This window comes from Lissotriton vulgaris, chromosome 4_1 (assembly GCF_964263255.1).
Source record: "Lissotriton vulgaris chromosome 4_1, aLisVul1.2, whole genome shotgun sequence".
In the NCBI taxonomy this organism is placed as follows: Eukaryota; Metazoa; Chordata; class Amphibia; order Caudata; family Salamandridae; genus Lissotriton; species Lissotriton vulgaris.
Window position 1 is genome coordinate 1,387,014,518 of NC_141691.1, and position 283,204 is coordinate 1,387,297,721.

General features: G+C 47.4%; 1 protein-coding gene across 2 annotated transcripts; it reads left to right on the forward strand.

The window, feature by feature from the left end:
• Window positions 1-5,955: 5,955 nt before the first annotated feature.
• Window positions 5,956-241,826, forward strand: LOC147724022 (E3 ubiquitin-protein ligase TRIM39-like). Of its 2 annotated transcripts, XM_086965627.1 has the most exons (7): window positions 5,956-6,512; window positions 17,611-17,706; window positions 44,194-44,424; window positions 45,468-45,490; window positions 98,665-98,780; window positions 163,750-163,776; window positions 234,878-241,826. In XM_086965627.1, the coding sequence occupies exons 1-7, from the start codon at window positions 6,066-6,068 to the stop codon at window positions 235,417-235,419; spliced, it is 1,482 nt and encodes a 493-aa protein (XP_086821753.1). In that variant the 5' UTR covers window positions 5,956-6,065; the 3' UTR covers window positions 235,420-241,826. The 2 variants fall into 2 exon arrangements, with proteins under 2 accessions (XP_086821753.1, XP_086821754.1); XM_086965628.1 differs by lacking the exon at window positions 17,611-17,706.
• Window positions 241,827-283,204: the final 41,378 nt, after the last annotated feature.

The window sequence follows — 283,204 nt, forward strand, 5'->3', positions numbered from 1 at the left end:
TCTGCGATAATCTGTGCTGGGCTGGGAAGGGGCTGAGACACCCTCTCGAGTTCAGAGCGGCTGAGCAGGCTCGAACTTAGATGAGGAAAAAACTGGCTCACATCAAGCCTCAGGGACTGGGGCCCAGGCACCGGCAAAATGCCCACCTTCCCAATCCGACCCTGGACACCCTTCCTAGGCCACTGGCGACTTGGATACCCCAACAGCTTAGTTTTGTCACCTAGAAGTTGTGCAACCTTCTGAGAAAGTGCTGCTGGATGTTCACTTGTATATCTCTATAAACAGCGTTGAATTGGTAACGCGGGCATTCGGCCAATGCCCGAGGGGCCGGTGTCAGAATTCAGCTGTGGGCTGGTTTTTTGAGGAGTCTGGAGGGCCATTTGGGCGCTGTCTCTATTGTTCGAATACAGCCAGCGGCCCAGTGGGTGTCTGAGTGGCCCTTTTATAGGCAGATGGGTGCTCATTACCTCTGTTTAGCAACAGGCAGAGGTATTACTCCCTTTGTCTCGCATGACGGCCCATGAAGGGGGCACCATGTTGTTCCTATTTCTAGCCACACCCCTGACTCCGCCCACTGATCCAATCTTCGGTTATTCCCGCCCCTGATTCTCCACCCACAGTTCCCCTACTTTTTTTTCTGCTCAGAAGCACAACTAACACTATAAAATACGTGGTCACTCTTCCGGCAGCACCACCTCATAGGCCTACTCTAGCTGAAGTAAGCACCGACGACACGAAGAAATGCTATTACACAAGATGAAAATCACAACACAATAATTACACAGCCGTGAACTTAGTTTATCTTGTGTCGTTTTTAGGTCAAGGGACCGTAGGCTTGGCGGTAGGCCAAGCCGGAAGTCCGGAGAATTATTGTTTCTTAGAGTGGCTGCTTTATCCCGCCTCTCTTTTCGTCTCTCCTCCATTGGCTGGCTTCCTAAACGGAGGCCAGCCATTTGAGGAGAGAGCCGTCACTCCACTTTAGCCCTGTCTCTTTCGGATTCGGGGGCGTACATTTTGCTGTTCTTTCGCCAGTGACGTCATCCGTCACTCAAAACAACAAATACACTCCCCGAATCCGAAAATCTTCAGTGCTTTGCGGCCGCCATTTTGCTGTTCGTCAAAGATGAGGTAGGTCGCCTGCTCCCGCTGTCCTCGTTCCTGCCCCCTCCCGCTGTTCGCTGCTCCCGCTGTCCTCGTTCCCGCCCCCTCCCACTGTTCGCTGCTCCCGCTGTCCTCGTTCCCGCCCCCTCCCGCTGTTCTCTGCTCCCGCTGTCCTCGTTCCCGCCCCCTCCCGCTTTCGTGTCTGTCCGTGTCCTCTGTAGCTCTGGCTGCCTAGTGAGTTGCACTGTGGGGGGGGGGCGGCGGCGGCAGCAGCTGAAGGGGGCGGCTGAGACCCACACGAAGCACTCCAGGCCGGGGCACAGGGACGGAAGCAAGCATGGACCACTACGACACCCAGACCATCGACTACATGCACCCGGAGGACGACCGGGACCTCCTGCTGGACCCCGCCTGGGAGAAGCAGCAGCGGAAGGTGAGCTCAGGTGGGGGCTGCGGTGTGTGCGGCCGGGGAGTGCACTCACAGCTGGTTTTTCAATTCAATGATGAACAGTACTTGAAGAGGAAGCCTCCTTCTCATAAGATGGCCTGAGTGTCTGCTTGCGGTTTACTGTTCACTATAACAGCTACAAAGCCTTTTTTTAAAATAAAAAAGTACTAGAAATATATTTCGTGTCTTATTTGTGTGGTGACTGCAGTCGTCCAAATTCCATAGGCCATCGCTTTTGCCACCTCGGATAAATTGCATTAGATTCGCATTTCCTGTCATGCGCTAGCCTACAAGGTATTAGGAACTATTGCCCTTCTTCAATGTTGATGACATTCCAATTCCCAAATGTGCATTCAAAGTTTTGAACTCCACTCTCTTAATGGCGCACAAGGCCTGCACTCCATGCGTGATTCTTTATAAGTGGTACCCTCTGCATAGTACTTATGTACGGTACTTGCTACATGATTCACTGAGGTATTGCCACGGGAATTATGCGGTAGAGGTGGGCCAAATTATACAGTAGGATGGACAACATTATGGAGCTAGAAATGGCAAATGATGCGACCTAATGTGGCTCATTTTGTGATTGCATTATTTTATAATTGCCATTTTTTTCCACATATTAACACCACCTGGACCGAGGATACGAAAACGCAATAGCGATTACCCGAAGATAAGCCGGCGCCCGGCAGCAGCCCCCAGCAGCACGGCTATCGGCAGCAACACCTGCACGCCGGCCATGGGGAGGGCGGACAGCGCTGCCACCGAGCAAAGCTGGCCGAGGTCCGGTCGCAGAGTCTCAGCATGGGGCTCGGCCCTTCACAGGTCTGCAGGAACACATCGGCACAGAAGCGGGCACGGCAGGGAAGACCACCGTTTCTACTCCCAGACACCTTTCACCTTTCTTTTCTCATGAGTTTGCCCTCTCCCTGTCCTCAGAAGCCGGCGAGTCAACCACTCTGCATAACTGCAAGCGACCTCACTTCTTCAAATGAGGGGAAAACGGTGCATCTCACTGCACGGATCTTTGCAGCCTTGAAATGCAAGTGACGAAGGAGAAGCCATCTCTAAGTTAGGAGGGAGGACTTGCGGTGCAGAAACAGATCGGGCGGCAGAAGTCCACAAGTTCTTTGCAAACGGGCCTGTTACCTGTGATTTATGATGGAGAGGGTGAGCATGCTTCATCTGTGCAGCAGTTCATTGGATACGGCTGCAGCGCTGTGGGTTGGTGGTCCGGAGTGGCTTTTAGCAGTAGCCGGTTTGTGATCAGGACGCAGGGTCGGCCAGCTGCGCAAATCCAAAATCATTTCCTGGTACTTTAGTTAATGGCATGAATGGTAACGTATAAAGCTTATCTAGTTTGGCTGTTGTGTTGCTTCACTGCTGAAAAGTGGTAGTTTATGATGGTCCCACATTATGGAGTATAAATTAAGCAGGATTACCCTAGGACTCCATGTCACAGGGATGCAAATTATTGTTATGAGGAGGGATGATCTACTGGGTTAACTTGGGACATTTGCTACGAGTTCCAGACTGGAGTGATTGTGATAAACAAGTGCTTGTTCCTGTGACAGTTATATTGTGACCTGAAAACTGGGGAACGTAAACTGTGCTAATGTTGGGCTGGGTAAAGTGACTTCAAGCTCGCAAAGCGTAAGTGCTCCCTTCCGTCCGATAATTGGACCTCACTTCTTCACGCCAACCCTGAATCTGGGAAGATTGTGCTGCTGCAGGTAGGCGTGATACTGCCGTAGGACTTGTCAGAGGCAGCCGGGTGGGTCCTGTTTCAGATTTTCCAATCATCTGAATATGAACTCGTCCTTCATCTATGTCGGGCTCCTGCGGAAATCTCCACCCGCTGCACAGATTGCTCTGCAGCGGTCCCCCTTCCTGGACCAGCCTCCTTGTGGGTTAATCTACCAGTCCGCCGGGAGGTGATCTGCCTGAGAAACCGTGTTCGGTTCTGCGCGGCAGCGGAATCTAGACCGGTACCATGAGGGGCTCCTGGCTGACGCACAAATCGCAGGTTTAAAATAATTGGTGTCGACGATTTGTACTGTCTACATGGCCTCCAGGGTAGACTGTTTAAATTCGACATCTCTTTGCCATCATTTTATAGGGTGGTGTTTGAGGTTGTCATGTTGTGCAGGTTAATTAAAGCACTACGGCTATTACTCGTCCCTCCTTTGAATTGCCCTGGTATTTGCTTCCTATGAGCGGGTCAGTGCAAGTGGTGCCTATCGTCTTCTTACCACAATTTTTTTTCTCATTATTTTATGTTGAACCGAACATGCATGTACTCCTGCAACTCATTTTTAAAAAAACTAGCTTGCAGAACAAGGTGTGGTGCCCTTCTTTTATCGTGCAGTGCATGCCAGTGCTTGCCTCTGGTGCAGATCACGACTGACACTGGGGGAGGGGGGATTTTTTCTAGTGCAGTGTCCCGTGCACGCCTGTAAGCTGGGTGCTGCTTATATTGCAGTGCTCTCCTGTCACTGATGTGCTGGTGCTGTGAACTGGTAACGGATGTTGTCTCTTATGCAGTGCACTCCTGTCACTAGAGTTTTCTTACTGCTTCTGGCGCTCTGCACGCACATCACTGACATGCTGCTGTTGGTGCCTGCTCGATGGGTATGTGTGTATGTGGGGGGGAAGGGGAGACAGGGCTCACCTGACACGAGAAAGCTTGTGCGGAATAGTGCACACTTGTGACTATGGGGTCGTCTCTAGTGCAGTGCACGTTATTCATTGGTGACAGTGTTCCTGAATTCTACAGCAGGGGGCACTGGTGGTGCATACAGTAGCCAGATGATGGCTGGAATGGTATGTTTTAGTACTCAACATGCACGATACGTTAGTACTGTACAGTACAATGCTTTGCTGCACTTGAAATTCCCCAGTTGTATTCTGCGTGCCTGCATGTTGAATGGAAAGGTGCTCCAGATGCGGCATGTATCATTGATCTACTGCAGGATGAGACAGTTTGTGGCTGTGCACTGTCTGTGCAAATGTATGCTAAGTGGAAAGGCTTTGTGTTAGCTATAGGTGTGTAAGTGTGTGTGTGAGACTGTGTGTGGGGGTGGCTCTGTGTGTGTGTGGGTGGGTGGCTCTGTGTGTGTGTGGGTGGCTCTGTGTGTGTGTGTGGGTGGGTGGCTCTGTGTGTGGCTCTGTGTGTGGGTGGGTGGGTGGCTCTGGGTGTGTGTGGGTGTGTGGCTCTGTGTGTGGGTGGGTGGCTCTGTATGTGTGTGGGTGGGTGGGTGGCTCTGGGTTGGTGGGTGGCTGTGTGTGGGTGGCTCTCTGTGTGTGTGGGTGGCTCTCTGTGTGTGTGGGTGGCTCTCTATGTGTGTGGGTGGGTGGCTCTCTGTGTGTGGGTGCGGCATGTACCATTGATCTACTGCAGGATGAGACAGTTTGTGGCTGTGCTCTGTCCGTGCAAATGTATGCTAAGTGGAAAGGCTTTGTGTTAGCTAGAGGTGTGTAAGTGTGTGTGTGAGACTGTGTGTGGGGGTGGCTCTGTGTGTGTGTGGGTGAGTGGCTCTGTGTGTGTGGGGGTGGCTCTGTGTGTGTGGGGGTGGGTGGCTCTGTGTGTGGGTGGGTGGGTGGCTGTGTGTGTGTGGGTGGGTGGCTCTGTGTGTGGGTGGCTCTGTGTGTGGGTGGGTGGCTCTGGGTGGGTGGGTGGCTGTGTGTGGGTGGCTCTCTGTGTGTGTGGGTGGCTCTCTATGTGTGTGGGTGGGTGGCTCTCTGTGTGTGGGTGGGTGGCTCTGTGTGTGTGTGTGTGTGGGTGGGTGGCTCTGTGTGTGCGTGTGTGGGTGGCTCTCTGTATGTGTGTGGGTGGCTCTCTGTATGTGTGTGTGTGGAGCTCTGTGTGTGTGACTCTGTGAATACTCTCTACTACTCTCTAATGCGCACCTATTGCCATTGTAAATTACAATACCATTTATTTATGTTTTAAACAAAAAAATAAAAAAAATGTCATGAGCAATGCCAATAGCTCTACCTTTAATAATGCCAAGACCATTGCATTGTAAATGCTTGTTGTTTTTCTTGACAAACGACGTGTTCAGCCACAGCTTCTCCATGCTCTGCTCACACACACAAAGAATGTGCGGATGCATACACAAAGAAATGCAGAGACAGGTGCACGCGAGGTTTCCGGGAAATATAACATTTAAATATAAGTAGGATATTATAGTGCGCTTAGTCACTGTGGAAAAAAACAATACGTATAAGCCTGGGATCTGCGTCCATCGTTCCGTCTAATTATCCTCCCAGAAGGGGCATGTTTCCACATCAGCTTGTGTCCCCGACTTTTGTACCACATTATGCTAGTACAAACCCGTTCCACTGGTCGGATCACCGTCTAACCCGACGGACTTGGGTACGGCTTGTTTTGTTGCTGCCTCCGAGGGCCCGCGCTTACAAGTGTTCTCACCCAGAGACACTCCTCTCCACAAATAGCCAGAGAAAGCCCGAGCGCGGAATTCACAGTCCACACGCCGGACTGGGAGAGGCCGCCATGGCCGCGAGAGCACCAGCGGCCCCCGGCGCCCAGCAGCCCTCGGCATCCCTCTGCACGGTCCCCGACTCGGCAGCCGCGCTCGGTGACGACGCTTCCTGCGTCATCTGCCTGGAGTACTTCACGGACCCGGTGACCATAGAGTGCGGGCACACCTTCTGCCTCTCCTGCCTCAGCAGTTACATGAAGCAGCAGGATTTAACCATCTCGTGCCCGAGGTGCCGGCACCGGTTCTGCCAGAGCGGCCTGAAGCCCAACACGGAGCTCTCAGCCGTTGCGCAGGCCTTTCGGCAGATCAGGATGGAGGCCTCAGCAAGGCCGCAGAGGAGTTTCTGTGAAGGCCGCAGTCAAGTAAAGAGGTCCAGTGTGTGCCCGGTGTGCTGGGAACCCCAAAATGATAAATGTCACAACGGGGGATCTGAAGAGGAAGGCGGCGAAGAATACAAGGTACAGTTAAAAGTATTGTCATCACTTAGTCAATAAATGTGTTGAAGAAGTCGTCAATGCAAGCGAGATAATAGTACAAGAACACAGTCTTGGGTTGTGGAATTTTTCATATGCGACTAGGTTATTAACTTGAGCCCTACGATGTGGGAAGGGGTTAATCTCTTATCCCAAACTGACCTACTACCCCATATATGGTTGTATGTCAGGATATCGTGGCAAAAATATCAAGGATCAGAATATCTAGAAGGTAATTGCATATAGGTAAGTACAGATTTATTATTCTGAACTCTACATGTACGTACCTAGAAGCCGCGTCGGATTGGTAACGTGGGCACTTGGGCAATGCCAGAGGGGCCGGTATCCTTGTTCCAGCTGTGGGCTGTTTATTGAGCAGCTTGGGGGCTGATTTAGGCAGTTTCTGCATTGTTCGATGGCGCCCGCGGACCAGTTGGTGCCTGAGTGGCCTTTCTGGAGGTAGATGGGTGTCCATTACCTCCCTTTTATCAACAGCAGAGGTGGCACTTCCTTTCTCTCGCTGGGCGGCCCATTAATACATATATATGCATATTGAGAAGGGGCAGGGGGCCTGAGCAAAAGTGGCCTCCCTTGTTTTCAGTTGTGTTTCACCAGTATAAACTAATCCGTGCATTTTTTTTAAACCGTCCCCCCCCCCCTCCCTTTTAGTAAATTTCGCTGAAGCAGTTTTTGTGGAAAGACAGTATGCAAATGTGGGCCACTTTTTTTTGGGCGTGCCTAGGCCCCTTTTTAATCCTAATCTAACCCTGCACAGAAGATATGTATTACCAAGGCCCACATATGTGGAGTTAAGTGTAGTAAACCTGTGCCTACCTATACAAACTTAACTGCACAATATTTTGGTCATCAATATTTTTGACCCACAGTAGGCTGTAGTCGATATTGTGGTGGAATACCCCCTTATATTGGGGCGTAACATAGGCCCCTGCAATTTGGAGCAGTCATCAACCCTTCAGGGTGCCAACATTCAGCCCAAGGCCAATGAATATCTGTGAGACATTGTAGACTGAAGGCCTCATATCACATTTTGCAAGGGGGGTCCCATCATTTTGTATCATAGCCCATCCAAGGAATGTTGACAAACGCAATCACTTTGTTATTCACATTATCATACCTAGCTGACAGTTGGTTCCATGTCATGTGCGACACCGTCAGCCATTTCGGGAATTTTAGCCAGGAGCACTATTCATGGTGGGAATATTGATCCTGTAGCTGCAGTGTTAAAAATTAAACTGTCAGTCTCGAAATTCAACACACCATAGGGTAAAATACCAGGACTACCTAAAAGGTTTTGCCCAAGAAATGTGACTACGTGAAATCTCCAAACATAGTTAATATTACATATCTTTCTGGAAGGTTCAGTTATCCCTTTGAAAAGCACATTCAAATACATGATTGCCAAAATGCTATTGGCTGACCAGTCAGCCTTATTCATCTACAGTTTGATGTTATAGGAAATGAGGAGATGAGATTTATCTGAGGAAAGACACCATCTTCAAGCCAAGAAATGACAATATACATTTCTGATGGCCCATTACAGTCGCAATAAGCCACTCAATTTTCTTCTCTAAATGACAGCACTGCTTTTCGGTGTATATGTTGTTATGTTTCCCAGGGATAAACTAAGTGCTCCTCTTGGGCAGATTTCTTCATGGCTCCTAGGGGGCCTGGCACACAATTTGAAGACTACTGCTGTAACCCAGTGCCAGAGTAAAGATACATGTGTTTGCTCTGTTTAAGTTATATATTGGGCTAACAACCCCAGTATAGTGTTCCATCTAATCTGGAAGAGAGTTCACAGTTTATTGATGTCAGTGCCATTGCTGAGCCTGCACTAACCATCTTTACTCCATATTGGCTTTTATGTAATGATGTGGTGGTGTATTGGGGTTCCTTTTTTCTTCACACTAGTGACGGCTCTCCTTTATGGGCTTCCGGGCTATGCCCTCCTTGTTTTCTGGTCTGTTTTTATCATTGCAAAAGTGAATGATAACCGATTATTCAATCATGGTGTAATAAAAGAAAAATGCCGACCAACTTCAGGTCCAGCAACAGCCTGTATTCTCTCTTGACGGTTCGCGCAGGTACCTAAAAGCACATGCACCAGCCAGCAGAGGGATTATCCAGGGCTGGTGAAATCCCAGCCCTGGCCTCAGGGCCGTAGCATGCTTCAGTGTATCACCCAATCTGTGGCGTGCTAAAGCATCGCAGCTAAAGGTAACCATGAGCGCTGCTGGGTTGAGCCCTTTAGTGCCCGTGGCTACAGGCGAACCAGCTCATCACAGAGTTTGTAAAGGGTGCTGTGAAAAGCAGAGACTGAAAACTGGTGCCTGAGACTATACAGGTTCAAGATTTTAGTTTCATATTCTAGTGTTGGAAGCATCAATGCACAGGGTTCAAACTTGACCTGCATAGGCAGCAAGTTAAATAAAAAAGTTTTTAAATGTTGTGTACCTATGGGTGAAGGTTGGTGGCAGGGAAAGAGAGTGTGTGCATGTGTGAAAGTGAGCGAGTTAGTATGGGAGTGAGTCAGAGTGAGTGAGAATGAGTGACATGAAGTGTGAGAATGAATGACAGTGAGTGAAGGAAGACGAGAATGAGTGTAAGTGTTACCGAGTGTGAGACTGAGTGCGTGAGAGTGAGTCACAGTCTGAGTGATGTTAAGTGAGTCAGAGAATGAGTGAGACACTGAGTCAGAGTGAGAATCAGTGAGACTGATTGAATCAGACTAGGTCATAAATGAGTGAGACAGAGTGTGACTGAGACTAGTTGAGTCAGAGGAAGATTGAGTGAGTGAGAATGAGTAGGACTGAATGAGTGAGACAAGGTGAGTCAGAGTGAGAATGAGTGGGACTTGGAGAGACTTAGAATGAGTGAGACTGAGTTAGAATGAGTGAAAATAAGTGAACCAAAGTGGGGACTAGGTGAATCATAATGAGTGGGACTAAGTGAATTACAGAGAAGCCAAGTGAGTAGGAGTGCACATGAGACTAAGTGAGTCAAACTGAGATTAAGTGAGAATGAGTTGGTCAGAGTGAGATTGACTGAAACAGAATGAGTGAGACTGAACGAGAATAAGTGAGACTGCAGAAGTCAGCGAGGCCAAGTGAGTCAGAGTAAGTAAAAGTTTGAATTAAAGTAAGATATTGAGTATGAGTGAGAGAGTAAGACTGATCACAGCTGTATGTGAGCGAACTCTCCAAACCAGTTCATGGAAAGTCAGGCTTGCTCACTGAAATTTCAACTAAGGATTACGCCTCACCACTTTTAAAGGTCACCATTCTGCACTGGCCTTATATATGTTGGTGGACATACTCTTGCATCTGAATCAGAAAGGATCAAATATCACTATATGAATTCAGAACAAGAGGGGTATTTTTCAGTGTCATCACAGTTTGGTTTTATGAATGAACTTTCTTTGTTAGAAGTTGCAGTATCTGGGAGCATCGTGGGTGCTTTTAGGAGGCATGTCAGGTTTACTCTTTATTGAATTGCACATGTGTATTGTCATTTTTTTCTGAATTCACAGCTTCCTTCCAGTAGTGGAGACTCTCTTACCCATCCAGCCCTTTTCCTAAGGATATTAATCTTCTGCTTCTTCATGAACAAGTCTGATGGAGGTGGAGAGATTCAATACATTGTCATAATAATATGTTAGGTAAATGTCTTCCAGACAGGCATCCCTTCCAACTGTCACAAGAACATACATGGACTGATGGGTGAGGTGCCTTCAAAGCACATTGTCTGCCCGCAGTTGACATTATAGACTTTCGAAATGCTTGAATGCACGACATGCATTGGTACACAGAAGATTCGTTTTTTAGGTCTCGGCCTGCGTAGGCTGCGCTTGCGCAGTCTCGCTGGCGAGATTTTATATTTTCCAGAGTGGGGCTTGAACCCGCCCCTCTTCTCAATTGGTTGGCTTCCTAAACGGAGACCAGCCATTGGAGAAGAGGGGAGTCTGTCCATTTAAGCCCCGTCTTTTTCGGATTCGGGGGTGTGTTTTTAGGTTCTTTCCCTCCTCTTCCTATTGGCTGGAATTTTACATTCCAGCCAATGGGAAGAGGAGAGAAAGAAAAACACGCCCCCCCCAGTCTGAAAATCACGGGGCGTTTTGGAGATCCATTTTTGCAGGACCTCGGAGAAAGATGGTGTGCTTCTCTCTGGTTCCTCCCCTGCCCCAGTCCTCCATAACGCAGACCCCCTGTTCGGAAAAAGACACTGCCTGCCGGTCAACTTACCGAGGTCTTCGCACGTGTGGGTTGGCCGAGATTGAAAGTGGCCCGAGGGGCGGCTGAAGGTGGAGCAGGAAGCCGAGTAGAGGCGCCAAGGCAGGCGGGGCATGCGGGGGCGCTTGGTTCCTTGAACACGGACTCTTCCCCCCTCCAGCCTGGAAGCGGCGGTAGAGGGTAGGGAAGCCCGGGAGGCACCGGCAGCCGCGACTACAACAAAGCTCGGCACCCGCCATGCATGCGGACTGCAGGCTGCTGCCGCTGGGGTGCGCATAGCGGGGATGGCTGTCCGAACCTGCCCGCTGCTGCTGGCCGCCTTGCTGTTGGGCACCGGCCGGAGAGACCCCTAAATTAAAACATTTTGCGGTGTGGGGTGGGAGGGTCTTTCGTATAAACCTCGCTAGATGCCTGTTGAGGCAGTAGCTGGTACAGGTCTGAAAGCAGTGCAAAAGTTGTCTAAGGGCAGACTGGCGATTGTTTGCAATGCAGCGAGATTTTAATGCAGTGTGACTGTGTCTGGTGGCAGTGCAGTGGGGTTTACCAAGACACTCTGTGGGACTGTTTAGTGCTATAAGCTTCGCAGAGTATACTGGCGTGGGTGCGTTTGCAGTGGTGGTGTTGTACAGCGCAGTGTGAGGGGCCTGGCTGCAGTGCAGTGCGAGGCCCAACTGCTCCACAGTAAGACGTCTTTCAATAGCGTTTAGAGTCCCTCCCGCAGTGAAATGAGATTGCGAGGCTGCGGAAGGACAGTTTGAGACAGCGCACTGTGCTAGGTACCGTCTCCCTGCACCTCACTCGTACTGCGCCCCTCAAAGGTGCGGTGGACCCGGCAGGTGAGCCCTGGGCCGCGCTCTCGGACTGCCCCCTCCCTCCGCCTTCCCTTTCTCCGCTCCCCGCCCGGGTTAGCTCAGTTCACTGGCAGAGGCTGAGGAAGAGGCCGACGAGCAGAGCGCCCTGCACAACGTCCCCCGGCCTGGAGGGGCGGCGTGCAGGGAAGCAGCCGATCCGGTGAGGACATCTTGAGGGGGAGGAGGGGGGTACGGTGTGCACGATGAGGCCACCACCACCAAGGAGGGGCCGTCTGCAATGCTGCGCGTCCCCGGCCTTGCACGGAGTCCCCATGTCTGGAGGTGCAGTGTGACGGGGAGACGTTACGGGGTAGGGGAGAAGTGGAGTGTGATAAGGGCATCCCGAGGGAGGGACCCACCACGACCTTCCAGGGGTGTCTGCAGCGAGCCACGCCAGGCCGTGCAGCGGTTGTGCGCTGCCGGCTGCAGACCTCACTTTGGTGGACAACACTCTGGCAGATTGCATCCCTTTGGACGTGCCTACGGCGTCCTCTGTTCCATTGTCTCCGAGCAGAGACAACCCCCAGGATCACAAAGACCCTGACCCTTTGATGTCCTCCCTCGAGAACCAGGTCGTCATCGGCAGCCCCATGTCTACCACAGTAGTGCAATTTGTAAGCGATTTTTGTTACACAATTAACATTGGTGGCTGGGAGTTAGCTTGAATGGGAGTTTGTGAATGTTTCATGTGAAAGAGCTCAGCGCAGCCACTCATAGTGCGTGTAGGCCAGAGTGGGCGGGCATTTGTACTTCAGTTGCTTCTGGTGGGATCCGCAGGATTCTCGAAACCAACCCAGTCTCTCTAGGTTACCTCTCCTTAAGGTCCCTCTAAGAAATGCTTCTGTTTTGGAGTGAGCACTCCACCCAGTGCCCCTCCCTCCACAGTGACGTGACATCCTTGCACAAAAAAAGGGTTTGCAGGTAGCGAATTTCTCTCTGCAATTGTCTGTGTTGGTTTTTGCCTTTTAGGAGCCCTATAGGTTTGTTGTTTGTTTTAATTTTTGTACGCAGCCATAACTGGTAATGGACCAGCATAGTATGTATTTTTTTGCAGAGAAATGGCCCGTCTTATTTAGAGTAAGTTAGTTGATGGAAATCTAAAGATTTGTGAACAAAGTGCAAAATACTGCTGGGGAGATCCCACCAACATAAATTACCTTGTATCTTCCCAGAGGCTGTGTAAACCGTTGCTCTCAAGCGAGGTTCGCTTCACACGCATACACTTCACTTACATTGGTTGTACTATGCCATTAGTGGGCTTGATTTCAACAGGGCATTACCTGACTTTTCCTTGTTAGGCGAGCTCTGCGAACACCTAATTCCAAATCAAAAGCCCCTAGTCTTGGGGGTGGGATGGAGGGGGGAGGGGAGCTCACATCCCCACTGAGTATTGTAATTGCCTTCATATAGAGTAGTAATTTTAGAGTGTTTTTCATAAAAGGAAAGCCACTTGCTTAGGATCTTGGGGCTCACTTGCCTGCCACAAGCATGGAGTATTGTGACCGGCAGTATGCAAACTTGTCTGTGGGCCTGTCAATTATGCCTTGGCTTGTTCACGGAGCTGCGGTGTGTGATGTTGGTGTTGGGAAGGTGTGGCCCTGGACTTTGCTGGTTGTATAGACACACCCCACACCGGTGTGATGTCCGTCCCTGGCAGGTGGTAGTACAATGGGTGCACTGCCGGTGTCTGCGTGCGGTGGAGGAGGGGTGTTACACATGTGTGTGTGTGTGTGTGTGGTTCTGTGTCTTTGAGATGGATGTGTGTGGTGTTGTGCCTAATGAGTTGTTCGTTTTTGTGAGTCACTTGCCTCCACAGTGGTTGCTGAGGTGGGCATGCCTTAATATCGTGCTGAATTTATATTGAATAAGATTCAGAATGTTCTGTCAAGAATTGTTCTCTGGCTTTAAGTTATAGAGAGAAAGAGTGTGTCACGTTGTGTTTCTGTGTTGCTTAATTTAGTGAAGGACTTCACAACTGTTCTTATAGAGTTGTGCTTGGTATGCGGCGTGCTGGCTAGTGTGTGGCTCAGTCTGTGTGTGTGTGGCTCTGTCTGTGTGTGTGGCTCTGTCTGTGTGTGTGGCTCTGTCTGTGTGTGTGGCTCAGTCTGTGTGGCTCTGTCTGTGTGTGTGGCTCTGTCTGTGTGTGTGTGTGTGTTTGGCTCTGTCTGTGTGTATGTGTGTGTGTGGGGCTCTGTGTGTGTGTGTGTTTGTGTGGCTCTGTGTGTGTGTGTGTCTGTGTGTGTGTGTGTGTGGCTCTGTCTGTGTGTGTGGCTCTGTCTGTGTGTGTGTGTGGCTCTGTGTGTGTGTGTGTGGCTCTGTCTGTGTGTGTGTGGCTCTGTCTGTGTGTGTGTGGCTCTGTGTGTGTGTGGCTCTGTGTGTGTGGGTGTAAATGCAATAGGTCTCGCATTTGCGAGAGATTAAGCTATTGGCATTGTAAATGACAATTCCATTTATTTATATGTTTTAAAAACAAAAATAATGTCATGAGCAATGCCAATAGCTCTAAATTTAACAAAGACGAGACCATTGCATTGTAAATGCTTGTCTCATGAGGTGCAATATCAAGAAAGGGGTAACAGCAATACAAGGCTAACTAATATGATTGGGTAGAAGTTCAGAACTGGTGAAGTCGCCGGCAATACGAGCAGCACGGTATAATGCTTCCATTTCCCAAAACAAAGCTTTGCTGACAAATTGTAGGCCATTGACTGCAGATGATTACTATAGTGAGTAGGTTTTTGCCAAGCATACCTCAGTCAGACAGCAACACTATATGTGAGTTCTGGTTATTTTTTTTAATAAGAACAATTTTATTGATTTTTAAGATGACAAACTGTTCTCTCCAAATGCACACATTAATTACAATACCTTCCCACTAAGCCCGCAGCCACATCCAGGCCGCTCGCCACCCCCTTTAATGTGTATATTAGCACTTTACTCAACATGTCCCTCTAGTCCTTGGTGGGCTCACTGTTTGGCCCAAACTCTGTCGTATTTGCTGGGGCAGCCACGTGCAGTGTGAATTGTTTCCTCGAGTTTTGCGCCAGAGGAGGTGCAGTGGAGGACCTCCAAAATTTGGCTAAATCTCTTTTATCCAACAATGTACCCATCCTCAGCAGAATCCTGTTCCCCCCCCCCCCCCACCCGGGACCTCCCAAGTCCCTCAGGATGCCCGTCTAAAATTGCTGCCCCACGATCCTGAACAGACCAAAAGTGCAGTATAACGGTTCAGGCTCATACCATATTATAAAAATCTCTGGACTCCGGGCAGTGAAAACATGCAGACAAAGGCACACCGGGCCCTTCAAAGGCGATAGGATGTGATATTTTCCAGATGCAGGTACTTAAACTGGACGAGGCAGAGCCATGCCGAGATTGTAAGGCAGTGCGGGGGGCATACAGGTGTCCTGCCAGTCGGCCTATTCCAGTGGGCCCACTGACTCCTCCTACCGTTTCCTCAGGGCGTCCAGCAGTACAGGTGAGTGCATGACCAGTCATGTATATCTGAGAGATATGTCCTTTTCTTAAGTTGCCCATCAGCACCCGATCCTCAAGAGGGTTGTACCCATGGACCTTCCCCAGGGCATCCTGATACACGGACAGGGTGTGCCGTAGCTAAAAGAGAAACTGGGATTTGTGCAAATTAAACTCAGTCTGCAACTCCTGAGAGGTGCGGATATGGTCCTAGTCCCACACAACTCCCAGGCACGAAATACCAATCCGCCCCCGACTCCCCACTCGTACCAGCCATCTACCTGCCCACAGGGGACTCCCTGTGTAAGTTTGTGGTCCCAGCCCTTCCAGGCACTGTCACCCTCCAAACCTGGAAGACACACTATCCTGGTCAGTCTTGGGAGGTGTCCGAGGAGTGACACTCAGTATAAAATATATGTTACATTATCCAGCCCAATCAGTACTAAGCCCCCAGTATGCCGGTTCCTCCCAGCCCACGTGCATCCAGTCGTTCACCGTCAGGAGATATGCTACCCAGTAGTATAGTATAGACAAATGTAAGTGGCCCGAACACATTAAATGCAACTATGTTGGGCTTATTGGCCCAAAAGATCTCTCAGTGCTGCCTAGTTGTTAAATCATGACTGGGAAATCTGGAAGCGGAAGTTTTTGAGTTCTAGTAAATTATACAGTGTTTCCAAATAGGGTAAGAGGGGACATGTATTTAATTAAGAACAAGCTGTTCTTTAAGAGCACCTAGCTCAGCCACAATTAAAAAAAACACAAGGTTTATTTACACATAACTTGTCCTAATTATTTTCCTCTAACGGCATATATCTGGAACAAGCCCAAGCACGACCAGTGGCTCGCTTATGAGTAAATACAACTCATCATCTCTTCTCCATGGGTGTGCCTAAGTTCATGTTTTTATTGTGTCTCTCTGGAGAGTGTTGCTGCAGACTCCTTACCTCTTCGCATCAGCTTTTTGCTTGTTAGATGTTTTGCTTCTCTCATGGCCGTCACATTCCCAGTAATCACTGGTGCCTGGTCAGGGATTGATGGGGGTCATACGTTTTGCATGTCATGTAGGGTATCGGAAGAGTCAATGTCCCATATTGTCATTGAACCTTCATCTCGAAAATATAAGGAGAAACAAATATTTCCACTACTAGAGAACTGTGTTCAGACATCCAGGGCAAAATTGACTTTTTTTTAGGATGTATTATCTAATCTCATATCACGATCATTGCCCTGAGATCATGCAATAATAGTGGCAAACGTCAATCACTCTGTTTGAACTTGTACCATGGCTTTGTAATTAAAATTGTATTAATTGTAACTGTTGTTGACAATATGTTGTTGCTAAAATATCAGTGCGAATGATGCTGAGGAGTAATGGTATTGTAATTTAAAGTGAAAAGGAATTCTATTATGCATTGCACATATTGATAATTTTATTATAGAATGCAACTTATATCTGTAGCTACATAGTTTTTATGTGTTTTTTCTAAACTTGCTGACAAATGATAAATACATTAATTTTAAATTGCATATTTAGATGTTTAAGACTTCAGTTTTCTGCAGTAATATGGTTTGATGAGGGTTTTCAAAATGATTGCTTGGCCTTGTCCTCCTTCCTGTAGCCAACACACCCTTCATTGTAAGACTAACAGCAAAAGGTTCATGTCCTCCACCTTTCTTACAAGAGACCATCAACTTCAGGCTAGCCGGAGCAGCCAACAGTTTCTATATTTTTTTATTGGCTTCCGTATAGCACAGTTGTGATCCTCACTGGGGTGGGTGGTGCGAGAACACTGCAGAGAAATAGGAAAAACACACTTTAACATCACAAGGAAAAGCAGAGTAGAGGAAATACAATTTAACAAGTGCTTAATGTGCATACTCAAGTACTCAGTTGCAGAAAATTATGGCCATATATACTTAACGAAATACTGTGCATTTGGTCATGCAGGTACATGATTTTCGGAACTTACTGGTACTTAGAAGGTATTATTTTAGATTAATCTTGAACTCTTTAAAGGTGGTGGCCAAGCGTGTAAATGTCGGAGGGCAGATCCAGATTTTAGGGTGGGTTACTTGAGAAGAAGTGTTTCAAGGCTGATCTTTTCGAGATTATGAGCCATAGAGATGATTTACCTTTTTCAACTCTGTTTTGCCTAGGGATGGTGAGCTGGTCAGCTTGGGTTTCGGGATTGCCCTCAAGATGCAATTTATATGTGATGCAAGCTATCTTGTAGGCACTGTATGCCTCTATAGGTAGACCGTTTAAAGAGGCCTAGCTCCCTAAGGCCTCAGCGAATGATCTGGCCATACATAGTACATCTGACTTTGGAAAACCTTCTAGAAGGTTACATTTATATTGAATCCTAACTAGTTCCCTAATTGGGCCGTAAATGACAGCAATAATTGGGTTAGTATAAGTAGGTCCCTCACACACCCGAGCATCAATATCACTGCACGTGCTGCTCTACTGATCTCTGTACTGACGTGTGTTCTGTCCCTCTGCAGCCACATTTACTGAAATGCCTTGCTGCCCTGCAAGCGGCCTTAGAAGAAGTTCTTAAGGAGAAAGTGCAACAGGAGGAGAGGGATGGTTGCTGTCGGGTAAGGAGTGTCCTGTATTCTCTGGAGAGTTTCTGGTACAACATGTTTGTGTGTGGTATGGCTTGAAAGTCCCGCCCGTGAAAGAAAACCTTCATCAGAGCAGCAGCTGTTTACTCGGGGCCTCCTCCAGCTATGGGAAGGCTATCTCTCGCCCATGCATCAAATCTTTCAAAAAGCTTGTTGCCAGGCCTGTGCACGCTCTCAGGTGCCTTATCGTTTTCTACAGCCTCTACCTCTTGATTTTCTGTTATTTTTGTGATATAGTCTGCTATACTTGCTTATAATGTTTTTTCTTCTCGCACGTGTTCTTCCTTTCGTTGTGCAGCCATTTAGAAAGCATTCAGTTTGATTGGAAGGAAACTGTTTTTACAGATCCGGATACATCGTATGTACTTTGTCCAGTTTCCAGTTTCCTTCACAGCTGGTACATATTGATGAACTAAATTGTGTGAGAATACATCGACCGCTTATTATAGCCAATTTTGAGAAATTAAAATGCATACTTCTGCTCGGGTCAGCTCAGGTCCATTTTGCCTGTGATATCAAACTGAAATCATTGTCTACAATTTTACCTGCCCTACTTTCCACAGCGACTCATATCAGGGTCTTTTTAGGGCCATACTGGCCATTCTGAAACACTAGTATTTCCTTGGTGAACAGCAGGCAAGGGGGCTGATTTCAGAGCAGAAAGGGCTGACATGTCCCCAGTAGTGCTGGAACAATTTTCAGAGTTGGGGGTGGCCAATATTCTCTCTGAAGTCTCTGGGGTTGTGAAAAAATCCAACTGGGACTTAAAGAGTAAGGGCACTACTGCACATATCAGCGGGATGTGGGAGCATATTGGAGGGTCTAGTGGTACATTTTGCATTTTTACATATTCTGGAAAAATATGATCGGGCTATGTAAGGTCATATTTAGATGCCACATGCTCCATCAAAGAGCAAAAGAAAATCACCAGAAACAAGCACTGGACAGGCAACTCGATTTTTACTTAGGAAAAGTATTGCGTTAACCGCTCTCACAACGTAGGATTGTCTGATTTAATATCGAACCTGGGGAAACACAGCAATCCTGCCAAGTGTCACGCTTCAGGCGTGACGCTAACGCATTTCAGTGTGGTGTTCCGCAACACCGTACTGAAATGTATTGCCACGCATTTTGATCACTCTCTGCTGACGTGCTGAAACCGGCTTAACACCAGGGTGCTAGCGCGTGGCAGGACTCCAGGAGACAGAGTATTTGACATCGGAGCCTGTGCGTGCCCAAATTGAAATAAGCTGCCTGCCCTTCACTCATGCTTGCTAGCAGCACTACAATGCTGCAAAACTGTGCAGGCTGCAGAGTGCTGGCTCCCGCCGTGGTGCTGACCACAAGACAGAGTGAGTCAGTTCATGTGAGACACTCACCCTGCCCAATTAAATTACCGGGACCCCGGGGTATGCCCTCTCAGAGAGACAAGTCTGCGTTCCCCTGCTGTGCCAGTGCCTGGCCCCCATTACCTCACGTCCTGTAGTTGGAAGCAGGAAGTGTGAGGCTCGTCTGTGAGAACAACCGGCAGCGGCAGGACTCTGAGTCGCAGAGTCTCACACTATCATGGCAGTGTGGCATGAGAGAAGCCTGTGGCTGCATCGGGCGCGCTGCGTGTGCTGGGAGAGGCGCTACAGTGTGCACACTGCTGCAGGCATATGCATCGCCGGCCACCGGCCGACGAGAGGCAGGCGCACAGCATGTCACCCCGGCCATGCGGCTCAGCACCTGGGACACCGCCGTCACCCATGGCTAGCAGAGAGAAGTTGAAGACAACAGTAAGCACTAGAAGTACTAACGCTCGTCGTCATTCTGTCTGAGGCAGCCTGCAGTGCTCAGTGCTGCCTGTCTGAGACTCACTGTGTGATGTTTAGAAGTTTCCCGTGTCTTCATTGCATGATTTTTGCTCGCAAGAAAGTGTCACTCATAAGTGCTGAAATGTCACTCATAATTTCATTGAAATTATGAAAGTGTCACACATGGCAATCTGAAACCTTGCCAGCTATGACACAGGTGTCCGTATGAATTGGTGCTGTGCTATGAGCCTTCCACCTCCAACTGAACATGTTCTTTCCAGGATCTTCCAATTACTGTTTCATGTAATTATGTGAAATGAGTCAGGTGATCTCCACTAGACGTCCATGGACAAGTAATCAAATAGAGGCACACGTTGGTTTTGGTTGTAGTAAGAAGCAGGAGTGTTCAGAGTTTGGTAAACTCTATACTTCTGACACCCTATTAACATCAATGTTTACAGTCCATCTATACATAGAATTCAAGAACAAGGAGCTGACAGTTAACCATCGATTAAGGGCCAATTAACAGCAAAACAGTGGTTTAATAGGATAAAGCCCTTCTGTGCAGACCTCACAATATTTCAAATAACAATCTACGATACACTAAAAAACGGAGCATCCTGGATAAGGTTAAAAAAACATACACAATGATATTCATAGTAAAGTGCTCAGCCAAGATGTGAACCTTGATAGCAGAAATAATATTTCTTATTTCTGCTCAGCCTTACCTCCCCTTTCAGCTTTACTTGGGTAAAAATGGCGCACAGGCACAATACAATCACATTTTTTGGCACATTTTTAGGTATTGGCTCTAGACAGCACATGCTGTATATATACTTTGTGAACATCGCCCGCCCATAGGCTTCCCATTTACTGGCTCCATCGTCGCTGTCCTAATCTTTCTCCCTATTTGTCCATGGCATGAATCCTCTTCTTGTGTTTAGCCCTCCCGAGAGCATGGACCAATTACTATTATCCATCCACTCCTTACAATTAACACCATCGATGCTCATGGTATTCTCCTGCTGTGCTGCAGATTTGGAAATCCCATTGTTCATGACGAGCTGGGCTCGTCATCAGTGTTTGAGGAGGCTACACCATGACGAGCCCAGCTCGTCATCAGCCTCGAAGGGGTTAATAACCATTTTAGAAACTTCTTTAGGTCTCGTAGAACCAACGCGCATGCGTTGTTCTTCAAGAGTATAGTAAGCGAAACCAACTCTTGAAACCAGCGAGGATTGTCCCCAATGCATGTGAGGTAATCAACCGTGACGCTTCGCCAGCGCGCGCCTCACTTCTCAATTACACCCCATGTTCCCTCCCACTCGCTCGCACATCAAAGGCTGCTGCTTTCCCGCCCCCCACAGCAATGCCAAGAGCTTGTTTGTTTGCTCTTCATACATGCACAATTGTCACTATTGCCTCCTGTAACGTAACTTTTGGTTTTGTCACATGCTCACAAGTAATTTTCTCCTCATGTATCATTACTGTTCCTATTGTGAAGCGCTGTAACAACCTCGTGATAAAGTCCGCGTTATATGAAAATGCATAAAAATTTTAATGAATTACATAATTATGGCGTGCACGCGTGCAGCATTGGCGGCTGACTCGGATTTCAAACGTTAAGGTTTCCGGTTCATTATTGCTTTACTTGTGGCGTATTTTTCTCTTTTGCGATCGCATAATTATTCTTTTTTAAGATGCTGTCAATAAAATAAATCTGTGGAAAGCTGCTAGCTACACGTTCTGTATTGTCACAATTTTGGTATTAAAAAGGCATACATGGCAACTCCAAGTTTGCTTGGACGTAGCACAGAGGCTTTAAGGTAGCTTGGAATCATTCCACGCGCCCAGACAAACACATGCACAGTGAATCCTAACGTGCGCAATCTAGTTATACAAGCAACTGCCTTGTAAAATAGTTGCTTTACGTATCTTACTTTTGAAGATATTGAGGCTGTTTGCAGGATGCAGCCAGCAGTGACACACTGTATGAATACTTGCAGTCACTTATACTAATAACAAGATTTTGCAGATTTCCGTCTGCAATACAACAGAGAATGCAGCCAGTAGTGACGCACTGTACGAGAACCTGCACTCCCTTCTATTAATAACTACATGTTGCGGGTTTGCGTCTGCAATCAGGTGCGGCTCTAGGTTCATGGTGGTCCTGGGCAGGGAGCGTAGATAGGGGACCCCGGAAGAGGGGGTCCGGGTGGGGCGGAGCGCGGAGGCCAGTGAAGAGGGGGTGTCATGGTGTTTGGAAGTTGTATAAAGCCAAAGGCCACCAAATCCCTGCCAGGGGCCCCCACACAAATATGTATTCATCCTCAGAGGATTATTATATTAAGGATATATATTGATGTGGTGGCCCCTGGGATTTGGTGGCCCTGTGCAGGTGCACAGCTTGCACATGCCTAAGGCCGGCCCTGCTGCAATACAACCAAGGCGCTTTTAAGTAGAGATTTTTCAGCATGTTACAATGTAAAATACATAAAAGCGCGAGGGTACATGAATGCACTGTCACAAGTAACAGCAGCCATTGTAATGTAAAATGTGCTGCACGAGTAAACAAGTGACACTAAATTGAGGGTGTTGCAAGCAAAACATTTGTATGAATGGGTGGCTGTACTCGTGCTCATTTCGCGGCAGTATAGGTTGTTGACTAATTAGTAGAAATGCGCACTACACAGACAGTCACTTCGCTGCAGTATTGTTTCTTTACTAATTATTATGAATGCGCGGCTAATCTTTATGCGGTAACGATGTATAAATTGCCATTACAAAACAAGTGAAACCATCTTAAGGCACAGTAAAGAGGTTCAATTAGAGGCATACATATACAGATGCAAAGCTAGACACTAAGCACAGATACACATTGCAAAGTTGGTATGCGTTATAATGCTAACGTTTTTTGCGACTAATGTAGATCATCTTTATATCATTGGTGTTTATTTACAAATTGCAGATTAAAACATTAATTTTATATTTTTTATTAAACATTAACTTGTAATGTACGTTCTTACGTTTTAGGGAGTTGCATTTGTGGAGAAAACGTTGCTTATTTCTTTATTTTCCTCATAGTTGTTGTATGTGCGAAAACAAAGCTCTCCCCCGCCCGCCTTCTTTGAAACATGTAGCAAACAGGTTAAATGGGAGGGTAGAGTGAAAGGGTAGGAATGTGACACGACTGCCGCCTGATCAGATAAGAAGTGATAAACACAAAACAGATGGCTCATGCTGTTTTACGAGGTACATGTTGGGGTCTCTTGTATATGTGAATCGTGATTAGTTTCTTTTTATTTCAATTTGCAGTTTAAAAGTGTATTAACTAGATATTTCGAGTGTTATAGTGTGTATCATTGTGTTCTCAATAGAGCCATAGATAAAGATCACTAACTCTAATGAGGAAAACATCAAACATACAGATACACGTGGAGATATAGTAACGAGTATTAGGTATTAAACATCCACAATCATTGGGTATCAGACACCCACATACATTAGACATCCATTAGACATCCACAAGCATTATACATTCACAAGTATCAAACCTCAGACAGCAGGCATTAGACATCACAAGTAACAGACATCAAACAACAGGCATTGTGCATCAAACATCTACAAGTATCAGGCATCAGACATCAAACAGGCATTAAAATCAACCAACTACAAGTATCAGGCATCAGACATCAAACAACAGCCATTATGCATCAAACATCTTCAAGTATCAGGCATCATACATCAACAGACATTAGGCATTAGACACATATGCAAACATAAGGCCTGCAGTTACTTACATATACAGTGACAAGTGTTAGTGCTGCAATTTTAGTCAGTGAACATTGTAGTGAAAACGTTATTGTTATGGATAGTGCTTGTATGCTGCCTCTTCTGTTTCATTTGATGTTTGAATACCTACCCACATACAGAAAGGAACACTAACAAGCGAATGACTACACAAGTTAGAGCAACATAGTTAACAGGTTAACAAAAGAAGATCCATGTAGGGGAAAATGATACACATAGAGGAGCATATACGTAGACAGAGAGTTGCATATTTGAAAACAGAGGTACATATACAAAATTTAAAGGTGAGACAGATGCACAAAGATAAACAGATGCAAACATACCCATAAGCATCATACATTAAGCATCAAACATTGACAATCATCAAATATCAAGCATCAGATAACCACAAACACCAGACAACCACAGATACCAGGCACCAAAAATCCACAAGCATCAGTTATCAAACATTAGTGTCCACAAGTATAAGGCCTCATACATCAGGCATCAGACTACAAATACCAGACATCAGACTCCCATAAGCATCAGACATTAAGCATCAAACATCGACAATCATCAAATATTAAGCATCAGACAACCACAAACACCAGACAACTAAATAAATACCAGGCATCAAACATCCACAAGCATCAGGTATCAAACATCAGTATCCACAAGTATGAGGCGTCACACATTAAGAAGGTACACTTTGTGTTCGTAAAATACCCCTCACACATCAAACGCTTATTTGATGTCATGCTTCATCATAACTAGCACTAACAACATTGCCCTCTGTTTTCGTCAGTTTAATTTGCCTGTACTTCTCACTAGACACTTCATCCAACATGTCCATCCCCGCCTTTTAAGCTTTTTTGGGCGGGCAAACATTCCAGACTGGAATGGTAAGTGCTCACACTGCCACTTCTTTGCACCAACCCACGCCTTTTCTACTCTACATGGAAAGTCGACAATCTGGAGTAGGTGCATCACTCATTGTTTCTTTGCCAGTCGCCTGACATGGGCATCAACATGGACAGATGCGTTGTATTGAGGTGTGCCGGGGGAGGTAGAGCCTGTGCGTTTGGAATACGGAGTTGTAAAACTACTGCGCTCAAGCACGCTTTGTGCACTTCTGGCACCATCTTATGCCTTTTTCACACATTTTGACAGTGTGGCGTTGTGCTTAGTGAACACTGCACTTTGTTCTCCTGCCAGTTGGCCAAGAGCGGGCATCAACCTGGCCAGGTGCACTGTTTGGTCCTTCAAACATTTTAGACAGTAAGCAAAGTTAGACTACCTATTTGTGTCAGGACTTCCTATGCTACAGAACACGACAATACTGCGGACTACAGATGGAGGTGTAGGCACTCAGACAAGCTGCCTGAAATTGACCTCCCTCAGCGACCTATCCTCAAATTGCCAATCCGCCCTTCTCGTCAGCTTTTTTTTTTTACATTGCTATGACTCATGCTGCTCCGCTCGCACTCCCCCTCCCTTCCCCCCCTCTTTTTTTCGTCAGTTTCATTTGCCTGTACTTCTCACTAGACACTTCTTCCAACATGTCTATCCCCGCCTTGTAAGCTTTTTCGGACGGGCAAACATTCCAGACTGGAATGGTAAGTGCTCACACTGCCACTTCTTTGCACCAACCTACCCCTCATCTATCCCTCTTCTACCCCTCAACCCCTATAACCCTTAAACACTCTTCTACCCTTATAACCCTCTTCTACCCCTCTAACCCTTGTCTACCCCACTTCTACCCCTCTACCACTCTTCTACTCTTCTACACCTCAACCCCCTTCAACCCCTCTTCTACCCCTCTACCCCTCTTCTACCCCCTTCTACACCTCTACCCCTCTTCTACCCCTCTTCTACCCCACGTCTACCCCTATTGTATACCTCTTCTACACCTCTACTAACCCTCTGCCCTTCTACCCCTCTTCTATCCCTCTTCTACTCTCTTCTACACCACTACACCTCTTCTAACCTTCTACCCCTCTAACCATCTTTTACCCCTCCTCTACCCCTCCACTACCCCTCTACCACTCTTATATCCCTCTTCTACCCCTCTAACCCTCTGCTATCCCTCTTCTACCCACTCTAACTAGCAAAAACACTGTCACTGCAGCATCATTCAGCACCACCACAGCATCACTGTGCACCACCACAGCATCGCTCCGCGCCACCACAGCATCGCTCAGCGCCACTACAGCATCTCTCAGCGCCACCACAGCATTGCTCAGTGCCACCACAGCATCGCTCAGCACCACCACAGCAACGCTCAGTGTCACCACAGCATCACTCAGCGCCACCACAGCATCACTCAACGCAACCACAGCATCACTCAACGTTACCACAGCATCACTTTACAATACCACAGCATCACTCAGCGCCACCACGGCATCACTCAGCGCCACCACAGCATCGCTTAGCGCTACCACAGCATCGCTCAGCGCCACCACAGCATCGCTCAGCGCCACCACAGCATCGCTCAGCGCCACCACAGCATCACTCAGCGTTACCACAGCATCACTCTGCACCACCACAGCATCACTCAGCTCAACCACAGCAACACTCAGCAACACCACAGCATCACTCAGCGCCATCACAGCATCACTCAGCGACATCACAGGATCACTCAGGGCCAACACAGCATCACTCTACACCACAACAGCATCACTCAGCACAACCACAGCATCACTCAGGGCCACAACAATATCACTCAGCACCACCATAGCATCACTCGGCATCACCACAGCATCACTCGAGGCCAACCCAGCATCAGTCAGCCTCACCACAGCATCACTCAGCACCACCACAGCATCACTCAGGGGCACAACATCACTATGCGCTTCCACAGCATCACTGAACGCCACAGCATCACTCGTCGCTACCACAACATCACTCAGCGCCACCACAGCATCAATCTGTGCAACCATTCAACAACAACTGGTTCAAATATGTTCTCTCAATGTTTCAAGCTTTATTACAAATGTCACAAAAAGATGTTAATATTTCACTTCTGTTCTTGGATTTTCATCACAATAAAATACACTGAAAATAATCTTAACAAAAGTTATTTACAAAAGTTTAAGCTATTGCCATTATAAATTACAATACCTTTTATTTAAGTATTAATTATTTAAACAAATTAAAGGCCATTGTTATTTGTAATATCAATACATCTAAGTCACGTAAATACAACGCATATTGCATTACAAATGGTTTAGGTGTCACATTTGCAAAAGTTAAAACTATTGGAATTGTAAATGACAAAGCTATTAATTTAGCTATTTTCAAAACCAACACATAAATACAAATTTTGTCATTTACAATACCAATAGCTCAAACTTTCCTAATGCGAGACCTATTGCATTGCAAATGCTTGTTTCTTTAAGAGCCCACCTCAGGAGCAGTCGTGTTTTCACTCGCTCTGAGCACTGCACAGTTTCTATAAACAGGCCTGTTAATCATGTTCTTATCTTGTCTCTCAATCACCCTCCTCCTGCTGTTGCTTTCTTCATCCTCCACCCCCCTCCTTGCCTGCCATGTGCTTCTCTGACCATCATGAAATTGGTCCCTACTCCTCATTTTTGGGTCGAGGCTACGGTCCCACTGCGAAGCAGTGGGGGGGCGGAGCCGAAGGTTTCATGACTTCAACAGTGTGGGGCTTTAACCCGCCTCTCTCTTCCATTGGCTAGCTTCGTAAATGGAGGCTAGCCATTGGAAGAGATGTGTGTCAATTACTCTTTTCCCCGGCTTGATGCGATCCGTGGGCGTTTCTGTCTCTTTTTATTAAGTCCCGCCCCCCACACCCTCCCTCTCGCCGAGGTCCCAGTCTATTCCTCCTGTAATGTACTTTTTGCTACCTCTTCGCCCTTCCGGCCTCCGCCTTAGCATGCATTTTTAAGGCGCTGTTCGGTGCGCTTCGTGTTACTGGGGCACCGGCAGATTACTCGGCCCTGCAAGGGGTTAACATCCAGCAACAGGTTTCACGAGGGGCGTACCTCACGAGTCCGCGATGTGCGCCCTCGAGCACACACTGTACAGTACCTTGGTAGGGGTTGCCGTGGACAAATGCGGGGCACAGCGGCAGACCGGGACAGGGCTCAGCAGGGTGCCCGATGTGGGTCCGGCTTGTGGCGGCGTCAAGACGGGCGGCGCTGGAGCGGGGCCTCCGAGGGGCTCTGCGGGCTGTCAGGGGCGCTGTCTGTGTCTGGCCGTAGGTGTCCCTTCGACGCGAAGCTTTAGGGAGATCTGGGGCAGAAATGCCACACGGAGCAGCCTGTACGCGTCGTACAGGGCAGCTCCTCTTGTTAGTAAATGTTGGTCCGTTTGAGCCTTTTTGTTAAAATCTATGCAGTGGGTGATGTATTATGTGGTAAATGCGAAAATCCATAATTATACGGAAAATACCGAGCCCTAAAATGATTCCCGCCTTGTAATCTTCAGTTCTCAGAGCCCAGGTCTCCCTCCTCACAACTCTTGCTCCACAGCCTTCACTCGAGCTGGAGTGCAGTGCAGCAGCCGGCTCATACCTGACGGTCTGCAGTGTGACGCAGCAGCTGGCACGACCCGAGGGTCTGTAGTATGATGCAGGAGCTGCCACACAGGGGTAGCACAGAGGGCAGGTCTGTAGTATGACGCAGGCACACATGGGTAAGCACAGAGAGCAGGTCTGTATGTTTGTGGTGTGGCGCAGCAGCATGCACAGGCGGCAGGCCCGAGGGTCTGGTGTTGTTCCCCAGCAGGTACACACGGGTAGACGCAGAGGGCGGGCAGGCCTGTGGGTCTGTAGTATGACGCAGGGTCTGTAGTGATTCAGGAGCAGGCTCACACTGGTAGGCGCAGACGGCCATGCCCGCTGGTCTGGATGTGGCGCAGCAGCAGGCACACACGGGAGGCCCATGGCCTCCTCGTATCTGGGCAGCGTCATGGCGGGGTGAGGTCATGTCTCGGAAACGGGTACCCGCCCCCCCTCCGCATCGGATGAACGACCATCAAACACAGTGTACACACGTGCCGGTAGTTCCCCTTGCCCACATAGCGCCTCTCTGATGAATTCACCTCCCCTGGCCCCAAACTGCCCCGCCTCCTTTCGAGTGTGCTTTTTTTCTTTTAATCCTTTCCTCGTGGGAGGCAGAAATGACCCAAAATGTAGCACTGAAAGGAACGCAAATAAAGTGACTAAAAAACACACTGCATTTGTCATTAATGGTTGCAAATGTTCTTTTTAATAAAAAGTTGCCAGTCGACTCCCTGGGTCCATGCACGTGCTGCAGAGAGCTGTCTCGGTGTTGTACGTCACAGGCAGTGGTGCAGGAGCAAGGTGATGGGGTTTCGGTGTATAGGGGCACACATCAGTAAGATCAGCTAATGAGCGCTGTGGAAGGGGTCGTGAGTAACTTGTCCATGCACGTGCTGGAGGGAGATGCCTGTCTTCTGTACGTGACACAGGCAGGGGAGCAGGAGTAAAGTGTTGGGGTCTCGGTGTATAGAAGTGACACAGCAGTATTGTCAGGTTATGAGGCAGGAGGTGGCCGGGAGGCTCGGGAGTGTGAACCCGGACTCTAATCCAAAATGCCATGGTTTGTGTGGGGCTCTATATGTGTGTGTGGGGCTCTGTGTGTGTGTGTGGCTCTCTGTGTGCGGGTGGCACTGCGTCCGCGAATACTCTCTTCTACTCTCTAATGCTCACCTATTGCCATTGTAAATGACAATACCATTTATTTATGTTTTTTTTTTTTAAAGAAAAAAAATGTCATGAGCAATGCCAATAGCTCTACCTTTAATAATGCCGAGACCATTGCATTGTAAATGCTTGTTTTCTTATCTTGCCCCCAACTACCCTCCTCCCGCTGTTGCTTGCTCCCTCCCGCGCCTTTGGCCGCTTGTCGTATGGTTCTCCTATCAGAATGGAACAGGCCTGTAAATCATGTTCCTAACTTCTTTTTTAAGCTACAGCATGTTTTTCAATTACCAGGAGTACATTTGCAGGGAGAGAACGAGAAAGTTAGCAATCTCCTCTGCTTTCCATTGCCTTGCAAGGTCATTGTCTTGCTTTGTTTCTGTCGTTAAGCAAAAAATTCCCTTTGGAACACCTTACTGTTAGACCGTACGTTTTCAAACACACATGAATAGAAACAACAACATTAACGTGATACTATACTAACGAGGCAGAATGTACAAACAAACAAAAGTATGAGAAAATACTAGACAGTTTATTCATATTACAATACATCATAAAATAATTTAAAACAGGGACAGACAGTTAAAATAAGGAAACAAATAGATTCCTATTGGTAAAAAGGAGGTCACAAACAGAAACTTAATTCAGCAGAGCGTCAGAATTATCTTCAGTTAATATAGAGCATAATCCTCCTTTCTTTTTTGCTTTGTTTCTGCCCTTCACTCACTCATTCTCACTCCCCTTCCCATCCCTGAAATAGTTACAAAAAACAGGAACATGTCATAACAGACTCTCTGGTTACTAATGAAACAGGCTGCTGGAAGGGCTTGTTTCAATTCACTGGATGGTCATTGTAAAGCGCCACTTGCTACCAACTGCACTCCTTGGTGCAGGAGTGCATCTGTAAAGTAAGTGTTTTGCCGTTTAGAGCACAGGGCACAGTATATCATCAATCCCCTCCATGGTCTCAATTGCCTTGGTAGGTCATGTGACAGCCTTGTTTTGGCTGTCCTTCATTCACTCATTCCCACCCCCCATCTCACTCCTGAGATTGTTACATAAAACAAGAATACGTCGTAACTGGCTCGCTGGTTACTAATAAAACAGGCTGCAGGAATAGATTAAATAAAGGATTCCTGAATTTGAATCTATGCATGCAATGAGCTCTACATTTGATGACTGTTGGCTGTGATACCTCTAGCCAGTCAGATAGCTCAGTGGGTTGAGTGCCTGCAGCAGGCATTTATGTGTAACATGCAAGGTACACATATGACTTGCTCTAAGGCTCTAAGGCAGACAGTAGCTTCTTTTCTTGAGAGCCAAACACAATAAATATGATTTTACTAGACAATGTTTGCAGCTCTCGTTAAAAGGAATTGACACATTTCATATTGTGTTTTTCTCTCTATCAAATGGTAAATGTAATTTGGGATGCCTTGTTCATGTATGCCCGTAGTTACACAAAGGAGTAACGGCGCATCAGCTATGGGTGCTTGGGTGCTACATCAGCTTTGGAACACTTACCATTTGGCCATGTAAACCTGAAACACATTTACATTGACAAAGCCAGTAGCTCTCACATTGTTGAGACCGATTGGCTTTGCCAATGCTTGTTATTTCTACATTCTGATCGAGACTTCTAGCTGTAGATTCCTCACCTTTTGAATATTTCCCCGGGTATCAGACTGGACCCGGAAACGTTTCAGCAGTACCTCTGCACATTGGTAGGTAGCACAGTGCTTTTCCGCACTGATACTGTTCCACTCCGTACATGATGTGCAGAACCTCTGGGGCGCCACCCCTGCATGCTGACTTTAGTTGCTTTGGAGAGCATTTGCATCCACAAATGCAGAATCCTAAAAGCAAATTGGAGTGAGCATTGTGCAGATTGCTAGACTTGGGATCTTATTAATGACTATAGTCCAACAGCAGAACAGGGCCAGTCAGTGAGGAATCTGTTGGTAGATAGTCTTTATCTGAAAGAACATTACCGAAGGTAAGTAACTTGGGGGTAAATAGCACTGCAAGAGTAAATATGATTGGCGTGCCTCTTGCATCAAAAATGCACTGAATGTCTAGTTTACAATGCTTAGAATTGAATTGAATTTAAAATGGAGGAATGATCTGACCTCACTATCTTGTATGCATCACATAAAGAAAACGTATTGGTTCATAGCTTGAATTGACCTCACTAAAACCTTTCTTCTGCTCACACTTAAGTATAGGGGATCCATTTCTTAAAACATTCATGAAGCTGCTCCTGTAGGTTCACTCACTGAAATCGTTGCAGATTTCCAAATTTAAAAGGGTTTCAGTAGTTGGGGAAACCTCTGATAGTCATGCGTTTACAGGATTATGCATGAAGAGTTTTGTGGATTTTCAGTTAAGTATATGCAGAAGCAGCTCCACATGACTAATTGGACACCATGTACATTTGTGCATGTGAAAATGCCGTTGCATTAGTGCCATTGCACTCCTACGTCTCTTTATTATTTTCCACCAGTAGGCACATATTTTTCATAGTGGAGAAGGCCCTTTACCAACACCCCCACCAAATGTGAGAATGTTTCATTACCAACCCACCGTAAAACATATCTTCACCTACGATTGACAGGACTAAGGACCTAGTGTATTTAATAGTTTTATCCATTTTTGTTTCTTTGAGAAACTGCGTTGATACATGGGGGTCTGAGGCTCTAGTTCAATAGTGGGAATGAGTCACGGAGAAGTTAATGAATACCCCAAATTTGGGAGTTTGTCTTTGATTTCACACTTTCAGGGCCTCGCCACCCTGAAGTGATCATACCCGAGAAAATAATTACTGATGCTAAATATTTCACCATACTAGGATACCATTAAGCATGACTAATTCCTGTTACAAGTACAAATTAACTTTTTCTGAATTTCAAAATTGAATTCATACTTTTTTATGAATCCTGCCCAAGGAGTGAAAACTGCCTCAAATATACTTTACAGGTTTCCTGGATATTTGGAACTATTCTGAAAGTTCAGTTTGCAAACATAAAACAAGCATTTGCAATGCATTAGGTCTCGCATTATTAAAGTTTGAGCTATTGGCATTGCTAAATAATGCAACACCAATAGCTAAAACTTTAATAATGCGAGACCTTTTGCATTGCAAATGCTTTTTGTTTTGGTAACTATCATTTTGAATTGGGATCTGCTGAGTTAGGGTAGTTGTCTTTCTTTAGAAAGGTTTGTATTTTCTAGAATATTTGAATTCTTTCTGTACAAATGAGTTTTAAAATGCCAACATCATGAGATGATGATGCCAAACAATGTGCTGCATAATTTGCATTTTCTTATAAACCCTGCAGCATAAGCTTGGCATTTACTGCTGGATAATTCCAGCGGGTGTTGATATTTGTAGAAGCAGGGCTCCCTTGTGTGTTTGTAAAGCACACATTGGCCCCAAGCTGTCTCTCAGCGCTTGTTTTTGTATAGTGTAAATATCAGTTGTTGGTATTGCCCAATATATCCTCCTTAGAAGACTAGAAAGCTATGTTTGTCATGCTATAATTCGAATTAAAGTACTGAACCATCGTTCCATTTAAACTGATGTTTCTTTTTTTATAACTCGGTAGCACTTGTGTTCGACCTCGGGAGGATGAAAGACTAGCTGGACCCTCAGGGGTTCCAAATGGCGACAAAGCGTCCAGGGACATTTCCATAGTGGAATGCATTAGCTCACTGAGCCATCGGACCCTCTCAGCAGCCATTTGGCGCTCAGAAAGGGAATCTGTGCTCGCGGCGGCTGTGGCATTGGATTACGGTTTGATCACAGCCTCCGCGCGCAGGGGCTCTAGAGCGATGCTCGCTTTCTCTCTCTCTCTCTCTCACACAGATATTTACTTGAGATGTGGAAATTGCTGGACAGACAGAGCTGCTTCGAAAGCCTGCTGCACACCCAAGTGCCAGATCAACAAACCACACTCGGAAAAGCCATTGTTTTTGTCATCATCTGCGACGTCACCTTTCTAATGGCGATTGCATGAAGGGAGGCAGGCGATTACACGAATTAAGAGACTCCGAGAGCTGCTAACCCGCTCCGCGTGGGTGGATCAACGCACAGGCAGCGGCGGACGTCAGGACTTCAGAGGAAGCAGCGAGAGCATGAGGGGAGTCCAGGGGCCCACTGTAGGGATTTCACGACCTAAGATAGGGGAAAGTGCTGAGTTGCTGCAGGCAGAAGTGCTGGAAAGCAATGATCTATAAAGGGGGAAGGCTTAAAGTAGGGGAGATCATATGCATGAATCTTGAGCTGAAGGCAGAGGTGAGGGAAAGGCATACAGCGCATGAAGCCAGCAGTATATAAAAATAATGCTTCATGCAGTGAAGGCATAAGGTATGGGAAGGGATGCGTCTTGTGCGAAGGAGACAGAAGACGTGAGAAAGTCGTGCATTCATTGTCGGGGAGGGTAAAAGTACTGGAAACCCAACATTTTCATGCAGTGAAAGCAGAGAGAAGTAAAAGTACCCTCTATACTGACTGACGGCCAGCACACACCGCAGTCAGCACCCTGGTAATGACTAGGGGCTCTGGTGAATATCTAGGTGCCGGACAAATGTGTTTTTCTGCATGAATTCTTTCACAAATATGCAAGTTGGCATGTGCTGAAAGTGGCATGGAAGTGAATCTAGAAGGGTGCTTGCCTCCCTTTCAGGGTGTGCTGCAGTTTTTGACCCAAGGGAGTGCCTCTGCCAATCTGCTGTAGACCTGCTGGGTCGCACCTCTTCTATCGCACATAGCAAACCCCACATCTAAGGGGTGCAGTTCGTTCTGTGATGAGTTGTCTTCCGGATTCTTTATATTGGTTTCTGTGCTGCTCTGTAAGATACTTCTGTTCAGGGTCACACTGGTGAGATTATAATAGCACGAATATATAGACAGACACACACAAATTACAGTGACTATATATTATTTGCTTGCAGTTTACTTGGGATGTAAATAACAATTATTAAGATTACCTTACTTTATAGTCTCAGTTTATCGACCTACTAAGGATGTCTGCCTAAGTTGCACTGCCTGGATTCAAGCCTGTGTAATACACAATAGCCTTAATTCTATAACACATGCAACGCTTTCTAGTCTCCTTTGGTGTATAGGTAGTTAAGTAAAGAACCATATCGAATATCCTCTCTAATCAATTTATCATCCTTGGAATGTTAACAAACGGCACTGAAACCGATCGCTTTTGCGATCGCTATTGTAAAAAAAACAAAAAACGCCCGCGAATGGTGCGCACACGCGTGCCAATGCGAGTCATATGTCTTCAATTATCGCGCCCGTGTTTGGGCACGATAATTGAAGACATATGGGCTTTGGTGTGCGTAACAGACACCAATAGGCCAGGGGCGTAGCAATGCGCCCGCCTTTGGCCTATTGCGTGGTCTGTTAAAAAAAAAAACACGCGCGCAAAGCCCAATCGCAGAACCCAAAAATAAAAGCACACGCACAAGCGTGTGCGATTTCAGGGTCCGTTTTTAAAGCCCCTACAAAACGGGTCACCTGTGCAAGCACTGCTGCGCAGTGCATCACGAGGTGCGAGCCCTAAAAAGGTTTTAATTGCTATGTGTTAGAAAACCTTTGAATTTATAGCCTTTTCCTTTCACAGAACCTCTATATTGTCTGTAGGTTGAAGTCACAAAATGCACTCACTCTGCAGTCAATACAAGTAAAGTAAAGAAAACATTTCAGTGACTAACCAATCAGGAATAGTTTGCCTGGGACATTGACAGACCTTTTATTATTAGTTACAGTTTCCAGCAATAAATATTAAATGCAGTGTCACAGTAGTCCCCATATAGAAGTCCAGGTCGAAATTACATACCGGAAAAAGTGTATATTTCCTCCGTCAGCAAACATGTGTGAACCAATCCCATCTTTTTTGCTTCTGTGATGTCCTACGTGATGCCATTTGTGAAGTCATGTGTGATACCATCAGTAATAGTAATGATGTCATCATTAGTATCGTGGATAATATCACATGGGAGGTTTCGGAGCGGTTATGGTTGTGTAGCTAGTCTTACATGTTGTTGGAATGGTAATGTCTCTGCGTGATGTACAGTCATGTCTCCTGCTCTACATGAATGTACTGCATACCTATGAAACTGTTTTTTATTTGCATTTTTTCATCATGCGACACACTAATCCAGTATGTTTGCAGTGTCCTAGGCCCAGTTTTATGACAATGATAGGCTCTAGACATAGTCCTGAACTGGCAGGGGTGCACCTAGTGCACCCCCATATTAATAGAAGACTGCTCTCCCTGTTGCCGGGGCACTAGGACCCTGCACCCGCATGCTGGGAGGGACAGTAACCAGACACCACTTCCGATCAGGGAGTGAGGAGGGTATTCCATGACAAGAAGGCAAGGGCACGGATGTGCATGCAGGGAGCAGAAACAAAAGGACGAATAAAGCAACCTATGTAACTGACCTGTCTCTGCGTGAGTTTGTGTAGCAGGAACACAACAACTGGCGACAGGAACACAACACAGAGTACAAAACTTACTGGATGTTGCTTTCTCCGGCCAAAATAAATGTATTGATGAATCACCTTGATGGGAGGTCGGAGCGCCAGACGATATGGCGAGGAAAGAGGAGACATGCTTCCCTTAGACGTGCCAGAACCATTTCTGCTGCATTGGACTGTCCATGACTGCTCTGACTGCAGCTACCTTCAGATTGATGGCAGGGAGCCCAGGATGAAGCTTGCAGTATCTGTTGTTAGGGAAAGGAGCCCTTTGAAGGGGCACATGCTCTTGTTCTTCATACTCTCTGTGAGGTGGGGTTGTAAATAACTGGGTGCAAACTGCTCTCACCTTTTTGTACCTCTGAGGTTGGCCCTCCAACAAAAGAGTATTCTTGCAGACAGATGTCAGGCCTAGAAGGTGGACTGGACAGGGCACGATAGGGGGACCAAACCAAAACAGTTCCAAGGAAGCAGACTTGGAATGTACATTCTGGGCCCAATTCACAAAGGTAAACTTAGACTTCAGGTGAATTGGGCCCTTATACTTCAGGTCTAAACTTAGAATTCAGGTCTAAGTTTACCTTTGTGAATTGGGCCCTCTCTGTTTACAAGCCCAATATAAATGTGACAGCTCAAATCCCATCGTACGTGCCAAGGGTTGGTTTCGCACTGACCGCCAACTCCCCATAGTCATGGGCATTGCCTGGAGTCCAGTCTGAAGGAGGAATCACTTGACTGTGCTGGATGCTTAGATACCCTGCCTGTGAGCAAATGAAGCAACAGCTCTTCATGAGGAGAGGATCAAGCAAGACACTGCTGTAAATGACGCTGGCGTGGGGTCCCTCCGACAGAGAATTGATGTTGTTGCCTGAAGGCACTGGGTGTGGAATATAAGACTGGCATTGAGTGCACCCAAAAGTAATCATCTGCAGGGATGTAGCTATTGCTTTCAACAAGAAGCGCCAAATAATCACAGGAGTTTCGAAGTGACCCACGTCATGAGTCAAGTACCGACTGGAATGTAGGAGTGAGCTGCAGATCTGCAGTTCGGCACGCTGAAGAGGACCTCCGACATAAGCCTCCACCCCTGTAGCAACCCATCGAGGTTGGCATGCACCCCTGAGAAGACCACTGTATGTCACCTTCTTTCTTCCAATGAGATCCTGCTGCAGCAGGGGTCCAAACACGGCCCAGCACTGCTGCTACAAACTGGGTGAGTGACTGACTGGGCTCTGACCTGGGAGACTGGGTGCAAAGAGTAGATGGAGGTTTGGGGGTATAAAGGACTGCCTCCAATCTACCAAGAACTTTGACCTGAGGTAGGGAGCCCACAGACAAGTAGACCCACAAGTGGCAAGTGGAAAACTAGTCGACAGAAGCCCCTAGAGCACAAAGACTCACACCCATGAACGGGTTTTTATGCGTTATTGATTGTGCAGCGGAATTCTATGTTTTCTGTGTAATAAAACACTTTTCTTTTTCCACATAGAGGAGCACTAGTCTGGACATCTTTCTTATTGCATTGCTGGGGGCATGGTATTGATTCTTGAACCTAAATTACCCCACACAAACCTCCCTAATAAGCCTGTGACAGCTTGCCCTCACTACCGCTAGGACTCAAGTGCAGAGAGGGTTGTCCTTGGCCCTGTTTCAGACCCGGCATACCTAGCTGCCTATAAGCAAAGGCTATGGCTTTCATCCTTTCTTTGTGTCCCAGAGCATGCCTCTGAGCTTATTTGGTAAGGCCTTTGGATGTCATCAACACTAGATTCTCGGCCCTTAAAGTTTTCGAGTTTCTTTCTCATACACAATGACCTTGAAGTATTTTTTTGCACCACGAGGGAAAAAAAGTTTTCAGTTTTTAATGTGCTTATTTTAATTTAATGGTTACAGTGAACAGGAGAGTCCTAACAACACGACTTCCCCTGCACCTCTCCCCCTGCCTGTTCCACCTCTCCCATCTCCCCTCCTCTGCAAGTGGATCCTGCACAAGCTATTCATAACAGAGCATAGCTGCCATGGTTTCAGATTGCTGTGTGTGACATTTTCATAATTTCATTGCAATTATGGTTTAAATCTTTTATTGAACTTTCAAAACAAGAAAAACATACAGACCAGATTTCCCCATCAAATGAAACAATGCCAAGCTCGTCCTGTGCGACCTAAATGAAGGTGTGCGGCAGTGAGAGTAATGACAACGCCAGACTTGTAGGGTCTCTGCAAAGGGGAAATATTGTCCGTCCCCCCCCCCTCCCTCCTTGTCCACAAAGCAAAAGAAAAGGGAAAAGAGAATCCCCACGCCGCTAAGGGAAGGCAGTAAGCCGAACATCAGCCCTCCGCCTTGCGCCTGCGCGTTGGGGCCTTCCGCTCCTCGATCGGAGTGTCTGCTAGGCGCAGTAAGCGCAGGTAGCGAGGGCAGCTCAATTCCCTAAACTCCCCCGTGAGCAGAGTCAAAAATGGTCGCCAAAGTTCTGCAAACTCCTCTCCCTTACCCGCCTTCGCCAAGGACAACTTCTCCATCCCCAGAACCATCCAAAGTCTATGGAGCCAACCAGTATGCGGGGGAGGTTGTGTGGTCCTCCAATGTTCCAGGATGTCCTGTACGGCTGCCCCTAGTGCAATCGCTATAAGCCTCACCCTCCTAGACTTCAGGAGGTACATCAGAGCATTAGGGAGCCCTAACAGAATGTAGGCGGGGAATCTAGGGAGCTGAGTATCCAGATGGGAGTCTATATCATCTAAAATCAAAACCCAGTAGGGTTGCAAACGGTCACAGCTCCAAAGTAAGTGCTCCAAGGTGCCAAGCCCCCCACACCCCCTCCAGCAGCGGTCACTAATGCGGGGATCCCATTGATGTAGGCGTTCAGGTGTATGGTACCAATAGGTGGCCACTTTGGTCAGGGTTTCGGTAAGGCCTGTGTGGTAAGCCGAGTGTCTGGCCCTATGGTAGATGCCGCCCCATTCTTTGTGCGTGAGTGATCTTCCCAAGTCCCGCTCCCACCTGGTCCTTCCCGTATTATGTGTGTAGATGTTTGTGAGGAAGAGCTGTTGGTACAGGTCGGAGATCAGCTTCTTATCAGAGGTGCGAGTAACCAGCCACTTTTCATACGGGTGAGGGAACGTTCATACGGGGTGAGGGAACGTTTTTCATTGTAATTATGAGTGATATTTCAACAACTATGAGTGACAATTTCTCGTGAGCAAAATCACCCAGTGAACATGAGGGAAACTACATATAAATATCAGTAATTACACTCATTTGAGTAACGAGAACCTCTAAAAAGATCTTAAAACTACTTCAAAGTACCAGAAATGGAAGGGCACTAACAGACTGTGTGCCTGCAGTTTCAGTAGCAAAAGGCAGACAGGCACTGATGCTGCTCCGAAGATGTCATTGATTTGATCATTCATGAGCGGACAATAGCCTAAAAAGCAAAGCTCCTAGCATAGCAAGTGCAACTAAGATTATACCCTAAATCGGGATTCTCTGAGACTATTCCAACTGAAAGAGAAACTAACTTTGTTTTTCATTTCTGTTCGAGAACTCACTGACTAGAGACAATGCTGAACATTTAACACAGCAGACACGATCGTAAATGCATATATCTGCTAAGGCGACACTTTTCATACTGGGAGCCAGGGGGCCAGTCACACTCCGAAGGTAGAGGGGGTGAAGTTATGCCCCTGCCAAACCCCAAATAGTCTCTGGATATTAGTGCACATTGTTATTACAGCCTTTCTTTCACCTGTTGTGTTATACTAGTTAAAAATAATGACATGCATATTTATAGTGCTGCAAGAGGCCGGGACTTTGTAGCAGCTCAAATACATGTCACAGACCTCCAATGCATCAACCAGGGTTCAATTCTGTGTCAATGATGTTACAAACACAGCTGCAGTGATTACATTAACCAGAAGTCTCAGCACTGCACCTTGGTCCACACATGAGCGCCACCTGCTGTCCCAATCTGCGGCCCACCCATACCCCTCACTGTCCGTTATCTCCCTCTTATAATGCTCTGGTGGTGCTAACACACATAGGACACTGTCACATATAGCACTGGTAGCTTGCGTTTGCCCAGCACCTGTGCACCAACCATTTAACGTACCTGTAAACCCTTCGATTTGTTGTTTACAGCAGTCAGACTCCCTTGTCCTGCCACACTGCCTTGAATGTGACTGGCCCCATGACCTCCTGAATACCAGGCTGCACATGTGGGTCGGGGGTGCTGTGGACTAAAACGTGCCACTCTGGCAGGCGGCGACTGTATTGGCATGGAAAATCAAAGCTGCCTGTTAGTTTCCCGTCTCCGTCTGTCTCTGACCAATAAGGGCACCGAGTCCTTTCCGGAAAAACAACAGACAGGCCTCCACGAGGGGCTGCGGACACGCACTGTCTTCTGGATCGCATGAATTTGTCTGACAACAGAACACTGTGACACCTCACGTGGAAGGTTCCTTATCTGTGGGGGATCTGAATTTACAAACCGAGCACCGGAGCAGAGAGTTAATTTATTCATCTCTGCTCTGCAGCGCTGGCTGCTGCAGGCCGTGAGCCAACACGAACCTTGGAAATTCAGGGATTTGCCGCCCGGCCCCCCTGCTGATAGTTGTCCACAGGAGAGGGCTGTCTTGACTCCTGTGAATCCCAGGGGAGAGGGAGGGCGGGATAGGGTTTGCAGTGACAGAGAGTAACTGCTGGCTGCAGGAACAGCGAGTACGCCACAGACAGCAGCCTGCCTCAACTCTGCTGGGAGACCCACACTGGCTGCAGGAAGAGCGAGTAGGCCATGGAAAGCGCGCTGCCACACTTAACAGTTTACCTGCATATGCGTGACAATGCATTTCAGTGCGGTAATGCGGAGTACCACACTGAAATGCGCTAGTGTCACGCCTGATGCGTGACACTTGACAGGACTGTGACAGAGGACCATAGTATCTTGTAAGTTCGAGGCATGACGGTGATATTTATTCTTTTAATCGGGGAGAAGACAAAGAACCCTCATTTAAACTTCTTGAGCATGGGAGATGTTGAGCCAGCTCGGATATATTGAAGTAAAGCAGCTCAAAGTTGGAAAATCACTTTGGACTGTTGTAAATCCTAAGAGATTTTTCCTCTTTGCTAGTGAGTCCCATATGTTTCCATGGTCGTCGTTATGGGTATTCTAGGCTTATTTAAATAGGCAATGGTGATTTGTTTACACACCAGAAGGAAATGAGAAACAGTCATTATGTAACAATGCAAAGAAAATGACTAGATATAGTGCTCACAGTAGCACATGCTCTTAATTAAAAAAACTGTTCAATGCAGTATGATTGGCGACATTTTCAACACATGTGCATTGTCATCCTGTATAGTACCAGAATGATCGTGGGCGAAATATCATCCTACAAAAATACTGTAACCTGAATACTGAACCTTAATGATCTATCTGTCTATGTGTTTATCTGTGTGTCTATTTGTGTCTATCTGTCTGTCTGTCTGTCTGTCTATCTATCTATCTATCTATCTATCTATCTATCTATCTATCTATCTATCTATCTATCTATCTATCTATCTATCTATCTATCTATCTATCTATCTATTTGTCTATCTATAATTTCTAATTTCTAATTTAAAATACTTGTAAAGCGCAGCATACACCTTGCGGTTTCTTGGCGCTGGGGGGATCGGCAACTGAGGTGAAAACAAGAAGACCAGGGAGAGAAGAAAGGGATATTTGAAGGGGATTAAGTGGGGAAGGCTTGGCTGAAAAGGAACGTTTTCAGATCTCTGCGAAAGGGGAGATACTGAGTGGCAGAACGGAGGTGGTCAGGAAGTGAGTTCCAGAAGGTTGGAGCTAGGGTGGAGAAATTAGCCCCGCCCCACTTTTTGCGAGTGAAGCGAGGGATCTGGAGGAGAGACCTGGAGGAAGATCGAAGTTCTCTTGTGGGTACATAGGACTTGATTAGTGAGGAGATGAAGGCAGGGGCGGAGCCCTGGCGGACCTGGAAGACCATGCACCCGATCTTGAATAGGGCCCGTTCCTTTATGGGGAGCCAGTGAAGCTCTGTAAGAAGGGGGGTGGCGTGGTGATAACGAGGGAGGCCGTACACAAGCCGGGCTGCTTGATTCTGGACGGTCTGGAGTCTACGCAAACTGTAAGCGGGGATACCGTGGTAAAGAGCGTTTGCGTAGTCCAATTTTGATATCACGAGTGCGGCCATAATGATCTTAAGTGCCTGGGGGAAAAGAAGCGGGAGACAGTGCGGATAGTGCGGAGAGAAAGGAAACAGGAGGACACCACAGAGCTGATTTGTGAGTGGAGAGTGAGTTGGCTGTTTATTTTGACACCAAGTGTTTTGACCGTGGTGGAGGGGGTCGGTGCAGAGCCAAGAGAAGGGGGCCAGAAGAGAGAGTTCCAGGGACTGGATGAACCACCGGTGAGAACCAGCTCGGTTTTATCCGGGTTCAGCTTAAGGTGGTTGTGGTTCATCCAGTCACTGATGAATGTCATGGTTGACTGGAAATTGGAGACCGAGAGAGGAGAAGGGGACAGATCAAAGATGAGCTGGAGGTCATCCGCGTAGTTATAGACGGTGACCTCCAGCTGCTGTAGTGCAAAGATGAGAGGAAAGATATAAAGGTTGAAAAGTAAGGGGGAGAGCGAGGATCCTGGGGAACACCGCAAGTGACAGGGAGGGGAGTGGCCGTGAAGTCGCCTAACCGGACCGCCTGAGTGCGTTCCCTCAGAAAGGAGGAGAGCCAGATCAGAGCTGATCCCCCGATACCGGCCGCCTTGACACGGGTGAGTAGGATGGTGTGGTCCACCGTGTCAAAGGCGGCGGAAAGATCAAGGAGGACCAGTGCCTGGTGTTTATTTTCGTCCATACCCTTTCTGAGTTTGTCCAAGACTGAGACCACGACTGACTCGGTCGAATGCCTGGGACGAAACCCGGCTTGGCGGGAAGCCAGTCCCCCGTTTGCCTCAACATGGGCGCTGAGCACCGCGGTAACATGGCGTTCCATCACCTTGCCCAGGAAGGGTAGCAGGGAGATGGGGCGATAGTTAGCCGAGATAGAAGAGTCAGCGCCAGCTTTCTTCAGGATGGGCACTATGGTAGCTGCTTTAAGCGAATAGGGCACTACGCCCTGTGCCAGGGAACTGTTGAGGAAGGCAATGGGGGGGTCAGGGCAGCTGGAGTATATTTGCTGCAGGACTCGTGCTGGGCAGACGTCCGCGGGAGATCCCGACTTCACTTTAGGGAGTATCTCCAGAAAAGAGTCCTGCGTGAGGGGGGGGATAGAGGTAAGAAGGTGGGGGAGGGGAGGGGGGGCGGGATCGACGAAGGCAGAGGAGGGTGGAGGGATATTAAGCTTGATGGTTGCTATTTTATCTAAGAAATAGGTATTGAGCTGGTCGCAGAGAAGTTGGGAGGGAGGAATAATGGGCGAGGTTCGGTCTGAGAATGCCAGGTCATTCACTATCCCGAAGATTACCCTGGGTTTGTTTTCGGCTGAAGTAATTTCTATCTATCTGTCTATCTGTCTGTATGTCTGTCAGTCTGTCTGTCTGTCTACCTTACTACCTAACTACCTACCTACCTTTCTATCCACCTTGAAGGTACATGGTTGTGGAGTTAAAAGTATTACATCTATATTGCATCCGCCAGTTCCTTCCCTGGTATCTAATTGCAAAAGTTGCTTCACCTAATATAAAAGCTAGATTAGTCTGGCTTAAACATCTGCACCCAAAACTGCCCTCATTTTCTTTCTGAACTGAATAATCTCACTTTACATGTCCCTCAGTGTCTCTAGTCCGACCTCATTTTAGATCTGCCACATATGGCCACATCCTGCACAAATCTAAATCTAGAGGGACTACATGTGCCATAAATATTGACAAATGTATAAAACATGTTTCAATAATTTTGTATTAAGAGAGCACCGTTGTATTAAATTTCAAAAGCAAGTTTATTAAACTAAAATTACTAAAGATATTTTTATTTGAAATATTAATGTAAATTAAGGGTATATATTTATTTTAAATGTAGAACGAAATAAAAAATTCTTCGGCACTATTAACCTAATTTTAATTTAAACATTTTGAATATAATGAAGTAAATTAAAATGATAGATCTGAAGCTTAAATTAAAAAAAATCCCACCAAAAGAAAAACATATATTTTTATTTATGTATTGTCAAAATGTATGTACAGAATTAACTAAGGGTATTTTAATTATATTTTAATATATATTATCAGCACATTAATTTTTAAACTGAAAAACGTTTTTTAAAATATTTTAAAATCTAGAAACAGAGGATTTCACAACCAAAGTGCGCACAAGGTTGAGGACTAATCGAGTAACGATTTTTTCAACTGCTTTATTTTTAGTAGTACAGATATGCTCTTTTTTCAGACACTAAAGAATTCTGCAGTTAGAGGTATTATGGTTCTGCTGGGGAGAGGAGCCAATGTAGAGAAAAAGAATTGGCTTGATGTGGGGTGACTATTTAGTCTGTACCTCTGTTGCAACCTGAAACTGACAGACATTGTACCTTGCTGTGTTGTATTGGGAGCTCATAGCTTTTTGTGCTGCTCATACGATCACCAGTTTGCAAGCGGCCACCATGTTCCTTCTGAACTCGGCTCTTATTTTTAATATATGTGTGCATTACCTCTTCATTCCCTTCTGTTTATCTCCCTTAGACTCAATTCAGGCACCAGAGACTGAGAATTGAGTTGGAGTTTGAGGGTCTGCAGCGGTTTCTGAAGGAGGAAGAGCAATTCCATCTGTCCAGATTGCAAATGGAACAAGAGAAGACTCTGAAGGCAATTCAGTGTAATGTCGCCAAGCTGGAAGAACGTAGCTCCCGCCTCAGAAAACTCATCCAAGAGATTGAGGAGAACTATCAACAGCTTGGTGGGGACCTTCTTCAGGTGAGGTAACTGGAGAAGCAACCGCCTTCCTTCCTAAAACTGATTAGGTACTGGTATGGGCATAAATTAGTGGTAGTCAGGGGTAATAACTGCTATCCCTGGCATCCCCATTGCTATATTTGCTGTCTCAGGGTTCTAGAAGATAGCAGCAGAAATATATAGAAATTATTGCTGTAATAGGTTTGTTTACTTTCTTTTTTTTAAACTTTTTGCCATTTCCCTAATCCAGAGCAGTAAAAAACATAAGGTGTCGGGGAGGCTGGGGGTGGAGGGGTGGGGCAGGGAATTTTCTGGGTGGCTGCAAGCTATGATGCTATAGGTCTTTTGCTACCCTTGAGGTTTTGGTGAATCAATTCCCAGTGATACTGCAGATGTATCAGAACTTCCTGGTTCGGAAGCCCTACTTAGGGCTATACCCATAGTGGTGCAACTGATTAAAGTCTACAGGGTCCCTCCAAGGCTCAGATCCCCTCTATACCCTGACGTATCCCGACTGAGATAGAAGAGAAGCAAACAGAAAGTGTTTGATACTGACTGAGCATATATCACTTCAAGCATATTTGTGAGCTAAGCTCCTTTCACTTTTCCATGTTTAGTATTGAAGATTACCAGTAAGTTAGGTCATTCTTTTAGTCAGGTTTAGAACTCTATCTCTGATTAGAAAACTGTTTTCTAACAGGCAGATTTTATTTAAACTAGGGATAGTGAAGTGTGGGTTGTGTCTCATCTTATGGCTGTATTTAATTCCCCTTAAAAGACATTACGTGGTTTGGGTTCACTCAAAATGCTGCATTTTCATATTGTACCTCTGTCTGATTAACAATGTGGTTTCAATGACTATCCGCTGTTCTACCGAAACTCTTTATGTATCTTGGTATTTTAGCCTTCATCTCCTCCCTCTCCAGAAATAACCAGATTTTGCTTGCATGTATTTAGAATCCCCCCTTTCATTATCAAGCACTACAAATGTTGCTCTTGCGTTACAGTCAATAATGATCGCTATTCCAGTAAAACACGTAACTCCCTTTTGTCCTTTTTTCTAGGCATCTAGAATGCTCCTGAACAGGTAAAACCCTTTTTTTTTCTTTCGTACAATGAGCAGATTGTCTAAGATCTGAACTTGTAGCCCTTAAAATGATCAAGTATCAATATTTCAGAGTTATTCTCAGGTCTATGTCACTATGTTTATTTAGGTACAGAAAGTCTATATGAAATACACTAAACTGGTAATTGCTCCACTGTTAACGTTTGGCCAACTAGTCATGAATCCCACATCTTAAAATCGTGAATTTTGTGCCTGAGACGTACACATCATAAAATCTGAAATTTTGTGCCTGAGACGTGCACATCTGAAAATCTGAAATTTTGTGCCTGAGATGAGCACATCTGAAAATCGTGAATTTTGCACCTGAGAAGTGTGCATCTTAAAATCATGAATTTTGTGCCTGAGAAGTGCGCATCTTAAAATCATGAATTTTATGCCTGAAACGTTGGAGCAAAGTTGGTGTAGGGTTCAATCTTCCAGCAGGGCTGCAACTCCATACAGGGTCCAATTTACAAATTCACGCACACATAGAAATGGAGCTGCGCAAGTTATGTCGCTGTGATAAAGAGAAGGAAAACACACATGTTTTTAATACTGCCCTCACCCACAGAAATCTGTGGAATGCTTCATCATAGGGCTGCTAACACACCTCTGCCGCAAGCTAACGCTGGAGGTGGAACAATAGGGAGGGGGAGACATAACAAACAAAGAAAGAAACAGTGTGGGATCAAGTGAAAAGTGCAGAAAACCAATTAATATTGACCTAGGGATTTACAAGCAAAACCTTTAATGACGGACTCCCTGGTCAGATTAAGAGGTCATTTAAGGACCAGTGGATGGTGGTATGCTGGGCTTTAATGAACCACCTACCCCTCCAATCTGCAAACTGTTGACATGTTTCAGCTGTCTTATGCGATATCCCCGGCTTTCATCAGGACTAAGAAAAATAGATCCCTTCGACACTCTCCCTACCTCCTTACTTGTGGAGTAGAGCGTGGTCACAATCTGAGTAAATGCTCAGGCCTAGTGGTAGAGTAACTTACTCCCAGTCAGTATCCTGCAAGTAATGAGAAAGCTACATACATCAACATACTAAGTTAAGTGCCCTCAGTGATAGATATAATTAAAAAACGTACAATCTGAGACGTCTCCATAGCGTACTGGGATGCAAGCACACCATACAAGAGGACGCAATTGTGTTATCTCTGGACGCCCGTATGGCCTTCGACACAGTCGAGTGGCCTTTTCTACTTACCGTCCTCATGAAGATGGGGTTTGGGCCCAAATTCTGCGCTTGGTTTAGTTTGCTCCACACAGCTCCCCTCACACACGTTGTAGCTAACAGACATATATCCAGAGAGTTCCCACTCCATCGAGGCACCAGGCAGGGCTGCCCATTGTCTCCGCTTTTCTTTGTCCTCATATTGGAGCCCCTGGCGGCCTGGGTGCAACAAGACCCTGTCATTCGCGGGCTCTGCTGGAAGGAGAGCTGCGAGGACCGAATATCCTCATATGCTGATGATGTTCTCCTCTATTTGGCCTGTTCCAAACGTTCTCTCACGTGTATATTGGACATTAGTGACTCATACGTAGGCTGTGGGGTTTTAGGTTTAAACCTATAATAACTGATAAAACCCCACTGAAAGATAAATAGCCCTCACCGGTGGCAACATATAAACACTGAAAAAACACCTGCACGACCAAAAACTAAATGCCATTCAAAGAAAGGAAAAAGATAGTGAAAGAGACATTTCTTTCTTCCTGATGTCAATACAATGTAACTTTCTTATGGAAGCTAGCAGTAAGGAAGACTGGCTAACATTATTCTGCTTGAGTTTTGTTCTTTAGGGATGCCACTAAAATGTTGTTTCTTTTTCCTTTTACTTTTTTCAGTTTTGTGGCCTTTGGTCTAAAGATGCAAGGTTTAGTTTCATGTTGTAGGTCTAGTTTAATTATTGTATAAACTGTATAGAATCAGAAAATATCAAACTCATATTTGATATTTTGGCTGCATTTTATTCTTTCACTGATAGGTAAAATGGCTGGTTTCATAAAAATCTTTCCTAATATGTGTCATCACATTTACCCACAGAGAATGGGTAAAAACCCCTTAATACATCAGACCATAGTTTCTAGTGAGTCAGTATTGATAGTAGGTGAATTGCCAACACCTCAGGCTTTAAACATTCAATGCAAGGTATAGTGACAAGTATATATATCACCAAGCATCTGGGGTGGTGGTGAAAATATGACACCAGACTTTTGGAAAGCATTGAACTCAGTGTCACTTGTAATGCTCTGCAAAAAAGGTTCCTTCCAAGTTCAACAAAGATTGGAGTGATATTGTTTGTATTTGCAGTGATTCAGCTACGTATATAAAAAAAGTTGTGTGATGACCTGTCAAAATTGATACCCGAGCTGAAGTGATTTCCTGTAGGAGATCCTTGCCACTTGTTAGATGGTATGCTGAAAGCATATTTACCATCTTCAGAGTTAATTTTTTTTGAAAATGTGTTTATTAGCATAGTGATCAGAGCAAAAACATAAAAGGTACAAACGTAGCAGTAAAGCAGGGTGTAACATGTTTCCGCTTGCCCAGCAATTGCAGGTACATAGTATATTTTGATTTTGATTTTCTTTTTCTGACTCAACATAACAACCCATCTCGTTAGAAAAAACCCCCACCCACCACCCTCAGGAATCCCTCCTGACACTCCTTTTGCATGCGCATGAACAAAGGATGTATATCTGGCACACCCATGGTACGGCGTAGTACATTAAAGTCTATCCACACAGTCAGGCCGGGGTGGAGTCTATGATAGTACGGGATTTCTCGTACCATCTCCTAGTGCACCACAGTTCGTGACGGTACATGGAATCTCAAGTATGACTGAACGTATGTATTACATGTGCAGTGAATCATTAGAGTCCCCATCGTCCCCTGTTTCAAACATTCCCACAATGGCAAACCAATCCAGCAAAATCGGTGTCTTCCTGAGGCCTCTGCGTTCCTCCCGTTGTAGAGCTTCACCTTCCGCCCTACCCCATCGTATTACCTCCGCTTTCCATAAATCAGGGTCAGGCGGCCTGGATGACTTCCACCTCATCGTGATTGCTCGTTTCGCTAGTAATAGGGCCATGTCAGCAAAACGTGTTGCCACGCTTCTCGTGCGTGCCGAGGGTCCCAGCTCCAGGAGTGCATATTCTAGGGTGAGCGGTTGGGGCAGGGAGCCTGTTCCCTCAAGCATGTCATTAATAGTGGTCCAGTAGTAATCCAGTTTGGGGCATTGCCACAGCATGTGAATTAGCGAAGCGTCATCCGCGTCGCATCGGGGGCACACGCCAACTGTATCAGGGAACATCATGTGTATGCGGTGTGGGGTCAGGTAGGCTCTGTGTAACAACATCAGTTGGATAAACTTGAACTTGGGGTTCCTAGCTATCTTCTTGGGAAACTGGAGGACACAATCCCATTCCCTGTCCCTCAGTGGCCTCCCTATATCTCCTTCCCATTTCGCCCTAAGAGGCGACAGAGGGATCGCCCTCCCTGCTCTGATGCTAGTGGTGAGCCACCTAGTCAGGTGGCCGCCTGTCCCCATGAGGTATTACATCGTTATCAAGGGGTTTGTAAGTGGCTCTCGACCTTCAGGTGCCCACCTGCTCGTTACATAATGGCGGAGGCTAGCATGCAGGAGGAACGAGCCTCCAGGAACACCATGCGTGGCCCTGAAGTCTTTGAAGGACAGCAGGCGTCCCTCAGTAAACAGGTCACCTACATGTGTCACTCCAGCGTCGTGCCATGACATGAGTTTGTTCGCTGTGAGCGGTCCCGACTCCAGTGGGAGTCCCAAAAGCGGGATTGTGGGGGCATAAGATGTCGTGGGGGATGTGTATTTTAGTGCCTTCCGCCAGTACGATATAGCTAGTCGGATGAGTGGTGGGGCATCTCTCGGCAGGTTCGAGCGGGGTAGGAGCAGGGTATGGATTTCTCCTTTAGCATGACCGTCTTCCGTCATGTTAATCTCATGGAGGTTGCGACCCGCTATCCAGTAGGCCAACCATTGTAGCTGGCACGCGTAGTTGTAAGCCCTGAAATCCGGTAGTCCCATGCCTCCGGATCCAGAGGGGAGCTGTAGTTTAGTTAGGCCTATGCGCCTGCGCCCCGGCCCCCACACAAGTTCCGTGAGCAGTGTGTCCAGAGTTTTGAAGGTCGCTGCAGGGATCAGGAAGGGTAGATTAGTGAAGTAATAAAGGAGGTGGGGAAGCATTACCATTTTGGAGATGGCCACTCTGCCTGCTATCGAAAGAGGCAGCGACAGCCAGAATTGTATTTGCGATTTCAGTGCTCTTATTGCCCTCCCAAGATTGCCATCTATCATCATTGCAGCTTCCCTGTAAATGTGTATCCCGAGGTATCTGAATGTGGTGTCTGCCATCTGGAATGCGTGTGGGGTGAAGAGCAGAGGAGCAGACGAGCCCGCATCCGAAAAGGTGAAGCCGTAGGACTTAGATTCGCTGATGGTGAGGCCTGATAATGACCTAAAGCCCTCAAACAATTGAGGTATAGGGTCCAAGTTGCCCCGCAGGTCACGGAGATATAAGATGATATCGTCGGCGTAGGCGGACACAACGTGTACCGTCCTGTGCCTTTGTATGCCGCAGTGGGGGGCCACCGTCCTAAGTTTACAGAGCAGTGGTTCGAGGGCCAGGATAAATAGGAGTGGGGAGAGTGGGCAGCCCTGCCGGGTGCCCCTCGCTATAGCTATGGGACCTGAAATGTACTTGGAGGTACGCACCCTAGCCATGGGGCGGGTGTATAGCAGTTTGACCCAGGCAATAAATTCGGGTGGGATCCCAAATTTTACGAGCGTTGCGAACATGTAATCCCATCTGAGGGAGTCGAAGGCTTGCTTCAGATCCAGCGATATGCAGCCCTCTGAGTCCATGCCCGTTTGGTCTCTGAGCATCAGCTGAGCCAATCGCCGAAGATTCATGGCCGTGCTGCGGCCCGGCACAAATCCACATTGGTCGGGGTGGAGCAGCTGTGGAATGAATTGTGCTAGGCGTGTCGCCAACACCTTGCTCAGGATCTTGTAATCGGTGTTGAGGAGGGATAAAGGTCGGTAGTCAACCAGCTGCATCCCCCCTTTACCCGGTTTTAAGAGGGAGGTGATTAATGCTTGCATGGATGATTGTGGCAGGGTGGCAGTCCGTAATGCTTCTAAGTAGATAGTGTGTAAGCGTGGGGCTAATAGATCAATGAACGTTGCATAGAATTCGTCCGGTAGGCCATCTGTCCCAGGGGCCTTGTTCTTCGGGAGGGCGTGTATGGCCTGCCTAATCTCTGCTATTGTAATGTTACGCTTTAGATCTTTACATTGCCTGTCAGTGAGTCGGGGCAGGGCCAAATTCCTCACAAATTCCTCAAAGGCGACCTCCGAGAGGGGTTGGTGGGGGCTGTACAGTGTGGTGTAGTAGTCTTTAAACGCAGTATTGATCCCTATTTGGGTTGAGGTCAGCACCCCTGTCTGATCAAATATTTCCAAAATCGGGTGACACAGTGGGGAGTCTCTTATAATACGGGCCAGTAGGTGGCCAGCCCTATCCGCCTGCGTATGCTGCCTATTTGTGTATTCCCTGTAGTCTAATAACCTCAGGTCCTCTAGCAGTTCCGCGCGTTTTATGTGAGCGTCCTGTAGTGGTGTGAAGTGTGCATTCCTGCCTGCAGCTTCACTCTCTAGCGGCGCTAGTGTACTCTCCACTTCCTTCAAATTACCTATCACCTCCCGTCGTCTGCCCACCCGAGTGGCCATCGCCTCCCCCCTGAGGAAGACTTTGAAGGCGTCCCATTCTATCTGGCGAGTGCTGGCTGTGTGTGCATTTGTCCTGAAGTAGGATTCAATGATGTCAGATAGGGACGACCTGAAGACCGTGTCCTCTAGCAGGTCCGTGGGCAATCTCCAAGTCGGGATGGGGGACAGTAGTCTGCCCCATTGCCAAGTGAGTTCAACGGGGTTATGGTCAGAGAGGGTTTTTCCCATGTGTTGGGCCTGAACAATCGATCCCGTCAGGGAGCGGGAGCAGAATATATGGTCAATTCTGGTGTGTAGCTGGTGAGGGGGGGAGAAGAAGGTATATTCCCTGTCTTGTAAATGCATGCTGCGCCATGCGTCTATCAAATCCCACCCCCCTGCCCATTGTGCTAGAGCGTCTGCCTGTTTCCTGCTTTCGGTGGCATGAAGTGGGGGGTGTGACATATCCAGGGCAACATCAAGAACAGCATTGAAATCCCCCCCAATTATCCAGTGGTGATCGGCCCAATCTGCAAGGATCCCTTTGACAGTGATTAAAAACTCTGACTGACCCGTATTTGGTGAGTACACACAACCTAGTACTATGGCATCCCCGTCCAACAGACCCCTTAGAAACACATAGCGGCCCTTCTTGTCAATTCTCTGCTCTAACAGCTTGAAGGGAACAGAGTTGCGAAGCCAAATAGCCGCCCTCCTAGAGAACGCTGAATAGGAGGTAGCGAAGAGCTGCCCTCTCCACTTCTTGCGCAATTTCACATTTTCGGCACTGTTCAGGTGGGTTTCTTGCAGGCAAGCTATCTGTACCCCCCTACGGTTGAGTTGGGCTAGAATCCTGTGACGTTTGTGTACTGAGCCCATGCCCCGTACATTCCAGGTGCACAATTGGTAATCATTAAGAGGCCCCATGACCGACCGTGTAATGCAGTAGAATAGAGTTCATGGGTGTCCATGCCAGATACGTCTTGCTACAAGGGAGGAGTGTCTTACAAACAGGTAACCCCTTAACATTAAGGTCCCCAGGCCAACGGGCTCGGGAGCCGAACCAAGATGCCCAATGTGGGCATAAGTCAATTCGTTCCATGTTCATACGGGGGGGAGCAGACCACCCGTGTCTGTCTCTCAATGGCCTGAGATGGCATGGTAGCCCTCTACAAAGTAGGCCCTCGTGCAACCCACCGTGTGTAAGAAGAAGATCAGGTATACGTTACCACTCGGAGAGTGTCAAGTGTGAAGCCGGTCAGAACTCTGCTGTCATCTGGGCCGTGATCTTTGGGAATAGTTGCAGGCTGTCCACCGATCCTGATACCTCAGTGTGGGTGTCTGTGGCAACTGTGATCCTATCTCCGGTCGCTCCCGCGTCGTGTGCGGCCAGTGCCTCCTCCGTCAGCCGCATTAGTGATGAAGACTGCCCCGTCGATCGGTCCCCCGCAGGTTGAGCCCTCGCCGGCACTCCCGCCGAGGGGGAATGTCCGGTGTTGGAAGTGGTGTCCCTCCTTTCCGATTGGCTCTGGCGTCCGTCGCTTCTGTTGTCGGCAAATGGGCCCTGCGAGGCCGGCGGAGTTAGCGTGACCTCCATCCATTCCTCCGCTTCCTCTGGTGAGTCGAAGAAGTGAGACTTGTTGCCATGTAGAATTTTGAGTCGAGCGGGGAACAGAAGTGCATATTTCATGTCTCTTTCTCTCAATTTGCGTTTCACCCCCATGAAAGTGGATCTGGCTCGTTGTACCGTGGGTGTGAAGTCGGGATACACAGAGATATTTTTGTCTTCAAAGCGTATTGGCGCTTTCTCTCTGGCCGCTCTTAGCACAGTGTCACGATCCCTGTAGTGGAGAAGGCGCGCAATCAAAGGATGAGGGGGTGCTCCCGGCTGCGGGGGCCTCGATGGCATTCTGTGTGCCTGTTCCACACTGTACAGGGCAGTTAGATCCTCCGGGCCCACCAGTTTCCGCAGCCAATCTTCCACGAACTGGGTGGGGTTCCTCCCCTCGCTCCGTACCGGAATGCCTAGGATGCGGACGTTATTGTGGCGGGCACGTCCTTCCGCATCGTCCACCCTGTCCCACAGCTGTTTAAGTTGTTTCTCCACGCCCTCCAACTTCGTAGAGTGTTCCGTCTGCTGGGGTATGAGGTTGTTCAGCGCTATCTTCTGTTCTGAGACCCGCTCTGCCAGCTTGTTATGGTCGGCTCGTAGCAGGGACAGGCCTGTCGCCATATTGTCTATGCGCGATTCCAATGTCTCACGCGTGGCGCGTATTTCGTTGAGGATAAGATCCAGTTTGGCGTCCTGAGACCCCTTCCCGGTCGGTGGGATGATGTCCGCGTTTGAGGAGGCTAGCGGGTCCTCCGAGCCCGTCGACTGCATATCTGCCGGTGCGCCTTGGTCTTGAGTCTTGCCCCTGTGCCTGCCCATTGATCTGGTATGCAGGGTGGCGCTGTAGTAAATGTGCTCGCCGGTTCTATTCCCTTCAATTGTCCAGGCACAGGGCCGGAGAGCGGCCGCGCAGTGCCTTGAGTCAGAGGGAGTGGGGCAAGTGTGAGGTGAGTCCCCAATGCAGGTAGAGCAGACAAGAGCGTGGCGATAATAGCGCCTCTGATGGGTGAAGTGGCGGTCCGCAGGGGGCTTTGCGCACAGCTACAGGTCCGGTCCAGTTAGGTGTAGGGGGGGGGGGCCACAGTCCGCAGGCAGTGATGGGGGGGGCCCCTGCTAGGGGCCGGGAGGGCGGGGGGCGCCTCTCACCTGGTCCAGTAGTGGTGGTCTAGTGGATTGCAGTCTGCTCATAGGCCGCCGATGGGACGATCTCAGTCCGGGTGCTCGGGGGCCCTGATATGGTGTGGAGTGCAGGGGCCGTGTGCGAGCGTTGCCACGTGTCTTATTCTGCTCCCAGGCTGCCGCTGTGTGGGTCGGGGGGGAGCAGGGCACCGCTGCAGTCACTCGGGGGTCCGGGGTCCGAGGGTGAGGGAAAATGGCGCACGCGGGACTGTTGTACAGTCGGGCCGCACTGTGTCCCCGGAGCGTGGTGCAGTCTGAGGGCTCGGGTCTTCCAGGTGCAGGGAAGGTCCACACGCCCCCGTATATTCATACTCCTCGCCCGCTCCCGCTCCCACTCCGCGTGTGTGCCTCTGGTGCGTGTGGGCGGGCGGCGGGCCGGATCCTGCAACCCCCGCGGCCGCTGGCGGGCCGCACAGCAGGAAGGGTCGAGTGTGGGCCTCAGCGTCCGAGGGGCGGCAGCAAGGGTGGGCACTCCCCAGCACCTATGGGCACAGCAGCAGGTCTCGTGCTCTATCCCGGGCCCGGGTCTCGCCAACAGTGATCCGGTATCCAGGGGCAGCCCGAATGGACTGCCAATCGAGGCCGCGGCTTTCTTCAGCGCCACAGGCCGTAGTAGGCACCACAGCTCCGCAGTGTCTCCGGCGGCGTCCGAGGGGGGCGGCTCGCTTCCGCTGCACTCCGCTCACCCCCTGGGACTCCGTGCACAAAATTCAGGCGGGCTGCACTTCGGGTAGGCAGGATGAGTTGCTTGTGTCAAGGGCTAAGGACGGAGCTCAGGGACTACACGTCCACCACGTTCGGCTCTTGGCCACGCCCCCCTACCATCTTCACAGTTAATGAGGGATGCTATTGACTTTTTAGTCCATTCTAGTGCACTGTTTTCTTATATACAGGAACTAAAACGCAAATATTTATCATTTCGTGCTTTATGTGGCATCAAAGAAAGAGTCATCCCAACTGTATCCCTTAGCTGATGGTTCTCAGCCCAAGGGGCTATGAATGCTGAGAGGGGCTTTTCACAGAAGATTACATGGGTAGGAAAGAGCGAGCGCACATGTCCCAAAGACTTACTGAAAAAGTATTGTAGGGTGTACTACAATAAGATTAATTTGCAAAAATCTATTTGGAACTCATATACACTATAAGTACACTGTCTATATACGATGTTCTTTCAGTGCAGAAAGCAAGCAATAATAAAAGCAAAACGTTCCATAAACACCGGAAAAAACTTTTTTTGTTGTTTTTAGTGGCGCGAAAATGTGTAACCACTCATAACAACTGTTTTTTAAGATATTGAAAACACTGAAAAAACCCCACTAGAATTTACCAAAAATAGAAACTGAAAACTGGACAGCCTACTCATACGGCAGACACTCGGGGTACACATCAACTGGACCAAATCGGTAATGTGCGTCCTGAAGGGATCTCCGCCGGACCTACCGGCTAGATGTCCTATAATACTGGCCGGAGATACTTTGAAATATTCGGGAATCCACATCACCCATCACCTGGGGATCTTTATGACTCTGTACCTCCAAGCTCCTTTGCGACGGCTAAAAAGAGACGCAATCACTCCTGCTAACACTCTTAGGAAAGGCGGCACTTTTTAAGGTTTCTATACGCCCTGCAAATCACCCCTATCTTTGTCCCCCAGTCCTACTTCCAAGCAGTAGAATCAGAAGTCAAAAAACTCCTCTGGAATAACAAACCATCACGCATAGCTATGACAAAGTTGTTCCGAACGTGGTATGATGGTTGTATCGCACTCCCAAGTATACAAGTATACTATTGGGCGTCTCAATTAACTGTCATCAATCACTGGCTCCATGTCCCGCACACGGATCCTGCCTGTGGCCTCGATGGATTAGAACTGGGCGAGGAGGGACTATATTGAGCACTCTATAACAAGACACGAGCCCTGACAGCCCCAATAAACCACATACTCCAAGTATGGAACATAGTGCGCTGAAAGTTGGGGTAACAAGATCACACAAGCAAAACCCCTCTGGGTCACGGATACACTAGGTAGGCTGGGCAAGAGCAAAGACTTTAAACACTGGGACAACATAGGAATATCTAAGTTTGGGGATCTCTGAGTGCGGGGAAAGGTTGTCCCCTTTGAGCAACTCCAGAAGAAATATGAGATGGCACCGACAGAACAATTCCGTTATCGCCAGATCAAGCACGCACTAAAGGCAGTGATTCCCCCTGGCACTACTCCACCTGAGGCCTCTCCGCTAGAGGATAGACTACTAACGGATCATATGACTACAAGAGCAATTTTCATAACTTACCGTAAGATTATCAATATGCCTGACCCCATGCAAAGGCTCCGAGACAAATGGGAGGCGGAGGTGGGAGAATTAGATGACACTGATTGGCAGGAAGCGCCTGCGTCACCCAGAGAGGTAGTGATCACATCCAAGCTGCGTTTAGTACAGCTCAAAATACTCCACAGAATTTACTATACTAGAACCATGCTCTATAAAATAGGAAGAGCTCCTACCCTGCTCTGCCTTCGACAAAGTGGGGCAAGTGGTACCTTTTTCCACACACTCTGGGAGTGCCCCGCAATACAGTCCTATTGGAAATCTGTTATGAACACCATTACAAGAGTTATTGGGAAAAAAGTTCCTCCTGAACCCAAACGCTGCATTCTAAATATTTGGGAAGCAACAGATCTTAACTGCATCGCGCAAACATGGGTGACACTGGGAATGATTCTGGCTAAGAGAAACATTGCCCAGCATTGGGTGGGGGGGCAACTGCACCCAAACACACGGAAGTGTGTAAAGATATGGACAGGGCCATGATGGCAAATAAGACTGTATATGTGTGGAGAGGTTGTCCAAAAAAGTGGAATAAACTGTGGGGTGGATGGAACACCTACAGAGGGGGACTATGTGAACTATCGACAATTCCTCCTGAACCGGAACTGTCTTAATGTACAGGACACTGAAGTATGTGCTGAAATGCAAACACGCGTAACAAGTGTGTGATGGTATGATGATCCTGCCAAACGATCTGTACTGTAGATTGTGATATGTACTTAACCATGCTGATGAACCTGAATTACATAATTGTGACTTGTATGTTCAATAAAAAGATTTTTAAAAAAAAGTACAATCCGGAGTGAAGAGAAGTGGTTTTGTCCCTCTAGATCAATGGTGCTACCCGATGGATGCTAAAGTTAAGAATACCCCCCAGCAGTGTGAAGGGCCAGTCATCCCATTGGAGCATTTTAATGATGCTCTTTAAGTGCATTCAAATACAGGGTCATTGTTACTTAGTGCAGCGACACAATCATGCACTCTGCATATCTTACCGAGTTTCATTAAAAACAATGCTTGAACTGGTGGGGTGAGCGAGGACAGCTCCCTATAGTCACATGCTGTAATGGTAGAGATAAAAAAGAGAAATGGTTGTTTTCAGTAATTAATAATAAATAATGTTTTCAACTTCTCAGACCGCATGAGCATGTCTGGTATGCCTCTAGGTTTCAGCCATGTGCCATGGTGTAGTGATCAGATGTGTCTCCAATCGGCAGCTTGAGAGGATTCTAAAGGAAGAGGAATGTAATGTGGAATAACCTCCACCTTGTTAGAAGGGGACCCGGCCTGTTCATTTCATGTTTTGCCGCAGTCTTGCCTCCACACTCCCCGACCTTACTTCGTCAAGGTGAGCTGTCACCGACCAGTCGTCTCCCCCAGCACCGTGTAGCTGCTCTGGGCTGAGTGGCGAGGGACGATAAAACGACATGTCTCCGTCCGTATTCGCCATCACTTCTGCGACATGCGCGGCCTGCGGCGTGCTGCAGGCTGAATATTCTTCTTTTCAATGCCAAGGGTGACCCAATTAAAGTCAGCTAGGGACCTTGGGAATCAATTATTTAACACAGAAGTGGTCCCTAAAAGAGAATGAGTAGAGGGCAATGAATACAGACCCAATCAGTGCTGTGTTTAGTAGAATTTGTCCAGCCGGACAGAGTTTCAGTATTTAATAAGTCAGTAGTTCTTTAGGCAATAGCGGACAAATACTGAAGGTGGGACACAAACCTGCGTCCTACTACAGAAACAAAGAGACATACAGTTGGGAGAACATAAAGAGGGGGGGCTCAGGCAATACTCACGGTTTGTTTCCAAGACAAATCATCAGTAGACAAAACAAATCGCAAGAGACATTTCTACATAGGGAATAATAACATCATAGTGTATGTATGAGAGGTTTGAGGTGTCGACGACGTTTCGATCCAAGAGAACAATGCAAGGATCATCTTTGGGACATAAAATAAGCATGCCTGTTAATATGTGCCTATGGTTAGTATATTTGTTCAATTACAATCAAAGGGAAGGTTTTTTCAAAGATGGACTGAGGGGTAAAAAAACACATGAAAAGGGAGAGTTAGACATAACCTTATAATACTTGGAGCGTTTGTAGACATGAAGTTAGCGTCATGAAACATGTACAGTGCTATAGAGACACATAATGTCATACCGGTGGTCTGAGAAGAATAAAAAACGGCGCAGTGACAGAGTGAATATGCGATATAAAGGTGTACATCACTAAGTGAAAGGTGACCTGGTGTCATTCATTTACAGTACTGTAAAGAGACCTAGTGTCATACCATTGCATGGAGGGAATAAAAACGTTGCAGTGACAAAGCGGATATGCGATTAAGTGTAAGGTGACATGGTGTCAATTATTTAATACATAGGTGAAAGGTGGTGGCAGAGGGATTTGGGCAGTAAGAATCAGGCGCAGTGACAGGCTAGTTTGCGCAATATTAAAGCAGAGGCCGCAATGACCGGGTGCATTTGGCAGTACCCAGGGAGGGTGGCATGCATGCTGGCATCCTGGTTTGTGAGCACAATGGGAAGCTGAAAGTATTGGGAGTTACCAAGGTGGTCTACAGGCACATACAACGAGTGGGGGCCATGCATGAGGTGTATGTAAACGTTTCTTACTCGGTGGAGATCCAGCTTGTAGTAAGGGATCCGGGATGTATTGATGGCCAACGTATGGAGGGCGATCTAAAGGGAGAGGCAGCCCAATATGAGACTCAGCGAGTTTGGACGTGAGAGGGCAAGAGGCATGAAAGGCAACTCGCTTATCCGCGGAGGTAGTAGACCGTTCGTGGTTCAATGAGATAATTCCGAATGGTCTTCAGCGTGGTGGCTAGTTGGGTTTAAAAGGTACGGTTTTTCTGAAAAAAAGGACGTGTTGATGGTTAGTGCACGGAAATAACGGGTGAATGCAGATAAGGTGGGCATGAATAAGAAGGAAATAAACTGACCTTGTGGGGTGAGGCAGCGAGGGCGTTTAGATTAGCGTCTCAAAGTGGAGCCTCAGTTGTGTGCTTAATAGCAGCATGTTGGCCTGAAAGGAGACGTTAGTGGGGATCAAGGGAGGTAGGGGTGGGTGAAGCTCATGGGCAGCCGACATGACAATGTATTGTGGCTTACCTCAGGCCGGGCGATGCGGCGTGTTGATCCAAGGGGCAGCGTCCGGTAATGCAGATGTGATTGAGAGTCTGCACGGGTTGTATAAAGGAGTGACGTGCACGAATGGGCTCAGAAGGACCATGTGATTGGGTGGTTACAGCGGAAAGTGAGGAAGGCCTAGTTAGTGTGAGGGAGGCAGCCATCTTTTAGTGGAGTGAGGTTAGCCCTGGAGGTGAAGAAACCAAGTTGGCTTCGTAATGATGGGGCAGTGAGATGAAAGTGTGGCAGGAAATTAAAATATTTGTGCATAAGATTTAAAATCATGTGTCAAGCATACAAACATTGCATGAATTAATCATTGGAGGCCATATTTACAGATATGGTACAGTAGCTAAGTTACTCAAGAGTGGTACAAAACTACACACTTACGGTCTGGTGTCTCTATATGAGAGCAGTCCAATCCTCAAGGCGATTTAGTCCAGTATGCAGGCTATTGGTCCTTAAAATAAATTTTAGCTCTTCTTTGTTGAGCAGTTTTGACATATCGCCGCCCCTAGGTGGAAGTTTGACCACACATATGACGGTCCAACGTAAGTCGTCTTCAGAATGTCCAGTCTCTGTGTAGTGATCCACCAGCGGTGCATTTGGAGTCTTGCATCTTATTCTACTCCGGTGTTGGCATATGCACAATCTTATTTTCTGAGTGGTATGACCGATATAGATTCTGTTACAGGGGCAAAAGATGGCATATACAACATTGCATGTGTTACAATTGGTAAATGTTTTGAGTTCAAATCGTATATTTTCCAAACAAAATTATTTGCATTCAATCGTTAGGTCACAAATGCTGCAATTGCCACATTTGGCGTGGCCCTAAAGAGGTGGGAGCTCCCACTGGTCTTTCAGGGTGACCAATTGTTTTTTGGCAGGTAAGGCTGCACAGACATGGTGGTCTTTGATGTTTTTGCTTTTTTTGAAAGCAAACATGGGGCGATCAAGGTTGAGGGTACCAGCATTGAGAACATTCCAGTTTTTAAGGATGGATTTGCATACTGTGTTGGAAACTGGGGAGAAGGTGGTCACACAGACCAGGCTGAATATTAGCTAGACCGCTATCCCCTTCCTCCAAGCTGGAGTGTTAATTCAGGGTTGCAAGTAGAATATTTGCACGTTCAGATATATGTAATGAATCCCAGGATAAAGACAAGCTGTGCATATGAATTATACATAAAACCCCATATACGCTGGAATGTTCGTATTTTAGGCCAGCAGTGTAGTAACAGTACTATCACTATAGTGTGCTGGTGCAGGGAGACAGTTTAAACAAGGATTTGTAAATGGATGCTTCTCCATGATTCCGGCCCTACGCTACTTTCTGGAGGAGGACAAATCACCACCAAATATGTGAGTAATTATGTCAGAACAGGTCACATGTGTCACTAGCCCTTGGATACCAGTGTCCTATTGTTGCTGAGCCCCTCGTGACATATCCACGGAGGATATGGTCTGGCCAGGCACAGACATATGGTGTGGCTCTTGTTCGCTAATGCTATCAGGACCCTATCTGTGAGTTGGCTGTCCAATGGGTCATGATGTGTAGCTCAAAAAGGACGACAACCAGTGTCCTATGATGGCCCCCAAGTTATCATAAAGGTTATTCAATGTGTACATGGTTACTCAATGTGTTCCAGGGATTATCATCGTTCAGACCACAGATATGGCTACAAACTCTGTAGATCCATTTCTGTTCCCTTAAGAAAAGGCTGTTCTCAGTATTATGTGCTGTTGTGGAAATGTTTGACACTGTCCAAAATAAATCGTTGACTGTGTCAATCGCACCACTCTGTCACGTCGGGGGGAAACTACAACCCCCAGGATCCCAAGCACCGGGAGGCGCCACGCCAGAGCACCGCGCCCGAGCAAGGCCGTTTCTAGGTGTTTTTACCGCCCTAGGCGAGAATTGAAAAATGCCGCCCCCTCCCTTTTACTACCATCACTCTCTCCCCCTGTTATCCATGCTAGAGAGGCACACCCTCTACTGCCGAACCCTTCTATGTTACTCTCATTTACTATCAGGAAACACAATCACAACAGTCAGTCCTGCAAACAACCTCAACGAAAGGCCCAGGACAGACCGTTACGGTAGCCATACACTCACAGAACTATGTACACGGATGCCCAATAGAGCCTTGTGTTTAAATACCACAGAGGCGTCAAGTGCACCTCGTTTTCAAAACCAGAAACAACAAAAATAGTAACTTGCACCATCTTCCAAGGCCAGACCTACTGGCTTTGCCAATGCTTGTTTTTTTTCACTGCAGCACCTGAAATAGCTATCATCTACCATTGTATCCATTCAATAGAGCCTGATCACAACAAATAAAAGATTTCGACGTCAGGGAGATTATAGCTCATGATGCTCAAATCCGCGCTATTCAGAGACTATGGTAAGACATTATAAAGTTTTGCGTACACCACAGAATGAACTGCTTCTTGGCGCTGTGAATAGAAATAATTTACAAGCTTGTGCATGTTACTGCTATGAGAGTAATCCTGACCAGAATTTGAGCCGGTGCAAGGCAGAATGCACACTTCATCATAGTTGACAAGTGGTTCCATGTTGTGGAACACCTTCAACCAATCCTGGGTTTACGGCCACCTGTGCATTGCATTCTGGGATTTGTAGTCTTACTTTTAACAGGATAAGCACTGGCTCAAAAATCCCAGTGTGGACACTGACGTTGGCCTAAACAGTCACTACTGGATGACAGTATTGGGCATGACACTAGGCTAGTGGTCAATTATTTTTTTTTTACGGAGTTTTATATAGCGTGATCATGACCCGAAAGTATCGGGTATCAGAGCGTTTTACATGAGCACAAGTTGTGTTACATCATGAGGACACATTCATTTTTGTTAGTCACGAAAAGCCTATTATTATGACAATGGGTGCAAAGTTCTCTGAGAACAATAACCATGTTTAATAGTCCAACTATGGGCGGTCTAGGCCTGAACAGAGGGAGGTGTGGGGCGGAAAGACAAAGCAGGTTTTCATTAAATTCCGCAGTGAATTGTTGCAGTACGAGCAACCGTTCATACCTAGTGATATGCCTGTCGACGAGGGAGAGCTCAGTGCTATCCCAGACGTCTGACTCCATTGTACACATTCAGGTACGAGGGCAGGAAGAACAGGCATAGGATTCTGCGTGGAAGATGGTAAACTGAGTTTACTTTTACTACAGTCCTCTGATGTGCCCCGGCCCTGCAAACCTTATTCTCTCCCCAAACCCAGGAAACTTGTTTCCCGCCTCTTAGTCTGAAATTCAGCAGAAATATTCTGGGGCTCGTACAGTTGCCTGAGTAGTGTATATGTGTGGTCGCCATCTTGAAATGAGTGATTTGTTGCTGTATTTTAAAACAGGTGTTACACCAATTACCTTGTTTTTTCCAAGTATGGTAGGGCTAACATGGGGTATAATGTTCGAGAAATGCAATAGTAAGTATTACATGTCCGTAAGAAAAACGTAATAGAATTAGATTTCAAAATAAAGTGCAGGAAAAGGTGCACTGAGCTACTATTTAATTTGCAGAAGCAGTTATAATAGCACTTAGGCAGCTAGTGAAGGCTAATAAGGCCCAACAGTGGAACCTACGCATACCAAATTTGAAACTCTCACATCAGACTATGCAATGCTAGTCCAAGATGGCCTCGGAGTACATATACCACCTTGCGTGTTTGTCACCATAGAGCCATGTCCCTTTACTCTGATGTAGGGCAACTCAATTTGCTGTTGCTAAGCTACGGAAGCAGCTGGTTAACATGTGTGGCTTACATTTTCTTTTGCACAAATACCCACCTTGTCGTTCCCCTATCAGGGTTTCTACCATTAGGCAAGACTAGGCGGCCGCCTAGCTTTACTTTCGTAGGTTCAAATAAAAAAAATCCCCTTTTGTCGCCCTAGCCCTTTTGACCCCCAAGGCGGCTGCCTAGTCTTGCCTAATGGTAGAAACGGCCCTACGCCCAGAGACCATAAGAGCGCCTGGGGCTTCCCGCAGAGCGGGAGCCCGTTGTCAATCGCACCACTCTACCACGCTGTCACGTCGGGTGCAGACTACAATCCCCAGGAGCCCCAGTTCCAGGAAGCACCATGCCAGAGTACTGTGCCCGTGCCCGGAGGCGCATAAGAGCCTTATCTTTGTCACTTGCGGGAACGTCTCTGTCGAGGCAATTAGGCCCAAATCAGGTATGGGAAAAATGGCGACCTAACAGCTCCATTGCCGGCAGAAAGAGGTGTACGCCAAGGTTTCGTCCTGGCCGGACACTGGTCTGTCTTTTTATTAATGTCCTAGTTGAGTTACTAACCACAGAGATTGACATTGATGCCCCTAAACTTGCGAATTGCAAAATTCCAGCGATGATGTTCGTGGTTGATACCCTCCTTCCGTCTAAATCGCCCATGGTAATTCAAAAGGCCCTTAACAATTTTAGTTCTTTTTTTCAGGAACCAGAGCTTGGAGATCAACCTTCAAAAAACTAAATATATGGTCTTTAATGCAAGTACAAGTACCCGCCCCAACCCCTGCTTAGATGGAAATCCGCTAGCGAGTATCTCCATCTTTGAGTACCTTGCTGGATTGGGGCATGCAAATCCAGAAAGCAAGCCTTACGTTAGCACAATCGACGGGGGCCTAACAAAGGTATATAGGAGTTGTCCCCTTAAAACCATAAGCCCGGCAGTTGAAATCTACAAAGTACAAGCCAGGGGTGCTGCGCTGTATGGTGCCGAAATCTGGGGCCACCGCCCCCCTGGGCTCCTTGGTAAATATTGAGAACTCTTTTGCTAGGCAACTACTCGGTCTTCCCCCTAGCTCCCCTCTTACACCTCTCAGAATGGAGCTGGGGATTAGACCAATTGATAAAGCGTGGGCTCACCTGCTCGTTTTACCATGCTCACCTGGGCCCATAAACATACACACTTTAAACAGGTAAACCTTTGCTAATCAGGATTTAACCTTTTAGGACCTATACCATTGATTTACCAATCCTAGTCACCGGTACCTAGAGTCCTAAGGGATCAAGGGAGTTAGCATAATAGGTATAAAATAAACATTTACATTCATAAAATAACCATAGACTCTGGCAAGGTTTAACACTTTATCTATGTAAATTCTAAAATGTCGTAGTCCATACCAATTCAATTAAGGCTCGCTCATTTAGGAAGAAAATAATCAAAGCAAGATAATGTGAAAATATTACGAGACTTTCCTTAAACATTGAAACATAGGAAGGGTAAGAAAAGGGAAACAGTACAATGACATATCCACAGAAATTTATATTTACCTAGAATAGTGTGAAAACCAACCTTGGCCACGGGCTGGGATAAAGGACAGGACTCCCGATAGTTCAGGTGCCAACAGGACAGAACAGGTGCAGACCAGAATCAGGACACGTACGGACCAAATTGGAACAGGACAGGACCACTGCAGGTCAGGACCGGTACCCACAGCTACAGTGTAACGCCAGCGTCACACCCCTCTCTGCAGCTAACAGTCGGACCCCATTGGGTTATCAAACTCCTTCCCAGAAAGCCGATTGGGTTATTGAATCTTCTGACAGAGTGCTCCGCCAGCACCTTTGCTCTCGATCGCCTATTGAGTACGTTGGGTCAGTGGCAGGTCAGCTATTCGGACCAGTCTGACAATCTAACTGGTAGGGTGTTAAAATATCGATTACAAAAATATAGCTGACATAAATATCGTTGTAAAAATATCGTTTACAAAAATATCGACACCCTATACTTAAACAGGTAAGTACATAAATATCGACTCCAAAATATCGTTGTAATTAATATAGATGTAAAAAATATCGACTTTTTAAAATAATTAAAATTACATTAAATAATAAATAAATATAAGTACTATTAACAAAATACATTACATTACTTTTATTTTTTAACTATTTAAAACAAATTTACTACACTTTTTAATTATAAACTTAATAAATGTGGACATATAAATTGATTTACACATTACTTTATATAACAACAATAATACATACATATAATTAAAATGTACAATATATTACTAATTAAAACATTTGATAGCGTAGGAGTAAAAATTACTATTCCCACTCCAGAGGGTGCAACAGTAGGGAAAGCGTTGGATAGCGTAGGGGTAAAAATTACTATTCCCACTCCAGGGGGTGCAACAGTAGGGAAAGCGTTGGATAGCGTAGGGGTAAAAATTACTATTCCCTCTCCAGAGGGTGCAACAGTAGGGAAAGCGTTGGATAGCGTAGGGGTAAAAATTACTATTCCCACTCCAGGGGGTGCAACAGTAGGGAAAGCGTTGGATAGCGTAGGGGTAAAAATTACTATTCCCACTCCAGAGGGTGCAACAGTAGGGAAAGCGTTGGATAGCGTAGGGGTAAAAATTACTATTCCCACTCCAGGGGGTGCAACAGTAGGGAAAGCGTTGGATAGCGTAGGAGTAAAAATTACTATTCCCACTCCAGGGGGTGCAACAGTAGGGAAAGCGTTGGATAGCGTAGTGGTAAAAATTACTATTCCCACTCCAGGGGGTGCAACAGTAGGTAAAGCGTTGGATAGCGTAGGGGTAAAAATTAATAAATGTATTTAATAATTTATAAAATAACAATAATTTTTTTTTTTTTGTAATCATTATTTAAATAATTAATCAATTAAATTGTAATTAATTTACTACATTTTCACTAAAAAAATCCTGTACACACACCTAAAATTAATTAAAAAATTAACATAATTAATTACATAATTATTATTCAATTAACTAATTGAAATTAATTAACTATTATTTATTACACTATTTATATTCATTTAAAACATTAATTAATCTATTATTTCATTATATTTAAATTACTTCCCACCCTACTCCCCTATAAACCCACAACCCGCTACGGAACTATTAATACTAAATTCAACTTAAAATACATTATTAACTAATAATATACTACTAAAAATACTACTTTGACTACAATTATTCATTAAAAACACTACATTACTTATAATTATTTAAAAAACGATATTATTGTAAACTATGTTTTTGTGAACAATATTTATTACAACTATGTTAATGTTAACGATATTACTTACCTGTCTGTCGATATTCTGGTCAGACGATATTTTTGTCATCGATATTTCTTCCTGTAGATATTTTTGCAGCGATATTTAGGTTAGTCGATATTTTTACGACGATATTCCTGCTCTGTACCAATCTAACTAGCTAAGCCTACCTTAGTTATACCTAGGCTTTCCGGTTTTCAGTATCTATTTTTGATAAATTCTGGTGGTGTTTTTTCAGTGTTTTCAATTGATTTCAATACCTCAAAAAAACAGTGCTTTTCAGTGGTTACTCGTTTTTGCGCCATAAAAAATACCTGAAACAGTGTTTCTTTGGTGTTTATGGAACACTATGCTTTTGTTATTGCTTGTTTCTGGAAGACATTCCGTGCAACCATCTATGCTACACCAAGTCAAAGAATCCCTCAACAGAGGCCCTACAGAAGATGCTTAGCTACCAATTCTAAGGGTAAAAGCATTGGTCTGATGCCTATTGTGCTGCAGCACGTTCCTCCCACAGACACGTATAAATAAATGACTGCCACAAAGGTGCTCGTGAAGAGGTGGATGTGGTGTGAGTTTCGAAACTTGACTGTGGCCGCGTACAACCGGGGCTGTAGATGGCATCTCAGTTCAGCCACATTCTGAGATACCTCTCAGTCTATGTGGTGTCAGTGACTGGCATCTCTTGTTGTGAGATCAGTGTCCATAAGTTGCACCTCTTGTGCTCTGGGCGGTGTCTGTAATTAGCACCTATCCTTGCAATGCTATCAGATAGAGGCACCTCGCATTGACAGCACCTGAGAGACACTGTCCTAGCTGTATTTGTGTGATTGTGGGATGGTGGTGGTATGCATCTGTATAAGGATGGTGTGCAAGCTGGATGTGGAATTGAAAAGGGGAGTAAGGTTAGGGAGGTGGTGTAGGAGTAGGTGTGGGCATGGATGAAAATGTGAGAACGCTGTAGGTCAGTGTGTGCGTGGAGTTGGATGTGGGAGTGTGGGGAGCTTGTGTGTGTGTGTGTGTGTGTGTGGGGCTGTCCTTGTGGAATGTGGGAACGCTGTAGGTGTTAGTGGGCATGTAGTGCTGGAGGTAGGAGTGTGGGTAGATGGTGTGGGTGCGATTGTGGTGGTCTGCGTTGAAGTGCGGGAATGTTGCGGGTATGAGAGTAGGTGGGGTGGTAGTTTGGTGCAAGTGCTGGTTGGTATGAATGCCAATGTAATTTCTATTGTCAACAGTTTCCCCGCATACCCGGGCCAACAAGCTATTGGTCTGCAATCTGAGGATGCGCGAGTTAATTTCGTGCAGGTTCTTTGTCCATTTTCTTATTTTTATTTTTAAAAAGACATCCTCAGCCTGCTGTCCCCTCCCTCGGCCTCCGTTTCCTGAGCACAGAAGCAGTTGAGGCCTGAGATAAGGATCGTGCAGACGGGTCAAGGTGTGAGTGGCTTGTGTTGGCGTTTCCGCTTTGCTTCACCACCCCAGACCCTGGCGCCACCTGCAAATAAAATATCAAGGTGGCGTTGTTTGTATTGAGGGCACCTTGCAGCCGGCCTTTGTCTTGTGATGGGACAGGGTGCAAGGTAGGGGTGTTTGCATGCCTTATCAAATGTCTCCAACTATTGAGTGGCAAGGCCCTCCGCCTTAAAGGGCCAGAGGCTCCCAGCTATCTCAGGGACTTGCTAGAAATCACCCGGCCACCCAATCTCCCAGATAAACTCCAAGTCCTCTTTGTAAACACAGCAGCCATTAATGTTATGCTTCAAGAGTGTACGAGCGTGCAGCCGTGTTTCCATAGTACGTCAGAGTTAGGAACTGACTGCATTCCTTCTTGCATTTATCATTATTGGGGCATGTATGCTGAAACTCTAAAAAAGCCCCCAGTCCCTCTTTTTGAGTTATCATATTGTTTAGGACCAGCCATCATCCCACATAATTCCCAGGTGGTCAACGGGTTTCATCTGATTCATCACTTCAGTGTAGTGCATGTTAGCGCCTGGGATTGGAGCTCCTGGCTCCTGAGCAACAGGTGCACAGGGGCATCATATGGAGGGGCCATGGACATTTCTGAGCCTGTGTGCAGATCCAGTAGCTGGCTCTTTGCCAGCAGGACTGTACTAGCACGAGGACTTTGAGGGAGGTGAGGTCGGATCAGTACCTACATTAATGTGAAAATGAAGCTTTAAGTGGAAAGAAAGGCCAGGGACTTGCTTGTATGGCCTACATCACAGGTGTTTTATCGGCCGGGCTATGACGCGTCTGTGTGGACACAAAGGGACCCACGGTGTCAAGTTGGCAGGGCGGGCAATTGGCCATTTTCAGAGGGTCCTGTGACGAAGGCCAGCAGGTGGGCCGTTTTTTCCAGCTGTAAATAACCTCACATTTGCCTGGACCAACTTGGCCACTGGCGCTCAACTCCAAAGAATGCTGCAGCCTTAGAGCAGAGGTCAGTAAGACCAAGTACAAAGCCTAGCTGACTCATTGTCATGTGCAGTAGGACAATGGACCAAACTGAAGAGGCACGGCATGTGGTGGGTCTCCTCCCATCCTGAGTGAGCGCGACAGTAAGGCCTCAGGGCCAGCACTAACGTTACAGGGGCAGGGGGCAGGGGCTGTGCAGTGAGCTGGATTACCATTGGTGGCCTTTTTAGAGTCTCTGTCTTTTTCTCCAGCAACTGTCAGACGAGTGTGGGTGCGCGCTAGCACCTTGTCAACTTAAAAATTGCAAGGGGGCTCCCGTTCTCCATTGAACGAAAATAAAAAATGACGCATAAGAACAAATAGAAGCAAAAAGAAAACGTTTTTTGACAACCCAATTCATTTTTTTAACGTTACTGTGAAAAATTTTCATCCAGGGACACAATGACTAAGGAAAGGTAGAATACAAATGGACTGGCGAGTAACAAAAGTGCAGAAACAATAGTGTGTGTTACCTGTGTGGGGTAAGGGACTTACGTGTGGGGAAAGGTATTACATGTGTGTGGGGAGAGATGTCTTGTGTGGTTAGAGAGACCGGCTACATGTGCGTGTGTCGCCTGTGCATGTGCTGTGCGCTGAGGCGCGGCAGAGGTATTCGAAGCATGTACCATGATGGCAGCAGCAGGCAGGACCGGTGCAGGCCATTCCGCACACTAAGTGACACATGTACAGAAGCTGGTGACTACACACACACCAGGCAGATATACTCATGAACAAACACTGTCCTTCAAGCACATACAAGCGCGTACTATGCACAGAAGAAAAGCACACACCAGGCACACACACAAATAAAAAACATAGCCTTCACACACAAGAGGCATGTACGCACCATGCACGGAATATAGACACACACCAGGCAGAGATACACTTGAAGATGCACCATCCCATCATACACATTACATGCATATCATATACGGAGGACCAGCAGACAATATACAAACATACACCCCCACACTTAAACAAGCAGACACACCACCCTCCTCGCCTATAGCACATAGCATGCAACCATACGCCTACGCAAAACCTTGTCTCCGACACACCTACTCACACTTACATCACACACGGAAGATAAGTACACACACAAACTGGAAATGTAAACAAACACCGGGAACCCCTGCATAAACCACGGGCACGGAATATAAGCACGCACTATGCACGGGCAACAACTCCATAATTTTCCACACACCCAAACAAGAAAAATAATCAACAAGCATGTAACACACACACATGCACCCACCACAGATAAGCGTACAGAATGCAGACATATGCACACACACCATGACCACCCTGGAGCACTCATAAAAACACTACACAGCAGACAGACACATAAACCCACGAAACGGGCAGTAGGAATATTCACCATGAACACCCTCTCACATACAGGGGTGCCGCACAAACACCCACCCACACTCTCAGAAGGCATACAAATTGACATACAAACACCTTTACTCAGTGTTATCTTGACTTTAGATAAGCCGTCTCTGAAGCCACGCTGATATAAAAGTGATAAGATAATCGGTTCAAATATTTATAAAGATATCTTACCCTTGCCCGGAAGAGAGTATTTTAAAATCCAATATGTAGGGCATTAGGACGTAAATACAGCATGCAAGTGAAAGGTGCATATCTTCTTGCTACTGTAATTTTACTACTTATGTCTGTTAATCTTATATTTCTTGGTTATTTGGTGTTGTGTATTGGAGATATTGTGCCCCAAAGTCACTACAAAGCAAACCCAACACCAACTTCCGAAGTGAGGTTTGTCATTATTTTCTACCATTTGAACATTTTTGTTTTCGACAAAGGACCTGAAAAGTATCTTAAAACGTGTGCAGGAGGCACCCTTTTCCATTAAAATATATTTCTATTATTTGATTTTCATGGTACAAAGCGCATCATACTCTTAATGTACACACAATGACGTTCCAGAAGAGAGATGGGAAACTAAAATAAGTATAGATTCTACAGGGTTAGGCCCAACGTGTTTTGCTGTTGTCTTGTACCCAGACATGTGCCAAAACCGCAAGCAACGAAGACTGTTTCTGCGCTCAGCTTCGCCCCCAGGGGCTCTGAGAAGGGGCGAAAGAACAACAAAGCATCGTTAAGCAAATGGTCTTTTTTAAGATCTGTGAAGTACTCGGGTGCGGCCACAGTAAGACAGACGGCAGACCGCAGACCTCAACAGCTCCTCTTCCCCCACGCCAACTATGAAAAAAAACGAGTGACACTCGGTTTAAATTGGGTCAGCTGTTTTTCATCTGGTAGTGTACTTTCGGCTACAGTTGGTTTTAACCGAATTCCGGACAGCCTAATTATACCATTTTTCAGGGCAGTGTACCACCCCCCAATGTTGAAAGTTCATGTATACCCTCAATTTGATTGGTCAAAAGCGAGGAGATGTCATCACACCATACCAGTTATGAGATCATTTCATTCAAATATTCAAATAAATGTTCCCTCCCATAATTTTATTTTCCCATGCACTTTATTCCACCCAACAATGGATGTTTAAATAACAAATACAATGTATAAGAAGATTTGTAAGTTGTCATCCTTTCTGAGGTTTAAGAGTTCATTTTCTCAGGCGCATTGCAGGCAAGACTGTCGCTGGCACGGATTCAATGCCATGGCTTGTGGACTCAGAAGAATTCAGCACATGCGCGATGAGAGTTTCAATATGGAGTTCAGCAATGACACATCAGGCCCAAATATGAGCTAGTAGCAAAGTCAAAGAGAAACAGTTTTAGAACAAAGAATAAATGAATGCACTGTATACCACTTATCTCTACTCTATTCCCTTTACTTTATTTTAACTATAGCGGTACTGATTAGGCAGAACGAACAGGGTTTAGTACAAGCAGCAGTGCAAGCATCAGCATGTGAAACACAGAGTAGCCATCTTTAGTTCAAGTGCGCAGAAGCAAAGTTTTCCTACCAAAGCAGAGAGTACGTCATGTCACGTGAGTGTCACAGACGCATGCGCAGAAGAATTCCCACATTGCGGCGGCCATGTTAGGTGACTCGAGTTACTGTTAGTAAAAGCACATAGATAAGCTTCCTCTAGATACTAGAAATGTTGTGTTGTGCAATTATTAGTAATACAAAACATGTTTATTAATACATTATATGTTATCTCGAGAGGATTGAATCTGAGCAAGTATCTTTACGTGCAAAACCTTGCTCCATCACAAGCTCTGATGAAGCCGCCCTCAGACCCCTTTTATTCTGGCTTCATTTGTGGAGCACCCCTGAACTGTCAACTTATGGGGAAGAGCTGAGTAAAGTGTTAAGGCTTCAGGGTGCGGGCAAACTTGCCTGGCTGGTACACATTAGGAACACCTGTACTGCAATAGGGAGAGGTAACCTGTGGACCAATGCAGAAGAAACCTGCCTTGCTATGCCTAGGAATACCGTAGTGGAGAGTTATAGGGAACACAAACAAATACAGGCCACAGGGAATCCCTCAGCTGGTTGCCTAGAGCTCGAGTTTTTGCAAGTTAAAGACCAATACTGTCTTGCTCAGCTTGCAGCAATATAGAGGAGACAGATATTCATGTACTTTTCATCTGCCAAGGTTATAAAAGGGCAAGGACGCGCTGGCTCCGCCAGTTATGTAGAAACCTGGGAGTCAGACACTGCAGAGAGGCATAAAGGTTCTCTTCCAGGGGATACTCATTAATAGTCATAAGCACTGAATTATCTCCGCCCATGAGCGGGAACCCGGAACACATAAACAATATACATATATATGTGTAAATATAACCAAAAGTACATAGTACTAACTAATTATATACATATACATGTATAATACCATAATATGCAGCCTAACATTAATACATAGGCTAATCAAACCAAACCTTACACACGTTCTGAAGCATGAAAATATGTTGTATATAAATGCAATAAACAGGCATGAGCCTAAAATGCATTTCATAACCATGAAAAACCTTTTATTTTCATCAAAGAACCTGTTGTAAACAGTTATTAGCCTAAAAGGCTGCATATGAAAAAATGTCTGTGTACAGAAAATCAGACTGGCACCTTGCCTTTAAGGCCCCAGAGAATCTGCACACTTTGCCTTTAAGGCCTCCAGGAGAACTCTGTTCCCATCATGCACCACAGGTGACAGTTAGGTCAGTTCTTTTTTCCGGCTTGTTCTGTGAGGAACCTGGAACTTGAGCTCTGCTCATTTGTAGTATTTTCTGTCAGAAGTTGGTTTTTCTTGTCATTTTGTGGCAAAATATAGCTTTGGTGGTGGTTTGTTATCTTTTTCTGACTAAACTGTTGGTGTTTTTTAGTCAGAATGCCACCTTTATTTTACAAATGCCCTTCCTGTGGGAAGAAGATGTCGAAAACTGACCCACACTCTGTTTGTGTGGTGTGTCTTCCAGCTTCTCATAAGGTGGAAGATTGTTATCACTGCCTCAACCTTTCAAATAGGACTTTAAGAGAAAGGGAGAAAATGAGGTTGCTGGGCCTTCTGGAGAGAGAAAACCGTGGTGAGAAGAGTTCCAAAGGCTTGTTATCATCTGCTAAGCCATCTTCTCAGCCTAAACGTCGAAGATCAGCGTCTCCAGAAGGTAGAACTAAAAAACATCGACTCCAGGGAGCGTCGTCGTCAAAAGAGGTGCCTCGACGTCGAGATCCAGATCGCCGTCAGCAGTGTCAGCGTCGAAGAGGGCTCCGTCGACGTCGAGGACTTCGCCGGTGAGGCAAGGTTCAGCGTCTCGACAGTCGCTGTCGAAATCCTTTTTGACGTCAAGACAATTGGTGTCGATTGCAGTAAGCGCGACGTCGGGAGTGCAACGTTCGATGTCGAAGGATCGTGAGAGGTCGACGTCGAGGGAAGAGAGACGCCCGACGTCGAAGGATCGTGTGTCGACGTCGAAGGGTAAAGTGTCGACGTCGAAAGGGAGTCATCGATCGACGTCGAAGGATAGACCGAGGTAGAGAGAGAGACGTACGTCGTCGTCGAGGAAAAGGTCGACGTCGAGAGGAAGAATGGCGTCGAAGGATTCGACGTCGAGACCTAAAAAGAGAAGGTCAAGGTCTCCATTGCGACGTAGGTCGACGTCGAAGCTTGCTTCGGGCTCGAAGCATGGAGTGTCTAGGTCTCCCCCACCTGAACACAGGTCGGCGTCGAGACTATCAAGACCAGCCTCTCGGACCACAATTAGGCCTTTGTCGAGGTCAGAAATAAGTCCCGAACCTATAGTGGAGACTTCCCCGCATGATCAGCAAGACGACAGATCTGCGGTGGGGCAAGAGACAGTGCACCAGGACTCTTCTGTGGTGGCTCATTCGGGCTCAACCTCAGGGCAGGTGTCAGATGACAGACAATTGGTGCCCAGACAACGGACTCCTTCTGGTTCATTGGTCTCTGAGCACAGTGCAGCTTCCAGAGGTTCAAAGTCTTCAGCAGGGCTGAATATTGTGCAGGTGTCACCTGAGGCTTCACCTGAGCATACAGAACGGCCTGTTAACTTGTCACCGAGGTGGCTGGAAAGTCTAAGACATTGGAAGATGCGTCCGGTGATGGGGGAGAGAGCTCCGGTCCCTCGGACGGAACTGCATAGAAGATCACGCTCAAGATCCTTAGTGAGAGAGAAATCACGTTCAAGGGAGCGTAGGAGGCAGCGATCGGCAACTCCTCAGAGAAGACGTAGAACCCCTACTCCATCTTCTACATCATCTTCGTCTTCTTCAAGATCTTCATATGGAGACTTTTCTCCAACTATATCATCTACTCCTCCTTCCAGAGTGTCTCCCGTGGATGATTTGAGCACATTTAATGATGTGTTATGTCGTGGAGCGAGTAAATTCAACATCAAGATGGCAGTTCCCCAAGTAGCAACGTCAGTCGTCTTTGAAACCCTGCATCACAAGACGACTGGCAGGCCTCTTCTGCTGTTAGTGCCCTGGTTGATAGAACCAGCGATGAGAACATTCCTAACTCCGGCCACAGTAGGTTCAGGTCCTTCTAGGATTGCAAAGAAGTACAAGGCTCCAGAAGAAGATCCAATGTTTTTGCGTTCTGACCCACCACCCAACTCACTGATTGTAGCGGCAGTCAGAAAAGCGCATTCTGCAGCATCTACCTCTTCTGCTCCACCTGAAAAAGATAGTAAGAGTATGGATTCCTTGGGGCGAAGAATGTGCAATACCTCAGGGTCGGTCATGCGAGTGGCCAGTGCGGCAGCCTTATTGGGCCGCTATGACCGTCTGCTCTGGGACTCAGTGGCTCGTTTTGCAGATAAACTCCCTAAGGAGGATCAGAAAGACTTCCTGGAAATAGTGGAAGAAGGAGGATTGGTGGCTAACCAGAGCATTAGCGCGGCTGCTGATGCAGCGGACCTGTCAGCTCATGGTTATGCACACGGTGTTTGCGCAAGACGTACAGCTTGGCTTTGCCTTACGGGGCTAAAGCCGGAGGCTCAGAGGAAAATGGTAAATTTACCGTTTAATGGTTCGACTCTGTTTGGATCTCACGCAGACGACGAGATGTCTAAAATGAAAGTGGAGTTGGACACTCTTAAGGCCGTAGGCCTTGAAAAGAAGAAAGAATTTAAACGTCGGGGTAATTTTCGTCCCTATGACAAGAGATCTTTTCAGCAGAGGAGCCAACAGACGAATTGGACTTCGCAAAATCAAGGCCAGAATCAACAGAGGTCGCAATTCCAACAGCGACAGCCTGGACGAGGCAGAGGCAATGGAAATAGGCAGCAATCATCTGCTACCAAGCAGCCTCAAAAACAATGAACGGAGGCTTCCTCTACAACCGTGTCCAACTCGGTTGGAGGAAGTATTGTGTGTTATCTGGACGAGTGGAAACAGATCACAAAGGACAGATGGGTGCTGGGTATCATTCAGAGCGGGTACCTTTTGAGATTCAAGAAGCCACCCCCTGTCATGCGTCCTCTAAAGATGGTACAGTGGAATATAAAGCGCTTACAACAGGAAGCGAACGTCCTTCTGAAGAAGAAGGCCATAGAACCAGTTCCATTTCAGCAGAGAGGTCAAGGCCTGTACTCTCGATTCTTTCTCGTGAAGAAAAAAGGTCCAGTTACAGAGTTCAGACCCATTCTGGATTTGAGACGGTTGAACAAATTCATTCGGAAGGAAAGGTTTCGAATGCTGGCTCTTCCCCAGACCTTCCCTCAATTACACCAGGGGGATTGGATGTGCTCCATCGATCTGAAGGACGCTTATTTTCATATTCCGGTATCCAGAAAACATCGCAAGTTTCTCGGGTTTTATGTAGCGGCTCATCATTATCAGTACGCAGTGCTTCCTTTTGGCCTGAGATCAGCTCCCAGAACTTTTTTAAAATGTATGGCGGTAGTGGCGGCTTGTCTTCGAAAGAGACGAATTTTCATATATCCGTACTTAGACGACTGGCTTCTGAAGAGTTCATCCCCATCGCTTCTAGAAGAACATCTGTCGATATGCCTTCAACTCATGTGCAAGTTGGGTCTGCAAGTCAACTACAAGAAGTCCATAGTGAACCCCACCCAGAAGATCCACTACCTGGGTGCTCTGTTGGACACGGAAGAAGAAAACGTGTGTCCTTCGGAGGAGAGGTGGTCATCCATCAAGGCGAAGTGTTTGCTTCTCCTTCAGTCTGCTCGTCCGACAGTTCGGCAAGTGTCCTCTCTCCTCGGGTCCATGGCATCGTGCATTTTCATTGTGCCAAACGCACGTTTGCAGATGCGTCCTCTACAACAGTGTCTGGAAGATCAGTGGAAACAGAGGACGGGATGCTGGGAGGTTCTAATTCATCTCCAACAGTCTGCAAGAGATTCCATCCGGTGGTGGATGAAGAAGGTGCACGTGTTGAAGGGAGTTCCTTTTCATCAGGACCCACCAACGCAGACTCTGATAACAGATGCTTCTCTCCAAGGCTGGGGGGCACATATGGGCCCTCTTCAGGTACAAGGGCTATGGTCAGACTTCGAGAAAGGATATCACATCAATCTACTCTAACTCTGAGCGGTCCATCTTGCTCTCCAGTCCCTGGCGCCATCGCTACAGACTCGGTCCCTCCTGGTGCAAACAGACAATACAACTACAATGTATTACTTAAACAAGCAGGGGGGTACCAGATCCAGGACTCTGTCCATAGAAGCCCAGACCATCTTGCATTGGTTACTTGCATGAGACCTGTCCATAACAGCAATTCACCTACCGGGGAGTCTCAACTCACAGGCGGACGACCTCAGCAGAGACTTCGTCGAAGCGCACGACTGGGTTCTCAACGAAGACGTCGCGCAGAGCATTTTCCAGGATTGGGGAACACCAGACATGGATCTGTTCGCAGACGAGGTAAATGCAAAATGCCCCGTCTTCACGTCCAGGTTCTACCAGAAAGGGTCTCAAGGGAATGCCCTTTTGATAGACTGGTGTCAAAACTTGCTGTACGCCTTTCCACCGACACCGTTGATACCAGCAGTGATCAATCGGCTGTACAAGACCCACTCCAGAATGATACTGATTTGCCCAGAATGGCCACGCCAGTGGTGGTTCCCAGATCTCCTCCAGTTGTCAATAATACCACACAGGAGATTGCCGTGTCGCCCGGATCTTCTGTCCAAACAGGAGGGGCGAGTGTTCCATCCCAATCTGCCCTCCCTGCGCTTGGCTGCATGGCTCCTGAAGTCATCCAGTACGGGCATTTACAGCTGAATCCGGAGTGTATGAACATCCTTAAGGAGGCAAAGCGGCCTTCTACCAGACAATCCTACGGATTTAAGTGGAAGCGCTTTTACCTTTGGTGTCAGAGTAAGGGTCTTGATCCTATTCCTGGTCAAGAACAGGTGATCTTGCCTTATCTTCTTTACCTTGCTGAATCTGGTTTGCAGTTTAGTTCCATCAAAGTTCATCTTGCTGCAATAACGGCTTATAGAAAGTCTCCAAAACAGGTATCTTTCTTTCGGATGCCTGTGGTGAAGGATTTTCTGGAGGGGTTGAGGAAGGTGTTTCCTCCAGTCAGGTCTCCTTCTCCACCTTGGGAGCTTAATGTGGTGTTGACTAAGTTAATGGGCCTCCCCCTTTGAGCCCATACATAAAGCGTCTTTACAACACTTATCTTGGAAAGTAGCGTTCCTGGTGGCCATCACTTCTGCTCGTAGGGTGAGCGAAATCCAGGCTTTGTGTTGTAATGAGCCGTACACAGTTTTTCATAGAAACAGAGTGGAATTGTTTTTCATAGAAACAGAGTGGAATTGTTTTAGGAAAACTTTTTAACTATAATGCTCAAATAAGATATTGCCCATTTTTTCTTTGCACGCTTGTCTATTGTTGTTAGATTGGGTTATGGTCACGCTCCGCCTACATACGGGGTTTTTTATGAAATCAATTTTCTTGATAATGTAATAATCCCTAAGATTGCCGGTAGGATGCACAAGCACTTTATTATTTCGTAGATTGTTAATGTGATGCACAAGCTCTTTATGACCGCTTAATTTAAAGAACAATGTGGGGTCGCGGCCTGAGGCAAAGGTACAATAGAATCATGATCTCCTATATTGGCCGTTTGATGCACAAACACTTAATCATTGTCTCACTGAAACAATAATGTGGGGCTGTTGGGTGAGCAACAAGGTCAAATGAGATGATAATGGATTTTGATCACAAAACATGTCTCTATTGTGCTAGTTTGTGTTTCTTCCGGGGCAATGGTTATGTCAATGCTATGAATGCAATGTTGCTTTTTTAGTTCTGTTTTTAACCAAATGTAACTTAGTTTTTAGGTCTCGCACTGCGAACCGATCGCGAAGCGTTCGTCGCTGCGAGACTCTATTGTAATCATTTCTGCTTACAAGGAGTCAAGGGAGACAGGAGACAAGTGATGAGCACGCGCAACCTTGCGGAATCTGATCAGGTCGCGCGCGCGTTCACAATCTCTCGTCTCCCTTGGCTCCTTGTAAGCAGACACGCACACACACACACACTCACACATAGAGAACCTCCCCCCGCCGCGCACGCATGCACACACACACACACGCATGCACACACACAAACATACATAGAGAACCCCCTCCTCGTGGGCCTCGATATCTTCAGAATGCCCCCCGGAGCCCTCACAGCTCAGCAAAGGAAGAAGGCCCCCACTCACCAGCACTCGTCTCCGGCTCTTCAGGCTGGGCTCTTTGCAGGCAGCAGTCTCTTCCTTCAGTGCGGGGCTCTCTCACCTCACGGGAGCCCCGCTAGCGCCGGCCGCCCTTCTCCTCCTGCCCACACGTCCCAGTGCTGGGTAGGCTCCCGCCTGGGCTTCCGGTTTGTCTTGTCGTCCCACCCTGGGCCTGCCTGACTTCCGGCCGGGCGGCGGCGGCGATTCTTTCTTTTTCATATTAATTAGCCATTGCACCTGCTTGCCAAGGCCAGACCTACTGGTTTGGCAATGTTTGTTTCTATTGGGGCAGCAATAAACTTGCTCTTGGCTGGTCTACTGCATCCCTGCTAATTGCAGCTGAATTTTAGTCAGGATGTCATTTCGAATCCCAACCGTTTTACAACCTTCGCCTGACTCCTGATTACTGATTAGTATGTGCCTAAAACTCCGGTTGCGGTGGCATATTTTTATCAGCAGGTTTCATATTCGTAGGTTATTAACTTACAGCAAGGCCTTTAATGCCACAAACGGCTTGTAAAATATGTTCACACAGGAATTCTGGCATCCCCACTGTATGGATTTTTGATGATAGCTGCCAAGAACAAGAGACGTAATTAGTTATTATGTGTTTATGATGTGTGTTGATGTACTTACGGGAGCATGAGGAGAAAATGGATAAAATAACAAACTCCCATGGGCTGCCGTAAAGCTTAGAAAGTATTGCTTTGTGTGGTGGCCTATTAAGCCCAGCACATGACTACTGACTGCTGCTTATTGGTCACACAAGCTTCTTTTTTTTTATTTCACACGTTCTATGCCTTTTTCTGCACCATATGGGAAGGGGCGACATAATTACCACAATTATCCAATATTGGGGTATCTTTCATAGATTCACATGCCTGAATCATTCCCCGTCGTCGAGGCGGGAGTCCCACGGTAAATAAAAAAGCAGTGCCAAAAGCACTCTGTAGTAGTAGGCCCTAGAAAAGGCCTGAGGCCTATATTATAGTAGCCTATCTACATCATTATGCTAAAAGGACCAAAGTCCTTGCTCCAACCAATCAGCTTACAGCACCCTCTAGAACCTTCCCTGCAGAGCCAGCTCTCCTCAGATTTTCACCGCACGTCGCGTGGAAGGGAGTCTCCCTGAGTCTTGACTCAGTTTTTTCTTCAGAGCTTCAAGATGTCTGACAAGAAGGCCTTGTTTAGACCTTGCAGAACCTGTGAGAAGAAGAGGGTCCATGTGGATGACCAGCATAAGGACTGCATTTATTGCCTTTATCCCAAGCATGAGGCAAAAAGCTGTAAGATCTGCCTTACCTTCCCTTCTAAGACCTTAAGGGATAGGGAGGCCAGAGTCCTTTTGTGGCTTAAATCCTCTTCCACGGATGATGACGACAGAGCTTCTACCTCTAGCAAGAGGGCGAGGTCTCAAGAGGATAAGACAAGTGAGGGGAGAAAGCATGTTAAGACCTCCCACTCTACTTCAGGCTCTTCACAGAGATCCAAACATTCTGTCTCTGGAGCCTCAGCCACCAACGATCCGGAAAAGAAAACTGTGAGTAAGACTTCTACTGTCTCCTCTCCAGTGACTACTGTCTCTACTTCAACCTCTTCTTCTATGGATATGATATCCACTACATCTGTTACTACTCCGATTGTGTCTACAAAGATTTGTATTGTGACAAAAAGAACTCTCGTGGACGACTCGTCGACGAAGACGCCATCATCATCGAAAAATTCGTCATCCAAGAAGAGCCCGTCGACGACTGGCTCGTCGACGAAGAAAGCATCAACGTCTATCCTGTCGACGACGAGCCCGTCTTCAGTTACCCCGTCGACGACCATCCCGTCGACGGTGGCTCCATCGACGTCGAGTCCATCGACGACTGTCCCGTCGACGTCGAGCCCATCGACGACTGTTCCGTCGACGGCAAGTCTATCGTCGACGATGCCCTCGTCATCGATCTCGTCGACGATAAACCCTCGACGACGGCATCTTTTCAACAGGTGGATGCACCTTGGTCACCGGGGCCATCAAGATCGATGGGAATAGCTTTACTAAGGCCTATCACTGGGAATCAGGCCTTTTGTACGGCAATAGCGACAAAAAACTTTCAACTCGTGTCTTACAAGAGACAACAAGGTTCATATATATCACCACTTATGCCCTCTCATCTTCTAGAATCTTATGCTGATGATGAAGAGGATGACTTTGAAGACGATGATGATGAGGGTGCTTTTGGTGTGGCACGTCACCCATCCGAGCTTGTTATCAAGTGCCAAGATGATGATGAAGACGAACCCTACGCTGAACACTACTACCAGGAGGATATCATAGTGCCTCATACATTGGAACATCAGAGACGGCCTAGGGTCCCGGAAGTCACTCAGTTGCCGCCTAATTTGATACAAGACTTGCAGGCTATGCTGGCGGATTACAAGCAGCGTTTTCCACCACAAGTGCCTCAACCTGATACTGCAGTTCCTCCTCAGCAACATCCACCGGTTTCTCCAGTCGTGGAAACTCCGCAACCGGTCTTGCCTCCGCAAACTCCGGATACGTCATCGGAAGAGGAGGTAGAAGATGGAGAGTTGCCTAACGTACCTTCATCAGACCCATGGGATGAATACGTTATACCCATGCCATCCCCTCCAACTCAACAACCTTCAGATTCACCGCCTGAAGATGTAGGTGGTTTTCACAACCTGATGCAGAGAACGTCAACCAGGTTTAAGCTCCCGGTTACAGTGGAGCAAACGGAGTGTTTTCTCCACGACTTTAAAGAGGAAACAAGAAAGATATCTAGAGCCATTCCCATTATTGAGTATATTTGGAAGGAAGGCATAAAAATAATGAAAAACCCTTCATCTGTGCCTGCTGTGTTACCAAGAATAGAAAAGAAATATCGTGCTCCATTCTCTAGTCTGGCGTGCCTGATTGGTCATCCACGCCCGGATTCGGTAATCTCTCAGGCGGCGCAACAAAGGTCAAAGAACCCAGCTACCCCTATTTCTACTCCACCAGATAAAGAGGGGCGACGCTTAGACCTTATTGGGAAGAAGTTTTCCACTATGGCTGCAGCATCCATCAGGATAGCAAATTCAATGGCGATTATTGGGCGCTACGATCGTCAAATGTGGTCAGAAAGGGCTAGCTTCATAGAGCTGTTGCCAGAGGACAAAAGGCAAGAAGCCAGGAAAATTCTAATGGAAGGAGAGCGGGCAGCGGAGGAATCCATTGACTGCGCTCTAGATATGGCAAATACGAATTTCAGACAGTTGGCTGGGGCAGCTGTCCTGAGACGTCAAGGGTGGTTAAAAGCCACTACATTTCGTCCAGAAGTTCAATTGAAAATACTGGACATGGCATATGATGGAGAGTCCCTCTTTGGGAAGCATGTCGATGAGGCTCTCCAAACGATTAAAACTGACACAGATACTGCAAAGTCACTAGGATCATTGCAATATAAAAGAGGATCGTTCAGAGGAGCTAGAGGACGAGGTTATTCGTCCAGAGGAAGTTATTACCAGCAAGGCAGGCAATATCAACAACAATACCGCCAGAACTATCAGTCCTCTTATAGACAATCTGGATCGGCTGGTTTCTCTCACCAAGGAGGAAGAAGGCGCGCAAACAACCAAGGACGAGACAGTCACAAGAAACAGTGAGAGCAATTGGGCGCCACCTCCAATCCCTTACCTTCCCGTGGGCGCAAAGATATCTGCATTCCAACAGCAATGGCAGAATATAACAACGGATCGGTGGGTGTTAGACTTGATCCAGCAGGGTCACACCCTAGAGTTCATCACCAAACCTCCAACAACTCCGCCCAGGGGTCCCCCTCCCCCTCGTCTTCACTTATTGTTCAAGGAAGTGCAAGCTATGCTTCTCAAAAATGCAATAGAGAAAGTTCCAAATCATCAGAGAGGGGCAGGTTTCTATTCCCGTTTTTTCCTCATAAAAAAGAAAACAGGGGAATGGCAGCCGATCCTAGACCTACGCAATCTGAACAAATATCTCAAGAAGTAGGGATTTCGAATGGTCACCCTCTCGGACATTCTCAGTTGCCTCAACGAGGGAGATTACATGGCTTCCTTGGACATGGAAGATGCATACTTCCACATCCCAATCCACCCAAAACATCGGAAGTACCTCCGTTTCACGGTGGCCGGCGCACATTATCAATTCAAAGTTCTCCCATTTGGCCTCAAGTCGGCCCCAAAGATTTTCACAAAGTGCCTGGCTTCTGTGGCAGCAGCCCTTCGGGCAGCAAAAGTGCAGGTCTTCCCGTATTTGGACGACTGGCTAGTCAAAGGTCCATCAGAGGCCAAAGTAAGATCCGACATTACAGTATGCCGCAATCTCTTCACATCGCGAGGCCTCACAATCAACAAAACCAAATCTCAAATGGATCCAAAAGGAAACCTGTTGTTCCTAGAAGCTTGCTTGGACACAGTGGAATGCAAGGCATTCTTATCTCGAGAGAGGCAGCTCCGACTGCAGGCGTTGGCCAAAAAACTGTCAAGAAGAAGGTCACTTTCAGTTCGCCTATTTGCATCACTTCTGGGGATGTGTTCTTCAGCCATCAACCTCATTCCATTGGCGCTTCTAAAGATGCGGCCACTGCAAGAGGAGCTACACTGTCAATGGCATCAAGCGACAGGTTCATTCGAGGACACCATCACAATCACCAACAGGATGGTGCATGCACTCCAATGGTGGTCTCAGATCAGCAATCTGGAACAGGGGCTCTCATTCTTGCAGAATCCTCCGGATTTTAGTCTGACGACGGATGCGTCCATGGAGGGCTGAGGTGGTCATCTCCAGGACCTGCAAGTGCAAGGAAAATGGTCTCAGCAACACAAGAAATGCCACATCAACAGTCTAGAGTTGAAAGCCATTTGCCCGTCTCTTCAAACGTTCCTCCCCAGGATAGTAGGATCCTCGGTCCTGGTCAGAACGGACAACACCACAAGCATGTTTTATATCAACAAGCAGGGAGGAACGAGATCAGCAACGTTATCCAAACAAGCCCAAGAGTTATGGAAATGGTTAACAGTTCACAACATAACTCTCAAGGTGGAGCACGTCAGAGGCCTCTACAACACCTTGGCAGACAAACTGAGCAGAACCTTGTCAGATTGCCACGAGTGGGAACTGGACAACGACCAGTTAATCTATGTGTTTCAGAGATGGGGCAAGCCGAAGTTGGACTTATTTGCAACCCAACAGAACAAGAAATGCCGGTACTACGCCAGCAGATACCCTCAACAGGGGTCAAGGGGGAATGCCCTTTCTATGCGATGGTCAGGGACCTATGCATACGCTTTTCCTCCGATCCCTCTGATTCCACGAGTGGTGCGCAAAATGAAAATGGAGAGTTGTCGCCTTCTCCTCATTGCTCCCAAGTGGCCTCACCAGTATTGGTTTCAGGAACTCATGCTACTTTCTCAGGAGCCACCGATCAAACTGCGGGTAACTCCGAAGCTACTGTCACGCAACGAGGGTCAGGTACTCCACCCAGATCCTCAATCGCTGAAATTGCACGCATGGCTCCTAACTTCCTAGAATTCGAACATCTCCAAATTCCTCAGGACTGCCGAGACATTTTAGAGAAGGCAAGAGCCCAGAGTACATTAAAAACTTATCGTCTCAAGTGGAAGCGTTTTTGCGCATGGTGCATCTCTAGTGCTTTACACCCTATAGAGACGCCGGCAGAAAAGATATTACCCTATTTATTGCATTTAGCGCAATCTGGGCTTTCTTTTTTGTCAATAAAGGTCCACTTAGCGGCCTTATCCAGGTACAGAAAGATGGCTAACACTCAATCACTCTGCTCTTCATCGCTAATCAAGCAATTTATGAGGGGTCTGTTCCGAGCTTATCCCCCAGTGAAGCCCTCACCACCGGAATGGGAGCTCAACACGGTTCTATCACAGCTGATGAAGCATCCGTTCGAGCCTATCCATAGAGCCGACCTAAAGTTCTTGACGTGGAAGATTGCTTTATTACTCGCGCTAACTTCCGCAAGAAGAGTGGGAGAAATTCAAGCTTTCACCATAAAGGAGCCCTTTTTACATTTCTCCCAGGACTATGTCACTTTGCGAACGAATCCAACGTTCATACCGAAAGTGCCTTCCCAGTTTCATCTAAATGAGCCTGTCAAGCTGAAAGTTTTCTTTCCAAACCCGTCAACCCCGGCTGAAAGAACATTGCATTCTTTGGACATCAAACGATGCTTAAAATTCTATCTTCAGAGAACCAAGGCTTTGAGAAAGTCAGATCAACTGTTTGTAGCTTATGGCCAGACTACATTGGGGAAAGCGGTTACTAAAGCTACAATTTCAAGAGGGATAGCATCCGCTATTCAATTCTGCCACGTCAAGGCTAATCGACCATTGACAAGATCTGTTCGATCTCATTCCACAAGAGCTGTGGCAGCGTCTGCGGCTCTGTTTGCAGGAGTGACGCTTGAGAACATTTGCCGTGCTGCGACATGGAAGAATGTCCACACGTTTACAAGACACTACTGCCTGCAATCAGCAAATCAGGATGATGCGGCAGTGGGCCAAGCTGTTTTACGTCACCTGTTTCCATAAGGAGTATGTTCAGGTACTAATGTTGACTTATTTCATATAAAGTACATGCAATTCAATAGATTGTTTTAAATATGCAGACATATGCTAACATGTTGTGTATTTTTGTAGGATGCTTAAGATTTCTTTCCAGAAGGAAAATGCACAATTTCAATGTTGAAATTGAACATGATTTATTAATAGATCAATCTCTAGGCGTTTGTTGGTTGTTGACGATACATTCATGGGGGTGCACTGCAATAAGTCTCCCACCATCCGCAACCGACTTTGCCTGGCTTACTGCTTGCTATTCTGATTCAGGCATGTGAATCTATGAAAGATACCCCAATACTGGATAAGAAAACAAGTTACTTACCTGTAACTTCAGTTATCCAGTATTGGTATCTTTCATAGATTCACATGCACCCACCCTCCTCCCCGGAGAGTCAGTTCTCTAAGTTGGGGATACTTGTTCCCACTTGTGCTACGAAAATCTGAGGAGAGCTGGCTCTGCAGGGAAGGTTCTAGAGGGTGCTGTAAGCTGATTGGTTGGAGCAAGGACTTTGGTCCTTGTAGCATAATGATGTAGATAGGCTACTATAATATAGGCCTCAGGCCTTTTCTAGGGCCTACTACTACAGAGTGCTTTTGGCACTGCTTTTTTATTTACCGTGGGACTCCCGCCTCGACGACAGGGAATGATTCAGGCATGTGAATCTATGAAAGATACCAATACTGGATAACTGAAGTTACAGGTAAGTAACTTGTTTTCTTATATTGCTGATTGTGCCATGGCAAACAAATGACTCTTTCTCGATTCACTGTTGCTTCCTATTTCACCTTTGGAGCACCAGCGAGTGGGCACAGTGCTATTATTTTGGCATTTACTTCCCGCAGTTGCGTCTAAATTGTAGTGTATTTCTGGATGACAGTCAAACCTGTAGAACTTGAGGAGTGCTTGCATTTTTTTAGTTAGGTGATGTGACTGACTTTAGTGTTTTTTTGTTCTCGGCCTCCGCATCTACTAAAACAAGCATTTACAATGCAATGGTTTTGCCTTTGTTAAAGTTAGAGCTATTGCCATTGCTCTTGACATTATTTTTATTTATGTTTTTTTAACATAAATAAATGGCATTGTCATTTACAATGCCACTAGCTTTATCTATCGCAAATGACACACACAAACACACACAGAGCCGCCCCACACACACCCCCACACAGAGCCCCGCACACACAGCCCCCCACACACACAGCCACACAGAGCCCCCCACACACACAGCCACACAGAGCCCTCCACACACACAGCCACACAAAGCTTCCTACACACACAGCCACACAGAGCCCTCCACACACACCAACACAGCACAAGCAGGCAACAGGGGCAGACGGAGGCACAAGCAGGCAACAGGGGCAGCCGGAGGCACAAGCAGGCAACAGGGGCACACAGAGGCACAAGCAGGCAACAGGGGCCCACAGAGGCACAAGCAGGCAACAGGGGCCCACAGAGGCACAAGCAGGCAACAGGGGCCCACAGAGGCACAAGCAGGCAACAGGGGCCCACAGAGGCACAAGCGGGCAACAGGGGCACACAGAGGCACAAGCGGGCAACAGGGGCACAAGGAGGCACAAGCGGGCAACAGGGGCACAAGCAGGCAACAGGGGCACGAAAACGGAGGCACAAGCAGGCAACAGGGGCAGGTGGAGAAAACACAATTTTCAACAGCCCACTTGGCTCTGCAACAGTTGCCTTTGAAAAGCAATACGGCGTAATGGGCATGATCAAATCCCGTCCCCTGCATTAAAAACAAGCATTAGAAATGCAATAGGTCTCGCAGCATTAGAGTTAGTGCTTTTAGAATTGTTTATGGGTTTTTTTGTAAATCTTTAGCATGAGGTTGAGGGTGAGTGAGGGTGAGGGGTTGAGGGTGAGTGAGGGTGAGGCTGAGGGGTTGAGGGGGTGAGGGGTTGAGGGTGAGTGAGGGTGAGGGGTTGAGGGTGGGTGAGGGGTTGAGGGTGAGGGGTTGAGGGTGAGTGAGGGTGAGGGGTTGAGGGTGGGTGAGGGGTTGAGGGTGAGGGGTTGAGGGTGAGGGGTTGAGGGTGAGTGAGGGTGGGTGAGGGTGAGTGAGGGTGGGTGAGGGTGAGTGAGGGTGGGTGAGTGTGAGTGAGGGTGAGTGGGGGTGAGTGTGGGTGAGTGGGGGTGAGTGTGGGTGAGTGGGGGTGAGGGTGAGGGATTGAGGGTGAGGGGTTGAGGGTGAGGGGTTGAGGGTGAGTGAGGGTGAGGGGTTGAGGGTGAGTGAGGGTGAGGGAGGGGTTGAGGTTGAGGGGTTGAGGGTGAGTGGGGGTGGGTGAGGGGTTGAGGGTGAGTGAGGGTGAAGGTGAGTGAGGGTGAGTGAGGGTGGGTGAGTGTGAGTGAGGGTGAGGGTGGGTGAGTGTGAGTGAGTGTGAGTGAGTGTGAGTGTGGGATTGAGGGTGAGGCGTTGAGGGTGAGGGGGTGAGGGGTTGAGGGTGAGGGGTTGAGGGTGAGGGGTTGAGGGTGAGGTGTTGAGGGTGAGGTGTTGAGGGTGAGGTGTTGAGGGTGAGGGGTTGTACCTGCGCCCACTTGCCCGGGTGTACCCGTACCGTGTTAGCTACTTTCACCCTGGCACTGGGGCATCCTTGTCTGTAGCACCCCCTTTTCTAGGATCTTTCACTTCCTGAAGCGAGTACCGTCAGGGTTTTTCCGCCAAACAGGAACTAGCTGACTTAGCTTTCACTAATATGCATTGCCCTCTGCCTGGTCCAAGCCCTTTGCAGCAAGAATATTAACCATCTGTCACTTGTGACTGTAGCGTTGCGGGTGTCGGGAAAATATATGAACTCTGCACGAATCCCACCCTTCACTGCTTTTGATGTAACTTCGGAGACTAGTGGTTTTATATAGATCTTTGGAGCGCTTTGCATGAGCCCAGTTACATTATTCATTTTTTGAATCACAGGATGTTGAGCCGAGGCCGGGCTCGAACCTGCTTCCCTGAGCTCCAAAGTCGGCAACTCTAGCTGTTATGTCACAGTCTCCCCCACACTCCTCTGGGCCTCGTCAGACGCATCACCATGGTCGCGCTGAAAAGTGGCTCTCCATGCTCATAAATGGTTTTACACGTGTGGAGTTGAGGAAGCCAGGCATTTTTCTTTATACCTCCATTTTTCGTATTTTTTATGCGGTCGGGCCTGACCCCCCGACATCCCTTAGCGAGCTATCTCACTTATCCTTTTATGAGAACGCAGCTTGGCCTATTCACCTAGTTGCCCGGGTGGTGGCTACCATAGGCATACCTTCCTATCTTGATGAAAGAACGTTGCGCTAGTCCTACCAGGATTTGCTGGTTAATGTAGTAATTAACACGCTCGTGATTTCCCAACCTTACTTCTGTCCTGAAGGTACTTCCGAAATGACAGGGAACCAAGAACCCCTGTACATGGGTAGCTGTCTTAACTGGCGTTATAAAAACGCTCCCTGCAACCCCAACTGTCTCTGTTATATAGCGCGACTCGCCCCGGGGGTATTGGAGCGCTTTACCTGGGCACCGTAATGACCTTACGCCTTCAGGCGCGGGGAGATTAAGTGCTTAGCCCAGAATCACCTAATGACTTTCATTCTGAAAGCATCTAGGTTCTTGCCTGTCGCCTCATGGGCTTTTATAACATGTTTCATTTTCACTGTCTTATTGCCGTAAAATGCATGCCCAGGCATACTGGGGACACTCTCCCGCTCTGGACCTGCTTAGGGCAAGCCCCCACCCCGCGTCTCCCAGTGTAATGGCCGTCTGGGCGGCAGGCACAAGTGCTCCTCTGCTCAAGTTCCCGAAAAACTTTCACTTCCAGCCCTGCATTTTATCGCACACAAAGAGGTCGGGGGAAGGCCAGCAGACAAATATATCCTGAGCTGGAAAACTATCCGCCACTAATCTGGTTGTCCTACAGCAAACTAAGACTCTATACAGCTGACCCTCGACCACCGAATCAGATTGCCCTGCTGCCGGTATGCTGTCGCTAATCTTGTAATTGCGCAGTTCTCAGCTTGCATTCTGAAGGTTTTGGCTTCTTCTCTGAGCCAAACTGGATTCTTGTGCGCAGCTGGGCCAGCACGCAAGGGCTCGGTATCTGTGTCTATTCAGCCGATGCAGCATGGGGGTGTGGTGCGAGGAGTGTTTCTCAAAACACAAGCACGTTTGAGGCGATGGTAGCGCCAGTTTCTAATCCTCATTTCCTGCATGGAAGCGCCCGGGGCATGTATCGTGTAGCATAGTCCTCCGTCTATTGTTAACTACTTTATTTACGCTATTTCCCTGGTGTCTCTTTGCTGAGATCCCATGTTGGCACGAGTGTCTGATGTAAAAGCAGCGCGGAACTGCTCTAAGGCTCTACCCTGACCTCCCCGCCAGGGTCGGCAGCCGCAGCGTGAGATAACCCGACCGGCCTGTGCCAACGGCTACTCTTGCCATTTTTTTTTTTTTTTTTTTTTTTTACTCGCGCCCTTAGGTGGCCCGCCGCCATACTGCGATGTGAGAAACCCTGCCTGAGGTAACATTGCAAACATGTCCTTCTGCGGGTGCGCCGCCATAAGTGCTGCAACATCGATCTCTAGCCTATCGAGGCTGCTAGGTATCGGGCGCATTTTACCTCCCTATTTCCCTGTACCTTGCCTTGCCTTGTCTCTTACCTCCTTTGATGGCTGTGGGGGCACTGTCGCCCGCCCCGGCCTATGTCCTCTCGGGGGCACCACCGCCCGCGCCGACCGCCGCCTGGTACCGACCTGGCTGCTGTGCCTTAGTTGTCCCAGCTGCTTGTGCCACAATCTGCCAGCTGCCCTGGATCGCTTCTTTGTGAGCACCGCCGTTCTGGCCTAAGGTGCATTCGGGTCGCCGTTCTGGCACCCTGCTCCGCCTCGGTCGCCTTCCGACAGCTGGTGGTTGATCACGAACTCCTGCACCCCGGTTTCCGCGAGGTGCCGCCTAGCTCTGTTGTCGTCCTGCTGCTTGCTCTGTCCTGCGAGTCGGAGGGGGTACCTTCGCTTCTGGCTCTTGCTCGGTCGGTTCCTGCGAGTCCCTTCCTCCTTGGAGGCTGCCTGGCGAGGCTGCTGGGCCGTGGGGGACTCGAAATCCGTCGGGTCGTTGCTCCTGGATGAACCCACCCCCGGGGTGCATGGTGCTGCAGAGGAGGCTCCCGCTCGCAGCTGGGCAGCCCAGACAGAGCGGCAGGTTGGAGAGGCACTTCTCCGCTCTCCCCGCGGGCGCCGCCATAGTGCTTTCCGTCTTCCTCTCCTTCTTCCCCGGGCTGCGGGGGCGGGCACTTCCGGCCGGCCGCGCTAGGATTGGCCGGCCGGCCAGTCACGGGGCGGGAAACGGGAAGAAGAGACGCAGTAGTGCCGGCAATGCCGGACCAGACACGGGGGCGTTCCCGGCGTCCCGTGACGTCGGCAAAAGCCAAAGAATGTCGGGAACGCCCCCGTGTCTGGTCCGGCATTGACGGACAGGCCCCTCGTCCAATGGCAAGGCTCCGTTTACGGAGCCAGCCAATCAAGGACGAGGGCCGAACCAAGCCACACTATGTAACTCATCAGGTTTTCGCCTGCGCCGAAAAGATGCGCAGAGCGCATCTTCGCCGAGGCAAAACCTAAAAATGATATTAGTCCGGTCGAGCCTATTATTGTTGGCGTCTGACAAGCTGGGGGTGGAAATGCGTTACAGGGTAGAGCGTTGCTTGTTTTATTTCCCGAAGGAATGGCTAGTCGTTTCTGAGATCACTGAGCCTAAGTAAACAATATTTTTTGTATCAGCATGTCAGCTGGTAACAAAAACAAACATTATCGCATAATAAAGTTGTTCAAAGTGCCTTTAAAACTCGCAGATCTTTGTCTATTCTCTTGCATCGACTGCCTTTATGGATTTCCATCATACAACTTGTCACGTGTTCTTTGGGCATCGTGCACGACTAAATCCATTTTGCTACAAGCATTTACATACATGTTTACATATTTCCAGTCTAAAAGTCATAGAGGTTAAAATCTTCAGATGCTAGTACTAGAGTAAACACAGAATTTAGGGTGTTTTTAAATTTGAGGCTGCAAACGCATTACGTGCTAAAAAAACAGAATGTCATGTTGTTAGACAAGAATCAATCCTAAAATTATTCCAATTTCTGCACGCCTGCCGGTGACAGCTCAGCGTGAAAGGAATCCACTGTGCCAGCGATTTTATGTAATTCGCTGGCCACAAGTTTGACTCCCAACTGGCCAATCTGGAGTTTATTTTAACACTCCCAGTAATGTTCAAGAGGGGGGTCGGGAGAGGGTGGGGGTAATGGCAAAACATTTACAGGCGAAGTTTAACCTTCCTGCGCATTACAAATCTTTCTAAAAATTAACAGGAGCTGTGACTGTAATACTGCACGAATTAATCGCTCTGAATTCAAAGAAATGACAATCACGTCTCCAGCTGGACTCTTTTTTCAATAGTGGGTAAATATTTCTGCCGATTATTGCACAAATTCATTGTACAGGTTTAAAATACTGGGCGAATCACTCGGGTGATAATACTGGACAGAGAATTCTTGAGAAATGTTAAAGCAGATTCCTGGCCTTCCACCTTCTGAAATCTTTAAACCTCATATGGTGGACTTGGGAAACAATAACATCAGGAAGTGCCAAGACACACTTGAGCAACGGTGTACAGGTCACAACAGGTCAATGTTACTGCTGTTCTACACAAACTCACAATTTGGTTTCATGATGATAACTCACCCAACTCTGGAGCGTTGCCAGCAGCATCTTTTTAACGGCACTCAAACGTATAGGCCCCAGAACTGCCAACATAACAAATAAAACAAGGATTTGCAATGCAATAGGTCTCGCAATTAGGCGAGTTTGAGCTATTGGCATTCTAAAAAACAATGCCTTTTTATTTTGTTTTGCTTTTTAAAAACCTAAATAAAAGGCATTGTTATTTACAATGCCAATAGCTTAAACTCTCATAAATGCGCGACCTATTGCATTGCAACTGGTCTCGCATTTACCCGAGTTTGAGCTATTGGCATTGTAATTAACAATGCCTTTTATTTATGTTTTTGTTTTTGAAATAAAACGCATTGTCATTTACAATGCTAATAGGTTAAACTTGTCTCATATAGAAATCATTGTTTTCACGTTAGAGCAAGAGAAGTGAACTAGAGCTACGCTGAGGATACCCAAATCGTCATTTCTATAGGCAAAGACAGTAAAGTAACAGCCAAGAATTTTCAACTATGCATGCTAAAAGTTAGCCAATGGATGCAACAAAATTGCCTCAAACTCAACGGAGAAAAGAGTGAGGTAATATTTCTAGGAGGTAACGCCGATATCTGGTCCCCAGACTGGTGGTCCCCTGAACTGGGAACAAGACCAGAACCCTCAGAGAAAGCTAAAAACTTGGGAGTCATGATAGACACCAAACTAACATACGAAGCCCAAGTAAACAAACTGGCATCGTCTTTCTGGCTGATACTAAAAATGATCAGAAAAATACTCCCATACCTGCCTCAAGACACACGCAGAACTGTAGTGACAGCCCTAGCACTGTCTCGACTGGACTACGGTAACGCACTGTATGCCGGAGCCAGAATAAAAATCATGGAAAAAATGCAGCGACTCCAGAATGCAGCGGCACGACTGATACTGGAAATCCCAAAGTTTCAGCCTATCAGTCATAAACTAGAGACACTCCACTGGCTACCTGTAGCCAAAAGAGTCAAGTTTAAATCACTGTGCATGACCTACAAGGCACTGCAGGGCAAAGGCCCTCTTTTCCTGAAAACCCACCTAAAGCACTACGAACCATCAAGGCCTCTCAGATCAGGTGGAAAAAAACTGATAGCGATACCCAAGTTCAAACGATCAAATTGGGGAGGAAGAAGCTTCCTCGTGCATGCAGCACGGACATGGAACGCACTACCACTTGACATAAAAAACAGCCCAACCCTGGAGATTTTCAGAAGGAGAATCAAGACCTGGCTATTCACCGCATAAATTTCACTAACTCCAGACTTGCCCCGGAATCTGGACAATCCATAGCGCCAAGACACCTTCGGGCATTCGTGCGCTTTAGAAATGCACAAATCAAATCAATCAAATCAAATCAAGCTAGAGCCCCCAGAATGCACAGTAAAATCCAGGACTAAAGCACTGCATTCTTGGTGACATGTAGTTTCATGGTGATCTTCCCAGGCTGCCCCTACAGCATGCCACTTCGCACTCTAAGCTCATGTTCACATTAGCTGTTCACAACTCAGGAACGCACCATTTTCCTGCTTTCAAGTAAGGGCAGATTTGTGTGATAGACTGTGTGAAAACTAAGCAAAGACCCTCGAAAAGCATCTGCGCTCGCTACTGACAAATGAGGCGACACACTACTTTAGTACACTGCGCCCACACACTACTTTATGCCACACACACTGCGCCCACACACTACTTTAGTCCACACACACTGTAAAGTTGTTAGTACTTTCTTAAAATGTATTTTCAAGCACAGGCTAAACCTGTGTAAAGTTATTAGTACCTTCTTAAAATGTATTTTCAAGCACAGGCTAAACCTTCAAAATAACAATCTCTAAAACTCTTTGATAAAACAATGATGATTTTTTTACTAAACTGAATCTTAATCTGTAATGTCAAATTTTATGAAATGTCTGTACACTTTTATGGTTTTCTTTGTAAAAATGAAACCGAATAAAGATTTTACTACTAAAAAAAAAAAAAAAATTGGACACAATCTATACTGGTACCCATTTTTAAAAAGGGCAATAGAGAGGAGGTGACTTGTTATCGACCTATTTCCCTCCTCGACTCACTGGGAAGGTACTGGGAAGAGTGGTACTCCAGCGTCTGCAGGATTGGGCAGAGGATACCGGGGCCCTCTCGGATATCCAGTATGGCTTCCGAGAGGGACTTGGAACAACGGAACAAGCCCTGAACCTGGCCCTTTGTTGGGAAAATACGTGTCGGCAAAACGCGGGAAGGTCTACATGGTTTATGTCGACCTTTCCGCGGCTTTCGACTGCGTATCCCACGCAAAATTATGGGCGTTGCTGTCCGATATGGGAATTGACGAGGCCCTGGTGACTTTCCTCAGAGAACTCTACTCGAACGCCTCTTCCAGGGTGCGTTTCGCGTGGGGTCAGGCAGGGGTGCGTCCTTGCCCCCTTCCTTTTCTCCCTCTATACAAATGGTCTGGAGTTGGAAATGCTGAGTGGGGGTCTGGACCTGCCCCGAGTGAACAAGAGACTGGTACCCGCACTCTTGTACGCGGATGACGCAGTGCTTTTAGCACGCACCCCACGTGAGCTCCAAAAATCCCTGAATAGTTACGCTAAATTCATGAGCGACCTAGACCTCCACATAAATATAAAAAAAACTTATGTTATGGTGGCGGGACAAGCTAGGAAACAGGGAAAAGCTATCTTCCTAAATAATGAAAAGCTGGAAACCACCTCCCAGTACCCTTACTTAGGGATTATGATAGATGAGAGGCTCACCCGGAGAGCAGCCATAGAAGCGCGCAAGCACCAACTGCTCCGCTCTATCGCTGCCCTAATGAAATTTGCACAAAAATTGGGGAAAAAGCCTCCGGTAGAATTACTCAAGATCTATAGAGCCAAGTGCCATTCCATTGCACTATACGGGGCGGGCCTATGGGGACACAAAAATACAAATGCCCTGCAGGTAGCCGAAAATATCTTCTTGAGATTCTTGCTTGCGGTCCCAAAAAGAGTCTCCACCTACGCCTGTCATGTAGAACTGGGACTTCCACATATTGAAGATCTGGCTAAAGTTGAACCAGTACTTCTTTGGCGCAGAATATGGGTCTCAACAAAAAACACAATCACCAAAGCTATTATCATGGACTGTATGACCCTAGACAGGGCCGAAAAAATAGAGTGGCTAATATATGTAAAGAAACTTTTTGTAGATCTGGGAATGCCGGAGTACTATCACAATCCTGAAACCATCGCCGAAATACCAAAAAAAGAACTAAAGGCAAAGGCGTTGAGCCATTTTGAAGAGCTCCGCATCACTGGGGAGATCAGGAAACAATCAGTACAGCACTCCATAGCAGTTATGACCACCCTGGAAATGGAACCTTACCTAACCTATGTAAACTCGCAGTTTGAACGTTTCTTATTAACGAGATTTAGGTTGAACATTTTCCACAGGGTGGTAGCATTCCCTAAAAGAAACAGCTGGGAAGAATGTTTAACTCCTTGCCCATGCGACGAACTATCAGAGCAGTCAATAATGCATACTGTTTTGTTTTGTAAATTCTATTCTGCTCACCGCAAATTATGGCTAATCCCTCTTCTTCGATCTCTACATTTTAGAAGATGCCGCCCTGCTATGTTACGGTTACAATTTTTAAACTCGGCTTATGTGTGTAAAGTTGTTAGTACCTTCTTAAAATGTATTTTCAAGCACAGGCTAAACCTTCAAAATAACAATCTCTAAAACTCTTTGATAAAACAATGATGATTTTTTACTAAACTGAATCTTAATCTGTAATGTCACTCACACTGCGCCCACACTACTTTAGGCCACACACACTGCGCCAACACACTACTTTAGGCCACACAGACTCTGCGCCCACACACTACTTAAGGCCACACACACTGTGCCCACACACTACTTTAGGCCACACACACTGCACCCACACACTACTTTAGGCCACACACACTGCACCCACACACTACTTTAGGCCACGCACACTGCGCCCACACACTACTTTAGCCCACACACTCTGCACCCTCACACACAATGCACCCTCACACACTCTGCACCCTCAATGCAACATACACTCCAAATACCACTCAGTGCCACATAATTATCCGCCACATAATTACACTGCACTCAATGCAACATACACTCCAAATACCACTCAGTGCCACATAATTACACGCCACATAATTACACTCTACTGAATACAACAAACACTCCAGACAATACCACTCAGTGCCACATAATAATATGCTACATAATTACACTGCGCTCAACGCAACATACACTCCAAATACCGCTCAGTGCCACATAATTACATGCCAGATAATTACACTGCACTCAATGCAACATACACTCCAAATACCACTCAGTGCCACATAATTACACGCCACATAATTACACTGCACTCAATGCAACATACACTCCAAATACCACTCAGTGCCACATAATTACACGCCACATAATTACACTGCACTCAATGCAACATTCACTCCAAATACCACTCAGTGCCACATAATTACAGGCCACATAATTACATTGCACTCAATGCAACATACACTCCAAATACCACCCAGTGCCACATAATCAAACACCACATAACTACACTGCACTCAATGCAACATTCACTCCAAATATCACTAAGTGCAACACAATTACACGCCACATAATTACACTGCACTCAATGCAACATACACTCCAAATACCACTCAGTGCCACATAATTATATGCTACATATTTACACTGCACTCAATGCAACATACACTCCAAATACCACTCAGTGCCACATAATTACACACCAAATAATTACTCTATCCATCTATCTAGCGCCCTCACTCTATCGCCCTCACTCTATCTATACCCTCACTCTATCAATCTATCTATCGCCCCTCGCTATCAATCTATCTTATCTATCGCCCTCACTCTATCTATCGCCCTCACCTATCGCCCTCTATCTATCAATCTATTACCCTCACTCTATCGTCCTCACTCTGTCTATCTATCGCACTCACTCTATCTATCGCCATCACTCTATCTATCTATCGCTCTCACTCTATCTGTCTATCTATCGCCCTCACTCTATCTATCGCCCTCACTCTATCTATTGCCCTCCCTCTATTTATCGCCCTCCCTCTATCTATCGCCCTCGCTCTATCTATCGCCCTCTACCTATCGCCCTCCCTCTATCTATTGCCCTCACTCTAAATATCGCCCTCTATCTATCGCCCGCCCTCTATTTATCGCCCTCATTCTATCTATCGCACTCACTCTATCTATCGCATCGCCTCAGCATCACTCAGGGGCACCACAGCATCACTCAGGGACATCCAAGCATCACTTAGGGGCACCACAGCATCACTATGCGCTACCACAGCATCAATCTGTGCAACCATTCAACAACAACTGGTTCAAATATGTTCTATCAATGTTTCAAGCTTTATTACAAATGTCACAAAAAGATGTTAATATTTCACTTCTGTTCTTGGATTTTCGTCACAATAAAATACACTGAACATAAACTTCACAAAAGTTATTTAAAAAAGTTTACGTTAGTGCCATAAATTACAATAACTTTTATTTAAGTATTAATTATTTAAAAAAATTAAAAGCCATTGTTATTTGTAATATCAATACATCTAAGTCACGTAAATACAACACATATTGCATTACAAATGCTATATGTGTCACATTTGCCAAAGTTATAACTATTGGCATTGTAAATGACAAAGCTATTAATTTAGCTATTTTCTAAACCAACCCATAAATAAAAAATGTGTCATTTACAATACTAATAGCTCAAACTTTCCTAATGCGAGACCTATTGCATTGCAAATGCTTGTTTTTATCTGTGTTTACATGGCCATTTTTGGCCGAAATAAAGTTTTCTGATGATGATGACATTTTGAATAAAAAAGTAAATGAATATTACATGATCTCCATAATCACACATTGATTAAATGTACTCCTATATTGAACACCAGACTGTTCGAACACATGGGCAACAGTCAAAGGTTTTGCAAGACATAGAATCTAAATTTCAACTTGATGACTTGACTTGGTGCCACCTTCTTTGACTCTGTGTAAACTTCAGGGAATGGTGGGTTGCATTTCACGCTGCCACTCTTTTTCAGGTGCAATGTTGTGGATGTTCAGAAAACAGAGGTAGAGTGCCTAGAGCCAGAGAAGGAGATCCAGCATTTCCACCAACAGCAAATGGACTTACAGAAAGATGTGGCAGATTTTAAAGGTACGCAACTAAAAGAGAGAAAGGACGAGAGGAAGACCCCAAGTGTACACCCTCCAGCGTTCAGTACATAAACATAAAGCGCTCTAGGGAGGGGAAGTAGGAGCTAATTGTGGTATTATTTGATGAATTTCATGTCCCTTATAACCAATTGCGAAGCAGGATATAATGTCACTGTAGTAAATGAATTGAAGCAATCCTCTGCTCAATGGCTAAATGTAGCTTTATTTAAGCGAGACAGAACAGTTCACCAATCATCATTAACATGGATGTCATAATCTCACAAGCACGGCAGCATGAGGAGAGCTGTACAGTGTTAACCATAATTCCACACATCTCCTTACCTTACATACAAAATAGAAATTGGCACAATGTAAACATAGTAGTAAATAATGGACATAAGGTATAAAGGATGAAAAGTCATAAGTAAATAAATGGAAATTGTAACTCAAAGGGTGAGGACAATAGAAACATGAAATGAAAACTAGAAAGTGAACCAATTCACAATACCATGAGAACAATCCCTATGCCCACTCCTTTGCAAGGCTGAAAATAGACAAAATGAGAAACATAATGTTTCAAATACTGCAGCATCCTACTTTCCTGAAAACCCTTGTCCTCCGAATGCCAACTCTAGGTTCAGAGACAGAAGTCTCAGAAGAAGTGGGATGATCATGCTCTCTGCAACTCTTAAGGCTTTCCTGTCCAATGGGTGTAGATTTTAAGGACTCTTTATGAACCTTCTGTTTCGCCTTTACCTGTTTTTGGTACAATGCGACTCTTCTTAGATTCCATGTTTGACCAGTTTGTAGTTTTGGCCAACTTCCCCCTCCAAACTTCACATGAAAGGGCCCCCTAAATTTGCTAAATCCACTCGTAGTACCACCTGGTTTAACTTTTACCCAGTCACCCTGCTGTATGTTTCTGTTGCCATCGATCCCCACTTCGTGGTGTTTAGGAGGTGAAAAATTGTTAACCTCACAGCGCATCCAAGTGGGAAACATTTTGTACCGGCTTTCCTTCCCCGCATTAACCATACCCTGATGTACAGAGGTACGGTAGGCCCATAACATGTCTATGATGGCACGCTGCACTGATATATTTGAAGCAACTGCTAATTGCATTGTGCCTTTCACCAATTTATTGATTCTCTCATGCAGAGCATTTCCCTGTGGATTGTAAAGAGATGTACATACATGTATCAAACCAGTCTTATAAAAAAAACTTTCCATTTCTCTAGAAGTGAGTTGTGTGTCATTGTCTGTAATCAGAATGTCTGGTATACCCTCACTCCTGATAACTTCACTTAACACATTTACGGTGTATTCTGTGTTAATGTTTTTCATGAAGGACACTTCCTCCCACCTCAAACTGGCGTCCACCAATACAGCCGCAAATCTTTTATTATCCTGTAAATCGCAAAACAGACAAATAAAATCCATGCAGAGTTTTTGCCAGACTCCTTCCTGTCCAATGACATGCTCAATATGACCAGGTCTATCCAAACCAACCCGCAATTTTTTTTCAGACTTCTTACAACAAGTACACTTCTCCACCCAATCCTTCACTTATATAATACATGGCCACCAAAATCTTTCTTAAAGTCTCTTACCAGTCAACCTTTGTCCTAAATGCCCCTCATGGCTCAACCCTATCACCATATTCCTAATGGATTCAGGTGGTACAAACTTCTCACCCCTCATCAAAACACAATCGCCCTGTATAGATAGTACATGCTGTAATTGGGCAAAAGGGCTAAGACCTTGAAACTCCTTCTCTTACCATTTTCATGACACCTGAAAGGGTGTTATCCTTGCTCATGCCTTCTAGCCAATCCTCTCTGGAGATAAACTTGCCTAAACCCTTTGTGATATCATTAATATTGGCTACAACCTCTTCTGTAATTTAGTCACAACAAGCCACCTTAGTGTCAGGTAATGTTGACAGACAGTCAGCTACTCCATTACGCCAGCAAGGTATATGTTCTACCTTACACATGAACTCCTATACTTTGACAGCTAGACGTGAAGTCTTCCGGAACAATTTTTACTACCATCAGGGCCCAAAACTTTAATAAGGGGCTTATGATCGGTCCATAACATAAAAAATACACCCCACAAGAACTCTCTGAAATGTCTAGTGGCCCAAGCAGCTGCAGTGCTTCACGCTCAATAACCGAGTAGTTTAACTCATCATCAGTTAAAGATCGTGATGCAAACGCAACCGGTTTCACCTGCCCTGCTTGGACCTGCGCCAACACTGCACCAACCCCTACAGCACTGGCATCAACTGTAAGATGGTATGTAAGCCAGGGGTAAAAGGTACCAATATGTCAGCCTGTGCGAAGTGCGATGTTCTGCTTTATGAGATGGAAAGCCTTATGTTGTTCTTCACCCCATGTAATTGTCCTGCCCTACAACAATAACTCCCTTAAAGGTTCCACTTGCAGAGCAAAATCCTTAACAAATTTTCCATAGTATTCCACCATGCCCATGAAAGACCTAGTTGGTCCCAATCAGCAGGAACCTTAACATTGACTATGGCACTAACCAAATCGTGCTTGGGTTCAATGCCGTAGTGATGTGGTATCCTAAATAATCCACTTCATCACAGCAAAAACACATTTGTCTTTCTGCAGTGGTAAACTAGCACCTCCCAAGCGAGATATAACACTCTCATTTTACCATATTTCAGAATGTCATCCTGAAAAAATAGCACCCAATTAATACCCTTCAAAATCTCAGTGAAGATCCTCTAAAAAACACTGGCTGCTGAGCATAGACCAAGCAGAAGTCTGTTAAACTGTAATATACCTTCCGTAGTGATAAAAGAGGTGTATTTTCTTGAGTCAGGATGAAGTTTGATTTGATGGTACGCACTATCTTGATCCAATTTGGTAAATACCTTTCCACCAGCCAACATCAACATAATCTCGTTAATATTAGGTTGTGGAAAATTGTCCATGACCACACTCTGGTTTAAACTTCTCTAGTCCACACAGAAACGAGTGAGTCATCCTGTTTCACAGTGATAACAATGGAAGATAACCATTCTGCTGCCTCTATAGTTTCGAATACTTTATCATCCAGTAACTGTTTGATTATGTCTTTCACTTGTGCTCTGGCTGCCATTGGAATCCTTCTAGCACTGTGTTTGACCGGTACTGAGTCTTTTCTTAAATTAATTTTATGCATAAACCCAGTGGCTTCCCCCAATCTGATATCAACATTTTTTTCATGAAGCTGTAAGATTTTATGTACCACTGAGCCATCTACAATAAATACCTGTTTTCTGCCCTAGGATTCACCCTGATATTTGGGGGATACTGGTGAACCAAACCCAAGATAGCAAGACCTTCTTGAGCAATGTAAATTTTCCTTTGGTTTGTCTGTCCAAAATGTAATGTATGCCTCTATATATCCTAAAACACAGATGGTCATTCCCTGATAACCCTCCAAGATTACATCAGAGGGGATTAAAATTGCATCCGGCCACACAGAGTCACACACGTATTTGGGAACAATAGTATAAAGTGAGCCCGTGTCCACCATTAAGGAGACAACTTTTCTATTAATGGTGAAATTCGCTTTTGGGTGAACCCTGTTTTTATTTAAGTCTGAAGGGCATTCATCCTCTTTAACCACCAAAATCTTTACGTCAGTGTCCTCTTCTTCCACCACTGTTACCTTCTTCCCAGTAGCCTTGCACATACGAGCATAGTGGCCCTTCTTGCCCTTCTTGCCACACTTTTGACACTCTTTGCAGAGTGCAAAACAACTCTTTGAATCAGCCCCATGAAAGTGCTTCCGCACCTGACAAAAACGAGTATAGCCTTTTTGAGATGGAACACCCATGCTTTGCTAGTCTTTACTTTGTCAGTGTTATTGTTTCCCTTATTGCTCTTAGTGCTCACAAATCCACTCCCTCAGAATCACTTAGAGATGCAACTTCCATGGCTTTTTCTTGTTGTATATACTTCATTTCTCTCATACATTTCTCTGACTCCCCTACAACATTTGCAATACCAATGGCCTCCTTAAGATTGGGATTACTGGCAGCCCTCAGCCTCTCTTTTGCCTTTTTACTATAGCATTGAACTATTAATTGATCCCAGTTCATCTCTTCTTCCATGGCCCAAATTGACACTTCATTGACAACTCTCTTACCCTGGACACAAATTTGTCAATTGATTTGTTTGCCCTTTGTGGTTGAGTAGAACTTATGCCTGCGCATAACAATGTTCTCTTGCTTGGCAAACCTAGTGCGTAATCTGACTAGCGCATCCTTGTACATATTGTCTATTTGCCCCAGTATTGGAACTTTCATAGATTCCCATGCTTTGTATCATTCTCAGGCTGACGGGAGCCTCGGTAAATAGAAAATACCATAGCAGTATGTACAAAAGAGAAAGTAAGGCTTAGGCCTCATCTCATTTTGTAGCCTATCTACCTCTTTTTGTAAAAGTTACCAAAAACTTGCAACAACCAATCAGATCAGCCTCAACCCCATAGAACCCTCCTGAGAGAGCCTCAGAGCCTCAGATTTTCTACCGCACGTTGTGCTAAGGGAGTCTCCACTGAGCTCTGCTCAGTTTTCTCTTCAACTTTGGTTTTCTTCATCTAATCTCTCATCAGGATGTCAGAAAAGAAAGCTTTGTTCAGAGCCTGTGCTACCTGCTCAAAGAAAATACTTTATATTGAAGATAAGCATAAAGACTGAATTTATTGCTTATACCTGGATCACAAGGCCACTGATTGCAAGATCTGCAGTACCTTCTTCACCAAGACTCTGAGAGACCGGGAAGGAAGACTTCTGACTTGGTTACAGAAGATGAAGTCACGGAAAGAAGTACTTTCTAGTGATAGTGAAGATTCCTCCTCAACAACATCTTCGAGGAAGTCTGCAAAAAGGGGTAGGTCTTCCCCATCTATATCTGCTGAACCCCTTGCTAAGGCCTCTCAAAAGACCTCTGAAAGGTCTAAAAGGCTTAGGCCCCAAAAATATCCTCACAAAGGTGCAAAGGAGAAAGAGGGACTTGTTCCTGAGGTGTTATCTGGTAAGAGTGAAAGCCAAGGCCCTTCTACTACCTCTTCACCATCTGAAAAACAGAAAATCTTCAAGAAACCTTCAAGTACACCTCAGGAGTCAAAAGGAGAGAAGAAAATCCGTCCGTTGACGACAATTTCCTCAGGTACGTCGACGTAAAAAATCCAGCCGGTTTCAATTTCAGCTCCGTCGACGGTCCCGTCGTCGAGAGCTTCGCCAACGACATCGTCAACGATACATCCTACCTCTGTTCCGTCGACGAGACTGACAACCTCGACGTCGACGGTGATGACGCCTGCGATGGTGTCGAAGACGACGATGTCGATGACGACGGCGACAATGATTCTGACCTCGACCTCGTCAACGGTACCGTCAACGATCAGCCCACCGTCTACGACCATTCCACAGTCGACAAAACTTCTATCTCCAGCGACGACGATTCCCTTGTCGACGACACCATAGACGACACCGTCGACGATCCAAAAGTTGAAATTTCTATAAAGAAAAGACAAATTACTCCGGAAATGACATCTTCCTCTAGGGTGACACCGTTATCTCCAGCTCTTCTCCTGGAGGAGGAATATTCTGACGAGGATGAAAGTCCATATGGAGATGCTTATAGTCCATCTCAGCTCCAGGTGAAGTACCAGGACTCGGATTCGGATGAATATTACTTGGGTCAACATCATCCAGAAACACAATTCACTCCTCGTGATACACCTCAGGAACCATCTCAACAGGGTATGGTGGCCATGCCGTCTTCACTAATAAATGACCTACAGCTGATGTTGTTGAATTACAAAAGGAGGTTCCGATCTCAAACTTCTGAAACAATGCAACCTCCCCCGCCACCACCTCCGCAGCCTCCTTCTACTTCTGTGGCATCAACATCTCAAAGGCATGAAGGACAACCTTTGACAGAAGGGCATGATGTAGTTACAGTACATGATGATGATGACTCTTCAGATGAGGACCAGAATGTGGAACATATCCAAAATCCTGATACAGAATGGAATGATTATGTTATCCCAGATCCGGCTTCACCATCTCCGGACCCTGTGGATTCGACTCCAGCGGACATAGGTGGTTTCCATAATCTTATGGAAAGAGCATCTAAAAGATTTGGCCTTCCTGTTCCTGTGGTACAATCAGACTGTTGCCTCTATGATTTTAAGGAGCCTTACAAGAAATCTATCCGTTCCATACCCATAGTTTAGCATGTTTGGAGTGAGGGTAAGAAGGTGATTCAGTCTCCAGCTACTGTGATTCCAGTTGTACGTCATCTGGAAAAAAAGTATACGGCTCCGAAGGACAGTCCTGCCTGTCTTATTGGTCAACCTAGACCAGACTCGGTTATCTCTCAGGCAGCCCATAGAAAATCAAGAAACCCGACGGCACCCCTGACTGCACCGCTGGACTAAGAGGGCAGGCGCCTGGACAATGTGGGCAAGAGGTATTCCTCTATGTCTAGCCTCCTCGTTAGAGCCTCTAACGCACTCGCAATTTTGGGACGATATGATCGCCAAATGTGGCACGATCTCTCTCCTTTTATTGATCAACTTCCAGAGAGTGCCAAAGCTGGAGCGAGAAAAATCCTGGAGGAAGGTGAACGATCTTCATCTGAAATTATAGATTGTGCAATGGATATTGCTACAAAGGGCTTTTCGCGCCTTGGCAGGTTCAGCGGTCCTAAGGCGTCAAGGTTGGCTGAGATGTACCGGGTTTTGCCCTGAAGTGCAGAATAAAATTCTGGATATGTCCTTCGATGGAGATATGCTGTTTGGCAAGCATATAGATGACGCTTTACAGGACATTAAGGAAGATACAGAGACGGCAAGGTCTTTGGGCACACTTCAACATCGAAAAGTACCTTTCCGGGGTGCAAGAGGAAAAGGTTTCTCTATGTATAGGGGGGGTTATCAACAACGCTGCTCCTTCTATTCACAATCCTCTCATTCATTCAAGCCTCAGTACTCTCAATGACAGAGCCAATCGGCTTCTTTCTCTCACCAGTCTTCAAGAAATAAACAGGGACGTCAGGGGAGAGATACCTCTAAACGTCAATAGCGGCTTCCTGGCCCGCCTTTTGGTCCTTCGCCCCTTGTAACATCAGTGGGGGGCAGGATAACACATTTTCTTGATTGCTGGAAGATCATAGCAACAGATCGGTGGGTCCTAAATATCGTTCAATTTGGCCATACACTACAATTTCAAGACCTCCCACCTCCCCGAGCTCCTCGCGCCACAGAATCAAAACATCGGCATCTTCTCCGTCTCGAAGTTCGTCAACTGCTCACCAAGGGAGCGACAGAGCCAGTGCCATTCTCTCAGAGAGGAAAAGGGTTCTATTCCAGATTTTTCCTAATTCACAAGACAGAGGAAAAGTGGCGTCCAATCTTAGATCTGAGGGAGCTCAGCACCTATCTCATACAACTCTCCTTTCGAATGGTCTCTCTTCAAGACATCTTGCGTCTTCTAAATCCAGGGGATTACATGCAACTCTGGATCTCCAGGACGCATATTTCCACGTTCCGATCCACTTAGCTCACAGAAAATATTTATGCTTCACAGTAGCCAAGAGCCACTTTCAATTCAAAGTACTGCCGTTCTGGCTCAGATCTGCTCTGCGGATATTCACAAAGGTATTGGCCCCGGTAGCAGCATTCCTCAGGAAACAATCTCTAGAAGTTTTCCCATACCTAGACGATTGGTTGATAAAAGCTCCATCTTCTCAAGCAACGACAAAGGCAGTCGAAAGTTGCATCCAACTTTTCAATCATCTGGGTCTGCATCTCAACAAAGACAAATCAGTCTTTCTTCCATCCAGAAGGTTCAAATTCCTGGGTTCCATTCTGGATACAAAAAGCTGCAAAGCTTTTCCTTCGGAGGAAAGACAGAAAAAGCTAATCTTCTCTGCCAGTCAATTACAAAAGAGACGGTCCCTGTCAGTTCGTCTATACAAATCTTTCCTAGGATCGATCTCATCTTGCATACCATTAGTTCCGCATTGCAGACTGCGAATGTGTCCCTTGCAAGAACAACTAGACATGCAATGGCGCCAGGTGGAAGGCTCTTTCGAGGACAAGATAAAGGTCACTCCTCTCACGAGAAAAGCAGCAGTTTGGTGGGCTGTCAAGGAAAATATCTCAAGAGGTATCTCTTTCAGGATGGCTCCATCCCCTCTGATTCTAACCACAGATGCCTCAATGGAAGGCTGGGGCACTGTCTTACAGGAGATCCAGGTGAGCAGTCACTGGAATCCCAGAAGAGCGCTTTCTACATATCAATCTCTTGGAACTCCGAGTGATTCGTTTAGCCTTACATGCTTTCCTGCCGAGGGTTCAAGGAGCGACCGTCTGGTCAGGACGGACAACACAACGGCCATGCATTACATAAACAAGCAAGGAGGTACGAGGTCTCATCTTCTCTCGAAAGAGGCCCAAGAAATATGGGAATGGGCGATTCTCTACAACGTCGTCCTTTCAGCAGAGCATCTACCAGGCACTCTCAACACAACAGCAGACACCTTGAGTCGTCTGAAATCAGCCTGTCACGAGTGGAAATTGGATCAAGATATTCTGGATGAAGTTTTTCAACGTTGGGGCACTCCAACCATAGACCTGTTTGCGACTCCAGAAAACAGAAAATGACGACTCTATGCAAGCAGGGATCACCATCGAGGGTCACTAGGGAATGCTCCTTCGATGACTTGGTCAGGCGCATTTGTTTACGCCTTTCCTCCAATTCTTCTGATCCCGCGGCTTCTCAGGAAACTAAAGATGGAACCTTGCAGGATGATCTTAATAGCACCAGCGTGGCCTCGCCAATTCTAGTTCACAGAGCTTCTCCTGCTGTCTCAGGACCATCCATTTCACCTATATCCCATTCCATCTCTATTAACAATGTTCCTGGGACAAGTGGTACATCCAGATCCGAGCTCTCTGTATGTATGTATGTATTGGCATTTATATAGTGCACTACTTACCCGTAGGGTCCCAAGGCGCTTCGACCGCTGCGAAACCCTTCCTGGCTTCCCTGAGAGATGGTCCCTTAATGGGTATCTCCAGGGTGAGACCAGGCATCCCCGGCGGTCTGGTGGGGCCGTTAGTGAAGATGAGGCAAGCTAATGCCCAGAGTTGCCGAGTGTGATCGCTGATCAGAGTGGGCACCGAGGCGAGAGAATTATCGAGTCCGCTGACCCTGGTCCAGAAACCTGCCGCGCCGGGAATCGAACCCTGGTCCCGGGCCGTCCTCTGCTCTCGGGTCTGCCGCCTCTAACCAGTGAGCCACACTACTTCACCATGGAGCAGTGCCCATACATTCACAAAGCCTTACTGCCTGGACTGTTTCATAAGGAGCGAAGCGGCAGTAGGTCAAGCAGTCCTGAGGAATCTTTTCCAATGAGAGGTGAGCTTTCGCTTCTATCCCTCCTTCCTATGATTGTCATATGAAGATGGTTATACGGAGAAATTTTAATACTCATGTAACAAAATGTGCACTTGTGGCTTACTGCTAGCTACTCTGATACAAAGCATGGGAATCTATGAAAGTTCCACAACTGGGGCAAGAAAACAAGTTACTTACCTGTAACTTTGGTTCTCCAGTATTAGGGGTGTCTTTCATAGATTCACATGCTTGAATATTCCCCGTCGTCGAAGTGGGAGTCCCACGGTACATAAAATAGCAGTAATATATGCATATATAGATGAAAGAATTACATAATCATACATATATACATATAGAGCAATTAGATATAAAGATATCATAAAAGTAAGAAAGTACCATAGAACCGAATAGGCCCATAGCAGCCTATGGGAGAATTCACTTTAGTGACATATCAGAGTCATTTTAATGGTCCACATTCCAGTCAATCAGGCTGCAGCACCCTCTAGAACCTTCTCCTCAGAAGCTCAAGTCCTCAGATTTTCTACCGCATGTCGTGTGAAGGGAGTCTCCCTGAGCTCTGCTCAGTTTTTTTCTACTTTCATAGCTCATTTCTACTTGACAAATGTCTTCCTCAAGGAAATCTTTATTTAGACAATGTTCATCCTGTGGCAAACTTAGACTGTTTCATGAAGATCAACACAGTAAATGCATTTACTGTCTTTACCCGGACCATGAAGTCAAGAACTGTAAGTACTGCCGTACTTTTTCTGCTTAAACTTTAAGAGACAGAGAGGCCCGTCTCCTTCTGTGGCTACAGAAGTTGAAGACATCTGAGTCAGTGGTCTCGGAGGTTGAGAGTGTCTCTTCATTTCATTCCAAGGCCTCTCAGAAGCGTGGGTCAGAGACGGAAATGCCCTCTCCATTCCTCAAGAAAATAAGACTTGCTGAAGTCTCTTAGAATGTCTCCCCACAGGACTTGCCACCAACGCCTACGGGACCTGGTTCTCTGGCGTCACAGTCCAAAGCCGTGCCATCATCTTCAAAAACGGGCACTGGCTCGTCGACGGGCTCGTCGACGCGTCCGTCTACGACATCGACGACGACTAAATGATGCTGTCTCTACGTCGACTACGACATGTTCAATGTCTTCAAGGACTACGTCGACGACGTCCACCTCGTCGACGACGACCCAAGAGGTGAGACCCATTACTTCTATCATTAAGATCTCATCGACGACTGCCAAGACCTCATCGTCGACGAAAAAGCTTCCGTTGACGCGTCCATCTTCGTCGACGCGTCCATCTTCATCGACGAAAGCAACACCATCGTCGACGGGACCCAGCCCGTCGACGGGAACCTCTTCGTCGACGGTGACAACTTTGTCGACGAGTAAAATTCCGACGACATCCTCGTCGACGGTGACATCTGCGTCAACGCTACTCTCTTCGTCGACGGCGCCGTCGATGGCGAAAAAACCTTCGTCGGCGAAGAATAAAGGGAAGTTACATCCGTCAATGGCTACGGATTCTTCATCAGCAGACCCAGCGCTGACAATTCAGCCTCCTTCTGAATCTTCTGCCGCTTCGTTGACGAGCTCGTCAACTTCACACCATCCACTGGCCACAGCGACCACCTTCACAGTGGTCACTGCTTCAATGGTTAAAAGACTGGTACCAGGACTATGACGAGGAGGAGGAAGAGGAAACCGAAGATGGGGCAGATCTTTTCCCCATAGGGCACTCTGAAACACCCATAACGGAACAGATGACACATATGCCACTGTCTTTAGTGTCTAATTTGCAGCACATGCTGGGTGATTATAATCGCAGGTTTCCGCCATCCAGGCCTACTTCTCCAGCTCCGCAACCTCCTCCACAAACACAAGTTTCTATACCTACAGTAACACCCAGATCACCAGTACGCCTTCAGCAGGATACTGATAATAAGGAACAGGATCCTCAAAACACACATCAAGATGACGACGACAACGTCCTCACTGATTGGGATGACTATAGGGCTCAAACATTTTCTACTCCACCAACATCGCCAAGAGCTTTGCCTCCAGTGGATATTGGTAGCTTTCACAACTTGATGGTCCATGCTGCCAAAAGGTTTCACCTGACTTTAGAGGTCCAGCAGACAGACTGTATTTTATATGATTTCAAGGATCTTCCTCAGAGACAAGCCCACACCATCCCGATCATCGATCACATTTGGGAGGAAGGTCTCAAATTAATGGAGCGGCCTATTTCGATCCCGGCCGTTTTACCTAGACTTGATAAAAAGTATAAAGCGCCTGCAAATTCTCCAGCATGCCTCGTTTCTCAGCCGAAGGCGGCTGCACAGGTTTCTCACACCTCGGAGTTTCCATGACGGATTCGTGATCTTTGACACGCCGTCTTTTGATGCTCGGCGGTACGATTACCACATTCGAGCATAAGGTAACTATAGCGATTTGCAGCCACCGGTGATGGGGTGGTGTGTTGTGTGCTGGAGCCTCTTTTATTGACTCACCAAATGACCACCGCTGTGCTCTGTTTTTTAATGTGTGTATGTGTACAGGTCCTCATATGAAAAAATGGAGGATTGAGAATAGAGACCCAACTATTTGCCCTGACGAAGTTGCCAATGACAAGGCAATGAAACATGTCGGTCCAGTCACAAAAATGAATGGTATTAATTCAACCATTTTTTTAATGGTGAAGTTTGGCAGCACCAGAATAAAATCGACTCAGCCAGCCAAACCTCACATTTTTATATTTGTTGGTTGTTGGGTGTAGGTACTTGTTATTCTTTTCTAAGCACTTTTTTCTGTCCTACTAGGTAGTATATTTGTACACTCCTTGTCTGTCTCTTTCTCTATTCTTTCTTGTGCATATTCTTTCTGCACTTGTTTCATCCTCCCAGCAAGGAAAGTAACCGATGATGAGAAGTGGGTATACCGGTGATTAACAAACCGGAACCCCCTCGGGTGTTACGTCCGTGAGGTACTTTCCTTGCTTTCTCACATATTTTCTTTATGTGGGTGAATTTGTGCACATCAATTTTTATATCTTAAGGCATGTCCGGACCTGTAACACAGCATTGGTTAAATTTAATTTTTTCTTGGTGAGCCAATATGAAGTGTGGCCCCATTAGTTACAGAGTTTGAGATCCAAATCATGCAGGCTGAATAGGGCTTTTTGTTTCATATTCGTTGAGTGGGGGGCTGCCCTATATAGCCTTTTTCCCCCTTACATCCCTCTTTGATTGATCAATTCAAAACCATACCAGAGAAAAACCACGTACAGAGGTGGTTCCAATGCTAAGAAACAGTATCAACCCCAGCGTAAAGTACACACTGTCTGTGAAAATTGGAGGTTGGATCTCCAAGTCCATCTTAAATTGGTCAAACATCACCTCCGATCATTGGGTCCTGGATGTCATCTCAAAAAGACATACTCTAGAATTTATAAAATTTCCTCCCAACCGCCTACCTACTGGTCCGCCCCCACCTCCCTCATTACAGAGAACTATTGCCTCAAGTCAAATTGATGATCAAAAAAGGGGCTGTCGAAGTGGTACCACAGGGGCAGCAGGGCAAGGGTTTTTACTCCCGCTTCTTTTTAATCAAGAAAAAGTCGGGAGAGTGGCGCCCTATTTTGGACTTGCGGGCCCTGAACAAATTCATCACAGCAAAAACATTTCAAATGTTAACACTACTTCAAATTTTAAATTACCTCAATCCCGGAGAATTCTTCTCCACTATCGACCTCCAGGACGCATATTTTCATTTGCCGATTCACCACAAACACAGAAGATATCTTCGTTTCACAGTCGGACACCTGCACTTCCAGTTCAAAGTCCTGTCATTCGGCCTTCGCTCAGCACCGAGGGTCTTTACAAAGATCATGTCTCCGGTAGCTGCTTTTCTGCGCCTGCAAGGCATCCAATTTTACCCTTACCTAGACGACTGTCTTATAAAGGCTCCGTCATACCAGGTGGCGAATCAGCACACTCAGGTCTGCTTTTCGCTTTTTCGCACCTTGGGCCTTTCAGTCAATCGCCAAAAGTCACACTTTCGCCCATCACAGCAGCAAGATTTTCTAGGAGCCTTGCTAGATTCTCAACTGGCAAAGGTGTTTGTCTCCCAGGAACGACAGGACCGCATACTCAAGATGGTACTTTCCCTGCAGTCAAAACAGTACGTTTCTGTCCGGATGTTAAAATCATTCCTGGGCATGGCTTCCTCGTGCATACATCTGATTCCACATTGCAGACTACATATGAGAGTCGTACAAGAGGAACTAGACAAGCAGTGGAAACAGATCTCGGGGTCGTTCAACGACAAGATTCACCTCACGCCCGCATTCAATCTTTACTGGAGTGGTGGGCTCACCCTCCAAACATCTCCATGGGACGACCTTTTCAAGAGACGACTCCGACACTGACGCTCACGACAGACGGAGTGTTGGGGAGCACACCTCGTAGGAATGTCCGTCAAAGGAAAGTGGACTGCGCTCCAACGCACGTGGCACATAAATCGCCTAGAACTTCGGCCAATTTTCCTTGCCCTAAAATCTTTCCAGAGGGTAGTGCAGGGCCAATCGCTGCTGGTGCGGACAGACAACACCACCAGCATGCACTACCTCAACAAACAGGGCGGCACAAGGTCACTTCTGCTCTCCAGACAAGCACAAGAAATATGGGACTGGGCGATTCACCATCAAGTCCATCTCTCAGTGATCCATGTGCCGGGTGTCTCCAATGTCTTAGCGGACTCACTCAGCAGGTCTCTCACAGACAATCACGAGTGGGAACTCAATCAACCAACTCTAGAGTTCATCTTCCGTCAGTGGGGCCAGCCACAGATGGATCTTTTTGCGACTGCCACCAACAGGAAATGCCAACGCTTTGCAAGTCGTCATCCCCACAGAGAGTCGAGCGGGAATGCATTTTTGATCAATTGGTCGAACAAATTCATCTACGCTTTCCCTCCGCTCCCTCTAGTTCCGCGCCTGTTACACAGGATGAGGCTTCAACCCTGTCATGTCATCCTAATAGCACCCAGGTGGCCACGGCGCCCATGGTTCACGGATCTCCTCCTGTTTTCTCAGAGCGATCCAATTCCGCTTCATCCTCTGCCTCACCTCCTGACAATGAAGCAGGGGCAAATCTGCCATCCAAATCCGGCGTATCTCCAGCTACATGCCTGGAACCTGAACACAATGAGTTTGCACGTCTGAACATCGACGCAGATTGCAGAGAAGTGCTGGCTCACGCTCGCGCTCCATCCACCATTAAAACCTATCAACTGAAGTGGAAGCGTTTCTGTGTCTGGTGTCACACTAAAGCCTTGGCTCCAATGACCGCCAAGTCTGAACAGATTCTGCCTTTTTTCCTGTCCCTTGCAAAATCAGGACTTTCTCATTCCACTCTTAAAGTCTTCTTGGCAGCACTCTCCCGCTTCCGTCATGATGGTTCCACGTCATTATATTCCTCTCGAATTATACAACAGTTTTTCAAGGGCCTCTTTCGGATGTTTCTGCCCATTCGTCGCCCTCCACCTGCTTGCCGCTTAAATTTGGTCCTGTCTCAGCTCCTCCTACCTCCTTTCGAGCCCACCCATTTAGCGGGCTTAAAATTCCTCACGTGGAAAGTTGCTCTTCTACTTGCACTAACCTCCAGGCGAGTAAGTGACATTCAAGCAATTATTATTATTATTAGGGGCATTTGTAGAGCGCCTGGTGTACGCCTACAGGCGTGTCCCCGCGCTATAAAAGTGGGGTAAGCAGTTAGACAGCTAGCTAGCTAGCTAGACATTTATGATCCAACCTCCTTTTCTTCAGTTTTCTAAAGAAGCGGTTACACTACGCACCAATCCAAAATGTATTCCTAAGGTTCCAACCGATTTCCACCTTAATGAACCTGTCATCCTTAAGACATTTTTCCTAATCCTCAGTCTCCTGCAGAACGTTCCCTGCATTCTTTGGACTTAAACCGTTGTTTGAAATTCTACATTCAACGCACTGCGCCTTTTCGAAAATCAGATCAGCTCTTCGTGGCCTATGGCCCAATCTGCAAAGGACAGCCAGTTACCAAACAATCCATCACCAGGTGGATTTCCTCTGCCATTGCTTTTTGCCACCAACGGGCTGGAAAGCCCCTCTCTACTCCTGTACGAGCTCACTCCACAAGGGCGGTGTCAACTTCCACAACCCTCTTTGCGGGAGTGCCTCTACGCCACATCTGCAGAGCTGCCACGTGGTCGAGCAGACACACGTTTACGAAGCACTACTGTCTCGGATCAGCAGACGCCGCAGACGCGGCTGTGGGACAAGCGGTGCTACGGAATTTATTCCAATAAGGTGAGCCTCTGTTGCTTCCCGCCTCCCGTCATAAAGGCATTTTCTCTTGAATCATAGTATGCACCGTTTTACGTTGAAATGTGTTATGTACTTTGTTTTATGCTACCTTTATGACTCATGTTGTGCTTTACTGCTTTCTATTTTTATTCAAGCATGTGAATCTATGAAAGACACCCCTAATACTGGAGAAGAACATAAGTTACTTACCTGTAAACTGTGGTTCTCCAGTATTGGTGTCTTTCATAGATTCACATGCGACCCACCCTTCCTCCCCTCAGAGGTTCTCTTCTCCTCATGCACTCTTGGTCACTTTGTGCTACGAAAATCTGAGGACTTGAGCTTCTGAGGAGAAGGTTCTAGAGGGTGCTGCAGCCTGTTAGACGGGGAGCCGGAGGGTCGGCCGAGTACAGGGGGAGAGGCCTCCGGTGAGGGCCGTCTCCGGCGATCGTACAGACAAGTAACTTCCCCCCCCACAGATGGACACCACACAAGGATGAGATCTACACACTTTATATAAGGTTCTTGAGGCAAGGTTATCAACGATACAGTGGGGTCAGGACACGAGGATCCTCCCAATTCTAGTCTCTGTTAGGGAAAGGGGTAGCGGGACAGTCTTGGTACCGGTCTGGTACGGGGCGGCAAGAAGGAGCTCACAATCCTCGAGCTTAGGGGTCTGCAAGGTCGGGCCGCGGCAGCGCCAGCAGGCTAGGATGATAGTTCTCGGCAAGGAGGGCCGCGGCAGCGCCAGCAGGCTAGGATGATAGTTCTCGGCAAGGAGGGCCGCGGCAGCGCCAGCAGGCCAGGACGAATGCTTTACAACGAGGAGGGCCGCGGCAGCGCCAGGAGGCTAGGATGATGGTTCACGGTGCAGAGGGGCCGCGGCAGCGCCAGCAGGCCAAGGCGATGGTTCACAAGGATGGGCCGCGGCAGCGCCAGCAGGCCAAGACGAAGGTGCACGTTGCAGAGAGCCGCGGCAGCGTCAGCAGGCTTCAGAGATGGGTTCACAAGGCAGGGCTGCGGCAGCGCCAGCAGTCCGTCAAGGATGAGTTCTTCTCGGTGTCTCTCAACTCCAGGATACAACTGCCTTCCTGCTCCGTAGCTGCCCCAGTTATAGGTCTGGTCTCGTTTGATGTCCGGACCCTCGCGCTTGGAGGTCGGGAGGTCCGGGATGAGGGAGTCCAGACACCCAGCAGGGGGGTGGAGCCAGCGCCCGGGGAGGCCAGGGGCGATCGACACCTGGCGGAGGAGAGCCATTGACACTCCTTCTCCCATTGACCTGCCAAGTGGTCTCTTCACCTCCTGGGTGGATGGTGGTGCCTCGATGTCGGGGCCTGGCCAGGCCCAGGGTTGGGGTCGAGCCGAGGCCACGCGGCCTCGTGATGCAGTGTCCAAAGATGGCGGCTGGGCCGGGGCAATGGTGCTGACGGGGGCCCGGGCCAGCCGATACTGGGGTGTTCGGGAGCTGGAGTCCCGTTGGGGACGGGTTGCGGGTTGCCTCGGTGGGTTGCCGGGATGGTTCTTTCTGGGGATACAGGGAGAGCCGGTGTCCGGGCCCTATCATGCGGGGAGGGAGCGGGCCTTCCACAAGGCCTGTCCAACATGCGTCCCCCCCAGCTGAAGGCAGGGAGAGTCACCCATCCTCTTGGGTACTCTCCTCGCCGAGGCAGAAAAAGCGTGACAGGCCGTCCGCGTTGGCGTGGTCCTGGCCAGGACGATGCTCCACAGTGAAGTCCATCCCCTGCAAGGAGATGGACCATCGCAACAGTTTTGGGTTCCCTCCCGCATTTGCATCAGCCATTGCAGGGGTCGGTGGTCTGTCTGTACCCGGAAATGGGTACCGAAGAGGTAGGGCCGGAGTTTCTTGAGGGCCCAAACCACGGCGAAGGCCTCCCGCTCGATGGTGCTCCAGCGCTGTTCTCGGGCCAGCAGGCATCGGCTGATGAAGGCCACTGGCTGATCGACTCCCTCGGCGTTGAGTTGAGAGAGGACTGCCCCAACGCCATGATCTGAGGCGTCCGTCTGCACTATGAACTCCCGGCTGTAGTCGGGGGCCTGGAGCACGGGGCGGTGCACATGGCGGTCTTCAACTTCTCGAAGGCCGCTTGACAGTCTGGAGTCCAGTGGATTGTTTTGGGGTTTTTCTTGGATGTGAGTTCTGTGAGGGGCCCCACAATGCTGCCATAGTCCTTCACAAACCGCCGGTAGTACCCAGTGAGCCCCAGGAAGGCCCGGACTTCGGTTTGGGTAGTAGGGGGTTGCCAGGCCTGGATGGCAGCGATCTTGAGCTGAAGGGGGGCCACCAGACCGCTCCCCACTTGGTGTCCGAGGTAGGTCACGGACCCCTGGCCAATCTGGCATTTGCTGGCTTTGATGGTGAGGCCGGCCCGCCGGAGGGCGTGCAGGACTTCTCGGAGGTGGTGGAGGTGGTCTGCCCAGTGGCGACTGTACACAGCAATATCGTCCAGGTAGGCGGCGCTGAATTCTTCGAGGCCCGTCAGTACCTGGTTCACGAGTCGTTGGAAGGTAGCTGGAGCGTTTTTCATGCCGAATGGCATCACCTTGAAGTGGTAGTGGCCATCTGGGGTAGAGAAGGCGGATCGTTCTTGGGCCCCGGGGGTGAGGCCGATTTGCCAGTAGCCCGCTGTTAGATCGAAGATGCTCAGGTAGCGGGCGGCCCCCATGCGGTCAACTAGCTCATCCGCCCGGGGGATAGGGTGAGCGTCGGTTCTGGTAACGGCGTTCAGGCCCCGATAGTCCACACAGAACCGGAGCTCGGGGGCAACGCCCGGGGCGGCAGCCTTGGGGACCAGTACGACTGGGCTGGCCCAGGGGCTGTCAGATGGCTCGATCACTCCCAGAGCCAGCATTTTGGTGACTTCGTTCTGGATGCAGGCGCGCACCCAATCTGGCACCCGGTACGCCCTGTGTCGAATAGGTGGACTATCCCCGGTGTCCACGTCGTGAAGGCACCAGGGGGTGACTCCGGGGGTGAGGGAGAACAGGTTTGCGAATTGTAACAGGAGAGCTCGACAGTCTTGGCGTTGCTCCGAGGACAAAGCATCGGAGAGTCTGACCCCTTCCACTGAGCCATCCTGTTCACGGGTCCTCAGTAGGTCAGGGAGGGGCTCGGAGTCTTCCTCCGTCCCACTATCGGTAGCCATCAGGAGGCTGAGTTTCGAGCGTACGAAGTGGGGTTTGAGTCTGTTGGCGTGGAGGACCCGTAGGGGGCTCCGGGAGGACTACATGTCGATTAGGTAGGTGACGGGACCCTTGCGCTCTATCACCTTGAAGGGTCCTGTCCATTTGTCCGGTAGGGCACAGGGTTCGACCGGGGACATCACCCAGATTTGTTGTCCCGGCTCGAACTCGATGGAGGAGGCATGCTGATCATACCATTTCTTCATGTCCTCCTGGCTGGCTTCAAGGTTGGCTTTGGCGAGCTCCCTGAATCGCCGGGTCTGGTTGCGAAGGGTCAGGAGATACTTATATATATCTGGAGGAGTCTTCTGGGGGGCCATCTCCCATCCTTCCTTGACCAGGCTGAGGGGACCCCGGACGGGGTGTCCGTACAGGAGCTCAAATGGGCTGAAGCCTAGGGATTTCTGGGGGACTTCTCGATAGGCGAACAGGAGGCACGGGAGCAGCACGTCCCATTGGCGACGTAGGGGTTCTTCTAGGCCCATGATCATTCCCTTGAGAGTGCGGTTAAACCGCTCGACCAGTCCATTTCCTTGCGGGTGATAGGGGGTCGTGAATTTGTAGGTGACCCCGCACTGTTGCCAGAGAGACCTCATGTACTTCGAGATAAAGTTTGTGCCCCTGTCGCTGACGACTTCCCGGGGGAAGCCCACCCGAGAGAAGATCCCCATCAGGGCTCGGCCTACCACGGGCGCTGTCACGGTCCTAAGAGGAATGGCCTCGGGATAGCGGGTGGCGTGGTCCACCAGGACCAGGATGAACCGGTGCCCTTGTGCCGTTCGGGGGTCCAGGGGCCCCACAATGTCTATTCCCACCCGTTCGAACGGGGTGGTGACGACGGGAAAGGGTTGCAAGGGTGCTTTGGTCTTTCGGCCGCTCTTCCCGCTGGCCTGGCAGGTGGGGCAGGTCCGGCAGTGGTTGGAGACATCATATCGCATTTTGGGCCAGTAGAAGTGGGTCACCAGGCGGCTGTACGTTTTGTCTTGCCCCAGGTGTCCGGCGAGAGGCACATCGTGTGCCAAGTTCAAGAGGAAGTCTCTGAAGCGGAGGGGTATCACCAGCACCCGACTGGCCCCCAGCTCAGCAATCCTTTGCTCACTGTAGAGCAGGTCATTGTCCCAATAAATCCAGTGGGCCCCCGAGGTGTCTCCTGCGCTCTGGGCGAGGGCTTGCTGCCGGAGTCCCTCGAGGGAGGGACATGTCCTCTGCTCTTGTCGGAATTGTTCCTGGGTGGGGCCACCCTCTTGACGCCACTGGGCCAGTTCGGGAAGGTCCCGGAGCCGATCGAGTCCTTCTTCGTTTTGTTCTGGAGGACTGGCTTCTAGGGTGGCTCCCTCTGGGACGATCGGGGGAGGAGGCTCTGGCCATTCGGGTTCTTCGGGACTGGGGATGGCGCGGGCAGCCATGGACCGGGTCGTTACGCAGGCCCATTCAGGGAGGCCCAACATCCCCAGGTGCTCTCTTCTTTCGACGGCTGCCCAGGGGGAACTTTCGAGGTCGTTCCCCAGGAGGCAGTCCATGGGTGCATCATCGCAGACAGTTACTTTCAGCATTCCGGACACTCCTCCCCACTAGAAGGGGACGCAGGCCATCCGACACAGGCTTTCTGAGTTGTTGGCCGATCGTACGGGGCAAAGGATGTTTGGCAAGATCTGGTCCGGGGTCACCAGATGACAGCGGACTACGGTCACACTGGCCCCGGTGTCGCGGAGGGCTTCAGCCCGGTGCCCATTAATGTTGACCCACTGGCTGTATTTCTGCGTGTTGGCGGGCAGGGGGGCCCGCGGGATCATGTCTCTTTCCCCTAGGCAGACCAGGGACATGGCGGCTGGTTCCCACTCGGGCAGGTCGGGCTCGTACTCCTCAGGGTCTTCTGGGGTTTGCTCTTCCCCCAGGGCGGCGGTAGCGACCTGGCGGGGCATAGGGTTCTGGTTCTTCGGGCAGTTGGGATCATTGCCGTAGTGGCCGGGTCGCTGGCATCGGTGGCAAGTAACGTTGGCCCGGAAACCTGGACGCATCGGGAGGTTTCCCCTGCCGGCCGGGGCGGGGCGTTGCTGGCGGGAGCCACCGGGACGGCGTCTCTACCCCGACCCTGGCCTCCTCCTCCCCCTCGGGGGCGATGGGGTCCTTGGGCGGCTCTGTTCTGTTCGCTGGGCCCGTTTCGGGCAACTCGGGTGCTTTCCCATCGGTCAGCTTCGGCGGCGAGTTGCCGAGGTTCAGTCAGTTTACTGTCGAGGAGGTGCTGCCTGAGCTCGACGAAGCAGTTGTTAGAAAGGTGCTCCCACACAATAAGGTCGAAGAGTTGCTCGTAAGTGGTCACTTTGCTGCCCTTGATCCACCCCTTGAAGGCTTGGCTAAAGAAGTTCACGTACTCCACCCAGGTTGTACCCGGGATCCGCTTGCAGTCACGGAACCGCTGGCGGTACATCTCGGGCGTGAGTCCGTATCGAGTGAGGAGGGCGGCTTTCATGTGGTCGTAGGATGTCATCTGATGGTCCGGGAGTTGCAGCAGGGCGTCTCGCCCTTCGTTGACAAACCTCCCCCATAAGCCGGCTCCCCAGTCGCTCCGGGGAATCCGGTGGGAGGTCATGGCTACCTCGTAGGCTTTGAACCATTGCTGGATATCATCGTTCCGGTAATACTCTCTGACAACATCCTTGGGGATGTGGACCTTGGGGTCTGTAGTGGCCGGAGTGTTCGGGCGCTCGGGGACCCCGAGATCTTTGTTCTGTTTCCGAATCTCTAGTTCTTTTAGGTTGCGCTCATGTTCGTAGGCTAGCTTTTTCTCTTCTAACTCTCTCTGTCTTTGTTTCTCTTCTCGCTCCTCTCGGAGCCGCAAGTGTTCCAACGTTATTTTTTGTTCCGCCAATTTGAGTTCTCCATCTAAACGAAGTCGAGCCAGTTCCAATTCATGGAGCCTGCTTTTTTCCCGTTCTCGGACCTCCTCTGGGGAGAGACCCGATCTTCTTTCTTCCGTCGGTGTGGTGCTTGTTTCGGGTGCCTCGAGGCTTTGGTTTTGGGGTACGGCCGTACCCGTCTCCGCCCAAGATTCCAGGGCATTTTTGAAGTCCTCTTTCGTGCTCAGTCCTGTGGTAGCAATGCCTAGTTCTATGCAGAATTGTTTTAGTTCTCTGTGGTTGTATTCTTCTAGTTTTTCCATCTGGAATTTTTCTGCTGTTCCGCTCTCTTTTGTTGACATTGTGGTTGTGTCGTGGGGTGAGTTACTCTCTGTACGATTATGCGTTGGTTCAGATCGCGCCGCTGGCCACCAATGTTAGACGGGGACCCGGAGGGTCGGCCGAGTACAGGGGGAGAGGCTTCCGGTGAGGGCCGTCTCCGGCGATCGTACAGACAAGTAACTTCCCCCCCCACAGATGGACACCACACAAGGATGAGATCTACACACTTTATATAAGGTTCTTGAGGCAAGGTTATCAACTATACAGTGAGGTCAGGACACGAGGATCCTCCCAATTCTAGTCTCTGTGAGGGAAAGGGGTAGCGGGACAGTCTTGGTACCGGTCTGGTACGGGGGCAGCAAGAAGGAGCTCACAATCCTCGAGCTTAGGGGTCTGCAAGGTCGGGCCGCGGCAGCGCCAGCAGGCTAGGATGATAGTTCTCGGCAAGGAGGGCGGCGGCAGCGCCAGCAGGCTAGGATGATAGTTCTCGGCAAGGAGGGCCGCGGCAGCGCCAGCAGGCCAGGACGAATGCTTTACAACGAGGAGGGCCGCGGCAGCGCCAGCAGGCTAGGATGATGGTTCACGGTGCAGAGGGGCCGCGGCAGCGCCAGCAGGCCAAGGCGATGGTTCACAAGGATGGTCCACGGCAGCGCCAGCAGGCCAAGACGAAGGTGCACGTTGCAGAGAGCCGCGGCAGCGCCAGCAGGCTTCAGAGATGGGTTCACAAGGCAGGGCTGCGGCAGCGCCAGCAGTCCGTCAAGGATGAGTTCTTCTCGGTGTCTCTCGACTCCAGGATACAACTGCCTTCCTGCTCCGTAGCTGCCCCAGTTATAGGTCTGGTCTCCTTTGATGTCCGGACCCTCGCGCTTGGAGGTCGGGAGGTCCGGGATGAGGGAGTCCAGACACCCAGCAGGGGGGTGGAGCCAGCGCCCGGGGAGGCCGGGGGCGATCGACACCTGGCGGAGGAGAGCCATTGACACTCCTTCTCCCATTGACCTGCCAAGTGGTCTCTTCACCTCCTGGGTGGATGGTGGTGCCTCGATGTCGGGGCCTGGCCAGGCCCAGGGTTGGGGTCGAGCCGAGGCCACGCGGCCTCGTGATGCAGTGTCCAAAGATGGCGGCTGGGCCGGGGCAATGGTGCTGACGGGGGCCCGGGCCAGCCGATACTGGGGTGTTCGGGAGCTGGAGTCCCGTTGGGGACGGGTTGCGGGTTGCCTCGGTGGGTTGCGGGGATGGTTCTTTCTGGGGATACAGGGAGAGCCGGTGTCCGGCCCTATCATGCAGGGAGGGAGCGGGCCTTCCACGAAGCCTGTCCAACACAGCCTGATTGGTAACATTAAAATGACACTGATATGTTACTAAAGTGAATTCTCCCTTAGGCTGCTATGGGCCTATTCTGTTCTATGGTACTTTCTTAACTTTATGATATCTTTATATCTAATTGCTCCATATGTATATGTGTATGATTATGTAATTTTTTCATCTATATATGCATATATTACTGCTATTTTATGTACCGTGGGACTCCCACTACGACGAAACAGGGGATTATTCAAGCATGTGAATCTATTCAAGACACCAATACTGGAGAACCACAGTTTACAGGTAAATAACTTATGTTCTTCCCCAGTATTGGTAACTTTCATAGATTCCCATGCGCCCACCCTCCTCCCCTGGGAAAGCTCAGCCTTCAGCAAAGGTGGTTACTGTTACACAACGGCTGCGAAAATCTGAGGCTCTCTCAGGAGGGTTCTATGGGATGAGGCTGATCTGATTGGTTGTTGCAAGTTTTTGCTCTCTTTTACAAAAAGAGGTAGATAGGCTGCAACATGAAATGAGGCCTAGGCCTTACTTTCTCTTTTGTACATACTGCTATGGTATTTTCTATTTACCGAGGCTCCCAGGCTGACAACGGGGAATGATACAAAGAATAGGAATCTATGAAAGGTACCAATATTGGGGAACTAAAGTTACAGGTAAGTAACTTGTTTTCTTCCTCAACAGAAGTAAGCAGCTATTTAGAAATATGTTGCGCCTCCTTTCCTAAAGCACCCAATATTAAAGATTTTTTCAAGGCAGCAGGAAATCTTGTACCATCCAAAGCCTCTAGATTTTTTCGAAACAATCGCTCCAATCCTCCCATTCCATGCTTGGTTCACCAGGTGACATGAAAATGGGAGGTGTGTCTACAATAGCATTTGCAACATTCATGATGAGGGTAAAAATATTGGGTAAAGAATGGCTCCAATATAATATATATACTTCAGCTGTGCATGTCAGGCAATCCTAGCTGCACGCTACTGTGGCTCCAAAGACAGGATGCATATGACTGTTAGACTTTAAATTGAAAGGTGTGCCTGTCACCGTAGTTACACATGAACAGGCTCAAAAGATAGGAACACGCTGTAGCCATGAAGTTTAATTCTACTGGGCGTGTCAGTGTACGTGAAAGTAACACACAGCTCACTTTTGCACAAAAACTGCCATTTCAGCAATTATGGAGGTGTGTGCATCCCCAAAGTACAGCTTGCTCTGCAGTAAACCTCACAGCTGACAGCTGGCTGAACACCCAAAAAGTTCTAGGGAAGGATCTGCACCTTTGCAAGATCAGGAAGGTGTGTGCATCACAGTGGTAACACACAGCCCGGCCTCCAATAAACATCAAGGCAGGCTGCAGGCCATAGGAAAGATCTGACTGCGCCTTTAAGATACCTGCTGGTGTGCCTGTCAACACCAAGGCACGGGACAGATCAACTCCAATAGACAATTCATGACTGTCAACTGCTTTAGAGCACCCAGACTGACCAAGACTGCTGCGGTAAGATACACGTGATTTTCCTGTGCGCAGTCTAAATAGTAGAATTCGCTGTGTGCCACTAGCAGCTAGTCTATGTAAATTTCTCTGTGCGCAGCTTCAACAGAAGAATTTGCGTGCGGCTAGAAAATGTCACGGTATAATGTTAAGACAACATAGATGGACATCACCAACGTTGTCCTCGGGCACACCTCACTTGTACACACGAACACTCCTGAATTGTTTGAGATAGACCACACATAGGTTTGTCAAGGTGAACCGTGTTGCTGCCTCCGCTGTCGACACAATGCCTGGCCAGGTTTCTCTTCCCAAACGTTGCCAAAAATTTTGTAAATGAATTGAAGCAATCCTCTGCTCAATGGATAAATTTAGCTTTATTTAAGCGAGACAGAACAGTTCACCAACCAGCCGGCCAGGCAAACTCAAACCCCAACCGCCGCCTAATTGAATCCCGCAACATATGAAATCGATAACAAGGATGTCATAATGTTACGAGCACGGCACCACGAGGAAAGCTGTACATGTTAACCATAATATAACAGTCACACTGCTAAAAACTGCTGTTAGTAGGCCTAGAGACTCTCAACCACCGTAAGGCAGCAGGCTACATCATAAGGCCCCTCCGCTCATTAGTTGAAAGTTTTCAACTAATGCAGGTTTGAACTCTCTGATACTGTATATTCGTTGATTTTCCCAAAACAATGACCAAACATCACAACATACAGCACGTATACCAAAGCCCTGCCCATAATCTGCAGATTGGCTGCCCCCGCCCCATTTGCTTCTCTGCCCATCTCCCCTCCTTCTTCCAATCCACCTAAATGAATAAAATGAATACAAGACAAAAATCCCACACACGTTCACGAACCCCTTTTATATACAAACTTGATCTACTCCTGTCATCTTTCTAAGAAAAGCCCCATATTGCTTAAAAGTTGTGCCAGTTGTCATTGAGTCAGTGAATTATTTTATATCCAACAATTTCATAGATGTCTTCAATTTACTGTTTGTGGGAGGGGGCCCTTTGGGTTTAACAGAGTCCCAAAATTACCATTCTAGCTGTTACCAGTGCAGTCGATAACCATCGTTTCACATGGGATGTTAATGGGGATAATCCCAGGAAATCATGGTGGAGTACCCTAGGCACCCCAAATGGCGGCGTGTTCTCACAGTTCTGTTTCAAGGGTGGTCTATACCTGCTGCCAATATGTAAAATCTTTCAGACTTCCCATACAATATGGACCATATCCCCTCCCTTCACCAGCAGGAAGTCACGTGGCTTAGTTTCACACTCTAGACTTTCACCTGAATCCAGTGCCATCCATTGAGTACTTTGAAATGGTTGAACTTCAGTCTTGCTTCCCCCATCCGCAAATATGTGCTCAAGTCGGTTTTTCCACACCTTCTGAGTCTCTTAGATGTGTCTAAGGCGTAGGCATGATTAATGATAACAGAGTACAACTCAGAAATGGTAACCCCCAAATTGTTCTACACATGAATGTAAGAATCTGGTGGGGAGGTCGTTAGCTCGTTAGGCGTCCTCCCAGGTGTTGTTCAAAGGGCACTTTTCAAATGAGTGTATCTCATGTGTGGTAGGTTAAAATCTCCATGTAGCACTTGAACTGATTTGTTCTGTCCTTCCCTAAGCATGTCAGCCAGGCACTGAAGCTTACACCTCTTCCAGATCGTCCAGCTTATCTCCGATTGCCTCACTGTTATTGTTGCATTTAGGCACAGTGGAGCTCCAGAGTATAAGATCACCATATATCTGGGCTGATGCATGAAAATATGCATCTGGTTTTTGAAGGCCTGCTGTAGCTGCTCCTCCAACTGACCCTTAACAGACCAGTCCCTCCGAAGAGCAAACTTTAAAGAGATGCTTTTCGAGCCACTCAGCCTTTCAATCACTCAGGCAACAATGTTGAGTCCATTTCAGTTAACATTTGAGAGAAACTTAGCCTGCAAGCTGATGATGGTCAAATAGTGGAATCCTCTCCAGACTTAATAGCTTGTGACATGGCCTGAATGTGTTTAACAAAGGTCTTGAAGGAATATACAGCATTAATAACAGTTTTGGTGGCTAGCTTCAATCTGGCATAGCCCACTTGTCTTTTCAAAAGACCAGCCCCAAATACCTCATCAGTGACCACCTAGGAGCAATCTACCAGGTAGGCCAACGTGGGGTCCAAATTAAAAATGAAGGAAGACCCAGTTCCCCCTGGCAAGAGGGTAGAGCTTTGTGAGAACCCTTGGCAAGGCCTACTTCTGAGGATCCCTACACTCATGTAGTCCTCAACTTCCCAGTTCACAAGCAATTTCTGGAATTGTTGAAATAACCATGTGCTAGTTCTTAGCACCTCATCCTCCACCTGTAGATGAAGATTGTCTGCCAGTCACTAGAAGAGCAAACACATGTTAGAATGTTGGACAAGCTTGGCTCTTAGAGCTGGTTTAGGGTCATGCTCCTCATCACCGTCAGACACAGGAGATGAAAAAGGGGATGGAGAAGAAACATCTCGAGCATATCCATATAACAAGGAGGAAGGCGATATGCCTATGGCCAACTTTTGTGCACCCTTAAACCTCTGTGGGTCCTCCTTTAGGAGAAAGATCAGAGCGTTAACTTGACTCTCAATTGCAAGGGAGGAAAACACGGTTTCACCCTTCAAAGCTTTTCTGCCCCATCATCACTCTTTTTGACATGATTGAAAGGGGTAAATACAAGTCTTGGACTCCATAGACCACTTACTGGGGAAGCTTGATGGCTTCCGGAGATGATTCCTATCCCCAGGTAAGCAGGAAGGCAGGCATGGTGCAAACATAAGCGCTGCACCACCTGTTGCACTCATCAGGAGACCATCAGAGGCCAGAGAGAGCCTGTGCCACCCCACCTTGTGATGTTCATCAACCTGCAGCAAACCAGACCTTTTGTTAAAAAGCCTGGCTTCCTGAGATACAAACTGCACTGCTACAGGCTCAATAAAATAAAACATGCTTGGAAACAGGTTAGACATAGCCAAAATTCGGGTATCATTTGCAGAAACCACAAAAAACAAGACTTGTTGAGGGATGTGTGTCCCTGTATGTGCCTTCATGGTAGAAGAAGCCATTGGGCAAACTAGGGGAAGGGTTAGGAGTTCATTCAAGCTAAGGTCACATGGTGTCTTTACGGAAGGTGATACGTCTCATTTAGTATGTAGTGGGGCATGGTAGGGTTGACTAGGTAGTGCTTGATAAGTCAGTGATTTCAAAGATTATGCATTTATTTGTAAGGCACCTCTTGTTTGTGAAGGCAGAATTGCCATTTTAATTTATATGTGACATTATATATGATATCATTATGAAAGCATTCTGTATACTTCAGACCTGTGCTTCTCAGTGTTTACATTTAACACTTGCATGGGGGAAGGATGCAATCTTCACTGCAGAATTTTAAGTGAACACTGATGCCTTTTTTAAACACATCTCATAACTGATACAGTTTATTGTAACTTCGTTTGTGGCATTAGCTTAAGCTAGAATTGGGTGGGACCTTAAAGTAGGCCTTCATCTTTGGACCTTCAATCTTAAGACGTTTGTACTTCCATTACATCTTCCCAAAAACACCTTCTTTAAGGACAAACTCAGATGATCCCACACAAGGGCTACCCAGCTTTTAGAATGATAGCTTATCTTCCATAGAGTGAAGAAACCTGTGATAATATGTATTTTATTTATGTGTCCCAAAAACATTTAATGAGATCCGAGTTACCCAGTTTTGGGGGTGATCAAGGAAGTCCTGACAGTAGAAGGAGGTATGCCAGAATTGTATAAATAAATTGAGCTCTGCCCTTTCTAGAGTTGAGGACATTTTGGAAGCATATGAACAAGCTTCCATGAAATACACCCATGAGAATTTAGGCACTAAGGGGCATATTTACAGGGAAATGGGGGAGCATGGAACTGTAGCAAAATAATACGGCGCACCCCTGTGTTTTTCCTAGTGCTGGCGTTAAAGTTGGCTGCCTAGCGCCACCATAGATACCCTTGCAACATAGTGAAAGAGTACCTTCATTGCAGAGAATGATTACTTATGTGCAGGAAGGTGTCCCTTCCTGCACATAAACAATCAGTAACAGCAATTTGTTACTTATATTTGTGCTGCATTCTGAAGCACACATATAAGTAGCAAATCGTCATTATTTAATGATTGTTTATGTGCAGGAAGGGACACCTTCCTGCACCTAAACAATCCTTAATGACATTTTGCTCTTTCTATGTGTGCTGCATAACGCAGCACACATAGAAAAAGAAAAAACGAGGAGAAATAAAAGTGTTCCTCCTTGTTGTGCCATTTTAACGCCTGCTATTGCATGGCATTAGTATGTGCAGCTGCCTCAGATTTATATATCCTTGTAAATCTGAAGCAGCATAAAAAAGTAATGGGTGTTGAGGTGGAACACTCACATCAACACCCATTGCATGCCCCTTGCATGTAGAAAACTGCGTGAAAGGGTACCATATTTGCAGAGCGCGCTAAGCCACAAAAGTGGCTCAATGCCACTTTGGCTAATCAAAAGGGAAAGGATCACTTGTCCTGCTCAACCTTGAGTGTACAGGACTAACAAGGGGTGTCCCAATAAAAAAGACCCTCATGCACGTGATGGGTAAGGTGGATTCAGAGCGGTATATCTTGATTCTCCGCTTTTTTATCACGTGTGTGCATAATCATAAGGTCTAGTTTCGGTATGCAGCCTCCACCCGGAGGTATTTTCCCAAGGTTGGTGCAGTAGTGAGCCAGAGATAAAAATATTTAAAAAGACCAAAAACTCAGATAGGGTAAATTTTATTCAGTCTGGTTTGTGGTCTGGTAAACTCTGTTATAGTGCAGCTTGTTGACTTGGTAATGAGTAGTAGTTGCACTTAGAGTTATAGAATTAGAAAAAATTGAAAAAATGGGAGGGGGGTGATTGAACATAGGTCGACATGTTTCTGCCTTGGTTGCCTGGATTCTAGGGCTTACGGGCATTCATCAGGACCAATAGTGAGTGAGGTGAAGGGTTAAACAATTAAAGTGCTCAAAAAAGTGAAAAAAGGAAAAAGGTTATTAACCTGTTCCTATGTTTGGAGGTCTTATGGTACCTGTAACGAGTAAACACAAGTTTGCAACACTCATACAGGGAGGGGAGGAATGGGGGGACACACGTTAAGCAAAATTTGCTTCTCATATTCACCAATTATAGACAACTATAAAATGACAATACTTTACATGACCGGTTACTGTCTGCGACAATTTCAACTCGCTCTACTGCTTTCCTGTCTCATGCAGTCGGCTATAGCATGCTAATAGGTGAATAAACATGCATTTCTTATGGGTATCACATTGTTTGTGTAGCAATATTGTGCTCATAAAGGTTGCTACTAATTGTGATAGTCTCTATTGTGTTCACTTATTCTGCTGTGAAGTACACTCAAAGTGCTTTATGAGTGAGGAGAATCTTAGTGGGCGTTGCGTATTTTATACGTGAAACAGGGTGCTACAATGCGGGAAATATAGCGCAGTGCACGATAGACTGATTCACATGCGTATGGGAAAGGGGCATTGTGACCGTCGACGTGTTTTAAAATCCCTGCATTACCTCGCGCAATTATTATGCACACTCCCTTCGGTGGTAAGGCTCTTAGGAGGGGCTACGGGGAGAAAAAGAAAAAGGGATCCGAAAATTAGACGGAGCACCGTTTAATACTTGCGGTTTTGTAGAGGCGTATTCGCGGTGTTTCCTGGTGTTACCTATTGCGCCCGTTCCGCTGCTTTCATTTGGATGCGCTGTGCTGCTCTTACCGAACCGGAAGCATTAGGCATTGTTTCCGGGTCATATTAATGGGCGTTAGTTGTGCGTTCAGAGGCTTCCTATTGGTCTGAGTCTTGTGTTTACGTAACCATGGTGACCGAGTGTGTTAATCTCGGTGTTGTGTTACGGTTTTAGAAGGCATTAACTGCGGTACTTATTTCTATAGAAATTTGGAGCAGGGCATTGTGGCACATAAACGTTGTTAAAAGTTCCTGTGGCTCAATGCCCGTGTAAATAGGCCCCTAAAAATTAAGAGATGCCAAGAAGACACACTCTTGAGAATACTCCCAGGAGGGCTCTTGCCACAACAGGTGCTGTTGTGGTCCTTAGGGGAATAGCCTCTGGATACCTGGTGGCATGATCCACTACCACCAGGATAAATCTGTGTTCAGATGCTGTGGGAGGATCCATTGGTCCAACAATATCAATTCCCACTCTTTCAAAGGGTACCCCCACCACAGGTAGTGGTATCAGGGGGGCCTTTGTTGTGCCACCTGCTTTGCCACTGGCTTGGCAGGTCACACGGGAGCGACAAAACTCCTTTGTATCTTCAGACATGTGGGGCCAGTGAAAGTGAGGGACAAGCCTGTCCCAAGTCTTGTTCTGGCCTAGGTGTCCTGCTAAAGGAATGTCATGGGCCAAGGTTAGAAGGAAGCCCCTAAATTGCAGAGGTATGACCAACCTCATGGCTGCACCAGGCTTGGGGTCTCTACCCTCTGAATAAAGGAGCCCATCATCCCAATATACTTTATGGGTACCTTGAGCATTCCCAGCAGCCTCAGCAGCAGCTTGCTGTCTGAGGGGTTCAAGAGAGGGGCAGTCTAACTGTGCCTGCCTCAAGTCTGCCCTTGAAGGCCCCCCTGTCCCAAGAATTTCAACCTGGTCAGGTTCAAGCTCTTCTGAGACAGTTCCTTCAGGGGTCTCACAATCAGCTTCCTGTGAAGGCTGATCATCACTTGTAGGTAGGAGGGAAGGCACTGCCTTAACCCTACTGCTCTTTCTCTTGGTAGGTGCTTGGCCCATTGTTCCAGGATCCAAGACCTGAGGTTCAGTGAGGCACTTCTTGGCCTGTGACCTGGTCACAGCAAGGACATGTGATGAAATCCCTAACATCCCAGCATGAGTCCTGTACTCCACTTCTGACCATAGTGAGGATTCTAGGTCATTGCCCAACAAACATTCAACTGGGAGGTCTGCACTTACCACAACCCTTTTAGGCCAGTTACCCCTCCCCAGGAGAAATTAACAACAGCCACACTATGTGTAGTAGTGACATTGCTAGCGTTGGTCACTAGGTAATTATCACCTAGTACAATCTGTCCAGGGTCCACAAATGCTGGTGTCACCATGGTGACACTGGCACAGGTGTCCCTATAGGCTTGAGCCACTTTATCATTTACTAAAGGTGTCTGCCTGTACTTGCCCGGGTTACTGGGACTCACAGTAGTGGTCATGGCTATGTCCACATCACAGATCAAGACAGCCTGTGTGGGGATCCTGACTAGGTCAGAACCCACCTCAGTACCCAGGGTTAACCCTACTACACCCTTGGCTTGGGAACTACCACTGCTTACTGTACTAGGGGGTGCAGGTGCCCTAGGGGCTGCAGTGGTAGGGGCTCCAGTTTGTCTACAGTCACTGGTCCAGTGACTAGTGTTCTTACATGTAGAACACCATGGTTTCCTTTGGCCATCATTCTTCTTCTTCTTTTTGGAAGTTTGGGACCCCCCTCCGTGGTTTGGTGGGGCCCTGTAGAAGACTTCTGGTCTTTTGGTTTCTGCTCCCCACCCTTCTGGTCTGCTTTCTTCTGATCACCACCTTGGCCCTGGTTTTTCTCCTTAACCCTGGTTCTAACCCATTTGTCTGCCTTCTTTCCCTATTCTTGGGGAGAGGTCAGATCTGAGTCAATCAGGTGTTGATGCAACTGCTGGTTCTGACAATTATTTAGAATCTGTTCTCTCATTAAAAGATTGTATAATCCTGTATAGTCAGTGACTTTACTTCCCAGTAACCAGCCCTCCAGAGCCTTAGTGGCACAATCAACAAAGTCAGTCCAGTCCTGAGTCTGTGTCTTCTGGGTATCTCTGAACAACAACCTATATTGTTCAGTGGTTAAGCCAAACCCATCAATCAGAGCACTCTTCAGGACAGAGTAGTTGTTAGCATCCCCATCACTAACTGTGCGGAGCTTATCTCTCCCTTTTTCTGAAAAGGAGAGCCATCAGATTGCTGCCCACTGACTTTGGAGTACCTGCTGTACTTTGCAAGCCCTTTCCAAAGCAGTTATCCACTTGTGGATGTCATCCCCTTCTTTGTAGGGGAGCACAATCTTGCTTAGGTTTCTAGTATCATAGGACCTATCTTTATCCTTAGGGATATTGCTGCCACCAATGGGTTCTAACCCACTCTCTCTATGCTCTCTAGCACGAGCAAGCTTCTCTTTGGCCAGGGCAACCTCAAGTTCCTGTCTTTGAATCCTAAGATCAGCTTCTTTCATTTTGGCCTCATGTTCTCTCCTCTGAGGGGAAGTCATCCCCCTTTGAGTAGGGACTCAAGGGCCATTAGAGGCATTGGAGTGCTGGGAGTCACTTGAGTGATTCCTGTTCCTCCTATACCCCTGGTTAAGTCTACTTGGAGGCCTGAATGGGACTGGCCGACTCTCAGCTCCAAGGTGACTTAGGTTAGCCTGGCTAAGCCTCCTGACTGTGACCTGGCTGTACCTTCCTCCATCAGACTCGTCCCCTACCTGATCTGAATCATTATCATCATGGTTACTACTGTCATCATTCTCAATGAGGACATGGGGATCCCTAGCATCTTCTATTGGAGTCGGGACCTCTTCCTCATCCCCTGTAGGGGCTGGCTCAGAGGTTTGTAGAGCCTCAGACTGTTCCAAGAGCTCTAATAGTTGCTGAGTGGTAGGGTTGGACCCTTGTTTCAGCTTCCTTGTTGAACACACATTTCTCAACTCCTGAAAGGTGAAAGAAGCAAATCTGGATGGCGCCTGGGGTTTGTCACTTTCCACAGTTGGAATCCCACTGGTTCCTTCTGTGCCAGCCATTTAATCTAGTGAGGTGGATATGTTGTAATCTACCTACTCTATGTGTTCTCCCTACTAAACCTTCTCTAGTAGTTGTAGTCAGGGTGTGCTAAGCCCTATCCTCTACAACACTAAGTTCAGTAGAACTTAAATATACTATCTTGATTTTTTATATATACCTATAGGTACCTGTATGATCTTTCACAAGGTATTGGCAAAGATTACAATGGTAAAACAACAGCAAGCTCAAATCTCAACCGCTGCCCACCAATGTGAGAAGTTGGCCTGATATATGATGTTCACTAGTTCTAGTGACCACCTTGTATCAGTCCAAACAACCCTTATGTTGATTGGTTGTAAGTCAACCTTATAGGACAGCTATCCTAGTGGTAGCGTGGACAAAGCAGTCTTAGGCTAAACTCTTTTGGCATGTGAAGCCGGCTGTATTACCATATGTAACCCCTTGAACACCAAGTGAAAGGACACCACACAAGATATATTTTCAAAATATATATGTATTTATTACTACAAATAGTCCCCTGAACTCTTTATGAGCACAGCACAAACACGTTAAAACAATGCAATTGATAAATATACAAAAGTTGCACAAATATGGATAGGCCCGGGTGGCCCCTAAAACCATATACTAAAGAAGTGGTATAAGTACCACGAGTCGAAAGGAAGAAAGGCCTAGGGTCTTGGGAATCGCTGGGGCTGTGCTGTACTAACGAAGGTTAGGAACTAAGAGGCCCATGGGATCTGGTTTGCAGTGCGCAAAATTAGGAGCAGTTCACATTGGAATCAATGGATGTGTAAAAGTTTAAAAGGTAAAGGTAGGAAGTCTTCCAGTCAGTCTAGAACTTAACCCTTTGGAATCTGGACACTAGGAGAGTTAAACTACTCGGGGGCACCGGAGTGCCAGCGTTACCTCACCCACAGGAAGCGGGTGCAGTGGAGTCAAAGTGTGTCGGGATTCTACAGGAGTTGAGATGGAGCCTTGGAGTGTTGATGCTGCAGGCGACCTGATGTGAAGAGTTCCGGTGGATCCAAAGGTTGATCTGAAATGTTGAAGACCTGAAAGCAGAGGGGACAATGCTCAAAGTCACTATCCAGTGACCGGCGTGGAACCAGGAAGGAACCAGGCGTTGTTGGGTGCCAACAGGTGATGTTGTGAAGCTTGTCTCTTCAGCCACGTGGACCCGGCGACGATGTCGACAACCAGGAGTCACTCACGAGCTGTCCCACGTAGGCTCTAGTTGATGGCGGTGTCGGCTTCTTGATCTTTAGTGAAGTAGTGTGGCTCACTGGTTAGAGGCGGCAGACCCGAGAGCAGAGGACGGCCCGGGACCAGGGTTCGATTCCCGGCGCGGCAGGTTTCTGGACCAGGGTCAGCGGACTCGATAATTCTCTCGCCTCGGTGCCCACTCTGATCAGCGATCACACTCGGCAACTCTGGGCATTAGCTTGCCTCATCTTCACTAACGGCCCCACCAGACCGCCGGGGATGCCTGGTCTCACCCTGGAGATACCCATTAAGGGACCATCTCTCAGGGAAGCCAGGAAGGGTTTCGCAGCGGTCGAAGCGCCTTGGGACCCTACGGGTAAGTAGTGCGCTATATAAATGCCAATACATTTACATTTACATTGATCGGAGCAAACAGGCCTTGGTTAATGCAAGACACGCAGGAAACAAAGAAGGCGTCTCACTCTAACCAGCAAGGTCAAAGGGGTTGCTGCTTTTAGGAGCAGCAAGGACCAGTCTGGAGCAACCAAACCAGTGGTGGAAAGTTGTTGTTTGGTCGCCAAAATGGCCACTAGCCAACGGACTAGTAACCAGGAATGCGCGTCGAGTGGAACAAAGCAAAAGGGCCCCACGCAGATCTCGTGAGAGTTGGAGGGCTGGTCCTTAGTGCAAATGTAGCTCGGTGGTGAGGGTGCCTCAGGTGCTGCGCAGTCAGCTTCTCATGGATTTTCCAAGAGGTCCGGTCCCACGTCTCAGGTCGCCTCCACTCGTCTCAGCTTTGCAGGGACTGTGGATCGGGCTGTTAGATGTCTGGGAGTCTGGTTCTTGTCAGGCTCTGGGCTCGGGCTCCGGCGGGAGGCGGCGGCAAAGCAGTCGTTGATCACTGGATGGTGCCTGTATTCACAGGGTGGCCACTCTTTGGCCACAAGGGAGATTCTTCAGTCTTCTGAGCAGCAGAACGTCGAAGGTCCAGAGTTTCTTCTTCTTGAGTCGAATTTCAAGGTAATCTACAGTCTTTGGACTAATCTCCTACTTTTAAACCAATTCTAGGGGCTGGACTACCTACTAGGTCCCTCCTATGGGTGGGACCAGGAAGGGGGGTGGTAACACCCCCTTTCCTTTGTCCAGTTTTGCGCCAGAGCTGGGGCTGGAGTGCCCCAGCACCGGTTTGAACTGGCCTATGCACGGGGACACCTTGTGTGACCCGGGCATGTCTGATTCTATTCAGCCCTACCTAACCAGATACACAAAATCCTGTCTGGGATGGTGCTAGTACCTCCCAAGGCAGGAAACCCTTTGTTCAAGCCTCCCTCGCTGGAAGGACTCCCAGCAGCAGGAGGTGAGACTTGTGTCTGTGGTGGCAGCATCCATTTTGTGATGCTGAGGCTCTGTTTAACTTTAACTGGGGTTCAGGTTCTGTACATTTTGTGTCCCTCTAGAAGGGTGGAATGCTACCCCCGTCGCCAGAATTGGCGAGGGAGTAGTATTCCAGTTCGTAAGACACCTTACTCGACATGTTTTGATAATGTCAAACCAGAGTTAGCATTTAACCGCGAGGTTCATAATGCACTAAAGAGTATATGGTATGACGCTATCAGGAAACAGCTAAAGGACATGGTTCCGGAAGCTGCAGACAGGCTCAGCTCATGCTAGAGCACCAACTCACAAATAACCAAGCACTCTGCCTCCAGGATTGATAAGGCCTGCCATAGGAGTGACTTATAGGTTACTGTGTGTCCCTGTATGGGTTAGATATAGAGATACTATACCTAAAGCAAAGGGTGATTACACCACCTTGCCCCAGCTGAGTGATCAGCCAGTTGTGTCAAATAGTAAGGCCAGGCCAGGGGTGGCACAATACGTGCTGCAGCCCCTGGTAGGCCTTGGATGCACCTATGCCCTGGGTACCTTGGGTACACTGTACAGGGGCTCACAAGGTGACCCATGTTCCAATTGGTAAGGCACCTAAAGTGCCTTGGCATAAATTTAGAGAGAGAACAGCAGGCTGTGGGTCTGATTGGCAGGCCCACAGCCATATTAAGTCAAAAACCAGTGAAGCAAAAAGTAACATTTGGGGTGACCATAGGATAGCAGACCCTCCTCTCCTACAGTGATGACGAAGGTGGCGACCAGGAGTCTCATGCTGAGGAACAGTTCGTCCAAGTTCCAATGGCTACTTTGCCTTTGTCTTTGATTTCAAATCTCCAGCATATGCTGGACGACTACCACCGGCGTTTTCCACCAACGCCACAAGGTACTCCTAGACCGTTACCTGCTGCGACTGCGACAGCTCCGCCAACTGTTCCGCCGCCTTTGCCGTCGACGCCTTCACCTCAGGTTCAAACGTCGGTCAAGATTCACACTTCTGTGTATCCACAGGATGCGGGTGATGAGGAGATTCCAGAACGGGAGGACGGAGAGGTCCACGATGACACGGATAATGAAGATGCCTCAACCGGCATGGCTGAGTGGGACAACTACCAAATGCAGACGCCCTCCCCTCAACCAGGAGAATCTGGAGATTCCCCTCCAGTCGATATTGCCAGTTTTCATCTTTTGAAGGATCGAGCGGCTCAGTGCTTTAAATTGCCAAGGACACAGAGAGAGGACTGTTTCCTCTACGACTTCAAAAATCAGCCTTTCAAACAAGTCCACACGATTCCAATAATCGATTTTATATGGAAGGAGGGAGTTAAGCTCATGCAGGCTCCGAATTAGTTACCTGCCCAAGTACCGCGCCTTGAGAAGAAATATAAGGCCCCAACTGGTTTAACAGCATGCCTGGTCTCTCACCCTAAGCCAGATTCGGTTGTAACTCAAGCGGCACAGCATCGGGCCCGTAATCCAGCATCTCCAATCACCGCACCTCCAGATAGAGAGGGTCGGCACCTAGACGCCATTGGACGAAAATTCTCACCATGGCTTCCATTACAGTACGGGCGGCCAATGCCTTAGCCATCTTGGGCCTCTACGACAGGCACATGTGGTCGGACATATCTGCCCTAGTCAACCTCATCCCGGACGCTTCCAAGGCGGATGCTCTGCAACTCATCCAGGACGGACAAAGAGCATCTGAGGAGATGATTGACTGCGCAGTCGATATTGCGGGCACTGGTTTCCGCCAGCTTGCTAGTGCGGCTGCCTTACGACGCCAGGGTTGGTTGAAGGCCACCTCCTTCCAGCAGGAAGTTCAATCCAAGATCCTTGATATGCCTTATGATGGTTAATCGCTGTTTGGTTCCCACATTGACGAGGCTTTGGAGTCCATGAAAAAGGACACTGATGGGGGGGCGTGGCTACCGGCCGGAGAAAATAGCCGCATAGTCCCGGAGCTCCGTAGTCGTAACAGCCTTTAACCTACTATCCGCACCCTGATCCGTATTACAGGAGTCCGCTGAGGGGCTCCCCCTGCATTAGAACAAGAGCGGCATCCAACGGAGCGGTTCTGGTTCCCCGCGGATGCTCACAGCCATCAGAACCGTCGTCAAGCTGCCAGCGGCCCTGCAGGGCCTGCAAAGCCGGGGACTCTATTGATCCTGCAGGCTGAGACGAGCGTGTGGTGCACGGAGGCGCACACATCATCAACGCCAGGACCTGAGCCACGTCTTCACCGGCTCCGATCGTCATCCCTCTAGTGACTACGATACATCCTTACCCCTGTGCCGAGATGGCGGGCAGGGGGCCAAGAAACCAGACCGTCCAGAGTAAGCTAGACAAGTATGCTTATGACAAGGGACCTAGCACTACGCCACCTCGGACTTAGTCACAAGAGGCCGATGGAGGGAAGAAAATCACACTAGAGGACGTCATGAGAGCACTGACAAACGTCCAGGCAACGGTTGGCACGATTTCAACGGACGTTTCGTTACTGCGTGCAGACCTTCACAAAATGGCGGACAGAGTGAAGGAGGTAGAGATTGTGGCAAAACCTCTGGTCCAGGACACTTCGGACCTAAAAATGTCAGTGGCCCGTCTCGAAAAGGATAATAAGATGCTGATGGAAAAGCTGGATGACCAGGAGGGGCGCGCAAGACGCAATAACGTACGGATTATAGGTATTCCGGAGTCGGAGGGGTCCCAAGCTATGGATCTCTACGTTGAAGAGCTGATCAAAACCAGGCTACAGCCGAAGGGCCTCTCCCATTTCTTCTCCGTGGAGCGCGCCCACCAGGTCCCAGGGGGAAGGCCTAAGTCAGGCGCCCGACCCTGAGCCCCCCCCCCCCCCTCCCCCGAGACCTGTCCTGGCTCGCCTCTTTAACTTCAGGGACGGAGATACCATTCTCCAGGCGGCAAGAATCTCTCCCCCTATCCGGGTGCAGAACTCGACCATCGCCTTTTTCCCAAATTATACAGCGGCTGTCTCCAGGAGGCGACGGAGCTTCTTCAAAGTTAAGAAACGACTTCGGGCGCAGGAGGTGCCCTATTCAATGCTTTTCCCCGCAAAGCTGAGAGTGATGGATAATGGACAAACCTGTTTTTTTGATACGCCGGAGGCAGCGCAGGACTGGTTAGAGGGATGGCGTCCCGCGAACAGAAAAGATCGACGACCTAAACCGCATCGCCTCTGTGAAGGAGAAGACTCTCCAGATAATCCAGGCCCTGATAGCCAAGATGCCCGACAAGACTTTACCCCGGAGGAGGAGTGAACATGACTATACTACGATGGCTCCTTTGCATTGGGTGATGCAGCATCCATTTTGTTACCTCAGTTGATTTGCTGTTCTGGACTGGGGGAGCCTGAAGGACTCCGAACTGGCTGTCGACTCATAGGACTCTTTCCCCTGATCGCAAGTATTGCAACTAGGGGTGGGAAAGAGCCCTCTGCTGTTTTGGGGTGGCGGGCAGTTTTGAGTTCGCTGAGCAGGGAGGGGGACGGTTTTTTGGGTGGGAAGGGTAAGGTTGCAACTGATTCTGTTGTTCCTATTGTATTTCTGGAGGTTCGTATTTTGGTTTGCTGGCATCTTTCATTACAGGACAGCTTTATATTACACTATGTTAGCTTTGCGGGATATTTGCACTATGGAATGTCTGACTCGCTTCCCCACCGATAATGGCTGAGACTAAAGTACAGGAGTTGCAGGCTCCTCTCCCGGCCCTTACTCTGCATACCTCGAATGTGTGTGGTTTGGGGGATAAGGTAAAGAGTGGTCTTGTGCTGCAGTATCTGAAACGATGTGGCCCAGCGGTGGTATTCCTACAAGAAACACACCTGGTGGGGTCCGCAACCCGAGCGATGGACAGATGGGGCGTCAAGATGGTGGCCCATGCTGAGTTCTCCTCAGGTTCAAGAGGTAATGGGATACTTATTAAAAAAAAAATTCCCATGTTGGTGCACCAGACACGGGTTGATGACCAAGGCCGATTTGCAGCGTTAACCTGCCAATGGGAATGAAGGATGTTTAATCTGGTGTCTGTGTATGTACCCCCTGCACTCCACGCACAAGTTCATACAGCTCTCACGGCATTTCTCCTTGCGCTACCGGCTGCAACACTCCTGATAGGAGGCGACTTTAATGACATCATTGATGGAACCCTAGATAGATCACCTGCAAGGATGGAACCGCGGGGTGGGCGACGTCTTCTTGGTTTAGTAGAGGCCCTGGGTCTTACAGATGGCTGGAGGTTCAGGCACCCACTAGAGACGAACTTCACTTTCTACTCCCCAGTACACGCCTGTCATACGCGCATTGACTATTTCCTGTTGTCTGTAGATGCGCTAAAGGGACTGGAGGAGGTCACAGTACGACCGAGAGGTATCTCAGACCACTCTCCAATCCTTTTAACATATTCCCTTCGCCAGGTGGGTAGAAGACGAATGTTTCCGCTGCACGCCGGTTTCCTTCAAGTAGCCCCTGTCATGGCGGCCCTCACACGCACTACTAAGCAGTACTTCCTTGAAAATCAAGGTTCAGGGGATTCCCCCAGTACGCTCTGGGAAGCCTACAAGACGGTCCTGCGCGGGCAGGCAATGGCCTCGATCACAGGGCATAAGAGAGAACAGAGGGCGACCTTAGCTAGCCTCGAGACGGAATTATCTACGGCAGTTGCGTACCAGGAGACCCACCCGTCTCCGGGAGCTACACGTACGGTTCGGCTTAAGCAGGCTGAGGTCCTAGCCCTACAGAGAGAGATGGTCAATGCCACGATCCAATCCACCCGACATAGGGTATACGAGCTGGGAGATAAGGCCGGGAAGATGCTGGCCTGGCTGGACAGGAAGGACAGGGCGTCCAGAGTGATTGGTCAGTTGATGTCCCCCGCTGGCTCCATGGTCTCTGATACTGCTGGTATAGTTAACATACTAGCGGATCATTATGAAAGAATCTATACCCCCAGGCGTCCTACACAGTCTCGGAGGCCTACGAATATATTAAAGATCTCACGATACCAAGGCTCTCCTCGGAAGCAGAGCTTCTCTTGGAGGAGGATATTACGATTGAAGAGGTGCAGGCTGCTACCTATGCACTGGCATCTGGCAAGGCGCTAGGTCCGAATGGGCTTCCAGTTGAACTCCATAAGAGGACAATGCAAACGACGGCCCCCTTCTTTCTCCGCATGTTATCTGATAGTCTTGAGCGCGGGGAGCTACCGAGGGATCAGCGGCTAGCAACGATAGTTGCAATCCATAAGCCAGGTAAACCGGTAGCGTACTGCGCTTCTTATCGTCCGATATCTCTCATTAATGCTGAACCCAAAATACTAGCTAAAGTGCTCGCCTTAAGGCTGACTCCCCACCTTGCATCCCTGATTAGCCCGGACCAATCTGGTTTTATGCCTCATCGGAGCACGGCTCTTAATCTTCGTCGGCTTCATGCAGTCATGGCACGCTCGGCACTTATAGAAGAACCGGCAGTCATCCTCTCCCTGGACGCAACCATGGCGATCGACACAGTCGAATGGCCATACCTGTTTGCGGTGCTTCAACACATGGGCTTTGGCCGTAAGTTCTGTGCCTGGATACGCTTATTATATATCAAACCATTGGCACATGTTGCTACCAATGGTCACATCTCACGTGACTTCCCTCTGGGCCGTGGCATGAGACAAGGATGCCCCCTGTCCCCGCTGCTTTTGGACCCTCTTGCGATATGGGTCAGGTGGGAACCTTCCATCAAAGGACTCCATTGGACTGCCGGGTGGGAGGATCGTATAAGCCTATACGCGGATGATATAAGTTTATACCTCACCTCCCCCAAGAAATCCATTCTCGAGCTATTGAATGTCTGTGAGAAATTTGGTAGGGTGTCCGGTTATAAGATCAACTGGACCAAGTCCGTCCTTCATATTCTGTCCGGCACACCTCCCATGCTTCCTCTGAGCTGTCTCCTACGTGTCGCGACGGCACCATTCAAAATATCTAGGTGTCTTTTTTACTTCAGATCCCGACAAATTTTATGATTTGAACCTTCGACCATTACTGGAAAGGTTTAGGCGCGACGTTAAGGTGTGGCAGTCCCTTCCCCTTATGCTCCTGGGTAAGGCAGCACTGTACAAAATGATGGCGCTGCCACGCTTTTTGTACGTGCTTGAAAATTCCCCATTTCTGGTCCCACTGGCTTACTTCAAGGCGATCGCTGCGGCGGTGTCTCACCTGCTTCGGGGGGTGCGGCCGCCCCGAATCGCCCAGGATAAACTGACCAGAAGTTGGTATGATGGGGGGATAGCGCTCCCGAACATTGAGCTCTACTACTGGGCGGCTCACCTTAAACAGATTAATTTCTGGTTACATGCCCCGCAGACTGAGCCGGCGTACTTTGCTGATAGGCACTCTCTTGAAGGTAGGGGTCTACTCCGTAATCTTTACTCCCGCCGTCCTCCGTTGGACCTAGTGGGTCCGACCCACCACACAGTACAGTTGTGGTACAAGGCCAATAGACGTCTTAAGTGCAGGGACGTTATCACACAAATAACACCACTGTGGGACTCCTGGCAACTGGGCTTCCTTCGAAACAGCAAGGGGTTCCAGGTTCGGGACTCCATCGGTATATTGGTGATAGGAGACTTGTGGAGGAAGGGTGACGTAGTCGACTTTGGCCACCTGCAAACGCAATATGACATGTCCCAGACGGAGAGGTTCAAGTATCTGCAGATCACACACGCGTTGCACTCGGTTATACCACGGGGCACTGTCTTACAGGAGTCGTCCCCGCTTGAGGACAGACTTCTGACGGACCACATGCCAGATAAGGCCACTTCCTTTACTTACATGAAACTCATTAATAATCTCCCGGATGTAATGTCAAAGTTGAAAATGAACTGGACTGAAGAGGTAGGTCCCTTTGATGACTCAGAATGGCAGGAGGCCCTTGCCTCACCCCGTGAAACCGCCATCCCCTCCAGGTTGAAACTGGTCCAATTAAAGATACTACACCGCACTTACTATACTAGGACGACTTTACACAAAATAGGTAGGGCCACGCACAAGTACTGTCTTCGTGGCTGTGGGAAGGAGGGAACATTCTTCCACACCATTTGGGACTGTAGGCACATGACAACGTACTGGACAGCAGTAATGCAGACTATTTCACAGACGATAGGTATCTCTCTGCTGCCGGAGCCACGCCGTTGCTTACTCAACATGTGGGAACCTAACGATTTGAACCATCGCCAGTTGGACTGGGTAACATTGGGCCTAATAATAGCAAAACGCAACATTGCTCTGTTGTGGGGATCAACAGTCTCCCCGACCCTCAATAAATGGTGTAATGATATGGATGAGGTGATGGTAACGGAGAGGGCTGTCTTCATCCATCGTGGCTTCCCGAGTAAATGGGAGGGAATATGGGGGGCCTGGAATAGGTTCAGAGGTTGTATTTGTGATCTACCACGTGCCACTGGGGAGGACGAGGACATAGACTGATTATTTGTAGAACTCCCGCTAAAACGGAGTCATGATGTGATATGTTGTATTACCAATTATTTTCCCGCAAAGCCCTGGATTAACTATGACCAGTATGTAACCGTTGATTTATATGTGTATGATGTAACATGATGGAAATAATTTTGAGAAACTGTCCTAACTGTTTTGTTAAGATGAAAATAAAAATATTTTTAAAAAAAATAAAAGGACACTGATACGGCTAAATCACTGGGCACTTTGCAATTTCGGAAGTAGCCATTTCGGGGTGCACGCGGACGCGGCACTTCTTCAACTTTTCGAGGAGGACAATCTCAATATTGCTCCTACAATCAGAGCAACCAACGTTACTCTTCCAATCAACAGCAATCAAATCGACAGCAGTCCTCAAAGCCTTATAGGGGAAAGTCATCCTATCGGGGATCCATCCCCAAACGCCAATGACTTTTGTCAACCCCAAAGTGTTGGAGGTCGAATCTCTCTGTTTTATTCTCAGTGGTCCTCCATCACCTTGGACCGCTGGGTTTTGGACATTGTGATGATAGGTCATACCTTAGAGTTCGTCAAGATTCCTCCTCATACCCCACCGTCTGGCCCGTCCCCTCCCCATCTCGAGGAGCTTTATCATCAAGTCCGTCTTCTTGTTCAGAAAGGTGCAGTCGAAGTGGTTCCAGTGTCTCAGAGAGGAGAGGGTTTTTACTCTTGATTCTTCCTCATACTCAAGAAGACGGGAGATTGGTGTCCAATTCTGGACTTGAGGGCTCTCAACAGATACCTAAAGAGTCAATCTTTCTGCATGCTGACACTACTGGAGATCCTGCGTCTTCTGACCAGCCGCAATTTTATGACCACCATAGACCTTCAAGACGCATATTTTTATGTCCCAATTCTCCAACTGCGCTTCAAGGTGGGGCAGACACATTTTCAGTTCAAGGTGTTGCCTTTCGGACTCCGCTCCGCCCCTCGTGTGTTCACGAAGGCTCCTGTGGTGGCTCACCTACGCCTCCGAGGCGTCCAATTTTTCCATACTTGGACGATTGCCTCCTCAAGTCTCAATCACGTCATCGACTGAGCCAAGACACTCGTCTTTGTCAGGATGTGTTTTAATCCCTCGGCTTGGCCATCAATGTCGACAAGTCACAGTTTGCACCAGCGGAAACCAGGACTTTCTTGGGAGCGATCTTGGGCACTATGCTTTCGAAGGCGTTTGTTTCCCACGAACGACAACAGAAAATCCTCCGCTTAGTGTCTCTCATTCGATCAAGGCAGTCCGTTTCTGTCCGGACGTTAAAGTCATTTCTGGGGATGGCATCATCTTGTATTGCACTGATCCCACATTGCAGACTGCGGACCCGTCCCATTCAAGAGGAACTGGACGTACAGTGGCGTCAGGTCTCCAGATCTTTCAACGACCAAGTGGCTGTTACAGCTCGCATGAGAAAGGGCCTGTGCTGGTGGGCACAGTCGACCAACCTGGTGACTGGAACATCCTTCCTCGTCAACCCGCCAGATCTCACGCTCACAACGGACGCCTCTCTGGACGGCTGGGGTGCTCATCTTCAAGGTCTTTCCATCAAGGGCAAATGGTCTCCACCCCAACGCTCTTGGCATATCAACAGGCTAGAGTTGATGGCGATCTTTCTGGGACTCAAGTTGTTCCTTCCTGTAATTCAAGGGGAGTCAGTGCTTATTCAAACGGACAATACCACCAGCATGCACTATGTAAACAAGCAGGGAGGGACCAAGTCTCAACGCTTGTCTCGGCTGGCTCAGTCGATTTGGGATTGGGATATACGTCATCAGATAACCTTAACGGCAGTGCACCTGCCGGGCGTTTGAAACATCCTGGCAGACTCCCTCAGCAGGTCCACATCGTCGACACACGAATGGGAGCTGCATCAGCCGACTCTGGATCTTGTGTTTCATCGATGGGGTCGCCCATCTCTAGACCTCTTTGCGACACCAGAGAATCGGAAATGCCGTCTTACGCAAGTTCGCATCCCCACCCCGGATCATGCGGGAATGCCCTTTTGATCGACTGGTGCAATCTATTCGCTTACGCCTTTCCACCGATCCCGTTAGTACCACGGGTGCTGTGGAAGATGCGGAGGCAGCCCTGCCACATTCTATTGATCACCCCTCGATGGACCACATAGGCCTGGTTCTCGGAGTTGCTCCTTCTGTCCCAGTGCGAGCCCATTCCTCTTCGTCCTCGTCCAGACCTCCTGACGATGGACAAGGGCCAGGTTTGCCATCCAGATCCATCCACTCTACAATTGTCGGCATGGAACCTGAGCACCTTGAGTTCGCCAACTTAAATATCTCGCAAGACTACAGAGAGATCCTCGCTCATGCTAGGGCTCCGTCTACCATGAAAACTTACAAACTCAAGGGGAAGAGATTTTTTCATTGGTGCATGGCTGCAAATATCCATCCAATCCACTCTACTCCGGAGCAGCTTCTTCCGTTCTTTTTGAGTCTCGCTCAATCGGGACTCTCGCATGCTACCTTTAGAGTTTTACTAGCTGCAATCTCTCGCTTCCGGCAGGATGGCTCCTCCTCCCTCTGCTCGTCCAGAATTATCCACCAGTTTTTCAAAGGGCTTTTCCGGACGTTCCCGCCTATTCGGCGCCCTCCTCCACCGTGGCATCTCAATGTTGTTCTGTCGCAACTTATGAACTAACCATTTGAGCCCATCCATAGGGCAGACATTAAGTTCCTCACCTGGAAGGTTGCTCTTCTTCTTGCTCTGACCTCATCTTGTCGTGTGAGTGACCTCCACGCCTTTACTATCCAACCGCCTTATCTTCAATTCAAACCTGACGGCGTGGTGCTTCGCACCAACCCATCTTTCCTACCCAAGGTGCCCAGTGGCGGATGGTGACATTTGAAAATGGTGGGGCGTAAAACGGTTGTCATACCTCACCGTAGCGAGTGAGCGTAGCGAGCGAGCCCGAACCACCCAAGGTTCGAAAATGTTGAAAAAAGAGTGGGAAAATGGTGCATTTTCAAGCAAATTTGAGAATAGCAGGAAGGTTAATAAAGCAATTGTGAAAGTGCAGTTATTACATTATTAAAGAGATGACATATAACATATGTAGCTGCTTATTCAGTATAACCACAGAGCTTCATAACAGACTGAGATATAATGCATTTCTGAGTACCTCACAGATCCTGGGGGTTGTCCTATTCTGCAAAGTCCAAATTACCAGCTAACCTTTGTATTATCTGACAAGTGAATCTGTATGCTCTTCTGCTGCCTAGTCTACTAATTGTGCCTGATTAATGCCTCACTCTGTAGACAGGAAGTGGTATAAATCCTAGGTCCCTGACTTGAATTTCAAAGGGGCCCTCCAGTGTTGGGGGAAAGGAGTTCTCTCAAGCCAGTCTTGCATCTCTTACAATCTTCAACAATAAGAACATTAAACTGTTCCTCTGATAATGCCTGCTGGGTTTGTGAACTATTCGGACATCACTCATAGGATGAGAACTTTAAGCAAGAGATGTTAGGGGTATATTTAATTTTTCAGTGGAAAATTCAGAGGAAATATTTTCCTATTGAGCCCATGGGTACCTTCACCAAAGAAGATTACACTTGTCAGACCACAGGAAAGAGATCTAATACAATTTCTAAATTGCTAGCCTGGCCCTTAATCCCAGCCTCGCACTTGACCAAACGTCATGTGATTCTAGGCAAATCACTTTACTTCCTTGTGTTTCAAATCGAAATACTTGTAATAGAATGTAATTTCAGTAATACATATTTAACATCTATCAGCTGCGATTAAAAAAAATCTGTGTGAAGAGCACATTGCCACTGCTCTTTGGTGCACCGAAAATAAATGCCCTCTACCTTTAGGCTTTTTTAGTCAATGGTCTAGCACCTGGATTGAACTGCTTCTAGGCACCTGGAACTATATTCGTCTCTCGACCTCCATGCAGTTGGGAGTAGAGACATACGTTCAGCTCGAGTTTTCAGTGGACAGATTAAACAATTCTTTTTGACACTTCTTAACTTCTATCTGTTAGTCGCAGGCCACAAGTCTGAAACAGAAGCTAGTAAATAATACTGCAAGTTTGGGGTGGGGATAAAGGGTGGCAATGGAATGAAACACGATTAAAGAAGACAAAAGAAGGAAATGAGAGTCTGAAAGAAGGAAGGAAAGTAGAAAGCAAAGATGGAAAGAAAGATGGAAAGAAGAAAAGAGAAGCACAAATCCAATGGGCCATCCTTAAAAGAGTTGGGAATGTGGATTTCGGAGACTGATGTGGTGCGACATGGTTCCAAGTGGAGGTATTTTGCTTCTTTGTGGAGAATCACTGGTGGAAACAACACTTAAGCTACGTAGGCCCTTCAATCCTCTTCTCCGTCTCAACCTGGCTCTCTTCCTGTATCCGCCTCGGCTGAATCATTAAATATTCCAATTATAGAACAAAGCCTGCTGCAGGTCAAACCTTTTGTGGTGTATCAGTCGACATACCACACATAACCGCTGTGGGGCCCTTAATATTATTTAGGTTTTCTTCACAAGACAACATCCTCTTCCATACTCGCATATGTGACGTGTATCGACGGCCTGCCTTTTGTATCTCTTTGTGCATGAGGATAAAATAATCCTCCCATGGTAGCCATCTCATCTGCCCTTCCAGCTGGAATATACAAAACAGTGTAGTGGTCGCTGATTAATTAGAGGAGTAGTGGGGAGGTCACACACGCACACCCAACTATTCACACACTCAGATACGCCTATCCATCCATTCACAAGCACACGTACACAAATACACCCATCCATTCACAGACACACACGCACAGAAATTCAGACACCCATTCACAGACGAACTGTGTAAATACATTTACAGGCATACATACACACAGGCACCAAAACATTCAATAAAGCACTTACAGGACTGCAGCAGTAATACGTCACCCTGGGACTGGCTACAACATAAACAGAGGTTTATAAAGGGCTAGAGGCGAGGCTGTGTGTGAGGATATGGGGGTCTGTGGGGAGACGTGCGCCGCTGGCAGTCACCCTACCTCTGACAGGACCGGGACCTAGACCACGCTGAGGCCTACACTAATTATTTGTGTATTCAAAGCCTGATGTGAGGGCGGCAGTTAATGAGTTATTTAGCCTCTCAGCGGGCTCTTGATGGGGTGTGAATCTAAGCCCTCAGAGATCTCTGTTGTAACTATTGCAGTGTTTACTAATCGGACAGCGCCGCTGCCCGCTTTGAAGGGGCCGAGAGACAGCGCGACCCGGGCTTGTGTGGTCTGTCTTCCATAACCACCTGTTTGTTGGGACTCCGCATAACAATACGACTCTGGCCCTTCCTCAGACAGTGAATCAAGCAAAGCGGTTACTTGGAAAGTGGCCAACAGTGGGATACACACCTTTTTATTATTTTACCAACCCACCCCGTATGATGCTACCACCACCATAAAAAAACTTACGCGGACGGTTTCATCAGCACTGACTGACAGACTCTTGTTTGTCACTCACTCGGCAGTCACAGAAGAAGACAATGATGACCATGCACAGGCAGGCACGAGTCACGAGGTCTGAGTCGCGTCTCGCGAGGTAGTCTCCTCGTGGCTCTGGTTGTTGTGGCAGTCCACGCCAGGACGCGGTGACGTCCCCACAGCAGCCAACGCCGGCCAATCACCACTGACTACATGGCAGTACTTCGTCATCTTTTCAAATAAGGTGAGCCTCTGTTCCTTCCTCCTTTATATATATATATTTTCAAAGATTGCTATTTCAGCTTCCATGACTGTATTACTACTGTCTTTGTGCATTTCCATGCTGTGTGTAGCAATCTCATTGGAGGTTACTACTCTCTATTCTATTCAAGCATGTGAATCTATAAAAGACACCCCTAATACTGGAGAACCACCTGTTTACAGGTAAGTAACAATTGTTCTTTCATGTATATGAAGATCTTTCTCTTCTTTTGGACCTTCCTGATATAGTCAGGATAAATTGCAGTCTCATGGTTGTCTTAGTGAATGCGGACTGTCTCTCTGGCTGCCTTAAGGTTTATGTCCTGGTCTTTGTAGTTGAATATACTTGCTGTGAGAGGCCTGGGGGAGGGGGTGTCTGATCATTGAGGCCTTATGCCTGTGCTCCAAGGCAAACATTGTCAACAGGCTCTGTGATCTCAGTGAGGCAAGAAGCCAATCCTCCAAGCATTTTTCTGGTGTGGAATATTAAACTCCCTCCGGGAAGCCCAGCATTCGCAGATTGATGCATTGCAAGCATCCGTCCCTGTTTTCTATTCTGTCCTCCGGTATCTTAGTTGTCGCAGTCATTCTAGACTTTTGCTCTTTCAGCATGTTCACCTCTGCCTGTAGGTTGTCAAAGGAGTGTTTGGCTACCCAGACCTTTTCTTTTACATTGCGTAGGGCTATGTGGAGAAAGTTAACCTCAACAGAGACAGTGTCTATTTTTCCTTCCACTGCCATTTGTGATTTGTGTATAACTGCTAGTAATTTGACTCTAGTGGGCTCCTCTACCAGTCTCCCCTGCTCATCCGCTGTCCTTGCACTCGTTTGTCTGGTGGATTTTGGTATTGTGCTGTGCGTGTACTGGGTGATGGTTGGCCCTCTGGACATATTCTTCCCATCTTCAAATAGAGAGCACTCCACTGCCAATCAATTACCCTGCACTTCATGACTTGTAACCAGAGTTATTCCCAAAGTCCCTCCACCAGAAGTCAGGGTGACAACCCAAGGGATCCTTGCAGTGGTTATCACTGTGGGCCTGAGGAGGAGCAGCTCATTCCCGCCCTAGCTAGCAATTCAGGACCAGTCCAGAGGGCCCACATCCAGACTCCGGTGGTCAGGTATCAATTAGTCCGACAATGTATCCTGCTTGCAATAGAGGAAAGGCAAAAGCGGGGCCCCTCACAGCCGCACAGCCCTTGGTTTACTAGGATTGTGTGTCTAGACCACCAGTATAAGCGTGTGCAGTCCCATTGCCATACTTCATGCTTCTCTTTACCAGCTTTCCCAGCTGTTGGAGGCGCGCATCTCAGGATGCAGGTGTAGGTGATGTCCTGGAAAGGCATGCAATGTGAATTATGGCTCTCAGAGGTCCAGCTTCTCATTCCGGCAGCAGGGGGTGGTCCATTTAGCCGGGCTCAGGGCACATAAGGCTTAAAGTACATCAGGCACTTCCATCAGAGAGAGAGAGCGCACCAATTTGTTGTCTGGCAGACCCATCAGGTCCCAGCGAGCTTCAGAGTCTGCTGATTAAGAGGCATGTTACTTATGTCCTCACAGGGCTCAGTGTCCACGGGGTCTCAAAGGCATTGAAGCATGGCCACCGCCAAGACTCTAGTCACAACACCTCCTCTACACGGCAGTGCGGCCGCTACGGGCACTGGCCCGAAAGTGCTCTCTGCATCTTGCAGAAACTCTTGCCTCTTCTCTATTTTTGCCCCCGGAACTAAGAGGTGCAATTATCATTTGGTTAGGGAGGTGGGGGTTTGCTTGTAGCATTCCTGGCTTCGAGGAGTCATTTAGGGGCAGGATTATGAAGGATTATAATGTGAGGCAGCGGAGCTCTCCAGGGAAGTGTCCGATTACCCATCATACACAGGAAGAAAACTCCCTGCACGTCAGGTCATCTGTGTTTTGTTTTGAGAAAAAAGCTCCCCACTTTGACAGTTAATTTTCACAATACAAAGAAGTTTGCTGAATGTATGATTTAAAATGGTGCCTGTTCAAAAATTCAGCAGTGCTCTGAAGGGGTTGCTACCCTGGCAGTTGACTTCACAGCACATACATTCCAGCCACAAAGGTGGAGGGGTCTCTAAATAGGGTAGACAGTCAGCTGCCTGAGTGACAGAAGCCATGGGTGTATCCTTTTTGACAGACCTGTCAACTGTCCACCAGATTCTAAATGTTCCCTTAAGCATGGTCTGCAAGGTTATAGTGGGGCAGGGCATTTAACATATCAAGCAAGTCTGGTTGTCTTTGTGTATATTTGTGCATGGTTTTGATGATCTATTTAGCCATCTTCTAAGATGTTATATTGCAAAGACAGACCTTGTGACAGCAGGATTCTCATCCATCAATAGTCATAATCTATGAAAAATCTCCGCCCATGTGCGGGATCCCGTAGCATATAGAAAATACATATAAATATATATGTATATATATGTGAAAACATATTTGCAGCCTAGAACATTTCCAAACTGGCAAAACTGCCTCAAAATTACATAAATTAGCATACACACAGTAGTACTCTCCCAACCCCTAAGAAAGAAAGAGAGCAGTAAACCTTTGCATACAACAATGCTTTATTGCCATAAGAAAACCTGTAATTGCAGGCATCTGCCAGTAGGCTGCAGTAGACTATAAAGAAACAAAGAAAGACTGACACCTTGCCTTTAAGGCATTAGAGTAGGGGTACCGTGCCTTTAAGACCTGAAGGCAACCCCTGCTCCCATGATGCATCACAGGTGGCAGTTGGGTCAGTTCTTTTTGGAGGTGCATGAGACCTGAGTTCTTTTTTACGGCTCCTCCAGTGAGGATCCTGGAGCTTGAGCTCTTCAGCTTTTTCTTTTTTTTAAACTCTTTTTATTGACAATAAAAAAGGGAAAACATAAACAAACAAGGCAATAGAAGGCAATACAGCTGGATACGTGTTCAAGGGGGGGAAAAATGGCACATTATAATTTAATACAAATCATCAGTGCAGAAAAAGGGGGGGGGGAGCAGGGGGAAAGCAAAGTCACAATACCTTAGGACTAGACAACACTAGGAGTGTCGGGTTAGGGGGAAGGAGTCACTACCGGAATATCGGTGAGGGGAGGTGTGCAAACATCACCCCGCCAAGTTCCACTGGCCCCAAATTTTACCCCACTTCCTCTGTCTGCCGCGCGCCACATACACCGTTTTCTCCCGAAACAAACACCAATCCATATTCTCCTTCCATGCCAAGATAGTGGGCGATCTCTGGGACCCCCACAACTGTGCTATATCTCTCTTGGCGATCATATTCCCAAGGGTCGCCCACCGAGTCTGCGCCACATCATAATCAGTTGGTTCCCAAACATTCAGCAAACAACACCTGGCTTCAGGCAGCAGCGGAACACCCGTGACTTTCTCCATCACTGCATGCACTCGATTCCAAAACAATACTACCTCCGGACACTCCCAGATTATGTGGAGGAAAGTACCAGTTAAGCCGCATCCACGCTTACACAACCCATCTACAGAATAACCCATACGAATCAGGCGAGGGCCAGTCACGTAAATCCGATGTAGGATCTTGAGTTGCACAAGTCAGAGCGGGCTGGAATCGCGACCTCCTTGGGAGAGGATATCGCAGCTTGCCAGTCCTCATCATCCAGCTCTAAACCGTCACTGGTCCAAACCTCTCTGAGGTGTACCAGCAGGTCTGTACGATCGTTGATCAATTTCTTATATATTAGAGAGATAGTGCTGTCTGGAACGTATCCGTCTAGCACTCGATCTTCGAGTGGGGATGATTCCGGGATAGCGACACCGGCAGGAAAAACCGAACTCAATGCATGGCGGATTTGTACATAGCGGAAGAACTCCTTGTCACTAAGTTCATATTCTACCTTCAACTCCTCGAAGGTCTTAATCCTATCTTTGGTCCAGAGATCCCCAACCTTACAAATACCAATCATATCCCATTTCTCAAAGCCTTTCGTCCTCCACAAGCTGCCCAGTCTTTCTGACACGTAGAGCGGAGTCGCCCGGGTCAATCGGTCCGTCCACCCCATTGCCGCATTTGCACACTGCCACACTCGCACTGCTATCTTAGTGGGTCCCGAGAGTTTCCCTCCAACGAATTTGGAGTAAAGCGCCCTATTATAATCTCCACCCGGCAGCTGCCACTTATCCATCTCAAACGCAGGGTTTAACGCGGGACCGTACATAGCATGATTAATCGCTCCCAACTGGGAGGTCCAGTAGTATCGCTTGATCCGGAAGTGCGATACTGCCGTCATACCAGGGGAGCGTCAGTTTGGCAAGGGCGATACGCGGACGTCCACCCCATTTCAACCTCCTCTGCAGTCTCTCCACCTCCCGGAAGTAACTCGCTGGAACGACATCAAACGTGTTCTGAAGCGCGTACAAAAACCGTGGTAAAGACATCATTTTGAAAAGAGCTGCACGCCCGAGAGGGGACAATGGCAGACCACACCAGGCCGCAACGTCAGATTTTAACCGCTGGAGCGGAGGAAGCAGATTACGCTCGTAACGCACAACGGGGTCTAATGAAATAAAGACCCCCAAATATTTAAATCTCATCTGCGTCACCTGTATGGGGCAAACGCGTGGCAAAGGGGGAGTGTCCCCCGAGAGTACATAAACACAGGACTTAGTCCAATTAATCTCGAGGCCAGAGTTCCTCCCGAACGAGTTCAACATGTCAAACAATACTATCAACGACTTCCGAGGAGACGTGAGATACAGTAGGATGTCATCTGCATAGAGTGAAATTCGATCCTCAAAATCAGGGGTCCACTGAATACCCTTAAGCGATGGTTCCCACCGCAGCCAAGCCACCAGGGGTTCCAAGGCGAGGGCAAAAAGAAGTGGGTACAACGGGCACCCCTGTCGCGTGCCCCTCCCCAGAACAAAGGACTTAGAGAACCCACCATTCACGACAATCTGAGCCAGCGGTTCCTCATACAGAAGTTTTACCCAGCCGATGAAACCAGGACCGAAACCAAACTTTGCTAGAGCAGCCCAGAGGTATGGCCATTCCACTGTATCAAAGGCCATTGTAGCATCCAAGGAAACCAAGATGGCCGGTTCACGCAGCGCCGCCGCTTTCGCCAGGACGCCATGAAGGCGCCGCAAGTTCAATGCTGTATTACGATGTGGAATGAAACCAGATTGATCCGGATGGATCAGATCACTGATCACCTTTATCAATCGGTTTGCCAACAATTTTGCAAGGATCTTGGGCTCTGCATTCAGGAGCGGTATAGGCCTAAAGGATGCGCAGCGATCCCGCGGTTCCCCTCCTTATGAATCACCACAATGGTCGCAAGTCGCTGATCACGGGGAAGGGAACCGATGCCTAGCGATTCCAAGAACATATCACGAAGATATGGCGCCATTTTGTCAGGACGCAGCTTGTAAAGCTCGATGGGGAGACCATTAGGGCCCATAGCTTTTCCCGAGCGGACGGAGCGAATAGCCATTGCCACCTCGTCGTCAGAAAATGCTGCATCCATCAGATCCCTATCTGGGTCCGACAGGCGAGGCAACGCAATGTCTCTTAACAGCAGATGTGAGTCTTCCTCTGGTCTGTCGGAAACTGGGGAATATACATTTCGAAAATGTTCAGCGAAACACTCCACAATATCAACCGGGTCAGTCACACGCACTCCATCAGCTCTCTCAATCACAGGAACCACACGACTCGCCCTTTCCTTTCTGTCCAACCAAGCAATCAGCTTCCCAGCCTTGTCTCCCACATCATACAGCTGTTCCTGCTGCTCTCTGCTCAAAGCTCTAGCAGCGTCCGTTACCAGGGCCCTATAATCAAGTTGTTTGAGACTGAGGACATGCACTTTATCATGAGTGATACCCGACTCCAAATTTCGGTCTCCAGGCAGGCCACTGCCTCATTTTTACTTTTCTTGGCGCCAGTGATTAACGATAGCGCCTGACCACGGATAACCGTCTTGAAGGCCTCCCACAGCGAAACAGAAGAGGACACAGACCCCACATTTTCAGCAAAATAGTGATCCAAAGACTTAACCAACTCTGCCCGGGTTTTGCGGTTACGGAGATACCAAGGATTAATCGGAGCCACTCGACCCTCAGAACCCATCTTCATGTCCATCAAAAGCCACAGTGGGGAGTGATCCGAAATACCCCTGGCCAGGTGTCTGACTTCCCTAACCGAAGAGGCCTGTGCTGCTGGCATCAAGACATAGTCAAGCCTAGAGAGACTACCGTGGGCACCAGAGTGAATGGTGTATTGCGCCTATCCCGGATGCAGCAGCCTCCAACAGTCTACAAGTCCCAGCGTCTCCAAAAAACCACTCAACCAAGACTGTGATCTCGTGAGGTCTCTGGGGGGGCTGCGGTCTTCCCTACCGGAAACAACAGAATTGAAATCCCCACCCATCACCAGAATGCCCTCAGGGAGCCCCAACACTACTCTCCCCAAATCAGCAAAGGTCGTAGTCTGCAGACCAAGTGGAACATACACAGAAAGCAATGAGATAGTCTTCCCCTCCCACCTACCAGTGAGCGCAGCATAACGTCCCCTATCATCAAGAATTATGTCGTCCAACTCCAGGGGGAGGGAACTCCTAACTAGGATACCCACCCCCCTAGATCCAGTAGTAAATCCAGAGTGTGCAAGTAGATGATATCCTCGCCGATTCATAGCATGGCATGTATTTCCGATCAGATGTGTCTCTTGCAACAAAACTACGTCAGGGGAGAGGCGTCTCAATAGCTGCAACACTACTCCTCATTTTATCCTATCCCCCAACCCGTTAACATTCCAACACAATAAGTTCAACCCCCTACCCCCCATCCCGGAAGTAAGTGCAGAATCCACCCCACAGCAAACACAACACCCAGATCAAGATGGAAAATAATGCGTTGCCTTGAAACAAAATGGAACACACCCAAACCCCCCTCCACCCCCCAACAAATCCCGGAAACACACCCCTCCACCCTGCACCCCTGCGTTAGACTCAAAAGCCACCCCAACTTGCAGTGTGCCTGTCACCCTAACATTAAACTAGTCTACAAGAAGAAACCCGGAGGAGGGAGAGTCCCACCCCCCTCGCCACCTCTGGGTATAACACCATAAGTATCGCAAATACAAAAAGTCATCAAACCACAGCTGCCAGTTCTGTACATTGTCCGGAAACCAGTAACCACTCCTCATTCTTGTTCCAACGGGCCACCTTCAGCACCTCCAGAATGTTCTGAGCGATCACGCTGTGTAGATAACGTATCAAGCCAGTCACTCACTCTCTCGGGTGGTCAAAAAAGAATGTCCGATCATTGTGTTCAACACGTAGCCGAGTTGGAAAAAGCATTGCATATTTCATACCCATGTCTCTCAGTCGCCGCTTCACCCCCTGGAACCCCATCCTTTGTTTTTGAACGAACTGGGTGAAATCAGGGTAGAAGCACACTGTCGTGTTTTCAAATTTCGTGGGGCCACCCACCCGTGATGCCTGCAGGATAGCGTCTCGATCTCTGAAATTGAAAATTCTGGCGATTATAGGCCGTGGAGGGGCACCTGGCTTCGGCTTCCCACCCGGCACTCTGTGTGCACGTTCCACAGCGAAAAAGTTGCTCAGGCCTTTGGGGGCGAGATGGTTTAAGATGAGGTCTTCCACAAGGAGATCTGTGGTTAACTCTTCTGATTTTTCAGGGACCCCAATGACACACACGTTATTGCGTCTTGCCCGACTTTCAAAATCCTCCAGCCGGCGAGCAAAGAGATCATTGGAGGATCGTAGGTTGTGAACCTCCATCTGTAAATCGGACACATCGGTCGTAAGGCTGGAGGTCTTCAAATCTAGGGATTTAACCTTTTCGTTAGTCTTTGATAAATCTGCCCTAATCAAGTTGACATCGATTGCCACAGTGTCAATCTTTAGAGCCAGAGCCTCGTATTGTTGGCCAATGGAGGTCTTCATGCTAGCAATGGCGCCCATGACATCACGCAGGGTCAAATCATCCACTGCGGCTGAGCCGTCACCTACATCCTCCAGAGACCTACTCGCACCACCGGGGGACCCTTTAGGATGGGTATAGCGATCCATAATGTTCGATTGAATAGTCCCTCCTCTGTGAGTGGTTTTGGTCTTCAGTTTTTCGCTGTCTGGTTTGCCCGCCATGTTAGATGTTGCGCCCCGGAGGGTCCTTTGAGACCTGGTAAAAATGACTCCTCACGACTCACCCGCAGAGATATCCAAGTGTGAGTCTCACCAGGAGATCACACGACCAGGAACACTCGGCAGTTGGCACACGGTGAAGTTGCGGGGTCCGGCCCACGGACTGCCAGAGTGGTGTGGAGATATGAGGAGGCAGAAGAACCAAAAACGAAACCGAAAGTCAACTCCAGGGTCTAGAGCAGGACCCCTCAGGCCGCTATTGTTCAACTACTACCTGGGCACCACAGTGACTCGAGCCCCGGGCAGTTCCATGGAGCAGGCCACAAAAGTACCAAATATCGTAGTTTCGGTTCCCGGGGTCCAAATCGATTTTTGAAAACAGCTATTATATCAGCTGGGTTGCGTTGTCAATCACCCGTCGTCGTAGTCAGGATAAAATTCAGGATAGATGCGGGAGGTGGCGAGGGTCTCGGGAGCCTGCTCACGCGACCATCTTGGTTGCGCGCGAAGCTCCTCCCCCGAGCTCTTCAGCTTTTGACTGATATTGTTATTTTGAGTGAATTTTTTCTGAAAATTCGACATCTTCTGGTTTAGTAAGGCTTCTGCTTTGGTTTTTGTGGTGTTCCACAAACATTTTTCTGTCTGAATGCCAGCTTTATTCTGGAAGTGTCCTTCTTGTGACAAGAAGATGACACTGGCTGACCCACACGCAGTGTGCATCGTGTGCCTTCCATCTGCACACGACCCTGACCAGTGCCACCACTGTCAGAAGTTCTCTAGGCGGACTCTTCGTGACAGAGAACGTATCAGACTTCATGCCATGTTGGAGAAAGACAAAAGTCATCAGGTGGGTGGCCATGGAGGCCCCAGGACGTCTTCTTCAAGCAAGCATGCCCAAAAACTGCGACGTACCGCATTCCCCTGCTTCTAGAAAGAGGAAGGGAGGACGAAGTTCTCCGTCGAAGAGGGCCAGACGCTCTTCTGGATCACCATCGCGACGTCGAGAGTCTCCGCTGCAGCCAAGTAAGTCGGCGTCGAGAGGCCACACATCGGGCTCGAAGTTTGTGGCTGCTGACATGTCCAAGTCTCCGTCAACGTCGAGGCTTCCGTCGACGTCGAGACACTCTCCGCCGCCCTCGAGGGGGTCAGCGTCGAGAGTTACAACAGCTTCCAGATTGCCGCCGGCTGGCGTGCCGCCGTCGAGAGGGTCTTCGAGATCCCATCATTCGACGTCGAGGAGGTCGACGTCTAGGCGACGTCAAGAAGAGTCGCCGTCGACACGACGTCAAAGAATGTCGTCGTCAAACACGACGTCGAAGGTCGTTGTCGACAGGACGCCATGGAGGTTCGCAGTCGGCCCGACACCGAGGACGATCGACGTCGAGGTCACCGACTCGACGCCGAAGATCGCAGTCGAGGTCACCACGGCGTGGACAAACGACGTTGAGAGCATCAAGGCCTGGCTCGACACCATTGGTCACACAAATATCTTCAACGCCGAAGCTTTCGCCGTCGAGGGAACAGGTCGCGGTGGTTGCGGAGTCAGCTAGGTCCAGGTCATCAGGAGACAGATCTTCATCTCCTGGGTTGAATATTGTGGAGATCTCCCAGATCTGCGGACAGATCACACAGTGTGTCATCTCACCGTCCTCAGGGAGCTGTATCGGGCGGTCGCAGTAGTCCGGGCTCGGATTACTCCAGCGCATTCTCACCGTCTGTTCCAAGGACAAGTACTCCGGCCAGACCATCTAAGTCTCCTCCTCGGAGGCCACGACCCTCATCCAGACCAAGATCTCCTGCCAGGTTATGCTCTCCAGCACGGGCAAGAACACCTGCCAAGCCAAGACCTTCACCCAGGCCAAGATCTCCATCTAGACATCGGTCTAGATCCAGGGGTCGGCATAGCCGTCATCGTGGCAGGTCCCATAACAGAGGACGCACAAGATCTCCAACTTGGTCCTCTTCTACGTGGTCTACGGTCCGGGAATATTCTCCGACCTCCTCCTTTACTCCTCCTTCACGAGTCTCACCTATTGATGACATCGCAACTTTTACAGATGTGCTGGACATTGGAGCATAGAAGCTTAACATCTCTCTAAATACTCCTGTGGTACCCACCTCTATAATTTTTGACACTCTTCATCACCGGACAGAGCCTAGACCGCTGCTGCCTCTGGTACCTGGCTTCATTGAACCGGCGATGGCTACCTTCCTCACGCACTGCAGTGGTAGGTTCTGTTCCATCAAGACTTGCCAAGAAGTACAAGGCTCCCGCAGAGGACCCCTTGCTCCTCAGATTGGATCCACCAGCTGACTCAGTTATCGTGGCGGCTGCCATGAAGTCTCATTCTGCCTCCAGCTCTTCCTCGGTACCCCCATCATGGATTCGTTTGGCAGGAAGGTATGCAACACCTCTGCTTCATATATGAAGGTGGCCAGTGCCTGTGCTCTGGGACTCCCTCACTCGCTTCACAGAGAATCTTCCTAAGGAAGAACAACAGGACTTTGTCGAAATCCTACAGGAGGGAGGACTCGTAGCCAACCAGGTCATTAGTGCCCCAGCAGACGCTTCTGGCCTCGCGGCCCATGGCTACTCCCATTGAATCTGCTCAAGGCGTTTGGCGTGGCTCCGCCTTACGGCCCTCAAGCAGGATTCTTAGAAGGAGATCTTGAACCTCCCCTTTAATAGTTCTTCTCACTTTGGTTCACACGCTGACGATGAGATGACCAAAATGAAATCGGAAATGGACACTGTGAAGGCTGTGGGTTTGGAGAAGCTTAAAGAATTTAAAAAGCGCTTTCGTCAGGGGGACAAGCAACCTTACCAGCAGAGGGTTCAAACCCCTCAATGGTCATCCCAAACACAGCAGAAAACCCAATTTCAGCAGAGACACCCTGACAGAGGCAGAGGCACCAATAACAAGCAGCAGTCTGCCTCCAAGCAGCCTCCCAAGCCCCGAGCTGCTGCTTCCTCCGCAACTGTTCGCCACTCTGGTGGGAGGAAATGTTTCTCATCATCCGGAAGAGTGGAGATCCATAACAAAGGACAGATGGGTGCTGAGTATTGTGCATCATGGTTACTTGCTGAGGTTCAAGTACCCCCCTCCGCAAGTCTTCCCTCAAATAAAGCACCTTCCCCTATTCCACAGTCAACTGCTGTAGGACGAAGTCTCTGTCCTCATCAAGAAGAAGGCCATAGAGGAGGTTCCTTCCATGCAGAGGAATCAAGGAGTCTACTCCCGCTATTTTCTTGTCCAAAAAAGAGCAGTAGTCAAAGAATACAGGCCCATTCTAGACCTACGACTTCTGAACAGATTCGTCAAAAGAGACAAATTCTGCATGCCATCACTACCAGTATCAAGTGCTTTCGTTTGGACTCAAATCCGCGCCACAGACATTCTCCAAGTGCATGGCGGTGGTGACTGCTTTTCTCCGCAGGCGGAAGATCTTCGTCTATCCTTAACTAGACGATTGGCTGTTGAAAAGCTCCACTCCGGCTCTGCTTCAGAACCATCTTTTGTTCTGTCTCAACCTAATGAACTCATTGGGGTTGCAGGTCAACTTCAAAAAGTCAGTTCTCAACCCTTCCCAACGGATTCATTACCTGGGCGCTTCCCTGGGCTCCGTGCAAGCAAGCGTGTGTCCTTCGGAGGAGAGGTTGTCATCCATGCTCCTGAAGGGTCGTCTTCTACTGGACAATCACAGTCCCACAGCCAGGCAAGTGTCCTCTCTCCTGGGGTCCATGGCCTCGTGCATCTACATTGTGCCCAATTCACGCCTTCACATGAGGCCTCTGCAGCAGGCTCTTGAGGACCAATGGTCTCAGAGGTCAAGTCACTGGGAGGACCATGTCTCTCTTCAACAAGGTGCCAAAGACTTAATCAGATGATGGATGAAACGTTCCAATCTCCTCCGGGGAGTTCAATTCCATCGCCCTCCTTCATCTCAGTCATTGGTTACGGATGCCTCTCTTAAAGGCTGGGGCACTCATATGGACCAGCTTAAGGTCCAAGGTCTCTGGTCCGAAGTAGAGCGAAGCTACCACATCAACTTCCTAGAGCTTCGAGCAGTTCATCTGGCGCTCAAATCTCTTTATTCTTCTCTGGGCACCAACTACATCCAAGTTCAGACGGACAACACAACAACTATGTTCTGTCTGAACAAGCAGGGAGGCACCAGGTCAAGAGTCTTTTCCCTAGAAGCGCAAGCCATCTGGCACTGGCTCCTGGCAAGAGGTCTATCCATTTTGGCAGTTCATCTACCAGGTATCCAAAATACCCAAGCGGACTGCCTAAGCAGAGACTTCGTAGAAGCGAACGTTTGGGTGCTCAACAAAGAGGTCGCACAGGAGGTATTTCAGCAATGGGGCGTCCCGGACATAGACCTGTTCGCAGACGCAGCAAACGCAAAATTCCCCGTCTTCGCGTCCAGGTTCCCCCAACAGGGCTCACGGGGGAACACTCTTTTGATCAGCTAGTCGCAGACATTGCTGTACGCCTTTCCTCCCCTGCCTCTGATCCCGGTGGTGATTCAGAAATTCTACAGGGCCAACACCAGGATGATCCTGATAGCGCCGGAGTGGCCACGCCAGTGGTGGTACCCGGATCTCCTCCAACTGTCGGAAGTCCCGCACCGGCTACTTCCTTGCCGTCCAGACTTGTTGACCAAGGACCAGGGGAAGGTGTTTCACCTCAACCTTCCTTCCCTTCGCTTGACGGCATGGCCCCTGAGGTCCTCCAGTATGGACACCTAGACCCTCCAGCAGACTTCATGAACATTCTCAAAGAAGCCAAGATGCCCTCCACTAGGAAGTTATATGCTTTCAAGTGGAAGAGATTCTTCATATGGTGTCTTGACAACTCTCTTGACCCTATCCATGGTCAGGAGCAGGTGACTCTACCCTATTTGTTGCATTTAGCAAAGTCAGGCCTCACATACCCCTCCTTCAGGGTTCACTTAGCGGCAATCACAGCCTATAGGAAGTCACCTTCACAGACATCATTCTTCCTTATGCTGTGGTTAAATATTTCTTAGAGGGGCTTAAGAAAGTGTTTCCACCAGTGAGGCCCCCCTCCCCTCCCTGGGAGCTTAACATCGTACTTACTAAGCTGATGGGTGCTCCTTTCGAGCCTATACACAAGGCTACTTTGCAGCACTTGACCTGGAAAGCCGCTTTTTTAGTGGCGATTACCTCTGCCCGTAGGGTTAGTGAAATCCAGGGCCTGTGTTGTAAGGAACCTTACACAGTGTTTCATGCCAACAGGGTGGTACTTCGGACGCACCCAGGCTTTCTGCCTAAGATAGTCTCAGACTTTCATATCAACCAGTCTATCACCCTGCCTACCTTCTTTGCTCAACCGTCCACTCCCTCAGAGAGGTCTTTACACTCTCTACGTCTCCAGAGGGTTCTGAAATTTTACCTGGCTAAAACCCTTCCACTTAGGAAGTCTGACCGGCTTTTTGTTAATTATGGAACCACTAATACTGGTCTGTCAGCCTTGAAAAGATAAATTTCACGCTGGATATTTTCCTGTATAGCTCTGTCTTACCAATTAGCTAACAAGGCTTTACAGGGTAGACCTCATGCACACTCCACTAGAGGGAAAGCTTCTACTACGGCTCTCCTTCGTAATGTTCCAATCTCTGAAATTTGCAAGGCAGCTACATGGCGTTCAGTGCATACCTTTACCCGCCATTATTGCCTAGATTCAGATACACAGGCCGATACCCAAGTGGGACAGTTCTCTTTGAGAAATTTATTTGCATGATTGTATGTAAGATGTGAAGTTTATTCATGTCTATATCAGTACTTGTTTGCTCGTCCACGAGACTTTGGGTATGAGTTTGCTAATCCATTCATAGATTATGACAATTGATGAGTATCCCCTGGATGAGAAGAATAGTTACTTACCTGTAATCCTAGTTCTCATCCAGGGGTATACTCATCAAAGTCTTAAGCTCCCGCCCACATCCCCGGACGAGCATGATCATAAGGTTATGAAAAGTTTTTTCTCTATGGATTTACTCAGGTGTCATGCACCTCCAAAAAGAACTGACCCAACTACCACCTGTGGTGCATCGTGGGAGAAGGGGGTCGCCTTCAGGTCTTAAAGGCATGGTACCCCTACTCTAATGCCTTAAAGACAAGGTGTCAGTCTTTCTTTGTTTCTTTATACTCTACTGCAGCCTACTGGCAAATGCCTGCAATTACAGGTTTTCCTATGGCAATAAAGCATTGTTGTATGCAAATGTTTACTGCTCTCTTTCTTCCTTAGGGGTTGGGAGAGTACTACTGTGTGTATGCTAATTCATGTCATTTTGCGGCAGTTTTGCCAGTTTGGAAATGTTCTAGGCTGCAAATATGTTTTCACATACATATACATATGTATTTATATGTATTTTCTATATGCTCCGGGATCCCGCACATGGGCGGGGATTATTCATAGATTATGACTTTGATGAGTATACCCGTGGATGAGAACTAGGATTACAGGTAAGTAACTAATCCAAATGGACCCCATAGACACACACACACAGAAACACCCTTACACTCCCCTCCCCCTGCCCACCCACACCAGCTCCCTTTTCAGTTTATAATATGTAATTGCATTGTCATGGCAAAGAGAGAGGTAGAGATTTCTTAGAGGATATGAAGTTACAGTAGATTGAGAAATCGACAAGCTAGACGGGCTTGGTGACCCCCAAACTGAGATTAATATCTTGCGAGCTATGGACCTGTACACTTATTATCATGATCTAAGCACAAAGACAGATTTGGAGAGTAAGGCAGTGGTACCAAGTTATGTAACCGTCGGGTGATAGTGCACCTGGTAATTACTGTTACTGTACCATCAGGTACCAACTGTGAGTTCTGTGTGCCCCAAAGCTCTCATCGAAGATAACATTACATCAATAACACATTTCTTACACAATTCAGACATACATGGTCAATGTAAATGTAGGCAAGGTTATTTTACAAATTCAACAAAGTGCCAGGCTTGATGAGCTCAAGATACTTCAGAGAACGATGCAAATTCTCTAATTAAAGTATTTCTAATTTATGTTTTTGGGCTTCCCTATTAATAAATGTACACTGCACTGCACATGACACTCGTATGCTTCAGTATCATTCTGATGTCTGCTCTTCTTTCTCGGTTTCAGAGTGGCGATGGGCTCGCAGACATGCAGGTAACTAAAAAGGATCTCCTTGTTTAACTAAATCTTGGCACATAACCTGCAAAATCTGAAATCTTTGTCTTTGTGCTAGTAATTGTGTGACTAAAAATGATAACTTGCTACTGTGAGAAGTTGGCCTGATATATAATGCACACTAGTTCTAGTGATCACCTTGTATCAGTACAAACAAACCTTATGGTGATTGGTTGTAAGTCAACCTTATAGACCAGCTATCCTAATGGTAGCATGGACGAAGCAGTCTTAGGCTAAACTCTTTTGGCCTGTGAAGCCAGCTGTTTTACCACTTATAACCCCTTGAATACCAAGTGAAAGGACACCACACAGGTTGTTATAAAAAATAAACAAGATATTTATTAATAACAAACACCTTTGAGCTCTTTATGAGATCAGAGGGCTAAGCACATGAGAAGACTCTTAAGAAAAATACGTTAAGTTGCACAAATTACAATGGTGCCCTAGGGGCACGAGAAACCATATACTAAACAAGTGGCATAAGGAAGTCGATAGAAGGAATGGAGCTGTCCAGAGGCTGTAGGATCGCTGGGACTACACTACCCTAACCTTAGGTAAGTAATAGGAGGCCCACGGGATGCGTGTGCAGAGTGTGAACTCACACGAGAGATTCGTAACAAAGTCAATGGACAGTACAAATTACGAAAAGGTAAGTATTAGACAGTTCCGACTAGGTAGGACTAAAACGACTGGAAATCTAGACACTAGGAGAGTCAATCTACCCTTGAGCACCGAAATGCTCTTGTTACCTCACCCATGGGCTGCGGGTGCATAGGTGTCAAAGTGTGTCGGGTTTCCGCGTTGAAGTCTATGGAGCCTTGAAGAAAGATGCTGCAGGCGACCAGGAGGAAGCTGTCCGGAGTGATCCAAGGGTGGATCAAGGAAGATGAAGACCTGAAAGCAGAGGGGACAATGTTCACAGTCACTAGCCAGTGACTGGAGTGGAACCAGGAAGGAACTAGATGCTGTTGTCGCGATCAGGTGAAGAGTGGACGCTTGACTCTGCAGCCACGTGGACAAGGGGGTGTCTTCGATGACCAGGATGGAGGCACGAGCTGTCCCACGAAGGCTCTTGCTGTCGTCGGTGTTGGTTCCGGATTCGGCGTCAACGGGCCTTGGCAAAGGCAACCCACGCGGTGAGTAGAAAAGGCGTCTGGTGCGGACCAGGAGGGTCCGGGGTGCTTCTCCTTTGCAAGGAAGCAAGGGCCAGTCTGGAGCAACCAGGCCAGTGGTGTAGATTTCAAGGATCGTCGTCTAGTAGGCCACTAGCCAGCCGGCAAATGGCCAGACAATGCGTCGAGCAGCAATCAAGCAAAAGGGCCCCACGCAGATCTCGTGGATGCTGGAGGACTGATCTTCTGTGCAGGAGCTGCTCGGGGCTGGGGCTTCTCAATCCCCAAAGCACTTCGTCGAGGATGCCTCTGAAGTCGTGCTGGAAGCGAAGTGCAGTTTCTTCAGGATGGCCGGTCCCACGTGTCTCGTCACACCCACGGATCTCTGCTGTGCTGCAGATGTGAGCTGAAGTCGGAGAGGTCGGGGAGTCCGGGTCTCGTCGGGCTCTGAAGTCTGGATCCACCAGGGAAGACGACAAAGTGAACCGCTAGGACGCTTGATGGTGCTTGCTGCTGCAGGGTGGTCACTCCTTGGCCACAAGGGTGATTTCTTCAGTTTTCCGTGGAGCAGAACATCGAAGTCCAGAGTTTCTTCTTGTAGAGTTTCAAATCGGGATTAATCTAATTTGGAATGGGACCAGCTCCTACCTTTATTCGCCTAAAGGGGGCTGGTTTACTCACTAGGTCCCTCCTATGGGTGGGACCAGGAAGGGGGGTGGTTACACCCCCTATCCTTTGTCAGGTTTCGCGCCAGAGCTGGGAGTGGAGTGCCCCAGCAACTGGTTTGAACCGGGGTATGCACAGGGACACCTTGTGTGCCCCAGGCATGTCTCATTCCTTTCAGGCCTGTCCTACCTAATACACAGAATCCTGTCTGGGGTGGTGCTAGCACCTCCCAAGGCAGGAAACCCTTTGTCCAGGCCTCCCTCGCTGGAAGGACTCCCAGCAGCAGGAGGCCAGACTTGTGTCTGTGGTGGCAGCATCCATTTTGTGATGCTGAGTGACCATAGGATTGCAGACCCAACTCTCCTACAGCTACTTTGTGCTTAGTGATAATGCATGTGTTGCTTCAACAGCCACAATGTGTGTAAAGTCCATTGATACTCATTTGTGTGATGTGCAATGAATATGAACCCTGTTGCTTTTCTGCAGAGATTACTAGAAAGAGAGTATATATCTTTAGATGAATCCTTCACTAATGACATTTACATGTAATCTCAGCCTCACATCTGTATGGTTATGTATGGGCAAGGGTATCTGATCATTTTATTGAGTCATCATTTTTCAAATTTCATCCAATTTGTGATTATTTTAATCTGAGGGCTTTTTTGTATCATTAAGAGAGGGGGGACTGCGTGGCCTTCCTCGCTGAGCCTTATTAGGACCTGGGGACCCCATCCGCTAGGGCAGGTTCCTTTTTTTTTATATTAAAGGGGGAGGAGGGCCCGTGGCCCACTTCTCTGAGCCTAATTAGGCCCTGGGGACCCCATCTCCCAGGGCCATTACTAAAATTAAAGGGGTGGGGGGCCATGTGGCCCCTCTCCCCGAACCTTGTTAGGCACTGTAGACCTCATCCCCCAGGTATATTTTTTTAATTAAAGGGGAGGGGTGTCCCGTGGCCCCGCTCCCAGAGTCTTGTTTGGCCCTGGGGTTCCATCCTCCAGGGCCGTTGTTTTAACTTAAAGGGGGGCCCTGTGGTCCTCTTTCCCGAGCAATGTTAGGCTCTGGGAACCCTAGGGCCAGTACTAAAATGAAAGGAGAGGACTGCCCCCCTCCCGGAGTCTTTCCCGGTCCTTGGGACCACTTTGCCTGGGGCCCACTCTATTAAAGGTGGGTGCCCTGGTGCCCACACAGGCACTCGCCATACACTTGCTGGGGGGCTGTGGGTGAGCCCCAGGGCCCCCACGGCCGCCACCAGCTCCCCGCATGCTGCGAAAGCCGGTCTTGTTCCTGCCCGCAGCGAGCAGCTACTAATGCTACTTCCTCTGGGTAGGAGCAATGATTTGATCTGTTTCCTTGCTCGCGTCAGTGCGGGCAGGGAAACAGATCAAAAGTCTGCTCCCAGCAAGAGGGAACATTTTTAAAGGTCCCACTGGCTGGGAGCTGACTCAGTGTTTGCTGCCGTGTGATGCGAGATTAAAAAATGCTCCCACCATACGGAAGCAAACATAGGTTTCCCTACACGTGGCGATGCAGGCAGGGAAACCACTATGTCCAGAAAGGGTGGCTCTTCAGTACATAGCTAGTGAGACGGCCCGAAAAGATAAGGTCCCCGGTTTCAATAATGGCTCAGGGAAGGGGCTGTGCAACCCTGTTCCCTTAATTAAAGTAATCGGCCCTGGGGGTGTGCTCCCCAGGGCCTTTAATGTCTCGGGAAGGGGGGCCTGATGTCCCCTTCCCATTTTCAATAATATCAGCCCAGGGGGTGTGCTCCCTTTCCCTTCAATATTGATATTGGCCCCAGGGAATGAGTTCCCCAGGGCATTTAGATGCTCAGTAAGGTAGACTGCGCGGAGCCACACCCCATATATGCAGATCTTGGCTCCACGTGGACTCCCCGAGACCTTTAATAGCTCAGGTGGGGGGGGGGGGTTGTGGCACACTCCCTTTTTTTCATGATGTTGGCACAGGGGCGTGGGGGGGGGTTGGTCTTCCTGGGGCCTTTAATGGCTCCGGGAGGGGTCCTCGTGGCCACCTCCCCATATTGAATGCAGCCCTTCTGCCATTTTGTTGGGTTTTTTTCCCGATCCCGTGAGAGTCCTGCAGGAGTCCTACAGGATTGGGGTACTTTTGCCGATATTTTTTCCTCTGGATCCAAACCCCGCCCCCCATGGGGCCTAGGGAGTCAGGGCATTCCTACCCTGACCTCTTAGAGATAGAAGGAACTCCTCCAAGGTACTATTCGCAACAGTTAAACAATGATCAAAACTTCCTGACCCTAAGAACCCAAATATTAATCAGCAATTCTGTAACAAACTAGCACTTCATTTTCAGGACAAAGTTAAGTCTGTCTATAATTCCTTTCTAAACTTGAGCTAAACGACTGACTTAGATTCTAAATCTCCGAAAGGCACACACAACATCAGTGCTTTATCCCATTTTGGACCTCTGACGGTTGATCAGACGCAAAGAATACTGATGCAGATCAAATCAGGTTTACCACAGGACCCATGCCCGGCCAGAACAATTCATTCAGCCCAAGATGTGATAGCCACACACCTCATGGCCATTTTTAACAATCTTTTTGAAGCAGGTTTTTTTCCAAAAGATTGGAAGGTAGGATCTATTCTGCCATTATTAAAAAAGACTAACTTAGACACTGGTGACCCCAACAACTATCGGCCAATAACTCAATTAATATTTCCTGCCAAACTGGTTGAGAAAATTGTCAATAAGTAACCGACCATCTTTTTAGAAAAAAACAAGAGTTTGGATTCAACACAGTTCGGTTTTCGAACTTACTACAGTATCAAACTGGTGCTGATTACAACCCTGGAAGAAATTAGGCAAACGATAGACAGTGGGGGAAATCCAGCCCTGTCATTCTGGATCTATTTGCCTCATTTGATAGGGTCAACCATGCTCTTCTCATCTATCGCCTTGAAGCAATTGGGATCAAAGATAACGCACTCAAGTTCAAGACTTCTTTTTTGACTGACCGCAATCAAACAGTCTCCTTAGATGATTTCACCTCACCAGCTTTTTCATTACACTGTGGAGTCCATCAGGGGTCATCCTTTTGCCCCACTTTATTCAATCTTTATGTCACTCCACTTGCAGCTTTAATTAAATAATTTGGGGGCATATTATCAAGAATGGCGTTAAAAACTATCGCTGGTTTAGCGGCAGAAAACTGAGAATTCCAATAGAAATCCATGTTCTGGTGTGAACATGGGCTTCTATTGTAATTCTCCAGGGCATATTATCAAGCCCATTATCGCTGCTTTAGCGGCAGTTTTCTGCCTCTAAACCGGCGTTAATTTTAACACCGTTCTTGATAATATGCCCCTCGGTTTTTCCTTGGTTTCATATGCAGATGACACGCAGATCATTGTCTCCGTCACCAATAATCCTGGATCCACGGAAGGCCAGTTCCATGACTGTATGCTCCAGATCTGCAACTGGAGGTTCTGCTGTTTGGCAACAACCCTTCTTTCTGGTCAAACAAGTGGTGTCCTTAGGAACTTGGGAGTCTACCTACCCCCAGGGAAAAATCACATCACTTCTTCATGTTTCCTCATTCTGAAAACCTTAAGGAAAGTATTACCTTTCATTCCACCAAGCCTGCAAAAGAGGGTAGTCATAACTCTGATCTCGTCCAAAGTAGACTAAGGCAATGCACTTTTTTTATCAACATTCAAAAACTTTTTTTTACATAAGTTACAAACACTACAAAATGCGGCAGCTAGGCTACTGCTGGGCATTCCAAAATATACATCTGTCTCTCAAGCACTCATTCAACTACAATGGCTCCCTATTAATAAACGTATACAGTTTAAGGCACTGTGCATTGCCTTCAGGGTACAACATGCTGTCGGCCCAGACTACTTTATACAGCATTTTCATCTATATATTCCAGCGCGCTCACTGCACTCATCCACAAGTGGAAACCGGGTAATCCCCAGACTTAAGAAAGCCGAGTGGGGTGGAAGAGGCTTCGTCTAATGCACATCGAGATTATGGAATTCACTTCTGGCAGAACTAAAATTCGAGACAAACTTACTAGAGTACAAGAAAAATCTAAAAGCCTGTTTTTTTTCCCAAATCTGACATTTTCTGGATCTTCCCAGCCAGGTTCTGCTTAGCGCCTAGATACCCCCGGATGATTGTCGCGCTTTATAAATTCTGTTTTCATTTCTATTACTTTTCTCTTTTTACTTCAGGATAGGGGACTAGCCCCTAAATTCATCAAAGTCCCGTTTTGCGAGTCTGTAATAGCAATTATTAAGGAATCGCTATTACAGACTCGCAAAACAGGATTCATGTACAAATCGCAATTTATTTTGCGATTCCTACAGCTTCCTTATTTGCGATTAGCTAATTGCTAATCGCAAATAAGGAATAACTCCCCATTCAGAATGAATGGGAAGACATATCAATGTGCGAATCGCTATTAGCGATTCGCATTTTGAGTTTGCGATTTCAAGGGTGCAGGGGTGTTCAAAGGACACCCTGTTGCACCCCGGAAATTCAATTAGACGCTGGTTTTACGCACACACATGTCCCAAGGACATGTGTGTTTGTAACATAGAACTTAGAAAAATGCACTTAAGTGCATTTTTCTAAGTTTCCGCTATTTACCACGAGGTTTGACTTTGCGGTAAATAGCTGCCCAAAATTGCAAATTCGCATTTTTTTTTTCGAAACCCTTTATTTAACATTTGCAATCAAATACAGACACGGGCCTACAACCCCCAGGGCTGGCTGCTAAGCATTTCAGTACGTTATTACAATCCAACTTCAGACCCAGCCTCCCTGGGGAGCATAGGAACTCCATCCACAAAGCACATCGGTTGCAAAGGCAGTTCAATTTGGAGACAGGATAAGAGGTTTTCCTTTTGTATATAATAAGTTGAAAGGATCAGGTGTCGTACAGTGTCTCGGATCACAAAAGGGGGCGAGCAAAAGAACAACGTGTCCCAAATAAGTTCGCTATTATGTAGGTCAGCGGCGCTTAGACATACGACATCAGGATAAGTAGCACATTATTATTCGTCTACGCCATCATTATTGTCCGCCCCACCGCACCAAAACCTCCAAAAAGTCAAGGTATAGATGTTGAAACAAGGATGTAAGGAAAGCCGAACCCACTACACTAACCCGGAAAAGGAAAAGGAAGAAAAGGCGAGGAAAGAGAAGGAAGAAAAGAGGCCATAGAACAAAAATAAAAACGAAACACCCACCCCCACATGAGGTTCCGTGACAATTGTAAGTGGTGTTTTCGACTCGCACGAATATGGTCGAGTCTGGTATCTATGAACCGCAAATGACGAGTTTAGTAAGTGTGCGCAGTTTCGCTGTGCTAACTTAAACCGTTCGTTTGTTATGTGGGTTTTTCATCTGTACCCACGGGTTCCATCTTAGATACGGCATCCATTTTGTCTCTTGCCCTCAAGTAGCCAGCGAACGGACGCTGTCCGCTTCGCGACCCTGGGACTCCCAAGATATTTGCGGAAGACACATGTTCTTTGTAAGTGTCTTTATGATGAGGGGGATGTTACTGTAAGGCAGATGGCTCCGCTCAAGGCTCATCTTGCCGCACGGACTTATTGTCTCAGCCGTGCATCTCATTAGGCACGTCTCTTTGATGCCTGTATCTCGTGTTTCCTGATACCTCCCCTTTTACACCCTTTCCGATCTCCCCACTGTCTCCGTCTTCCTCTGCACCTGTCCTTGTTCCTATTTCGATCTGTTTTACTACCGATTGGAATGCACTAATGTTGGGAAGATGGGTTTTTACAGTTGGGAACCGCCAAATGTTTCCGCAATTATGATCCGGACCTCATGTGTTTCAAAGTGACCAAAGCGACCCCTCTGGGGGATGATGGTGGGAACCGGGTTGTAAACTTTTGTGTACCATGTTGTCTTATGGGTAAAAACTGTATAAAAGGAGCGATCCACAGAACCAATTTGAAGCAGTCTCCCCAAGTTGCACGTGTGTTGCTTGTCGTGATTACTGTATTCCCTGCAGTAAATAAACCTTGAATCTTTGACGCCGAAGGAAGTGTCCCGTGTCTCTGTGACTTGTACGCCGGAGCAGGTTACCCACGAAGGTTTCAGGTGTTGTGCCCTGGCACCGCTGGGTCCTACAGAACCCAGTCCTTCAGTTGGCGCCCAACGTGGGGCTGCATCAGTGGTACCGGTCCAAGCCCGACGATCGTGAGGAACTTCGTGTGAAATCTCCGAGGGAAGGTGCACTCCGCTTCATCGATCCTGTTGTCGAAATAAGTGGCCCGAAGACTTTTCCCGCGAAGATTCCCGCCTCCGGACGGCTGCGACGGACTGCTGCCCTGACTGTAGACCTGTTTTGGCGCCTGGCGTAGACCTTGGTATAGCGAGACGATAGACGGGCCTTCCTGGTGACGCCATCGATCTTTGAGTTAAGTATTTGTGGGTCGCTCCCAGAGTTCTTGGTTGTTGACACTTTAGCGAGTGTTTTTGTTGTTAACGCTGTGTGAGTGTTTTTGTCGGTGACACTTTTGCTAGCGTTTCGTTGTTGTGTTATTTGACGACTGCAGCCGCCAAAAACCGAGGGTTTTGTTCTTTGCTGGGACTTGGTAAATCCCGTAACCCTTGAAGTTTGTGAAACTCGGCTAGTGTGCAAGATGCCTGGTCGCAGTACTTTGCTTAGTTGTTTCAGACCTTGTGGTACGGATTCCCGACTGGAGGACTCGTGTCCGATACCTCCGGTTGGAACTCCCACTTATGACCTATATAGTAAACATGGACTAGGTCCAATTACCTTTAACGATTACTGGATTAAATATACAAAGAAGGACGGCGACCTTCGTTGGCCACCTCATGGTAGCTTCGAGGCGCCGATTTTAGATAATTTAGAGATTAAGTTGTTCGAACGAAAATCAAGGCCGGCCATGTTTGACGCCTTTCGGTTGTGGCGCAAAGAAGCCCGACAGAAAGAAATCAGACAGTATAAACGTAATCAGCGAGATAATGTAGCTACTGTAGTGAAGAAGGCTGAGCAGTTTCAGCGTGATAAGGAGGTTAAGGATAAGGAAGTGTTTGACAGACTACAGCGTATGACCGTAGATAAATGTTACCCCGCTTTACCTACGGAGTCGGAAAAGAAGGAAGAGGCAGTTGAGGATCCTTTAATGTCTTAACTTATGAAGTCGCCACCTCCGTACGTACAGGGTACCGCAGCTGCAGCTCCTGTGGTCCCTGCCGTACCTATTCTTCCGCCTATTCCTCCTCCGCCTGTTCCTCAACCTGCACCCGTTCTTCCGACTATTCCTGCTCCTTTGCCTGTTTCTATCCCTACTGCTCCTCCGCTTCCACATACTCCTGCTCCCGCTACTGCTCCTGTTTTGTTAACTCCTGCTGTTGCTACTGTTTCTACTCCTTCTCTTGTTAGTCCTGTATCGTATGCTTCTCCTTCTACTCGTTCTCGCACTACTCCTCTTGTTGCAAGCTTCTTCCATTCGCTTGGACCTGTTCATGGGTCCGCTGGTTCTGATGGTCCTCGGAGACGTAGTCAGCTTCCTGGAAACAGAGAACGCGTTGCGCTATATAATATGGCGATGGGTTGGATGGTAAACCCTCTTAGAAATCCGCCACGTGTTGTACTCGAAACATTTTGTCAATTTAATATACCTACCCAAAGATACGTGTTCGACGAAATGTGTAAGTTCCTTCGTGTTCAGATAGAGGCTGATGCGCCTGACGAGGTGCTGACCGCCCTGTCTGAGCTTCAGCTCCAGTTTTCACATGGACTGATAGTAGATACTAATGTTCGACGTGCTATTGAGCGGTTGTTATCTCTTCGCCCCGCTCCGATACCTCATGCATTGTTTGTTGAGGATATTGAAAAACAACCAGACGAATCTGGCCAATATCCTATGCGTGAAGTTCCGCCGGTCTGGGTACCAGCTGATCCTAATGCTCATCCTCCGACATTGGCGCATTTCCAGAGAATATGGATACATCTTCCATGGAAACGCTCGGAAGTGTTACAGGTGAAGCAATCTTTGCCTGACCCACGCAAAAATCCTACAGGGTATTACAAAGAATTATCACAGCTTGTAGATGCTACGGTAATGAATCTTGCCGATATCGACATGTTGTTCGGCAATGTTGTGCCGCAACCGGTATGGGCTAAGATTCGACATGAAAATCACCCGGCTGAATTAGGTGGTGCTTGGGCTGCCATTGTAGCGGCAGATGCTGGACAAGTAGCTGCTACTAAACCCGATCAGTTGATTCTTGACCTTCCTCAAAGGATTATTACGCTAATGAAAACTCTTATGCCAGCTATGAAGGTGAACTGGGACAAATTGTCAGCCTGTAAGCAGAAGAAAGATAAGAGTGTTTCCGACTTCTTTACGAGGTTCGAGGAAGCATTCATCGACCATAGTGGTCAGGATATGGGCACCGAGGGTGGTCAGAGATTGTTCGTGGATAAATTTGTTTCGAATTTATTGCCCGACTTGAGCAATAAATTGAGAAATTCGGAAAGTGCATGGGCCGTTTCTACCTCTGCTCAGATATTGGCTACGGCACAATATTATGAGAATAGAGAGAAAGAAGAGAGCGACCGTGCTGACAAAAAGACGAAAGAATTGAAAACTAAAGTGTTGCTTCAGCAAGCGTATCCTCCACGTTCGAATCAGACTAATTCACAACAGAATAGATCACAGTCGCAATCGAACAGATCCCAAACTCGTAATGATTCCTCCTCCCAAAGATCATCGTTGGGGTACAATCAATGTGCTTATTGTAGACAGGAGGTACATATTAAATTCAATTGCCCTGTTTTGAATGAACGTAGCAATGGTAACTCATCTAGAGGAGGTCGTGGTGGTTCGCAGCAGGCATCACGTGGTAGAGGTCGTGGTACTCAGAACGATCGTTCAGATAACTCCTCTAATAATAATAATTGTTTCGATCAACGTGGATCGTCGCAAGGGCGATCTGCGCAGTACAATGTAGACGACTATTACGTCGATCAGGGAACTGACGACAGTAATTACTAGGATAGCCAAAGACAAGGAGAGGGAGTGGTATCAGTTCCGGTTGATCAGAGAGGGCCTTACGTCGCAGTTGCTACATCGGGCGTCGTTGAGCCTTTTCTGTTGGACACTGGTGCAGCGAAAAGTTCCATACAGCATTCGAAACTCCCTGGCGCACCTTTGTCTGGCTTAACAAATGTTTCCGTTGGATTCTCTGGCGCCCCCGTTAGCAATCCAGTTTCGTGCCCTTTGCCCCTTAAAATTGGGCCATGTGAGCTAGAAGCTCCATTGATTCTGACCACAGGTTGTGGTGAAAATCTTTTGGGCCTGGATTTGCTTAAACGTTTGTATGCGACTCTGTATTGTTCTCCTGCGGGTGTAAAGCTTACGTTAGGAGAAAGGGTTGTCTCTCCTATGTACTTGTCTCTCGACAAGCTCCCACCGGAATTGAGTTCTCTTCCTGCGTCTTTGTGGGCGACGGGTCCGAATGACGTGGGCCTACTTGATATCTCGCCCTATGTTGTTCAGTTGAAATCTAATGTGCGATTGCCACGTATTCCCCAGTATCGTATCTCTCTTGATGGTGAACGAGCGTTGTTAGCGATCATTTATGATTTGATCGAGAAAGATGTTATTGAAGAGACTAGGGGAAACGTGTGCAATAGTCCTGTACTGCCCATTCTAAAACGTACTGATCCTTCAAAACCACCTGTTTATCGTTTTGTTATCGATTTACGGGAGGTGAATAAAATTGTGGTTCCTCAATTTCCCGTTGTGCCTGACATCACGGCGCTACTGACTCTGATTCCAGCTTCTGTATCATGGTTTTCGGTGATTGACTTGAAAAATGCGTTTTTCAGCATCCCGATTGCCGAAGAGAGCAGGGACCTTTTCGGTTTCTCTCTCGGTGGACGTAGCTTCCGGTTTAAGCGCGCTCCTCAGGGCTACTGTGAAAGTCCATCGATTTACAGTCAAGCCTTGAAGAGTCAACTGGATGCGTTTAGGTTGCCGGTCGGTGCAGCCTTAATCCAATATGTCGATGACTTATTGGTGGCTGCCGATACTCAGGACATTTGCAAAATTGCCACGGTGTCGTTGCTGCAACATCTCTGTGAATTGAATCACAAGGTGTCACCTACTAAACTCCAATATTGTTGTCAAGAAGTAACCTATCTAGGTCACTTATTGTCAAAGGAGGGAAGAAGGTTGACCCCAGAGAGAATTGCAGCAATTGCGCGAATGGCTGTGCCAAAAACCCAAAGAGATGTACGTGCCTTTCTAGGTATCACGTCGTACTGCAGGCAATGGATTCCTAATTTTTCATTGCTAGCGAAACCATTGGTGGCTCTTACATGCAAGGATGTTTCAACTCCTTTACCATGGACGGAAGAATGTCAGAAAAGTTTTTCTGAACTGCGTGATTCATTGTGTTCGGCTCCTGTGTTAGGTACCCCTGACTACAGTAAGCCGTTTACATTATATGTTCACAAGAGAGAAGGTTGTGCTTTGAGTGTCTTGACGCAACCTTTTGGTGGTAAGCAACGTCCATGTGCATATTTTTCCTCGACCTTGGACCCAGTAGCTAGAGCATTGCCGAGTTGTTTACGAGCAACAGCGGCAGCTGCGGTCTCCATCCGACAATCAGCAGGATTGGTCATGGATAATATGCTTACGGTGATGGTTCCGCATGCAGTCGATACTCTTTTGAATCGAACGAAAACCCAGCACTTGACGAGTGCGAGGTTGTCTGGGTACGAGTTGACGCTCTTGGCAAGCCACATTCAGATAAAACGTTGTAATGTTCTGAACCCGGCAACTTTGTTACCGATTAGCACAGAGTCAGATGAAGTAGCAGAACATGACTGCTACTTGAGGACTGAAGAGGAAACGAAAGGTCGAGTGGACCTTAAAAACACCCCATTGGAAGATCCGGATGGCACTCTGTATGTGGATGGGTCATGTTTTAAGTTGCCGAATGGTGATGTGACTACTGCTTATGCTGTTGTAACGTTGAATACTGTTGTCGAGACTGCAAGATTGAATCAGAATTCTGCCCAAGCTGCGGAATTGATTGCTCTTACTAGAGCATGTGTGTTAGCGAAAGGGAAACGTGTGAATGTGTTTACCGACAGCCAATACGCTTTTGGCGTCGCGCACAGTTTTGGACGATTGTGGCGAGAGAGAGGTTTCTTGACGTCGCACGGTACGAAGATTCAGCATGGCCAGTTGGTGAATGATCTTTTGGATGCATTGACTTTGCCTACGCAAGTTGCGATTGTTAAATGTAGTGCGCATCGTAAGGTGACGGATGATGTTGGTCGTGGTAATGCGTTTGCAGATGAGATTGCTAAGGAGACTGCCCGGAACCTTAGTACTCGGATGTATGTGACGAGTTCGGTTAGGTGGCCTACAGAATCGAGCATGTGTGAGGACACTATCGAAAGTGTGAAAGAAATTCAGAATGAGGCCACCGAGACTGAAAAAACGAAGTGGAAAGAAAGTACGGGAAAGTTGGATGCGAGTGGTTGTTGGATTGACTTGTCAGATCAGAAAAGATGGTTGTTGCCGGATGCGTATGTGCTGGCCGTTGTGACAATGGCACATGGGTTAGCACATATTAGCGTGAAAGGCATTTGTAAATTGTTGGCGCCTGTGTGGAAGAATGATGGCATTACGAAATGTGCTGAACGTTTGGTGAAGAATTGTATGGTGTGTATGATGTACAATCCTGGCAAAGGAACCCCAACTCCTCCTGGCAGTTTTGCTCCCCCTTCGTATCCCTTTGAGGTGATTCAATTGGACTTCATCCATATGGAGCGATGCAATAACCTGAAATACGTTTTAGTTGTGGTTTGCGCATTCTCCCGATGGATTGAGGCCTATCCTCTCAAAGACAATACTGCTTTGTCGACTGCGAAAATCCTACTGAAGGAATATTTTCCTCGGTATGGAATGCCTAGAGTCGTGTGGTCAGATAACGGAAGTGAGTTTGTGGGTAGTGTGATGAAGAGTGTGTGTAAAGGCCTTGGAATTAATCAGAAATTCCACAGCGCCAATCATCCCCAGTCAGCTGGATTGGTTGAGGGATACAACGGCACCCTTAAGCTAAAGCTAGCAAAGATTCAGGCTACGACTGGTCTTTCGTGGCCTGATGCTTTACCTTTAGCATTACTGTCAACTAGGGCGACTGTACACTCCCGAGTAGGGCTTAGCCCCTATGAAATAGTGTTCGGCCGTCCTGCGAATGTGTGGGGGGTTCCTAGGCCAGGAATGTTTTCTGATCTTGAGTATCCTATGCTGATTGATTATTTACATGACTTGACTGCTAAACTGAGGTTAATTCACCAACAGGTTTACGACGCATTGCCGACGCAGACGGAGGGTCCAGGCCACCAGCTCCAGCCTGGAGACTGGGTGGTGACACGCAACTTTTCACGCAAGAATAATCTGGACCCGAGGTTCACCGGACCTTACCAGGTGCTCCTGGCCACGAGGACTGCCGTTCGTCTTGAGGGGCGTAAAAATTGGGTGCATGCCACCCATACGAAGCGAGTCCCTATCCCTTTGCCGGCAGACCCGTGGGTAAGGAGAGGCATTGCGTCTACAGAAACAGAAACATTGCCGGCGTTTGTACCTTTTAGCGACGCACAGCCTGTTGGAGAATCCTCGGCGCAGCAGAAAGACACTGGCGAACAATTGTCATCAAAAGACTCAAGATCAGAACACTCAACTGATCAACAGGACGCTGTCTCCTCAACGGATCCTTTGTTTGACGAGCAGACACGTCCTGGGAAACACCGATACTCTCTGCGATCTCGCACTAAGAACTAATAAAAGATCCTGTTTTGTTGTATTGTCAACTGCATTATCCCGTTTTCCATGATCAGTTTGGAACTTTTGTATTATCGTAATTATTTTTGCATATATATTGAGCTTCATTCCACATACTTTTTGTTTCCATAGCTGAGAGACTTTGTTTTTGCATATATACATATTGTGCATTGAAGGCCGTAGGGCCGCGCGCGTACTTCCTTCTGGATAGTAGGTCTTGACGCTAGGTTAAAGGCCGTCGGTTCCTGGGAACTCCTAGGGATTGACTATTGCTACACAGAACGAAGTGCGTCAAGAAACGTTGCGGACGGTCGTAGGGAATGGCATTCTCGAAGCTGAATGATTTGGAGGGAGCTCATGTTCATCGATTCAAGCTGCAGCAACTCAGTCGTACCAAATGTTTTATATTCCAACTGTTTGTATTGTTTTTGACTGCTTCTGCACTTTTAGCGGGTGGAGTGTATTACACGATGTCTTACTTTTTACCTGCCGCACCTACTCCTACTTCTTACCCTAATCTTACCTCTACTGTTTCTCCTCATTCCTTTCATATGTTACCGGAACACGAGCAGGCTAGACGTGTAGAATTCCGCAACAATTCCTTTATTCAGCTCCTTCATCAGCATCAGTTAGTGGTTAACACTACTAATTGTTGGGTGTGTGGGTTGATGCCACATACTACAGATAAGGGAATTCCATATCTGGTGTTACCGTATAGTTCCCAAGGGTCAGCTCGAGCATTCCAAACAATGTTTCGAAGCGCACTGGGTTTCCACCCCATTCGAGAACCACGTTCTCCCTACTCTGGTCCTACCTCGTATCAGAAACCTTTGTCAATAGCAATAGAGGATTTAGATAGCGATATCTATGATCCTTCGCTTATTCCCGAAGAGGAGATACAAGCCTATAGGGTCCTAACTAGAGGTGAATATAGTGCGTTCACTAGCGAGAAGCAGCTTAAAAGCTCGCCTCCGATATGGGTCGTACCCCACACTGGTAATTTCTGTCTCATGGGTCGTGGTCGAAGATCGCAAGCCCGACTTGGAGCAAGTGCTTGCACCGAAAATTACATTCTGCCGATGTTCTCGTCCCCTGTGTTTCTGGCTGCCAAGGGTACATACTTTATCTGCTATGATCGTGCATATGCATGGTTGCCCGCTGACTTCATGGGCTCATGCTTCATTGCAAATCTGTTGCCTCCGACGTTCACTGTAGATGCCGATTATCACAAGACTAGAGTTGTGCGAGGCGTAATTAGCGAAGAGGATACTGCCGGTCAAGAGGCAGGAGACTTTTTCAAGGGTTTCCTCCCGTTTTGGGGACCTATGGTTAATAGTAGGAACCTGAGACAATTGACTCGAGTGGTAGAATCGACAGCTAATATTACTGCCAGTGCCCTTGGTAATATCACCACAGAACTTCAGGCGGAGAGACTTATGACGTTACAAAACCGTATGGTTTTAGATGTCATCTTAGCAGATCGAGGTGGGGTATGTAAGGTGATCCATTCGAGTTGCTGCATTTTTATTCCAGATAATGCTCCAACTGTCTATCAAGCCATCTCGAGGTTGCATAAGATCTCCGAATCCATACACGTGGATGTAGGGGATTGGACGTTACTTGGATGGTTTTGGGGCCTGATGTCGACTTGGGGTTGGAAGATTCTGATGATCATCGGAGTCGTTGTAGTGTTCCTGTTCACGTGTTGCCTTTGTGTGCAGTGTGGTCCTGCCTTATGTGGCCTCTGTGCTACAACGTGTATGAGACAACCACCTGTTACCAAGGGGACTCGGTTGGACAGAGCTATGCTACAGCAACATCTCGATGGTTTGATGAATATTGAATATGATTCTGACTAGTGCTTGCCTACATGAGGGCAAAAGGAGCGTCTGAGGTTCCGTGACAATTGTAAGTGGTGTTTTCGACTCGCACGAATATGGTCGAGTCTGGTATCTATGAACCGCAAATGACGAGTTTAGTAAGTGTGCGCAGTTTCGCTGTGCTAACTTAAACCGTTCGTTTGTTATGTGGGTTTTTCATCTGTACCCACGGGTTCCATCTTAGATACGGCATCCATTTTGTCTCTTGCCCTCAAGTAGCCAGCGAACGGACGCTGTCCGCTTCGCGACCCTGGGACTCCCAAGATATTTGCGGAAGACACATGTTCTTTGTAAGTGTCTTTATGATGAGGGGGATGTTACTGTAAGGCAGATGGCGCCGCTCAAGGCTCATCTTGCCGCACGGACTTATTGTCTCAGCCGTGCATCTCATTAGGCACGTCTCTTTGATGCCTGTATCTCGTGTTTCCTGATACCTCCCCTTTTACACCCTTTCCGATCTCCCCACTGTCTCCGTCTTCCTCTGCACCTGTCCTTGTTCCTATTTCGATCTGTTTTACTACCGATTGGAATGCACTAATGTTGGGAAGATGGGTTTTTACAGTTGGGAACCGCCAAATGTTTCCGCAATTATGATCCGGACCTCATGTGTTTCAAAGTGACCAAAGCGACCCCTCTGGGGGATGATGGTGGGAACCGGGTTGTAAACTTTTGTGTACCATGTTGTCTTATGGGTAAAAACTGTATAAAAGGAGCGATCCACAGAACCAATTTGAAGCAGTCTCCCCAAGTTGCACGTGTGTTGCTTGTCGTGATTACTGTATTCCCTGCAGTAAATAAACCTTGAATCTTTGACGCCGAAGGAAGTGTCCCGTGTCTCTGTGACTTGTACGCCGGAGCAGGTTACCCACGAAGGTTTCAGGTGTTGTGCCCTGGCACCGCTGGGTCCTACAGAACCCAGTCCTTCACACACACCCCCACCCTGCACCCCTGCTGATGACTACGGCCACCCCCCTCGCAGCGTGCCTGTCGCCCAGTAACCAGAACCCGAAATATAGTAGAAAGGGAAAGAAAGGAAAAGGCAAAGAACCCCACATAATGAGGGAAATCGGAGGAGGGCATAGTTCTACGGGCTCCCGGTCTCCTTCCCCCGTCGTAGCCAGCCCCGCCCCGGACTCCGTTAGGTCAATAAAAAACAATCCCGTTAAACATAGTGTCACAATGAGAGACTCGGAGAAAAATCTCAACCCTGGCCCCGACGATCAAATGCGCTGAAGTAATCAATTAAGGAAAGCACTTCACCACAAAGTACTGCCAAAGTCTACCGAACAGGAGTACACAGATGAGAAAAGAACGTCAGGTCCCGATGTAGATGGCTGGTACCAATGTCGACCCTCCCTGCCTCCGAAGCCAAACTTTACCCCATCCGCCATCTTGAAAGACCGACAGGGGAGGGAAGTCGACACGGTCCGAAACACAAAAGGATAGAAAGTAGAAGGTTCCAAAATGGGGATGACATGTAAATGTTCCGGGGGATACACAATCGGGGGTTCCAACGGTTCCGTGGGGTGACCAGGCACAGTACAGTCAGGTGGAGCCACTTCAATAAGGGCAAACACTGCTTCCAGCGCCGGGTCAAAATACACCTCCGAGACATCTATTGAAAAGCGGGCTGGCTGCCGGGTCGCGGGCGTCGAGTCAGGATCCGGTCTCATGCCTGTGAGTCCATCCGTCGCAGACAACAAACTGCAAGTCTGGACTTTAATAGTTCCCTTAAGTGCCATGAGTGCCTCCAGCACCGTACGCAGTGACGGGCCATTTCGAGCCTGTTCCGCTAGACTCGTTCCGTCCTACAACATGGTGGACCCCACGGAGAGGCGCCTTCTCCTGGGCAAAATTAGGCGGAGTAAGCCATGAGGGACTGACGGTTAGCGAGCAGTAGTACGCAGTGAGGCACCGACCCGGGGGAACGGTGATGTGAATACCGGACCCCCGGTCAGGGGCCCCAGCGACACAGCACCGTGCGTCACTCGTCACCTCACCTTCTGTAGGGCACCAGGCAGCTGATGGTAACAAAACAAGCAAAAGAGTCCGAGTGTTCCAGAGACCGGACCCAACAACCTTCAGCAGTCCGTTGTTATTCAACTCGGACCCGGCAGAGCCAGCACTCGAGACCCCGGCTTCTCTGCTGGGTTAGGCCTCAATGCGACCATCGACGTAGCTCCGCTCCACAGCGGCGGAGAAACTCCGGGATTGCACCACTGGAGTGCGAGTCGGATCACAGGTAATCAGGATAAGCAACAGAATGATATAGCAAAGGACGGAGGTCAGCGGAGCCGGGAGACTATGCGGCCATCTTGGTTGGTGTCGTGGCTCCTCCCCCCTCGAATTCGCAATTTTTAAATGTTTCATGAATTCCATTTAAGGAATCTCAAATAGAGATTCCTTAAATGCAATACTCACAAAATTGCGAATTCTATAATAGCGATTTGTGCATTTGGGATGATGAATCCCAATTGCAAAAATTGTGCTCGCAAAGGGACAGATTCTCAGAATCTGGCCCTTTGCGAGCCGATTTTACGTTCATGAATCTGGCCGGAGGGCCCTGAGTCCTGTAGTGGTTGCCAGCAGCATTTTTCAGATGTTGCTGGCAGCCAATCAGAGTGCTCACTCCCACAAAGTCTGACTCCTGTGGGAATGAGATGGTTCAAAGGAAATAAAGCTCTCTGGGCCAATCAGAACGCTTTATTTTAAACTGATGCTCCCACAAGACTCTCTTGAGCCTCTCACGGACCCAACCGTTTAGCTATACCATTTTTTAACCTAATTTCTCAAAAAATACTGACCGAATTTACCTCAACTCACAAAGAGCTCAATTTGTGGACCAAGTTCTAGCTTCCTGCCAAAGTTGGTGTAATTCCATTCCGCAGTTTTTGCTGTAGCTCTCTCTGAAGAAGTCTGTGGAGAATGCATGAGGATTTTGGATTTCGGGACCCGCCTTTTTTTTTGGCCAAATTTAATGGCTACACAAAAACGCTTATCCTATGAAACAGCTGTCCTAGCTATAACTACTCAGTGGCCACCACCATATATATATATAAACCATCCACAGAAACAACTGAAGAGGTGGCACTCCGAGACGAGTAGTGCTTAATTAATTTTAATGGTAGTACCACAAAAACAGGTGATGCATTTTGGCTTTTGAATTCTCTAATCCACTTTGTTTCTGCTCACAGCTCCTCTTAACAGCGAAGTAGCAGAAAGTGGTAACAGACTCTGAAATCTGCCACAGAATTACCACACATGCCACAATCAAAGCAAAACAGACAGTGTAGATAACTAGTATACAGAAAATATTGTTTTATCTTCCACACTTATAATATAATTATCCCGAAACCTATGATGGCTACGACATATATATGAAATTCTCCAGTATTGAATCTTTCATAGATTCACATGCTTGTATCTTCCCCGTCGTCATGGTGGGAGTCTCACGGTAACAGAATAACCAAAGCAGTATCATGGAGATGAACGAACTTCATCGAAAATCCCATAGAGAATGAAATATTTGGTAACCAGACCTCCTTATTGTTTGGTCCAAAACTCAGCCAATCAGTAGCAAGCCCTGACATCACACTCAGCAGAACTCTCCTACCTCAGATTTCCAACCACCTTCGTGTGAGCAAGGAGTCTCCCTGAGCTCTGCTCAGTTTGTTCCTGTGTGAACTTTTGACCTTTTCAACTGCTGAATTTCTTCTAGATTAAGGTATTGTGATCCATCTTATACCTTATAATGACTGAAAGCTCTAAGAAGAGGCTATTCAGGCCTTGCAGATCCTGAGGGAAAGCCAGGCTGTTTTCAGAAGATCCTCACAAGGACTGCTTATACAGTTTTCACCCCAAACATCTAGCAAAAGACTGCAAGCACTGCAGAACCTTTTCTGCTAAGACTTTAAGGGATCGTGAGGCATGTCTTCTGTTGTGGCTTCAGAAAAAGAAGGCCACCTCAGATTCTGAATCAGAGGAGGAATTCACTAGCAAGACTTCCAAAAAGAGGAAATCTTCCACTTCAGAAGATTCTGTGGATCCTAAAAAGAAGAAAACCAAGGGAAAAGAGTCTTCTTCTCTTCCTCAAACTCCTCTGAAAAAGTCCTCTGGACATGGGGCAGTGTCTTCTGCCCCTTCCTCCAGCGCTGTGTTGACACAGTCTGTGGTTTCTGTCAAAACGTCGACGACACCGTCGACGACAACATCGTCGACGACGACCATCTCGACGACGACGGCAGCGTCGACAGGTACCAAGTCTGTTTTGTCCGCGTCGACAGGAAAGACTACATCTCCGTCGACGAGACAAGCAACGTCGTCGACGGCACTGTCATCGGCTATTCCGTTGACGACATCGTCGACGATTATTCAAATTCCGACGACGAGCTTGTCGACAAGAGCCTCGTCGACGGAAACTCCGAAGTCAAGGACCATGATCTCTATCAGATCTTTTCACTCGTCGGGCCCGTCAATGAGAAGGAAATCTTCTGAGTTTACAACATGGACAAAGATATCTCCACTTCCTCCATCAAACTTACTGGAAATGCAGGAATCGGACGATGAGGAATCTTCAGGTGCAAATCAAGAGTCGGGACACGGATGAGGAGGAAGTTTACTCCTTTAAAGATGCCACAAAGAGCAAGTCCACAAGATACAAATCTTTTCAGGAACCTTGTGACTACGAGGAGGAAGAGGAAGAGCAACCACCTGAAGGAAGGGAAGAATCTATATCACTGCCTGCATCACCAGTAACGGACTTACGTCTTATGATTAATGATTACTATCGTCGCTTCCCTGAGGCTAATAATCCTAATCCACCGGCTCCAGTAGTTCAGCCTCAAGCACCAGTAAAACAGTCTTTACCTGTAATGCAAAGAGTGCGTTCTCCGCCGATATTCACAATAAGAGATTACTTAGCCGGAGGAGGGTGAGCTTTTTCAGGACGCTCCGGCTGGAGTAGAAAGGGATGAGACATTTTACCAACAACCCCTTCTCCATCTCCTTCACCAGCGAACTCGCCTCCTCAAGACATTGGAGGGTTTCATGATATTATCGAAAAGGCTGCTAAAAGATTCAAACTTCAAATGCCGGTTCAAGAAACAGAATGTTTCTTATATGACTTTAAGGAGGACTCTAGAAGGTCAATCAGATCGATCCCAATCATACAGCATGTATGGGATGAGGGTCTTAAGGTTCTGAAGACACCAGCTCCAGTGGCAGCGTTGGTCCCAAGGATTGAGAAGAAATATCGAGCGCCAGAAACTTCACCTGCGTGTTTGATAGGACATCACGACCGGAATCGGTAGTGATGCAGGCAGCGCAGAGAAACTCTAAAAATCCGGTCTCCACATCTATGGCTCCGCCGGATAAGGAAGGAGGAAGAATGGACGGAGCGGGAAAGAGATTTGCAGTAATGGCAGCCTCTACCATCAAGGCGGCAAATGGTATGGCTCTCCTTAGTCGTTACAACAGCAGATGTGGTCAGATATAGCGCCACTATTGGCTCATCTACCAGATGATAAACAAGAGGAAGCAGCGGCTATTCTACAGGATGGAGCGAAAGCGGCCTCGGAATCCATTGATGCCGCCATGGATATATCTTCGATGGCTTTTCGCCAGATGGCTGGAGCAGTGGCGTATAGACGGCAAGGTTGGCTGAAAGCTACCTCTTTTAGACCTGAGGTTCAGGCCAAAATAGTTGACATGCCCTTTGATGGGGAAAATCTTTTCGGGAAACACATAGACGACGCACTCCAGGGCATAAAGGCAGACACGGACACGGCGCGGGCGTCCCTTCAGAAGGGGACATTTCAATGCTTTCGGAGAAGAGGAGCTAGAGGGCAATTTGGTCAAAGGTCATCGTATCAGTCAAACAGATACCAGCCTTACAACCAGCAAAATTACTGGCAATATCAGTCTAACCAACAATATTGATCCTCAAATACCTCTTTTCAACTGCAGTCTAGAGGTAAAACCACGGCTAGAGGCAAAGGACAACAATCTAATAGACAGCAATGACTTACCCAGGGCGCCCTCCAATTGGTTTATACCCGACAACGACCATTATCTGGCTCTCTTCTCGAAGCATTGGATAACAATAACAACTAATGGGTATTGGATGTAATACACAAGGGCCATACCCTAGAGTTTGTTCAAGTTCCACCACATCATCCCTCAGTGTTCAAACATCAACAACACCTCTCAGCTCTAAGAGCGGAAGTTCTATCGCTTATTCAGAAGGGGGCTATAGAGGAAGTTCCTTTTCAACAGAGAGGAAAAGGATTTTACTTGCATTTTTTTCTGATAAAGAAAAAACAGATTTCAAAATGGAGACAGGTATTGGACCTAAGGGATTTGAACCAGTACATCAAGAACATACCCTTCCGTATGCTGTCACTGCAGGAGATCATCTTGCTCATACGACAAAAAGATTACATGGCATCCCATGTTCCAATTCTTCGGAAACACAGAAAATATCTGCGTTTTGTAGTGGAGGGGTGCCACTTTCAGTTCAAGGTGTTGCCCTTCGGCCTAAAATCGGCACCACGGGTCTTTACAAAATGCATGGCCCCAGTCGCAGCTCACCTACGATTGCAGGGGCATCACATTTTCCCCTACCTGGACGACTGGCTCATTAAGGGTCCATCTTACAGGAAAGCTCAGATCTCATTAAAATGAGGCATGGATCTCTTTCAACGCCTGGGACTGCCGCTCAACCTAGAAAAATCATTAATAGTGCCCTCTCAATCGCTTCAATTTCTAGGGGCGTTAATTTGCACAAAGGAAGCAAAAGCATATACGTCGGAGGAGCGGATTCGGAAAATATTAAATCTGGCCTCAACCCCGCAGTCAAAAAAGTACACTTCAGTAAGAATATACAAATCCTTGTTGGGAATGATGTCTTCGTGTATCCCACTGGTTCCAAACTGCCGCAGAAAGATGAGGCCTTTACAGGAACTACTAGACGATCAGTGGATTCAGTCTCGGAGTCATTTGAGGATCGGATCACCATATCTCCTCAAATGAAGAAGGCTCTGTCATGGTGGAAGTTACGAGAGAACCTAGTACAAGGCTTAATTTTCGAACCCCAACGTCACTGTTATGTAATGACATCAGATGCTTCGCTGCAAGGTTGGGGGCGCATCTTCAGGAACTAGAAATCCAAGGTCACTTGTCCGAGCAGGAGGCACATTTACACATCAACATGCTGGAACTGAAAGCGGTGTTCCTGGGCCTAAAGGCTTTTTTCCCAGGATATGCGGCTCTACGGTGCTGATAAAAACCGACAGTACAACAACAATGTTCTACCTTCTAAAACAGGGAGTGACAAGATTGAAACCGCTCTCGTCCCAAGCTCAAAAAATCTGGAGATGGCTCATACGTCGCAACATCTCTATTCAGGTTCAACACATCCAGGGAATACACAACACAAGGGCAGATGTTCTGAGCAGAACAGCCAGTGTGTCCCACGAGTGAGAAATAGATCATGCACAGCTACAAAGAATCTTCCAGCGGTGGGGCATGCCAACATTAGATTTTTTCGCAACCCAGGACAACTCAGCGCTGGGACGCTCTTGGGCAGCCATGCGCTTTAAAAATCTCATTCCATTCCATTCCATTCAAAGTGCGACCAGTTCGCCGGCAGATATCCACAGATAGGATCTTTAGGAAATGTGCTGCATCTGAAATGGACAGGGATGTTCGCCTACGCGTTTCCTCTATTTCCCCTGATTGCAAGAGTACTTCGCAAAATGAGGTCGGAGCCATGCCATGTGATTTTAATAGCTCCAGCTTGGCCGAGGCAAGCATGGTTTTCAGAGCTTCTCCAACTTTCTGTGTGCCACAGGATACAGCTTCCGATAACTCAGAACCTGATCTCCATGATCAAAGGACAAATTCTCCACCCAAATTTGATATTGCTGCACTTATCAGCATGGAACCTCACGAGTATGAGCTCAAATCTCTAAACATTCCCCAGGATTGCAGGGACATATTATCTCAATCTCGAGCAGTCTCTACAAATAAAACATATGTGGCAAAATGGAAAAGGTTCTGTCAATGGTGCGCATCTCAGGAGCTACATCCTTTCACAGTTTTTCCAGAGCAAATCTTGCCATATCTTCTTCACTTGTCGAAAGCCGATCTTTCACATTTTCTCATTGAAGGTGCACTTAGCGGCAATTTCGAGATATAGGAGAGTCCTAAATCAACCTTCTCTCTGGTCGCATAGACTGATCAAGGAATTCATCAAAGGTCTTTTCAGGGCGTTCCCTCCGATCCAACGTCCTCCGATCCCCTGGCACCTTAATACAGTACTATCGCAACTTATGAAGCCTCCTTTCGAGCCAATACATAAGGCAGACCTGCAATTCATATCTTGGAAGATAGCATTGCTCTTGGCCCTCACATCTGCAAGAAGGGTAAGCGAAATACAGGCCTTCTCAATAGCAGAATCCTTTCTTCAGTTTTGTCAGGACAAAGTGGTATTAAGGACAAACCCTAAATTCATTCCTAAAGTCCCCACAATATTTCATCTCAATGAACCGGTAATATTACCTACTTTCTTTGGAAATTCCTTCAGAGAGGGCCCTATACTCACTAGACATTAAAAGATGTTTAAAATTCTATATCAACAGGACAAAACCTTTCAGTAAGTCTAAACACCTGTTTATAAATTTTGAGGGACAGAGAAAAGGACTGCCTTTATCCAGATCAAGTATTTCACGATGGATTACATCGGCTATTGTCAAATGTCATGAAAAAGCCGTGAATCCACTGCGCTCAAAAGTACAAGCGCATTCCACTAGAAAGATGGCAACTTCAACGGCCTTATTTGCAGGAGTGTCGCTGCCAGACATCTGCAGAGCAGCCACCTGGAAGAGCGTACACTCTTTTACTAGACATTACTGTCTAGATACTGCGTGGAAGGAGGATACGGTACCCTTTTATTCTATTCAGTTATTTTCTGAGTATACAAATGTGCATATATTCATATGTCTTCAAAAGAATAATTTCAAGAATACACAGACTGATGAACAATGTTTGTTTTATGCTCTAACTTTAACTGCTGTTATATGTGATTATACAGTGATGGTGGATGATGTCAAATGGTTATGACATCACGATGTTTAGGAGCAGAACCAGAATGCTACGGTTCTATGCTGGAAACGCTATGATTTTTGGGTACTTCTTGCTACTCTTATACAAACATGTGAATCTATGAAAGATTCAATACTGGAGAAGAAACTAGTTACTTACCTGTTCACTATAGTTCTCCAGTATTATCTTTCATAGATTCACATGCGCCCGCCCACCTCCCTGTTTCTCAGGCAGAACCTTTTACCTCTGAGTATATCCATGTCTCTCACTTGGGGTCGGAAATCTGAGGTAGGAGAGTTCTGCTGGGGAGTGTGATGTCAGGGCTTGCTACTGATTGGCTGAGTTTTGGACCAAACGATAAGGAGGTCTGGTTACCAAATATTTCATACTCTATGGGATTTTCTATGGAGTTCTTTCATCTCTATGATACTGATTTAATCATTCTGTTACCGTGAGACTCCCACCATGACGACGGGAAGATACAAGCATGTGAGTCTATGAAAGATAATACTGGAGAACTATAAGATACAGGTAAGTAACTAGTTTCATCCTTCCCATGTGGGCTCTGATATGTTCTAGAATATGTTTATGTACTGTGCTTTCCACATATTTCGTAGAGCAAGGGCAACTCAAAAGGTAAGCCACATAGCTCAATTTCCATGTAAAACTTTTGGTAATGTTCCTTTCTTTCCCAGTAAGTACTTCCCTATACATCGTACACAATATTCCTACTTTGCAGGCTTTACATTTCTGACATTTATAGAAACTTTTGGGTCCTTACTATGTAACTGTGTTACCTTTTATGTAGAAATGATTAGTTGTTAATTTGCATCTCAATGAAGAAGTCCTCCAGAAAGTGACACTACGTTTACTGGTTAACTTCAATGTTATTACTGGATCTAGCCATAGGAATTTCTAAATGCTTGTTAAAGATTCCATGTTTTTCCTTATATTGCTTACTAAATGTTCTAATGAAACATGATTTTGCCCTTTTCTCTTTTAAACTGTTACTCTAATAATAATCTTCCCTCTTCTGATTTTCAACCTAATTCCATCCCCTGCTGTAATGTTTTATCATCATACCTGGTTGCTGGTGCTGTTAGACCTGTCGGCAGCCTTTGATACTGTGTCTCATGAGATTCTTCTCGGCCGATTACAGAGAGTGGGTATTGGAGGATTGGCACTGTCCTGGTTGGAGAGTTTTCTCTCAGGCCGCTCACAATCTGTCAGCATGGGACCCTATCGTTCCACCTCGAGGGTACTCACTAAGGGGGTGCCACAGGGCTCATGCCTAAGCCCCACATTATTTAATGTGTATGTGGCCCCCCTTGCAGAGATTGTGAGAAAGTTTGGGTTCACACCAGTGTCATATGCTGATGACACTCAGCTGCTTTTTCCTTTCAACTCCCTTACGCCCGATGTGAAGAACAATTTTGCCGAGGGCATGAGAGCAGTTTCCAACTGGATGGCTACTAACTGCCTCCAGTGTAACGTCGGGAAGACAGAGGTAATGCTATTTGGGAAAGCGAGCATGCTCTGGTCCCCCGACTGGTGGCCTTTAGATCTTGGGCCCGTCCCATGCCCAAAGCCAACTGTTAAGAACTTGGGGGTGAAACTGGATCAGAACTTGAGCTTAAAGGAGCATGCTAACCATGTCACAGGAGCCTGCTTTAGAACAATTGGCCAGTTAAGGCGAATTTTCCCTATGCTGCCTGATAATCACAGGAAGACCCTTGTACAGGCCCTGGTGATAAGTCGCCTCGACTACTGCAACGGCCTCCTCATATCAGCCAATGAGGAGGCGTTAAATCGTTTGCAGGTGGTCCAAAATACGGCGGCCAGACTAATTCTAAATGCTCCCGCAAGGACCCCGTCAAAACCCCTGTTAACACACCTCCATTGGCTGCCCATACGACAACGTGTCACGTTTAAAATCTGCTGTTTAGTGCATAAATGCCTTTATGGGCAAGGCCCTAGATATTTGGCACATAAATTTCAGACATACAAACCTGAACGTCTATTGCGGTCCAGCAACCAATGTTTATTGGAAATCCCCACTATAAAAAAAGCCAGACAAGGTGGACGTGCCCTATTATTCATAGGCCCAACCATGTGGAACAAACTTCCATCTGACCTAAGACACAACGACAACCATCTATGTTTTAGGAAGGCCTTAAAAACTCTGCTGTTTCAGGTAGCATAACTTTTCCTGTGGTTCCACAGAGTCAACATATTCCAGAACCTTTTGCGAGCAAAGCGCGGAGATACCTCTAGGTCGATTCTGGCGCGATATAAGCAATTAAATAAATAAATAAATAAATAAATACCCCTAGGCCCTAAATCTAGTGAGCATTACCTTTTGCTCATTCTCAAATACCTCAACTGTACTACAGTTTGACTATGATAGGGGATACTCTTCATCAGTGCTGCTGGGTGTGCTCCACGTAATGCAGTATGCTATTCCCTGCTGTTTCTTTTCTGTACAATGAGGTCATTAGGGCATTGTCTGCTATAAATAACTTATCATCCAGGTAATCCACTGTTAGGTCATTGACCATGCCTGTAAGAGTAATATTAAGATTATTCACTCTCAGGACCTCAAAGAATTCCTTTGCCAGTTTCTGAGAACCATTCCAAATTAAGATCATGTCATATCGTAGCCATAACATCACATATTCTATATAGCCAACCAGAGTCTCACTCCAGGCCACCTGCTCCTCCCACCACCCCATGAATACATTTGCATAACTGGAGGCAAAGCTGGTGACCATCGCAGTTCTCTTCAGTTGGCTGTAAAGTTGGGAATCAGTCATCCTTTGGTGTTACTTTGTCCTAAAAGTTGTTTTGTGGCCCTTTTCTTTTGATTCTCTCTTTCGCTATCTAGTATTTCCTTCCTGTAGGATTAATCTAAATGAATGTGCGCTAAAACTCCACTACTTTCAATAGATATTCTACTAAGAAACTCTGTTTACCCTTTAGACAATAGCTGGATGTCAATATGAAATCTAAACTGGAACTAACTCAAATACCCTGACATTCTACTGCAAATACCACAACTTTGCAGATACTGACTTACTAACCTGAAAATATTACTTCACTTTAAAACAACAGCATCTTGGCTCCTGAGTTATGACCTGAAGAGAAAATCAAGACCTCACTCAGGAACCTACAGTGCTTCACACTCTTGAGCTACTAACATCAAAATAATTCCCCAACCCTTGAGTGCTAAAAACCAACAGAAAACCTACAGCCTGCCAGTCTTCCAATACAATGACCAGCAGTTGACTTCCATGATAGGAGCAAGTTGCTAATAACACAATTGGTGCGGAGTCCAGAATAAAATGACACTAAAGTTAGTAACTTTATCGTTCTCGCCTGCTATGTGGGGCTCAAACCCCCATGGTAAAAAACACAAATCTCGGTTTACAGATACAAGGTTGGAGAGTAGCATCTTATGCCAACAAATATCATAGGAATTGGCCATGAGAAAGTTTTATTTAATGATTAAGTGTTTGCCATAATGCCCTATCTATTTACCAGTTTCTGTCAACAAAGGATGGAGTTAGTTTCTAAATCTATACTACACTCTAATGTAAACTTTGTAGGTGAAATTTGGAATACAACGATTTCAACATTCCAATTATTTCGAAAAACTGCAACAATTAAAATAACGTCATAGTTTTACATCTTTTATTAGTTGAACATGTTACAGCATATGTAGATACTCAGTTTTTATTACATGTAATTTAGCCTATCCTTTTATAATATAAAACACAATGTGAAACTCCTCATCAGTAGATAACCCATGATTAAATCTATCCAAATTTGTGTATCCAGTATACTTCTTTCTCCCTTAATGCAAGTTTCTATTGCACTCCACACCAGGCTGGCACCAAATGGCAAATTCCATATATCCTAATGATTTTGAGCACTGTTTCCTCGTCTACTAGGTTTGAGAAATGTTTTTAAAAAAAAGTTACGGTTGTTCTTCATTTCTCAGACATGCTCATTCCACCTACACCGCAATCGATGCTTGGTGTAGTCTATAATTGAAAGTTAGAAACACAAATGATAACATAGACACAAAAAGTTGTCTTGCAATTCATGAATTGCCTTTTCTGGTGGGTGTTTGATTTGGAACTTTTAAAATAGTAGTTTTTTTCTGGTATGTATGGATATCATATACAGGATCCATATTTGCAACAGCCAGTTGGCAGAAAAAGTAGCCAGGTTGACATTTCTTGGGAGAATGAGTATATGAAACTGAATCACTCATGGAATTTAGGCCCTTAATTGTTCTGTTCCTTGTGTAAGTCACCTCATTGGTGGTAGAAAGAGGAAGTGATTGAATCAAGACTACGCAGTCTTGGTGTTCTGCAATCCAACATCTGTCAGCGCCGGCTGCTAGCTTCTGAGGCAAACTTTTGGCACCATCATTTATCATTATACAAATTAGGCACTGTATTCCAGAGTCAAATTTGCATTGTAAGCATTTCTGTTTAATTCTTGATGCTGCTCCAATGGTTTGTTCATGTCACCTTGCCATTATATTAGTATATCATCAATAAACCTTCTCCAAAGGAACAGCTTTTGCAACAGCTCCCCTCTTCAGGCTCACTGTCTCTCATACATCCCTTTAAAGAGGCTTTCATAAAATGGAGCAAAGCTGGAGCCTATAGCTATTCCACAAATTTGCAGAAACATCTCATTCTAATAGAGGAAAAAAAAATTCCAACACAAATTTGGTTAACTCCAAAAGCATGAATAAGTATTCATAAAAAATGATTGATCCCATGTCAAATACGGAGCAGCCCTTTAATCTTGAAGCTCTGTCCATTCTCTCTATACTGCATCTCTATCACTGTACACATATTTTAGCTCCTGGCTGGCTCAAACTCCCTTCTGGACTCTGAGAAAATGCTGTCTAGAACCCCTTATGGTACTTCTGTGCCCCTCTGTTGCCTACCATGTCCACTGTCCCATACCTCCCACCCCGAAAGCTCCCTTAGCCCTTTACCCCCTTTTTCTCAATCACCACCCATTCTCCAAAATCTGGATCCCTATAGCACCTTTCTCCCTCCATATCCTGTTTATAATACAAGGTTACTACATAATACCATCCCACATCAGATACATCCTTTATCTGTCTCTGCACTGCTGTGGAGATGGCCCCAATGGACCCATCTCTATTTTCTTGCTGACACCACAGCCCCAAGCCATACTTTGATGGACTGCCAATCGGCCTACTCAGCTGCTCCTGCTTTACTTCTACTCAGGCATACTTCAGGTCTGGAGGAGACTTGCCCTCAGTTGTTCCTCTGCTTCCCAAATGTTCACTTTTCACCTTCCACCAATATTCATCTTCCATGCACTTTGGATCTTCTCTTTCCCCTCTGTCAACTTCAACTACACTTATACCCCCTAGGCCCTCTGATCATCCCCAGCAACTCCCTCTGTCCTCTCTGATCTCCACATGCCTCCTACTGACTTCTGATTGACTTTCCCTGCCTCATCATCCCCTGATCATTTTCCCTGCATCTACTCCTGCTTAGTTCTCTTACCCCCTTCATCTGCATGCGCTGCCTCCACCCCTTTCATTGGTCTCTGTCCCTTCTAACTGTGCATAGTGACAAGCGCCTCCACACTTGTTCACCTGAACCCATAAACTGGGCTCAAAGCTGCATTCTCCTAAATAGCCCACCTCACTAAAACTCACCTGGAACAACCTTGGTGGTTCTAGAGGAAGGAAAGAGAAATCTATCCCCTTGTCAACCATCCTAAATACTTCGCTTAGTCCCTTCCCCATTCCCTCACAATATGCACCATAGCCCCTGCTAACCTGCTGCATTTGCTATGGAGCCAAGGATTAGAACGTGCAAGGCCATCTCTCTCTGGGACCCCTTTGCCTGACTCTTGGAAGGAGATTGTATTACACTGTTAATAATGTCTAAGCAAAACTAAGCAGCTACATCAGGTATTTCTTCACCAGTACTGCTGAGTGCAAAGTTATAATGCAAACATCATTTCTTACAAACAAACACTTTTAAATACATTTTAGTTGCAGCTCTCTACTCAACTTCATATTTTAGTAGTTTCTTTTCAAATATGCACCTTCTCTGCAAAATTGATCATGATTGTTGATCTCTTAGGCGTTAAAGTGGCAGGCTCTAGAGGTTCATTGTGGCCTATATCACTCTTGGAAGATTATATCAGAATTCCGTAGCTCTTTTTTGTCTCCTGTCTATTACCCAGTTATTTCCATTTCACCATTTTTGAACTCTACTGAGTTTTTTTTTTACCTCGCTGGTAAGTTTTCTGAAGGGAAACACATCAGTTTTCCTGCTGAAACTCAAGTAGGCCGCTTGCATTGCTTATCATAGACATAGTGACCTGCCTACAGTGGATACACAATGCTGTAGATATTAGAAGTCCACCAGGGCTGTCACAAACCTTTAAGGGGCCCAGCATAAAAATAGTTGGTGCTCCCAAGAACCTATTTCTGCAGAATACAGGACGTATTCTTTTATCCTTCAACCTTTTTCTAATTTGATCACACTTCTCAAGTCCCCTCCTTTCCGAAGCCCCATTTTCTTCTCCCCGTATCCTACCTCTCACCCTCTACCTGTTTCCCACACATCTTGCAACAAACACCCTGGGGCTTATTTACAAGCCCTTTGCAACACTTTACTGGCATTTTTAACATGGAAAAAGTGATGCACGGGTTGCGCAAGGGGCTTGTAAATAAGCCCCCCTGTGTCTTTCCTCTGCACCTTTCTTTCTCTTCACCTTACCTCTGCTGCTAAACCAGGACTTTTCCTCTCCCACCCTTAGCTCTTTGCTCTCTAATGAATCACTCACACACCCCGGACCAGTTCCCAAGCAGCTGTTCCCTGACGCTCACTCGGACTCTCTCCTATCCAGGCTGGACCATAATATTAATTTAAGAATTGCCAGTGCAATGTTTTTCAGAGCAAAAGCTGATACTTTTGGGTGATGGTGTTTCCCTAGAAAAACGGTAATTTTATGCTACTTGATGCAATCACTTTATCTCTTTTTGGCATCTGTTGACCATTGCCACTGCTCTCGTGCTGAAGAATTCTATTATACTCAGGCAGAGCTGTGCTGCCATTGTGTTTTCAATCCACATGCAAGAACATAAACCGCAAATTCTGTTTTGCAGTGAAATGACCCTTTAATAGCTAAGTCTTGATTGAATAGCAGGGAGGTATGACGTTCTGTTTATACCAATGCAGATCGCTTTACATTTTGTACATCTCTTAAACCCTGGTTTACGCGTAAGCCATCCTTTTTTTTATGTCTCGCATAAGAAGCACATGCGCTGCTTCATGACATTGTGTATCTTCTTTGAGGGGCATGCAGCACGCCCCTCAGTTGCCATTTGTTCCTGTGTGCTTCTCAAAATTCCTTACCTTTGTTAATTGATCTTGTTTGTCTCTTCCCTCCAGGCGTGGTACTTGCCCTATGCGACGGACCCTGTTACATGTGTCATAGCCCTTTTGTCTATTTGAGTTTGTCTGGTTACACTCCTTTTTTAGGTCTCGCTGAGTCAGCGCATGCGCTGCTCTGCCAGACATTTTGTAGTGTGCTTTTAAAAGTGCTAGCCCAGGCTTCTGCTGGCCTAACGCTTGCGTTCATGCGAGCAGCCGCCAGCTTGCTCCATGTTACTCTCTCCCTGTTAGTTTGCTTCCCTTCCCTTCCCTCCACCCAGCGTGTTGCTCCCCTTCCCCCCACGCATTCCCTGCCCTTTGTTGCTTCCGCCGCTCTCCTATTGCTCCACTCTCCCCTACCCCCTCCCACTCCCTCCTCGTCAGTTTAATTTTCCTTTTCCCCTTCTTCCCGCCCCCTTTTGTTCATAATCGCAATCGTGATCAGTTTCGCTTTCACGGGCGGCCGCGTCACTTTTGCTTGTTTATTTCATGCTGTCTCTCCATGACTGTTGCAGCCCATCTCTGTTTCTCTTCTGCAGTCTTAGCTCGAATGCTTCGCTCTGCAATGTCTCTCCCCACCGAGCTGGCTGTATACTTCTACAAGTCCTGCTCTGTGCATCATGTTTACATAACAATTTAACGCTGATGGAATAGAATGTTTTTAGTTCTGCACATCAATTTTGTGCTGTTTAGCCACCTCGGAAGAAGCTAAGACTAATTTGACCCACCAGGACTCCAAGATGTGACCTTAAAGTTTCAGACAGCTCTCCGCAATCAGTGCTTTCGTCCTCTGAGCTATCTTATCTGCCATGTCTATATTTCTTTTCTCTATTTGCCTCCCAATCTTTTTTTTACTTCTCCCATCCTCAATAGCTTATTTTGTCTATTTCTGTCGTTCCTTTTATCCTCTTCGATTTTCATTTCTTTATTTTATTTGTGTCCATCGTGGATTCTTTTTTCCTTATTTTTCTTCATTTTTTGTATTTCATTTCTTTTTCTTCCTTATTTCTTTCCGTCTGTTTCTTTAAGCTGATCAACTCTACTACCTGGACGTGGTCAGAGGGTGCAAGACGTCACTTCCGCTAGTAGTGACATGTTGGAGATTTCTTCTATGCTGCATTATACTTTTGGGGAATAAATTATAAAGCTATCTTTATCACATGTAAACTCTTTTCTCTGCTAGTCTTGTGCGCTTGATGTTTCAGACTTCTGAGTAATACTCTGTAAGTATTTATGTGCGACACTGTACGGGTGCCAAGCGTTCCATGTGTGAGTCCTTGACTAAATGTTGTCCTGGACGCATATCAATTTGTTCATTGTGTAGATATTCGTCTTGTGAACCTAGTGTGCCAAATCACATTTAATTTTCCTTCTGTGAAAGCTAACGTTTTTGGACTACAACATGAAATACACTGGAACAACAAGGCAAAACCTAGAACATGTGTATGACCGTAATTATCTTAGGAAGATGGTGGCTAACAACTATCATGGCGCCTCTGATCAAACTGAGGAATGTAGACCATTGAGTGAGCTCTACGGAGTCTCAGCAAAAACATGGTGCTGGTCAGTGCTTGAAATGGAAAATAGAAGTGCAGGTACTCTGTATCAGAGTACCTGCTTGTTTCTGCGAAGTGCTGGTACTCTCCAATTAAAGGTATTACATTTCTCTTGAGAAGTGCCAGTACTCTCCTCCTCAAAATAAACAAGCATTCGCGTGGTCAGTGGGTCTCGCTTTTGGGACCTTGTGGGTATTTAGTTATGCAGCACAATATCCTTGGTGCAACAACATCAACCGTTGCATGGCTAAACACTTGTGGGGTCCCAGAGGCAAGACCTATTGGCTATGCCAATGCTTATTCGTTTTGCTTTGACACAGGAGAAATTAACTAATGCTAGACTCTAACCAGGTTCCCTGGTTCCATGTTACGCCACCTCCTCTCTCAAAGAATTACTGGTTTTCTTTTGAAATACCTCCTCTGGAAATCGGACTGCTTATGGTTGCTGGCTTTCAAATTTAGAACAAGCGGACCACACTAAGTAAAAGAATTTATCTGAAAGAGACATGTTAGTGATAGATTCCTTACCTTAGAATATCCCCAGGCGTCAGACTGGATCCGGAAACTTTTGCGTAGCAATACCCTGCGCGTCGGTAGGCTTCGTCCGCGGCTCTGCGTCCGTCGTCGGCGTCGTTAGCGGCGGAATGACGTCGCTGGAGTACTTAGACGCCGCCCTCGGTCACTGACGTCAGTTCTTCTTTTTTCCCCGCCAGCGAGCGCAGATCCGGAGAAGCTCTACCCCGTAGTCACTTTTTGACTAACCTTTTTTGATCTTTTGATCAGTTTTTCACGAGTCTTTCGACTCCTACAGTGCCGGTAGGGATGCCCAGGTTCAAACCCTGCTCCAAGTGCAGCCGACTGATGTCGGTTACCGACCCCCATCGCCGGTGTCTTCAGTGTCTAGGCCTCGACCACGACGACTGAACCTGCTCCGACTGCCGGGCCCTGACGTCTAAGGCTAGGCGGGAGCAGTCCCGCAAGCGACTTGAGCTCCGGCAGTCGGTCCCGCGCCGTTCAAGGTCCTGGTCTCACAGGAGGTTGAGGGACCGGTCGCGGGGTCGGAGCCCTCATAGTTCCGAGAGTCGGCATCGGTCTTCAGGATCAAGTTCCGCAGGTAAGAGGCATGAGAGGTCGGAAAGGAGTCATCGTTCTTCCGACATACCCCGACGCTTGCGCGACGCGGCCAGGGGTTCGGGTGACAGCACCACGCGGCTCCGACGGAGTCGCCGGCGTCGCAACCTGCCCCATACCTTCCAGTCCCTGGGCACGATGCGACGCCAGAGGAGGTCGAGCGGTACCTCATGGCCATGATTTCTCTCCCTCCTCCGCCGGGCTCCGTGGCGCCCGGCTGGGGGGCCTAGCGGGTCGGGTGCTTCGGCTCAAACGCCGTCGGGTGCTTCGGTCCCTGTGCCGCCAGCGATTTCGGTCCCGGCGCCGCAGGCCCTCACTGGATCCGGTTCCAGATCCGGGTCGTCGCCGGTCGACCTCATGACCTATGAAAAACACAAAAGGGGTGCTAAGGTCATTGGTGGCCTCTACTGTCTAACGTGTACTTAAAGCGTGAAGGTATAGACTGTAAAGATGAGAGAGGAGATCAAACGTAAACCCATCAGCCCACCCATTGGCGGAACTTCATCATCTGGGTTTAAGAAACACCAGTCTGGTGTCTACTAGGTGTCTCACCTTGAAGAAAATGTGAGTACAGCAACTAATATTTAGTACACCAGTGATGGAAAAAATGGGTAGTAGTGTCTGAAGGGCTGTGGGAAGTGAAGAAAAGTTGCAGTGTTGAAAGCAAATGTGCTATAGAAAGAGTGGTGAAATAAAATTGACTAGCATGGTGCCTAATAAATCTTTATTCAGACGGTCACCATGGTGCCAAGATTAAAAGCAGAGTGTAAATGGATGTAAACATATTTTACCCTTTGTAGATGAATAAATCGGTCGACATGTTTCAGCCTCAGGAGGCTTTCTTCAGGACCTAATAAGACACTACTGCAACTGTGGTAGTAAGATTCAAAGAACATACCATGCCAAAGATATTACCCTACTGTTGGTAGGAGATGAAGTCACGGTATTCTTGAAACCAACTGCTCCTAAAACATAAAACAGTGTATACACAAAAACAAGTACATGTGTTGTAAATACTAACACAGAGTCAAGTGTAGAAAATGAGACATAGAGAGCCACAGAGACAATACTCTATTACTATAAACTGATTAATTAGTTAATCACTCACCCGCAATTGGGCTGGGAGATGGCCTCACCTCGCCTGGCACTCGCTCAGGACAATGAAGCCCCGCTCTAGTAAGAGAAAGAGAAAAGGAAAAAACACCAACAGAATAACTTATTGTGCTGGGAACCTATCTATTTCTTTTACCACTCAGTGTTTTTAAGGTAAATGTCACAGGACATTAGTATTCGCTGGCCTAGAAGGACGACGCTGACACAATAAAGCAATTCAAACTATTTGTGTATTGTAGTTACTGATAACAGTATGATGGTAAATTAGTATTTAGTTCTGTATGCAGACTCTCCAGAACTTTAATGACAGGGCAAGAGAAGACTACATATAGAAGCTACTCAAGTCCACTAAAAAAGTTCAGTAAGCTTAAGAAAGTTCAAGTTGTAAAGCTTAAGAACAGGAAGATAAATGCAAAGTGTGCAAATACATGAAAGGTATGCCAATGAAGTGAACAAGCATGCCAAGAAAAGGGGGCAATGAGCCGAGAGCTATAGACCACTTACCTGTCCGTCGGTACCTCAAATCCCTTCTGAGTCGAGGCGAAGGTAACACGACGGACAGGGAGGACTGTTTAAATATCATTGTGGAGGACCAGATAGGAAACACCAAATTTCCGTGTCTCCACCATGTAAATGTTACCACAAACGCACCTCTCAGGGTGCTAATATACGTCTCGGCCGCTGACAGGATATGGCCGTGTATACACAGTAGGGATTGGTTAAATCCTGAACCAATCGAGAGGTCCGTCTACCGTAATGAACCATGCCTTCTCTCCGGCAATCTGCCATCTATTTATCGACAGTTAGCATGCTCCGCTCGGATTTAGCATAAAAAACATAATCAACAAGATCTTTAATCAAGTTGGACGTGAGGAGCGAATATGCACGCAGCAGAAGCCGATGCTCACTTCGTTCGGAGCGGATTGTAAACAAAGGACTGTGAGGCGGCTTATTGATCGAGGGCCCGTACTCGCAATCTGGGTTGGTTAAACCACCAACCAATCAGAGAGCCTTACCCTCGATAGCGCTGGAGGTATACAGAAAGGGGCTACAAAAATGCATCCTGACCGCTGATTGGTCAAGGACGCGAAAATGCAATCTGGATTGGTTCGATCACCAACCAGTTAGAGAGCCTGAGTGTAGACTTGTACGCTGAACTCAATATGGAGACGGCTCTAATGTATTTATTCGGAGCACAATCAAGCCCAAGTAAAAATCTGATATTGTATGATGTATATCGTGTAAGAGGTTAGTGCACTTAGTTCTGCTAAGAAAAGGGCGAAGCCTAATGAGCATGCCGGCTCAAAACCGCCTCGAGTGTGTTTGATACCTCGTGTGCATCGTCTTACATGAAAACCTATGTCACAAGTGCAGAGACATATGTAGACAATGCATGGGCTACAACAGCTGGCTAGTCGGCTGCCACAGCAGGGACTGAGTGTAAGGAGGATCAGAAAAAGGGCCAATCTTGTCATGTAGCCCATCTGAAGGTACCTTCGGTAATATGCTATATTCTCCAAAGTTCCTCAGTACGGGAGATCGTCTTACTGTAAAGCACAGAGGGAAATTGTGTGTTTTTCATAGCCATTAGGTGGCAATCATATGGAGAAACACATATCGTTGACAGACAGAAAAATAGTTGGGACAACTGTAGTCTGGCAGACAATTGAAGCTGGTATATGCAGCGTGGTGTGCAGACAGTATAGAGAGCACTCTAGGCATATGAAACAATAGCCTTAAAACCGTAGAAGGATTATTGTAAACATATCCTGTGGGGGATTGTTACACTGTGTTACAGTCGTCAGATTCGAAACATGGGTTTTAAGGTCCATTGACTCATTCTGTTCCACTCATTAAATCTGTATCCATGAGATCTCATCATTCAGCCCTCCTGTTGCGCAATTAAGCCTAAAAATCCATTTCTGTTCCTTAACGAACAGGTAGTGTGAAACATCACTAATGTGTGGAGGAATGAAAGGTTTCTCAATCACAATCCACTTTAAGTCGTCAACGTTGTGTCTCATGGTCAAAAAATGGTTAGTAAGACGTGTTGCCTGGCGATTGCATCTAATGGTGCTTTTATGCTCCAATATCCTAAGTCTCACTTTTCTTGTAGTCATCCCTATGTATCGTAAGGAACATGGGCAGGAAATCATGTATATCACCCTCTCGCTGTTGCAATTGCTGTGATGTTTCAAGATCCAGGGACGTGCTGTGCCAATGTCCACTGTAAGAGTTTTTTCAGTTTGGGGGCATACGGAGCAGCAGCCGCAAGGGTAGTGACCCTGAACTGACGGAAGGTTCCATAGGGTATTGGTAAATACAGCTGGAGGCATACGCGGTCTGGTGTGTACTAAACCGTCACGGAGATTTTGGCTACGCTTGAATGAGAACATTGGACAAGGTATAGAGACTCCGGCGGTATTGAGAATACGCCAGTGTTTTCTAATTATCTTTTGTACTTGAGTTGAGGCAGTACTAAAGGTGGTTACAAATGTCAAGGTTTCAAGCGGTGGTTTAGGAACTGGTGGAGCAAGTAGGGCATCACGATGATTATTAGAAGCCCTCTTTTTTGCTTTGCATATGATAGATGGTGGATAGTTTTGCTTCCTCAATTTTGTGCTCAGATCCATAGATAGGTCAATGTAGTCACACATTTCTGTGCAATTTCTCCGTAACCGGAGAAACTGACTAAAGGGTAGATTTTCCCGAAGGGAACGTGGGTGATGACTTTGGAATTGAAGCAATGAATTTCTCGCCATAGGTTTGCGATATAGTTTGCTTGCCAAATGGCCATCTTTTGGGAAGATAAGTAAATCCAAAAAGGGGAGCTCTGTTTTGCTATATTCAATGGTGAATTTGAGAAATTGATTTTGGGCATTAAGCCAGGTCTAAAAAGCAAGTACAGATGTAGTGTCCCCACGCCATATCACCAGAATGTCGTCTATATATCTTTTCCACACAAGTAACTGTGTGGAAAAAGGATTGGTGGAATCGAATATCGACTGTGTCTCAAAATGGTGGACATAGAGATTCGCCAAGCTGGGGGCGAAGACACTCCCCATTGAGGTGCCGGAGATTTGTAGGTACAGTGAGTCCTCAAATTGGAAGAAATTCTCAGTCATAGCCATCCTGGCCAACTCCATAATGAAGTTGACCGGAGTGATGCTATTGAGAACTTGAGCTTCTAGCAAATTCCTTATTGTGAGAAGAGTTTCTTCCTGGGGAATGCAGGTATATAACGATTCCACATCGAAACTGACCAAGAGGTCAGTCTCGATGTTGAAATCCACATCGGGCAGAAGGCGCAATACGTCCTTCGTATCTTGCAGATACGTCGGCATCTTGCTCACTAAAGGGCGCAAGAAAAAGTCCACAAATGTGGAAAGGGGCTCGAGTAGCGAGCCAGTCCCAGATATAATGGGTCGCCCTGGAGGAGGTCTAGTTGGTTTGTGAATTTTCGGTAGGGCATAAAAATATGGAGTCATTGGATGGGTGGTAATCAAAAATGAAGCTTCATGTGGTGTGATCCAGCCCTCCGCGTTGGCCTCCTCTATTAAGTTCTTAATCTCAGATGTGAGTCTGGTAGTGGGATCTTCAGTGAGTGGGGTGTAGGAGTTGGAATCACCTAGCTGTCTTAAGCATTCCGCTCGATAGGTAGTAGTATCGAGAATCACTATTGCTCCTCCCTTGTTGGCAGGTTTGATAGTAATGAGGCTGTCTTTAGATAAGGTGTTTATTGCCAATTTTTCAGCTCTGGAAAGGTTCTGAAAGGTGTCGTGCTTGGATAGGTCCAGAGAGCTGATCTCATGAGTCACTGCTTTCTCAAAAGCTCCAACCATAGGAGGTACTTGATGAGGTAATGGAGTAAAGGTAGATTTCTTTTTGAGACCAGTATTGACGACTTGTGTTTCATGATCAGTATTTTGGTCACTAAAGAAAAAGTGCAGCCGCACTTTTATAAAGAATTTTTCAACTTCTGTTCTTAACTGGAACGTGTCACCGCTATAAGTAGGGACAAAGCCCAGTCCTTTATTAAGGACTTGATGTTCTATAGGGGTGAGTGTCCGAGCGCTGAGGTTGACTACCAAGTCATCTATGCTGCCTTGGATGGTTATTGTTGACCTCGTTGATTGCGAGATGGGCCAGGTTCCTGTTCGTCTGCCCACTGTACTGTCGACTGGCCCCTTCTTTTCCCTCGGTTCCAGCCCCGACCTTGCCCTAAAAAAGTCTGTCCGTCAAAGAATGGTTGAGGGGGATATTGTCCCATTGGGTAAGGGAATTGTGGATATCCCCATGGTGCTGGGGGTCACCAAGGTCCTGGTTGGAAACGATTGCCTTGTCCTGTCCTTCTTCGATTTGGTCGGTTGTATTGACCTCTCCCTCTGAACTGGGTTGAATCGCTCGTACCTGGATCTGATGTATTTGAATCAGAATCTGAGGAAGATGTGGAGTAGTTTGATCCATATCTTTTGCCTTTTTTAGTGTAATCAGGTGGTGTATAGTTATCACTAGTGTAAGGATAGATTTTCTCAAAGGAAAATGTATCCAAGTCCTTTTTGAAGTTGTCTATCTTCGCAAAAAAGATAGAGTCTTTGTATTCTTTGTTCGTTTTATTGGCTTCTTCTAGTTGTTTTTTGAATTGTCTGTCTGTGATGGTGGTTTTGATTTGGCCCTCTAGCACTTGTATCTCAACTAGTATAGCATCTGACATTCTTTTGGCAGTAGTGATGATAAGAATCAGCCAATCGCGAGTACATCGCCATGCGATTAAGGCCCAATCCTTAAGAAAAGTCTTATCTGTGAGGAAAAGTCTGGGAGTGTTGGTCACTATAAGACCAGTGGGTGAGCATTTCCCATGCAGGTACTCCGCCATGATTTGGCTATGTATGTGAGTGACTTTTTTTCAAATTTAGAATGGTATCCCAGTCTCCCAAAGGTTCCGAACTAGTAGTGGGTATAGAGTCTAACATACTAGGGTTTTCATTTAAAATTGACTGTAAGGTATCATCATCGAAAGCTAGGCCGGCAAACTCAGCCATCCTGCGACTGTGCCTAAGGATCACCAAGGGGAGCAAAAAAGGCAAACCTGGATGTGGTTGCCTAAAAATATAGACCTGCAGCCGTGGCTGCACTACATAGGATTAAACAGAAAGTGGACAGGGTCTAAAGGGGGTATGAGATTAAAGACCTGATAACACCCTACCCCTACTAGACTAATGAAAAACACAGAAGGGGTGCTAAGGTCATTGGTGGCCTCTACTGTCTAACGTGTACTTAAAGCGTGAAGGTATAGACTGTAAAGATGAGAGAGGAGATCAAATGTGAACCCATCAGCCCACCCATTGGCGGAACTTCATCATCTGGGTTTAGGACACACCAGTCTGGTGTCTACTAGGTGTCTCACCTTGAAGAAAATGTGAGTACAGCAACTAGTATTTAGTACACCAGTGATGGAAAAAATGGGTAGTAGTGTCTGAAGGGCTGTGGGAAGTGAAGAAAAGTTGCAGTGTTGAAAGCAAATGTGCTATAGAAAGAGTGGTGAAATAAAATTGACTAGCATGGTGCCTAATAAACCTTTATTCAGACGGTCACCATGGTGCCAAGATTAAAAGCAGAGTGTAAATGGATGTAAACATATATTACCATTTGTAGATGAATAAATCGGTCGACATGTTTCAGCCTCAGGAGGCTTTCTTCAGGACCTAATAAGACACTACTGCAACTGTGGTAGTAAGATTCAAAGTACATACCATGCCAAAGATATTAACCTACTGTTGGTAGGAGATGAAGTCACGGTATTCTTGAAACCAACTGCTCCTAAAACATAAAACAGTGTATACACAAAAACAAGTACATGTGATGTAAATACTAACACAGAGTCAAGTGTAGAAAATGAGACATAGAGAGACACAGAGACAATACTCTATTACTATAAACTGATTAATTAATTAATCACTCACCCGCAATTGGGCTGGGAGATGGCCTCACCTCGCCTGGCACTCGCTCAGGACAATGTGGCCCCGCTCTAGTAAGAGATAGAGAAAAGGAAAAAACACCAACAAAATAATTTATTGTGCTGGGAACCTATCTATTTCTTTTACCACTCAGTGTTTTTAAGGTAAATGTCACAGGACATTAGTATTCGCTGGCCTAGAAGGACAACGCTGACACAATAAAGCAATTCAAACTATTTGTGTATTGTAGTTACTGATAACAGTATGATGGTAAATTAGTATTTAGTTCTGTATGCAGACTCTCCAGAACTTTAATAACAGGGCAAGAGAAGACTACATATAGAATCTACTCAAGTCCACTAAAAAAGTTCAGTAAGCTTAAGAAAGTTCAGGTTGTAAACCTTAAGAACAGGAAGATAAATGCAAAGTGTGCAAATACATGAAAGGTATGCCAATGAAGTGAACAAGCATGCCAAGAAAAGGGGGCAATGAGCCAAGAGCTGTAGACCACTCACCTGTCCGTCGGTACCTCAAATCCCTTCTGAGTCGAGGGGAAGATAACACGACGGACAGGGAGGACTGTTTAAATATCATTGTGGAGGACCAGATAGGAAACACCAAATTTCTGTGTCTCCACCATGTATATGTTACCACAAACGCGCCTCTCAGGGTTCTAGTATACGTCTCGGCCGCTGACAGGATATGGCCGTGTATACACAGTAGGGATTGGTTAAGAGAGGCCCGTCTAACGTAATGAAACATGCCTTCTCTCCGGCAATCTGCCATCTATTTATCCGCAGTTAGCATGCTCCGCTCGGATTTAGCATGAAAAACATAAACAACAAGATCTTTAATCAAGTTGAACGTGAGGAGCGAATATGCAGAGGATATGTTTACAACAATCCTTCTACGGTTTTAAGGCTATTGTTTCATATGCCTAGAGTGCTCTCTATACTGTCTGCACACCACGCTGCATATACCAGCTTCAATTGTCTGCCAGACTACAGTTGTACCAACTATTTTTCTGTCTGTCAACGATATGTGTTTCTCCATATGATTGCCACCTAATGGCTATAAAAACACACACAATTTCCCTCTGTGCTTTACAGTAAGACGATCTCCCGTACTGAGGAACTTTGGAAAATATAGCATATTACCGAAGGTACCTTCAGATGGGCTACATGACAAGATTGGCCCTTTTTCTGATCCTCCTTACACTCAGTCCCTGCTGTGGCAGCCGACTAGCCAGCTGTTGTAACCCATGCATTGTCTACATATGTCTCTGCACTTGTGACATAGGTTTTTATGTAAGACGATGCACACGAGGTATCAAACACACTCGAGGCGGTTTTGAGCAGGCATGCTCATTGGGCTTCGCCCTTTTCTTAGCAGAACTAAGTGCACTAACCTCTTACACGATATACATCATACAATATCAGATTTTTACTTGGGCTTGATTGTGCTCCGAGTAAATACATTAGAGCCGTCTCCATATTGAGTTCAGCGTACAAGTCTACACTCAGGCTCTCTAACTGGTTGGTGATCGAACCAATCCAGATTGCATTTTCTCGTCCTTGACCAATCAGCGGTCAGGATGCATTTTTGTAGCCCCTTTCTGTATACTTCCAGCGCTATCGAGGGAAAGGCTCTCTGATTGGTTGGTGGTTTAACCAACCCAGATTGCGAGTACGAGCCCTCGACCAATAAGCCGCCTCACAGCCCTTTGTTTACAATCAGCTCCGAACGAAGTGAGCATCGGCTTCTGCTGCATGCATATTCGCTCCTCAAGTTCAACTTGATTAAAGATCTTGTTGTTTATGTTTTTTATGCTAAATCTGAGCGGAGCATGCAAACTGCAGATAAATAGATGGCAGATTGCCGGAGAGAAGGCATGTTTCATTACGTTAGACGGGCCTCTCGATTGGTTCAGGATTTAACCAATCCCTACTGTGTATACACGGCCATATCCTGTCAGCGGCCGTGATGTATACTAGAACCCCGAGAGGCGCGTTTGTGGTAACATTTACATGGTGGAGACACAGAAATTTGGTGTTTCCTATCTGGTCCTCCACAATGATATTTAAACAGTCCTCCCTGTCCGTCGTGTTACCTTCCCCTCGACTCAGAAGGGATTCGAGGTACCGACGGACAGGTGAGTGATCTATAGCTCTTGGCTCATTGCCCCCTTTTCTTGGCATGCTTGTTCACTTCATTGGCATACCTTTCATGTATTTGCACACTTTGCATTTATCTTCCTGTTCTTAAGCTTTACAACCTGAACTTTCTTAAGCTTACTGAACTTTTTTAGTGGACTTGAGTAGATTCTATATGTAGTCTTCTCTTGCCCTGTCATTAAAGTTCTGGAGAGTCTGCATACAGAACTAAATACTAATTTACCATCATACTCTTATCAGTAACTACAATACACAAATAGTTTGAATTGCTTTATTGTGTCAGCGTCGTCCTTCTAGGCCAGCGAATACTAATGTCCTGTGACATTTTCCTTAAAAACACTGAGTGGTAAAAGAAATAGATAGGTTCCCAGCACAATAAGTTATTCTGTTGGTGTTTTTTCCTTTTCTCTATCTCTTACTAGATTGGGGCCTCATTGTCCTGAGCGAGTGCCAGGCGAGGTGAGGCCATCTCCCAGCCCAATTGCGGGTGAGTGATTAATTAATTAATCAGTTTATAGTAATAGAGTATTGTCTCTGTGGCTCTCTATGTCTCATTTTCTACACTTGACTCTGTGTTAGTATTTACAACACATGTACTTGTTTTTGTGTATACACTGTTTTATGTTTTAGGAGCAGTTGGTTTCAAGAATACAGTGACTTCATCTCCTACCAACAGTAGGTTAATATCTTTGGCATGGTATGTACTTTGAATCTTACTACCACAGTTGCAGTAGTGTCTTATTAGGTCCTGAAGAAAGCCTCCTGAGGCTGAAACATGTCGACCGATTTATTCATCTACAAATGGTAATATATTTTTATATCCATTTACACTCTGCTCTGCTTTTAATCTTGGCACCATGGTGACCGTCTGAATAAAGGTTTATTAGGCACCATGCTAGTCAATTTTATTTCACCACTCTTTCTATAGCACATTTGCTTTCAACACTGCAACTTTTCTTCACTTCCCACAGCCCTTCAGACACTACTACCCATTTTTTCCATCACTGGTGTACTAAATACTAGTTGCTGTACTCACATTTTCTTCAAGGTGAGACACCTAGTAGACACCAGACTGGTGTTTCTTAAACCCAGATGATGAAGTTCCGCCTATGGGTGGGCTGATGGGTTCACGTTTGATCTCCTCTCTCATCTTTACAGTCTATACCTTCACGCTTTAAGTACACGTTAGACAGTAGAGGCCACCAGTGACCTTAGCACCCCTTCTGTGTTTTTCATTAGTCTAGTAGAGGTAGGGTGTTATCAGGTCTTTAATCTCATACCCCCTTTAGACCCTGTCCACTTTCTGTTTAATCCGACCTCATGACCTCACCGACGCCGGCCCCTAGGGTGTCGTCCCCAGCGCCGCCTACAGGTGACGCCGTCCCCAAATCCGCCCATTTCGGTTCCGGCGCCGCTCTCGACGTCGTATGGAGACTTTTCCTTCCACGAACCAGCCCCATACTTTGAACCTGAATTTGAGGTGATGGTTAACGAGGGAGATTGGGAGGGGTCTGTGGACCACGCCTGGTTGAGGACCACCCACTTTTCAGCTGATGTCCAGGCCACCCTTCTGGACATGCTGTTTGATGGACGTCGCCTCTTTGGCGACAAGACAGACCATGCGCTTGAGCGTTTTAAGGACTCCAGGGCTACTGCCAAGTCCTTTGGCCTCTCAGGCCCACGCCAGCAAACGGGTGCCTTTCGCTCCTTTCGTGGCCAAGGACGGGGCGCTCCCACACGTGCTGCCAGCCACGTACCGTAGACTAATACACAGCGCGGTGGCAGCTGTGGAAACCGCAGTGACTGTGGTCGGAGACAACAGCGAGGCCAGTCCACACCTTCCCCTGCAGCATCCGCCTCAAAACCCTCCTAGTCCGTGCTTTCAGGCCGATGTGACGCCAGTGGGGGGCAGGGTTCGCCATAACCGCTTCCACTGGCGCACTGTCATGTCGGACATGTGGGTGCTGCAAATTGTCCGAAGGGGCTACTCCCTCTCCTTCGAGGTGAACCCTCCATCCATGCCACCGCAATACCACCGCGTGTCGGGGGATCACTTGCAACTTCTGCAAGAGGAAGTTACGGCCCTGTTGGCCAAGGGGGCCATCGAGCTTGTTCCTGGGCCAGAAGTAGGGTGTGGTTGTTACTCCCACTACTTTCTGGTACCCAAGAAGGGCAAGGGGGGCCTGCGCCCTATCTTGGACCTGCGGAACGTCAACGACTTCCTCCGGAAGGAGAAGTTCAAAATGCTGACATTGGCTCAGGTCTTAGCTGCCCTGGACCCAGGAGACTGGATGGTAGCGTTGGACTTGCAGGACGCTTATTTCCACATTCCCGTCCTGCCGGCCCACCGGCGCTACCTGCGGTTCACGGTAGGCCACGAGCACTTTCAGTTTACCGTGCTCCCCTTCTGCCTTACCAGCGCCCCACGGGTGTTCACGAAAATGAAGGTGGTGGTCGCAGCTCATCTGCGCAGGTTAGGGGTTTCAGTCTTCCCCTACCTCGACGACTGGTTGTTGAAGGCGGGCTCGCCCCAGACAGTCGTCAGCCACCTCCAGACAACGGCGGACCTCCTGCACCAGCTGGGGTTTTCCATCAACGTGCCGAAATCACACCTGTGCCCCTCTCAGCAGCTCCTCTTCATCGGAGAGGTCCTCGACTCGGTGCAGTTTCGGGTTTATCCTCCCGAACAGCAGGTCCGGGATATTCAGGCTCTGATTCCAATCTTTCAGCCTTTATCCCGGGTCTCGTCAGGTTGACGCTGCGGCTCCTAGGGCTGATGGCCTCCTGCATCCTTCTGGTGAATCAAGCCAGGTGGCGGATGCAGGTTCTGCAGAGGGACCTGAAGTTTCAGTGGCCCAGCATCAGGGCAACCTGTCCGACCATGTCATGATCTCCGAGGGCACTGCAAGACAGCTGCAGTGGTGGCTCACGGACCGCGATTGGGTCAGCGGCAGATCCCTCTCCCTTCCCCAACCGGAGCACGTAGTTGTGACGGATGCGTCCCTCCAGGGCTGGGGAAGCCACATGGGAGAGGCGGAGATCAGAGGCCTCTGGTCTCCGGCGGAGTCCCGGCTCCATATCAACCTTCTGGAGCTGCGGGCGATTCGTCTAGCACTGAAGGCATTCCTCCCCTCTGTCCGGGGGAGGGTAGTGCAGGTGTTCACGGACAACACCACCGCCATGTGGTACTGCAACAAACAGGGCGGGGTGGGGTCGTGAACCCTCTGGCAGGAGGCTCTGCGCCTCTGGCTGGAACATCAGGGGGTGACCCTGGTGGTTCAACACCTGGCAGGTTCTCTGAACGCCAGGGCGGACGAGCTCAGCCGAAGGTGCATGATGGATCACGACTGGCGTCTGAACTCGGACGTTGCGCAATGCCTCTTTCTGCGCGTTGGAATTTCCAAGGCGGCACTCGCTCAGGGACGCTTTTCGTCGCGAGTGGAATTGTGGTCTGTTGTACGCCTTTCCACCTATACCACTTCTGCCCAGAGTGCTGAAGAAAATCAGGCGCAACCGGGCCCAAGTCATCCTTGTGGCTCCGGACTGGGCGTGAAGGTACTGGTATCCCGAGCTACTCAGTATGTCAGTCGATCCCCCGATTCGTCTGCCTCTTCAGAAGGACCTTCTGTCGCAGCAGCAGGGGAGTCCTCTACCCGAACCTGTCCAGTCTCCACCTCCATGCTTGGAGATTGAGCGGCGACAGTTGAGGCCATTTGACTTGCCTCCTGAAGTCTGTACTGTGATTCTGGCAGCCAGGCGTCCCTCCACAAAGTCGGTATACGCCTGCAGGTGGAACAGATTTGTGGCATGGTGCACAGCAAAGGCTGTGGATCCTCTCAATGCCCCTCTTTCTGAGGTTCTCCTCTTCCTTCTTTCTCTTGCCCAGCAGGGCTCTGCTCTGGGCACTATCAAGGGCTACCTTTCTGCCCTTTCCGCCTTCTTAAGGCTTCCTGATCAGCCTTCTTTGTTCAAGTCCCCAATTGTTAACAGATTCTTAAAGGGCATCACTCATATGTTCTCTCCTGTTCCTTTCATGATGCCCCAGTGGGACTTGAACCTGGTTCTAACTTACCTGATGTGTGCTCCCTTTGAGCCGCTTCATACCTGTCCTCTCCATCTTCTTACGCTTAGGACTGCTTTCCTGGTTGCCATCACCTCTGCCAGGAGAGTGAGTGAGCTCCAGGCTCTTTCCACTAAACCTCCTTTCCTTTCTGTCCATCCAGAGAAGGCTGTGTTGCAGACAAAACCCTCTTTCCTGCCCAAGGTAGTCACAGTCTTCCACATCGGGCAGTCCATCACCTTGCCCACCTTCTTTCCGCCTCCGCATCCCTCGAAAGAGGAAGAGAGGCTCCACCGTCTGGACCCAAAACGTGCGCTCTCTTACTATCTGGATCGCACACGCCAGTTCCGGGTGGATGACCAACTCTTTGTTGGTTACGTGGGCGCTAAGGGTTACGTGGGCGCTAAGAAAGGACGGGCGGTGCACAAGCGGACCATCTCCCGGTGGATCGTGTTGTGCATCCAGGCGTGTTACTCTTTGGCTAAAAAAGAACCTCCTGTTGGGCTGAGGGCCCACTCCACTCGGGCCACGGCGACTACTACTGCCCTGGGCGGAGGAGTCCCCTTGCAGGACATTTGTCAGGCAGCTACGTGGGCATCGCTGCACACGTTTACAAGACACTACTGCCTGGACAGCCAAGTCCGGAGGGATGGCTTCTTTGGCCGTTCCGTCCTCCAGGACTTTCTGGTGTGATTATTGGTTCGCAGACCCACCACCGGGGTTGGTATTTATTCTAAGGTAAGGAATCTATCACTAACGTGCCTCTTTCAGATGCACAAGTTACTACTTGTGTAACGATATATCTGTAAGAGACATTAGTTAGTGATAGATTCCTTACCGTCCCACCCATCCTCCCCGTTCTGCGAACCGATATCTAGGGTTAAGGTCATCCCCTTTCAGGGCCCTAGTTTCATGGCACCAGTGTTGGTTCTATCATGGCTCTGCGTATCTGGCGCGGAAAAGCTGTGTATCAGAACTGACGTCAGCGCCCGAGGGCGTCGTCTAAGTACTCCGGTGACGTCATTCCGGCGCTAACGACGCCGACGACTATGCCTACCCACGCGCAGGGGTATTGCTACGCAAAAGTTTCCGGATCCAGTCTGACGCCTGGGGATATTCTAAGGTAAGGAATCTATCACTAACTAATGTCTCTTACAGATATATTGTTACACAAGTAGTAACTTGTGCTTCACGTGTGATCCTTCGTGTGGCATGCATAGTTTTTATATTGAAAGCGTTCGGGAGCTTCAGCAAAAGAAACAGTACAGAAGTGGAGATTCGGTCGGAAGACAAAATGTATAATTCTATTTTAAGCAAAATCTGCGTACATTATTGAAAACAATGCGTTTTTTTCACCAAAATCGGAATGAACACATTACTCAGTGCAGTACACGCTTCACTGCTGCTCAAAACCAACCCTTTTTTCTTCCAAACTACCGTTTGGTATTGTTAGCAGAATGCAAGGTCAGTTGCAAAACAAATATGGCGAGTGTTCTTCTTAGGCCATCCCTGGCTTCCATCCTGGCGCCTGCTTCTGACAGTAGGTTTGCGTCTTTGACAATATTTCACTTTGCTAAAAGTTGTCCAAAGGCAACACACCCTAGAGTTTTACAAATCCATGCACCAAATCTTTAACCTTCATTTTACTTCAAACTGGTCCCGTTGGTAATTCCACAGTCTTACTCCTCTAGACATTGCTGCTAGCTGCTTCTCTGGTCCCGTCGGAACCTCCTCCATTCTAAGTCCTCTAAGCAGTGCTGCAGATGTCTGTTCCTAGTCGTAGTTCCCCACTTTTTTTTCTTTAACAGAGTTTTATATAGCACAGACTGGACCCGAAGGTATCTGGTATTGGAGCGCTTAACATAGCACCAGTTGAGTTACATGAGGACACATTCATTTTTTGTTCGGCACGGGGAGATCAAATGATTTGCCCAGAATCGCAGTATGTTCAGCGTCCTTACAGAGACTAACCAGTTTTCCCAGACTCTAGGTCGACTGCCCTAGCCGTTAGGCCAACTTCTCTCCTACTCCTCTAGACAGTGCTACTAGCTGTTTCTCTGGTGACAGTGGTAATTCCTCATTTTAAGTCTTCTAGGCAGTGCTGCAGCTGTGTTTCTGTTCCCTGTGGTAATTCCTCATTCTCAGCCCTCTAGGCAGTGCTGCAGCTGCTTCTCTGGTCGAGTCTGTCACTTCTCCATTCTAAGTCCTCTAGACAGTGATGCATGCAGCTGGGTTTTGTTCCATGTAGTAATTCCTCATTCATAGGCCTCGAGACAGTGCTGATAGCTACTTCTCTGGTGCAAGTGGCAATTCCTCATTCTTTGTACTCTAGGCAGTGCTGCTAGCTACATTTCTGGTCCGTCAGTAATTCCTCCTTCCAAGTCGTATACACAGTGCCTCCTCCAACAGCAACAGGAATATTCTACATCAGAGGGTGCTTCTGTGAGCTGTTTAAACTGTGTTTACTAGGGACTGTGCAGTACGTTTTTTGGCCAGGAGAGGGAGTAAAGTTTTATTCAAACAGTATTGTTAGATTTCAAGTTAGTGAGGCCTTTACCTGTAGAAGTCCAAAGTGTGGATTGAGCCTGTCTATCTCCTAGGAGATTCTGAACAGGAGAAGCAGCTCCCTAGCCCCTACCCCCAGGCCAGCAGACCTCCCCAACCCCCACCCCAGCAGACCATTGGCTATTCAGCTACCAGGCAACTCTGAGACCTCCCCTCACACTTGCCCAGGCCTCTTAAGGCTTTGCGGGGTGCATCCCAACTCGTTCTCCTCCATCTTGTGAGTTGCAGCCTACCTGTGCCCCAGATTACAGTGAGCAGAGTCCAGGAAGTGGTAAGGAGACAGACTAGTGCTGTCTCTTCCCCAAAATAAAAGTTGTTAAAAAAACGATTTTCCCTGTCTGTGATTACTGTCTTTGCCTGTGGTTGTTACAGTTTAAAATTGAAGTTTTAACATGCCTGTAACTGCATATTTTATCACCTGTTTTGTGTTTTAAAATAGTGTTTTTTCCTGCCCATGATTGCTTCCATTTAACGTGTTGAATTGTGGGATTTGCAGTCCAAGCTCTGTAGTTTATCCCTCTCATTCCTGATGACAATTCAGTTTACCCTCCAAATGTCTCCTTTGATCTGTGCTAAGACCTGTATGTTAAATCAGTGCACCCCAGCCACCATTTTGTGTTCACAAGCCAGTAAAACCAGCCACTCGCCAGAAAAGCGGTTAAACACCCATCAGCTGTAACAAGTGCTATATGAATGCAAACCTTTCTTCCCCTTTTATCCCTCCGCTATCCTTCTCACTCCAAATAACGGACTAATATCCACCACTGAAATTAATTCATATTTCACCAAAATAATTCACCACTAATCCTTTATGGGCTTCCTGAATAGCGTGCATAAACAACCCATCAGGGGAAACAAGCGCTACATAAATGCAAACCTTTTTCCTCCTCTACCCTTCTGCTATCATTCCAAATAACTGACTAACCTATCTACCACTTAAAATGTACTTGCATGTTTCACTATACAAATTCAACACTAATCCTCTATGGGTCCCGGAGTAGCGTGCTACTTGCAGAAAAAGCTCTTCGACGCCTTGTAAGGGTTAGTAAGCGCTATATAAATGCAATTACAATACAATATAATACAATGTGCGTTGGCACCATAAGGCAGCTGCCTTCAGGGCATCATCAGCACTGCCCAACTATGCACCAATGAACAAGCATTTGCAATGCAATAGATCTCGCATTTACGAGAGTTTGAGCTGTTGGCAACACAATAGCTTAAACTCTCGCACATGCGAGACCTATTGCATTGCAAATATGTTTTGGTTTACTGCGCTTTCATATTTATTGAGGCCACGGCCCGCGCCTCTTTCTTTAGGCAAGCCGCGTGTAAACAAACGGCGTGGCCGACAATAAAGTGAACCCGCGCATGCGACACTTTGACAAAATAAAAGCCCTGCGGTCCTTATAGGTATCACACTTGTAATCCCACAGCAGAAATCCATACATGGCTCTTTCAAATCAATGCTGCTTCCCTTACAATGTAAATAATGATTGCCCCAGTATTGGAACTTTCATAGATTCCCATGCTTTGTATCATTCCCCTGTCGTCGGAATGGGAGCCTCGGTAAACAAAAAATACCATAGCAGTGGGTACAAAAGAGAAAGAAAGGCCTAGGCCTCATCTCGTTTAGTAGCCTATCTACCTCTTTTTGTAAAAGAGACCAAACAATTGCAACAACCAATTAGAGTAGCCTCACCCCATAGAACCCTCCTGAGAGAGCCTCAGATTTTCTACCTCACGTTGTGCTAAGGGAGTCTCCTCTGAGCTCTGCTCAGTTTTCTTTCTACAACCTGAGTTTCTACTTTTTTCTTTAAAATGTCGGATAAAGAAAAGAAGGCCTTGTTCAAGGCTTGTGCTACCTGCTCAAAAAAGAGGCTTTATGTGGAAGACAAGCATAAAGATTGTATTTACTGCTTGTATCCAGACCGCATAGCCACTGATTGCAAGATCTGCAGGACCTTCTCCACTAAAACATTGAGTGATAGAGAAGGAAGACTTCTGACCTTCTGACGTGGCTACAGAAAATGAAGTCTAGGAAGGAGGTGGTTTCCAGCGACAGCAAGGATTCCTCTTCAGCTTCCTCTTCAAGAAGATCTAAAAAGAGGGGTAGGTCTTCCCCTTCAACATCAGCTGAACCACCTTCTAAGGCCTCTCAAAAGACCTCTGATAGGTCTAGTAGGTCTAGTCCCCGAAAATCTCCTCACCGAGGTTCAAAGGAGAAAGAGGGATTGGCGTCTGAGGGGTCTCAAGGGTCTTCTGTTCTCTCTCCACCACCTGGGAAATCAGAAGGGTTCAAAAAGCTGTTTCCCTGCCTCAGGAATCAAAATCTGAGAAGAAGATCTGTTCGTCGACTGTGGCATCCTCAGGTTCGTCGACGACGACTGCTAGAATCCATCAAACGCCCATTTCTGCCTCGTCGACGAGACCGTCGACGATGGGCAGCCTCGACAACAACTTCGTCGACGGCCGGAGTGTCATTCTCTTCGTCGTCGACGAGATTGGTATCCTCAACGTCGACTATGATGACGCCGACAGTGGTGTCGACGACTAATAAGACGACGACTATGGCGATGACGACGTCTTCTTTGATATTGACGCGAGCTCGTCGACGATGCCGTCGACGATTTCTCCGTCAACGATGACTATCTCCGACGACGTTGCTCTCGTCGACAACGACTCCATCACCGTCAACGTCGATTTCGTCGACGGTGACCCCGTCGACGGTACAAAAAGTTAACATTTAGATGAAAAGACGCCAGATTACACCAGACATGACATCGCCAAGAAGGGTAACACCCTTTCCTCCAGCCTTAGTTCTAGAGGAGGACTATTTAGAGGATGATGAGGATGATGATAGTCCATATGTGGATGCTTACAACCCATCTAAAATCCAGGTAAAATACCAGGACTCAGACTCAGATGACTATTACGAACAACAGCGACAGCCTCCTAGAGAGCGAATGCAGGAGCAGTCTCAGTAGGGTATGGTCTCTATGCCCTCCTCTTTGATAAATGACCTGCAAATTATGTTAATGGATTATAGGAGAAGATTTCCTTCCCAATCCTGCAAAGCCACACAGCCACCTCCTCAACCACAGCAACCTTCTTCATCAGTTGTTGCGGTTCAACCAAGGAAACAAGAACCTGCGTGAGAGAGACAGGCTATCACCACAGGTCAGGTGTATGGTGATAATAACGACGATTCCTCTGATGATGGACAGGATGTAACAGAGGTCCCAGATCCGAATAGAGAGTGGGACGATTACATTATACCAGATCCACCCTCTCCTTCACCCGATCCAGTAGATTCCCCTCCAGCACACATTGGAGGTTTCCATAACCTCATGGTAAGAGCTTCTAAAAGATTTGGCCTTCCGGTACCAATGGTTCAATCGGTCTGCTTCCTCTATGATTTCAAAGAACTATTCAGGAAATCCATTCGCTCTATTCCCATCGTAGAGCATGTGTGGTCTGAGGGTGTGAAAGTCATGCAGTCTCCAGTTACTGTTATTCCGGTTCTACCGCGGCTGGAGAAGAAGTATAAGGCCCCTGATGGTAGTCCTGCTTGCCTGGTTGGCCAACCAAGGCCGGACTCTGATCTCCCAGGCGGCCCAAAGGAAATCGAAGAATCCATCGGCCCCTCTGACTTCTCCACTGGATAAGGAGGGTAGACGCCTTGACAATGTGGGTAAAAGATTCTCTTCAATGTCAAGTCTCCTGGTTCGTGCCTCCAATGCACTTGCAATTTTGGGCCGATACGATCGCCAAATGTGGTGCGATATGTCTCCGTTTGTGGATCAGCTACCGGAGAGCGCGAAGGCGGATGCAAGAAAGATTTTAGAGGAAGGGGATTGATCTTCCTCAGAGATAATTGACTGCGCCATGGACATCGCCACAACTGCTTTTCGTGCCTTGGCAGGTTCGGATGGCCTGAGAAGACAAGGTTGGCTTCGGGCTACCTGGTTTGCATTGAAATACTGGCATACAGGAGGGGAAGCACAGCGCGATAAGGCGGCAGAACATATCTGGTTCGGAACCGCGGAAAAACGCACACAACAACCACCCCCTGTAGCCAGTGATAAGTGCGGGAAATCATCTTTAAACCAAAGAGAAGATACCCGTATAGTATATAAACGTGGACACCGAAGAGTCAATGATACCACGAGAATAATCACAAACATACGGAATAAATGAAAATGCTTAACTCGCCAATAAAAGAGGAGAATGATCAATAACTTGCCACGCTAAGAGACATCTCCATAACCAGTGAACCTGGTTGCTAAGGGATATTCTAAGCACACTATCATGTCATCTCGTCAAGATCCTTAAAGAAGGATACCTATTTTATGAAACTGAGGACCCCATCATTAATTGTCCCGAGGAAGGTGTGACCGTATCCATGGTACCAACACCGAAACGCGTCGACGCACGGAAAGATAGAGAATCCAACAAAGCCTAGAAGATACCAACTATATGCAAATTTAATAACTGTGGTATTAATATGCAAATTTAGTAAGGCTATTGGATCCCACTAATTGGTTGAAACAACATTCAAGCGAGTATTATTACTGGGGTGTTTCTGTTCTGTATATTTTGTGTTATTGATATCATTGTACTGTACTGTATTTGCTTTGCATTTAGGTCCTTATGTAGCTTTCTTTTTTAATTGAGAAATTTTAAATTTGTTTTTACATTTTTAATAGTATGAAATGGTAATTTACATTGTTGACACTGTATGTTTTCAGAAGAATTGATTGATTTTTTTCTGAAATTTTAATTTCACAATATTATATTTTTGTTTTAATAAAAGACTGTAAACGTTACACTTTAGTTTTTGGCGTGTCCCTTAACAATATGCTTATGGGTGTTTTGGACACAAAATAGTAATTGTTCCTTGCACACTGTGATCTCTAGTACCATTCCAGGGATTTTCTCTAGACTTATTTGGTTACCTGGTTTCACCCTCAGGTGCAGAATAAAGTTCTAGATTTGTCCTTTGATGGGGATATGCTTTTTGGAAAGCATATAGATGACGCCTTACAAGATATCAAAAATGACACTGAGACGGCCAAGTCCTTAGGCACTCTGCAATATCGTAAGGTACCTTTCCTAGGGGCAAAACGCAAGAATTTTTCCAACTACAGAGGAGGTTACCAGCAGCGCTACTGCTCATATTCTCAATCGTCGCAAACCTACAAACCACAGTATTCTTAGAGACAGGGCCATTCAGCATCTTTCTCTCTCCAGCCAGCAAGAGGTCGACAGGGTCGCCAGGGGAGAGATTCATCCAAACGCTAATAGCGGCCTATTGGCTCTGTCTACTGTTCCACCCCCTCCGGTAACATCAGTTGGGGGCAGGATTTCAAATTGTCTACTCATCTGGATGATCATAACATCAGATCGGTGGGTCCTAAATATCATTCGGTTTGGCCACACGTTGGAATTTCAGCAACTCCCACCTTCAAGAGCTCCTCGCGCCACAGAGTCAAAACATCTGCGACTTCTACGTCTCGATTCCCATCAATTATTCATCAAGGGGGCAATAGAACCTGTACCTCAGTCTCAGAGAGGACAGGGATTCTATTCCAGGTTTTTCCTATTTCGCAAGTCCAATATTAGACCTAAGGGAGCTCAACACCTATCTCATAAAGCTGTCATTCAGAATGATATCTCTTCAGGATATTTTACGTCTTCTCAATCCAGGGGACTACATGGCAACTCTGGATCTGGAGGATGCATATTTCCATGTACCGATCCATCCAGCTCACAGACGTTTCTTACGCTTCACAGTAGCCAATAGCCACTTTCAATTCAAAGTCCTTCCTTTCGGGTTCAGATTCGCTCCACGGATATTCACAAAGGTTTTGGCCCCAGTGGAGGCGTTTCTCAGAAAGCAATCGCTAGAGGTTTTTCCCTAACTAGACGATTGGTTAGTGAAGGCTCCATCCTTCCAAAGAGTTTCCACATGAGTCGACAGCTGCATTCGGCTTTTCAATCAGCTAGGTCTACGACTCAACAGGGACAAATCTGTTCTTCAACCAGCCAGGTCAGCCAGGTTCCTAGGTTCCATTATCGATTTGCTCAAGGCTTTCCCTTTGGAAGAAAGACAGAAAAGACTTATTCTTTCGGCTCGTCTCCTACAAAAGAAACGGTCTCTATCGGTCCGTCTGTACAAGTCACTCCTAGGATCGATTTCATCTTTGGAATTCAATGGCACTGGGCTGTACAGACAACACAACGGCCATGCACTATATAAACAAGCAAGGCTGGACAAGATCTTGACTTCTTTCAAGGGAAGCCCAAAGAATATGGAACTGGGCAATTCTCCACCAGGTTGCTCTTTCAGTAGAACACCTCCCAGGTACGCTCAACATGACAGCAGATGCGTGAGTCATCTAAAATCAATCTATCACGAGTGGGAATTGGATCAAAACACTCTCGACGAGGTCTTCGACTGTTGGGGCACTCCGACCATAGACCTGTAAGCGAGTCCTGAAAACGCCAATTATACGCAAGCAGGGATCACCATCTCAATTCGCTGGGGAATGCTCCTTCGATAGCCTGATCAGGCACATTTGTTTACGCCTTTCCACCAATACCCCTTATTCCGTGGCTAATCAGGAAACTCAAAGCGGAACCGTGCAGAATGATTTTGATCGCACCAGCGTGACCCCGCCAGTTCTGGTTCACGGAGCTTCTCCTACTCTCTCAAGATCAGCCGATTTACCTACAGCCCATGCAGTCTCTATTGACGATGTCTCAGGGCCAGGTGCTGCATCCAGATCTGAGCTCACTCCAATTGACAGCGTGGCTCCTGAGCACCGAGAATTCCAGGATTCGTATATCACTTAGGAGTGTAAGGACATACTGTCTAAATCCCGGGCTCCATGTACAAATAAGACTTATCGGGCTACATGGAAATGTTTCTGCATATGGTGCCAACGAGAGAATGTCCATCTGTACACTTCTGCTCCTCATCAGGTATTACCTTACATTCTTTCTTTGGCTAAGTCAGGCCTGGCGCATTCCTCCATTAAATGTGAATCTGGCAGCTATTTCCAGATTCAGACAAACAGCTTCAGGTCCTTCTCTTTGGTCTGCAAGGATTATCAAACAATTCCTAAAGGGTCTCTTCAGAGTTTTTCCTCCAGTCCGGCCTCCACCTCCTGTTTGGCAGCTTAATTTGCAACTGGTTCATCTCATGAGACCCCCATTTGAACCTCTTCACAGAGCGGATCTTAAGTTCCTTTCATGGAAGGTGGCTCTTCTCTTAGCCCTAACGTCGGCTAGACGGATAGGTGAGCTCCAAGCTACTAATATGGAATCTTTTTTACAGTTCAAGAAGGACACTCTAATCCTGAGAACAAATCCAAAATTCATTCCGAAGGTCCCTTCGGATTTCCATTTGAACTAATCAGTGGTTCTAAAATCTTTTTTCCCTCGACCATCGTCTCTACATTCCTTAGATGTCCAAAGATATTTAAAATGTTATCTAGATTGAACAAGAAGTTTCTTTTTTTTTTTTTTATTTTTTTTTTTATTTTATGATTTTCTTTATTACAACAAATAATTATGAGCATTTCCGATACAACAAGGTTTGAATATCAAACTACAATAGACTTTTTGGCCAAACACAAATTACACCGTAATATCAATCTTCTAAGGGTAAAAAAGAAAAACAAAAAAAAAAAGAAAAACATAATCTGTAATCAACGATAGGGAAGCCCCTACCCCTAGCTATTCCTTCTTTGACCCTCTTTCCATTTACATAATGGGTCCCAGATTCTTCTCCCCATCCGTCTTCCACTCCTACCCTTCCGGGCAAAAATTTTTTCCTCTATATTATACGCATATAGAGTGTTTGCCAGCCAGCATTGCATATTTGGAGGGTTTTTATCGAGCCATGCCCTAGCTAATGTTAGTCTATAGACAGCCATTACCACAAAAAGGAATTCGGCATATTCGGGATGATGTGTCTGCACATCGTCGCTCACCCCTAACATAACCAAAGCTGGCGTAAGTGTTATTGCAATATCCAATGAGTTCGCCAAAAACCCCTCAATTCCCCTAATCAAAGTTCTTAACTGTGGGCATGAAGCAAAGATGTGTACACTATCTGCTTCCACTTCATTACATCTGGGACAATTGATTCCTTGATTCCCACCCCACTTAGCAATCTTTGCTGGTGTAAAGTACAGAGAGTACAATGTTTTATAATGCTGCGACTGCAGCGGGGCAGCGCATAATATCGTTGCTCCAAATTTCAGTGAGTCATAAAAGCATCTTGGATCAATACCCAATTTGTCTTCCCATTTTTTACTAAATTTGTCTAAATCATCCTGCTTACCTTCCATCAATGCTGCATAAAGTGTTTTAATAGTGCAATCTCCTGACAGTTTTATTTTCTCCAATATACCAACTTTATTAAAGCCTGCAGGACCCCCGACTTTGTTATTGAGGAAACTTCTAATCTGTAGGTATTTAAAAAATCCCCTGTTATCTAACCCATATTTTCCTCTCAGCTCTGAAAATTGCATAAAGCCATCTTGTGCATACAAGTCTCCAATTTGTGTAACCCCCTTCAGTGCCCACTCTGCCATAATATGGTCTCCGAAAATATCCTTTGGTAATGACCTGTTGTTAGTTAAAAAAACATATCTGTTGTATCTCCCAAGTTTTACCTTCTTCAAAAATGCATTCCATGTCGTAACGGCTGCCTTAATAGTTTTAAACTTAGTCCTCTTGAAATAACTGTAATCAATACACTTTAAAAAACAATTCTCTGCATTTACCCCAAGGGTTACTGCATACACATCTGTAGACATTTTCTGAATTGTAACATCGTCAGGGCTTCCGCCAATAAGACCTTGGATATACTGCAGCACACAAGCCATATAATATAAACGAAAATCTGGTGCCCCCCACCCCCCTTTTTCTCTCGGTAGTGTCATGTATCTATATGCTCTCCGGGTTTTACCTTGGGCCCAGATAAACCTATTACATATAGCCTCTATACAGTTAAACCAGCTGGCTTCAATCAGTAATGGCACCGCCCTAAATACATAGAGAAATTTTGGTAAAATCAGCATTTTGATAATGTTTGTACAGCCAACTAACGACAGGTGCAGATTGTTCATTCTTTCTAAATCTTTTTTCATTTGGGTTATCAAAGGATCCATATTATTCTCCACAATTTTACTTATCTCTGCCGTCACTTGCACCCCTAAATAGGATGCCGTACTTGTCACTCTTCCATCATTACAGCTTGCCCACTGGTTTTTAACTATCTGCGTCTTGGTTGTGTTCAGCTTATAACCAGAGAACTGGCCAAAACTCTCAGCTTCCAGTTCAATTACCCCAATGGCGGCTACTGGTTCTGGAGTCAAAATAGCGACGTCATCCGCATAAGCGAATGATTTCAGCCTGCGCCCATTTATTACCATTGGCAATATTTGCGGATTCATTTCCAGTTTACGAATATAAGGGTCAAGGTATAAAGCGAACAGCAAGGGAGAAGAGGGGCAACCCTGTCTTGTGCCTCTCTGAATGTTAACTGCATTTGTGTAACCTCTACTGATTCTTATTTTGGCCGTAGGGGCTATATATAGCGTTTGCATAGCCTTTATATAGCCTGGACCTATGCCGTGCCACCTTAAAACTTCCCACAGATATCCCCATGAGACCCTATCGAAGGCCTTTTCGGCGTCAAGGAACACTGCTGCCATAGGTTCTTCCAGGATATCTGCAGCATCGAATGCCGTGATAACCTGCCTGGTATGGTGAGTTGTCCCTCTCCCTGGAATAAATCCATGCTGAGAGGGTATAACTAAGGATTCGATTTTCTTAGAGAGCCTTTTTGCCATTATTTTTGAGAACACCTTTGCATCGGCATTCATCAAAGTGATGGGCCGGTAGGAGCCTGGGACGTCCGGTGGTTTACCTTTCTTAGGAATAACTATGATGTCCGCACCACCCCAGGAACATGGAACAGACTCACCCAATTGTGCCAGCTCCATTATATTAAACATATCCGCTAACAGGGGGGTCTGAAATACCTTATAAAATTCAACTGGGATCTGGTCTGGGCCAGCAGCCTTCCCAGATGGGAGTTCCTTCAGTGCTTCTACAAATTCCTCCACCTTGAACTTTTCTTCCAGCTCGACTCTGTCTGACTCCTCCAGGCGAGATGGCTCAATATCCCTCAGGTATGCCCACATATCCTCCTCACTTCCATGTCCATCTGCCTTATACAATTCCATATAAAACTGCCTAAAGACCTCCCTAATCTGCTCTGTTTCTTTAACTTTAATTCCATGGCTGTTTTTTATCTCCTTAATGTCAGCCATCCCATCTCTCTGTCTAGCTCGCACCGCTAGAATATGCCCCACCCTTTCACTAAGTTCGTATGCCTTTTCTTTATTGGCTAGATATTTCTCCACCGTCTTTTTTGCCATCCCTTCCATGGCTACTGCTTTAAGGGCAACTAATTTTAGCAGAGTCTGCTCCACTGGCATATGTGCTTGTATGGCCAACATAAGCTCCTCCTCTGCCTCCCTTAGTACTTCATTATTTCTTTCTAATTCCTCCCTTTCTCTTCTTTGTGATCGAATAACATAGCCTAAGGTCTCTCCTCTTATACCAGCTTTAAAAGCATCCCACACAATTCCTGGTGATGAAGTACCTCTATTGATTGTCCAAAATTCATTAATCCATGCCACCATCCTTTCCCTATATTCGCTATCCTGCAGGAGTGCTCTATCAAAGGTCCACTGTGTCAGCTCCTTATTTCTCCTTTGCCCAATATTTACATCTAATACGAGTGGGCTGTGGTCTGATATGATCCTCGGTTCTCTTACTATCCTTGCATCTGTTATCAGCCCTCTTGTTATTAAAAAATAATCCAGCCTGACTAGAATCTGATGTGGTGCTGAGAAGAAGGTACTCCCGTCGAGATTCGGATGACAATGCACCCAAGGATCCTCTAAAGAGTTATTCTTTACTAAGTCTGCTAGGGCCCTATAGGTTCTTTTTTTTCTCCCCAAGTACCTCCTTTTAGGATCTAAAAAGCTACTATCTAAATCATGAATGTTCAGATCCCCACATAGTATAATAGGCTCAGGCCAGCGAGCAAGTTCTGTGTCTAGAAATTGTAAAATATCTGGATCATCTCCAGTAGAGCCATAGACTGAAACAAGTGTAAAAGTTTCCCCCCTAAACAGTAGTTCAACTATGGCCCACCTCCCCCAGTTATCCTCCAGCTTTCTTTTAACTATTATATCCTGTTTCCTGCCCAGTATCGCCACTCCTCTTGTTTTAGTGTTCTGATTAGTTTTTGCCAGCACCTTAAAGCCTAATTGGTCAAGTAGACAGGCCTTGGTCCCCTCTATATGTGTTTCCTGAATACACACTAAATCTGTTTTAAGAGATTTTAACAGTGCCGCTGTTTTTAACCTCTTATTGATCTCATTAAGACCACAAATATTAATTGATACAATTCTACAGGACATTGACAATTCTTGACATTACCATTTCCCAGATTATCCAGCCGGAATTAATAATTACCCTTTTGTTATGCGCCTCAGCCCCAACAACCTTTTTTTTTGAAATAAAGCCTTTTTTACCTCCTTTGACCACACCACAACAGTGCCCATAACCATCCTGTATGTCTCTCCCCTCCCCTCCCCCCTCCCCCATCCCCCCCTTGCCCCCCACCCCTTGAGAACCCCCCCCCCCCTCTCTACAGGCAAATAGGCCAATCCTGGCCTATGTGTAGCCAACCGAGCTCTGCAGTGTCGCTACTCTCTCCCATCCTTTCAACTACTCTTTTTGATAATGCCAACTGAACCAAATGGTACTACCGTCTATCTGCCTCATGGAGTTTTTGGTGGAGTTCTCCGAGGAGACTGTGACAGGGTTCTGGTTCTTGCTCCCCTATCCTTCTCTTTATTTGTCCCTGCAATTTCTGCCAGATATTCTGCCGCTTTTATCTCAGATGTAAACATCTTGACATAGCCATTTCTGATAACTTTTAATCTAGATGGAAACAGAAGGTATGCTTCTGCCCCTTGCTTCTGAAAAGGGCCAATCATCTGCCTTAATTTCCACCTTCTTTCCACGGTGACGTGGCAAAAATCTGGCCTTGAGAAAAAAGTATTACCATCCACTGTAATTCTTGAATCAGGTCTAGCTTTGTCGATTATCTCCTGTCTTGCTAGGAAGTTACCCAGAAAAACCAACATTGCTCTTGGGAGTTCCTTCTCCTGCCCTCCCCGGGGTTTCTTCTTGAACAGTGGGTACCTATGTGCTCTTTGCACCTCCACATCCCATTGCCATTTTGAGTTAGGAAAGGCCTCTTCCAAGATCCTAACCACGTACCCTCTAGGATCCTGTCCCTCTTTTCCCTCCTCCACCCCCAAAAGTCTCACATTGTTCCTTCTTTGACGATTTTCAAAGCTTTCCAGCTTCCACTGGAGGTCTTCCACCACTTTTTCTTGATCCGTCTTAAAAGTCTGCCAATCTGTCACTTCGTCTTCCACCCTACTTGTCCTCTCTTCCACTTGTAACACTCTTTCCTCGACCTCTTCCTGCTTTCTGCTTACTTTCCTTAATGATAGTTGCAGCTTTTTTGTGTCTCTTTTCGCTCTTCTGCTCTCAGTTCTTGCCTCCTTTTGCATCTGCTTCAGGGTTCCAAACAGCATTTCTAAGGTTACCCTTTGGTTATCCTGCTTTCCCTCCTTCTCCCCTCTTTCCTGCTCACTTTCTTTGTAGGTCTCTGAAGTAGCGGCATAGTCCCATGATAGTTTCTTAGACATGCTACTTCTTGAGCCTCTTCCACTTCTTGTCTTTGCTCCCAAAGCACCCTTTTTCTTTTTGGTACCTAAATCACTGGGACAGTTGCTGATGTCTGAGTCGGGAGTACATTCAGTCCCGCTTTCCTCCTCCTCTGTTTCCACCTCGCTTAGTTCTGATGAGTCTGTTCCCTCATTAACCGAGAAAAACTCTGGTGAACCTCCCCTCGCGCTTCTGTCAAGGCTTTTATTATTTCTCCCCAAGTCTGGATCCAAACAGAGCCCGTGCTGTAGCCCCTGCTGCTCCGTTAGACTCTGCGTACTACCCCAGCTTGCTTCAGTAGCAAGAAGTTTCAGCAAGTTTTCACAACTCTTCGTTGCTTACAGTGCACCGCGGAAGGGATTTCCGCTATCAAAACAGAGCATTTCACGGTGGATTTCCAGTGCAATTCACTTTTGTCACCAGGAAGCGGGCAAGCCACTAGACAGACATGTTCGAGCTCATTCAACGAGATCAGTCTCATCCTCTGCAGCTCTCTTCGCTGGTGTCCCTATCAGAGACATTTGTAGAGCGGCTACGTGGAGCAGTACCCACATGTTCTTATAGCATTACTGCTTGAACTCTTCCACCAGCAGCGAAGCTGCAGTCGGACAAGCAGTCCTGAGAAATCTTTTCCAATGAGAGGTAAGCTTTCCCTACTATCCCTCCTTCCAGTGATTGCACATTTTGTATCAGATAAGGTTTCCTATTTGTTATAACAATATATACTTTCTGTGAGAAGTTGGCCTGATATATGATGCTCACTAGTTCTAGTGATCACCTTGTATCAGTCCAAACAACCCTTATGGTGATTGGTTGTAAGTCAACCTTATAGACCAGCTATCCTAATGGTAGCATGGACAAAGCAGTCTTCGGCTAAACTCTTTTGGCATGTGAAGCCAGCTGTTTTACCACTTATAACCCCTTGAATACCAAGTGAAAGGACACCACACAGGTTGTTATAAAAATAAACAAGATATTTATTAATGACAAACACCTCTGAGCTCTTTATGAGATCAGAGGGCTAAGCACATGACAAGAAAAATACGTTTAAGTTGCACGAGTTACAATGGTGCCCTAGGGGCACGAGAAACCATATACTAAACAAGTGGTATAAGGAAGTCGATAGAAGGAATGGAGCTGTCCAGAGGCTGTAGGATCGCTGGGACTACACTACCCTAACCTTAGGTAAGTAATAGGAGGCCCACGGGACGCGTGTGCAGAGTGTGAACTCACACGCGAGATGCGTAACAAAGTCAATGGGCAGTACAAGTTACTAAAAGGTAAGTATTAGACAGTTCCGACTAGGTAGGACTAAAATGACTGGAAATCTAGACACTAGGAGAGTCAATCTACCCTTGAGCAGCAAAATGCTCTCGTTAACTCACCCACGGGCTGCGGGTGCATAGGTGTCAAAGTGTGTCGGGTTTCCGCATTGAGGTCTATGGAGCCTTGAAGAAAGATGCTGCAGGCGACCAGGGGGAAGCTGAGGAGACAATGTTCACAGTCATTAGCCAGTGACTGGAGTGGAACCAGGAAGGAACCAGATGCTGTTGTCGTGATCAGGTGAAGAGTGGACGCTTGACTCTGCAGCCACGTGGACCAGGAGGTGTCTTCGACGACCAGGATGGAGGCACGAGCTGTCCTACGCAGGCTCTCGCTGTCGGCGGTGTTGGTTCCGGATTCAGCGTCAACAGGCCTTGGCAAAGGCAACCCACGCGGTGAGTGGAAAAGGCGTCTGGGGCGGACCAGGAGGGTCCGGGGTGCTTCTCCTGTGCAGGGAAGCAAGGGCCAGTCTGAAGCAACAAGACCAGCGGTGTAGATTTCAAGGATCGTCGTCTAGGAGGCCACTAGCCAGCCGGCAAGTGACCAGACAACGCGTCGAGCAGTAATCAAGCAAAAGGGCCCCACGCAGATCTCGTGGGTGCTGGAGGGCTGATCTTCTGTGCAGGAGCTGCTCGGGACTGGGGCTTCTCAATCCCCAAAGCACTTCGTCGAGGATGCCTCTGAAGTTGTGCTGGAAGTGAAGTGCAGTTTCTTTAAGATGGCCGGTCCCACGTGTCTCGTCGCACCCACGGATCTCAGCTGTGCTGCAGATGTGAGTTGAAGTCGGAGAGGTCTGGAAGTCCGGGTCTCGTCAGGCTCTGAAGTCTGGATACACCAGGGAAGACGACAAAGTGAACCGCTAGGACGCTTGATGGTGCCTGCTTGTGCAGGGTGGTCACTCCTTGGCCACAAGGGAGATTTCTTAAGTCTTCTGTGGAGCAGAACGTCGAAGTCCAGAGTTTCTTCTTGTAGATTCAATTCAGGATAATCTAATTTGGAATGGGACCAGCTCCTACCTTTATTCTCCTAAAGGGGGCTGTACTGCGACTAGGTCCCTCCTATGGGTGGGACCAGGAAGGGGGGTGGTTACAACCCCTATCCTTTGTTTGGTTTCGCGCCAGAGCTGGGGCTGGAGTGCCCCAGCAACTGGGTTGAACCAGGGTATGCACAGGGACACCTTGTGTGCCCCAGGCATGTCTCATTCCTTTCAGCCTGTCCTACCTAATACACAAAATCCTGTCTGGGGTGGTGGTAGCACCTCCCAAGGCAGGAAACCCTTTGTCCAGGCCTCCCTCGCTGGAAGGACTACCAGCAGCAGGAGGTCAGACTTGTGTCTGTGGTGGCAGCATCCATTTTGTGATGCTGAGGCTCGAGTTAACTTTTACCGGGGTTCACAGTTACATACATGTCGTGTCCCTCTAAAAGGATGGAATGCTACCCCCATCGCCAGAACTGGCGAGGGGGTAGTATTCCAATTCGTATGACACCTTACTCGACATGTTTTGATAATGCTATGCCAAAGTTAGCAATAACCGCGAGGATTATAATGCACTTAAGAGTATATGGTATAGCGTTATCATGGAAACAGCTAAAGGACTTAGTTCCGAAAGCTGCAGACAGGCTCAGCTCATGCTAGAGCACCATCTCACATAATTCCAAGCACTCTGCCTCCAGGATTGTTAAGGCCTGCCATAGGAGTGACTTATAGGAGTATATGTGTACATGTGTACATTTTAGGGTTAGATATAGGGATACTATATCTAAAGCAAAGGGTTAGGGTTAGATATAGGGATACTATATCTAAAGCAAAGGGTGATTACACCACCTTGCCCCAGCTGGGTTACCAGCCAGTTGTGTCTGTTTAGATGGCCAGCCAGGGGTGACACAATACATGCTGGTAGGCCTTGGGTGCACTTATGCCCTGGGTACCTATGGTGCAGTGTACAAGGACTTACAAGAGTGACCCAATACCAATTGGTAAATGCACCTAAAGTACATGGATGTAAATTTAGAAAGAGAACAGCTAGGCTGTGGGTCTTGAATAGCAGGCCCACAGCCAGGGAAAGTCGTAAACCAGTGAAGCAAAAAGCAAAAATCTAAGGTGACCATAGGATTGCAGACCCTACTCTCCTACACTTACTTCCTATGGAAAGAAGTTTACTAAGATGTGTTGATGCTCTTGTATCAAAATGTGCTCTTATTGCTTACTGATAGCTACTCTGATACAAAGCATGGGAATCTATGAAAGTTCCAATACTGGGGCAAGAAAGCAAGTTACTTACCTGTAACTTTGGTTCCCCAGTATTGGTAACTTTCATAGATTCCCATGCACCCACCCTCCTCCCCTGTGAAAGCTCAGCCTCTTGCATGTGGTTCGGTTACACAACGGCTACGAAAATCTGAGGCTCTCAGGAGGGTTCTATGGGGTGAGGCTACTCTGATTGGTTGTTGCAATTGTTTGGTTTCTTTTACTAAAAGAGGTGGATATGCTACCAAATGAAATGAGGCCTAGGCCTTTCTTTCTTTTTTGTACCTACTGCAATGGTATTTTTAGTTTACCGAGGCTCCCATTCCGACGACGGGGGAATGATACAAAGCATGGGAATCTATGAAAGTTACCAATACTGGGGAACCAAAGTTACAGGTAAGTAACTTGTTTTCATGTCTGGCATAGCTGTACTCATTGCAGTTAAAATCAAAGCTGATTTGCAATATTTATATACATGCAAATGTCAGTACGTACAAAACAGTGCTTAATTTGAGCCGGTGGTTTCTAGTGCTCAGCACCAGCACTTAATCTTCAACACCAGCGCTTTAGAAGGTCTGCCACAAGCTCACACTGTCTGGCTAATTTAGAGATGACCACAAAAACAGTTAATTATTAACTCAATATACATTAAAAATTACTATTAAGTGCCACCCAAGCCATTCGTATAGCATTGGGGGCCTGGAATAGTCTGAATTGTCACACTTGTAGGATTGTAAGGGTTAGTAGTTGAGTTGTTATTATCATTGGCAGCACAGCAGGGGCAACGTGTGGTGAAAGATTTAGTAGCCTCCTGACAAGAGCCCTAAAACTATTTTTTGTTTTTTTTCAAAAATTAAGCTCTGGTACAAAACCCCCTTTCTGCAGCAGAACACAGAGGGGGTGATTTAATAACATTTTGCACTGATTTGACATCATAAAGTGCCACAAACCAGCACAAAATGTTTTTCAACTATTTACTTTCCAGCACAAAACTTCTTTTGCGCTGGAAATTATTTTAATTAGCGAAATGCAGTGTGAATCGCTGCTTTGCATTACTTAGCGCCACGGGCGATCCTATGCAACTAATCACACTTTTTGACACAAAACCCTATCTATCAAAAATGTGAGACTGGGTTTTGCATTAAAAAAAGAACACCTTTTAAAAACCCTCCGTTAAAAAGAGAAATGTCATTTCTCCTTTCTTTTCCGACTTTGCATATGTTCTGCACTGTACAACACACACAAAGAAGGAATGTTTTGAATGTTATCTAGGCATTGTATTTTGCACTGGACGGGAACAATTCCAGTACAAAACCTATGCTAGACTCTGACAACTATGGCGCTAAGGTGTGTGCCTGACGCATGGCAGCAAAATTCTGCGCCAGTACTAGGAAGATGGAAGGACAGAGACATATCTCTGTAGACATGGCGCTCTCCTGCTCCCTCCCTATAACGCAACACAGTGCAGTATTTTTGGCTACTGCACTCCTTTGGGGGCTACATTGGTAAATCTGCCACAGAATTGTTTAAAAAATATAAGTAATAGAAGTGACTAAGTGCAATGCAACTGGTAACCTGCATGTATTCTGGTGGATGCTCTTTGCAGGAAAGAATACCCAAACTTGCTTCACGAGGCCCTGTAAAACCCCTCTCTTTGATTGCAGGATTCATAACATCTTCTATACCTTGTTTTTCTGTTTTATTGAGACCCACAAATCTTCTGCTCATCTGTTCTTGTGAGGTGAATAGCAGACCCTTTTTAGTGCACTGCCCATGGCAGTTAGCACCGGCTGTATGCCCCTTGTGATGGCAGGGGAATTCACTATCTTGGAGGTGTATGTTCACATCTCGTACTATAGAAATAACTTTCTAAGAGTAAATTGCGCTTTTTGTTGGATTATTACGTCCACAAATGTTACTTCTGCAGTTTCGTGTATTACCATGCAATTTGGCGGGTCTACACTGCAGTTCTTGGGTGATATCAGTGCTGCCGCTAGAGGGCGCACTAACTGATATCACTGTATTTGATTGTTCTTACAGCAGCTGGTGGGTATTAAATCTGTGATGGAGGAATTTACGGTGCTTGATCGTTGCCGTTTCTGGGAGCTACGGGTGAAGTTCTATGCCGTTATTCAGAGAGCTGGGTTTTAAGCGCTAATATGCCAGTGATTTAGGTAAAGCAACAGCTCTTATCCTTTTACGTTCTATGGACCCCCACTGAGTAATTACTGGCATTCAGAGACCACCAAAAACCATTATTGGAAATTAGTGACCACTACCAATTTATTAATGGAAACCATAGACCCCGGGCTAAGCAATTTTTATTATTTGAACCTCAAAACAATTCATAAAAATACATAAACATTCAAAGAAATTCACTAAAGGATGAAATATTTAATTTAATCCACAAACAAATCTAGACAAATCAAACAATTTCAATTCGGTTTCTAATTCTAAAAGACGAAGCAATATGCTATCTATCCTCTAGCATATCAAAGTCTGCTGTCTTTTTGTGAGCGCTTTAATTAAGGCCACTCATTGCCAAACTACATATATGCTATTTGGAGCACATGGGCTGCTCCCACAAATCCAGCTAAGAACACCAAAATCGTTTTTAGCCTCCAGTTTAAAATTTCTTCACATTATAATTGTGGAAACATCCAATGTTACAAGTACCATATTTTGTTCCAATTTGACATCGTAGATGTGTTTAAAAAAATCTGCTTAATCCCTTAGATACAATGGCAACATTTTTACAATAGGATTCAAAAAGAAATCAATGTACTTGGAGGCATTCTCAAATAAACTATTCTGTGCCGAGATTATTTGGTTTTTACATTTTCTATTTTATTTACATCCTTCATTAATGTGTTATTATTATATAATTTACTAAACAGTTGCACATCTCCAGGGGTCCACGGACCACAAGGTAAGAACCGATTAGGTAGAGGATATGGTACATGGTTATTTGCTGTTGGGATTGACTCGTGCTGCAAATCTTGCAAGGAAATTGAATGTGACTCTTTGAACTGAGCTGTTATTTCTCTTCCTCTCCAGTGGATGTGACCCTGGCTCCTGAAACTGCCCATCCTTACCTCATTCTGTCCGAAGATTGGAAAAGTGTGAGGGACGGGGACACAAAGCAGGACCTTCCACCAACCCATGAGAGATTTGATCATTACACTGTTGTGCTGGGATGTGAGCGCTTCTCCTCAGGGAGGCATTACTGGGAGGTAGAAGTGGGGCACAAGTCCGACTGGGGAGTTGGAGTTTGCAGTGAATCGGCGAGAAGGAAGGGCCGGATCATACTACTGCCAGAAGCGGGATACTGGATTGTTCGGCTTCGGGATGGCGATGACTACAGCGCTCTCACTTCTTCCACCACACAGATTAACCCTAAACCAGTGCCAAGAGCAGTGGGAGTTTTCCTGGATTATGAGGCAGGAAAAGTCTCTTTTTACAATGCTGAGAACAAATCTCATCTCTACACTTTCCATGACACTTTCACCCAGGTACTAAGACCACTTTTCAGTCCTGGTGTTGTTGACAAAGGTAAAAATTCAGGTGCTTTAAGGATCCGCATGGTGACCAGTTGGTGAAAAAGTTGCAATGACGGTACACACGTTCTTCCAAGACAAGTTTGCTGTGATGTCACTTGAAGATCTCTATGAATTGGATGGTCTACCAAAGGTGTAGCCATATACAGAAACATAATTAACTCAACTAATGGAAATGGACAAGAAGCTACATGGTTCAATAATATAGCAGGCCCATACCTTCCCTGCCTTTCTGCTGCTATCTCGGAGGACTATCACAATCACACGATAATTTGAGGAATAATCTGAGAAGTACTTGTGATCCACTACCAATTTAAAGGTAGAGGAAAATATGCCTCCCTGGGAGAGGAGTGGACAATGTTGAAATGAGGGATGATTGCATTGGAGTGATTTGATGAGGGACAATGACTTTGCATCACCTTCATAGGAGTTGCAATGAACTAGAGACTGAGTAATCAGAGTTATTTTGTTTTTAGTTTTATACAGTGCGAACTAGACCCAAAGGTATAAGAGCGCTTTACATGAGCCCCAGTTGCGTTACATTTTTAGTGTGAGAAAAATGTATTACCTGCACGCGCGTATATATATTGTAGCTGCCAGTTTTTAGCTTTTTAAAAAAACCTTTTGCACTGTGCACGATCGCGCTGTCACACGGGCACCTTTGACATAAAATAATTCAGGGGATACAAACAGCCGTAGGACATACCCGCACCATAATAGTGGACGCACCCGCACTTTGCGGGATTTAGACCGCTTGGCTGTTTGTTAGGCTTGCATCGCGGCTTTAGCCGCCATCTTGGGTAGGTGTTATCTTGAACGGGCCGTTTACTAGGCGCCACCTTGGTTGGCGGTCTAGAGGCTCCCATCGGCGGACTCCGGCGCTCAGAATCGCATTTAAGGAGTTACTCCCTCAAGCTCAGGTAGATCTTTATTACCTGCACGCGCGTGTATATATATATTGTAGCTGCCAGTTTTTATCTTTTAAAAAAAAAAAAAAACTTTTGCACTGCGCACGATCGCGCTGTCACACGGGCACCTTTGACATAAAATAATTCCGGGGATACAAACAGTCGTAGGACATACCCGCACCATAATAGTGGACGCACCCGCACTTTGCGGGATTTAGACTGCTTGGCTGTTTGTTAGGCTTGCATCGCGGCGTTAGCCGCCATCTTGGGCAGGTGTTATCTTGAACGGGCCATTTACTAGACGCCATCTTGGTTGGCGGTCTAGAGGCTCGCATCCGCGGACTACCGCGCTTCACGGTGTTAAATAGGGATGGTGGGCCCAGTGCGCAGTGCGGGTGCGCAGCGGGCGCGGCGATGGCGCGCAAGAGGTGCGCCAGAGGTAAGCCTGTTTGCGCCCGTTTGCGCACAGGGCGCGTGGGTGGCCGGCTTTGCTGCTCCTACGTCCCCCTCCCGCATCAGTTACACTAGCGATGAACTCCTCAGTCTGAAACCCGAGCTACTTCTGACCATCAGCCTCCCACAATCAGTAAGCGCCTGGAACTCTTGTCCTGTGGCCTGCTTAATGTGAGATCATTGAGTAGGCATCATGCTGAGATAGCGCTACTCATTGAACATCATGAGCTAGATGCACTCTTCATGACAGAGACCTGGACCAGGGTAGACAGTGCGTTTGAGTTGGGGCAAGCCTGCCCTCCAGGATACAAAATTAGACACAATCCTCGCGTTGGGGCTAGAGGAGGACTGATATACAGGGAGTCACTGGACTTTTCCCAGTTCAAAATTAAGGAAATCCCGGGATGTGAGCTGTTGGGATTCTCCTTGAAGGGACAAGGTGAGGTTTTATACACTGGATTGTTGTGCTATAGACCCCCGGCCAGTGCTCTATCTACCGTAACCGAGCTCACAAACTTGATTTACGATCTTTCGAACACCCACGCCAGATTTATGGTGCTGGGTGATTTCAATCTGTGGCCGGACGGACCGACATACTCGGCTTTCAAATAACTGGCTCAAGCGTGCTGTAACATCCATCTGGAGCAGCTAGTTCTTTCTCAGACCCATCTAAAGGGCCACGCCCTGGATTTGATCTTTGCAGACACAAGCCAGGTAATCGTAGGGAATATCCTACCGCAATGCTGGACGGACCATGCTCTCGTCCAATTTTCCATATCGCTCCCAGCAGGTTACACTAAGAGCGGTAGTTTGGGAGCCACCAAGTTTGGCAGACAATGGTCCAGGCTCCTGAAGCAGGCAAGCCTGCCAAACTTGCTCTCTGGAGCCCTTACGTTGGGAGGCAGTGTGGACGACAGCTATAATTTCCTTAGCCAGCAAATTATCGTCTCCTTGGACACTCTGGCTCCGCTGCGGAAAACGCGGGACAGAACTAAACTCGCCATGCCTTGGTTCTCAAGGGATCTTCTTCAGCTCAAACTTCAGTGCAAGCAGGCTGAGCGTGTCTGGAGGAAGCAATACCTTGACTCTGATAAACTTCTCTACAAACAAGAACTGGTAGCCTATAAAGCGCAGATCAAATGCGCCAAAGCTAGGTTCTTAGAGGAGACATTACTATCTGCCTCAAATAAATCTCAGGCCTTGTTTAAAATCGTTAAAAATTTGTCATGCCCGGCCTGCGCCGCAACTGCTATCCCAGCCTCTCAATCGCTGTGTGACTCGTTGACAAAGGCCTTCGAGGACAAGATCGCTACCATCTTGAGCAAGCTGAGTACCCGGTCAGATTCCAATCTCCAGCTGCCATCTCTTGTTGCACCGCCTTTTTCTTTGGTGGTGGAGGCCGGGAAAGCCCGGCTTGATAGTTTCCCCCTTCCTTCTTTGGTGGATTTCTGTGCTTTAGCGGACAGAGTATCCTCAGGCTCTCCCCTTGATCCACTCCCGCACAAATTTTGGAAATTGTTCCGTGATGAGCTCCTTCCTCCTCTCCATGCAATTTGTTGCCAATTTGTTGCCTTATCCTCTTTTAACCCTTTCGATGCTCATGACGAGCTCAGCTCGTCATGATGCACGGTTGAGCTGTGCTGATGACGAGCTGAGCTCGTCATGATAAATGGACTTGACGATAAGTCGGCATAGGAGGGGAAAACACCTAGCAGCCAAGGTGTTAAAAAGGGACTAAAACTCATCTTTTCCCAAGGACATTGTAATTACAGCTGCCACTATAATATCATGCTCAGGCCATTGAGGATCACCTGCTTCCCCAGCTCCGTGGTCAACTGCTACTTGTGCACCGTCAACGCACTACTGTCATTGTAACTGAGACTAATGGGCACTATTTACATAAGCCAGTACGAATATTCTGCCTGTGTTGTAATGTCTTTGTTTTCTAAAACAGAGTTAATTAAGCTGACAATGGTGTTGATAGTGGATCAAAGGGATGTAGTGGTGGGAATTTGTGGGTCATTATTAGCGGAGTTATTTGTGACTGATGTTACCCAGCTTCTTAACTGGTGTGGGGAAGTTAAGAGAGAATTGTTGTACCACTTGACTATCATGTCTACCCCCCCTCCCCCCCTCCCTCTACCCCCCCCCCCCCCCCCCAGCTTCTCAGCATGCAGATACCAAGGCGGCTGGCTCATGGCCGAACAGGGCCATTTAAAAACTGCTAATATTAGTGTTTAAGTGAAAGAACCTGGGCCCATGCCAAACTAGCATGCAACTCTCCAACTTTTAGTATTCGATAGACTTGTTTTTAGCTTGACAACTCAACCTATCAAAGTGTCGACTACCTGTTTGGTCTGTTTTATTGAAATTGCTTACTGCCTAACAGCCATAGCACCTACCCATCGGAGTTCAAAACTTGACAGAAAGTAAGAAAGAAAGAAACCTACTACATAATGTAAACCAAAACAGATAATGCCCAATCCACCTGTAAATATGTACATAAAAAGCCCTCTTGCTGTACTTTTTGTTCTTCAGCGATTGAAAGGTTATGCTATTTGTTCCATGATCTGATTCGCGCATAGGCTCTGTCAAAACATAACTTCAAATAACTGTGCAAATAACCAAATTTAAATGACCTATGCGTTATCATTTATGCTATGTACAACATTTCTGGTCAAAACATTTTTGCTGCTTACTACATATATAAATAAAACAAACAAATAGTTTTAGTTCTAGATGCACATGTAGGGTGCGGAGTGGCCTGTTGGACCTCTGACTAGACCAAGTCATAGAACGTTTGACCAGTACTAACTGGTCCGACCTTGGACTCCCTATGTCCAAATGCCTAGGACAGCTGGACCCAGAGAAGAAAGAGGTACTTCTCCCTAACTGGGAACACATTTTGAATCTCCTAGATTGGGAGAATATTGTGAAAGAATGCATAACTTTGATTGGCTCAGTATTTTTGCTCCAATCCCCAAAGGAGAACAGAGATCAATTACTCAAGCTGGTATATTGTATGTCATTTGGAAATAGAAGACACTTTAGACCAGTGTTGGGTAGATTCACTGAAGGAGCAAAATATTTAGTGGTGCACCCCTTTACTCCCCAGCTGGGTTATAGCCTGGATTCCTGGGGACCCTTGCTCTTTGAACTGTGGAAGGCGGATCTAGATTACCCCTCAATGAATATAGCTGCCTGACTGGTGGATGATCTCCACAGGTTTAAACTGACAGAAGGACACGCGTGTAGGCCTTGATGAACTGAAAATGCCCAGGGCCACAAGATCCCTGCAGCACAGATGACCTGTAACAAAGACCAAAGATCATACAACTGTTTTTCTCAGGTTGAGCAGCTGCAGAGATGGTTTTCTGCAAGATCACATATGAGTCTGCACCGCCCGACCCTCCCTATATTCTCAGAATTTGTCCTTCCCAGACCCAGACAGGTCTAAAGTTCAAGACCTTCATCTGACAATGTAGGGTCTAGTCTGTTACGTTGTTGGCTGCAGCCAACCTAATTCTGGAACTTGTTGAACCATTTCTCTAGCCCTTAAGATGCCAGAGATGATATAATTTTGAATAGGTCATCCAACAAATAATGTCACAGGATGGTTCTTTAAAGTTGCTGTTGATCCACAACCCTAAAGACCATTTCCCCGAAGGAAATGACGAAGCCTTGTGATCCAGTGGCTGCCCCTAGGCAGTGTATCTTCCACCACCTGTAATTTCTTGAATATAGGCCACTAAAGATTGGTACCACCACCCCCAGTGGGGAGAGGTGTTATAATGGGTGAAGACCTGCTTCTTCATCTATCCTCACTGCAAAAGATTGAAACCAGTTGGGACCTTCCGTGCTCTGTACAAGTTGCGTAGATATGATTTCTGGACCCCTGATCACCACGGACTTGGACAGTGAAACTCATGGCATCGTGAAAATCAGTTGACTTACTTGTGAGGTACTACTGTTGTTGGGAGGTGGGTTTTTGGGATCGAGGATTCTGCTACTCCCAACCTACATCAGCCAGCTGAGATGTCTTGATTTAAACACAGAGCCAGAGAACACTTACTTGCTTTCCCTATAGAGCCAATAGCAAATTTGGCACCATGCACTATAGGATAACCTTCACCATAGGGCCAATTGCAGGCAAATCTGGCGACATGCACATAAATAATTATGGGTTGCATCTTGGGTCAGGAGGATGACAGCATTATGGGGTTCGCAAGCATACGAAAGCTTTATCTGCTCTTTTTCAATCATATCTGTTAATAAAGTTCTGTTATTCTTTTTAAGCTACAGCACGGACTAGACACTGACACTGTTGAGTACTAGCTACAGTAATATGCTGCATCTGAGTTTCTAATCACTTACCATCTCCTAGAGTAAGTGTAACTTCACTGCACATGGAAAGAGCCATCCAAGTGACCACTGACTGTCCATCGGCCCCACACATCAGTGCTATGTGTTGATTTGCACATGGGTTGTAACTGGCGGGCATTTATTTCATGTGTCTTTTCTCCAGGAATCTTTTGTGAGCTTAACTCAGACCTTGCCAAGAGCAGAACTCATGTCAGCAGCACCTGAGATCTTCTGTTCTTTCTCAAGTGGCAATGACAGCTTCCGACGAGGTAACCAATCCAGAAGACTAGCTGAGGTCTACTGTATAAAAGGAAACGACTTGAAATAGGCTTCTTTTTTCTCTGCTTCTTTTAAATGAAGAAACACGTTACCAATGTAATAGCATCTTACATACGTGCAACACTCCGCCGCCATATTTTGTAGCGGTCAACGTAGATAAAAGTCTTAATTTACTTCACAGAATCAAACAAGCCTAGAGCTCAATATATTTAAACAGTCTCTTCAGCAAGCTTCCTGCATCTTACATTTCTCGCACCGATGTAAGGCTGCAAAGTGGGCACTTTAAAAACTGTACCTGTGGGCTGGAACTTGAGAAACAGCCAAATGAGACATCAACAGCACAAATTGGCACTTCATATATAACGCGTTAAGAGTGGTTAGATATGCAAGACATTTGTAACTCAATTTTTTTTGTCCCCAGTGCAATTTACATGCATTAAAACAAGCATTTGCAATGCAATAGGTCTCGCATTAGGAAAGTTTGAGCTATTGGTATTGTAAATGGCAAAGTTTTTATTTATGTTTCTTTTTTTTTTAAATAGCTAAATTAATAGCTTCGTCATTTACAATGCCAATAGTTATAACTTTCGCAAATGTGATACCTATAGCATTTGTAATGCAATATGTTTTGTATTTACAAACCGCGAGAGGACAAAAAAAAGCTCTGGACCACTGCCTCCTCCCAGGCCTTCAAAAGGGACCTCAAAGTTCTCCTCCTCCAGAGACACCTCCAAAAGTAATTCACGTCCTCGCGCTATTTGTGAGTAAGAGGATTATGGTTCGATCCCCGGGCTAGGCGGCAGGGGTCTGCCCAGCACCATGTGATTCTGGGCAATAGCTTGCTTAATCTTCCCAATGGCCCCCAGCGCCGGGATGCCTCCGGGTAGCTGTGCGCTTTACAAATACTGGATTCACATTTACATATTATTTGGAAATAAGACATTTGAATAAAGTCAAAAGAGAAAGAGGCACAGCATTGGGTGGGATAGAGAAGCTTCAGGACAATGGTATGTGTGCTGTAACAAACTCAAGTTGGCTAAAATAATTGAGATGTTGACAGTGTGATGAATAGACATGGAGGTGGGACAATCATGAACTGTCCTGTGATCACGTTGCCTTGCACAAAGGTAAAGGGTCAGCTGCGGATATTAAAGCTGACAAAGACGGAAGGAAGGGAGAAACCCAGTTCATCTTCAAAAACAGTATGTACAGAAAAGTGCCTTTCCAGAAACTCTCATTGATTTTTAAAGAAGAAAACAATTTTCCTCCCACACATTGATTTTTAAATAACGTGAGTACCTTTTCAAAATTCTCACCTGTATATTGTTAACAGTTGTCTTACCAGTAAGATGTAGCTTAGACCTCAAAAATGCCAATGGGAGTTGGCCCAGACCAGGCTGGGAGGAGCGGGCGGGAGCTGGCAGGGCTGTCTCATGATCTCCTCTGCCCCTGACACACACTGAGCAGAGGAGGCTGGAAAGGGCGAGAAGAGCAGAAAACAGCACTCTGCACCCCCGAATTTTCAAAAGCAGCCCCAGTGGGGGCGGGATCTGAAGGAGGAGACCACCAGGCGTTCAAGGTGGAGTGAGGAGCCGGCCGGCGGGGGTGTTGGACTGGAGGCACCGGGCCGCTCTCTCCTGCAGCAGCCAGCCATGCAGCTTTGGTGGAAAGGGGGCGAGCAGGACTGCAGCTGAGCAGGGGCGGCAGCCCCCGGAGCTGCGGCGTGACCGGGCTGGCCTGAAGCCCCCCCCACTCCTTCAAACCCTGAACCCCGTGTGCACTGGACCCGGCCACCGACAGCCCCTCTGGGACAGAGCAGGTAAGGACACGGCCCGTGAACCCGCATGACTTGGCGAGCAGGAGGCGGAGCAATGAAGGGTTAATGTTTATGTTGCGGGGTCAGGGCCGGCTTTAGGCATGTGCAAGCTGTGCACCTGCACAGGGCCGCCAAACCCCAGGGGCCGCCACGAGGATGAATACAATATTTGCGTGGCGGCCCCTGGCAGGGATTTGGCGGCCTCCGGCTCTCGTCCCTGATTGGCAGTGGCGGTGTTAATCACCAACGGCGTGGGGTCTGGCAGACGCCGGAAGCCGAGGATTCGAGTCTGCGCAGACTCAACCTCATACTGCTTCCCCCGTCGGCGTGTGCCTGCATTCTGTGGTCCTCGGAACGTACTCGAAGAAGGAAGCCTGGCTGCCATCACTGTGCCATCAACTCCCAGCGCCTGGAGCTAGACGGACACGGACAGACTGCAGAGACGAGTCTACTCTCACTCGAGTCCCGACCCGTGACAGCTAGTCAGGGGTCGAGTCTGCACTGCAGTTCACCGGGCAGCCCAGGTAAGGATAAGTGAGTTATTATGCAAATGTGTTACCTGAACAAGGGAATTTGTTGGCGGCCCCCATGGTGAAATTGCTGCACACTATTGCTTTACAAAATCGGAGTGCAAGGTTTGAACAGGATCTGCCAAATTCACATTTCTTTTTTGCAGTTTTATGGGCACGGGGAGATGCAGTGATTTGCCGAGAATTACAGGATGTTAAACCCAGACTCGAACCTGGTTCCCCAGTTTCAAAGTCGGCAACTCTGGTCGTTATGCCAGATCCTCTCCCCCTCAACATCCTCCTTCCCATGTCACCCACCATGCACGCGTGCCAACCCGATGCAAGCCACGCGCATGATAGGTTGCCTGATGTCTCTTCTAATGCCCGTGTGACACCTGTTTGGGGCACGCGTGTGCAGTGGAAGCTTGCACTGCTGGTGCCCAGAAGGTACCCATTCCCTGTGCCTCAGTGACGTTCGAGAAAAGCTTTTCATTCTACAAAAACATGAAACGAGTTGTACTGTCAGGGCCTGACAAATCTGGTGGTCAAAAGTACATTGCAAACACAACTGCCAAAGCAAGCATCCTCCTGTCATCACTTCGTGTTTCACCTTGCATTTTGTGCTCCTCGCTATGCCATGTGCACAAGCACACTTTGAGTATTTGTGCCTCTGGGCGAACATGCTTCCGTTACGTGTCGGTTGTGCAGTCAAGAGACTCAGCCAGGCCGTCACTGGCCGTGATGCAAGCAAAGCAATATGCCCCCCATCCCCTGGTCTGCTAATACAAAAACACTATAATTGTGGGGCTGTTGCTGTGGTGGGGGGAGGGTGAGTGCTGTTCAGTGTCAACTACGTGGCTTTAGTGATGAGTTGTGTACACGAGGCGTCAGTGTTCTGCCTAAAGCGCTCTGTTTGTGAAAGTCAAGTTATAGGGGCCACTACAAAAGCACGTGGTGGATGTTGGCGGGTCCGAAGTGCTGCTTAGAGGTCCAGGACAGCCGGTTCTGGCACACGATATGGAGAGACCACCTTAGGAAGAAATTCAGGGTTGGTGCAATGGACAACCATTGCGTTAATTTATTAATCATGGGCTAAAAACGGACTGACATGCAAAGGGTTACAGTAACCGACAGAAGAGCGAAAAAAATGAACTCACTGAAATATTTGATTCATTCAGTCTGCCCTTGCTTACTGTGTGAGATTGCTTTACATATTTTTTTTAATCTGCATTGGCCTTGAAATTCTGTAAAGTACGGGTTCAATTTGCTTGATAGAATTGCTTGAGTGGACTGATGTTTTAATTGTGCCCAAACGCAATTGTTCCAAATTGGTAAAAATTCGCAATTTTAAAAACTTCAACCTTACTGAACCCTGGAGTCTACTGTACACTGTCGTCCTCTAACTTTCTTTTAAAGCCAAGTAACATCACTCATGGCCTATCTGATTTTCACTTACTGTGTGCGTTTTCACACGATTTTCTGACTTTATCTAGGTGGGAGATTCTTTTAAAGCTCATTGCATCACGTATGTTTTGCTCCGCCCCGCCCGGACCCCCTCTTCCGGGGCCTCCTACCTACGCTCCCTGCCCAGGGCCACCATGATCCTAGAGCCGCCCCTGGTGGCAGGGGCGTGGCACGTGCGCCTAGGAGCTGTCCCTTAGTAGCTCAGAGGGGGCGGACGTGTGTGTGTGTGTGTCTGGGGGGCGGCGGTGGTTTCACAGCTTTGGGGTGTCTGACAGCAAGGGGAGACGCGTCTGGCCACTCGTGAGTGTTTCTGACAGTCCTGGGGAGGGTGTGTGTGTCATCTTTTGGGGGCCTGAGCTGCATTTGGGGTGTTAAAGTTCTAAGAGTCATTTCCGATAACTCTGAGCGGGGCCAGGCTGATGTGGGAGGTTTGACACTTTTAGAAAGGAGGCCGCTCCAGAGGGTGCCTTGCTAGTGTGTTTTTTTTTTTTAAATAGTTTTTATCTGACATCTCGGAGCGGGGGTCTTGTGTCTGTAGGATGGGGTCTCAGCTACGGACTGAGGGCGTGCGCAGTCCTGGACTCTAGCACAGGGGAGCTGACATAAATGACGGGGCAGGGGGAATGGGAATTGAGTGACAGGGAGTCTGACATTCATGAGAAGGGTCTGGCATGCTGGTTGGGGAGGGGGCTTACGGCGAAGGGGTTGAGGGTTCTGGAGGCACTGGCGGGGAAATCAGGGCCCTTGAGATCCCTGGAAAAAGACAGCTCCGGGTAGGGGTGGTCTGGCAGATCTGTGGCGCGTCTCCCAGCTCTGCCGACGGTGCAGTGTGCGGCAGCTCCTAGAAGCGGCTGACAGCTCCTGGAAAGAGCGAGGGGAGGGGGTGGCGGCGGCAGGCGCGATAGAAGTCTGACAGCTGTAGAAGAATTAAAGTGCGACCGCTCTGTGGGGGTCGGACAGATCAGGACGAGGTCTCTTTAAACCGTTTCGGATCAGGCGTAGGCATGGCCAGGCGGCTCCAAGAGGGTGGAAGGGGAAGCCATTCTCGTGTGTACTGTACTCTGCACTGTTTACAGGGCAGCCCTCCTCGATTTCCCCACCCCGCCCCAGACTGCCAATGCTTGGTAAAAGTCCGAGCTCTGGTGTAGGTAGTTTAGCCATACCCCCGAGTCAGCATCGCGATTTCATTGCAGTGATTTAAATGACCACCCCAGTGCAGTATGGGTGTTGTAGTTCTTTACTTTGGCTTTAGAATGTTTTCTAAAAAGCCGAGGACTTGTAAGCGGTATTCCGTGGGTAGCAGCGAGTTGGCGCCCTTGGTGTAAGGGCGAGCACATGGCGTGCTTGGTGTAAGCCCCGTATATAGCATGTGTACATTGATGCCTCGTGTCACGCATATAACCGGGGCATGGAGTGTGTGTGGGTTCGGTGAACGGTGGTGGCAGGGGGCTACAATCCCCAAGTGGCCGATTTAAATGAACTGGACACACACATAATGTTTCAGATGGATCGGACACCCACATGACTCCAGGGGGGAGACCGGGATACGTGGAGCGCGAGAAAGGGCTCGGACACATATAGATTAGACATACTAGACAGGACCACCGTTCGGGGCGAACACACGAGGCACAGTAGAGGAACTGAACACAAAATAGGTGTAAAGGGATTAAACACGTTCACAGAAACACAACTCGAACCCACGGAGGCTGTGCAGCAGGATACCACGCACAAAGCGGGAGTTGGGGCAGGTTTCCCTCTCTGGACTGTGCTGCACAAAAGTTCACGCTCGCCTGTTTGTGCCCCTGTATATCTCTGTCAGAGCATGGCCCGCTGTCTCTTTTAAGTTTGATTTATTAAGAAATAGAAACAAGTCCCGCGGCGACCCGGAAGCTCTTGGCCGGCCGCCAATCCGGTCGCGGCCGACCGGAAGTCCCGCCTCCCGAGCTGCGGGCGCATGGAGCGCCTTGCCTGTCCGAATCAGCCCGGGTCCCCAGGAGGGGGCCGGGGAGAAGGAGGAGTGTGGCGCCTGTTGCGGGGCCGGCGCGACAACAGGAAACAGCGCCCCGGTGCCGAAGGAGGGAAGAAGAGTCCTGCTGCCGGGCCCTGCAGCTGAGGAGAGCCACCGCATGAAGGAAGCCGGTGAGTGGGTTGCTGAGCGGGGGGAAGCATGTGCGCGAGTGCGGGGGGGGGGGAAGCATGTGCGCGAGTGCGGGGGGGGAAGCATGTGCGCGAGTGGGGGGGGCGGGCTTTGTATGTGTGTGTGCGTGCGTGTGTGTGACTGTGGGGGAGGGGGGGTGTGTGTGAGCGAGTGTCTGTGTGCCTGTATGTGTGTGCCTGCGCTCGCCTGTGTGTGCGTGCGTGCATGCAGAGGGGTGGCTCCACTCTGAAGCTCCACTCTGAAGCTCCACTCTGAAGCTCCACTCTGAAGCTCCACTCTGAAGCTCCACTCTGAAGCTCCACTCTGAAGCTCCACTCTGCACTCTAAAGCTCCACTCTGAAGCTCCACTCTGCACTCTAAAGCTCCACTCTGAAGCTCCACTCTGCACTCTAAAGCTCCACTCTGAAGCTCCACTCTGAAGCTCCACTCTGAAGCTCCACTCTGAAGCTCCACTCTGAAGCTCCACTCTGCACTCTAAAGCTCCACTCTAAAGCTCCACTCTGCACTCTAAAGCTCCACTCTAAAGCTCCACTCTGAAGCTCCACTCTGCAGCTCCACTCTGAAGCTCCACTCTGCACTCTAAAGCTCCACTCTGAAGCTCCACTCTGAAGCTCCACTCTGCAGCTCCACTCTGAAGCTCCACTCTGCAGATCCACTCTGAAGCTCCACTCTGCACTCTAAAGCTCCACTCTGAAGCTCCACTCTGAAGCTCCACTCTGCAGCTCCACTCTGAAGCTCCACTCTGCAGCTCCACTCTGAAGCTCCACTCTGCACTCTAAAGCTCCACTCTGAAGCTCCACTCTGCACTCTAAAGCTCCACTCTGAAGCTCCACTCTGCACTCTGAAGCTCCACTCTGAAGCTCCGCTCTGAAGCTCCACTCTGAAGCTCCACTCTGAAGCTCCACTCTGAAGCTCCACTCTGCACTCTGAAGCTCCACTCTGAAGCTCCACTCTGCACTCTGAAGCTCCACTCTGCACTCTGAAGCTCCACTCTGAAGCTCCACTCTGAAGCTCCACTCTGCACTCTGAAGCTCCACTCTGCACTCTGAAGCTCCACTCTGCAGCTCCACTCTGCAGCTCCACTCTGCAGCTCCACTCTGCAGCTCCACTCTGAAGCTCCACTCTGAAGCTCCACTCTGAAGCTCCACTCTGAAGCTCCACTCTGAAGCTCCACTCTGAAGCTCCACTCTGAAGCTCCACTCTGAAGCTCCACTCTGAAGCTCCACTCTGCACTCTAAAGCTCCACTCTGAAGCTCCACTCTGCACTCTAAAGCTCCACTCTGAAGCTCCACTCTGCACTCTAAAGCTCCACTCTGAAGCTCCACTCTGAAGCTCCACTCTGAAGCTCCACTCTGAAGCTCCACTCTGAAGCTCCACTCTGCACTCTAAAGCTCCACTCTGAAGCTCCACTCTGCACTCTAAAGCTCCACTCTGAAGCTCCACTCTGCACTCTAAAGCTCCACTCTGAAGCTCCACTCTGCACTCTAAAGCTCCACTCTGAAGCTCCACTCTGCACTCTGAAGCTCCACTCTGAAGCTCCACTCTGAAGCTCCACTCTGAAGCTCCACTCTGAAGCTCCACTCTGCACTCTGAAGCTCCACTCTGAAGCTCCACTCTGCAGCTCCACTCTGCAGCTCCACTCTGAAGCTCCACTCTGCAGCTCCACTCTGCAGCTCCACTCTGAAGCTCCACTCTGAAGCTCCACTCTGAAGCTCCACTCTGAAGCTCCACTCTGAAGCTCCACTCTGAAGCTCCACTCTGGAGCTCCACTCTGAAGCTCCACTCTGAAGCTCCACTCTGCACTCTAAAGCTCCACTCTGAAGCTCCACTCTGCACTCTGAAGCTCCACTCTGAAGCTCCACTCTGCACTCTGAAGCTCCACTCTGCACTCTGAAGCTCCACTCTGCACTCTGAAGCTCCACTCTGCACTCTGAAGCTCCACTCTGCACTCTAAAGCTCCACTCTGCACTCTAAAGCTCCACTCTGAAGCTCCACTCTGCACTCTAAAGCTCCACTCTGAAGCTCCACTCTGCACTCTAAAGCTCCACTCTGAAGCTCCACTCTGCACTCTAAAGCTCCACTCTGAAGCTCCACTCTGCAGCTCCACTCTGAAGCTCCACTCTGAAGCTCCACTCTGAAGCTCCACTCTGAAGCTCCACTCTGCACTCTAAAGCTCCACTCTGAAGCTCCACTCTGAAGCTCCACTCTGAAGCTCCACTCTGAAGCTCCACTCTGCACTCTAAAGCTCCACTCTGAAGCTCCACTCTGCACTCTAAAGCTCCACTCTGAAGCTCCACTCTGCACTCTAAAGCTCCACTCTGAAGCTCCACTCTGAAGCTCCACTCTGAAGCTCCACTCTGAAGCTCCACTCTGAAGCTCCACTCTGAAGCTCCACTCTGCACTCTAAAGCTCCACTCTGAAGCTCCACTCTGCACTCTAAAGCTCCACTCTGAAGCTCCACTCTGCACTCTGAAGCTCCACTCTGAAGCTCCACTCTGCACTCTGAAGCTCCACTCTGAAGCTCCACTCTGAAGCTCCACTCTGAAGCTCCACTCTGAAGCTCCACTCTGCACTCCGAAGCTCCACTCTGCAGCTCCACTCTGAAGCTCCACTCTGAAGCTCCACTCTGCACTCTGAAGCTCCACTCTGAAGCTCCACTCTGCACTCTGAAGCTCCACTCTGAAGCTCCACTCTGCACTCTGAAGCTCCACTCTGAAGCTCCACTCTGAAGCTCCACTCTGCACTCTAAAGCTCCACTCTCAGAGGCGGATCCTCCATGGGGGCGTTTGGGCGCCGCCCCACTGCTTTCTCGCCGTGCTGAGAAGGCAGAAACAAATAGTAGAGAACTACCATTTGTTTCTGCCTTCTCGCACGACGAGAAAGATGAAGTTCCTGGTTGCGAGAGTGGGAGGGGTTACTCGAGGGCAGGGGGGAGTGGCTTTCCTTCTGTTGTAAATACTGTCTGTTTGGGCAGCCTCACATAGGCTGTCCAAACAGACAGTATTAACTGTATTAAGAAAGCCGCTCCCCCCTGCCCTCGAGTAACCCCTCCCACTCTCCCTGCTCTCTGTATGCTGCAGCATACAGAGAAATCACGTGGTGTTGGGGAAGCCGGCCGAACCAATCCCAGCGCTGTGCTGTGGTGGAGGGAGGCTGCCTGCAGCCTTCCTGCGTGACGACATTGAGCACCATGGGAGTTGAACAGGACGACGGGAGTCTGCTGGAGTCCGAGTCGGAACTTGAAGGCGGGAACTTGGGATGGTATAGGTAAGTTAAGTAAAAGTTTATTATTTACTTTTCTCAACTGAAAATCCAAGCCTGGTTCGTACTGCCTTCCCCTCGCTAATAGCCTGTTCAGTTGGGTCTATGGAATATTATTCAGCCACAGATAAACAATCTTCTAATCTCTAGCAAGTGGTTATCATGCCCACTTACACAGTGAGCAACTGTATATATGCTTGATTTTAAAATGTACATGTTTGTGGAACATAGCACAGTTATGGCCTGTAAAACAAACTAAAAGAGGGGGAAAGAAATGAGTCATTCTAACTCTCTTGCAGAGGCGGATCCTCCATGCGGCGTTTGGGCGCTCCAGCCGAGAAGAGTGAACATTAAACCACTAAAATAAATACTCATTAGTAGTTGGCTGGAACTTGGTGAGGGGATATCGGGGGCGGGGAGGGGGGGTAGCGAGGAGCAAATTTGCGGTAGGCTCAAAACCGAATATACCGGGTGAAAGACACGATGTGTTGCCATGAATTTCCCCCCATTCCAGGGAGAAAACGGCAGACTTTTTCTACTACTAACTAATTCCGAGCAGGCAGAAAGTTTTAGTTGGAGAGCTGCAGTCAGGCGGGTGGCTTGGGTGGGAGTCTTGGGTTTCTGACGGTACTAGTCTGCTGGTGGGTGGGGGGGGGGGGAGACTGTTTGTGGGTGGCAGACTGTGCTGCTGCCCAGAGTCTACAGTCCTGCCGCAGTAAAATGAGCGGGGGGGGGGCACACTTGGAGACACTGTGATTGTGGGCGGAGTAATAGAACTCCGAGTTAGCTCTCCGAGTGAAACTGCATCTCTGTAATGAGGGCCTAAGCCACGGATTGTTCTTTTGTATAGAATTCTGCCACTCTCTAATTAATAACAAACAGACGCACATATGTAAAAAATAAGGAGCAGTAGCACAAGTGACATTTGAACTGGTTTATCACGATATAGTGCTTTCTAAAATAAACAATGCACTGACGGCTTCTGTGGCTGTTATCTCCTTCCTTCAATGGGGCAGCTCGTTTTTCAAATCGAAGCAATATGCTGCTGCTACATGACGATCATTACTGGGGACACGGTTAGGGATTCTCGCACTTCTGCTGTTTAGTGACGGTGTATATCAGGTATGACGATGAAGCATCGAGATACAATGCTATTTGTTATGTGTGATGTAAAAGATTAATATCAGCAGCAATAATACCATTTACGTATGAAATGTTCTGCTCCGATTTTAACTGTGACAATTGTTCTTGCTGTGTCCAGCTAGTGGGGTCTGTGAGAGCAGAGACAGACAGGAGTGATATGCAAGGGCACAAGAAGAGGAAAACAAACAGGAGTGATAAGTAATGACAGGGGGAGAGCAAAAACAAACAGTAGTGATATGTAAGGGCACATGGAGAGGCAAAGGCACAGATGAGAGATATGTTAGGACACAGACAAAGGAAAGACACACAGGAGTGATATGTAAGGGCACAGGGGGAGCAAAGATACAGATGAGTGATATGTAAGGGCACTGGGAGAGCAAAGACACAGAGGAGTGATATGTAAGGGCACAGGGAGAGCAAAGACACACATACTGAATAAGCAGCTACCTATGTTATATGACATCTCTTTTTTAATGTAATAACTGCACTTTCACAATTGCTTTATTAACCTTCCTGCTTTCTCAAATTTGCTTGAAAATGCACCATTTGACCACTCTTTTTTCATAAATTTTCTCCCCCGAACCCTCCGTAAGTTGTTCCGGCTTGCTCGCTTCGCTCGCTCGCTGCGGTTCATTAGGACAATATAGTTACGCCCTACCACTTTCAAATGTCACCAGCCGCCACTGTCCACTCTGCACTCTGAAGCTCCACTCTGCACTCTGAAGCTCCACTCTGAAGCTCCACTCTGAAGCTCCACTCTGAAGCTCCACTCTGAAGCTCCACTCTGAAGCTCCACTCTGGAGCTCCACTCTGAAGCTCCACTCTGGAGCTCCACTCTGAAGCTCCACTCTGAAGCTCCACTCTGAAGCTCCACTCTGAAGCTCCACTCTGAAGCTCCACTCTGCACTCTGAAGCTCCACTCTGCACTCTGAAGCTCCACTCTGAAGCTCCACTCTGCACTCTAAAGCTCCACTCTGAAGCTCCACTCTGCACTCTAAAGCTCCACTCTGAAGCTCCACTCTGAAGCTCCACTCTGCACTCTAAAGCTCCACTCTGAAGCTCCACTCTGAAGCTCCACTCTGAAGCTTCACTCTGCACTCTAAAGCTCCACTCTGAAGCTCCACTCTGAAGCTCCACTCTGCACTCTAAAGCTCCCCCTTTGTCAGCGTTTTACCGTCATTTTCTTTATCAGTCTTCACCCCGTTTCGCATGTTAAAATAGAAAAAAACAACATTTCATTCCAGCAAGCGTTCTTCATTGAAAGCCAGTCTAGGCAAAAACGAAAGTAATAAAAAGTGAAACTGACATGCCACTCCACACACAGCAAGCAGCGCGCTCCCGAGGTGAAATCTGACAGCCTCAAAGCGCGCGTCTGCTATGTGTCCACATTCCTAGGTACAGGCCAATACGGGCCACAATAGGTCTGAAGCAGACACCTTCAATGCTCACGCATTGAGGGTAGGTCTGCTCGACCTAAAAAGCAATTGCGACTACAGTCTTTTAGCAACATTTGCATCACACTAAAGCACTATCGTACTTTACGAGCTCCTTATGGTCAGGGTAATTATCTTACCTCACTGGAGCGTTGCCCTAAGCCTAGAAAAAGAATATGGTCAGACTTAGATTTGGCATGTTTGATTTTGTGGAAATAAAACAGAAAGGGGGATGTCCACATCTTACTGTAGGCTCTGCAATTATGAAAAACAATGTCTGGCGCATATTATATGTTGCTGTAAAAGCATCAGATTGTATTCTCTCTAATTCCATCATTTCGTCACTTAGGCTTTAGGCTCCATGCTCATGCCATTACAGAATGCTTTCCCCCCACAGCTAAGCAGCTAGCAAACGACTTTGTACAGTTTTTAACTAGTACTTTAGCAAAACTAAAAGCTATATTATTATAATAGAATTGTGGCCAGACCCCAACAGCAAATATATTTAGAAGGATAGTTGCTGAAAGCAGACAGAACTGTTTACCATAGTTTTAGAAGATACGGCTCAGAAATGATTTTGCTTTAAATGATGTTGTTTTAATAAGTGAATTATAAAGTTTCATTTTATTTAATGCAGCACTCAATTATGTGGGTGTCCATGGTGATTTGCAAGTGTTTTTTATTAACTATGCAATAAAGTTGTGGGGCCTCATTTACCAAAATTTGGCGTTGGGCAGTGCAGCAAGTCTTTTTGCTGCACTGTCCTGTCCTATTCCTATTTGAAAGGGCAGGAATAAGCTGCGGCCCATCCAAGTAAGAGTGGTAGGCCTGTGGGGCCGGGTGATGGCAAAGGATTTAGACAGACAATGTCGGGGGGGGAATACATTTTTTTTAAATTTATTTTTTTAAGACCTTTATTAAATGTAGTTGCAGAGGTGAAAAAATCAGTTCAGGGCCTACAACCTACTGGGCCGGCCGTCTTAGATAAATTTTTCATCAAAATTGTTCGCTTCTACACAGCCGTATGACCGACAACCCTGGGGTCCGGCAGCGTACCATAAAATCGTATCTTATTTTTCACACTCTAATCTGTGTTTATCTGTTGTTAGGTCTATCATTTTATTTTTTCTGTGTCAAGAACCATAACTCGAAACTGCGGCTAATATGAACATTCACACTCAATAGCTATTTCCATGTCTGCTTCTGTCCACTGAATAATGCCATTCGTATACAGTGATGTAACCACCGGCTATGTCACAAGTACGGTTCAACACTTAGTTCCTCTTTTGAGCTGTTCCACCCACCCATGCCCTCTAAACATCCTCCTCTTCTTCATCTGAGCTTACATCGTCCTCCTCCGGTAGAGGGTCACATAACTCACCTCTGTACACATTCCATTCGTTACGGGGGCAGGCCCTAAGCACATACACCGCCCTCTCTGTGAACATTAATAAGTCCATGTTCCTACTCCATATGGATACCATGGGTAGTTCTGAAGCTCCCCATTTTTGCGCAGTGTCTCTTTTGGCCACCATGACGGCTAAAGTGGCCCAGATGAGTCCATACCTAGTTAGATCGTTCAGTTCCCAAATATTTAATAGACATTTGCGTGGTTCGGGTATGAGGGAAATTTGAAGTGTTTGTGAGATAGTGCGCATGACTTGTCGCCAAAATTCTAGTATGTGGGGGCAGTCCCAAAGCGTATGGAACAGTGTACCCTCATCCCCGCAGCCGCGAAGACAAAAGGGGTGTGGCGCTCTGTGTATGGAAATTAATTATTTAATTTTCCCTTGTCATCGTCCACCGAAATCCCACCATCCCATCACACTTACCTGAACGGGCAGTGGTTTGCAGGAATACACAGTATTTGTGACATACGATTCATTCCTGTCCTTTAAGCCAGCACACAATTTGGTGCCTATCACCAACGCAGGCACCCTTGCACCATGGTGCAAAGGGGTCTGTGTTGTTGATCGGATTGTTTTTGTGCAGGAGGGTGACCTTTCTGCACAAATACAACCCAAAGAGGCATTTTCCTTGTTCTAAGTGTGCTGCAGAAAGCAGCACATATGGAAAGATGGGAAAAAAGAGGAGAAAGGAACACATTTCTCCTCATTATGCCTGCTCTAGAAAGGCGTAAGATTTTGGTGCTGCTCCAGGTTTACATGAATTTGTAAATCTAGGCCTGCATCAAAATTCATGGGTGGTGCATTAGCACACTCACGACAACGCCCAATGGAACACCTCCTTGACGCAGAGTAAGGCAAGGCAGCACTTTGCGCTTCCTTTCCTTACTCCATAACTATGAGGCCATGTAAAGCCACGCATGGTGGCTTTGCCTCACCTCATAGATATGATTGAGAGGCCTGCGCCACCGGACATCAAAAAAGTGATGCTCCGGTGGCGCAGACCTCTTGTAAATAAACCCCTTGGTTTTATTTGAATTAAATGTTATGAACACTTGTAGAGTGCACAACTCATCTGGGAGGGTATCCTGGCACAAAAAGGGGGCTGCGCTTGCTGTATCTGAGGTCCACGTAGAGAGCCAAGTCTTCAGTTTCTTGCAGAATTCAAGGTCTTTGATGCATAGGGGATCGTCATTCCAGGCTTTAGGAGTGAGGTAAGAGAAGACGCAACCACAATTCTGGCATAGTGTATGCGGGGCATTGGGAGGGATTGTAAGTATGAGTCTGGTCGAGCAGAGGTTTCTGGTCAGGGCGTGGAAAATGATTAGGTTGTTGAGGTACGATGGGCCTATATTGGGCAAGGCTTTCTAAGTGTATTTAAGGAGTCTGAAAAGTGCATGTTTGTTAATGGGGAGCCAATGGAGGTCTCTGAGCTGTGGAGTGATGCTTGTGCGGAGTAGGAGCCTGAGTGAGAGTCTGGCTGTTGCGTTTTATATTGACTGAAGTGTTCTGGTAAGTTGGGTGGTGAAGAAGACATAGCGTGTTGTCATAGTCCAGTCTTCTGGTAATTGGTGATGCTTCTGCGGGTGTTGAATGGGCCATTTGAAGAGTTTTTGGAGGATCTTGAGGGTGTAGAAGCAGGAAGAGGCGACTCCATTGACTTTGCTAGTCATTACAAGTTGGTTGTCCACCACTATTCTTAGGTTCTTGACTTGGGCCAACACTCTGTATAGCCATCCAAGATTTGCTGGCCACCAGATATATTTCCATAGCCAGGTGTTTTACTGAGGAGGACCACTTCTGTTTTGTCTTTCTTAAGTTTTAAATAGTTTATCTTCATCCAAGTGGCTTTGGACATGAGGCATTTTAAGTTGGTCTGGGTGTTGGGTGTTTCGTTGGAGAAGGAGAAGACGAGCCGTGTATCTTTGGCATTTGAGTGTTGATTCTGTGGGACCGGATGATGTTACAAATAGGTGGCATGTAGGCGTTGAACAGTGAGGGCTTAGAGAAGATCCTTACGGTACTCTGCAGATGAGGTTGCTGCAGATCAAGGTGTAGGGAGCTAGGCTGACCGACTGGCTGACTGGTGAGGAAGGATCAGAGGACGGTTCTTTGAATGCAAGCTTTTTAGAAGTGAGGAGGGGGTGGGAGACTGTGTCAAAAGCAGCAGACAGTTTAAGTAGCAAATCTGATGGTTCTGCAGTTCCCTTTAGGTGTTAATTTTTCTTTATTGTCTAAATATACTTTTTCTTAAGGCGGTTGTGAAAGGCGGTTATTCATGCTGTCATCTGATGGTTCTGGGGTTGGCAACAATTGTAGAACAGGAGGGAGTGGGAATCCGATATCTGCCTAGATAGACTGCTTTACAGTTCTCTTACTTTATTATGAGAAGTCTATTAAGAAGATTTGCCAATACGTACTTTGTTATAAACATGCTTTTGTCATAATACGATGTTTTAACAATTTGGGACCTGTAGGGTGGACAATATTACAATTCTTTGGTGACCAGCAATATGATGAAAAGATCCCCATTCTTCTAAGGCCACAATCGTTATTTTTTTTAAACACAAACTTTATTGCGTTTTTAACTATACAGATTGGCAGCATCCGGTAAATATCAGTAGCCCATAGCAGTGTATATGGTAGAGACAGAAAATGGTCTGGATGTAGGGGTTAAGCATACAAAGTATGTTACTGAATAACGTGGCTAAACGGCTTAAACAAGTAATTATCAGCAATCATAGAAAAATGCAATCTAAACAAATTGACCCTCCGTCCACCCACCCGTAACTAAACAGTCACTATTATGAGCAAGTGTGTCAAAACTCACATATGTGCTACATTGATGTGTATAGAATGGTGTTAACCCAAACATGTAGTTAACCCAGTCGGTTTTGGTAATTTAAAGAAATATGAATCCCAGCTTAGTCTATGCGATACACTGGCTATGTGAAGGTATATGAGGCTTAGGCAAGTGCATACTACTTAGCATAAATGTGTGTGGAGGGATGGCTGAACAGGCCTTGGTGTCTGTCACCTCGAAAGCATACAAAAGACTCCAACAGGGCATCCCATTCCAGTGCTATGCGCTACTTCCATAGATCTCTGTATTCTTCCCGGTGCAGTGCGCTGCTCTCCATAGATCTCTGTATTCCTCCCGGTGCAGTGCGCTGCTCTTCGCTAGACTCCACCTCCTCCTGCCATTGATAAACTATAGCCACATAGTGTGATTTCCAGCATCTCGTCAAGAGTCGCTTTGCCAAAAAAACACGAAATGTAAAAAATCTTGGCAGCACCTTGGCACTCTTGAGAATAAACCTAAAACGCAGTATTCCATGGAGTGCCAATGGTCCCAATCGGTAAGTTCTGACAGGGTAGCAGTGATTTGCATCCAGTAGGGGGGTCAGCCTGGGGCAATCTCATGTGTAAAAGTTAAGCATTGGGTGCAGGACAACAAGGAAAGTAGACGGTACTGTGGGGAACATGGTGTGGAGTCTGTGCATAGTAAGGTTTGGCCTGTGTACCATATAAAATTGTATACATTTCAAGCAAGAGTTGCAAGAGATTTTCCAAATGTATTCTCTAAGGAAGTCCCATTCCTTGTCTAGGAAATTCTAAGCTGGGTGCCTTTCCCATTCGGCTCATATAGAGGTGAGGGGGAGCAGATGTATACAAATGCCTCAATAAAACCAACAGACCAAGTGTCAACCATGTCCCACGGAGTGTAATGCTTGAAATAGTTAATGTGTGGGAGGTTCAGTTCCCCCAGGTGCCCAGTGGTGTCATATGTAACAGGTTATACTGGCACAGGTTAAAAGTAATGTATCAGGTTGGCCCTGCGTGTGTATACAGTCTTCATTGCTTAGTAGGGGGCCTTCTGCAAACAGGTCACCGATTGTGGTGGCTCCTTCCTGTGACCAAGGTTGTAGTCCGTTTGTTGTGCGTGTCCCAGATGCAGTGGAGAGGCCTAGCAGTAGTACATTTTGGGCATAAGGTACATGAGTGGTGGTATAATGTGAGGCCATCTTTCATTATGTAATGGCTAGTCGCAGCAATAAGGGGGCGCTAGATGGGGAGCCTGGACATAACATGCCCCGATTAAGTATGGCACCAGTATAGTCGATTTCAGACAGGTTACATCCAATCAACCAAAAAGAAAGGCATTGCAAATGCCCCACTATGCAATAGGAACTGATATCTGGAGCTCTCATCTCATCCTTGTCAGGTGGAAGTTGGAGAGAGCAACCCTGCGGCGTGCGCTGGCCCAGATTAGGTCAATGAGAAGTATGTTTAGTAGCGTAAAGATTTGGGCAGGGACAAACACTAGAATGTTTACAAAATGATAAAGTAAGCTAGGCAGAATGACCATTTTAGCAAGGGCAGTCTGCCCACCACTGAGAGTGGTAAGGTGGTCCAAAAGCCCACTTGGGACTTGAGGGTTGCAATAGTTCTGAGGAGATTACACTCGAACACGTCATGCGCATCTCGATATATCTGGATCTCCCAAATAACGAAGGGTCTGAGGTGTTACCTGGTTATCCATTACCCCAAACGGCAAAGACGGTTGTAAGTGTTCTCAAATTAGAAGACATGGGATTTATTAACATTAATCTGTAAACCAGATATCGACGCAAATGCCTATCATCAGCATACAATGATATTCCATGGGTTGTGGGTCCGATTGGAAAACCTTAGTCATGGACGTCCTTTTCGGAGGCTGAAAATATATTGGACCGTACGTGCTTGTGCTGTGGGAGTTGCGTACAATAATTGCACCCAGCGAATATAGGTGGGATGGATACCAAACCATTTAAGGGCACCAATCATAAAATCCCAGTTGATAGTATCAAAGGGCTGTCTTGAGTCCAAAGAGAGGCAGCCTATCCATCGAAATCACCCTTGTACAGTATCCATGATCTGGTGTAATCGGCGGATTTTAAGTGCAGTATTGCGATTAGGGACAAAGCCATATTGATCATTATAAAGGAGTTCGGGAATCATGGATAGTAAGCGGCGGGCCGGTACTTTGCAGAGTATTTTGTATTCAGTATTAAGTTAGGAAAAAGCCCTATAAGAAGTCATGTCAGAGGGCTGTTTATGTGGTTTTAAGAAAGAGGTGATCAGCACCTGTGCTGTGGTAGGAGGCAACCTGTTCTCCTCCAAAGAAGTTATTAAAAGGCATTCTAATTGTGGGACCAGTTGCGTAGTAAATGTGACATACAAATTCCCTAGGGAGGACGTCCGATCCGGGGGTTTTGTTCCTAGCTAGTTCTCTTATTGCCCCTCTGATTTCATTGGCCGTGATAGGGGCTCTCAGCTGCTTGTTAATGCACCTAGAAAGCACTGGATGGCCTCTGGTCCAACCAGCAGTGGGGCAGTCTATAGAGTTGTATAGAAATCACGGAGCGCCGTATTAATTTTTTGTTGGAAAAAGGCTTGAACATACTATAAGGTAGTTATTGTGAGAATAGAAGTGGGTGAAGGCTATGGTTTAATCATTCAGGCTAGTAAGGCACCTGATTTGTCTGCTTTGGTATGAGTCTTCTGTATGTGAGCCCTGTTGTGGAGGACATTGCATCTCGGAAGACCATATCCTCCAACTGCTGGGGTTGTAAGCACATGTGGGGATGGGAGCTGGAACGTGGCCCCATGTAATTTGTAAGGGAATATGATCCGAGAGAGTTTTGCCTAATTAGGTCGCATGGGTGACTGTAGTGAAGCCGCACATAGGAATCTGTCTAGACGCGTGATGAGGAGGTGAGTAAAATGAATATTTGTTCATACCGGCATTGTAGCTACTTCATGCATCTGCAAGGGACTATCCCTTAACCCACCATCGCAGGGCCTTGGCTTGTCACACTGAATCAGCGTGTGGGAGGGCTGATGCAATCTGTCCAGATCTATATGTAATACCACGCTAAAGTCCCCTCCTACAAACCATGGGTAATGCACCCAGTCCACCAAGATGTCGGACAGATGCACCAGTAAGACACTCCGCTCTAGGCTCAGAGCATATATATTGCCCAGGACAATAGGAGTATCGTCAAGCGTGCCGCGAAGGAGGACATACCTCCCCTGGGATTCAATCCACTTCTCGGCCACCATGAAAGGAACCCCTGCTCTAATGCATATTGCCACCCCATGACAAAATGCAGAGTGTGAAGTGTGGAATAATTGGCCCGCCATTTCTTACGGAGCCGGAGGGTCTCACTGGTTATGAGATGGGCCTCTTGTAAGCACACCACATGCATGTGTTGATGGCACAATTGGGCTAGAATCCGGTATAGTTTTAGTATAGATCCCATGCCTCTCACATTTCAAGTGATCATATTGTATTTATGCAGAACAGTCATTGGTATAAAGGGGTACAAACCTACAGTCACCATGGGACTAAACAGCAGTGGTAACATAGTTGAAGTGTGACGATGTTGGATGTCAATAGTTAAGAACAAAAACATGAAAAAGAAAACAAAAAATTACACAATTTGTGCAAACGCTCTTGGTGTACATGACGCATCACTTTTCATTGTGTATTAGGGGCAGTGATATAGTCGGGAGCTGACCTCTTCCCAAGCCTGGAGCTACATAGTGTCTAGAAGCATCACATTAAAGAACAATGACTGACAGGCAACAATCCAAGCAGTAATTAACAGCAAAATATTTGGTGAATAAAAATGGCGTAGGATAGACACAAGCAGTACGTACTGTGTAAAGTGGAGGTTTGTTAATGTCCATGTAAGATAAGGAAGGGACCAAGCTGGGGGACAATCCATGCATCTTAGAATAACATAAGGAATAGAAGTGCAATAATAGGCTTAATAAAGTTTAAGCATTAGTATTTTGTGTCCCATCTTGGGGAGGAGTGTGGCCCCTCCCCGAGTATCAAAGTGAATACCCTCAACCATAGCATAACAACAAACAGGATTCAGAAGAGAACAGTGTGAGAAGTTGGCCTGATATATAATGTTCACTATTCTAGTGAGCACTTTGTATCAGTCCAAACAACCCTTATGGTGATTGGTTGTAAGTCAACCTTATAGACCAGCTATCCGAGTAGCGTGGATACAAGCAGTCTTCGGGCTAAACTCTAGAGGGCGTGTTAAGCCAGCTGTTATACCATCACATATACCCCTTGAACACCAAGTGAAAGGACACCACACACGTGTTATGAAAATAAACAGTGTATTTATTTAGATCACAACAGCCCTGTACTCTTTATGAGGACAGGGTACTAAGCACACAACAAAACTCTTACGAAAATACTTTAAGTTGCACAATTTACACAAATGCCCGAGGGGCACGAAAAACCATATACTCTGAAAGTGGAATGCGAAATTACTAGCAGGTAAGTACTGGACTAATAGGCTTTGGAATCGCTAGGACTACGTTACTGAACCTTCAGATTACTAGTAGGAGGCCTAGGGGACTCGGGTGCAGAGTGTGCACTCTCACGCAGGATGCGGGACAAAGTCCATGGGAGCTAGTAAAGACAAAGTTAGTGTTCTCGGGCGAATCCGATAAGGTAGGTCGAAAACGACAGTGGATCCTGACCCTTGGATAGTGAGGCTATGCTGGGGCACTGAAATGCCGACGTTACCTAGCCCAGGGGCTGCAGCTGCATAGTTCTCAAAAGACGTCGGGAATCCTCGTAGACGAACCAGGAGCCTGAAGAAAGAAGTTGCTGGCAGGCGACCAGTGAAGAGAGTTCGAGTGATCCAAGCCTGGATCGAAGATGGATGACACCTGAAAGCAGAGGGGACCAAGTTCTTGACCACTAGCCAGTGATCAGATGGCACCAGGAGGGCACCGGATGGTAGTCACCTCGACTAGGTGAGTGGGCGGCGCTGGGCTCTGCAGTCTCACGGACCAGGAGGCGTTGTCGGCGACCAGGATGGAGGTGCGAGCTGTCCCACGATGGTTGATGCTGTCGGCGTCGCTGGGCCCAGGATTGGGGCAACAAGCCGTGGCAAATTCAAGCCCACGCGGTGGACCTAAAATGGCATCTGGAGTGGACCAGGAGGGTCCGGGGTGCTCCTCTTTTGTAAGGGAGCAAGGGCCAGTCTGGAGCAACCAGACCAGCAGCAGTGATGTCGTTGGGCGTCGTTAAGAGGGCCACAAGCCAGCGGGCTAGTAGCCAAACAACGCGGTGAGCAGCAGAAAGCAGAAGGGCCCCACGCAGATCGTGGAGATGCTGGGAGGCTGGACTTCGGTGCTAGAGCTGCTCAGGGTCAGGGCTTCTCGGACCCCAAAGCACTCACCAGAGGATCCCTCGGCGGTCGTGCTGGATAGAAGTCGTGCAGTTCTGATGATGGCCGGTCCCTCGAGGTCTCGTCGCACCTACGGTTCTCAGCTTAGCTGTAGAGGTAGGTAGAGGTCAGAGGTGCCAGGGAAGCCGGGTCTCGTTGTGCTGGTCGGTCAGATTCCTGAGGAAGGACGTGCAGCAAACCGCAGAGTTCTTAGATGGTGCCTGCGGATGCAGGGTGACTACTCCTTAGCCACAAGGGAGAAATCTTGAGAAGAAGTCGAGAGTTCCTTTCGTAGAAAGTAGTTTCTTGATTCAAAGATGATCTAATTTGGAAGGGTCCCCGCTCCTGCCTTTATCCTAAAGAAAGGGGTGGGTACGCGACTAGGTCCTGCCCTAGGGGTGGGACCAGGAAGGGGGGTGGTTACACCCCTCTCCCATGCCGGACTTCCCCAGGCCAGGGGCTGGTGTGCCCCTGGAACTGGTTCTAGCCGGCAGATGCGTAGTGAGCACCGGGGTGCCACTTGCAGTCACCTTCCTGTAAAGCCCTGCCTACCCAGGATACACAAAACCCTGTCTGGGATGGTGCTAGCACCGCCCCTGACAGGAAACCCTTTGTCCAAGCTCTCCTCGCTGGAAGGACTCCCAGCAGCAGGAGGTCAGACTCGTGTCTGTGGTGGCAGCATCCATTTTGTGGAGCTGAGGCTTCAGTTAACTTTAACCGGGGTTCACAGTTACATACATGTCGTGTCCCTCTAGAAGGGTGGAATGCTAACCCCGTCGCCAGAATTGGCGAGGGGTTAGTATTCCAATTCGTATGACACCTTACTCAACATGTTTTGATAAAGCAATACCAAAGATAGCATTTAACCGCGAGGATTATAATGCACTTAAGAGTATATGGTATGCGTTATCATGGAACAGCTATTAGGACTTGGTTCCGCAAGCCGCAAACGGGCTCAGCTCATGCCAGAGCACCATTTCACACGATTCCAAGCACTCTGCCTTCAGGATTGTCAAGGCCTGCCATAGGAGTGACTGATAGGAATCTGTGTGTCCATTTTAGGGTTAGATATAGGTATACTATATCTATAGCAAAGGGTGATTACACCACCTTGCCCCAGCTGTCGTGCAGCCAGTTGTGTAAGATTTAGATGGCCATCCAGGGGTGGCATAATACATGCTTCAGCCCCTGGTAGGCCCTGGGTACACCTATGTCCTGAGTTACAGGGTCTGATAAGGTGGCCCAGTACCAATTGGATAATGCACCTAAGGTACACATGTCAATTTAGTGAGAGAACAGCTAGGCTGTGGGTCTGATTGGCAGGCCCACAGCCAGAGAAAGTCGTAAACCAGTGAAACAAAAGCAAAAAATCTGGGTGATCATAGGATTGCAGACCCTACTCTCCTACATGACCCCCCCCCCCCCCAAACTTTGGGACAATAAACTAACCTTGACCAGGTGAGTCTTCTTGCTCTAAGTGGAAATACCTGGAGAGCCCATCTGCATTGCCATGATCAGTGCCAGGTCTATGCTCCACTGTAAAATCCATCCCCTGTAGGGAAATGGACCACCTAAGCAGTTTAGGGTTTTCACCCTTCATCTGATTTAGCCACAAGAGGGGCTTATGGTCGGTCTGAATCTTGAAATGAGTGCCAAACAAGTATGGCCTCAGTTTCTTCAGGGCCCAAACCACAGCAAAGGCCTCCCTCTCAATAGCTGACCAATTTTTCTCTCTGGGGGTCAGCCTTCTGCTTAAAAAAGCAATGGGCTGGTCTTGACCATCAAAATTCAGTTGAGATAGAACAGCTCCCACACCCAACTCAGAAGCATCTGTTTGGACAATGAATTGTTTGGAGTAGTCTGGACTCTTGAGGATAGGTGCTGTGCACATGGCCTGCTTTAGGTCATCGAATGCTTTTTGACAGCCTGCTGTCCACTGAACCTTTTTTGGCATTTTCTTACTTGTCAGTTCATTAAGTGGAGTCACAATTGATACATAATTTCTGACAAACTTTCTGTAGTAACCAGTCAGGCCCAAGAAAGCTCGAATCTGAGTCTGGGTGGTTGGAGGAGCCCAGTCCCTGATTGACTGTATCTTGCTCTCCAGTGGCTGAACTTGGCCTCCACCTACAAGGTGGCCCAAGTACACAACCTGTGCCTGCCCTATCTGGCACTTGGTGGCCTTGATAGTGAGACCTGCTGCTTGCAGTGCCTCTAACACTTTCCTCAGGTGGACCAGGTGATCCTCCCAGGTGGAGCTAAAGACAGCAATATCATCAAGATATGCTGCACAGAAGTCATCCAGCCCAGTGAGAACATGATTCACCAGCCTTTGGAAGGTGGCAGGTGCATTTTTCAAACCAAAGGGCATTACCACAAATTGATAATGCCCACCAGGGGTAGAAAATGCTGTCTTGGGCTTGGCATCCTCAGCTAACCTGATTTGCCAGTACCCAGCTGTCAGGTCAAATGTACTTAAGTAGTTGGCAGAAGCCAATCTATTTATAAGTTCATCTGCCCTTGGTATTGGGTGGGCATCAGTCTTAGTGACTGCATTGAGACCTCTGTAGTCTACGCAAAACCACATCTCTTTCTTACCACCCTGGGTGTGTGGCTTTGGCACTAGAACTACTGGACTAGCCCAAGGGCTATCTGAGGGTTCAATGACTCCCAACTCCAACATTTTCTGCACTTCTGTTTTGATGCAGTCTCTAACATGATCAGGCTGCCTGTAGATTTTATTCTTAACTGGCAAGCTGACACCAGTGTCAACCTCATGGATACACCAATTGGTTTGGCTGGGTGTTAGAGAGAACATATGCCTGAAGGATTGAAGAACTTGTTTGCAATCCTTCTGTTGATGTTCAGAGAGGCTGCCACAAAATACAACACCATCTACTGATCCATCATCAGGATTCTGAGTGAGCAGGTCTGGGAGAGGGTCACTATCTTCCTCCTGTCCCTCATCTATGGCCATGAGCAAGCTCATGTCCTTCCTGTCGAAATATGCTTTGAGCCTGTTGACATGGAGCACCCTGTGGGGGCTCCTGGGAGTTCCAAGGTCCACCAGGTAGGTGACCTCTCCCTTTTGCTCAAGAATTGTGTGGGGCCCAGACCATTTGTCTTTGAGTGCTGCTGGGGCCACTGGCTCCAACACCCACACCTTCTGTCCAGGCTGATAAACAGTCAGGACAGCCTTTTGGTCATGCCACGTTTTTTGAAGTTCTTGACTGGCCTTAAGGTTTTCAGATGCCTTTTCCATATACTCAGTCATCCTGGAGCGGAGACCAAGTACATAGTCCACTATGCTGGTTGCAGGCTTTTTGAGAGGTCTCTCCCATCCTTCCTTCACCAAACACAGGGGTCCTCTTACAGGATGTCCATACAAAAGTTCAAAAGGGCTGTAGCCAACCCCCTTTTGTGGGACTTCTCTATAAGCAAATAAAAGGCAGGGTATCAGGACATCCCATCTACGCCTGAGCTTTTCAGGTAGTCCATGAATCATCCCTTTTAGGGTCCCGTTGAACCTTTCAACAAGCCCATTGCATTGTGGATGATAGGGTGTAGTGAACTTGTAGTTGACACCACATTCCTTCCACATAGCAGTTAAGTAGCTTGACATGAAGTTTGCACCTCTGTCAGAGACAACCTCCTTAGGGAAGCCCACTCTGGAGAACACTCCAACTAGGGCTCTTGCCACAGCAGGTGCTGTAGTGGTCCTAAGGGGAATAGCTTCAGGATACCTGGTGGCATGATCCACTACCACCAGTATAAACTTGTGCCCTGATGCTGTCTAGGGTTCCATTGGACCACCAATGTCAATCCCCACTCTTTCAAAGGGCACCCCCACCACAGGCATTGGTATAAGGGGGGCCTTTGTTGTGCCACCTGACTTACCACTGGCTTGGCAAGTGACACAGGAGCGACAAAACTCCTTGGTATCCTCATTCATGTGAGGCCAGTGAAAGTGTGAGACAAGCCTGTCCCAAGTCTTTGTCTGGCCTAAGTGACCTGCTAAGGGAATCTCATGGGCCAAGGTAAGAAGCAAACCTCTCTGAGACAAGGGGATAACCAGCCTCCTGGCCATGACAGGCTTGGGGTCTCTTGCCTCAGTGTACAGGAGTCCTTCATCCCAGTATACCTTGTGGGTACTTGTGGTGTTCCCAGCAGCCTCAGCAGCAGCCTGCTGTCTGAGGGGTCCAAGGGAAGGGCAGTCCAATTGGTCCTTCCCCAGGTCTTCTCTTGAGGGTCCCCCTGAGCCCAGAAATTCAACTTGATCAAGTTCAAATTCTTTAGGCTCAGTTTCCCTCAATTCCTGTAGGTCAGCCTCCTCTGAGACTTGATCCTCAACCTGGGGCAAGGGGGAAGGCAATGCCTTAACCCTACTGCTCTTCTTCTTGGAAGGTGTCTGGTCCATTGTTCCAGGATCCAGCACCTGTTCAGTGGGGCATCTTCTGGCCTGTGACCTAGTCACAGCAAGCACATGTGCTGGCAAGCCTAACATCTCCATGTGAGTCCTCTGCTCCACTTCTGACCATTGTGATGACTCCAAATCATTGCCCAACAAACAATCCACTGGGAGGTCTGCACTAACTACAACCTTCTTCTGGCCAATTACCCCTCCCCAGGAGAAAGCAACAATTGCCATACTATGACTGGTAGTGACATTGCTTGCATTGGTCACCAGGAAATCTGTACCTGCCATGATCTGTCCAGGGTCCACAAAGTTAGGTGTCACCATTGTGACACTGGCACAAGTGTCCCTATAGGCTTGAGCCATTTTGCCATTGATAAAAGGTGTCTGTCTGTATTTGCCCAAAGTATTGGGACTGACATCAGGGGATATATCCACATCCCCTGTACAGACAAGGACAGCCTGAGTGAGTGTGCCAACTAAGTTGTCATACCCCTCAGAACCCAAGGTTAACCCAACTAAACCCTTGGGAGGTGCTCTACTACTGCTGGCTGTACTAGGGGGCACAGGTGCCTTAGGGGCTGCAGTAGTAGGAATCTGCCCCCCTTTCTTGGTGCACTCACTAAACCAGTGAGTTTTACTTTTACAGTACTGGCACCACCTTTTAGACTGGCCTTCTTGAGTCTTCTTCTTCTGGGAAGCCTGACCCCCACCCTCTTTGGATTGTTGGGGACCTGTCGAAGACTTCTGGTCATTTTGTTCACCTTTAGTTTCTTTACCCTTCTGGTCTGCTTTCTTCTGACCACCCTGGTTCTGGCCCTGGTTCTGCTTAACTCTTGTTCTGACCCATCTGTCTGCCTTCTTTCCCAATTCTTGGGGAGAGGTCAGATCTGAGTCAACAAGATACTGATGCAACAACTGGTTCTGACAATTGTTTAAAATCTGTTCCCTCATGATCAGATTATACAATCCTGTGTAATCAGTAACCTTACTGCCCAGCAACCAGCCCTCCAAAGCCTTAGTGGCACAATCTACAAAGTCAGACCAATCCTGAGACTGAGTTTTCTGGGTATCCCTGAACTACAACCTGTACTGCTCAGTGGTTAGGCCAAACCCATCTATCAGTGTACTTTTCAGGACTTGGTAATCATTAGCATCCTCAGCTTTAGTAGTGAGGAGCTTGTCTCTACCTTTACCTTCAAAGGAGAGCCACAAGATAGCTGCCCACTGACTCTGGGGGACACACTGTACAGTGCAAGCCCTCTCCAGAGCAGTTATCCATTTGTGGATATCATCCCCTTGCTTAAAGGGGGGCACTATCTTACTCAGGTGCCTAGTATCTAAACTCCTGTTTTCCCTTGGGGGAATGCTGCCACCAGTGGAATCTTGTCCACTCAACTTTTGCTCTCTAGCAAAGGCAAGTCTTTCTTTGGCCAGGGCAAGTTCTTCCCTTTCAATCCTCAGATTGACTTCCCTTACTTTGGCTTCATACACTCTCCTCTGAGGGGATGTCATCCCTCTTTGAGAAGAGCCCTGAGAGGCATTGGTTCGAATGGATCTGTTAGAGCCTCTGGATAGAGACCTAACTCGTCCATTCCCAATGTTAAGCTGGCCTGAGAGGGGCCCCAGGGGTCTCCTAGTACCATTCTCATGCCTGCTTAAGTTGTCCCTAGTTAGCTGGCTAATTACTTCTGGACCTTTGTCTGTCTCGTCCTCAGATGGCTCTAGATCCTCATCCTCCTCTTCACCTTCTGCAGAGAGATGGATAAGGTCAGGGTCACCCGAGGTTCCCTCTAGGGGAGGCATGTTCCCATCTGGATTAGAAGGGTCTGGGTTACCAGCCCTCCTGGCATCATAAGTCTCTAAGAGACCAATCAGGAATGGGATTGTGGGGTTAGACCCCTGTTTTAGTTTCCTGGAGGTACACACTTGTCTCATCTCCTGGAAGCTAAGAGCAGCATATCTGGAAGTGACCTGTGGAGGGTCAACTGACACAAGGGGAGACTCAGAGTTTCTTCCTTTGTCTGACATGCTGATTCTAGTGTGGTGTAAGTGATGCACCTACCTACACTATATGTTTGCCTACTGATCCCTTGCTAAGAGTTGCAGCCAAGGTGTGCTAAGCCTTGAGGAGCTACAACAGCTGGTTCAGTAGAACTCAGAGTATTCTAAGCTAAGTTATATGTACCTGAAGTACTTATGTGATCTTTCACAAGATATTCTTAGGATACATGTGGTAAAACAACAGCAAGCTCAAATCCCAACCGCTGCTCACCAATGTGAGAAGTTGGCCTGATATATAATGTTCACTATTCTAGTGATCACTATGTATCAGTCCAAACAACCCTTATGGTGATTGGTTGTAAGTCAACCTTATAGACCAGCTATCCTAGTAGCGTGGATACGAGCAGTCTTCGGGCTAAACTCTAGAGGGCGTGTTAAGCCAGCTGTTATACCATCACATATACCCCTTGAACACCAAGTGAAAGGACACCACACAAGTGTTATGAAAATAAACAGTGTATTTATTTAGATCACAACAGCCCTGTACTCTTTATGAGGACAGGGTACTAAGCACACAACAAAACGCTTACGAAAATACTTTAAGTTGCACAATTTACACAAATGCCCGAGGGGCATGAAAAACCATATACTCTGAAAGTGGAATGCGAAATTACTAGCAGGTAAGTACTGGACTAATAAGCTTTGGAATCGCTAGGACTACGTTACTGAACCTTCAGATTACTAGTAGGAGGCCTAGGGGACTCGGGTGCAGAGTGTGCACTCTCACGCGGGATGCGGGACAAAGTCTATGGGAGCTAGTAAAGACAAAGTTAGTGTTCTCGGGCGAACCCGATAAGGTAGGTCGAAAACGACAGTGGATCCTGACCCTTGGATAGTGAGGCTATGCTGGGGCACCGAAATGCCGAAGTTACCTAGCCCAGGGGCTGCAGCCGCATAGGTCTCAAAAGACGTCGGGAATCCTCGTAGACGAACCAGGAGCCTGAAGAAAGAAGTTGCTGGCAGGCGACCAGTGAAGAGAGTTCGAGTGATCCAAGCCTGGATCGAAGATGGATGACACCTGAAAGCAGAGGGGACCAAGTTCTTGACCACTAGCCAGTGATCAGATGGCACCAGGAGGGCACCGGATGGTAGTCACCTCGACTAGGTGAGTGGGCGACGCTGGGCTCTGTTGTCTCACGGACCAGGAGGCGTTGTCGGCGACCAGGATGGAGGTGCGAGCTGTCCCACGATGGTTGATGCTGTCGGCGTCGCTGGGCCCAGGATTGGGGCAACAAGCCTTGGCAAATTCAAGCCCACGCGGTGGACCTAAAATGGCGTCTGGAGTGGACCAGGAGGGTCCGGGGTGCTCCTCTTTTGGAAGGGAGCCAGGGCCAGTCTGGAGCAACCAGACCAGCAGCAGTGATGTCGTCGGGCGTCGTTAAGATGGCCACAAGCCAGCGGGCTAGTAGCCAAACAACGCGGTGAGCAGCAGAAAGCAGAAGGGCCCCACGCAGATCGTGGAGATGCTGGGAGGCTGGACTTCGGTGCTGGAGCTGCTCAGGGTCGGGGCTTCTCGGACCCCAAAGCACTCACTAGAGGATCCCTCGGCGGTCGTGCTGGATAGAAGTCGTGCAGTTCTGATGATGGCCGGTCCCTCGAGGTCTCGTCGCACCTACGGTTCTCAGCTTAGCTGTAGAGGTAGGTAGAGGTCAGAGGTGCCAGGGAAGCCGGGTCTCGTCGTGCTGGTCGGTCGGATTCCTGAGGAAGGACGTGCAGCAAACCGCAGAGTTCTTAGATGGTGCCTGCGGATGCAGGGTGACTACTCCTTAGCCACAAGGGAGAAATCTTGAGAAGTCGAGAGTTCCTTTCGTAGAAAGTAGTTTCTTGATTCAAAGATGATCTAATTTGGAAGGGTCCCCGCTCCTGCCTTTATCCTAAAGAAAGGGGTGGGTACGCGACTAGGTCCTGCCCTAGGGGTGGGACCAGGAAGGGGGGTGGTTACACCCCTCTCCCATGCCGGACTTCCCCAGGCCAGGGGCTGGTGTGCCCCTGGAACTGGTTCTAGCCGGCAGATGCGTAGTGAGCACCGGGGTGCCACTTGCAGTCACCTTCCTGTAAAGCCCTGCCTACCCAGGATACACAAAACCCTGTCTGGGATGGTGCTAGCACCGCCCCTGACAGGAAACCCTTTGTCCAAGCTCTCCTCGCTGGAAGGACTCCCAGCAGCAGGAGGTCAGACTCGTGTCTGTGGTGGCAGCATCCATTTTGTGGAGCTGAGGCTTCAGTTAACTTTAACCGGGGTTCACAGTTACATACATGTCGTGTCCCTCTAGAAGGGTGGAATGCTAACCCCCGTCGCCAGAATTGGCAAGGGGTTAGTATTCCAATTCGTATGACACCTTACTCGACATGTTTTGATAAAGAAATACCAAAGATAGCATTTAACCGCGAGGATTATAATGCACTTAAGAGTATATGGTATGTGTTATCATGGAACAGCTATTAGGACTTGGTTCCGCAAGCTGCAAACGGGCTCAGCTCATGCCAGAGCACCATTTCACACGATTCCAAGCACTCTGCCTTCAGGATTGTCAAGGCCTGCCATAGGAGTGACTGATAGGAATCTGTGTGTCCATTTTAGGGTTAGATATAGGTATACTATATCTATAGCAAAGGGTGATTACACCACCTTGCCCCAGCTGTCGTGCAGCCAGTTGTGTCAGATTTAGATGGCCATCCAGGGGTGGCATAATACATGCTTCAGCCCCTGGTAGGCCCTGGGTACACCTATGCCCTGAGTTACAGGGTCTGATAAGGTGGCCCAGTACCAATTGGATAATGCACCTAAGGTACACATGTCAATTTAGTGAGAGAACAGCTAGGCTGTGTGTCTGATTGGCAGGCCCACAGCCAGAGAAAGTCGTAAACCAGTGAAACAAAAGCAAAAAATCTGGGTGATCATAGGATTGCAGACCCTACTCTCCTACAAACAGTACTTGCGAAAACCATAACCCAGCAAATCATGAGTCATCTGTTAGGTAATCATGGGGAAAGTGCTGAACTGCCCCCGCGTTGCACTTTGAAGAACTGTCCTGAGATGCACTGGGGCTGACGACAGGTTGGCTGGGACAGAGGGAAGCTGCTGAGAGAAGTGGTGCATCTTTCTGTCTTTCAAGGGACAGCTTTGGGGATGGGACCATGTTCCTTCTCTTTGCTTCCGAGTGGTCACCTACGCCAACTCCGGGTGGATGTTGTACCGCTGATGATGTAGGCTTTGTGGACTTGGGTCTCCTGGAGTCAGGGAAGTTGTGTTCCACCCAATCTCATGCTTCCTCGGGGAGATAAAAAATAATGAATATAGGTCTTATGTTCGTTAGTTCACTTTGAGCTTGGCCGGGAGCAGGACTGCTTAGGTGAGACCAACTGTGGAAGCTGGCTTTTGCCTGCTTGGAAAGAGGCTCTCTTGCCCTGTACAGCCTTCGTGTAGCCAGGAAAGATGGATATCCGGGCATTAGAATGGGTGCTCTTTTCCTTGTATTACGGAGAAATGCATCCCAATCCTGAAGACACGATTATTAATACTGAGTGGCTAGTTAGGTGGCCAGGTATAGTCTGTAACCATTGACAGCACGGTTTTACCAGACCTTTCATATATTATATTCCTGTTTTGTTGAAGATGCAGGATCAGGTAGCGAATTTCCATATACCTTCATGTGGAGACATTGAGTACATCAGATTTAGGACTAGAATTTCGGTCCATCACCTAGAGGTTAGAGGTAGAGTGGATTGATCATTATGCCCCAATACGGAGTTGATGTCCCAGGGGTGACTGTCTTCGCCCTGTGGAATTGTGGGCATTATGAACCTAGAGTGGCCAATTTCCAAGAGATCTACTGTTGAGCTGCAGTTGGCCGTAGCAGCAGGTTGGCTGTAGCTAGGAATGAATCACTTACAGCCTAGTGATAGTCAACTACTGCCGGGTACAAGAAATCCTCACCCTGTGCTTATATGTAAGGTGTGTTAATCCCAGCTGGTATCCCCACAGGGGTGAATTGCCATGATACTGAATGTGATTTGCAACTTTCTGCACAAATGTAACCCCTTTCATCCTGGTTTTGGTTAAATGAAAAAAATCCTTTTGCGTGTCATGGGGCCTCAAATATGCAGAGGTGAAGCCTTGTGTGAGTCACAATACCCTTTCCCCCTCTCTCAACAATGGTAATAAATACCTAAGTATACTCTGTGCATCTGCATATGTGATTTAAGCTGAGGATTTTTTTAAATGTGTATTTGTTTTAACAAATTTATTTCACCAACTCCAGAATGCAATGGGTTAAATTTCTGTAGAAAGGTAGAAATCACACCATAGATGTGTCATGGCTGTTCAGAGAGCTGTTACATGCAATCTGTGAGGCATTAAAGAAAAGGTTATTTACAATCTAGAACGGTCCTTCTGGTAGATGCTCACTAGTATCCGAGCCTAGCCAATAGGTGAGGCTGACTTCAACTTTGCACTATGTGTGATGCTGGTGTGATGTCACTGGGACCATATACTAGCACATCGGAGCTGGGACGTCAGTTCCTTGTCCATTTTAGCTACACAATGGAGTTGATCCACACAATGGAGAGCATCAGATTGAAGTAGAGTGTGGAGTGCAACAAACTAAGCTGGAACCTTATTCATTTCAGACGTCTATGAATACGATTCAGAATGGGGAGGCGGGCACCCTCAGTGAAAAATCTGTAGGTAGACTGAATATCCACCAGAAAGATGGTTATCGTAGATACTGAACTTTTTCTTCTGATGAACACATCTATCTGCAGGTTCCTCTCCTTTTGCATAGATAACACAGAAGAACTGTCTCCCAGGTGGTGGGTCTGAAGGACTAGTCGTACAAGGAAATCCTGAACCCCCCCTTCTCAGCGTTCAAGCAATAGTGCCTTATAAAAGTGTGAAAAAAAGCCCATGTCATCGGATGACAAATCTCTGGCACAGGAACACCTCTGACTAGTGTAGATGTTGGAGCCATTGCACCAGTGGAATAAACAAGGATTCCCCATAGTGGTTAATTCTTAGCAAAGTCATAACAGCTTCGAATGCAGAGGACGATCCAGAGTGGTAAGGTTCTCTTCTGGACTGCATTACTAATTTTTGTTGTCCACATACCAAATGAAGAGCTTGTTGTCAGAGGTGATCTCCTTTGTTTGGTCAGTGTAAAATCTGACGGCTCTACAAGTTCCAGCTGAGCTAGGTGAGATGGGGAACGGTGTAGATGGCAGTCAGGGTTACAGACTGCGCCATATAGAATGGGAGAAGGGTGGATTGACAAACACCACTTGCAGCTTGCCGACGTGAGATAGTGAAGTGATGGCCACCAAAAATAGTATTCTGATAGATACATCTGCCAGTGGATTCCTCACTTTGTGAATATCCACTTACGTCAGCAACATTCGGAAATTCTTTCGTAGCTTCGCGCCGACGTGGACGACGTCATAGAGGCACGGCATCGCGCGCGACTCCGCTGACGTGACCGACACCATATTAGGCCCACACCGGCGTGATGACATCAGTTCCCTTTTTTCCGCGTCGTCGACGCTAACGGTTTTCTAGGGAATCGTCCGTAGCTATTGCAGTAACCTTGTTATATAATTGTGCTTCTTTGTCTTTTCTTTCGACATGTCTTGAAAGAAGACCGGGTTTAAAGCTTGTGGGGAATGTGGCAAAACCATGTCCATTGCAGATCCACATGAATGCTGCGTATGGTGTCTTAGCTCCGACCATGACGTCGAAGACTGCCCGTCTTGCAAGAAAATGACACCAAAGGCTCTTCGGGAGAGAGAAACAAAGCTTCTCGTGGCTAAACTTAAAAGCAGAAAGGAGAAGAAAAGTTCGAGGTCACGAACTCGGCGATCGAGGTCAAGGTTTCGTTCGAGGTCACGCTCGGACTCGTCCTCTGCCCATGCATCGAGATCTTCAAAGAAGAAACATAAGAAGAGGACTCATGAGTCCCGACGTCACTCAAGGAAGGACTCGGGTTCAAAGCCGAAGTCACAGGTGAAGCTGGTTGTGAAGGTAGTGGTGTCTTCGGCTTCAGAAGAGCAAGACGTCGAGGGTGAAGTGTTGCATTAGTATTCGCCAGGTTCACCGAGGCAGTTACCGAATCCATCTCCGGTTCCGTCCCATCCTTCAGGTCGGGAGGATAAAGGTGAGGAGGATGTGGTTGGTGAGGAAGAGGCTCCGTTGCCTGCGAGTCCATCGACTCCGATGCACCAGCCCGAAGAGGAGGTCGACGTCGTATCGACTCCGCGCCCTCAAGAGCGGCCCGAGGGTTCGTACCCAGACTTCCCGGCTCCAGGTCAGGATCCGACGCAGTTCCTGAATGCTATGTTCGGAATATACTCCAGGGCTATGTACCCCACTGGGAGTCCTGCTTATCCAACGGGTCCCATGGCGTTTAGTTTGGGACCTATGCTCCTGCGCCCTTTATGCCGGCTCCAGTGCCTCATTGGCATTTTCCGACGCCGGCGAGGCCTTCGACAACGAAGCCATCGACGCCGAAGCAGTCGATTCCATTGACGCCGATTCCTTCAACTCTGATGCCGAACCCTGAACGACCTTGTGTGAAACTAACTCATCCGACGTCTGGATCGGCGCCGGCACCGGCTTCGACGGGGTCGACAGTGGATCCGTCGGCATCGTGTGTGAAGCACAGGTCGAGGCATGAAGCCCAGAAGCTTATGGCGGAAGAAAGGTATTGTGAAGAAAATTTGGAAGAGGGTGAGCTGCAGGAGTCTGAGGATCCATTTGATGACCTGAGAGTGGCTAGTGACCTGGAACTGTCTCCTGAGTGGCATATAGCCTCAGTGTCGGATGCACCCTCTAAAGATGTGGCTCCATACCATGTCGTGATAAGGAAGGCGGCAGACTTACTGAACATTACTCTGCCTACTGCTGAGTTTAAGTCAAATATTCTCACAGTGGTCCTTCATTCACCATCTTCAGTGATTGAGCCATTTAATGATGCCCTAGCAGAGCCAATTTTAGAAGTTTGGAAGAAACCTTTATCACATCCTGCAGTATCTAGGGCTGTTGCCAGGAGATATAGAGTTGCTCCTAATGACCCGGAATTTTTGTCCACACACCCTCTGCCTGGAAGTTTGGTGATGCAGGCTGCCTGTTCCAAGAGATCAACAGGAGTTTTTCCACAGGTTCCTGCAGAAAAGGAGTTGAGGAAACAGGATCAGGCTGCTAAAAAGGTTTTCTCCTCCGCCAGCATGGCGTTGAAGTCTACAAACGCGACCTGCCTGATGGGGCGTTATATCCACGCCCTAATGGATACTGTAAAACAGTTGGTGCCAAAGATTCCGGAGGAAGATAGAAAAGACTTCCAGGAGGTAATCTCGGACACTCAGGCTGCAGCAAGGCAGGTGATCCAGAGTGGTTTGGACACAACAGATTCTGTGGCGAGAGTCATGGGCTCTTCGGTGGCTACGAGGAGAGCTGCATGGCTTAAATCGTCTGAGTTTTCAACAGATGTCCAGTCTGCATTAATGGATCTACCATTCGCCGGGTCTGGTTTGTTTGGCAAAAAGGCAGACGCTGCTTTAGAACGTTTTAAGGACAGCAGGGCGACGGCTAAGTCGTTGGGCCTTCAGACCAAGGGCACCTTTGGGAAACGCTTTAGAGGGTTTGGCAGATCTTCTTTTCGTTCCTACAAGTCAACTCAGCAGCAGCCGCAGCAGCAGCAAAACACACTGTACAAGGCGTACAGGGGCAGACAGAGAGCTCGTCCCCGAGGTCGTCAAGTCGCCTCCTCCTCTTCTTCCTCTTCCCCTTCCCAGCCCCCTGGCAACGCAGCAAAGCAGCCCTAGATCCGCCATTCCGGATCACGCGGGCCCAGTGCGGGGCCGGCTTACCCATTTCCTACGAGATTGGGAATTGATTACATCGGATCTTTGGGCTATTAATCTCGTGGAGAATGGGTACGCTCTTCCCTTTCTGGAGTTTCCCCCAAATTACCCTCCTTGCCAGGGTTATTGTTCGGAGGACCACCTGCTTCTCCTGCAGGAAGAAGTCCTGACACTGTTCAGAAAAGGTGCAATAGAGGAGGTTCCGGAGCAGGAAAGGCGTCAGGGATGCTACTCCCGGTATTTTCTGATCCCCAAGAAGGATGGCAGACTTCAGCCAATCCTGGATCTCAGGATCTTGAACTTGTATCTGAAGCAGGAGAAGTTCAAGATGCTCACCCTTGCTCAGGTTCTGCAGGCGCTGATGGAAGAAGACTGGATGGTGTCAATCGATTTGCAGGATGCGTATTTTCATATTCCCATCTTGAAGTTGCACAGAAAGTATCTCCGTTTCACGGTTGGGTCGCAACACTACCAGTTTGTGGTCCTTCCGTTTGGTCTTACTACTGCGCCTCGAGTCTTCACCAAGGTGATGGCAGTGATGGCGGCACATCTCAGGAGGTCGGGCATACCTGTATTCCCGTATTTGGACGACTGGCTGATCAAAGCAGAGTCGCCGGAGAAGGTGCTCCATCACCTGCAGGAGACAACTCAGTTGTTGCACATGTTGGGTTTTTCGATAAATGTACCCAAATCTCACCTGGTGCCCTCCCAGCGCAACCTGTTCATAGGTGCGGTACTGGACACTATTGTATGCCGTGCATTCCCTCCTCCTCAAAAGATTCACAACATACAGGAAATTACTCCTTTGTTTTTCAATGGAGCGGTAGTTCCAGTCCTGAAGTTCCTTCGCTTGCTCGATCTGATGGCTTCTTGCATTCTGCTGGTCAACCATGCACGCTGGCACATGAGGGCACTCCAGTGGTGCCTCCGCAGGCAGTGGTATCAACACAACGGAGATCTCAGGGAGTCAGTGAGGATCTCCAGAGAATGTGCAGCGGATCTGACTTGGTGGAGTGTGGAAGGCAATCTGTCACAAGGAAAGCCTTTTCATCTACCTCCATCTGTGGCCACAGTGATGGCGGATGCATCCACTCTAGGGTGGGGTGCTCATCTGGGGGATCTGGAGATCAAAGGTCTTTGGTCTCCAGAGGAAAGGTTGCTTCACATCAACCTTCTAGAGTTGCGGGCGATTCGTCTGGCACTCAAGGCCTTCCTCCCTTCCCTTCGCGGTCAGTCAGTTCAAGTCCTGACGGACAACACGACCGCGATGTGGTATGTCAACAAGCAGGGAGGAGTGTGGTCACAGTGTCTCTGCAGAGAGGCTCTGCGTCTCAGGTCCTGGGTTCAGGACCATCAGATTTGTCTGATGGCAAATCATCTGGCCGGAGTTCTGAACGTTCGTGCAGACAGTCTCAGTCGGCAGTTCTCCGCCGACCACGAGTGGAGGCTCCATCCAGAGGTAGTTTGTCAGGTCTTTCGGACTTGGGGAACTCCTCTGGTGGATCTGTTTGCCACTCACGAGAATGCTCACAGCCCGTAATTCTGCAGCCTCCAGTTTCCGATACAGGGAGCCTTGGGGGACGCTTTTCAGTTGAGTTGGGACTCACAACTCCTTTACGCGTTTCCTCCCATACCTTTGATTCCTCGGGTTCTGAGGAAGGTTCGCCAAGCCGGGCCCAAGTTATATTGATTGCCCCGGATTGGCCAAGAAGGGTGTGGTACAAAGATCTTCTCCACCTCTCCTCGTGCTCGCCGCTCCGTCTCCCTCACAGGGCAGATCTCCTCTCCCAGATGGAGGGGCAGGTTCTACACCCCCACCTCCAGACCTTACACCTTCATGCCTGGAGATTGAACGGGGCAACCTGAGTTCCTTTTTTCTCCCACACAATGTGGTTTATGTCATTTTGTCAGCCAGGCGTGACTCCACTAAGTCCATTTATTCCTATAGATGGTCTAAGTTTGTTGCTTGGTGTGGGGAGAAGTCCATTGACCCTTTAAGGGCTCGTTTGTCCAATATTCTTCAATTTGCTCTTTCCTTGGCCCAGCAGGGTTTTGCGGTGGCAACTATTAAGGGTTATTTGTCGGCCTTATCGGCTTTCCCTTGTTTGCTGGACCAGCCCTCTTTGTTTAAGTCACCTATCGTTTTATAGTTCATTAAGGGCCTTACCAATACATTTCCTCTTACTCCTTTTATTGTGCCTCAGTGGGACTTGAACCTTGTACTTACTTTCCTGATGGGTTTGCCTTTTGAACCGTTACACAAGTGTCCCTTGAGGCTTTTTTCTTTCAAGACTGTATTTCTGGTAGCAATTACCTCGGCAAGGAGGGTAAGTGAGCTTCAAGCTCTTAGTTCAAAACTCCCGTTTTTATCCATTTATTCTGATCGAATGGTTCTCAGGACCAGGGCTGCTTTTCTGCCGAAAGTGGTAACTCCTTTCCACCTGGGGCAGTCCGTTACCCTCCCTACCTTTTATCCTCCCCCTCACCCTTCCAAGGAGGAGGAGAGACGGTGAGCTTTTACCTAGACAGGACAAGAGAGTTCAGGTCGGATGACCAGCTGTTCGTTGGATTTGCTGGCTGCAAGAAGGGGAAGGCTGTGCACAAGCGCACGCTCTCAAGATGGATAATTTTAAGCATCAAGATCTGCTACTCCCTGGCGGGTAAGGAAGCCCCAGAGGGTATAAGGGCTCATTCTACTAGAGCAAAATCTGCATCATCTGCTCTTTCTAGAGGTGTGCCTGTAGAGGACATTTGCAGAGCCGCGACTTGGGCCTCCCGCCATACTTTCGGGAAGCATTACTGCTTGGATTCCGAGGTTTGCGCGCTCTGTCCTCCAAGATTTCTTGGTATAGCAGAGTGGACACCCTTCTCCGGGAGTGGGGACTGCTGAGGGAATCTATTCACAAGGTGAGGAATCCACTGGCAGATGTATCTATCAGAAGAACAAGTTACTTACGTTCGGTAACGCTTTTTCTGGTAGCTACAGTATCTGCCTGTGGATTCCTCACTGACCTGTAGTGTAGTTCCTATTTTCCCTATAGGCCCTGCGCATTGGAATAACATAAACAGCAGTGTAGACGTAGGAGTGCGATCTTCTAGGTCTCTTCTGACTATGTTAGACTTAATTTAGGTTTGTGCCAGCTAGCTCAAAGGTCACTGGAAACTTTCTTGACTGAATAGGAAGTGATCAGCTTCCCTGGCTCAGACAAGAAGGGATTCAGCTTCCGACAACCGCATAAACATGACAACTTTGCTCCTCAGAATAAGAGTCAATCTCTAGAGTCATGTGAAACAATAGACAGCTATTTCACTCAGTCAGTTGTGCAGATTTTACTTTCACCAGGATGCAGAGAATAGAGAGACGGGCGTTTTTCAATAAAAGATAATATTTATTGAGCAGTCTTCCTTCTCGTGCAAGAGAAATGAATTGCCACAATTGCAAGACTTGTTATTATGAAAAGTGCGTACAGTAAAAGGAGTATTACGAAATAATACTGTAAAAGCATTGATATGGTTTCTTAGCCATAAGATGGTTAAAATGAATAAAATATATACATTCATATATACATTAGCTAACGACCTTAACTGGTGCTTCTAACTATGCCTACCCCAGTGTACCTGACCTAAGCCTAATACATGGGAGGGAGTAAGAAAGTAGCAGTTTAAGTTAAGTTGGTTTTGCCAAGAGTTTGTTTCAAGAATTCTCTCTAAGGGTTTAGTCTGCACCGTACCTCTGGAATAGAATGCAGGAGGTCCGGTATCTCCTCTCAGGACCCGATATCCCAGTTACCCGCAAGGGTAGGCTGGAAATGCCGGAACTGGATTTTCTCGGCAGGAGAAAAGACAGCGTCTTTCTCAGCGCGTCAAGGAGGAGGAGGGGCAGCATCCGTGGGCTTCTCGCATCTGCTGGGCTCTGCAAGGGACAGCTGTTCTGCTCCAGTATTCACCACCACCGTGTGCTTGCTTAAGGCAATGTTGGTATATTTATACCTGAAAGGTGCCGAGTTTGACGTACGTTTTTGGACATAAGATGTCAATAAAGATGTCACTAAGAACTGGTCGTTCTTACAGTGCTCGCAGTAGTTCTATTACTAATCAAAACAAAGCAAGCGGGGCTTTCCCAGGTTGCTGGGGGGTTTGAGATGTCGAAACAACTCGGTGTGTTATCTAGGAATCTAAGGAAGTGGCTTCTGCTGTGTCATGGACTGTCATGAGCTGCAGAGACGAGTTACTGAAATATGGCTCTGATCGTTTATGCCATTATAGGGATATGTATTGATTATAGCCGTATAGGGGCATGAGGTCACAATATTGATCGGGGTCCTAGATAGAACACAACACCCACTCCACAAATTTATGTCCATCAAATTACTAAAACTAAAGCAATAAGAAGCTCGTGTATTCATACCCACCCCAAAATACATTTTGCATTTGAAATGGTGTACTTAAAATACATGGAAATGAATTGGTACTGTACGTTATCAAGCATAGTAATCATTCAAAAATATTGCATATGTAATTAGAGACTTTTCCATGTGTAAATCTTCGCAGAATCGTTCAAATAAATACAGAAAAGAAGGGCGAGACTATTTCATCACATATTAAATACTATTGCATTAAAAATGTGCTAGAGGCGGAGTTGAAATTTTGTCTCTAGATCTACTAAAAATAGAAGCTCTGTTCTTTATGAATAGTTCTACTTTAAGCAAAAGACGTGTGCCAGGAAAAAAGGTAAATATTTTGAAAAATTGAATTCCATGGTGAGCGGGGAAAAAATAGTTCAAAAACGTTTTTCAGTAGCTTTTGTTGTTCAAAGCTGAAGGCCGAATTCAGAGTTCAAGTTATTGTTTCTGTTCAGGAGAGAACATCATTTCAGACAGGCTCGCAAAGAATTGGTCTATATATTCAGGTGACAGTTCGACCAAGTTCGATAATGCTGTAACTTGGCAGTTGTGAGAATGATTGCTATCATCGATTTCAGGATCAGCAATGCTCACAGAATGTATTGGCATTTTATATAGCGCACTACTTACCCGTAGGGTCCCAAGGCGCTTCGACCGCTGCGAAACCCTTCCTGGCTTCCCTGAGAGATGGTCCCTTAATGGGTATCTCCAGGGTGAGACCAGGCATCCCCGGCGGTCTGGTGGGGCCGTTAGTGAAGATGAGGCAAGCTAATGCCCAGAGTTGCCGAGTGTGATCGCTGATCAGAGTGGGCACCGAGGCGAGAGAATTATCGAGTCAGCTGACCCTGGTCCAGAAACCTGCCGCGCCGGGAATCGAACCCTGGTCCCGGGCCGTCCTCTGCTCTCGGGTCTGCCGCCTCTAACCAGTGAGCCACACTACTACAGAAGGTCGTACCTGGATGATGCTGCTTTCATTTCTTGCTTCACTGCCACCATCTAGTCGTAGTGCAGGAGTCTCAACGAATGTCGTCATCAGGATTGGTAACCGCTGGGGACAACACGATGCGTGAGCCGTTACTGGACTTAGCAAAGTATCGACGTCCATTGGTATTGCTGATGGTAGTGCAAGACAGGTGTCTAACATGCATTCCTCTCCGCATAGCATACATCGAAGCACAGGTAAGATGCAGGTCTGCCATATAGGTCTGAATGAAAGAAACCAGGTCATATTCTGATCTCGTAGCAGAGCTATCCCAAGGACTCTAGTTATGCGGTCCCAGTAGCGTATTGCTAGGATCGTTTCTTCCATCCGTGCCGGAGTCATGTCTGCGTTTTGGTTTGCCATATCGGAGCAGGAGAGTCAAAAATTAAATAGCTGCTATGAGTCCCAAAAGTAGTGGTACACCGCCAAAAATCGAATGTACAAAATTTGGAAAGATACCCAGGACCGCTTCAAATGTTAACAGTCCTGAAAAAACTGTCTTAAATACATTCGAGATACCACTGGCATTCGACATATTTAGTATTTGGCTGAGCATTTCTGTGAAATGCACCGGGCAATTTGTTGATAAAAGTGTATGTATCTCTGCCGCCGCCCTTGCAACTTGGAGATCATACGTCTCTTTTGATGACGATATGGGCACTGTTGTCTGCAAAT

Excerpts from the sequence above, each read along its gene's own strand:
- LOC147724022 (XM_086965627.1), top strand. The coding sequence starts at position 6,066 with ATGGCCGCGAGAGCACCAGCGGCCCCCGGCGCCCAGCAGCCCTCGGCA. Across the intron at positions 17,707-44,193 it reads AGAGGGATGGTTGCTGTCGG|ACTCAATTCAGGCACCAGAG; the intron begins GTAAGGAGTGTC and ends TATCTCCCTTAG. Across the intron at positions 44,425-45,467 it reads TTGGTGGGGACCTTCTTCAG|GCATCTAGAATGCTCCTGAA; the intron begins GTGAGGTAACTG and ends CCTTTTTTCTAG.